The sequence below is a fragment of the Acomys russatus genome, chromosome 27 (genome assembly GCF_903995435.1).
Source record: "Acomys russatus chromosome 27, mAcoRus1.1, whole genome shotgun sequence".
Taxonomy (NCBI): domain Eukaryota; kingdom Metazoa; phylum Chordata; class Mammalia; order Rodentia; family Muridae; genus Acomys; species Acomys russatus.
The window spans coordinates 7060726-7333368 of record NC_067163.1 but is presented as its reverse complement, the minus strand read 5'-3'; the positions used below and the strand labels follow the sequence as shown (position 1 = coordinate 7333368).

The window sequence follows — 272643 nt, the reverse complement described above, 5'->3', positions numbered from 1 at the left end:
TGGAAGAGGGTTTCCAAGCCTTGCTGTTACCTCATAGGTTGGAGGGGTACAGGAAAACTGCCCTTTGAGCTGATTGGCTGGGGAACAAAGGCTAAATGAAGGGACCAGGGCCAGACCACAGGAGGGAATTTTTGTTTGTTCTTGTCACTGTGACCTGCAGCTCTTGATTGTTGGCCCCAGGTATAAGCTCCTAGGAACTGTGGAAACTCGGGGTGGGGGGTGTCAAGTTCTCAGGCCCTGAACACAAAATGGCGTTGGTTTGGTCTCTTTTTTGGTTTGGTTTGGTTTGGTTTGGTTTCTTAAAGCCTCCTACTGAGTTGTGCTTTCCACCTCTGAGGTCCTTTTTAATCTGTCAGTATTGGTGATGGATAGACCTGAGGCATCCCCTGTGTTCTCGACAGCTAAAGTGTAGATACTGGCCAGAGTCCAGCTTGGGGTAGAATGTGGCCAAATGAACGTAAAGCTAGCGCACTGAATATCCGGTGTCAGTCAATGCTGAATGGTGGCAGCAGGGGTGCAGTCTGTGTGTTCGCAGCTATGTTCCTGGCTGCATCATGGGGCTTCTGCATCCTTCTTGGCAATTCTCTAAGTTGCTCTGGGTATATAATTCTGAGTATGTATACTCAGGATATACAGACTGAGTAGGTGTATAGTTGGTATATCACGTTCTGTTTAGAGAATGTGTAGGCTGTCTAGTGTGGACACGTAGAGTCCTCACCCAACACAAGGCTGACTTCAGTGAACACTAACAGGGCATAGAAATGAGAAGCTTAGCAGGGCGTGATGGCACACTCCTTTAATCCCAATACTCAGGGAGGCACAAGCTTATCTCTGTGAGTTCAAGGTCAGCCTGGTTTGCAATGCAAGTCCAGGGCAGAGAAACCTTGTCTCAAAAAACAAAACAGCAACAACAACAACAACAAGGCAAACCTAGTTTTATAGAGTAGAGACTGTTAAAGCAGTACAGTGGATTTATACTGATTTATTTTGAAGTTTAATGTTTTATATGTATGGGTGTCTTGCCTGCATGTATGTTTGTGTACCACTTGCATGCAGGTTCTCACAGGGCAATTACAGGCGACTGTGAGCTATACAATGTGGTACTAGGAACCAAACCCAAGTCCTCTGCAAAAGCAGTATTCCCTCTTAGGTACCGAGCCTTGGCTCCAGCCCCTTCTCATGTGTCTCAATGTGTCCCTAAGTCTCTCTCCAGGAGCTGTTCATGAGGTTGCTCCCCCAGCTGGTTGCCTCTGAAATGGGCAGGCATTACTGATCTCCCTTATATTTATGCCTCATTAGTTTGTTTCCTAGGATCTTCAGGCTGGAAGGATGGCTCAGCAGTTAAGAGCACTGGCTGCTCTTCTTGAGGCTGGGTTCAATTCCCAGTACCAACATGGCAGCTCACAACTGTCTGTAACTCAAACTTCCAGTGTATCTAACTTCCACAGACAGACAGACAGACAGGCTGGACACCAATGCACATTTTTAAAAAAAATTAGAAGGGACTCTTGTTAAAAGGAAGACCCAAAACTTCCCTTCTTAGAAAGCAAACAAAGAATACCACTTGAGGGCATTTGCAGCCTGAGAAATCACACAACATCACACCCTGTGGCCATTGTCTATATTCCTGGATACACTATGAGAGGCTCATAGGTGGCACTTATTAAGGTCAGTTCTGGGTGTGGTGACACATGCCTTTAATACCAGCAGAGGCAGAGAAAAGAGGGTCTCTCTAAGTTTGAGGCTAACCTGAGCTACATATTGAGCTCCAGGACAGCCAGAACTACATAGTGAGACCCTGTTTCAAATACAAACAAACAAACAAACAAACAAATCAATCAGTAAACCGGCAAATAAACACTAGGGTCAGTTCTTCTTGCTAGAGTGTTGTTTGAAGTCCATTCCTTATGATAGGAGACAGAGAGTGGGAACTGAAATTCGAAAGAAGCCATTTCTCCTTTTGTATTCAGGATTTTAACTGGAAGGAGCCAGGGTGGGGCTTGAAGGGGTGCTAGGTTTCCAGGCACTGAAGAACACAGCTGCCATGTTGGCGCCTTGCTTAGATCAGGCCTTGAAAGGAAGCACAGGGTGTGAGGAGGCAAGGCACTCTTCAGACAGACACTTGTAATCTCTGGATTTGTTTTGAAGACTTCATGGTAGGGTCAGTCTGGACTATCTGTTCCTGGTTTGTACAAAAAGGAAACCAACCCCACAGTGACCTGTGACTCTTTAAAGATGGGGGTCTTCCCGACTTAGGCAATTGGGGTGGAGTGTGGAAAATGTCTCTTTAATTTTTCTTTTAACTTATAAATCCACTGACTAGGGACAGGGACCTGGCTGAGTGGCACGCCAGCTGCCTGGAAGGCACAAGACCCTGTTCCTTGAATCTCAGGATACACCAAACACCAAAGGGCTGAGAGGATGGTTCATCGGGTGAGAGTACTTGTGCAGGCATGAAGAACAGACACAAACCCCTAGTGCTCACACATAAAGGCTGGTGTGGTGGCACAAGCATCTGTAACCCCAAGGGGGACAGAGACAGGAGGATTGTTGGGGCTTGCTAGTGACCAAGCAGCCTTGGTTTAAGTTCACTGAGAGATCCTGTCTCAAGGATTTAGGATACAGGATACCTGATGTCCTCTTCTGGCCTTATTCCTGGGAGTAGAAAGGGTTGTAGTCTATAAATTTATGGATATTAATTACAATTTTAGGGGCACATTAAAGTCTTATCAGAGAAACTAGACCCAAGAACTTACTAGACACAGACCAAGGAAAGGGTGTAACAACTTCCTTATGGAGACCCAATAAAGTTGGATGCCTGTATGTAGGCCACAGCTCCCACCAGTCTGTGCTATGACCACCCGGGGTGTACATCCAAGGCTGAGAGAAAACTCCCTGGTCCCTGCTGTTAACATGGCCTACTCATTTCCTGTCTACTCATCCTCCTGTTTCCTGGAGGTCTGCTGCCCATCACCTGCCTGTTCCTTTGTCTGGCCCTGTTCTGTCTTCTCTACAGCCAGATTCAACTTGGCAACCCCATGCTTAGCCTGTGAAGCTTGCAGCCATTGCTGCTGCTTCCTCTTCCTTGCAAAGTCCCAGTGGTTGCAGCTTGCAATACAGAAAAAACTAGTACATTCCAACATTGTAGAGTGACACAAAATGTTACCTACATAGGGCACTCAAAACAGGGAGGTTCATATGGATTGTTCCTTGTTCTATTTTGTGGATGTTGTGGAAGAGAAGGAGTATGTACGCAAATGTGCTTGCTCATGTGTGTGCATGAGGTTGGTGTCTGGTGTCGGCCTCTCCATGTTATTTTCAGAGACAGGTTCTCCTTCTGATTTTGGAGCTGGTGGTTCTCAGCTATGCCAGAATCCAGGGGTCTGCCTGCTTCTGGCCTCTTTGGTGCTGGAGTTAGAGGTTTCCTCATGGCAAGTCCAGCTTTTATGTGGGTGTTGGAATCCAACCTCAGGGCCTCAGGCTTTCATGACAAGCACATTACACCCTGAGCCGTCTCCCCAGTCCCCAGATCCCTGTTCTTAGAGAACACAATTAGCATTAACTTTCTGTGAGCCAGCATTTGCCATCCTGGCCACCTGCATTCCTACAGATCCCATCCAGCTTGCTTTCATTTAGTAGTGAATTTTCCGTGGATAGAGTTCTATTGTGGCTTTCAGTGAAGGGTACGGATTTCTACGGTGACTTCCTCCACTGGTGTGTGGTATGTTCTGTAAGTAGGTTTTAAGATGATTATCTCCTCCTGGAAGATAAGAAAACCAAAGCTCTGAGAACTTGAACAGTTTGCCCAGGGACACCAGCCCAGCTAGGCCAGAACTGGCCTATGTCTTTTGACTTCACAATCCAAGTGGTTGCCATTGTAGAGAGTTGTCTTGACTTGAGTCCTGAGCAAGTCTCCACACCAGTGCTATCCTGATGGAGTCTCCAGTTAGCCTTCATTGCTGTGCACTGGCCGACACCTGGAATCTCTCTTCTTCCCATTGCTGAACAGAGCTGCCACTTGATGCACACATCACACCCTAATACCTACTGCACGTGCTCACCACAGCGGAGTACTCTTTCACTCCACTTTCCTCTAGGAACACGTGACTGCCCACTGGCCCTGGCCGTCTTCCTGGCTGTCTTTGGATCAGGTCGTCTCCTTGCTCTGCTTCATACCCTGGTCTTGGTCTCAGACCTCTGCTGTCACTCACTGAGCCTGCATGTCTCTGGATAGCTAACCTTGACCAAGTTAGCGTCCAGGCTCCTCCCACGCTTCTCACTCCTTCCTTAAAACTTCCTTTGTGGGTTTCTGCTCCTCCATATTTTTCTGTATTCTCTCTCTACCCATGAATTGGCTCCACTGGCAGCACACATACACATTTGGGTAAGAATCTGCATAAAGGATGACTTTGGAAGAGTGGAGCCACAGATGGTAGTGATGAAAATATGAATTATTAACTGGCCAGGCAGATTTTAGGAGCAAGGATCCTGAAAGCAAACAGTCCCATTCTAGTCCTAGGCCAGAAGGAATGTCCTCCTCCTCCTCCTCCTCCTTCCTCCTCCTCCTCCCTTCTCCTTCCTCCTCCTCCTCCTCCTCTTCTTCTTTTCTCCAAAGTACACAGTGAGGGCATGGCTGACTCCAGTGCAGACACTGATCCCTCTGGTGAACAGCTGTGGAACTAGCCACCCCCACCCCACCCCACTCCTCCACCCCAAGCCATTTGAGGGTCTGGCTTTGGGTGGAAACCTGACATTACAAGTTACTCAAAACATTAGACATTATTGTCTCTTCCCTTAAGCATTAATTCAGCAGGCCTCTAGCTCACCACACCAGGAGTCTAACCTCCACTTCCCACAAGAAAAGCTGATTCACTAGAAGGTATGCTCCAGAGGTGGGAGGAATAATTATCTCCTTAAAGTGATAATGTCCTTTCTTCTCAGATAAGCCTTGCTCAAGTCCCAGTAGCGGAACGTACATCTCAGCAGCACTTGGTCCCACCGGCCTTTCTGAGACCTTAGAAAAGGGCGCTTTTCTGAGCCCAGTTTCCTCGTAACAATAAAATAGGTGGTGCAGGGCTACAAGCAGACATTCCAAATGCACAGAAGAGACCTAAGCCAGAAGGGGTGGAGAGGTATCTTTCAGATGACCTTTGACTTTAGTGTTCAAGAAAGAGCTAGAAGTGAGGTCCCCACTGGTTAGTGCATGGGGAGAAGTCCTAGGCAAAGCCCCAGGCTCTGGAGCAGGCGTGGATAGGTTGTTACATAGCTATCACATGGCTTATTATTACAGCCCTAGGTAGGAGCAGATAATAGACCCTTGGAACTCGCTGGCCAGGCAGCCTCGAGGACTTGGCGAGCTCCAAGTCAATGAGATCCTGACTCTTCCCTACTGCCCTCCAAAGAAAGTGGGCAGTGCTTAAAGAGCACCTCCTGAAGCCTTATGCAGGCCCAGAGGGCACATACCCAAAGCCAGGTGTCCCAGCAGCTAGCTGGCTGCCTCCTGCTCTAGAAAAGGCTTGGTTTTTTTTTGACAGATAAATATCTGTGATTGTGTGAAGTTTGGAATTCTGAGGACTTTACAGAGGATGTATGTCGAGGCCTGCTCTTTGACATAGCTGCGGTTATTTCTGTATCCAGCTTCCACTTTCTTTATAAAGTGAAATTAAGTTCAAAAATTTTAAACTTTTTATCTCTGCTTCTTAGAAGTAGTTATTCACAGCTGACACTAACATTCCCTGCCAGAGGGTCATGTTAACCTACACTAGACGGACTCAGTGATGCACTAATTCATGCTGTGATCTGCACACCTCACTGCCCTCTGGCTGTACTCTGGTTACACTTTTGTTATCTGCGCACCTGGCTACGCATTGGATATACTCAGAGAGACCCTAACCACCACCTCACTCACCTTACTTGGGACCTATCAGCTTAAAGGTTAACTGATAATACTTTGACTAGTTAGCCAAAAAATGTAATATTGCTTTGAACAGTTGGCCAAAATATGTTACTGCCCCCTACCCCGTCTTCTGTTGTTTTTCCTATAAAAGACTGCCCAAGTCTAGGACTGCCAAGGCTACACAGAGAAACCCTGTCTTGAAAAACAAAAAACAAAAACAAAAACTAAAAACAAGCCGAGGTCACAGGCTCCCAAGTTCTTCCAGCTGATCCCTGATCGATCAGCTTGGAAAAGGCAATCGAATGAACCATCGATATCTCACTGAAATTGGTGCTTGAGTGGTCCATGTGGAAATTCTTGTACTACATATAAATGTATATAATATATATTTATAATATACATATATAAATGCTAGAGCCCTGATGTGGGGGTTGTTATTTGTCTGTGTGCTGCTGCCGTTGTGCACAAAGAAACAAGAGGGAATTAGATCTCCTGACGGCAGAGATCAAACTCGCCCCAAGGAGCTCGATGCCACTAATCCGCAGGAAGTCATCTAACGTTGTCACTGACCCCTTCCCAGCCCCTGACTTTACTCAGGGGTCTCTTCCCACTCTACCCTTTTTTCTATCTAGTGTTAGGGGGTTGAAAGGGAAGAAGAAAAGAGGTGGAGAAGGGTGGAAGAAAGAAGAACCCACAAAGTAGTAAACACTGGCAGCTACAGCTAAGGGGTGGCAAAGCTGCCTTACCTGTTTTCTGTCCCTAAATGGGAAAACTGATCTTATTATAAGTTGCCCACTAACTTCCAGATGCACACCACAGCATTTCCGTACCCTCCTCCAATAAGCAATGTGTTTTTCTTACAGAAAAGCAAGAAAGTGTCATCTGATTTGGAGGAACTGGAAACCAACAAGAACTCAGAAACATAGACAGGGCACCATGTAGGTGACTTTCATCACATAGTATGTGGCACATTTAAGGACAGTGGAAATAGAATGGCAAATATGGGCAGATGTCAGAGGACGCTGGCCAGAGCATGTATTGTGAGAGTTTAGCACACCAAGCCTTTGCACTGGGCCTCTAGTGCCAGCCTCTCCCCTGCCCAGCTCTTCTCACTGACTCTCATGATGTCAGATGCTCCTGATAATCACTTTCCTCTCAACAGTTGAGCCTTTCCTGGCCTGTTCCACAGATTCTAGGGCCTCAGGTCTTGTTTCTTGCCAAGCACCCCACATGGAACCAGGTCCTTCTCTCAGAGGTGAAGCAACAGGGAACTGGGTTGGATGCCTGGACACAGCTCCTGACTTAGTGCTGCTCCACCCCACCATCTATAGCATAGGTAGACTGCCTGTCCCTCAAGTGATTGGGGTCCCGTCCATCCTGGTTCTGGAAATGGGATAGGGGCTTTCCCTTCAACCATTGCTGCCCTCGGCCCTTGCCACCCTCCGAGCCCCTGCCTTGGTTCGGCATGTATCAATGGATGTGAGCTTTCTCTCCACACTGTGGCCACCTTCGGACAGCTTGTTATTCATTGCCTTTCTCCTAGAAATTCCAACCCACATCACAGACACTTTGCTGTAACTACCCCTCCATCACGCGTGAGAGTGAGGCAGCCCAATCCATTCCCTCAGCTCTCTGATCTCACCTCTTGGATCTTGTCTCACCTGGGCAGCATGGTTGCCAGTGTCCTCCTACCCACCTCAGCCTGACTCCTCTCTCTGATGACCTGGATCTTCCACCACTGGCATCACCTTGGTATGAGCTTGAGTCAGCGTGATCTTTCTGCCTTCGTCTCTTGGGTGCAGAACTCACTCTCCCGGTGTGAGTGTTACCTCTGGGCTGTTTTCCTAACAGGCAGGGATTTGACATCCTTTAAACAGGTATGTTCAAATTTAAAAAATTAATGTGTATTTTGCCTGCATGTATGCATGTGTATCACTTGTGTCCCCAGACACCAGAAAAGACATTGGATCTTCTGCTTGTGAGCTGCTGGGAATGAATCGAGATCCTCTCCAAGTACAAGTGTCCGCAGCTACTGTCCTCCCTCCCCAGAACCCACTATTCTTATTTTTTTAGATCTGTTTTTTAAGTCCATCAATTAACAAAAAAACCCTACTGTGAAGCCGGGCTTGGTGGTGCAGACCTTTAATCCCAGCACTGGGGAGGAGGCAGAGGCAGGTGGATCGCTGTGAGTTCCAGGCCAGCCTGATCTACAAAGTGAGTCCAGGACAGCCAAGGCTACACAGAGAAACCCTGTCTTGAAAAACCAAAACCAAACCAAAACAACAACAAAAAACCCTAGTGTGTGCCCAGCTGCTTAGGATGTTCGTTAATTCCAGACGTAGCTGAGTTGACAAGCAAGGATAGCCATCACACAAACACAACACCCATACACATTTTTAGTTTTTTTGAGACAGGTTTCTCTGTGTAACAAGAGCCCTGCCTTTTCTGGACTCACTTTGTAGACCAGGCTGGCTTCAAACTCACAGAGATCTGATTGCCTCTCTGTCTCCAGAGTGCTAGGATTAGAGCCTGGCCCTATTCACATTTTTAGAGAAATTAAAAAAAATTTTTTTAACATTTATTTTGTGCTTATGGAGGTCTAAGGCCAGCCTGCTGGAGCTGGTTCTCTTCTTCCATCATGCAGATATCTGGGATTGAACTCACATCATCAGTTGCTGGCAGTGCTCTTACCTACTGAGTCATCTTGTTGGCACCTTATCTGTACCTTTTTTTTCTTTCTGGTTTTTTGAGACAGGGTTTCTCTGTGTTGCCTAGGCTGTCCTAGACTCTCTTGGTAGACCAGGCTAGCCTCGAACTCACAGTGAGCTGCCTACCTCTGCCTCCTGAGTGCTGGGATTAAAGGCATGTGCTGCCATGCCTGGCGCCTTATCTGTACCTTAGAAGTTTGAGACAATTCACATCTTTTTTCTTTTTTGAGGGCTGGACATAACCAGCAAACAAAGTACGCTGGGCAAGAGCTTTACCAGTGAGCTACACCCCCAGCCTTTTCCCCCTTTAATATTTTTGTTTGTTTGAGATAAGGTCATAGTCCTGGAACTCACTTTGTAGAGTAGGTGGCCTCAAACTCAGAGATCTGCCTGCCTCTGCCTCCCGAGGCCTGGCGGGGGGGGGGGGGGCGGAATTAAAGGTTTGTGCTACCACCACCTGGCTCCCCATTAAACCTCTCTCTCTCTCTTTTTTTTTTTTTTTAAATAAATTGGACAGGGTTTCTCTGTGTAGCCTTGGTTGTCCTGGACTTGCTTTGTAGACCAGGCTGTCCTTGAACTCAGAGACATGCCTGCCTCCGCCTCCCGGAGTGCTGGGATTGCAGGCGTGCGCCACCATATCTAGGCCCCTTAAGTAAGACAGGCTTATTAAGTGCTCTGGCTGACCCTTGAACTCACTGCAGCCCAAGCAGTCCTTGAACTTGGGATTCTTCTGCTTCAGTCTTCTGACTAACCGAGAGGGTGTGGCTGAAGAGTCCCATCTGAACCCTGCAGAGGACAGAGTGGTGCAACATCATTCATATATTCAGGAGTCTTCATAAAAATTGCTCATCGCCGGGCATGGTGGCGCATGCCTATAATCCTAGCACTCGGGAGGCAAAGGCAGGTGGATCACTGTGAGTTCGAGGCCAGCCTGGTCTACAAAGCGGGTCCAGGACAGCCAAGGCTACACAGAGAAACCCTGTCTCGAAAAACCAAAAAAGAATTGTTCATCACCCCTGTTCAGATCTAGCCAATGGACAGTGCATTCTCCACAGTTGTGTGGAGAGCGGGGACTGCCTCTGACATGAACTCTGGTGCCCCCTATTCGACCACTTTCCCTTGGTGGGGAGGCCCTGGTGGCACTGAGAGGAAGAGGAAGCAGGCTATGCAGAAGAGACCTGATAGGCTGTGGTTATATGGTGGGGAGGAGGTCCCCTTCTGTCACAGGCCTAGAGGAGGGGAACAGGGTAAAAGAGGGAGGGAGGAGGGAACAGGAAGATAGAAGTGAGGGGATAACACTCGAGATGTAATCTGAATAAGTTATTTTGGGTCATAACTTTTCATATATTTCTCTTAGGTTTTTTTAGGGAAAAAGTTTTTTGAAATGCAATTTCTAACTTTTTTTTTTTTTTTTGTCTAGGTGCCCTTTTTTCTCTACGCTGTTCTTCCACATTAATTTTTAACACTGCCACGACACTGACCAGTGCTGCTAAGTGAGAGTCGGTATCCCTGCTCCTCCCTGTCCTGAGGGGACGGTGCTGTTGTGCTCGTCCTGCTTTGTCTGATTTGCTGTGAAAGCTGTTGAGCATCGAGGAGGGATGTATCATCTGCATACTGAATGTTTTATTAAAGTAATTTAAAGGCCAATTAAACTAGTTTTATTCAAAGTAAGTCTACATTAAATTACAATATTAACAATCTGTAGACACAATGAACTTAAAATATAAGAAGTAGAAATAGAAATCTATTTGGTCTTTCAGAGACCACATCATAGAACTCGTAAATGAAAATTTACAAATATAGAAAGGATACTTAAAGAGTAAAGATTTAATATGGGGACACAAAAGATGTCATATTTTAAACATGCATGTTTCAAAAAGGGAGAATCCTTTAATAATTTAGCATAAAATCGAGTTATATAAACTTGGTATATTCCAGAAAATATTGCTTTAAACACTTATACATGATCAAAATTCCTTTGGTAGCTTTTAATCAAAATGAAACATGCTACTCTGTAAAATATAAAGTACTTTTAAATGTTGCAAAAATGTGTTATCATCACCATGCCAACACCACTATGGAGCCTTGCTCTCACTGCTCAATCTCACGTGTGAACACACAGTATATCACCAGGCACCAAAAAGTCCTTTGTCTTTTGACAAAAATAACTAAGCTCCATACAGCGCCAGAACAGGGATCCAAGACGGTCCCTGTGCAAGACTATAAAAACCAGGCCCAATTTTATTATGGTAATCACACAAACTGCAACTTCAACAGTCAAACAGCAGTCGCCCCAAAGCCAGGACTTCCACCCTCACCCAGCATGGGAACGAACAAGACGCCCCTCATGCCCCTAAACAAATGATGAGTAGCCCTCTGGGCGGGCTCTGTATTATGAGTGACAGACATGGTATCCTCTTGGCACATCAGGGACCTTACTTAGAAACCTGATTTACAGAAGCCAAAGTTTCAAACTTTCTGAAAATACACAGAACCAGAGGCCAGTGCTCAGGGTGCAGAGCTGAGTGCCCACCAGCCCAGGGCTCTGTTTCTGAGTCTTCATCTGGGGAGGGCGCAGCTTCTAGGGTATTTCCACTGTGTCCCACAATCACACACACAACAAACGAAGCCCGTGGCTTTCCGCAAGAGGAACAAGAGCTTGTGAAGGAACTTCTCAACTCAAAGTCAGGGAGTAACAGAAACAATTAAAGAAGTAGAAGAGGAAGTGGAGAGGAAAGGATATGTGTCATCTCAAAGTCCTTGTGCCCTGGGAAGGATGATCCAAGAACCATATCCTCTGCTTCAAATCCCAGTGTCCAGATTGGGGCAGCTGCAGGGACCTGGAAACAGCACAGCAGCCTCACACTTGCAGGCGCGCTCTAGCGCGTCTCACTGGGAGACGCAGGCTGCTGGCTCATCATGCTACGTAGTGGTACTGATTTGGACTGTCTTTGTCTCGCTCCATATAGTCTCTGTCTATAAGCGACTCAATCCTCTTTTTCAAATCTCCAGGCTAGAAAAGAGAAATCAAAACTTTTTAGGATAGGGCACTTAGAAATGCAGACTTAACATCCTACATGGCACGTGTAACAAAATATGCAACACTACAACAGACAGACTTACACACACATCACTGATGATTACAAAATGATCATGCTAGCATCATATTCTGAACAGTGACTATATTGGCTTTCTCCTCACATGAGCATGTAAGCAGGATAGACCCTATTACATGTAGCATGTAAGCAGGACAGACCCTACATGTAGCATGCTCACACATGTTTAGAAGGAAAATCTGGTTATGTTCTGGTGGGGCATTACTCTGCTGCTATTATTTAAAATGCTTGTTTTACACTTTTTCTTTTGGGTGTAAGAGTGTGGGCACATGCCATGGCGCCTGTGTGGAGGCCAGAGGACAACCTGTAGGACTTGGCTCTTCCCTACCACCATGTGGGTCTCAGTGATCAATCTCAACTGTCACATTTTGTGACTAGCACCTATCTACTGAGCCTTCTTATTGGCCCTGCTGAGATTCTGAGGTAGGGTTTTGCTCTATTTCCTAGGCTGACCTGGGTGGCCCAGGTTGGATTCAAACTTGCAGCAATCCTCCTGTCTCAGCCTCCCCATGGTAAAGATTATAGGTATGCACCATCTCTAGCCATCTTCATCCTATCCCTCCCATACTTACCAATATGCTCCATCTACATGGCATTAACCACAAGTTCTGAGTGTTCTGCTAAGGAACTGTAAAAGCATGCCTGTCTTTGTCATTATACAAACATCACTACAGAACCTTGTTCTCACTGTTTTAACTTGTCCTGTGTATATAATATAAAGCAGGTGACCAGCCACAACTATCCAGCTCCATCTTTGCTGTTTTCTTTTGTGAGACAGGGTCGATCTGTGTAACCGCGGCTGTCCTAGAACTTGCTATGTAGGCCAGGACGGACTCAAACTCACAGAGATCTACCTGCCTCTATCCCCAAGTGCTGGGATTAAAGACATGTGCCACCATGTGCAGTCAAATAATTCAGTTTCCGTGGACAACTAAAACCAGGGCCAAGTGGACGGCCTCAGAATTGCCTCTGTCCAAAAGGCAGGTGCCTCCCTTGTGTAGCAGCACGAAGTGAGCCATTCAGCATCTGGGAGCCTGGGCCTCTGCTGAGGGGGCATCAGTACTCTTGTACTCAGTGGCAGGCCATGCATTCTACAAGATATGGCTGAACATACAATTAGTATAGAAGCATGGGGCTAGAACTTTGCCCAATATACTCTACACTTCATTCCCAGGTCACTTCATCTGCAAAGGACAAATAGATGCTCTGACTTGAGGTAGAAAACCAACAAAAAGGATTGCATGGGCTATGTACCTATCATCCTAGAGGGCAGGGGCCAGGTACATCTACCCTGAGGTACTGACTAAACAGTCTGTCTCGGTGTGGTAAATCCTCCTGATAAGGGAGGACAAGTCAGGTATGAAGCCGGGGACTTCCAGTTGCTGAAGGTTGCAGGTCCTGAGAGTCTAATTTCTTTTGAGCTGACAATGCATTTTATGGCGTATTTGTGTAATGTGCCACCACCTCATCCTTTACTTCACGCTCTGCAGAACCTCAGGGCTCAGTTCTAGAACAACAGAGGGACAAGCCTGAGGTAGACTTACATCTCCAAAGTAGGGAACACTATGTAGTTTGTGAATGCTGAATCCAGCAGTTATCAGCACCACTGCCACAGGTACCTGGGAGTTACTACCACCATAGGGCCCTCGCCGTCACACAGGCCATACTAGGACACCTAGACTCCAACACTAACACCCAGCTGCACTGACTACTTACCTTTACTGGAAATTTCAGCTGATTGTACAATTCAGAAACTAGAAGATTATGACCAAGAGTCTTTCTCATTTTCATTATTCTGACGATAGCAGCATCGATCTGGTACTGTCTATCCTGGAATACTCTCTCTGTGGTGCTGACTTGTTCTTCAACCTGGACACAAAGAAGAAAGAGTGGACAGGTGCTTCGTGTTGCTTCCTACTGACACACTTGGTTTGAAGCTGACCGAGGCCGGCTTTGGATGACTTCTGCTTTGTTCCATGTTAATTTGTTCCACAAAAGCTCATAACTCTTCACAAACGACCACCCCTAAAAGTAGTTTTCTTATAAGAATGCTTATATCAAAGGCTCCTGGCAGCAGAGGACGGATGTGACCCGCCATGTGGACACTGGGAACCAAACCCAAGTCCTCTGAAAGAGCAACATTCTGAACCATGGAGGCCTCACTCTAGTTCCTCATACTGTATTATTGAGCAATTGGAGGATATTTTCTGTCCAGCAAACTGAAAGCCTCAGGATGAGTGACACAATGAGGGGTAATCTATGACATCACTCGGGGTAACTAAAGTTCTTCACTTTGTAAGACCCCCCCGCCCCGCCAATACACCGCCATAGTCGAGGCATTTCTTTCTTTCTTTCTTTTAAAGATTTATTTATTATACAGTATTCTTCCTGCATGAATGCCTGCAGGCCAGAAGAGAGCGTCAGATCTCACTATAGATGGTTGTGAGCCACCATGTGGTTGCTAGGAATTGAACTCAGGCCCTTCAGAAGAACGGAAAGTGCTCTTTAGCCTCTGAGCCATCTCTCCAGCCCCCAGTCGAGGCATTTCTAAGAAGGAGGGGGCTATGAGAACCCACTGTGGGTGTCAGCTTCAGGCCACCAGGGCTGACACCTGTGGTCTTCAGTTTGTCTAGATTTGGAAAACTGAGCCTGCTCCCTGTGGAATTGCTTAGGTACCGTAGGAGACCTCTTCCTTCCATGTCCAAGTTTGGAACAGTTTTTTGTTTTTTTTTTCCAAGACAAAGTTTCACAATATGGTCTTTGTCTTCGACTCACTCTATAGACCAGGCTGGCCTCGAACTCACAGCAATCCGCCTGCCTCTGACTCCGAAGTGCTGGGATTAAAGGTGTGCGCCACCAAGCCCAGCTGAGTTTGGAACAATTGAACTATGCCAGGCAAAGAAGAGGGGCAGGCACTAGTTCTGGAAATTCCATGTGCTTTTTTTGTGCTAGCATTCAATATAGGAAAGTATGATTTCTCATATGGGCATGACTGTTAAACAGATTTCTTGATTTTACTTCTACTGATAACATGAAAGTAACAAAAGATACATAAAGGACACTACTCCGAGACTCTATATTTGCACTAGATTTAGACATAAGCTCGACCTCTAATGGCATTACTGGAAATGCTAAAGACTCCTTGGTGAGATCACATGAATAAAAAGAGGAAGCTAGCACTTACGGTTTCCTTCATCTGAATTTGATTGATCTTTATTCTGAACAACTTGTGTCTGAAGTCTCCATTGAAAATGAACTTATCTCCATCTTCTACCTCCTTTCCTTTGGGACTTTTAATCAGAACCCGTGCTTTACCACAGGCAAGAGACTGCAGTGTTCTTCTCAACTCACTGTCCTCTGTGGAAGGCAAAGGAGGCAAGAATGGTCACAAAACACGAGAGACCAGCAGTGACAGAAACCACGGGTGTGACAGCAGAGTCTACACCTTCTGTTAATTTCTTTCCCCTATTGCGGCAGATGGAATCCAGGGTCCTGTGCATGCCACTGAGCTACACCTTTAATCCAAGCAACTTGGAGGCAGAAGTAGGTGGATCTCTGTGAGCTCCAGGATAGCCAATGTGACATGACTTCCAAAACAAACAGACAGGCAAACCCCAAAGTCTTAAGGAGTCTTCTTACCTATGCCAGTGGCCATTTTTATTTCCTCAAAGCTGAATCCATCCCCCTCATTGAACATGAGCAGCACCAGCGTCTGGAAGAGGGATACCTGGAACTCCTTCTTCCCCTTTAAGAAAATGGAGCCATCACAGAAGCTGAGCTTGGACACTTCGCAAGTCACAACATGCTGCTTTGTATGTACTGTTTTCTGGGGGGATTCAGAACTGACTAACAGCCACCAAGTAAGAAGAAATTATGTTACTGATCATAAGAGAATGAAATAATTACTGGGTATTATACTTGTCTTGAGCTGGACATGACAACATATGCTTATAAGCCAGCAGTGAAAGGCTGAGGCAGGGGATCCTGAGCATTACTTTCCAGGCATCAGACCCATTTATTTGTCTGTTGCTGTTACTGTTTTTAAGACAATGTCTTGCTATATAACACCCGGGTGGCCTTGAGCTTTCTCTCCTCATGTCTCTGCCTCTGGCTGCTGGGCTCATGAACAACCACCATTACACATGGCTTTCTGAGGCTCTGGGTGGGTGGCAATGGGAACCCCAGAGGCTCAGGCGGAGCACGGGGAGTTTGGGTGACGCATGGAAGGCCTCAGAATGCTCTTTAACACCTTGTTCAAAACAGGAGTAAAAGCTCAGTATGTACCTCTGCTCAGCTGCTCTGTGGGGCAGATTCTGCCTTAGGATATCCCATGTCCCTTTTTCTTTTTTTCTGGTTTTTCGAAACAGGGTTTCTCTGTGTAGCCATGGCTGTCCTGGACTTACTTTGTAGACTAGGCTGCCCTTGGACTCATAGCAATCCACCTGCCTCTGCCTCCCTGAGTGCTAGGATTACAGGTGTGTGCCACTGTGTCCTGCAGCATAGGTGATTTGTATACTAAAGTTAGATTTGAACATGAAAGCTTTTTCCCATGCATTGCCTGGTGACATGTGTCTTTCATATGTGTGTGTAGCCCATGCCTGCTCCTTCTATGACTGCTGCTAACAGCTCTGCAGGGAACATTCTTACCCACTGATTGTGAAAATGTCTTAGTAACGGCTCCCAACTCTAACTGAAGTGACTTCAGAGGAGCGTGTACGGAAGTCTTGAAAGATTCCTTTCCAGGCTTCCTGGCACATGACAAAACTTGTTTATTGGCTTAGCAGTTTACAACAGGAGGAAGATAAAACAGCTAACAGAGAGGGAGGGAGGGAAGGGAGGAAGCAGCTGGAGAAGGCTCAGCAATGGCCCTTGCTGCTCTCATGGGGGACAAGCACCTGCAGCAGGTGGCTCACAGCTGGCTGTAGTTAGTTTCAGGATGTTGACCTGCTTCCTGACTCTTTCAGCGTGTGGGTGTGTACGTACACACACACACACACACACACACACACACACACACACACACACACACACACACACACACACACACACACACACACACACACACACACACCTGGCACATGCACTTGCAGACATGGAAAGTGGTTACTTCCTAGAACTGAAACTAAGGCAGTAAAAGGTTTTGGTCTGCGTGGTCAAACTTCCACATGCCACTATCCATGATATTGCACAGCTCAACTCTGCCTGCAGCTACACCTGCAGTCCCTCTCCAGGATCCACTAACATCTTAGCCCATAGCCACACCTAACTATGTTTTCTTTTTCTTTCTTTCTTCCTTTTTAAAAAGATTTATGAGATAGATGTGAGGACATCCTATTAGGACTCTAGGTGAGAGAAATATGGGAGAATTGCGAACCAGAAGGATCCAGAGGGTCCTAGAAACCTATAAGAAGAACATCATGATGGGCAGATCTGGGCGTAGGTGTTCTGCTCAAACTATGGCACCAGCCAAGGACAATACGTGCAGTAAACATCAAACCCCTACCCAGATCCAGCCAGTGGACAGGATGTTCTCCACAGCTGAGTGGAGAGCGGGGACTGACTTAATATTTATACAATATTCTGCTCATATGTATACCTGCAGGCTAGAAGAGGGCACCAGATCTCATTATAGATAGGACTAAAGGCGTGTGCCACCACGCCTGGCTATCCCTTGCTGTTTTTATTGACCAAGAAAAGCTACTGCTGAATCATACTGAAAAATCTTGCCTTTCATTGTTATGGAAATTTAACAACAATCTGAAAATTCTCCTAACGCCCTGCCAAAAAGGAAGAAGCAGGAGCACAGGACAGAGAGCTGACCTCTTTAAACCCTGCCTTCAACACCGCGTGGCCCAGGGTGGCCTGCCACTGCAGCTTCCGGCCACTGTGCTTGCCCAGGTAGAATGTCTTGAAAACTTCCTGAAGTCTCACCATCTGCCAAAACAAGAGACACATAGGAGACACTGAGCACATACATCCTGACGACAACAGCTCTGTTTTTTTCCTATATATCTATTTATTTATTATGGCAAAGCCATTTATCTATTTATTTGGTTGATGAGGTTTTTTTTGTTTTGTTTTTTTGTTTTGTTTTTTTGAGACAGAGTTTCCATCTGTTGCCTTGGCCGTCCTGGAACTCTGTAGACAGGCTGGCCTCAAACTCAAGAGAGATCCAGAGATTAAAGGTGTGCACCACTACCGACCGGCCCCTGGCAGAACGTACAGGCTGCAGAGCTCCGCTGAAAATGCAGCTCCAGGCCGACAGTTGTTCTCTACACGCTCTTTACATGCTACCTGTGGCGATGTTCACGGGCTCAGATCTCATAGTTCCCTATGGTGACATCTTGCTTTGGTCTATTTTGGTGCTTGACACTCAGGCCCCACCCACTCCTGCTACTCACTGCCATCAGCATATGTGGCCATCCTGGGTCAAATGGTGCCCATGCCCAGTGCATGTCCGTTCCCTCTGTCACACACTGTCATAGTTTGTACCGACATGGCTGGAGGGGCTCGGTTGCTGGCTGCCAGTGATGGGCTTTGTAAAGCAACTGAACCATGAGGCCCTGACGTCATCATGAGTTGAGCTGTCAGAGGCTGGGCCTGTGTGGAGGAAGCAGGCCACAGGGGATATGCCTTTGAATGTATCGCCTGTCCCTGTCTTCTCTTGGGCCCATGAGATGAGCAGCTTTGATCCTAACAGCTTATGTTGCTGTGATGTTCTTGTCTCAAAGCAGTGGGTCCAGGTGACCTTGGGCTGTAATCTCCTGGTAAGTTCTTTCTCTCAAGTATTGTCACAGCGACAAAAAGCTGACCAGCAGGACAGTCACGGACGCGTGCAGAGAACGGACTAAAGGGCTTCAAAGGCACCAAGGCTGTGAGCTTGGCTTAGTGGCTGCCTTTCCTGAACCCCTCTCTACTTGATGGCCTATCACAGGCAGCCTTTTGACCATGGCCTTCCAGCCTCTGTAATTAACTTATGCAGATTCAGGAATTCTGTTGCAGCAACAACAGAAAACAAACTAAGAGATACTTTCAAGAAAGTATAAAGATATCTCACAGAGAGAATATATTTGCACATCACTTCTCTGCTAAGAGTCCAGCATCCAGAACATGTGAAGAACACAACACAAGACACCTCAAAAATGGACTTGAACAGATAGTGCGCCAAAGCTCCCAAGTGTCCGGCACACATGAAAAGATGCCTTGCATCATCATCAGGCAGACATCACCTCTCACCCACTGAGGCAGTGTAAGCTGCCCACACTGCTCAGCTCCATTAAAAGCAGAACCCATCTATCCAGAAGTGAGCACAGGCATTCACACCATCTTCACGAACACATTGTTCATGACAGTCCAAATGCAGAAGGAGCTTGAAGGCCCATCCTTCAGTGAGCAGCTGAGCAGACTGTGACAGAGCTGGAAGAGGAGCAAAGCACTAGCATACACTGTACCATGAGGAGTCCTGGAGCAGCAGCAATGCCAGCACATATGTGCACAGGAGCCCGCAATCATGGGCCAGCAAAGGCAAAAAGTCATACAGAAAGCAGAGTGGCTGCAGCCCAAGGGGACAAGATGAGGGAGGCCACCCAAGGGTATAGAGCTTTCATCTCTTTACTGCACCACCATAACAAGGAAAATTCTACATGAAGGTGTATTTTGTCACAGTTGAAAAATACAGTATCAGGTAAGGCTCCAAGATCATCTGCTAGAAAACAAAAATGTCTTCAAAGACAACGAAGATATGGTCCAAGGAGGCAGATGAAAGATCTGGGATGGTGTAGGCACCAAAGTAAGTAAATAAGAACCCAGGAGTTCAGTGAGAGACCTAAAAACAAGTATATATTAAATGGAGACTAGAGACTTTCTCCTTAGAGCAGAATGTCAGCTTCTAAACAGAGGGACTTGACAACCAACTCCACTCATCACAGTGAAGCCAGTTCAAATAAGGGTCATCATGCAGGGGACAGATGAGCAGTCTACACCACCCTGAACAACTCTCTGCAAGGTCACTATTTACAGAGAGAACACTAACAGCAGGTAAAAAAAAAAAAAAAAAAAAAAAAGGACCCAACATCACAAGACACCTCAACAACATCTGCAGAACACTGATCCAGAGGCTGAGATGTGGCTCTGACTGTGCAGGGCTAGTGGGGTACCATAATACTGTGAGTCAGTGTTCGTTGCTGTGACAAATAATTGAGAAAAACAACTAGAAAGGAAGCATTCATTCTGGGTCAGTTTCAGGCCATAGTTTGGAGGCATCATCACTATTAGGGCTGTGGCAAGGCAGAAAGGCCCCGGAGAAGGGTGTGGCAGAGCAGTGCTGCGTCCTTCCTAGTGTCCAGGAAGCAGCAAGCAGTGATCAAAAGCAGCAGTGCCAGGGTCTATTTGCCTTCTCCAACTACACACCACTCTCCTCCACAATTCCATGACCTTCTTATAGTCGTGACATATGAACCCATCAGCCAATTCAAACAAGTCTGAAACTCTTGATATACTCCTCTCTAGAAATGTCCTCACAGACACACGCAGAGGCGTGCTTTGCTAACCTATGTCAGTGCCCATCCAATCGTGCTGACCACTCAAGACTGACCATGGTAGCTACTACAGGTACACTTGAGGCAGCTGGCAAAGCTTGGATGAAGGACTCATATTAGTGAGCATTTCCTGATCAGAGGTGCTTGGGAGCAATTCTGGAAGGACTGCACTGAGGCAGTGAGCCTGCTGAACAGGAAAGAGATGCCATCCACACAGCCAGTGCTAAGCAGGCGTTCCAGGAACCATCCTGTACACTTTCATAAGTTTGGACATTTCAGAACAAGTCAACACCCTGTAGTGTCCTGAGAGGCCTACTGGACAGGAGAAATGAATCTCAGGACCAAGCATGGCTCCCGGGGCAGAGGCAACATGGACGCTGTCTGGAAGAGGTTCTGCTGAGGCACAAACATGCCTGACAACAAAATGAACACGACTCCAGTAGTCAAGGCTATGTATGGCACATGGCAGGTGCAGGCAGATCTCAGGCAGTGGGAACACCTGGTCAGGTCTAGTTTAGTTCTGTGAGGAGGAATATGGAAGCATGGGGCACCACATCCAGCCAAGGGGAAAGCAAACATGCTAGCTGCATGCTGAGCTACACAGCTGTCTCTGTGGTGTGAGGACACTTAGGGCAGAGATGGAGACAAACAGAGAACATCACAGAGACCAGTGGGGTCCAAACAATGAAACTGAGAACACAGTCTTGGATCTGAAAAGTTTCCACCAGAGACCTTCAAGGCCCAGCCTGACCCAGTTTCTGAGTTTGTCTGCTGGAAAGGCCCTCACCCCTGTGCTGAGGACAGAGTCACTGGGCCAGGTGGTCTGCCCTGCCCCTCCTCTCGGAACCACTGACCACGTGGCCTGTGGGTTTTAGTCTCTCGGCTCCACTGACCGCGTGGCCTGTGGGTTTTAGTCTCTCGGCTCCACTGACCGCGTGGCCTGTGGGTTTAGCCTCGTCACTGACCGCGTGCTGTGGGTTTAGTCTCTCGGCTCCACTGACCGTGTGGCCTGTGGAACCCACAGCTCCATGCCCCACTTCAGGTTCTCCACACACTTCAGATCATAGTCAGTGCAAAAGTCCTGACACCACCATGACCAAGGCGCTGACATCAACCTGTGATACAAATGAAGATCATCCAGGTAAGCTGTCACAAGCGTCCTTGCTGATGGAGAGCAAAAAGACATGGCCGATGGGGAAGGTGCCTCTATGACCGAAGAGGCCATTTTCAAACACTACCTTCAAGGGATGAGCAAACATGAGAGAATGACTTGAAAATCTCTCTCCCACAACACTAAGGTAACAAACAGGCCTGGCCTAAGTGGGCTTGCTGACCACTCACCTCTGGAGGGAGGTGCACTTCCATGGGCGTGTAGGTCGGCCAGTAGCCCATGGTCAGGATGTTCACTGTGAGGTCAATGGGGCCTGGTGCACTTTGGTTCTGCATATGCTAAAAACAAAGACATCAAAGACAAAGTAAGTAGACAAATACTTAATGCACCAAAGAAGAAATGGTACGTACATGTATATAATTTAATGTATAATACATGTAATTTTCTTTTTTTTTTTTTTTTTGGAAACAAGGGCTCTCTATGTATCCCTGGCCATCCTGGAACTTGCTATGTATAAACCAGGCTGGCTTTAAACTAAGAGATCTGCCTGCCTCTGCCTCCCAAACGCTGGGATTAAAGGTGTGCACCTCTGAGTCCAGCTTGGAAACTGCGATTTTTAGAACAGTTTCACATGTGCTTCAGGCTTTGGAACATTGTGTTCCAATGTCACTGGAATGGTTTTCTTTACTCAGTGTGTGCTACAAATGTAACAGATTGTTAGACCCACTGCACCAGTTTTACTGAAGAACAACTCACTTGCTTGAAGTGAACCATGATGTCTTTGGAAAGCTCCATGTCCTTGAACATGCCCTCCAGCTTGCTGGTAAACGCAGCTCCACACTCTGCGTACGTGAAGGAAGGGTGAGAAAGAGCTGGCATGGCGCCCGCCCGGGGAGCGGCCCGCCCTGAGCTCACCGTGCTTCAGCTTCGACAGCATGGACTTCTCTGCATCCACGGACGCGCTCTTCCCCACCAGCAGCCTTTTTGCTAAGTCTTTCTTATAAAATGCTTCAAAGACATCTTTACCTGTGCAAACAGGAAGAGCAAGACCTGAGACAGCTGGTATACACGCAGCACTCCACTGCCCAGAAGCTCCTTGGCACTACTTCCAGGTCAGGGGAGCGCCTTTTCCTGGGTGCAGGTCTGCACGCTCATCTGGCCACTTCGCACCCCCTTTCTCACCATGGATGAAACGAAACAGAATCATGATCTTGTCCAGGATCCTCTCCAGCTCTTCGTCTGTTGCTTCTTTGTTGCCTGCTCGTAACTTGGAATCCACGTGCTTAGCTGAAAGAGCAAGAATTCCAGTGAGAAAATGGTTGTGGGGTCAAAGCAGTAGAGATACTGCTGGAGGTCAGACCCCCAGAATTAGAGGTATAGATGGTTGTGATCTGCCATGTGGGTCCTGGGAATGGAATCCAGGTCTATTGGAAGAGCAGAGGTGCTCTAACCACTGAGGCATCTCTCCAGACCCTGAGTTTTTAAAAAGCAGGCATGCATTTCTTTTCTAACCTTAGATTTCATACATGGGTTTTAGGACACAGTGCCACAGGTACCACAATGCACCCTTTTCCAATCTGCTGTAAAAAAAAACTCAGCTGGCTTTCTCAGAGACTTCTCCTGAGGTCTCAGGTGCCAAGGCTATGGTGTGCACTCAGGGGTAAGGACATTCCAACTGGGATGTCCTGCTTCTAAGGAGCCAAAGTCTTCTTGGTGGTGGTGTACATGATGGACCGGACTGCCAGGCATACTCTCATGACAGAGCCCAGGGCTTCTGGAAGCCCAAGTCCCTGGGTTGTTAGTTCTCCATAGAAACACAGAAGTCTGGTTAAACAGCCACTGGGTTGCTCTGGCTTTTTATTAGTTCTATTCTTTTTTTAAAAAATGATGTATGTAGTCAGGTGTGGTGGAGCACGCCTTTAATCCCAGCACTCGGGAGGCACAGGCAGGCAGATCTTTGTAAGTTCGAAGCCAGCCTGATCTACAAAGTGATGCCAGGACAGCCAAGGCTACACTGAGAAACCCGGTCTTGAAAAACCAAACCAAAACACAAAAAGATGTATGTACACGTACACACACACACACACACACACACACACACACACACACACACACACACACACGCACGCATAGTGTGTGTGGTATATACATGTACTTGCTTGTGCAGGTGTACAGAGGCCAGGGTGGGTCTTGGGGCATTTCCTAAACCACTTCTCTACCGCATTTTTTTTTTTTTTTTTTTTTTTTTTTTTTTTTTTTTTGAGGCATGGCCTGAACCTGAAGCCCAATGATTTGGGTAGTCCAGCAGGCTGCAAGCTTCTGAGATCTGTCTTTATGCCCCTAGCACTGGGGAACAGAGTCCACCATTGCCGGTTTTACATGAGTGCTGGGGATTTGAACTCAGGTCTTCATGCTTGTATAGCTAGTATTTTACTCAGGAGTTTTCTTCCTAGCCCCCTTTTAGTTTGTCTTCTTTTCTTATTGTGGAATATTATGGCCATGCACGCAGATGAGAGCTGCTCTGTGCTGTCACACCACACTTCCCTAGGGTCACTCTGCCCTTCTCCTATGAAGCCAGTGAGACTTTACTAACTAGTGGGGATAATGGGCTCCACGGATCATCCTGGTGATATTTAATAACCACAGAGCATCAACAGAACAAAGTCCTCATGAACACAGCTGGCTCGGGCTGCAGCTCAGGACAGGGATGGCCATGACCATCGAGGCAGGTCTAGAGCTCTGTCAACCCAGCTCATCAAGCCCCCCCGTGTCTGAGACCTGCGGCTTCAGGCGTACTCTCCTAAGGCCTCAACCCGATCGGGAAAAATATGTGAAGTTTTTGGTTTTTTGAGAAAGAATTTCATTATGTAGGCTCTGCCTCCTAAGTGCTAGGATCAAAGTGGTGTGCAGCACCACATCCAGCCTTCATTTTACTTTTTTTGAGACAAGGTCTTATCATATATGGTCTGGAACCTCCTATGTAGGTTACATAGCCTACATCTGTGAAACTCACAGAGATCCACCAGTCCTCTGCCCACAGAGGACTCAGGTTAGAGGCATGTGCCCACACCTGGCATTCTTTTCCTGTATTTAAAAAGCACTTAAGAGGCCAGCATGGTGGCTGAATGAGAGAGGTGCCTGCTGCCAAGCTGAGTTCAGTCCCCATGACCTACATGGTGCAAGGACTCCTGAGTGCCCTGCGACTTGCACTTGAGTAGGAACACACATGGACAATGTAAAGTACATTGTTTAAATGTAAATCAGGAAAAGCATCTGGGTTGTTTTGCTACCAATGAGCTCTGCCGGCTTGTTTGGTCTCTTGTTGATGAACGTCTCGAAGGACTCCTTCATCAGGTTGATGAAGCGCTCGTTCCGCTGGAAGCACACCTCCACCACATGGTCCACCTTGTCCTTAAAGTCCAGCAGGTCTTGGACCATGTCTTTGTCTTTCTCAGGATTAATGACAATGGTTGTCCCAAAGGTCTATAGAAACAAGAAACAACCAAGTCAGCAACCGGTTTCAGAAGCTAAAGAATCTCGTGCTCCCTCACAGCATGGTGGTGGGCATGGTTTTCCCCACTTGATACTGGCAGTGCCCTCTTTATAAGTGGCCATAACTGTGGATATCTTTAGTATTCCCTTGGGCAGGTGGCGCCTGGAGGATGCTGAGTGGTGCTGTACTGGAAAGTGAGGGGCACAATGCCTGGAACAGAGAGGTAGACTGAGGCAGTAAATCTTAACTTGGGCTTAGAAACACAGCAGTAGACAGACAAAACTGCTATACCAATAAAGCGTGTAGCAGGTCACAGTGAGCAGAGTCACGCATGATAAGCAGATAAACCAGTGGCTGCTGCTGGACCGAGGTGCTTATCGGTTCAGCGAGCAGAACCTGCCCGATAAGTAAACACACTACGGATTGCTGCCAAAAAGCATGGCTGTGGAACTGAGAGAGCATTCACATGAATGGGTGCGAAGCTGTTATCACTACACTGCAGGCGTCCACCTGGACAGTGGCCATCACTGCTGGTTTCATCTTAGAAAACATCCATTAGGTGATCTGGAAAATGGGAGAGCAGATGACCCCTCACAAGGGTTCCCTTCCCTCTGTAGGGTGCATCGAGGTGCCGCCTGTACCTTGATGTACTCGCTCCAGTGCTGCAGCAGAGCATGCTGCCCTCCTTTCACCCGGCTGAAGAGCTGGTACATTTGTGTGAGGTCAGGCACCCTGTTCTCATCCAGCAGGTGGTCGAGCCCTAGTAGCATGCAGCAGGAAGGCAGCACTCATGAGTGAGAACACACACTTGCGACTTGCAGCATACACCAGCTACAGTGCTCACTGTCTGATTAAATGCCTGAGATGGCTCATATGGGTGAATTTCATTTTTTTGAGTATTAATTCTGGGAATGTATTATTTACCTTCTCATTTCACTAAAGCTCTTATATTTTACAAAAATAATGAATCAAAAATATTTAGACAAGTATTTGCCCTGAGAAATTAATAATGCAAATTATTTGAGGTTTTTGTTTATTTGTTGTTGTTTTGGTTTTTTGGAGACAGGGTTTCCCTGTGTAGCCCTGGCTATCCTGGAAATCTCTTTGTAGATCAGTCTTGTCCTTGAACTCACAGAGATCCACCTGCCTCTGCTTCCCAAGTGCGGGGATTAATGGTGTGCGCCACCACAGCCAGTGAGGTTTTTTCCCCCCACTATTAGTCAGAAAAAATATTTGTTGAAAGATTGTTTCAGAGTGGTGGCACACGCCTGTAACCCCAGCACCTGGAGAGGCAGAGGCAGGTGGATCTTTATGAGTTTGAGGCCAGCCTGGTCTACAAAGTGAGTCCAGGACAGCCAAGGGTAACACAGAGAAACTCTGTCTCGAAAACCAAAAAACAAAACAAACAAACAAAAAACAAAAACAACAACAACAACAACAACAACAAAAAACAAACCTCAAAACAAAAAAATCACAACACAATTTTGAGTGCATCTGTTTTTAGGTAGGTAGATAGAGTGTTGAGTGAAAGTATGCACTTCGGTAGGCTTTTGTGTGGTGTCACTGAGAAACCCTGTAGCCAGATTTTTTACTACTTTGTGGGTTTCTTTTTCTCTCTTTCACCCTTCTCCACTCTTTCAATCCCCTAGCACTAGATAGGAGAGAAGAGAGGATAGAGGGGAAAGAGGGCAAAGCTATCGTTAGACACTTCCTGCTGACCAGGGGCGTCTGAGTTCACTGGAGCAAGTTTGATCTTCTCAGACAAAATGTCTAATTTCTTCTTCTTATTTCTTTGCACATGACTACTTGACAAACCACAACCAGCCACCAAGCACCCAGCCCGTGGGCAATCTAGCCTCTCAGGGGCCTAGCATTTCTATATCCACTGAAAAATTCCCAGAATTCCAAATACAGAAACTATCTGCAGCTGGCAAAACCACGCCCCTGCTAGAACACGTGGTAAATCATAGTCAGCTGCGGCAAAGCAGCCGCCCGCATATCCCCACACATGGGATTAAAACAAAAACATATTCCCGTAATATTTCTGTGTTTTAAAGAAACCAAAACTCTCACTAAAAAACCCATCCATCTAGATTGCAGCCACAGACTACGGTGCCGGGGCAGCAGCAGCCATGTGAGCCTTGGTCTTTCTGCATGCAGAGCAGAACGACCTCAGAGGGACTGCTCTACATGGACAGCCTGTGGCAGCAGAGGCCTGGCACACTCTTCTTCTGGGTTTACTTGGCTCCTGTATGGAAGTCTCACATGGGTCTCACAGAGAGCAGCATTACTCTCTGGGCAGATTCTGGGCAGAGGAGAATCTACCAGATGTTGGCAGGAATGGTGCTCCCTCAAAAGGAAACCTTCAGACATTCAAAGATCAAGAGAGGAGCTGTAGTTTCCTATCACAACTAAATGACTTTAAATGGTGACACAGAACAATAAAGTTATAACAAGTTACACTGGTATCTAAGTGTTTAAAAAAGTGGCCTGTGTTCATTGTAATTTCTAGAGATGTAACTCACAGTGAAGGGGTGAAAAACAAAACAAAACAAAAAAAAAACCAAAACAATAAAAAAAAAGCAATGAAGATTGTGCTAAATGTGTCAACATTAAAGCCAAAAACTACAGACCATAAAAAGTACGGTGGGAGGGGCTGAAGAGATGCTCAGTGGTTAAGGTCACTGGCCGCTCTTCCAGAGGACCCAGGTTCAATTCCCTGCACTCACATGGCAGTTCACACCTGCCTGTAACTACATTTCCAGGGGATCTGATAACCTTTCATCAATGCACATAAAAAAATAAAATTAAATAAATTTTTTAAAAGTGGGGTGAGAGATGAAAATACTATGCTTTATGGCTTTAATATTATGTGCAAAGAGGTATAATACCCTCTAAAGACAGCCTTTAAGAAAGATATATTTATAAACCCTGAGTTGCAACTGAGTAACTGGTTATATTTAGAGAGCCCCTCCTACAGCTATTCTGAAGATAACAGAGCTATCAATCTAAATCCTATCCCTCTCCAGTTAAATCACCGTCTGGGAAGAGTGCAGGCCTCTGTGTGCTCATGGTAACCTAGTGTATAGTTTATGAAGAACTAGAAGAGAGCAGACTGAAACTAACTTATGAAGCAATGGCATGAGGTGCAGATGCTGGTGACTCTTATGCAATCAGCATGTGCCCTATGCGTGCGTGGAGATGTTGCACATAACAGGTGTTCGACATTACAGCACACCACAGTGGGGATGGCTCTCTCTCAAATGAAAACCTTCACACAGGCGCGGTGGCCCACGCCTTTGATCCCCACACTCAGGAGGCCTTAAAGTTCGAGGCCAGAGTGGACTACAAAGAGAGTTCCAGGACAGCCAGCTCCACTACACAGAGAGTCCCTGTCTTGAAAAACAAAAGAACAAATGAAAACCTTCCAAGGTAGTTTAGCATGCCAAGCAGGACTGAAAACTACCAGCACACAGTCTTTTTTTTTTTTTTCTTTTTAAACTAACACTAGAGAACTGCATGCTGGCTAGGCAGTAGTGGTGTACAACGGTAATCTCAAGCACCGGGGAGGTGGAGGCAGGTGATCTCTGCCAGCCTGGTCTACACAGTGAGTCCAGGACAGCCAAGCCTACACAGAGTGTAGAAACCCTGTCCCCAAAAGCCAAAAAAGGTCCAAGCTACAAGCCAAGGGTGGTGTGTGCCTGTGATCCTAGTTGCACCACTTAGCCACGCACTCCTTTGGGGGCTAACACACTCATTAAACAAGTGTCACAATAGTTTGTCTTACAAAAACAACAGTTTCTGAAGTTATAGACAATATTTCCAAAGTTAAAGACTAGAACCCCGTTTAAGATCACACATGACTGGGGAAACCTACCTTTCTGTAGAATTGCTGTCAAATGTTCTCCTAACAGCTGCTTCTCCACACAGGCAATCAGTGGTTTCCTGTAAAAGCAAACAAAGTGTCCATAGCAGAGGCTGGTTAGCTACCAAGGTGAGGTAAGTCACAGCAGGCAGCCTACAGACAAGCAGGCAGAGGGATAAAGAACAAGCTTTTCGTCAAGCTGACTGTTAATTATGGCTTTTGCTGATGACTCCAAAGCCAGATTTCATTGCAGTTTATTTTTTCCATCAGACAGGATCTCAATACATAGCAAAGCTGGTGCTGAACACATGGGTTTTCTGCCTCCACTACTCAGTACTGGGCTTATAGTTGGTCATCACCATTCCTGGCTCTTGCAGCAACATTTCTAAACACAACCTGCAGACTAACACAACAGGTCATAGGAAAGTCTAGACCGGTTGGCAGTGAGCACTGAGGAGTCTGCCTGGGTGTGGCAGTGCACATGTGCTGTACACTGGGTTCTGATTATGACCACACCTAGCCATGCAGCCTAAGCCATGCTTATGCCTACTCAGAGTGCTCTGGTCTGTGTTCACTGTCATGCTGACCTGCTCCTGTGCTGAGGCACCACCAGGCCTACCATCCACGGAGTTAAGTATTTTCTGTGGCAAACTAGCAACTCTCTCATAATTTAGACCAACCGCTCTCCTCTATCACTGGCCACAATCTTGCTGCACTTACTCTGCCTTCCACTGTCTTCTCAGCATCACTCCTTACCTCTGTAATACAGGAAGTACTGGCAACGCAGGCTTCTAGAGGTTGGCCCTTTCTACTTTTTGTCTCATCGTCTGCTCTAGGTCTGAGAAACTCCTACAGCTCCACCTCAACCCCATGATTACTGGGCAGGATTCTGCTCATGGAAACAGCCTATGAGTCTGGGCACATGAGCACCACACAGAATGGGGTGGTAGAAAATGTGGCCTGACCACTACAATCACAGGTACAGAAATGGTCTTCCTGGTGCTCCCTTTCTGCCCCCAACACTCTGTCTGGAACTCACTATGTAGAACAAGTCAGCTCTGAACTCAGAGACCCACTCCTTCTTGGCCTCCCATGTACTGGCATTACAGGGGCCCCACCACACCCACCACACCCACCACACCCACCACACCCACCACACCCAGCATCGTGGCTTTCTCTTGTTACTCATAACTCATTTTCTCTTTTCAGAAAATGACAGAGAATCTGTTTTATTCTAGGAATGATTAACTGTAGACGTTTCTCAAGCCTTTGTTTTAGAATTTCTAAGGAACACTACTGGGGTTTGGTGCCAAGTACTAGTGTTTTTATTTTTTTAAAAAAGATTTATTTATTAATTATTATGAATACAAGGCTCTCTCTGCATGTACACCTGCAGGCCAGAAGAGGGAATTAGATCACATTAAAGATGGTTGTGAGCCACCATGTGGTTACTGGGAATTGAACTCATGACCTCTGGAGGAGCAGTCAGTGCCCTTAACCTCTGAGCCATCTCTCCAGCCCCCAAGTACTAGTGTTTTATATTGTGCACTGTGGACACACCAGAGGAAACCCTGAGGTGTCAGTTCTCTCCTGCTATGTTGGGTCCTGGTGACCAAACTTGGGTCACCAGGCTTGGCAGAAAGTCATCATCATCTTTTTTTTTTTTTTTTTTTTTTTTTTTGAGACAGAGTCTCACTATGTAGCCCTGGCAGATCTGAAACTTCCTATGTAGACCAGGATGGCTTTGCACTCAGAGATTCACCTGCCTCTGCCTCTTGAGCATTAGAATTAAAGGCGTGCACCACTATGATAAGGAACATTTCAACCTACTTAAATCTCACAGCACTTATGGTGAAAGACAGGGTTATATCCCACCCTCCATGAAAATGGAGTCCAGAGATGGGAGTGGCCCAACACTATCACTTTCGAGGGGAGCCCAGTATGGCCACTGCTTCTCCCTGGTTGCTTCTGCTCAGCCTCCTTTTAACTCATCTCCTTTATCAGATGGGAATGTGGTGAGCATGTCAATCCCCCTGAGCCGCCCGGCATCTCCAGCACAGCTCTGGACTAGGACCATGGCATCCCTCACTGAAGAGAGAACACGCTCTCTTTTTTATTTTTTAAATTAAATTTAATTTATTTTATTTATTTATTTTTTTGGTTTTTCGAGACAGGGTTTCTCTGTGTAGCCTTGGCCATCCTGGACTCACTCTATAGACCAGGCTGGCCTCGAACTCACAGCGATCCACCTGCCTCTGCCTCCCAAGTGCTGGGATTAAAGGCATGCGCCACCACGCCTGGCTTATTTTTTTAATTTATAAAGAACAAGAGTTTATTTAGGGACAGTTCTGGAGGCCCAAGGTCAAGGGGCAGCATCTAAGGACCTTCTGGCTAATGGGGACATGGTGAGAAGAGCAAACCAGGAGGAGGTTGAGAACACGCTCTCTGAAAGGCGCTATTTCTTGAATTCACATGCAACATCTCCTGAGATTCTGACCCCTTCCTTCCTCTTGTCCCCAAACCCCACAAGGACTGGGCTTCGCATGGGTCACCATGTCTCCTTTGTGCCCCCGCCCCGCCCATGTTTCCATGTCCTCTCAGCAGTATGCAATACATGACATGTACAAACACACATGCTCTCTCCCTTTTTATTTCCCTATCTGCTCATCAACTTAAGAGTCTAGAGGAAAAAGACAAATGAAAGAAGAGTGCACAGTATCATAAGAATGGCCTCATAAGACATCTCAGAAATCTTCCTGTGGGGGGAGGAGGGAGAGGACTTAGCAGCTAAGAGTGCACAGTGCTGTCATTGAGGCGCAGAGCCCAGTCCCCAGCACTCACATCAGGTGGCTCGTAACCACCTATGAGCCCAGCTCTAGGGGGATCTCACAGCTGCACTCCTCAGGCACCTGCACATACACATACGTAGCCACACAGTGCACACACTTAAAAGTAATAAAAAGCTTCTAAGTGAAGAGTCTTGTATTCAGTGACATTCTGTCAGGCAAGCAAAGCACCAGATGCTAAGGGTGTCACTTTCCTTGACCAGTCCACTCGTGACAACATGTGGTAAGGAGTACAGTTTGCAACGGCTGAGCACAGACATACTACAGGCAAAGCATGGCCCTGGAAACAAATTGCCTCAGAGTATTGGGTCAATAACCAGAGGTACGAGCTATTCTGATATGCAGCCTGTGAGAAGGAAACGCTCTTGGTGATGGTACTTACTGTGTGCTGTGGTCTAAGTAAGTGATCACTCGGTCTGCTTCCTCTTCCAGGCGCTTACTCACATGGTTAAGGTATTCTGGGACCTTCCAAAAAACAAAACAACAACAAAAAACATTTAACACATCAATGACAAAAACATTTCTCACATTATATTCATAGTTTTCTCATAAAATTGAAAAAAAAAAGCAGCAAACACATTAAATTCAAATAATAATAACTGGGGGTGGGCAGGGTGGGAGGATGTGTGAGAGACAACTGGGTTGAGAATCACCTCTAAAATTAGGGCCCAGGTGCACTCACTGCTTACTACAAAGCACTGGGGGACATGATATACCCTAGTGGGCTCATATGGGGGAGGTACTAGTAGTCCCCGGGAAGTTAGCCCAACACTTACTGGCAACCTGGCACCCAAACATGGTGCTCTCAGAGGTCAGTTGTCCAGGAGTGAGTGGAGTCTTTAGGGCCACTGACAGCACGCTGCAGCTAAACTACAGCCTGACTGGCTGGGCCCAACTTGTAAGTGCTCAGGGCTCCTTCAGGACTGGACTCTAGTACTCAGGAAGCTGCTCAGTGGGCCTGGGGTGACGCTGCTGCTGTCACATGTGCTTCATCACATGTATTATTGGGAGAATTCGCTACCAATGCTTTACACACATGAAATGGTAGACTTTTTTATATTCATCTTTCACATTTAGGATTTACTCCTTATCCTCTTGCTTAGACATGCACTTCTTTGCTACTTCATAAACCACTTAGAGGGAGGGGAAAGCAGGAAGGAAGCTCCTAAGGGAAAGAGTAATTTCTTTCTACAGCAAGCAGTTCACTCCTGAGGACTTGAGGAGACTTAGCAAATGTCTACACATGAAAGAGCGGCAGTCCCAGGGCCCCCAGGGTGGGTTAAAGCCAAGTGCAGTTGCACATCTCACCTCCCTGTCTTGCATCAGCCTCTGGCCTTCTGCGGCATATAGACAGTTCGTCTCTTCCAAGAACTTCAGTTCAAACGAGTCTTTGTATACCTAGAGAATGAGTGGTTACTGATGGGCGCCAGCACAGGAACTTGCCTCCTCAAGCACTTCCTAAGTCAGCAGGCTGCAGCTGGTGGTCACCATGTGCCACTGTGCTCTGGAAAACTTCTACCAGGCCAGAGGCCCTGTCCGCTCTCAATACTGATACTTAGCCTTTGCACTTTGGTACTTGATTTTACCTTTGTTTATGGTGTATTTTCCATGGAAATTAGCATTTTTAAATAGCCATTCTTATCAGCATTCTTTTGTGGCTCCTTGTGTAGTGTACCATTAACCTCCATCAATTTCTCCTTAAGGACTAGATGATCACGTTTCCAACTCATCCTTTTGTGGTCCTATTCCCACGTATATCTCTGAAGCCCATGCTGACTCTGGGGCAGGCACCTGCAGGTGGCCATTCCATGATCAAGACCAAGGCCTCACCTGGAGATCTGAGAGCATGCTTAACAGACTCCGAAGCAGGCTCCTGTCCACAGCCTCACCGCTTCGTTCACGCCCAATCAGCAGCAGGATCCCATCAATGGTCTTACTCTGCACCATCCTGTCGCTGATGATATGGTTCCTAAACAGCTCTAGGCCCATGTCCCTGACAGAGAAAGCAGAACTAGGTTCTGGTCCAGCCTTTGACGCTCTAGAACTTCACTTTGCTACATGTACCAGGCAAAAACTGCTGTTTGCTAATTATACCCAGAGCTTGAAAAGTCTTCTTAGAAATGCTTGTTTGGCCACTCTAGGATGCCAATGTCTCTACCCTAAATGAGGCTGAATCCTAGATAGGTCATGCTGATCATCCTGAGGAGGTAATGAGGTATCTAGTGCGATCCAGGCACCCAATAATCAAATTGCTATTGTCGAATCTTCTGTCTGTGACCCATGGCTCACCATTCTTCTTCAGTGTCACGATTCTGGGAACCACCACGACAGCTGCTCCCCCGGGATCCATTCCTTCTCCCTGCACTGTTCCCAGCAACCCCCTCTCTAGTATTTGGTTGTTTCCACAGAAAACAAATGTGAAATGACTTCAAGTTAACTGTACTGCCTCAGCTTAGAGCCCAGGAGTCCTGTGAAGTCTTTGTGCAGTGAAGGGCACCACTCTCCACTAGAGAGGAGACAGCAGGTCTGCATCAGGCCCAGAAGAGAGTGTGTGTGTGGAGGGGGTGGGGGTGGGGGCAGAGGACAATGACAGACTCACCAGATAGAAGGCAGCATGGAGTTCTGGAGGACATAGGTGCGATCCAAAAACAAGAAGATGCTTCTGATCATGATCTGAAGACCAGAACGGAGTATCACTTACACATCTGTTCCCTCATTCACACAATTATCACATGAGATCAGAGTTTTTGGACCATCCTACATTAGCTGTCTTGAATGTAACAATCACTTCTTGATGGAAAACCCTCATCTTTATAAATTTAACCCCCTTCCTCCCCCTCTCCCCGCCCCGTAACCCATCCTGGTATTTCCATTGAATACAACAGCCCAGACTGCAGGGATTTTTAAAGCACACAACCTCAAGGAACCTGACATTTGATTGTCTCCTGACTGCTCAAACAATGAAGCTTTGGGACAGCTGAATGCTAAGCTCTAGTCTTTCTTGGTTTTTGAGATGGGAGTCTCATGACCTTAAACTCCTTATTTTCCTGTTTCTGCTTCCTAAATGTGGTGATTACAGGCACATATAGAACCTCTATTCCTGGCTTGCCTTTCTAACAATAGGTCTTGCTACACCGTCTTGATGCTCTTGGGCTCTACTGCAGGCAATGTGCTGCTGAAGCCATGTGCTTGCCAGCTCTCACTGACTCTGCCTTCTGATGAGACTCACTAACCCTGAAAGCACTTTCCTTAGTGGACCTTCCTGTTTTTCACAGCCACATGGCTCAAAAGCTCATCTTTAGAAAGCAAGCATTCAGTCTACTTAAGAAGCCACATAGGCTATCTTCTCTCATAGGCCACCAACAGCTGGTGCACATAAAAACTCACATGTGTGGGGCTGGAGAGATGGCTCAGGGGTTAAGAGCACCGACTGTTCTTCCAGAGGTCCTGAGTTCAAGTCCCAGCACACACACGGTGGCTCACAACCATCTATAATGAGATCTAATGCCCTCTTCTGGCCTGCAGGTGTACGTGCAGACAGAGCACTGTATGCATAATAATAAATACATAAATCTTAAAAAACAACTCACATATGTGAAGTCGAATTAGACATATGCACAGCATCCTCCTGAGAACCTGGGGCGCTCTCCTACAAGCACACAGTGGCTGCAGAGCTGGCCAGCACCTCCTCCTATAGGAAGATGAGGAGCTCCCCTTCCCACGCCATGCTACTGCTCAGTGTAGTGAAGGGTCCCTGAGCTCAGGCCTTAAGCTGGTGGAAAAGCAGCTGCTCAGAACTCACCTTCATCTGTCTAGAGCAGTGGCTGGTAAGGGCAAAGTGAGCAGGCATGAGTGACCCAAGGCTGAAGGGCTGCAAACTTACCATTTGTCTGCAGTGATCTTGCCAGCATGTGTTAATCTTCTTTAGAAATAAAACGCTGTCTAGTGAGTCTGTGCAGACCTGCTAAGGAAACTTCAAACACATGGGTCCAGTCCATTTTGCAGCTCTCACTTTAAGCTCAGTATCCTTCCCTGCTCAATGTCCTTCTAGTAAGACTGAAAGGTTAGACTATCGTTTGTACCATGTGCCCCTAAACACACAGTGGAGTCCTAGCTCTAAGGCAACAGTACCAGGCGGTATACAAGACACCCCTACTGCAAATAGGAAGCTCTTACTAGATGGAGATGACTAGGTTGTCAAGAGTAAACATCCGTGGCTAATAAGCCAGTTGACAAACAGATCAACAGAGACCTGCAGCTCCCAGACCGCAGTGTGAATTCCTAGCCTGTGCCCACTGCGCCTCAGTTCCTGTTTGTAGTAACCTACATGACTCAGCCTTGGATCTCTCTCCCGGCTCCACCTTGGCTCTCATCCTCTCCTTTCTTCTCTGCAGGGTTACTTTCTGTTCTTGCCAGCTGACACTAATAACCAGGCCTGCGTGCTTCATCTGGGTGGCAGGATTTCACCCCACTGAGGGCCAGAACTGAACATAACTCTACAATGGACCTACTAGAGCTGGTGTCTGGTGGGGCCAGGATGTTTTACAGTCAAAAAGTGTGTACTGAATAGTAACAGCAGGGAACTGGCAGCTCAAGGGTGGTAGAAGTTTGCCCAGTAAAAACTCAGAACACTAACATGAAGTTGCATCTATGACTAAATTATGCACTCAGCTCAATTCTTAAGTGTGCCTATATATGTTTGGGATTTTGTGTGTGCTTTTGGGACAGTCTCTCTCTAGGCAAGACTGGCCTCAAACACAGCTATCTTCCTTACCCAGTCTTCCATATGTTGGGATTTTAGGTGTTAGTCACCATGTTGTGCTCACATTTATTTTTGAGTTAGGATCTTGACATACTGCCTATGCTGGCACAGAAAATGAAATCCTTTTGCCTTAGTGTCCCCAGAGATGAGATTACAGGCATGTGGCAATATACATGGCATATGATAGACTTAATTTTTTTTTGAGATAGGGTTTTACTATCTACTCTGGCTGGTCTGGAACTTGCTAGCAGTATATTCTATAATTTATTGTATGTATATATGTGTACATGTGTGTAGTGCCCAAGGAGAGCTGAAAGGGGCATTGGATCTCCCTGGAACTGGAGTTACGGATGGTTGTGAGCCACCATGTGGGTTCTGGGAACCAAATTTCTGTCCTCTGCAAGAGCAGCAAATGCTCTTAACTGCTGAGCCATCTCTCCAGCCCCATTTATTATTATTTTTTAAATTTTTAGACACTTTCCAAATGACTTAATTTTTGTTTTGTTTTGTTCTCTGAGACAGGGTTTCTCTGTGTATAGCCTTGGGTGGCATGGACTCACTTTGTAGACCAGGCTGGCCTCGAACTCACAGAGATCCACTTGTCTCTGCTTCCCTGAGTGCTGGGATTGCAGGCACATGCCACTGCTCCAGGCAATGACTTAATTTTTTATTTGTATGTACGGGTATGCTGGTGCCAGTACCCATGGAAGTCAGAGGTATTGCACTGCATCACTTGGAACTTAAGTAAACTCCCTGACGTAGGTCCTGGTACTTGAACTTGGGTCCTTGGCAAGAGCATCACAAGAAATGTGCAAAACACAGTTTTAAAATAAAGATATCAGAATGTGGGTTTCTAGAGAAAGGATTTTTCTTGCCTATTCTCATTTCATCTTCAAGCTTCCTAATACAGAAAAAGCAGTCCATGTAGGTAGAAGCACCAGATGTCCTGTCTGCCACATACTAGCACACGGCACCATGTGTGTCAATGAGTTCAAGTGCAGCGGGCCACCCACACTCAACTCACATGAGGACAGCACACCAGCTCCAGGACATACTTGGTAAGTGTGCCACAGCCAGGCCAGAGATGCACCACATCTTCAGTGAGTCAAGGGTAGCTGGCCCAGCCTCAGGAAGGAAAGAGGAAGCTCAGGAAGACAGGAGAGGTACAGGCACATCTCTGCAAGTGGCCATAACCATAGTGGGTCAGACAGGGGTCTAGCTTCTCACCTCCTAAGTCTCAGGAAGCACAGCCACACATTTAGGCAGTCAGAGCAAAGGCCTATCAGTTCACTGATGAGCATATTACTCTTGGAGAATGTGTCTATGATGGTAAAGTATGCCAGACCACTATCTGAGGGACCCACATAAAAAGTCTGGGGAAAGCAAGACAAAGGTCGGCCACAGGACATTCAATTCAGCAGGCTGAGAGATGCCATGGGCCTGACAATAACCTGCAAAGTTCCTATTAAGCCCATGCTGACCAGGGTGTTGTGTGGCAATGGGCCTTTAAGCTTAAGATGGAATTAAACTGATACTAGCCCATCAGATGCTACCAGGCAGCTCAGGTGTCACCAATAACCAGGGTGAATTGTACCTTACCCAGTATCTCTAAGATGCAAGGGTCCATTGTCAAAGCTCTCTAACAGAAGAGTTCTGTTAAGTAACGCAGATCCCCAGATCAACCACTTTCTGATATTTTTCATGGAAAAGAGTACAGAAGAGGAACTATTACCATAGAGCACAGTGTTGACTCAGGTACTACTTAGCCTACTACAATTCAGTCAATTCTAGGACGAAAGGCTTAAGGCATCACCTTGGTGCCAGAGGTGAGAAATTCTGAGCAATAAAAAGCACAGGTCTCAAAAGAGTCTGTTGTGGCTTCTGCTGAGGCAGCTTCCTGGTGGCCATTCTTGTCTCATTCCAGAGAAGGACAATCCCTGCAAAGGACTCACACCATCCATCAAAGTGAGGGATACCCTTCATGGGACAATCAACACCCAATAGCAAGGATGCTTATGATAGGCCATGAAGAAACTGCCAATCACAAAGATCATTTAAAGAAAACAAAAATAAAGTATTTATTTATATTGGGCTGGAAGAGTGACAGGCCAGTGACCTAACCCCAGAGGGTGTCCACTGTTACCCATAGTGCACTCATTCTGAACCATTGGCTTCTTGGCTTCAGCATCTCAATGCTTCTGCTACAGTGGCTCAGAAAATCATCTTATAGCACTGCTCTGTTTAGGGCTATTAATTACCATTCTCCTCACTAGTCAGCACAGCCCACGGCCAAAACTGGGCAGTGCCTGACCCTCAGCACTTCCCTTCTTTGGCTTCCCTTTCTGTAAAGAAGCCTGCGGCAGCAACTGCCAATCCTTGCCTAGCGGGCTCTTCTCACTCTGCTTGCCTTGGTTCTGCACAGACTGTCCATCGCACCATCTCCCTGTTGGGCCTCCTGTCCACTTAGCATTTCCCTCTGCAGGCAGATGGGTTATCCTTCCTTTACGTGAGGTGCCCATGGCCTTTTGTTACACAAACATCCGCTTTTGTTATCTCCATTAGAGGGAAGTTCTAAGGCTTAAGTCTGTGTTGCTCACAGTACCTAGTATGATGCCCAGTGTCTCCTAACAGCTACTTTGGAAATGTGTTGGCTGGTGGAGGTTCTAGGCTATTCCACCATTCTCTGGTCTTCACACAACAATTTTCTTGAGCTCTAGCTTAGAAACCTGTAAGCAATCTCAGTGGCTTGTATAGCCTAACGAGCAACTCCTTGGTGGCATATCCAGAATTAGCCTGGACTGCACCCCAGGCTATGCACAGCTCTTAGGACACACTTCACATTCTGTCACGTTTGCTCTGTCTAATTACATCCGTTGCGCTTCAAGGCCCAGTTCAGTGGTATCTCTGCCAAGCCACAGCCCTGTAGGGGGTTCTGCCTGATTCTGTTCTGCTGCTGTTAACTTATGTGTCTGGGCTCAAGACATACTATCAGTAAGGACATGTAATGTATTATTAGTGCCTTTTTCTCCTGTAAAACAAACCACAATTTTTATACTCCTGGTTTGTTATCAAGACACAGTTAATTCCATGGCTCCACCTTAAGGCTGTGATTCTTTGGAGGCTGGAAATCAGGCACAGAACAGCTTTTCTATAATCCAGGATCAAGACACTAGGTAGGATTCAAAGGCTTGCTGGATGTGTGAACACTTTGGCCAAGCCCCAGAGTGGGATTAATTGGCAGGAAATATAATTAAAGTATGAACTCAAAAAGTCATTTCCAGGAAAGGGGATTAGAGCAAAAACAATTATGAGTTGACTTTAATGGGTGCTAGCATCCTAGAGCATGGCTGATGACTACTGTGTCATTTTCAGCCTGTCAGGCTCCTCCAGTGCTCTGAATGGGGCAGAGGCTCCATATACCTCACCGGCATCTCCTGAGAGAAGAGTGCATACCAGCAGGTTCCTCAGGGGCCGTGGTCACCATGATCGTGTACAATCCTGCAGTCACTAGCTCATACCACTTGCTGGAGAATATAGAGGCATCCTGCTAAAAGCCATGTAGCAGAAATGGAGATGGCCTCACAAGCCTGCATTTCACCTGGACCACAAGTCTCACTTGGTGTCCAGTAACACTGCTTGCTGCTCTGCAGTAACAGGGTCTGCACACCTGGCCGGACCGAGTTTCCTTTGATGAGTGCCATGGGGCGGGGGAGGATTTCCTGAACCAGGAGAAAAGTCTTGAATAGGCAGCTTCTTAGACTTGTTTTAGACATGAAAGCATGGAGCCAAGGAAGTCAGTGTGGATTTTACACCTAACAGTTTGTGCCCTAAAACTGGCAATGGGTTTGGCGGCCAGCCTGAGGCCAGGTCAAAGAGAGTCACAGATGACATGGCAGCAAACCCTAAGATGCCCTCTTCTCAGCCCTGTGTACAGTACATGCCTGAATAGTTCCCTTCTTATCTGAAGACATAGCCATCACACTTTTGTCTGGTTTTGTACTGGGAAGTACAGTCTCAGACCAGACAGGCAGGCTCTCCTTTCTGCCCAGAACAGTGCACAGTCCACCAGGAGAAACTGGATGCAGCAGGGATCCAAGCATAGGCCTTGGGTTATGCCAGATCCACTATGGACTTATGGTAAATGGGGCCTTGTTCCTGAAGCTCCCCACCTGTAGGAGCCAGGGAAGACCCATCCTCAGATGACACAGCCTTCCTGACACACTGACTGGTGTGAGTGTGTGTCCTAACAGAGTCCTGACAGAGACACCACCCCCCCCCCCAAAATAAGCTGGGTATGATAGCCCTGTTTGTGGGGATTTGTCACATATCATAGAAGATGAATACACATGCTTTTTATTAAAGGACAGAACTTAAATTTTAAGGCATTTTCAGAAATTTCCCTAAATATTCCAATTATATTCAGGAAGTGGAGGCTTTCTGCCCTCACTCGTATCAGTAACTTAAATGCTACAAATTTCACTAAAAAAACATAATGAATTATGAAACAAGCAGGCCATTTGTTCTATAAAAATGAGAACTTAAAACTTATTACTTTAATAGTAAGGATATTCATTAGTTCTGTATCCCATTTTAAAAAGATTTGTGTAATCAACAGAAACATTATGAGGCAAAACAAAAGCAAAGCAAAGAAAGGATATTCTCTGAATGGGAGTATCTGGGCTTGGACGTGGTCTTCACAGACCTGCCGCAGCTGTCTGTAGAGCGTCGGGGACACCTTGTGAGAACACAGATTTTCAACAGCCTACAACAAAGGGAGAAGGAGTGTTTAGTGTGAGTCAGAGTTCTGTGCAAGCCCTGCAGTGGCGATGCCACCTGGCATTCCAGCTACCTACAAGCAAGCCCAAAACCAAGGGCGCTTAGGGCACTTGTGCGGCACACAATGACGGTGACGGCCAACAACAAGGGGCTGAGATTGACAGTATGCTACACCCACCATCCTGGGGGTCCTGCACCTCAAGTCTCAGCTTTGCCCTAGTTTAGCTGTTTCTCTATCAGGCTGCACAACAGTACCAGGACTCTAAAGCAGGTTTGGATCTTGTCACCAATTTCTGATGTAAGAAAGGTCAAGTCGGGCTAAAACAAGGGTCAGTCCTCACAGCAGACTACTATGTGAGCAACAGACTTTGCCAGCGCCCTTGCACTGAGTGCTGACAAGCATGCGCTGTGGTGTCTGAGGCTGCCCATGTGCTCTCTTAAGTATCTCTGAGTGTATTGACTGCTACTGAAACAAAAGCTTCCTGTGGCCCCCGTGCCGTCCCTCTCAGGTGAGTAACACCAAAATGGAACTAGTGACTGCAAGCAGCTGTAGGCCAGGACTCTGCTGGTGCTCACAGAATGCAAATTCATGCAGAGATCCTTGGGCTGGACTTGAAGTCACAGAAAACAGGAGCAAGAAATCATGGACTGGATTCACTGACAAAGAGGAAACAAAGGCAAAGAATCCCCATCCGCCTAGCAAGCACTCGGGAAACAGCCTCACCTGAACGCAGCCACTACAAAGAGACTTATGTGTGGTCCAGGATGACCATGGACTCACAGCAGAAGACCAGAAAGGCACGCTGCCCAGAAGCCAGGAGTTCAGGATTAGAGGCACTTCATATGGCAAGGATGGCCTGGCTCATCATTTATGTACAGACTTGCTGTCTCCCTCCTCCTCTTCCTCACCCCCTTACCCCTACCCAGAGGAGGGGCAGGATATTGGACCCCTCTAGATGCCCACCTGAGAGAAAAAAAATTATAACGCAAAACAAAATCATGACTCAAATCCAGGCAGCAGAAAACTCAGAAGCCTCTCAGGAGACAGGCATCTGTCACTGCCTTCTGAAACCAATCTTGACTCTCAAGAAGATGGAGGCAAGAGCTAAACACACAACTGCTGAGCAGAGGCTGCCAGCTGAGGGCGGCTGTTGGTAGGACAGGCAAGTCAGAGAGGGTATAGTCTCTGCTTCTGTATTGAATTCACTCTCTACTAATGCGTCACTTCCTTAAAGTGGTGACAGGGAATACTGATCTGTCCACCACTTCCTGGGCTTTTTCCACAACAGTTTTAGACAACCTATCACTTAGTTCCACACAAACCCTACTATTTTCCCCTTTACTACCATGCATGGTTGGAATGAACTCTGCGGCCCTGTGTGAACTCCAGCCCAGACCTGGGCTTTCCCTGGAACCTAGGCCAGTCTGAGGAATTTGTTCTCAGGTTAAGCTCCATAGGGGGCCTTCCTCTGAAGTGCACTAGGGTGACCAAAGGCCACAATTCAAGTACATTAGTCACAGGAGTACGTCTTCTGAGTAGTTCAGACATAGGTCTTCAGAAGCGAAGAAAAGAGACCTGTTCCTTTAAAACAACTTATTCAGAGGAAGATGATACAGGGGCGGGAAGCCAGGAGACCTCATCATGAGCTGAAAAAACCGGAATCCAAGTAGCAACCCAGTAAAGAAGGTGCTGAGCAGAGCCATAACCAATGATCCTGCGTTTACACAAGACTTCAAAACAAAATCTCCAGACTCTGGGGAAACTGGAGCTTCCAGCTAAGACCCTATGGCAGGATGTGAAGCACAGCTGGAAACAAAGAGGAGCAGTTGAGCACCCTGCTTGCCTGAGGCCAGAGCCACCTCGCTTGCCTTGGCTTCAGCAGCACTGCTTTACGAGGCCTGGGGCCAAGTCCTCACAGCTGCTCAGTGGGCTGGAGTATGGGAGGTCTCACCCTAGGACACATCACTGCACAAGTGGTATGGAAAAGTACTTTCACTGTTAGGACATCTGAAACTGGACAGTACAGTTGCTAGGCAACAGGATGGTTAAGCTTCAGTAGCAAGATGTATTTTATTAGATCAAAACTTTTGAGTATTTAGGTGCTTGGTGTCATTTTTGCTCCTGGTCAAAATAATCAAGCAGACAAAGAACAGGGAGCACTCTTGTGAGCCCTGGGCACAGGGATCGCTGTGAGGGCCAGATGTTCCAGCTTCCTACCCAGTTTCCACCTGTACACAGGCTCCTGAGTCAGGAAACAACTTGCAGGAGAGATGAAGTCTCTAGGGACCCCAATATGCAACAAAGGGTGTTAGGATTCTGCTCCAGTTTGCCTAGCAACCTGTGATGTCATTGCCTAACCACCACTGGGCGTGCCCCTGCCCAAGAGTACATAAAAAGACAAACCCACCTAGTTCTCTCTCTGACAAACCCACCTAGCTCTCTCTCTCTCTCTCTTTTTTTCACTTTTCTTCTTGAATTTTTATTGAAATTTATCTTTACATTTGCTCTCTCTCTTACTTTCTCTTGTTGTCCCTCTCTCTTCTTGTTTCTCTCCCTCTCTTCCTACTTCTCCCTCGTCCTCTCTTGCTGTTTCTCTCTCCCTATCCTCTGTTTCTCCCTGGGGTCTCCCACTCACTTCCCTGCTCTCCCATGCTCATATAATAAACCTCTCTATCTAATATCTGTTGCCTGACATCTTATTTTTTAATCATTAAAAAAAGGCAACCATTCCAGGGTGAGGAAATGACAAATATCAAGGAAGGAAACATCTAGAAAAGCAGAGGTAACAGTGCCAGAGTTCACCAGAGGCCTGGAACAGTAGTTTTCCATATCTTGCTAAAAACAATAGTCAAGGCACTAAGGAAGGTCTGCTTCAGCGTAGGTCATTTAGCCCTGGAAATAGCAATGCTCTGGCCTGACCTAAGAAATCCTAAAAGCAAGACTTAGGATTTGATCATGTCCCTGTGGTGGGGAGGCCTGGTGGTGGGCACACAGAGGAAGGGGAAGCAGCCAGATAAGACATAAGCTGTGGTCATATGGTGGGGGAGGAGGCTCCCTTCTGTCAGAGGCCTAGGGGAGGGGAATAGGGCAGAAGAGGGAGAGAGGGGATAACAATTAGAATGTAATCTGAATAAATTATAATAAATTTAAAAAATTTAAAGACCACATGGTCTCCAAATAATTTAACTAGGGCCAGATTAAGGCCAGGAATTTATAGTAATCTAAAAATATCTGGCATTCCAGTTAGAATTTACAATGTTGAACTTCCAATCAAAGATTATTAGATTCTCCTTAATAGGGGAGGGAGAACCAACCAGAACCAAGAACAGAGTTAGTGGGTCAGGATCAAACAACCACCATCATCAAGATCCCATGTGTCTGAAGATTGGGCAGAACTGCAGAAGCCTTCAGAGTGACTAAACTGTCCCCTCTAGAGGAAGACAACGTGTGAGGCTCACACCAGTGGCAGCAGTAGCAGGTGAGGCACGGCTGATGGACGATAAAATGCTGAAGACAAGAGGGTTGGTGTTCTTGGGGGTGGGGGTATGAGGGCTTGGAGGTGTCTCAGGACAATCATTATGCACTTAAAATCTTTCCATGAAGAAAATCAAGATGAGGCTGGAAAGATGGCTCAGCAGTTAATAGCTGCTCTTTCTGAGGACCCAGCACCTACTTGGCAATTCACAACTGCCTTAACTCCAGTTCAGGGGATTCAATGCCTTTGGTCCTATGTGTAGTACGTTTGGATATAGTGCATAGATATGCATGTAGGAAAGACATTCACACACATAAAATAACAACCACCACCACCAAAATGGTTCCACTAGGGAATCCCTTCAAACATTTAAGAAAGAAACCACCCCAATTCTATACAAAGAAGAGAGAATCATTTTAAATTCATAAGGCCAACATTACTTTGACATGCAAACTGACCAAAGACATGAGAAAATACATTATGACAAAATTAACAAAATATTAATAACAACTCAACACATTAAAAAGGATAATAGAATGGGCATAGTGGCAGACACTTTAATTCCAGCAACACTCAGAGGCAAGCACATCTCTATGAGTTTGAGGCTAGCCTCATCTACGTAGTGAGTTCCAAGCTAGCCAAGACTACACAGTGACACTATGTCTCAAAAATTAACAAAACAAAACATTTAAGATGTAGCCCAAGCTGCAAGACTCTATACGTTCAAGAGAAAAAAATATTAATAAATATAATCAACAAACTAAGAAACAAACCCCACACAATCCCTTAATAGATGCAGAAATGTGCTTTCATTAAAGTAGGAGCAAAGGCCAGGTGGTGGTGGTGCACGCCTTTAATCCCACCACTTGGGAGGCAGAGGCAGGTGGATGGCTGTGAGTTTGAGGCTGGCCTGGTCTACAAAGCAATGCCAGGACAGCCAAGGTTACACAGAGAAACCCTGTCTCAAAAACAAAACAAAACAAAATGAAACAAAAAAAGTAGGAGCAGAAAGGACCCTCCTATATGGTAGCATCACATCCAATAGCGGTAAAATAAAAAGGCTCCGAGACCAAAAGCAATTCAAGTGGCCAGCTTTCTCACTTCTAACCATTGTCCCAGAGGCCCTGGCCAGTTTGGCAAGGCAATAAGGCAAAGGAATAAGAGGCACAAAACTTAGAAAGGAAAAAACTTTCTAGTTACACATGATTGTCTGGGCAGAAGACCCATGGGATCTACAGAAAATCTGAAAATGGACAAGGCTGGCAAATTAGGAGGACAATTTCAGTATATTAAATCAACAGTATTTCTCTATAATAGTAAGAATCACAAAAGGTCTGTAACATCTGTACAACTGAAAAAAGGAAAACATTGCTGAGAAATATTAGAGAGACTCAACACAATGCAGTCTACTTCTGAGACCGAGTTAGCTCTCTGTAGGTGATCTAAGAGTCACCATTATCTCAAAATCCTAGCTGGTTTCTTGAGGAAGCCAGAAAACAGATGCTAAGATTCATAAAGAGACGCAAAGGACCAAGCACAGCTGAGAGAGCTGTGGAGAAGCATGAAGCTGGAGGCCAGCCCTTCCTGACTTAATGCCTTCCACCCTTCCTGGATGGACAGCTGGGCTTCTCTTTGAGAAAGGCAGGCGGGCAGCACCGTGCCCAACCCCCGGACACTTACAGGGAAAGCACTGATATCCTACAATGCACACAGACGTGCCCATGATAAAGAGCTCAGATCTGAATGTAAAATTTCAACTCTAAATGTCTACAGGGAAATACAAGATCTTCGAATAGGACAAAGAACTGTTGCCTTGCTTCTTTGAGACAGGGTCTCACGTAGCCAGCCTTGAGCTTGTTAGAAGAGGCTGGCCTTGAATTCCTGACTTTGCTCTGCCTGCTGAGTGCTGGGATTACAGAAGTGTGCTACTATTCTCAGCCATGGCAAAATTTTTATTTTATTTTTTTTTAGGTAGATACTAAAACTACAAACACCACCTGCCTTCAAAATGTAAATCACTGTTCTTCAAAGGATATAGATTAGTTAAGGAATAAGTTACAGACTAGAAGGAAATATTTGCAGCACCTATATAGAGCTTGTATCTGGAAGAATACATACTAAATTCACAATGCAATAATGGGGAAATAATCTAAGAAAACGCAGCTGAGTATACTGGCCCATGCCTGTAACCCAGCACTTGGGAGGTTAAGGCAGGAGGATTATCAGTTTACAGCCAGAGGGAGCTACATGCAGAGGAAGACCAGAGTGATGAGAGGAGGTGGGCAAGAAGACAGAGAGCTCAGTGGTTAGCGTCAGCAGGAAGGGAACAGAATAGCAGCGAGCCCATGAAAAGATGCCTAGTATCAACAGGGACTGTAAATCAAACCACAGGCGAAGCCACCAAACGCTGGCGAGAATGTGGAGCAAACAGGCCTTTATATTACCGGCAGAGTGGAAAATAGTACAACCACTTTGAAAAGCAGGCAGTTTCTTATGAATTTAAGCACATATTTCTATATATCTCTGAGATTCTTTCCTGGGGGGAATGAGAACATATACCCCCACAAAAACGTACTCAAGGTTCATAGCAGCTTTGCTGGCAATGTTTCCCACTGGACACCCAAATATCCATTACCTGATGAATAAGCCAACTGTACTAGATCCACACTACTCATTAATAAAAATAATCTGCACTTACATGGCACATAGGAGGGGTTGGAAGAGGGTAGCTGGGGGTAATGGAGGGAGGAAAGGGAAGAGAGAAAGTGATGTTAATTCTATTTCAAGTAAAAACATATAAAAAACAACAACAAAAACCAAAAACAAACAAAACAAAATTGGGCTGGAGAGATGGCTCAGAGGTTAAAAGCATCGGCCCTTCTTGCAAAGGTCCTGAGTTCAATTCCTAGCAACCACTTGGTGGCTCACAACCATCCATAAGGAGATCTGGTGCCCTCTTCTGGCCTGCTGGCTCACATGCAGGCAGAATACTGTAAAATAACAAATAACTCTTTAAAACAAAACAAAATTTTTAAAAAGCCAAACTCTTAGCACCATGTGTAAACTGCAAAACACTATTCTAAGTAAAATCCAGATAACAAAAGCTGACAAAGGTGTGGTTCTTTTTAGATAGTAGTGGCAGGGTATGTGAAAGAAGAGCAGTGGCTGCCACAGGCAGAGATGGGGAGGAGTAACAGCCAGCGGCTGCACTTCTTCGGGATTGATGGAAATAGTTTATATTTTCATGGAGAGGGGGTGATGTGTGTGGAAAACCAACTGGATATTAGGCCACTAAATCTACTGGAACAGCAAGTATGTTAGTGTAAGTCTGGAGGCCCCACACAAGAGGATTACTTTGAATTTAGGGCAGCCTGGGCTACACAGTCAACTCTTAAAAAATAAAACCAACCAACTTCCATTCCCCCTAAAACAACAACAGCAACCCACTAGAGCTCATGTTATACGTACATTATACCTCAAAAAGCTGATTTTAAAAGCTTATCAGGGATGGTGTTACATATGTAAAATTCAACCATGTGGAAAGCTGAGGCAGGAGAATTGCTCTAAGCTACAGGCCAGGCTTAAATACATAGCAAGTCAGCCAGGGCTATGTGGCAAGATTCTCTCTCTCAGAAACAAAGGTGGTGTCTTAGGTCCTGGAGAGACAGCTCAGTGGCTGAGAGTGTGTGAGGAACTGAGGTTGGTTCCCAGTCCCTATGTTAAGAGGCTCACAACCACCTAAACGAAGGCTCCTGAGGGACCCAACACTTCTGGCCTCCGTGCCCTCCCCCATATTTATGTGCACATACCCACACAGACATATACTTAAAATAAAAGTAAACTTTACACAGGTACAGTGGTACATAACTTTAATCCCAGCACCCAGGAGGATCTCTGTGAGTCTGAGACAACTCGGTCTACACAGTGAGTTCCAGACCAGCAAGGGCTCCACAGTAAGCTATATCTAAACAAGACAAAAACAAAAAAGCCCTCGAGTGGGACGGGGAGTCAACGAGGGAGGGGGGCAACAATGGGAATGTAAAGTGAACAAATTAAAAATAAATTAAAATAATAAAAAAAAAGAATGCATGAAGTGAGAAAAAGAAAGTCCTTTCCCTTAATACACAACTCACAAATTTAAGACAAAGAACAGACACATGTAAACCAATCCATCACTAAAGGCCAGTTGTCCCTTACCCAAAATGTTGGGACCACAGTGCTTTGGATTTCAGGTTTTTTTCTTCTGGATTTAATAATATTTGAAATGCATAATGATGTATTTGGGGAATGAGACTCAAGTCTAAATACAAGATTAATTCATACCATATACCTGGAACACAATTTGAAAGTTACTTGCTTTATCACTGCATGTGTGCATGATGTGTATGTGTGGGTGCCTGTGCCCCAGCAAGAGTCTAGGGGTCAGAGGAAAAGTCTCGAGTCAGTTTTCTCCTTCCACCTTTGTGAGGGTTCTCAGGTTTGAACGCAGGTTGCCAGGCTTGTTCCCCAAGAGCTTTTCCTCCTCAGTCATCTGGCTCTAGCTTGGAGGTAATTTCTCTCAATAGTTTTAGCATACATTGTGTTCTGTCTGAGGCCAGTCAGGAGGAGGTGAGGTGTGGATCTTTGCTCATGTAGCCACTAAAAGTTTTGGCCTAGGAATGATCAAGTCGTAATACTTTCCTTTGGGTACCATTACTTACTTTTTGTACTCTCGGTAACATAATTAACCAGGATAAAACAAACTGCTAAGTTTATAAATCTTAGTGTAAGTAATTATATGCTCTGCCATGAACTAAAACATAGACTATCTAGCAAATATTATTATATAAAACCGTGACAGGGTAAAAAAAAAAAAAGTCTGCTTGAAACAGCAACATGTAAATTTGACAGACCATCTTTAATTACAAGTACCTGAATCTGCCTGCAACCTTATTTGCAACAATTAAACTATACAAAAAAAAAAAAAAATGTGGGGGCGGGGGTTAGGGAGACACGGGACCGGCCAGGACTGACAGGGACAGTGAAGCCGTACTGAGTTTAACGTACAACAAACTGGCGTTCTGATAACCCTCACGACTGCTGGAGCCCTGAGCCTCCCAAGCCCCAAACATCGCCCTCCTTTCTTCTGCTGATGGGAAAACTCACTCGTCCTAAGCAGCCTGGTCTAAGCCTCAACACACAGCGCTAATCCAGGGCGGCGATCCACAGAAACACCTGCTGACCGACCGAGGGCTCCGCGGTTTCCGCTGGGGAAGAAGGCTCGGCCCGCAGCTTCCCCCCCCCCCCACCCCCGCTGGCCGGCCTCCCTAGCGCCGGCGCCCGAGACTGAGGGAGGAGGAACCCAGCCCGGTGCTCGCAGGCCCTCGCCGCCGCTCACCTGGTACAGCTCCTCCAGGTTGTACCTGATGGATGTGCTGCTCTGGATGGCCTTGACCGCTTCGTGAAGCTTCCGCCACGTGTCCTGAGTGTAGTTGTCAGGCAGCCGCGGCCTGTCTGTGGGGAGAGAGGGTCAACGGCCGCGCGGGGACAAGACAGGCCGGGGCACCGAGGCAGGGCCCCGGCAGGGCCAGCCGGGAGGTGCGGGATCGGGGCCAGCTGGGGCGCCGGGACGCGGCGGAGCATGAGGTGCAGGGACAAGTCAGGCTGGGGTGCCGAGACGGGACAGTACGGGAACAAGGCGAGCCGGGGCGCGGGGACAGGGCCGGCTGGGCAGCCCCTGGAGGCCCTGTCTGAGCGCGCGACCTGCCGGGCCGCCCCGTTCGCTCCTCACCGGAGCGCACCCACCTCGGAAGTTCTTGATGACCAGCTTCCTGGAGCCGCCCGCGCCCCCCGGTTTGGCAGGGCCACCGGCCAACGTCGCGGGCTTGGTGAGGCCGTTGGTGCGGCCCATGAGAGCCGAGACGCTGCCCTTCCGAGGGCCCTCGTCCGCCATGGCTGGGCCGGACGCCGCCCCGCCCCGTGCCGCCCGGCTCCTCCTCCTGCCCTGCGCCCCGTCCCTGCGCGCCCGGCTCCTCCTCCTCCTCCTCCTCCTCCTGTCGGGCTCCGCCCGTGAGCGCCCGGCTCCTCCTCCTCCTCGCGGCCGGGTCCGCGCGCCCCAGGGCCAACCGCCGCGGCGCGCACTGGAATGATCTGCGCCAGCGCGCTGACTCCGCCCAAGGAGGGCTCGGGACGTTCTACAACGAATGCTCGCGAGAGGGCGCCCGTGAGACCCCGCATCGAGTGCTTTCAAACGTCACAGCGAGGGCTGGGGGCGCCCGGGCGAAGACTTGGGCGCATAGAAGCACCCCGCAATCTTGCCTCTGGGGCCACCCCACACCTAGGGCTCAACAAGACACCAGGCGCCGAGGGTTGGGGGCCGGGATACTCCACACCCATTGATCTGGGATGCCCCAGTGAGGAGTGTGGGAGGACTCAGGAACACCTCCACTGAGGACTAGGAGTGCGCGGGGATGGGTTCCCAAGTGGGATCGGGACTTTTGTTCTGTTTGCTTGAGCATGTGAAAGGCAGGAGCATCTCTGCACTGTTAGGATTGGAGAGCGGGTCATCCTCATCCAAGAAGGGGTGAAAGGTATGGGGGGAGGCGGGGGGGAGTCACTAGCACACAGACGTGACCAGGGACACAGGGACACGTTCTCAAGTCGGTTGGGACTCTTCCACGTCGGTCCTCTTTCCTTTCGCGCGCCCCGGCCAGTGACTGAATCCGGAGCACTGACAGCTTATCAAAAGGGAGTGCTCGCGCCTTCTCTGCTCGGCTTGCGCCACCCATCCCGGAACCAATTTGCTGTAGGTACAGTGTAGGGACAAGGAGTGGAAACGGACCTGCGCCGGAAGTGAGGCACTTAACGCCAGCTGCCGCTACTATGGCGCACATCACCATCAACCAGTACCTACAGCAGGTGGGTTTCGCTTGGGATCCTTGCCTAGTGGCCACGGGGCTAAGTTCTGAGGCCAGGTCGGACGGATCCTGGGAGGCGGGGGCTGAGGCTGACCTTGAGGTGAGGAGGGTCTGATGCATGCAGTGGGCTGCAGGCCTTGCTCAAAAGTTGCAAGTGGCATCCGGTCGGGCAGAGAAGACTCCGAGGTGGAGGTGTTAGCAAGTCCGGGGCCACTTGTAAAGGGGGTTGTCCAGGGCGGCACATTGCGTCTCTTGGCAGCAGGGTCCATCAAGGCTGTGCTCAAAGCCTGCGAACGGGACAGGCAAACGGTGTTGCGTCTGAGTTGAAGGTTGAGTTTGCGTTTTCTCCACAAACCTACGACAGAGAGCGTGTTAGGGTGTTGAAAATATGAATCTCACTAAAGTCTGATGAATGTTTTAACTGATTACGTTGCTGCTCATGACCGTTTGCGAATCTTAGTTTTACACTTAGCTGTGTTATCAAGGCCCCTGTTTCCTTTCCCAAGCATTCTATCAGCTAGAACTAGTACGTGTATGCTTAAGTAGCAGCCACTATTGTCAATGCTGTGTGCACATGTATATTTGAGACCATCACAAGGCTCTCCTTGAAGAGCACAGTAAACTCTCAGCTCAGAAACATGAGTTGAAACTCAGACTCGAGCTTCTGGCTCTGGAGTGCACGTATTTAATAGGAAGATGCTCTTTCTGGAGATGACAATTGAAACCCAGTGACCCTATTGTTGTCCAAGAGACCAGTCCCTATTTCAACCCCCGGGACAGCCTTGCCAGAGGCTCCCTGTCCACAAATTGCCTTCCTTTCCCCATGTTTCCTGTGCTAATTTAATATTCAAGAAGCTGCTGTGATAGGGTTGGTTGGATTCTACCATCCTTGCAGGTTAATAAGGTAGCCTGTTATCTTTTGCGGTTCTTCGAGCCAGGCATCAAAGTGTCATTCTTTCTTATCATAGGAAATGGCATGGCATCAGCATGCTCGTTCCTGGGCACCGCAGTTCATAGGAACAAAGCTATGGTCTGCAAGGAGTGCCTGTTCATGTTTCAGAGAGAAATATTGAGCTTGAGGAATCTACCCTTTACAACAAGGAGTGAGAAGGTCTACCTTTCTCCACGGTCAAACCAGAAGGAAACTACTCCATTTTCCAAGGTTAACAGCTATAAAATACCTCTAATTCAGGATCCACAGAACAACAACAGTGGAGCCCTAAGAAGAAGGACATTTCCCTGTAACCACAATATAGTTATTAGCCCGAGAAACAACACTGATGCATGTTTTCTAAAATAGAACTCTTACCTAATTTCCCACTCTCCTGAAAATGGTTCCTTAGGCTTTGCATGCGTTCTTGTGCTGGATAATGTGGGGCTGTGGGACTGTGAGCTTCCTGTCCTCCAGACCCTTTTGTAGAGGTGGTTCTCTCTCACTGAGAGCCTTTTCCAAACTAGGGACTTGGCCAGGATACCATTTTTTACTGGCATATTTTATAATGCATTTTTATTTTGAGTCCCTTAAATCTCTTTCTCCCATCTTCACCCCAATGCCTTCCAACACCCCAGCACCAGGTAAGAGAGAGAGAAGGTTAGTGGGGAGAGGGGGTTGCCTTTCCTTAGCTACTTCCTGCTGTTTATGGTCGTCAGGTTCCTTGGGGCAAGCCCAATCCTCGATTCAGGAGATCTTGTCCGACTCCATTAGTAGCAACCAGGAACAGCAAGGGAAAGCACCAACAGCCTTCTTTCTCGGTGCCCCCAGTCTCTCCTGGACTGGCTTTTATCCCCCTTGGCAAAGACCACACCCCCCCCACGAGGCACTTCACAGCTGACAAGCATCATGTGCCCTCTCTGAGGCAGTTCTCAGCTGTGGACAACCTGGAGCAGCCCCCATATCCCGCACCTGGGATTAAAACCAAAGCATGTTTACATACAAACCAAAACCTCCACAACGATTTTGTGTTTTCTTTTCTGTACTATTTACTTTTTATGTGGTTCTGAAGCTAAGATCTCATGCACCTGGGCAAGTGCTCTATAACTGAGTCACAACCTGGCCCTCTTTCTATATGTATCTCCTATTTGTTTTTTGTTTGGTTGGTTTTTCGTTTTGCTTTTTGTTTCTCTGTGTAGCCTTGGCTGTCCTAGGCTCACTTTGTAGACCAGGCTGGCCTTGAACTCACATGATTCACCTGCCTCTGCCTCCTGAGTTCTGGGATTAAAGACGTGTGACACCATGCCCAGGTCCTATTTGTTTTTTAAGTTAAGAAATAATTTCTGGGCTGGAGAGATGGCTCAGTGATTAAGAATACTTGCTCAGTCAGGCGTAGTGGTGCATGCCTTTAATTCCAGCACTGGGGAGGCAGAGGCAGGCAGATCTCTGTGAGTTCGAGGCCAGTCTGGTCTCAATGAAAAGAAAAACAGAAAGAAAGAAAGAAAGACTTGCTGCTCTTGCACAGGACCTGGGTTCAATTCCCAGCACCCACATGGCAGCTCATAAAATTAATCACATTTTTTGTTTGTTTTTTGCTTTTCAAGACAGGGTTTCTTTGTGTAGCCCTGGCTCTCTAGGAACTCACTTGGTAAACAAGGCTGGCCTTGAACTCAGAGATCTGTCTGCCTCTGCCTCCCAAGTGCTATACTAAAGGCATGTGCCACCAATATCCAACTAAAATAAATAATATTAAAAAATAATTCCCCTTATATGCTTTCTTTAAAAACCATTATGAATATTTATGTATGTATGTATGCATTTGAGACAGGGTCTCTACATATCTCTAGCTGTCTTGGAATTTATCTTTGAACACAGAGTTCTGCCTGCCTCTGTCTCCCAAGTACTGGGATTAAAGGTATAGGCCACCACACCCAGCACACATTATGGATTATTTTTTTAATACTCAGTTACACTCTATCACTATTGGTTTTTCTTGTTTTGTTTAAGCTTTAAGTTTCTGAAAGTTACCTCAGTTGGTTTCAGTGGCTTTTGAACCTGGCCCTGTACTTCCTTGAGCCTTTTCTGGGCGATGTGTTTTCTAAGCTCATCCAGGCCTCTCCTGATCCAGCTCTGGAGTCAACGCTTACTTCAAGGGGCTTTGCTTCCTGCCAGTGAGGGATGGAACTTATAAAACAAGCCTGGCGCCAAGTGTGCTTGTTGCTCTGGGATTTCAGTGGACAGAAAGTGTGCACAGTTTTAAGAACTGTGTGGCCTGGTGTGGAGGACCTGAGAAGACCTGGTGCAGCTGGGAGCAATGTCTCCTGGGATGCCTGAAGCAGACTGCCCCCTGATGTGCCAGCCCAGGTGCTGCTTGGGGTATAAATTCATGGTCCATATGGTGTCTATCCTAAAAGGATGCAGCTTCTATGTTAGCACTTATGTCAGGTGGCTGTGTACCAGGGATGATGTATCCATGGAGTAGCCAAGCACTTAAAAAAAAAAAAGTACCGGACTAAACCCAGGGACTTGCACATGTTAGGCAAGTCTCACCAGGGGGTTTCATCCCTATCCTCCAGCAACTCTTTTAAGATTTGCTCATTAAGGCCTATTGATGTCCTTATTTTCTCCCCACTCCTAAGTTCCTTATGTTGTTATGGAGGCAGGACTCCAATAGGACTCTCTTAGAGTCTGGGTCTGTGTGCAAGGTCCTGGGGAGTTGAGCCAGCCGCTGCTTAAGTCGTGCTTGAGGCTTTGGATACAATCAGGTGATTGTGGACAACAGACCTACTGGTGTTGGGGTTACTTCATCCTACCATCTCCCAGGTCACGGCAAAGGATGTCACTGGCAGTGGACAGCCCTGGAGGACTGCTCCCTGCCAGCCACCTACACCGCTTATTACATGGACCTAGCACCTTGACCTCAGTGACCAGTGTGCTCCTGGCACCTGCAGCCGTCAGAAGTGTGCTTGCATTTCATGACGTGTGCTTCAGGTCTGAAACTTCAGCCTCTTACAGGTTTCCTGTGGAAAGAACTCTGGAGAGCTTGGAGACTTTCAGAGAGTCACGCTTAAGTGTGACAAGTAACCAGAATTCTTGATACTGTCTAGGACAAGGCTTCTCTTTACAAGGCTGTGCTGGGGTCAAGTAGGAAGAATGACAGAATGATGCATTTGTAATCTTGGTGCCTCCTACAAGGCCAGTGTCCTTGAGACCTTTAGAGGGGCCTTGTGGGACTCTGGCTTACCTGCTTTCTTACCCTAGGAAGGTTCCATTTGAAAAAAGTTGTTTCCTGTGTAACTTTACATTGTGATTATTCTGGCCTCGTTCACAGGAAGAAACTGCTTTTATGGTACGTAATGCATTGCTCAGGTCCTGTGAGAACAGATGCTTGTCCACCTGTTGAGGTTTCCTCTTCAACTTGTTTCAGGTATATGAAGCCATTGACACCAGAGATGGAGCATCCTGTGCAGAGCTGGTGTCTTTCAAGCACCCTCATGTTGCCAACCCACGGCTCCAGGTAGGTGAAAGATATGCCCACGGTGTCTGCGGAGAATGGACAGGGCTGAGGGGATGCTGGCTCTCAGTCTGCAGATAGGAGGGGCTGGACACAGGCAGCTAGAGAAAACTGTGGGGCAGTAACTATTCTACAGAAGTTTAAAATTTGAATAAAAGGAAACTAATATTGCCATTCTCATTTGAAAACTTCAAAATTTCTTGAAGAGAGCCCAGCTCACTTGGTGACAGCGTCCCATGTGAAAGTAGTATGCTTGCTGCTGTTGGTGTGAGATGGCAGGACCTTGTGTGTCAGACCAAGTAGGTCTGTCTGTTCGGACAGTATTCTACTGACCATTCTTTTTTTCTTCTTCTTTTGGTTTTTTGAGACAGGGTTTCTCTGTGTAGCCTTGGCTGTCCTAGACTCACTTTGTAGACCAGGCTGGCCTCGAACTCACAGCGATCTGCCTGCCTCTGCCTCTCTTGAAAAAAACCCTCTCTTGGAAAAAAAAAAAAAAATAGTACACTTGTACATAACACAGGTACACTGAGAGAGAGAGATTGATTTCTGTGGGAAGCTGGCTTGTGTGGTTATGGAGACTGAGAAGGCCCTTGCATGACCTGCCATCTTCCGCTGGAGCCCCAGGGAGGCCACTGCTGCCACTGAGCCCCACACCTGTGGGTAGACCCAAGGTCCGCCTGAGATGCTGTAGTCTCTTTAGGCTGTGCAGTCCCGAGAGTGCTCAGCTAAAGCTCTTTGTGTGTATCTCTGTCTCTCTTGCTCACTGACTTTCCCTGCCCCTTTCTCTTTATGGTTAGATGGCCTCTCCAGAAGAGAAATGCCAGCAAGTTCTGGAGCCCCCTTATGACGAAATGTTCGCAGCTCACCTCAGGTAACCCGTTGGCAGTAGGAAAACAAACACGTCTACATGCATGCAACACATCACAGCACTAGAGTCACTAAGATGGTATCACGAACCATTGTTTGCTTACAGTAGTGAGTAATTAACTTGGAAAAGTGGACAAATGTGTCATGTGCTTCTGTGTCACACTTGGTATTTCTTTTTCTTTTTCCTTTCTTTCTTCCTTTTTTTAGTTTTTTGAGACAGAGTTTCTCTGTGTAGCCTTTGCTGTCCTGGACTTGCTTTATAGACCAGGCCAGCCTCACACTTGGTATTTCTACTGACTGAACTGTTTTTATTAGTCAGTTGTAGTGCCTAATTGACATCTTGCTTTTCTTGTGGAAATAATGTGGTTTTTAATACCTTTGCCTTGTAGGAAAAAAAGAAAAGAATCTGAGTTAAGCAAAACAGACAGAACTTATCTTTATTTACATGTTTGTCTGCTGCTTTCACTCTGGCGTGTCAGGCAGTCCAGGCAGAACTTTCCATCCTAAAGCCATGTGCACAGGAGTGCCCCTGCCTGCAAGCCTGCTGTATTTCAGAATAAGCTGGGCTAGGCCTTTGGCCTTGCAGCAAGCGGCACCCCCCCACACACACACATACACACACACCTCACCCCTGTTTTGCTAGCCGTGTGCTGTCTGCAGTGAGGGTCCAAATGCTGAGGTGGCTCTGTGTGGGATTTCCCCTTCTGTCAGCTGCTTTCAGTCAAAAGGTCAACTCAGTTTTTTTTCTGCTGTGAGTTCCAGGAGCATGGAGAGTTGGTGGGGTACAGTGGAACGCGCTCTGGGCTGATGGGCGCCTGGTGCCATGTGTAGATGCTCTTCAGGCTCTGATGTCTTCCCCAGGTGTACCTTTGCTGTGGGGAACCATGACTTCATAGAGGCGTACAAGTGCCAGACGGTGATAGTCCAATATCCTTTGCCCTGTGTCTTACTGTTCAGCAGGTTACTGAGGCTCGTGGCCTTGAAGCATTGGATCAGTTGTTCAAACCTTCAATTAAAAAAGAACTACATGCCAAGCATGGTGGCGCACGCCTTTAATCCCAGCACTTGGGAGGCAGAGGTAGGCGCATCACTGTGAGTTTGAGGCCAGCCTGGTCTACACAGTGAGTTCAGAACAGCCAGGACTACACAGAGAAACCCTGTCTCAAAAAACCAAAACCAAACAAACAAACAAAAAAAGAACTACACTATCTTGGATCCCTGAGTTTAGCCTGGCTCTTACGCCTCTCCCAGTTACTTATATGGTAAGGAAGCACACTGTTCAACACACTGGATTACGTAAAACCTCCCTGTGGGGCTGGCTTGGAGCTTTCCTCCCCAGGGGCTAGGGTTAAAGGAGTGCCACCGTGCACAATCTCACAATGAACTCTGGCTTTAGCCGGGCGTGGCGGTGCACACCGTTAGTCCAGCACCCGGAAGGCAGAGGCAGATGATCTCTCTGAGATTGAGGCCAGCCTGCTCTACAGGGCAAGTCCAGGACATCTAGAGCTGCACAGAGAAACTCTGTCTGGGGCTGGGAAAATCTGGTTTCAGAGACGGTCTGTATGAAGTGAAAGCATTAAGTCTAGGCTACTGACATGGATACTGTGAGTTTTCTGCGCTCAAGATTTTACAGCTGTTAGGACATACAGCCGTCTGAAGAGCGTGCTCCGCCCCTTTGTCTCCATTTACCAAGTGTAGTGTTATGTAAGTTTTGTATGTCTTACGTTCCTTAATGTAGCACATCATTCCTTCGGGCATTCCAGGCTCACAAAGAAGAAAACTGGTAAGCATGAGCAAGAAGGGCTGGGTTAGCCTGGGCTGGGTTAGCCTGAGATGGCCAAGTCTGTAGTAAGTGCTACTTCAGTGCTCCGTTATGGAAATACCTGTCAAGTACCGTCTTTCCCCTTTGTTTGTCAATTTTTAACTTTTGGTTTTGGACTTTGGGTAAAGGCTTCATTTGTATTATCATAAGTTTGTTGAAAACTAATTATAAGATTTATGATTTACTTACACTAGGGTAGCCAGAGGCCTTTCACAGACAACAACCCAGCCCTTTTCCTTAAGCAGTTTTTGTTTCTTCAGTGCTGGTACTTGGATGCAGGTCCTTGTATGTGCCGCACAGGCATTCTGCCTCTCAATTGTATTCCAAGACCTTTCAAAGCTTTTCTGAGGCAGGTCTCATATGCCCTAGATTAGCCTCAAACTTACCACAGAGGAAGATGACCTTGAGCTTACTTACGTTGCTTTAGTGCTGAAACGACAGGCATGTACCACCAAACCCAGTTTAAGCTATGCTGGGGATCGAACCTGTGGCCTTGTGTGTGCTAGACACACACACTACTAACCTAGTACATCCTTAGCCTCTAATTTTTGAGGGACAGTTATGGGAGAAGTTTGAGGTAGGACCTTACTTTGTAGTTTAGTCTGCCCTGGCAGTTTTCACTCTCCTGCCTCATCCTCCCAAATGTTGTGATTACAGAGGTGTGCTTTCCTCTCTGATGCACTCTTTTTGAGACAGGGTTTCTCTGTGTAGCCCTGGCTGTCCTGGAACTTGCTCTGTAGGCTAGGTTGGCCTTAAACTCAGAGATCCACCGTCTTCTGCTTCCTAAGCCAGAAGGCATGTGCTACCACCAACCAGCCACACTTTTTCATTCCAAGTGAAGAATTATCTTATGCATGTCTGAAGCCTAGTGCTGGCTGCTAGATGTGCAGACCTGTTCAACAACTGTGTGTATTATACATTCTGGCTCCTGCTTGGAGGCTCAGTGGTTTTAAATGGAGCTGCTTGCTGGTGGTGGGGGTTAGGGAAGGGCAGAGTTCTCGGCCCTCCCAGCCTAGACCAGGGTCCAGTTCCCTGAGCAGGTTAGGGAGGTCGTGTGGAGTAAGAATTGAGTATTTCGCCAGGAAGTCTGAGGTTGTGGTGTATCTCTGTAACAGATGCAGAACAAAGAGCAGCGGTCTGAGCTGGGGAGGGTGTGGCCCTGGGTCGTAGCCCTGGTTGTCAGTGGCAGGATGTTGGACCTGTTAGCTCTTCACACACATTTGCTTTTTGCTCGTAGGGCTCTGCCTGTCATGTATGCAGTAGCACTTGACCTTCGAATATTTGCCAATAACGTAAGTCCGATTTCCTGTCTCTTGTTTTGAAGCTAAACATGTTGGGTGACAATCTACTGCTTAATTTCGATTTCCTGTTTCCTAAAAGTTCTGAGGGATGACTAGGAAGTGGGCTATATCTGGTGCAAGGAGGGAAGGAGCAGGAAGCAGCTTGGCTGGTTGTTCTTATGGTCCTTGCAGACAGACTGTCTGTGTAGAAGGAAGTGGTGAGCCATCGTGGTGCTGAGCACGGTGATACTGGAGTAGTTTTGCATCCTCTTGTACTTTTAAGACGTGGCCTGTGCTAAGGACTTGCAGTGGCTGAGGGTACCGGTCCCAATGTTACAGAGTCCGCCTCCCTCAAGGAGCAGCATGATCAGCTCTGCGGCCACAGAGGCGTCTTTTGGGGCTTAGACCCCTTTTTAGTTGTAAAAACTACTGGTGATTTCTGGCTCCAGACCAGCTGCTCTTTGTTCCTCTCACAAAGACGGTTGCACGCCTGGGACTGTTAGAGCTCACATAACTCTGCAACAAGGAGGGAAGGACTGCACTTCTATGTGTTCTCATGAGGAGCCTGGCAAGAACAGGAAATTCTACAGGCAGCGAGGAAGCCTCGAGGAGCACAGCGATGGCTGCCTCATGAGGCAGCTCGTTCTGATAGAGTGTCTGATCCATGGCTCCACAGACAGGTCAACAGCAGCAAACAGTGGGGCCTCAGCCCCAACCCACTTGCCAGCACCGAGGTGGTGTCTCTACTTTCCCACTAACACACGGAGACACAGCACATATAGAAGGCCTATAGCTTTATGGCACAGTATGCCAGACGTCTGTGGTTGTGAGGAGACTTCCACCTGTTGTTGGGGTGAGCTGATGAGGACTCTAAAGCAGCCGTCATCATAACAGTGCTTCAGGGGGCAAGTAGGAGCAAACAGATGAGAACACTGGATTCTCAGCAAAGAAGAACCAAGTGGAAGCCTCAGACTGGAAAGATAGCAGCTGAGGAACAGTGGAGGTGGTTCAATGGTTAGGGCACTCGCTTCCCTTACAGAGGACTGGGTTTGATTTCCAGCACTAAATGGCAGCTCACATATGCCTAACTCCAGCCCCAGGACATATAACACCCTCTTCTGGCCTCATTGGGTACCAGAGACACACTTGGTACATAGATACACATGCAGGCAAAACACTCATCACATAAAACAGTAACAATAATAAATCTGTTGGTGGTTAATTTAAACAAAGAAGAGGAGAGTGGCCTCACCTTGGGTCTCGAGCTCTTGGCTTTGTTCAGTTTAACAGAAGTCGTCTGGGTCTTGCTGCTTCTGCACTCGCTCCACTGTAGGCTGCTGCTTTGTTGAAGCATTTGGGAACGGGAGAAGGGAGGCATATTTTAACAGCCTTTCAGGTCACTAATAGACTGGTTTGTTTTCTTGACATAACCAAAGCCCCCCAGAAACATGTGTATGTGTTTGCACTTCCAGGCCTGAGGAGGAAGAGCAGCCTCGGTGTCTTATCAGCCTGGACATGCCTACTAGGCTGGGCTGGTTGGCTGGGACTATAAACATATGCCACCATGTTCTGTTTATGGTTGTTTGGTGGTGGTGGTGTTTAAATCCTTGTTCTGGGACTCTAATTCAGGACCTTGTGCTTATAAGGCAACCACCTTGCTGACTACGCTGCCTTCCAGGCCCCAAAGCATCTCTTAAAGGTGCTACATCGTGGTCTCTGCGGTGCATCAGTGAGCATTGTTACCATGGTGTCAAACCCTCTGGTTCCTCCTGCATTTGGCATTGAACTTTCACCCTGCATGATGATATGGTTTTGTCACAGCTCTCTTTCAGTCTATTCTGACTAGGGTAACAGTGTACCATGGGCTGCTGGGGTATAAATTTATACCCCACATTTATATCTCACCAATAAGGACACTGACTGTCCAACACAAAGTTTGTGTGTCTAGTGAGATTGTTGTCTGCTTCTGTTCCACTGATGATGCCATTGTCAGGCCTCATGGTGGGTGGACAAGGAAGCGCTCTGTCCTGCTCTCCATTTAAAGACTTAGGTGTGTGTGTGTGTGTGTGTGTGTGTGCGCGCGCGCGCGTGCGCGCGCCTGTGAGTGTAGTTGCCTGTGGAGGGTGTTGACTTCCTGCAGCTAGAGTTGCTGGAAGTTGTGAACTAACAGGGGTTCTGGGAGTCCAACTTGGGTCCTCTGTGACAGCAGTATGCACACCACTGAGGCATCCCTTTAGTCCAGCGGTTCTCAGCCTGTGGATCTAGACCCCTTTGGGGGCTGCATATCAGATATTTACCTTATGATTTATAACAGTAGCAAGATTACAGTTACAAAGTGGCAATGAAATAATTTTATGATTGAGGCCAGCACAGCAGGAGGACCTGTGTTAAAGGCTGAGAGCCACGCTTTAGTCCTTCTGGGACCTCATCCATAAAGGCATCGGCCCCACTCACCTGGGCCTCAAGACCTGATCACTGTCTTAAAGCCCTCGTTCCTAAAAGCATCCAGCTGTGGACCGTCTTCAAAATGGGAGGAGGCAGACTGCTGCTGTCCTAAACTCAAAGTGACACTCAGCTCCCCTGGCAGGTCTGGTTCAGGGCTGGACTGCTGTGCATGGGGGGGGGAGGTCAGAGACTAAGATGAAAGGAAAGCTGGCCAGTCCTGCTTTACCAAGGCTGGTGTCCTGGTCTTCTGTTTGTTGCTGTGGTAACACCATCACCAGAAGCACCCTGTGCCACAGCCCAGCCCATCATCAAAGGAAATGAGGGCAGTAGTGACCACAGAGGAGCGCCCCCTACTGGCTTGCTCCACCTGCTTTCTCATAGAGCACCTGTGCAGGTGGGGCAGCGCCTGCAGTGAGCTGGGCTCTCCCACATCAATTGCTAATTAAGAAGTACCTCACAGACTGCACTGCAGGCAGACCTTACAGAGACTTTTTCTTAGGTAAGATTCCTCCTTCTCAGCTTTTTCTAGGTTTGTGTCAGGTTGACAAAGCCTAACAAGCCCCAACTGGGGCTGGTGCCAGCCTGACTTGAGGACAGATATAGAAATTCTCATTCTCATCTCTCTCTCTCTCTCTCTCTCTCTCTCTCTCTCTCTCTCTCTCTCTCTCTCTCCTTCCCTCTCCCTCCCTCTCTCCTTCCCTCTCCCTCCTCAACTCCCACCCCACCCCTGACAGGATTTCTCTGTGTAGTCTTGGCTGTTCTGGACTTACTTTGTAGACCAGGCTGCCCTCAAACTCACAGAGATCCTCCTGCCTCTGCCTCACTGAGTACTGAGATTAAAGGCATGTGTCACTATGCCTGGCATATATATACACTTTCCAATTCTTAAAAATACAGTATATATGAGAGAGATAGCTCAGTGGTTAGGAGCACTGGCCACTCCTCAGATGATGTGTACGCTATTGGAGACTTGCATTTTTAATTTTGCCTCTGTTTGCTTTAAAAAATAAACCACTTTTCTATCGTTAGGCAGATCAGCAGTTGGTAAAGAAAGGGAAGAGCAAAGTTGGAGACATGCTGGAAAAAGCCGCTGAGCTTCTGATGAGCTGCTTCCGAGTCTGTGCTAGTGACACGTAAGTGAGGATCTGAGGGCCGCGTCTTAAAGGAATGAGAAAAGGCATCACAGGCTCACCACTTAAGAACGTGCTGAGCTGTCCCCTGAAGAGCTTTCCCTGCAGTCTGTCCTTGGTGCTGTCCTGATCAGAACTCAGCAGCCTTCCTGAAACTTCATCTGCTTCCATTTTGGAGCCAGGTGGGCGTGGCCTGGCTTTCTCTCCCTGTCAGTGGGTCAGAGGTTCTGACAGCCACGCCCCTCGCCCTTGCTTCTGGAGGGTACACTGCCTTGTCACTGATCCGACATGCTCCTCTGTTATGAGCTTTATAGTCTCCTGTAGAGGAGAGGGTTCACTGAGTGACTGGATTTGTGAGTGTTTGGCTTTTATTAGATTATTTTTGGTTTTGGTTTTTGTCGTTTTCAAGACAGGGTTTCTCTGTATAGCTCTAGCTGTCCAGGAACTCAGACTAGCCTCAAATTCAGAAACCGTCCTGCCTCTGCCTCCCAGCTGCTTGCATGGCTTATTAGATTGTTTATGTTTATTGTTTGTGCCTTTTGATCATTTCCCTTCACCTCGCTTTCATTGTGACCTGTCCCGCCTGGTTTGCAAGGTAGCTGATTTAATTTCCTTCTTACTTGAAACCTTCTGCCGGAAAAAAGTTTTCATCTTTTTCCTGAAACTCCATCTCCACCAATTATGTAATCACATTATTTCATTATAAGTTTACAGAAAATATGTGTGCGTGCATCCGTGTGTGTGTGTGTATGTCTGTGTGTATGTGTGTGTGACTGTGTGTGTGTGTATGTGTGTGTATGTGTGTCTGTGTGTGTATGTCTATGTGTCTGTGTGTTGTATTGAGCCATGGTCTTGCTGCCTTGCCCTGGGTGCCTCCCGTGGTTGAAGGTCTCAGCTGTCTCAAGGCTTCTCTTTCCCTTATTCGTACATGACTGGTTTGCTGTTGCTGCTGTTGCTTTGCCTTTGTGACTGGAGACCTTGACCATCTTTAGGCCTCTCTGCCCTCACCCTTCTTCCTGCTCATCCTCGCTCTTAGCTGACTGTCCCTCTGCAGTAGACGTTCTCAGCCATCTCAGGCTGCTCACCTCCGAGCCTGGTGGATGAAGTTTGTCCCCTAAAGTTCCACAGCACCTTCTTCCATACATTGCACCGAGCACTGTCATGCTCTGGGTGCTGACGGCTGGAGATGGCGTAGATTGCCAAGGCGAGTGGTGGGGCCTGCTAGACCCTCGCAATCCTGTTTCCTACCATACTAGCTCCATACCTGTTTATTGAATAGACAATTGGAGGCCTGTGTGGAGCTATGGTTCTGCATGGCATGACCTCACTGATCTTTGATTTGTTGGTAGTTTCTCAGATTAGATTTCAAAAATACAAGTAAAAATATCTATGTTTCAAAGGACACTACTAGAAATCAAAACAGCCATATTTGAAATAACATGTGAAATAAGTTGCCTGATAAAGGTCTGGTATTGGAGGGACAATGAGCTCTTACAACTAATCAGGAAAAGGCAAACCAAACCATGGTTAAATGGACAATGTTTTTGCCTCTTTTTGTTTTGTCGTTTTTTGATTTTTGTTTGTTTTTGGTTTTCTGAGACTGAGTTTCTCTGTGTAGCATCCACTGTCCTGGAACTCATTCTATAGATCAGACTGACCTTGAACTCACAAAGATCCACCTGCCTCTGTCAGTGCTGAGACTAAAGGTATGCCTGTAATGGGCTATATATTTGAAAAATCTTTAAGAAAGAAAGACAAAGAAAAAGAAACAGCAATAGGTGGCTAGTGAGCGGGCACAGCGCTGCCCTACATGACCACAGCGAACGCCTCCTAGCGCCCATTACCATGGCTGTGGGCACATACTGCTGGTGGGCTCAGAAGGGCTAACTGCACGGCTGAGAGTTTGACCATTTCTCAGAACATTAGCCTGGACTGGCATGCGCCATGGTAGCCAGAGGTTGCCCAGAAGGCAGGCAGGCTGACTGAACTCTGTCTCCTGGGCTTTGCCTTTTCCTGTGCTTCCATGGCCCTGGTGCAAGTCAGCAAGGTGTTGCCATTTGACATACCAGTGCATGCCTACTCATTTCCTGCTGCCTGAATTTGCTTTCTGTATTTGAATTTCTGCTGTGTCTCTTCAAGTAGCTGGAATGTTGAAATTCTTTATCACAGTTCTGTGTGAGGACAGTGAACTAGAGAGTAAGAGCAAGTGTTTTTTTGGGGTGCCAGTTGGTGATACAGTTTATTTAGTACGCAGTGTTTTGTTTGCAGGTACACCTGCAGGCCAGAAGAGGGCACCAGATCTCATTATAGATGGTTGTGAGCCACCATGTGGTTGGTGGGAATTGAACTCAGGACCTTTGGAAGAGAAGGCAATACTCTTAATCTCTGAGCCATCTCTCTAGCCTAGGTGATACAGTTTATACAAAGGCACTGTTACAGAAGCTAACCAGGCAGCTGCCATGAAGCAGGATTTGCTCCCTGGAAGTGGAGAGCATTTACACTAGAGTCATCGCGGGCGCATTCCAGACAGCTTGCTTCCCGGCCCTGAGTACCAGGTGATTTCTGCTGTGTCCTGAGTTTGAGCTCTGAGTCTCACCTTCCCAGGAGCTGCCTTTGGGCCACCACCCGCTGCATACAGGTTCTGTGCCAGAGGAACTACTTGGAGGGAAAGTACACAATTAATTCAACTCTGCGTTTTGTTTTTCCAATGTTTTATAATGAAAACCTACAGATATTCAGCAAAATTTTATAGAGATTACCTCTAGCTACCACTTCTGTGTGAGTTTATTACACTTGTTCTTGTGTGGCCATGTCTTCTCTCTATCCATCTGTTAAATTATCTCAATATTGCTCTTCATCTTTTTTTAAAGCACATTTCATGTACATTTCCCTCCAAGCTTCCTGTTTGCTTTTTGGGGTGAAATGGACATTCAAAACCACACAGACCGCAGTTGTGCTTGCTTTAACCTTGGTACCTTTGGCAGGGCCTGGTCAGCAATGTCTGGTGTTTCTATTTAGCTGTTGTGACTTCACTGTTATTACTTACTTCTTGTAACTTCATTGTTGTGACTTAGTAGTTGATACTTCATTGTTGTGACTTAGTAGTTGTTACTTCATTGTTGTGACTTAGTACTTGATACTTCATTGTTATTATTTCATTGTTGTGACTTAGTAGTTGATACTTCATTGTTGTGACTTAGTAGTTGATACTTCATTGTTGTGACTTAGTAGTTGTTACTTCATTGTTGTGACTTAGTAGTTGATACTTCATTGTTGTGACTTAGTAGTTGTTACTTCATTGTTGTGACTTAGTAGTTGATACTTCATTGTTGTGACTTAGTAGTTGATACTTCATTGTTGTGAGTTAGTACTTGCTACTTCATTGTTGTTATTTCATTGTTGTGACTTCATTGTTGTGACTTAGTAGTTGATACTTCATTGTTGTGACTTAGTAGTTGTTACTTCATTGTTGTGACTTAGTAGTTGTTACTTCATTGTGTGACTAGTAGTTGATACTTCATTGTTGTGACTTAGTAGTGATACTTCATGTTGTGAGTTAGTACTTGCTACTTCATTGTTGTATTCATTGTTGTGACTTCATGTTGTGACTTAGTAGTTGATACTTCATTGTGTGACTTAGTAGTTGTTACTTCATTGTTGTGACTTAGTAGTTGTTACTTCATTGTTGTGACTTAGTAGTTGATACTTCATTGTTGTGACTTAGTAGTTGTTACTTCATTGTTGTGACTTAGTAGTTGTTACTTCATTATTACTTAGTGATTGTTGTTGTTACTTAATTGTTGTTACTTAGCAGTTTGTTACTTAGTTGTAGCCTCAGCTGCTGGGCATGCATTTGTCACTCTCTATGACTCCCTCCTTTAGTTCCTTCTTACGTGTTTAAAGAGTGTGTAGTTGTTGCTGTTGCTATGAGAGAAAATGTTCTTCTTTCAAAACTGCCTTCTAGCAATTCTCTTTTACACAGTTCTAGTGCCTCAGCAGGAGCCTCCAGCTGCTTAACTGGGATTAGAATTCTTGGGTTGCTTTTTCTTTTCTTGGCAGCTGGAGTGAACTTCACTGATGGTGTTCAAGAGGACAGGATTCCCTGAGGCCCTCCTTTCTCCTGGGGTCTGAGATAGAAACTGTGAGGGAAGATACTCAGTGTTGGGAGTGAGTCAGGACAAGGACCCCTCAGCACCTGTGGTCTCTGCCTCTTGTGGTTTTGCTGGAGTGGGTGGTCCAGGGCTTCTTACTCCTTAAAGGCCATGCAGGCCATGAGGTCCACCTCCCTGTTGCTGTATCCAGTTTTTGTTGTCATACTAAGAATGATCTTTACAAAGTTGTTATTGAGAGCAATACCAGCCCCATCATCAAAGGTAGAAGAGTAGGTACCACTGTCCCAGTCACAGGAGACCTCACTGGATGCCCTTTAGTGAGTTCTGATGCATGCTTCACTACTTTCTTGGTGTCATTTTACTTGGCAGCTTTCTCCAGGTGGCACATGACATCCACCATAGACACTGAGGGTAGGAATGCAGAAGGCCATGACAGTGAGCATCCTGTTCGGTTCTGGGGTGACCTTGCTCACAGTCTTGGCAGTACCGGTGAACCCAGGGATGATACTCTGTGTAGCCCTATAGGCATTACACCACAGCTTCCCAGAGGGGCTGTCCACAGTCCTCTGAGTGGCAGTGATAGCATGGTCATGTCGTGGGTGACCTCAGCTATCCCTCAGGGGGACTATGCAGTTGGTGGTGCAGGAGGCATCGCTAACAAAGATGAGAGTTGTCACACTTGTCATGGTTCACACCCACCACAGTCATGGAGGGCTCAGCAGAAGAGGTAGCTAGGACAATCCTTCCTTTAGCTCCGCTCTCAGGTGGGCCCTGGCCTTCTCCATTGTGGTGAAGATACCGGTGAACTCCACAACACAGTGGGCACCAGCACCACCCCTCTGCATGTTGGTGGGTTCCTTCCTGGATGATGGAGATGGTCTTCCTATTGAGGACAGGCTTGAGTATGCCGTGGACCTCGCTGTGGGTGGAGTCATAGGGAACATGTAGACCTTGTAGTTGAGGTCATTAAAGGGGTCGTTGATGGCAGCAGTATCCACAACAATGGCTGACTTGAAGACATTGTCCCTGGTGACCAGGTGCCAGATACAGCCAGTTCCGTCCACTTTGATCTCCACCATCTCATCTCAGGGACGAGGCAGGCGCTGCAGAAGATGCAGCTAGCTGTCTCAGGAGCAGAGAGCTGCTCTTCCTTCTTACATCTTACCTACTGGTGTGTTTTTTATGGTGCCTGAGCTTGGGGCTTTTCCTCGTGGTAGTGATTTATCCTGACGGTTTATTTTGTAACTGATCACGTTTATTTGCTCTTCCCGTAGTCGTGCTGGCATAGAGGACTCCAAGAAGTGGGGGATGCTGTTCCTAGTGAACCAGCTGTTTAAGATCTACTTTAAGGTTTGCTTTTCTCTATCTGCCCCAGATAAATGATTTGTTTCGTTTCCTTTCTGCCATGCGTCAGGAAGTGATTCTAACCATATCCACGTTGATAATCCTCATAGCTGCAGTCACTCGTTGCCTCTCAGGAGCAGAGCTCTGACTTAAGTAACTAGAGCTCAATGGAGAAAACCTGGCAGCATTCTTAAGAGCCAGGACCCAGCCTGTGCCACAGAAACAAACAAGAGCTGAAGGTTCATCTGACTTAGTATAGCTCTCGGAAATGCAGCTACCCCAGACACAGGGTCCTCAGCACCGAGGGACCAGCCCTGTGGAGTCTGAGGCCCCTGAGCATTACTAACTGGTCTTTGTGATGTAGCTGGCCTCTGTGTGTGTGTGTGACCCTCTCTGGGTACTTTCATCCTGGGTTTTTAATGGCTTACTTATTTTTATGTGCTTTGGTGGGTATTTGTTATTTTGTTTTGTTTTGTATGTGTATCAATGTGAGGGTGTCAGATCCTCTGGAACTGTTACAGACAGTTGTGAGCTGCCATGTGGGTGCTGGGAATTGAACCTGGGTCTTCTGGAAGAGCTGCCGGTGCTCTTACCTGCCGAGCCATCTCGCCAGCCCCTCCTCCCATGTTTTTTTTTTTTTTTTTTATCAACTTTATGGAAGTGGGAGGCTTTGCAGACAGATGGGTAGACAAAGGCATCAAGTTTGCTTTATGAAGACAAGTAGGCAGAAGGCAGCCTGGCATACTTGACTCAGAATCCATCTTTGACTTGATGGGACATTTAGCTCGTCACTGCCAGTGCACATACGTGCAAGCTTTTCCTTGGCCATTGACTCTGACTCCCCTCAGACCTTCATCCTCTCAAGAGCAATGAGCTTCTAGATTGCATGCCGTCTGTAACAGGTAACTTTCTCTTCCTTACAGAAGTTTTGGTGACTTTGAAATTCATGTTGACGAGTAAAGCAGCAGTTCATGTCTTGTTCTCCCATCCACCTGTTCTCTTACTTATAAATATTTTAAATGGTTTCTTCTTTATCATAGATCAACAAACTCCATTTGTGTAAGCCTCTTATCCGAGCCATTGACAGCTCAAATTTGAAGGATGACTACAGCACTGCCCAGAGAGTCACATACAAGTATTATGTCGGGCGTAAGGCCATGTTTGACAGTGACTTCAAGCAAGGTATGTTGGGAATTCTATTCTGGCGTTTTAGGTAAGACGTGCGATCTGCCCAAGTGGAAAGACATCAATAGTGTCAGTATAATGACTGCATTTGTTACAGTGGAATGTATAAGAGAGAGAGTGTGTGTGTGCACGCACATGCATGCATGCACACATGTGAATATGTGCCCTGTTTGTTGTGCAGGTGCCCACAGAAGTCAAAAGAAGGCATTGGATCCTCTGGAGCAGAGTTATAGGTGCTTGTGAACTGCCCATGTGGGTGCTGGGAACTGAACTTGGGTCCTTTGGAAGAGCAGGAAGTGCTTTTGACCACTGAGTTATCTGAGTTATCTTTCCAGACGCCTTTGCTTTTTTTTTTTTTTTTTTTTTTTTTTTCCCTGAGACAGGGTCTCTGTAGCCCAGGCTGTCCTGGAATCCACTCTGTAACCTTGAAATTCATGGTGATCTTCCGCCTCAGGCTCCTGAGTGTGCTGGGATTATAGGCATGAGACACCACACCTCCCCTACCCATCCTTTGTTTGTTTTTAAAATATTGTTCATTTCAGCCCCTCCTTATTTTTCTCCTGCTTTAGGTTCCTGGTCCTGAGAGCACAGTGTGCCTTCATGCCTGGTGTTCAGGCTCTTCCACCCTTCCTCCTTCCATCATCTTTTTCTTTTCTTTGCTTTTAAGAAGTAATTTTATTTGATGTGTTTGAGCGTTTTGCCTGCATATATGTAATAAGTGCACCATGTGCATGCAGTGCCCATCACAGCCAGAAGAGGGTGTCTGATTTTCTGGAGCAGAAGTTACAAATGGTTGTGAACCCCTATGTGAGTGCTGGAACCAAACCCGAGTCCTCTGAAAGAGCTCTTAACAGACCAGAACACACACACAAACATAACCAGTCCAGTTTGTGCTGCCCAACCGTGGATATGGGCTTCCCACTACAGTTCCACCAAACAGGGCTGCAGTAGAGAAAACTGACCCTCCCTGATGACAGCAGGAAATCTCCCCATGTAGTGCCTTCAGCATGTGTTTCCTGTGTGCCCAAGAGCTTGGGGACTTAATTGTCCAAAGTGGTTGAAAATGCACCCTTCTTAGGGCCAGATGGCAGAAGTTACACTTGCTGGGTGGGGTGATGTGCGGGCCGTGGGCTCAGTCTTTGTCAATGGCTGTGCCTCAGCAGAGTTGCTAGTGAAACAGCTTAGGGTGGACAACATGGTCCTGCCCCAGTGACAGTTGCCTCCAGGTGTGTGGTAGAGGTTCCCTTTGGCATAGCCACACTATTTGGAAGCAGAGGTGGCTCTCAGTTCAGATGTCCTCAGCCCCAGACTCCAGCCAAGGACCTGTGTGAGGTGAGCCTGAGCTTCTGAGTGTACTTGTGTTTCCTAGTCGGTGGCCTAACTGTCCAGAAGAGACTTCCGTCCGTAACAGGTGGAATTCCTACTTCTTTCCCAAGTCTGCATCCAAGCTTGGCTCAGCAGGGCTTCACCTGTGCAGGGAAGTCTGCCTACCAACACTGCTCTGCACCATTGGCTCTGCACCTGAGGAAAGGCTTGTCCCCGTGCACTGTCTTAACAGGCCAGGGACACCCAGGCATATTCTTGTTGAAAAGTCACTGGTGTCAGAAGTGAGGCTGGGCTGATGTTACTGATGTGGAAAGGAAAGCAGTGTTGCCTTCTGTGTAAAGGTGGAGGTAGAATAGGCAGGAGGTGAGCGTGCTGGGCTGTGGCCTCGGCTCTGACGTGTGGGCCCTGCTCTCCACAGCCGAGGAGTACCTGTCGTTTGCCTTTGAGCACTGCCATCGCTCCAGCCAGAAGAACAAGAGGATGATTCTCATCTACCTGCTGCCAGTGAAGATGCTGCTGGTGAGTGAGCAGCGGCCGTCTCTGTCACACGCTGTGCTGTGCTGTGCTGTGCTGTGCCCCATCGCCTTCCAGGGGAGCTCTGCTGTGTTTGCTTCTCCTGAAAGTGACTCGGAACTTTTTTATATAACAAATGAAACAAGTGCATGTTATTTTTATTTCTCCTTAAAAGCTAAATTAATTTCAGTAATTAACTAAAAAGGAAAAATGCCATCCAGCTTACCTATGGAAATCATACTCATAATAAATAAATATTTTTAAGTCAGTCTTATGTAGCTCAGGTTGGATCCAAACTTAATATAACCAAGACTTGAACTCAAATCCTCCTGCCTCCACCTTCCAGTTGATGGGCTTGCAGGCTCACTTTTCATATTTGAACAGGAAGGCATAGAGGTGGACAGCAACTGCCATAACATCAAAGTAAAGTGCTTCTTTCTTTACAGCCAAGACTAATATTAGTGAGCGGGGAGGGGAGTGGCGCTGCGTGTAGCTGAAACAAGATAGTCAGAACAGCTTATGACAATGGGAACGCTGGGAAGTCCCCCTCCCTGCTCCAGGCCCACTGGAGAGCAAGTTGACCATTTTTAGCTAACTCCTGAGAGAGACAGTTCTCATTCCTTATCCTGGAGTCTCTTCAGTTACCACCTGCCCCTTGCTATGCAAGTGACAAGGCACATGAGGTCAAGATGAAGGTCATATCCCTTGAGTCACAAAACTGGTATCCAGGCTTCCTTATGTCTTGCTCAAAGTTGCTTTTCCCTAGTTCACCTTTGACTCTGTGTTACATTGACTCTGTTTATCTGTATGGGTGTGCATGCTGCAGCATTCATGGAGGTCAGAGGTTAGTGCCGTCAGACTGTCAGTGGCTAATGCTCTCCTTTTCACTCTGTGGGGATTGAACCTCGGGTCATCAGGCTTGGTGGCAAGTGCCTTGACCTGCTGAGCCTGCTAAGTGGCACAGCTTGGGATATTAAATCCCTGCTCAACTTCTTGAATTGGGTTTTCTATATTCTTGTTTGTTTGTTTGTTTGTTTAAAGTTACTTTGTTGGTATGAATCTTATGGATCATAGCTCTGTTAAAAGTGAAAATGGTGGGACTGGAGAGATGGCGCAGTGGTTTAAGAGTGTTTGCTGCTCCTGCAGAGGACTAGAGTTCGGTGCCCCACATCCATGTCAGGTAGCTCCTACCTGCCTGGAAAGCCAGCTCTGGGCCATCAGTGCCCTCTTCTGGGCACCTACACACGTGTGGCCCACACTGCAGACATTCTCATGTGCACACTTTAAAAAGTGAAAGTGCTTCTGTTATGGAACTTTCTGTCTTAGGGTCACATGCCGACCATCGAGCTCCTGAGGAAATACCACCTCATGCAGTTTTCAGAAGTGACCAAAGCCGTCAGGTAGGCCTATCCTTTCCACTGTCTTAGGAGCAGGTTAATAGGGACTGCACACATGCTGTCCTGTGAACCATGCTGACCTTTTTCTGGAATTTACTCTATGGCCCACCTGGTGTTTCTCCTTGCTCAGTGAGGGCAATCTGCTGTTGCTCAACGAGGCGCTGGCGAAGCATGAGACTTTTTTCATCCGCTGTGGCATCTTCCTCATCCTGGAGAAGCTGAAAATCATCACTTACAGGAACCTCTTCAAGAAAGTGTAAGTGTGCTGTCCTACAAGCCTGTGGGCCAGAGTGTGCACCCCAGAACCATGTAAAAGCTGGAAGCTTGCAGACCAGCTAGCCTGGCACATGAGCAGTAAAACAGCAGGGACAAGGAGACCCTGTCTCAGCAAGGTGGTAGGCAAAGGCTGCTCTCTGAGTGCTACATGCCTGCATCCTCACACAGACACACACAGACACCTGCATCCTCACACAGACACCTGCATCCTCACACAGACACCTGCATCCTCACACAGACACCTGCATCCTCACACAGACACCTGCATCCTCACACAGACACCTGCATCCTCACACAGACACCTGCATCCTCACACAGACACCTGCATCCTCACACAGACACCTGCATTCTCACACAGACACACACAGATACACACACCTGCATTCTCACACACAGCTGTGCACCTATCAGACACATAGACATGCACACACACACAGAGAGACATACACCCATAGACACACACACACACAAAGCAAAACCTGAAAGCAGCCTGTCTGGAAAATGGAACCCTGGAGCAGATGATGCAGCACAGTGTGGCCTATGGGGCAGCATCCGGCCCCTCTTGGGACACAGGCTGACCCTGAAGGCAGTGTAATGATAGAGCTAGTCAGCAGACTCAACATTAGCTTGGGGTGCCAGGTACCTTCTGCCTGTCCTAGCTGTGGAGCTGATGTCGTCTTTCTTGTCCTATTGTGACAGCTGGCGGCCTTTCCTCCAACACCACTGTGTGTGTCAGGAGTTGTGGGATGCTGAACATGGCTCTTCTCAGGCTTGTCGCAGCTGGCTCTCAGACACAGGGACCTATCGGCCGCTGAAGGCCGTCTAGGAGAAGTAGGGAGGAGAGCTGACAGGACAGGCAGCTGCCTGTTTACAATAGAGCTTTCATACTGTGTGTTCACTAGCTGCTGTTTGTGGGCGTGTCTAATCAGTGAGAACTTGAAATGTGTGTGAACATGTGGTCCATTAAATGATGTCATCACCTCAGGGCTCCTCTTCTTCGTCTTTGAAGTTTTGAATCCTGTTGTTAATGATGATAATTTCTTTTCTTCATAGGTATTTGTTACTCAAAACACATCAGCTGTCTCTCGATGCCTTTCTGGTTGCCTTGAAATTCATGCACGTGGAAGACGTGGACATTGACGAAGTCCAGTGCATTCTGGCCAACCTGATATACATGGTATGTGCTGAGTCTTTGCCTGCTCTCAGCCAGGCGCTAACCCGGTGCTGATGTCACCAGAAGACCTTTTCTATTCATGAAGGCATTCTCTGAAAGAACTATTTTTTCCTGGGAAATACTATTCAAAGGGCCTCCTGTGGGTCAGTGAGAGGAGTATACCTGTGTTACCGTTGTCTTCGCGGCTGTACCCATGTTTTCATCATCATCATCATCATCTCCTGGCATGTTTGAGCCCTGGAAGAGTAACCTGATCCCTTTTCTCTGTTCCAGGGCCACATTAAAGGCTACATCTCCCATCAACACCAGAAACTGGTTGTTAGCAAGCAAAACCCTTTCCCTCCACTGTCCACCGTGTGCTGACGCAGACCCTGCAGACGGAGTGCAGTCCTGCTGCAGCTGGCCTCTGCAGCCTAAGGTGCTTCCCAGGGCCACTGAGATGGTCACCAGCACCTGAGTGACGAGCCGTGTTCTCCATTGTCCTGACTCATGCCAGCCTTGCCGAGACCTGGAATTCCTGTGGACAAACACCCTTGGCTGGCCAGTGGTGCTTGTGAGCTCCTGGGACAGAAGCAGCTGTGCTTGCTGAGGTGTTATGTGATGTTTATGGAGGCTGTCTTTGTAACACTTTGTAGCTTTTCCTTTCCTTTCCTTTCCTTTCCTTTTTTTTTAAATTTATGCAAATGATGCATTCTTTATTATGTGTTACATGATGTGTCAAAATCTGAGCATTTTGTGAACTCAGAATTCTTGGTTTACTTGAGGCTTTTTTTTTTTTTTAAGTACAATTTAGAAGCTGGAGAGACGGTTGAGCAGTTAAGAACAATTACTGCTCTGTCAGGGTGATTCCCAGCACCACATGGCAGCTCAGAGCTGTCTGCGGCTCCAGTTCTAGGGGATCCAGTGCCTCTGTGGGTTCCTGCACACATGTGTACATAAGCTCACTCAGGCACACATAAATAAATGTTTTGTTTGTTTGTTTGTTTAAAGAAGCAGAATTTTTTTAAAAAGAGAAGAATTTAGTCTGATGTAACTTTTTCCGATCTCTGTTTGTTTCCTGTCAGCTCTGAAGGCTGCAGGACTGAGACAAGGCCTGGCAACTGGGCGCGGACAGTGGCTCCTTCAGAGCTACAGATGGCTGTCCTCGCTTCCCTTTGCGACAGTCACTGTGCAGTCAGGCCCTCACTCAGCAGCTGCATCTAGCTAATCCTCTAGACAGTTACCCTGGGCTGCACTTCAGCGGACAGATTCTGGTCTGGAACTCTATGGAGACCGTGCTGTCCTAGGACATGATGCTCTTCTCGGCTCTGTCTGCAGCCGAAGTGCTTGCGATCACAGGTGTGTGCCACCATGCGAAGCTCACGTTCCCCTTGCTTATGAGAAACGCACTAAGGAAGAAAAGCTAGCTGTCTGTTAGTCTCTGCAAAGTTGTCGTGTTCAGAAGCCATCCCTTGTGCCGGCGAACTGTGGTGGGACTTAAGTGTTCTCCACAGGTGAAAGGGCTTGTGTGGCTGCTTCATCGATGGCCTCTTCACCCTGTGAAGCCCCAGCGTCCTGACTTTGCCCAAGTCTTTGCCTGGTCAGGACTGTGTGGGCTTTGGCACCTGTCATGTGATGGGGGTTTAGAAGGTGGCTCGCTCCTGTGATAGGTGTGGCTTGGGCACACCAGGCTGAGTGGTGTGCATGTGCACAGCTCGGCTAGGTGTGGCTTGGGCACACCAGGCTGAGTGGTGTGCATGTGCACAGCTCGGCTTCTCCATGTGGCCTTCTCCAGCAGCTGAAGCTGGGTTCCAGGACAGCGGCCAAAGGAAGTGGTCCTTTGTATGGCCGGCCTGTGTTAGGAGTTGTGCCACTTACCGGCTGGGAACATCACCGTGCCCACACACTAGCTGGAGCAGTATGTCCTAGTCATGTACCAACCAAAACTGTCTCCCAACAAGTGTCCTGTGTGCCGAGACACTGTGTGGCAGTGAATATGGCCACTGGTTGCCAGAGCTCATGAACTCCATCAAGACTAAGCCTGCCTTCCTGTCTGCTTTGTCTGTGGTGCTGCCCTCCTGAGCTGCCATACAAAGCTGGCCTGACCAAGTGGTACCCTTGCAACAGTCCAAGTATTGTCGTTGCCCTGAGCATCCTGCACTCCATTCTTCTGAGTTTAGTAGCAACAGAATCAAATTCTCAGGTAATTAAACAGTGGCATCCCAAGTCAAAAACTGATGGACGTGCTAAGTAGTTGGACTTGGCAGTTACAGAAACAAGCGAGGTCCTCTCTGTGCTAAGTCCGTGTGCTGTGTCCGTGTGCTGTGCCCATGTGCTGTCTCTGGTGCCCTGTGTGTGGAGTCCGAGTTTATGGGCACACAGGCCCATACCTCCTCATGCCAGTTTGCATCAGCGTCAAATACTCAAACTCACACTTGCCTAAGGGTGCACTGGCTTGACCCCTTTTAGTTGTTATTTTGAGACAAGTTCTTATTCTGTACCCCAGTCTGTCTTCAAACTTGGGGCCTTTCCCCCTCAGCCTTTCACTTTACCTGGCCATTTCCTGCCCTTTAAAATGTCCCCACAGCCACACTGCAACTTATTCCTCTTAGAGATGAGGGTACCGAGGCACAGGAAGCTAAGACCTTGCTCAGGCATAGCCTCTCTGACCACAGGGCGGGCATGAGGCTCGAGCACTCCATGCAGTCTGCTGTGGGGCTCGTCACCCAGAGCGTCCAGGTACAGCCTTATCAGGAGGGCCACGGTCGTCTTCCAGTACTGACCCTGCTTCCCTCTCCTCAGCAGCCAGCCACGCAGAATCAGAATTGGGCTGCCCTTTTGTCTCACTGGTAATTCTGAGAAGCCCAGAGATGTCTGCTACAGTGTGTGACACACCAAGTATGGTACCGGCACACATGTTCACAGCTTCTACTCAGCTGGCTTACGACTGACGCTATATGTTGTCCGTAAGGCCTCTGTTTAGATAAACATCGCCAAGGAAACCCCCTCCTCCTTGCCGGCTAGCTTTCATAGTGCTAGCAGGTGTGCCAGCTGCAGGGGCCGCCAAAGCATCCATGATCTTAGCCATTGCTGGACCCTGCATCCACAATACTGGCATGCCCGGTGAGATATGTGCACTGGTGCAATCGTGCCATAACTATTATGGGATAAACAATTGCTTCCTGGTTGAATCTGAGGCCTGCTCCACAGGAGGGATTTCATGATTAACACTATAACTTCGGTCAAAAGCTCATGACTAGGGAGGGTGCAGCCCTTGGGTAGAAGCTTCTGTCGTTACTTTGCTAAATGGTCAGGTTAAAAAATCATCTTCTAGTGCTCACTTTGGCAGCACATATACTAAAGTTGGAACAATACAGAGAAGATTAGCATGGTCCCTGCGCAAGGATGACACATTTATTTAAAAACCAAGAAACCAAAAAAACAAAACAAAACAAAAACCCAACAACACCTTCTAAATGTTTATGTTCACAGCCATAGAGTTGGACTGCTCACAGCCTTGGCCCAAGAAGCTTCTTTTTATAATGAGCAATAATTAATGCAAAGATGCATAATTGATCAGAGTGCTGAGAATAAGAGATTCCGTCCTAAATGGGACATCTTAATTAACACACCCAACTCTCCCCATCCCCTTGCACTCTCACCTCCACCAGGGCTCCGCTGAGAGGGGGGAAGAGCTGCCTTCTGGACAGGACAGGCTTATTTCACTTCCAGACTCACAACAGCCGTGGTGACCCGTTCAAGACTGCACGAGATGGAGCCAGACAAGACTGTGTCACAGACGGGGGTGTGCTCTGCGCCCTGCTCCTTACTGGGGAGCTACTGGCAGCCGATAGATGGTGGGGAAGGACAAAATATGAAGTTCTGAGGGTGCTCCAGTGGGTGGCCCCACACTGCACACACAGACAGTGCTAGTTGAACCCAATGGATTATCACACACACAAACATATGGGGGAAGGGAATTGGGATGTAGGCGTGGCCATATTTCATTGTATATGTGTATGACACTCTCAAGAATAAAGAAAATTTAAAGTTCCAAGGCAAGAGTGGTCATCTTCCATGGTAACTGTGGCACAGTTTGACTACCTCGCCGCCATGTTGGACTTCAGCTACTTCATGACCTGTGTGAACCACATCAAGTATCTCGGGACTGTGGTGAGGAGGAGCAAGTGTGACCGTCCTGGTGGTGACTGCGAGCTGAGGATCCCTGTGAGGAACCAGCTGCCCTTGTGCTCTCTGGTCACTGCGCTTCCCTCCACCCAAGGCCCTGTCACCACAAGGCCTTTCTCACAGCTTGTCCTCGTCGTAACAGTTACATTCAGCGTCTGCGCACATTCCTCCCCATCTGCACGTGCGACTGAGAGCACCGCCGGGGTGGCACCCAGCTCTGTGCCATTAAGCGTCCAGCCGCTGAGGAGACCGTCTGTTCCAGGGATGAGGACGTGCTCTGCAAAGTCCCTCTCTGGGACACAGACAGGGAGCCCCAGGCTGGGACACTGCACTGGCTCCTCCAGCTCCAGCAGCGAGATGTCATTTTCCCCCGATTCCTCATCGTAGCGCATGTGCACGTGAGCCCTCCTGATCCAGGTCCTCTGGTCAGCATCTGAAATCACGAGCAATCAGCCAACTTAAAATGTTTTGTTTTCAAGGGCGAGGTAGCCACCAGGAACCCGAGGGGGTGACAGCAGCGGTGTTCGTCCAGGACTCGGCTGCAGATCACAATGTAGCCAACTCGCTTCCTTGGCCTCTTCACGCTGTCCGCAAAAAGAGTCAAATGTTTGTTCTGGAAATCATCATGAGAAGTGGTTAGAACACTGAAAAGAAACATCTCCAGGCTGGGCTGAACATGGGCTGCTCAGGACTCGTCATCTCGCGTTTAGCTCCTCCAGGCTGCATCTCAGCTGCTTGCCTGTTGGCACAAGCATCTAAGGATAGGGAGTGGGACATGCGCACTCCAAGGTTCACACTTGCTGTTGAGCATGTCCATAGCTGATTATAGGAACTTGCCAGTGGGGAGAAATGAATGTCCAGGTCTCAGAGATGGAAAATGAGGCTACAGATAGATCTTGAGGTGAGACAGGGTTGCAGCCCAAGATGGTCGGGAGGAGGGACTTGAACCCAGCTCCTCTGTTCCTTAGCCCCCATGTCCAGGTGGCTGCTCTACTGCTGCCATTGGTCCTGTGCTAAGTGCTGCTTGCCACTCACCTGCTGTGTCCACGCTCTAGCAGAAACCTTCTTTTGTCTATGCTTGTGGCTTTACAGCCATCTTAGTACTGTGGAAGCTATTTCATGCCTTGTCTTAGAAACAAAATGTCCAGAAGAAAAGTTTTCATTTTATCCCTCCATTGGATTGCTTCATTTATAATGAGAGCTTATAAAAATTCATGAAATACTTACTTGTTTTTACACTAATGTTGCTGTATAATAGGGAACACTTTGCTGTTGTCAGCACGAAGTCTTTCTGTATTAAAACACCAGCACAGAAGTCCTTTCCTTCGGAATTTGTTAACCTGACCTTTAAAAAAAAAAAAAAAAAGAATGGCTGTTAGTAGCCAGTGTGACATTAGGGGACAATAAAGCTGAGTGGGTGTCCTGGGCACCAGGGACAGTCAGCCAGTGTCCACACCCATTGCTCCTTCCACAGCCACCAGCACTCTGACAATACCTCCAAGGTTCACAGGCCCTTCCTGGCAAAGGAGAGAAATGGCTGCCAGGTGCCCTCCCCTGCTTGCAACAAGGAAGGCAGACAGAATTGAAGGGCTGGTCACATGGGACCATAATCTTTCAGGGGCGGCGCTTCTGTGACTCCTGAGTTTGCACAGCGTGGGGCAAGATGGTAACTGAGGCAGAGTCCAGAGTGGCAAGGGAGTGGTGAGCCCCAGGGGACACCATGGCTGCAGTGTAGGGTAGACCCTAAAAGGGGGGAACTCTGGGGAGCGGCGGGCTTGGGAGCCGTAGTGAGCAGGTAGGAAGAGGAACTACTTAAGGCCAGGGATGGTTACTCCAAAGGGTCAGCGGGGACAGTTCTGGGCTCGTGAATGCTGAGAGAAATATGTTATAGCAGCTGAAAATGTGGCTGTGCTTTTGATCGAACACAGCAGGAGAAGAATCTGACCCTGAGCACCGCACTGGCCTTCCTTCCCCAGCAAAGACCAAAGGCAAGGTACACGGGCATCACACTGTTTCCAGGTACCTCAACCATGTCGTACAGCACTGCTGAAGCTTATGTGTAGAGCACAGCGCTTTCTGTAGCTGATGAGTTATAGTTCACAAGCTCTGCAACCCACTAACAGTCACCAGGCAGGAAAGCAAACAAAAACCATGCTCGTGTTCCATAGGAGGAGAAAAGCTGACTGAGAACTGTTAGGTGGGTGGGACGAGGGAACAGCTGTCCCTGCTCCAGAGACCCAAAGAACTAAGGAGAGACAAAGAAGAGAAAAAAACCCAAGTTCACTGTAAATGATGGTTACAGTGTACGGATTGTGGGGTTAACATCAGATTAGACGCTGCAAAGGGAAGATGAGTGACCTTGAAGACACAGGAGAAATGACTGCTTACAACAGAAAGGAGCCTGGGGCCCCACCCACCCACACTGTGTTCACACTCCCAGGGACACAGTCTGAACAATATAGCGCTAGATCCTTTTGCAGCAGATGGAGACTGTCACGGATGTCCATAACTGGTCAAAATACAGAGAATTAATGATTGTGGGGTCCCCAAACCTACCTGATACATCATCAACGCAACCCCTATACTTAAGGCTGAGACTGGGAGGGTCTCAGGAAAGGCAGTGTGAAAAAAATCATACAATCCAGAGGACCAGGACACCTGCTTGAGGTATTATGTTCTAGACATGATGGGAAGCTGCATCCATGAAACATCAACAGTTGCCTAAACAGTACACATATAATGACACCACCAGTTGATGCTAACGTAGGTAGAGAAATTTCATAAAGATCCACTCAATTGAGTATTGAGAGAGGGAGACTCCATTTTTTCCAGGGACAATCCCATTGCAAGTGGTCCTCCCTAAACACATGTACGTATGAGCAACAGTAAATGGATTTAGTAGGTGTGTGTTTCCCCAACTCCCTCTCAAATTCATGACCTCTTCTGCTTTAATCATTGCTACACACATGCGCGCACACACACACATAAAATATGATTTATTTTATACATATTTAGTATCTGTTTAGATTGAATTAAAATCTTAAAATTATTCCCACCTGTTTTTACTTGTGCTAGTATGACTACTGGAAACTTGCTAGCTGTCTCATGGTGAGTGCTGTACCCCTACTGAACAAGCCACTCTCTGGGACACAATGAAATAGAGGACAAAGTCTGCCATAGAGAGGCGACAAAGAGGGAAACAGGAAAATCAAACCAAGACGGGCGGCATAAAATGAGTTAAAGGCAGAGCAAGCACGGACTAAATTCCTGGCCAAGTAGCTGCAGCCTATGGTGAGGGGCGTGGAGCTGGCAAACAGAGAGAAGGCCTGAGCATCATTGCCAAGTTCCACATGATGTCAAGAGCAACTGGCAGGTGAACAGGCCTAGAATGCTCAGACTCTAAGTCAGGCCATGGAAAAGGACAACAAAGAGACACAGGAGTGAAACACATGCAAGTGGGGTGTGGATCAGGAGCTGTGCTCAGATAGCCATGTCCCCTGGCACTCGGATGTGGCACAAGGCACAAACAGAAAACAGCCATTGGTCAGACACACATGGTACAGCCAGATGGGTATAACCAACGCGCTCTTCTATTGTGGAGCAAATGCCATCGAGAGCTGTGCTCCCCAAGAGCCCATGGAACCCAGGAAAGGGCCTGTTCCCACTTCGCTTAGCTGTCACTTCCTTTTGGCAAGAAAGTGGAAACAACAGAATGAAGTTTGAACAAAACATAACAAAACAAAGCAAAACAGAAGCTGTTATCCAATTACCTGCCATGGGAAGCTGGGCAGACTCTGGCAGCCCTTTTCTGGCACTGTGAAGTTTTCAGAAGTCACGGCCCCGCATGCACACTTGTCTTCATTTGTGGTGGCAACACAGGAAGAAAATCAGTATCTTCTAAGGAGATGTGGGGTTTGCAGTGGTGCTAGCCAAAAGCCTCGTCTGAATGATGGCAGAGGTCACTGGTGCCCATGGGGAGCAAGGTGAGGCTGACCTGCCTGCTCCCAGGATTATTTTATGGGGAGAGTGTGGATGATATAGTAATGGGTCTCCTGACACAAAGCAATTCTGGTACTGCAGCTGCTCTAAGGTGGAGGCTAGAACCCCAAGTCAGCGATTATGCCCCAACTGACCACAGCACTCCAGCCCCTAAGCATGATGGTAGAAGGAAGGTGAGGTGTAGGTTGACCGCCTACCTCTGTGAGAACTCACCGCTCGGACTGCATGATTTGTGGTCCTTGCCCAGCTTGTAGCCCTTGGCACAGCTGCATATGTAGGATGACTGGCCTGGGTGGCAGAAGTGCTGGCACCCATCGGTCCTCTCTAGGTGGCATTCATTTTTAGCTGAAGAGAAAGAAAAAGCTAAAAGCAGCATGTGGACATGGAACAGTCAATGTCATCATTTACCTGTGCATAGTGCATGGGTCTGACTCGACAGCCCTAGTGTTGCTTATATGTTACATGTACTAAGAAAACACAAACATGGTGATACGTCTACGGCCCTCAATGTCTCCAGTTTGCCAGTCTTCATCTAAGGCTTCCTACACTCTGGTACCCTAGGAGTGCTCATGAAGACTTAGTGAGTCCTGGATGGCTTCCACCGGTAAGCATCTTTGGATTGTTCCTTCAAAGAACAGAAATGGGACCAGGATGGGGTCAGAGCGCAGCAGAGATGGCTGAACAGCTGAGGTGGGGCAGGAGGGGGTCAGAGCACAGCAGAGATGGCTGAACAGCTGAGGTGGGGCAGGAGGGGGTCAGAGTGCAGCAGAGATGGCTGAACAGCTGAGGTGGGGCAGGAGGGGGTCAGAGTGCAGCAGAGATGGCTGAGCAGCTGAGGTGGGGCAGGAGGGGGTCAGAGCGCAGCAGAGATGGCTGAGTAGCTGAGGCAGGGCCGAAGTCCCTTGCCACTGTTTAGGTGGGGACATACCCACAGACATCACCAGGAAGGTGATGGAGTGGGATCTGGAATTGAGAGCCAAGAGCTGAGCTAAAGAACCCTTTCTCCCAGAAAGCTGCTTCTGAGCTATCAGAGACCCAGGAAGAGTTAGGTGTATTTATTCCAATAGTCGACAATTATCAGGAATTCATGTCTTTAGCCCTGTAAGGTCATTTGCATGGGTATGTAAGGACTGTTCTTAGTCAGGACTGGAAATACAGGTCTTGCCCATCATGACTTCTCAGAAGTCTGAGGGAGGAGGATCGTTAGTTCAAGACCTGCCTGAACTACATAGCAAGTTAGTATTTATTTATTTACTTATTTAATATCTAGGGCTATTTTGCCTATATGTATTTGTGTACTATAAGGGTGCAGTGCCCACAGAGGCCAGAAGTGGGCATTGGATCCCCTGAGACTGAAATTATAGAAAGTTGTGAGCCTCCTTGTGGGTGCTGGGAATCGAACCTGGAAGAGTGGCCAGTCCTCTTCTGATCATCCCTCTACCCCCATGCATAGCATGTTCAAGGCTAGCCCGGGGAATTTATGAGACCCTAATCAAAAATAGAAAGCTAAAAGGCCTGGGGATGTAGCTCAGTGGAAGAGTGTTTGCCTGCGTGTACGGGACTCTAGGACTTAAAAAAAAAAAAAAAAAGACTATTTCCTTATGAAGTTTTGCTTTGCTTTCCATCTGGAGTGTCTCCACCTGTGTGCAGCCCTTCCCACTTGTGTGCTGATTATGGTTTGCAGGGGAACAGTGGGAAAGAGAAGGAAAGGAGACCCTATGCTATAGAAATTTCGAGAGAGCTGGGGCTAGACAGTGGGTCACATGGTGGCAATGATTTCCAGTGGGGGACAGAACAGGGGAACCATGAAGTCCCCTGAGAAAGCTGCTGCCTTCCAGCAAGCCCCATCCGGACCTGGAATAGATAGGGCCTCACCCATTGCACAGTTCGTGCCCTCGTAGCCAGGGGAGCACGTGCAGTTATAACCTCGGATGTGGTCCTTGCATGTCCCGTTGTTGAGGCAAGGCTCGGAGACACATGGAGAGCCACCTATGGGAGCAGAAGGGGCCTCTGAGCCTACACTGTGGACTCCCTGAGGCAGGACCTTCCTGAGCTTGCTCCACTGGGGCCAAGGCAGTCATGTTCCAGGTGCTTCCTGTCCCACTGGTGCCATGTGACCCCTACCCACCCGTCACCATCACTAACATGATCTCCTGCGCATTTCAAAGTGTCCTTGGTTTCACCTACCCTATGTTCTCTGTTCATTTCTACGTCTCTCTGTGCTGATCCCCACCCCATGCTTCTCCTGAGGAGGGCCTGCAGAGCAAACCCCAAGCCAAGCATCTGGGTTACAGCTACAGTTCTCCTGAATCTGATCCAGTTTCTTGCCTATAGCTTCTTCCCACAAGTAGGATGAGCTGTGAGGTAGGGCAGGTCTCCTGTCTGTTGCCTGAACCCCAGATGCCTGGGAACCCACAGGCATCAGCACAATGAAATCAGAGGTCTTGTTGTTTTCCTGCTAGTGGGAGCCTGGGGACCAGTGACCTTCCCAGAACAGACATCAGGTCCCAGGAGCCAGAGGCTTCAAAAGTGAACCCATGGTCCCCAGTGGAGACCCATCTCAGAGTAGAAGAGGGACTGGGGCCAGAGCACTGGGAAGGAACTCACCCCTGTACTGTCTCCAGAACTCATCCTGCCAAGGCAAAGGAAAGAATGTTACCACAGGGTCTGTTCTGTATTCAGTCTACCATGGGTGGACGCGCGTGAGAATACGTGGGTTTTACTCACTCATCTGAGGAGGTGTGTGTGTGTGTGTGTGTGTGTGTGTGTGTGTGTGTGTGAGGGGGGGGAGGGAGGAGAGATTTAACAGCCTGTTTACATTAAACATGAACATTCTATGCCAGGTTACTTACCATGTCTCTTGTGGAAGGGGATGGTACGTGTGAGGACACAAAGCCACACAGCACCTCCTTGGCCACTTTCTACCTCATTCTACACAAATGCATGGTAACTGTTTGGCATCTCAACCTCTTAAAAAAAAAAGTCTGTTATAATCATCAAGGTTCATGGGAGAGGCTGGAGCAGGCTATGCAAGTGAGCTGTTCAGACTTGTGGCGTGTTCCCAAAGCATACTTGAGCACCCCCGTGATGTGTGGGTGATGTCACCACTGCTCTTCTTCTCACCAGGAAATCAGCAAATTGAAATTTAGGGTAGGCTACATTAAAAACTTTCATTGCTTTCTCTAAACAACAGATGGGCAGTTTCAGAAGGATGCTCTATACCCTATGGGTCTTTAGGAAACCATAATTAAAAAATATATTTAAACACTGTAGATAAGAGGTCAAGGTTTGATTCACAACCAACTCTAAGTATTGACACATTTACATGTAAAACTACTCCGAAGCTGGGGATTGAACCAGGCCTGCATGTTAGACATGCAGCCCATCACTGTACCGCACCTCAGCCTGGGGCACTGTTAGTAATTAGTTTACAACCGTATCTGGAAGCAGTTACATGAAAATGATCATTCCTTACGTTTGGGTTCCCTCTCTCTGCCTTACAGTAAGCTTATGAATAACTAAAAATGCCGAATTCTTACCTGATTGCTTAATTTGGCTGTGGTGTGATGGGCAGGTCTTCCCAGCTAGGTAGCCCGACCAGCAGGGAGTCTAGAGTGGGGCCCTCGCCTGCTGCTGAGGCCAGTTTGCTATCATTTCTAAGTCTGGTTTCTCATCTCTGAAGTCAGGTTCGTACCAACCCGACCATAAGACAATAGGCTAATTACTTCTGTCCTCTAAGACAGCTGCGCCCGACCGTTCAGAGAGCCCACAGGTACCATGGGCCTCACGTACCGTGCTGGCATCATTTTCAAACACTTCTCTTGCTTCCTCATACTTGCAGATTTCCTCATAGCACTCCTTTTCCAAGTTCCCCTCAAAGAGTTCTTCTATGAAGTAAGAACTGGCGCGCCTCCATCTCACCAGAACGGTGTTTGCCTCCGAGGCCGGAAGAAACACTGCAGGGTGACAGAGCCAGTGAAAGCAGGAACCCTCCGGCACACAGCGCCTCAGGCAGTGGGTGCTGCCCCCCCACTGTTCAGCAGGCCCTGGTCTGTGCCCAGCCTGGCCTAGTGCACAGCTTAGGCTGTCCTTGCTTCAATAGGTCCACATCCCTGAGACCCACACTGATTTTTCAGGAGGTAGAATACGAACATAGGTGGTCCTTTAAGGCCCCTAGAGACAGTGTCACCTATAGAACCAGTGGAGTTGTACCAAAGATGAGATGGCTAGGTCTGGTGGTTCATTTCTCAAGTCCTAGCACTGAAGAGACTGAGGCAGGAGGATTGCCAAGAGCTGAAGATAGCCTGAACTACATAGTAAGTTCCAGACCAGTTTGGGCTATAGAATGAGACCCGGCCGCAAGAAAATGTTTTGCTTTGTTTTGTTTTTTTTCTAATGAATGAAGCAACAAACACCTACCTGAAAGCTCCCCCTGGTGCAGGACATGGGTGAGGATGAGGAAGATGAGAATGAAGCCCCGGCACAGCAAGACGCAGCCGGCCATGCTGACCCAGAGCCCGGCTGGCCCAGGCAGGGCAAAGTCTGCAAATAGCCAAAGTCCAGGGCCCCTGGGAGGCACTGTGGTCAACATGTGCCTTGAACACATAGAGGCTGGACAAGGTGACCCGTGCATGGACCTAGATATTAGTGGCTTGAACTGGGAGATGCACTCTCACGTTTTCCATTCTTGCATTTACTGTCAGCCGAGGCGGGGGGGAGGGGGAAGAGCTAGACGTGGAGGGGCCTCCCCTCCGTGCAGGTGGCCTTCTTTCCCTGCAAGGGGCCATCCTGGGTCTGGACACAACAGTGAGTAGGAAGGGCGCAACCATGGGGAATGCGTAGTCTACAAAGGAGGGCACATAGAACTGACAGAAGCTGACAGAAGGGAATAAGACAGTGTCAAACCATGTAGGCAGCAGAAGGTGTGGCCGAGATTAGAAGTGGATCCTCCCATTACAAAAGGTCCAGATTAAAAGTGGGTCTTCTAGCCGTGCGTGGTGGTGCACACCTTTAGTCCCAGCCACTTGGGAGGTAAAGGCAGGCGGATTGCTGTGAATTCGAGGCCAGCCTGGTCTACAAAGTGAGTCCCGACAGCCAAGGCTACACAGAAAAACAAAACAAAACAAAACAAAAAAGAAAAGAAAAGAAAAAAAAAAAAAGAAAAAGAAAAAGAAAAAGAAAAAATTGAGTCTTCTTACTTCAAATGATTCAATAAAAAAAAGTCCCCCACAAGTGTGCCCACCCACTTAACTTTTAGTTAATTCCAGATATAGTCATCAACACCAAGAGCAGCCATGACAGGTCCTAAACTTTGAGACTCAGCATCTCTGGCTTTAGCTACTTCTGACAGTTAAGTGCTAATGTCACCTGAATGGTACCATGTTTTTTTTTCTGAGTTTGTCTTTTGTTTTATCTCCTGCTACCTAGGACTGCTTTAAATGAATTTGGATGAAATTGAGGTCTAGACAAGGGGAACAAATTCCCAGAGGGTTCTGTTCTACTCGCCTAGAGCAAAGGCATGGATGCTGAGCCCCTGCTCTTTTCTGACCTCTTGGCTCATCTGTTCTCCAGGCACGGGCACCCGTTAGAGGGCTGGTACCTCAGCACATGTACCTCAGAACCAGCTTCCACAATCCATCCAGATATAAAACACACTGGAGACATCCGGGTCTCGTGTCCATCAGCTCCGGGAGGTGCGTGGCCATGGCGAGAGTCTTTTCCCCTTCTGCCATTTGCTAGGTCTCATTTCTGGGACTCATTTCAGGATCAGGAAGTGCTGTTCAGGAGCAGAGCCAAGTGAGACTCCGCCTTTTTTTTTTTTCCTGCACTCAGTCTAGAAACTACCACCATCTGCCCTGAGGACCTGCACTCTCATCACCAGCACCACGGGGAACCTGGGTCCCCATTGCCAGAAGTGCAGGGAACCAGTGCCCCTACTGCCGGTACCACAGAGAGCCTGAATCCTGATAGCCAGAGCCACAAGGGGAGATGCTCCACTAAATCTAGGATTTGCCTTCCTGGCCCCAAGTCAACTCAGGACTTGGGTGTTGGATTTTATGCTTGTTTGGAAATTGTTGGTGATTCATTAAATGTTTATTGTAAAAAAATGTCTAAAGTGAAAGTGTTCTTTATAGTCTTTTAAAAATAGTTTATTTTTAAAATCTGTGTGAATCGGTGTTTTGTCTGCATGTGTGCCTGTGTGAAGGTGTTGGGGCCCCTGGAGCTGGAGCTGTGAGCTGCCGTGTGGGTGCTGGAAATTGAACCTGGGTCCTTGGGAAGAACAGTCAATGCTCTTCACCACTGAGCCATCTCTCCAGTGTGAAATTTTACTTTTCAGTGTCTGTTCAGGCTCCCTGTGTGCGGACCCTACACTCACCCAGAATATTGCGCTTGTCTTTCCATTGGTTCAGGGACCTGTGTGGGTCTTGTCCTGGGGTCATTGGAGACCAGGGAGTTCTTGTTCTTAGGGACAGCCACAAAGGCCACCCATGCAGGCAGACCAAACTATGGTCTCCCCACTGCTGACCTGCAGGCAGGGCCAGTGGACTATGCTGTTGAGAGGGTTTTCCAGTGTCCACTTCACTGACCCAGCCTTGGCTGCAGAGGTCAGCTCTGCTCTCAGACCCCAGCCTCGCTCTCGGACACTATACAATTCTAGGAAATCAAGGGTTGTTTTTGTTGACTTTTCCCAACCTTGCAACATCTGTTTACAAAGGACTCTGTCCAGCTCTTGACTTGGGGCAAGTTTTGTACTGGAACCTTTGAACTTTGCTTAGGAAAGTTATGCAAAGCATAAGCTGTGGGGATTGCTGGAACGAAGCTACTCTGCTTACTGGAAGTAGGCTTGTTTCCACAAACATGTTAACTTGGGGCTTGAAGGCTAGAGGGGTGAGACAGCCACACCATGCCTCCAAGCCTGCTTTTGTTGTATGATAATGTCTGGAAGAGTTCTAGAAACTTCTGGGTCAGGCCCACTCTAGAGACTTAGAATTTAATGTCTGGGATGAGGCCAGGACTTAGGCTTTGCACAGACCCACATGTTGGAGGGTAGGGTCACCATACACTAAAAGTATGCTCAGGAAGAAGGGCCTGTGACAGCCAACACTCAGGGTTTTTTTGTTTGTTTGTTTGTTTTTAACCTCAGTAAAACTCATTTAGGCAGCCCATCTTGGGAGAGTCTTGTGCACCCTTATCACTCAGTCTCATTCAGAAAGACACAGTGCACACCTGCGCCACAGCCCAGCCTGGGGTGAGTGCATGTGCTATCAGCTCAGCTCAGTACGTTCAGCAGCCAGCACAGTTCAAGAAGACCTCCTGCACACACTCAAAGGTAGCCAGCCGAGCATAGGAGTGTGCCTGGCTTAGGTCTGGGTCAAAGGTCCCTTTATTTAGACCAAGATGGTAGCCTTTCTTCCTGGGGTGGGTTCTTTGTTTTCAGTGGATGTCATGGTACCAGCAATTCTCTTTTGTGGAGGAGAGTGAGGGTCCTCTGGTCAGGCAAATGAGTGTCAGAGTCTGGGCCTCCCTACCTAAAGGGGCTGAGGGGCTGTGCGCGCGCATGTGTGCATGCCTATGGCTGTGGACATTTATTTTCAAGGTCAGTTTGGCCACTCAGAATCAGAATCGTGTGCTGTGACTACATGCAGCGATGGCTCCATCTAAGTGTGAGCAGAGCCCTGACTTCCTAGAGTGCGGTCTTCCATCTGGCTCAGGAAGAGGAACCTTCGCCCACTTAGAACCTGTTTCTTGTACCACGAAGGCAAGGGATGATCAGACTGAGACCCAAAAAAAGCCCATCACTGCGGGTGCGCAGCTGCTCCTGAGAATGTTTCTGCTCAGGCTGTGATGTAAAACAGTGCAGGTGTGACTCAGCAGGTCTGGAGAGCGATTGCTTTAATGGGGAGGACTTGTTGAGCTTGGGGTCCCAGTTGTGGGCACCACCGTGGCTTTTGCCGTGGCTTTTGCCGTGGCTTTTGCTGTGGCTTTCATGGACCTGTCAATCCACTTGAGGAAGGCCGTGACCTTCGTGTAGACCCCATATTTCCCTTTCCTCGCACACCCTTCTCCCCAGCTGACAATGCCGGTCACAAAGAAGGTGTTTCTGAACCGGGTGACATGGGGGCCACCACTGTCCCCCTGGCAGGCATCCTCTAGCTTGGCATCGTAGCCCGCACAGAACATATTCTGTGTGATGGAGAAGCTGGTAGAGAGCTTACAGGTGTTGCGGTCCACGTAGGGCACCTCCAGCATCTTCAGGACTTTCGACTGGCGGCCCTTCTCGTGCGTGCGTCCGAACCCGCTCACGATGCCTGTCTTTTGAGTCATCAGTGTGGCCTCGGCCCAGTCTTTCTCAGGCAGGCAGGCAGGGGCCACGTTTATGTGGAACGTGATGGGGCTCTTCAGCTTGAGCACCGCGATGTCGAAGTCATAGGTGTCCCGCACAAACTTGTTGTGCTTTATTACTATATCTACCTCATGCACCATCTCATTGCCTTCCTCCTTCTCCGTGTTGCGGTCCCCTGCAGCCAGAGAAAGAGAGAGCAGGTGGCACTTAGTTCCCTGAGGGCCTGGAGTTTGTATAGCAGCTACTTTTAGGCCTGTCGTGAAGGAAACGGAGGCAGGTGGATGTATCGTGAGTTCGAGGCCAGCGTTGCCTTCATGGTACATCCCAGGCCAGCCGTATTACATAACCAGATCCTGTCTCAACAAGAAACACAGAAAAGAAAGAAAGAGGGGTAATGAAGGAAGGAAAGGAAAGAAAAGAAAAGGAATGTGCTGCCTGGTCTTATGTCACTTGACACAAGCTAGAGTCATCTGAAAGTAGGGGACCTCAATTTGAAAATGCCCCTATAAGACTGGGCTATATGCAAGCTTACAGGCATTTTTAAAATCAGTGATTGACGAGGGAGGGTCCAGCCTATTGTAGACTGGTGGTCTTGGGTTCTATAAGAAAGCAGGCTGAACAAGCCATGGGGAGCAAGCCAGTAAGCAGCACCCCTCCACGGCCTCTGCATCAGCTCCTGCCTCCAGGACCCTGCCCTGCTTGAGTTCCTGTCCTGACTTCCTTTGATGATGAACTGTGATGTTAAAGTGTAAGCTGAATAAACCCTTCCCTGTAAATAAGTTTTTTTCAAAAACAAAACAAAACAACAACAACAACAACAACAGAGCCAAGCCAAGGAGTGTATGTTTGTATTCCTAGCCCTCAGAAGGATGAGGCAGGTACTTTGTAAATTCCAGAGTAGCCTGTTGTCTTAGAAAAACTCATCTCAAAAAATAAAAAGAAAGGTACCTAAAATGTCTGTCTTTCTTCCGGGGGTTCACCTTCTGATAGTGTTTTTTAAGAATCTTTTTTAAGGTTTATTTTACTATATGTATGGCTATTTGCCTGCATAGATATGTGTGTGCACTGTGCGCATGCCTAGTGCCTGTAGAAGCCAGAAGAGGGCATCACATCCCCCTGAACTGGAGTTACAGACAGTTGTGAGCCACCCTTTGGGTTCCGGGAACTGAACTCAGGTCCTCTGCAAGAGCAGCAAGGACTGTTAACCACTACACCATCTCTCCAGCTCCCTCATCACAGTTTTATGTGCAGGTTTAGGACTCCAGTTCTTTCTAGTGTCTCATGGGTCTTGTAGAAACATATCAAAATGAACTAAAGAATTCATAAATGAAAGAAAGAGCCCTGAGAGTGACATAGAGAGCGGGAGGGAGGCTTTTGAGGAATGGACACTAAGAGAGAAGTGTCCTGAAAGGCATGTAAGAGACACTGAAGAGGGAAGTCCCTATGAGGAGTGGCCTGGCCTGGGGAGGTCTGTGCATGACACCCTCCCCTTTCCTCCAACTCCCCTGCTTCTGCACCCATCTTCCTGAGATGAGCTCTCAGTCTCCAAGTACGACTTCTATATTTGGGCAAGTGGCGCTGACAGATCCCATGTGTTCTAGAGATCCTGGAGAGAGCAATGGTGTCCCTGGGGCTTGAGCCAGTCATATCCCCAGGGCTGGAGTGTCACTTACCTACCCTCACCCTGAATCGCTTGGCTTGGTAGAGGCAGTGGGCCGCCGTGAGGATGTAGAACTCATTCAAGATGGTCCCCCCACAGAACCCCTCGTTGTCTTCATTGATGAGCAGGGCCTGTGACCAGAACAGAATGTCTATAAACCACCTACGGTCTGCAAGAGGGCCATGCCAAACTGACTGGGCCATCTGAGCTCTCTGAGGAGTCTAGAGAGCCTTTCCTAGGAGTCTTATGCCTGATTCACTGTCCATGGCTTTCTCTACCTACTGGGCTATGCCAAGAGCCTGCTGTTCCTGTCTGCTGTCCAGAGAGTGCATGGTACCTTCCTCCTAGTTCCTGGTCCCATGTACTCCACCCCGCAGCAAGGTTTGCCTCTACCCTCACTAGTCAGTCCTACAGCTCTTTCTGACCCTGCATCTCTTATGGCATCCATGCAAGTGGCCCAGCCTTTTTGTCTGGCTTTGTCTATTCTCTGATGGCCATCTTGTGAGTCATTCCCGGAAGCATCCATCCTTGCCTCCTCAGGTTAGGTTTGCACTGCTCTAACAACTGACTGACTAGTGGTCCACAGATATTTCCTGAGGCTCCAACCTGGGTCAAGAACTACCCTGGAGGACACCTTCACCTGTCTCCTTCCCACCCAGGTGACAAGGTCACTCTAACAGAACCTCCTCTTTGATCTCTTCTCAATCAGTTCTAGCATTTCCCCCCTACTATGCACAGAAAAACATTTCGCTGCAGTAAAAACTTTTGGGTTTATGTGGCCGAAGTCATCTTTGAGTGACTCATGACCTAGACCAGCTTGGCTTTGCAGAAACACCTTCCTTCCCAGTGTCCAAATCACTCAGCCTGCAGACCTGTCTTCCTGCTCACGGAAGGCATGGCCTTCCATGCCACGGTCTGGGATGAGCTACTGAGGGGACATATGGCTGCTCTTGAATGTGATGTTCTGCTGACAAGTGCTACTGAGTAATGGGCCAAGGGAAACAGGAGAGGGACCATGCCTGTCCCAGAGCACAGGGCCTGCCGGGCTGGACACCAGGTGTTGACTGGGTTGCCTTTCTCCAGGGAATTCCCTACTCTCTAGTGGGAGTTAGGGCTGCAATCAAAGATTTGCAGGCTACACATGGTATCACCTTTAATCCCAAGACTAGGGAGCCAGAGTCAGGCAGATCTCTTGTGAGTTCCATACCAACCAGGCCCACACAGTGAGACCCTATCTCAAAAACAAAACAAAACAAAAATCAAACAAAAACCCCAAACAGAAAACTCCACTCTTTAAGAATTCTTGATGGTTGTTCATAGCTAAAAAGACAGTGAGTTTGTCTCTTACTGATTTTATTTTCTCTTTTTTATTTGAAAGATGTATTTATTTTTATTTTTAAAATTACGTTTTTGTGTGTGGGTGTATACAGGCAAGTGGAGGTAGCTGTGGAGGCCAAAGGTGTCAGATCCTCTGGAGCTGAAGTTACAGGAGCTTGTGAGCTGTCTAACACAGGTGCCAGGGATTGAACTCTGGTCCTCTGGAACAGGGTTACACACTCTTACCACTGAGTCATCTTTCCAGCCCCTATTTGTCTTTGATAATTACAAAAACTCTAACCTTGCTTGAATGACAAGGGAGAGGAAGCCAGTTTAGGATCTGACAGCGCATGCTTTTCCCTAAGGAGGAGCCAACAAGAGGCTGAGTTTCTCTTATCTAGACTGTCAGGGCCCCTGGTGAGTGCTCTCCAGTCTTCCTGGCAATAAGAGACCTCAGCCTACTCATAGCAGCCACTCTGGGCCCAGCACCATACCTGTGTCTGAAGAGGGTTGCACATAGGCTGAAACTCAGGCCCTGACAGTGGAGGGTGTTTAGGTGATCTCTGGGGACGGCTGGTGGCTCTGTGCCTGTGGTTCTCCACCTTCCTAACGCTGCAACCCTTTCACAGTTCCTCATGTTGTGGTGACCCCCCCCAACTGTAAAGTTTTCGGTACTACCTCATAGCTGTAATCTTGTTATTGTTATAAAACGTAATGTAAATATCTGCTATGTGACCCCCAAAGGGCTTGTGGCCCACAGGTTGAGATCTGATGTTCTGGGGTGTTTGCTTCTAGGAGAGGTGTTTCGGCTTTGGGCATTGGAAACCTCAAGTGTCAGTGATTCCTTAAGGCATTTTACCCGTCTGAGCATTTAGATGTTTTTGTTTAAAATTTTTTTTCTCGAACTAGAAATGGAATGATCACCACTGGAAAGGACCTTTGCTGGCCATTAGGGGGTTGTCCCACTGGCCTGAGGAACAAGAGGATGGTTGTACTTGCAGCCAGTACTAGCTTATGCCCGTTACCTGCCAGGGACACTCTCCGATGTCACATTCCCGGCCGCCCACAATGCGAGTAAAGTTTCTACTGTCCTTCTTGGGGCGTGTCTCATTGAGGTTGAGCAGGTCATAAGGATTCTCCGTAGGGTGTAGGATATCCAAGTCCCATGTAGGGTCTTCAGAGACAGACTCGCTGCTGCTGGTGTTCTGGGCCACAGACCTCTTCCTGCGTTCTAAAGTGACTTTTCCACAGGGGAAGGGCACTGAAAGAAGAGGGGCAACAGCGGCCTCAGAAAACCCAGAAGCTCCACAGGCCCAGTGAGGCTCCCTGGAAAGCTAGGTGTGATGGTCAAGCCTGGCTGAGAATCAACAGAGAGATTAGCAAAAGGCAGCTCTTGGTATCTACAAGGATGTTTCTAGATTAACCAAGAAGTTAAGGGGAGACTTGTCCTGAGTGCAGGCAGCAGTATCCTGGGTCTGGGAACCAAAAAAAAAAAAAAAAAAAAAAAAAAAAGAACCCAAATAAAATTAATTAGAGAGAGAACCCAGTTGGCACAGACATTTCTCCATTACTGGCAGCTACTTACTGAGCCTCTTTGCTCAGCCATACCTCCCCTACTATGATGGGAAGAAACCTCTGAAAAGCTAAAGCAAACCCTTCACCCTTTAAATTATGTCATCTATTTTATTACTAAAATTCTGGCTAATACAAAAACTTGGTACTAAGAGTGGGGTTGTTGCTCTGGCTACTTAGTCATGTGGTTCAAAAGGCTCGGGGCTAGTTTGCGAGATGAAATTGAAAGCATTTGGAGATGTGAGCTAGAGAAACCTAGAATTCTCTTGGCAGAGATAAAATGGGTGGTTCTGATGGGCTCTCAGAAGACACGAATCCTGATAATCCTGATAGAATTGTGGATAGCAAAGATTATGATCATGAAGTTTTTTAATTTTTATTTTTTATGTTTTGGTGTTTTGAGACAGGGTTTCTCTGTGTAGCCTTGGTTGTCCTGGCCTCACTTTGTAGACCAGGCTGGCCTCGAACTCACAGTGATCCGCCTGCCTCTGCCTCCCGAGTGTTGGAATTAAAGGCGTGCGCCACCACCACCCAGCTTAATCATGAAGTTTTAGAAGAGATCAGGAACAGGAACTGGAACTCTTTGGGGAATTGGGTTGGAGGCTGTTGACTATGAAGACTTTACATTTTGCTTATGTTCTGAGACTGTGGGCGCCATATTTTAAAGACAACAGGCAGATTAAGTAGGTAGAAGAAATTCTTGGCACCAGCATAGTTGTTGCTAGCTGCTTTTAGCTAGGTTTACAGTGAGAGCCAGAAACAAGAGCCAGAAGACTTTAAAGCCTTCAAGTTTTGCAAGAAAAGAGCAGAAACCAATGGTAAGAAAGGCTGAGCGCAGCGGCTCTTCTGTGCCAGTGATGGTTTAAGGTCAAGTGGTGGCCATGTGGCCTTTCCTTGTGCACCCATGATATGTGAATGTGACCTTAGCCAGTGAGGACTGGGGACTCCGTTGCCTGGAGACACAATGCCATATTGTCCCACAGTTTGTTACCTCTGGGCTGAAATATGTAGTTACAACCTTTTGAAGCATGACAGGCAAGCTCTCCACTGCTGAGTCACATCTTGGCCTTTTGTCATGTTTTCAGATATTAAACTTTATTTTGAACTGACTTGTGATTATCCCTGGATTTAAAGCAATTTCCACACATATCAAGAAATAGCTCCAGTTAAAATGTTCTGAACTACCTTAAGCTTTAAAAAATGTCAATGGAAAGCCAAGTGTGGTGGCACATGCCTTTAATCCCAACACTCGGGAGGCAGAGGCAGGTGGATCTATGTGAGTTTGATCCCAGCTTGGTCTACAAAGCGAGTCCAGGATAGCTAAGGCTACAAAGAGAAACCCTGTCTCAAAAAAAGAAGTCAATGGAAAAAAACTCATTTTTTGGTTGTTGAGAGAGTTCATGTTACACAGTTGGATTCATCCTTGAAGGATGTATTTGGAGCTACTCTTTTCTGATTACTTAATTTCTGAAATAAATCATCTTCAATGAGCAGTAGATGAGAGGGAAAGAGGAAGAAATGGATCAGCATGTTGAGTCCACCTCATCTGTATGTTTGGTTGCCTGGGATCTGTGTGGGCCTGAGGCTCTGTAGTTCTAACAGACCTGGAGATGCTATGGAGGAGTCAGGGACCATTTATAAGCCAACAGGCTGGCCTTTCAGAGTTGCTACCCATAGCTCATCATGTCCGTACGGCCCAGATGAGCCCTCCTCATAGATCTTACAAGGGATTCATTCCCCTGGCCCTTCATGTTCCTCAGCCCATCTGCTACTCATTTCTAAGAGCCTTGTTTGTGGTTTTGTTGCTCATAAGACTCAGCACATCCAAGTAGGGCCTTGATGACCCCTAACAGCAGTAGCACACAGCCTCCGTGGCCTGACCACCCCTACACAGCAGTGGCACACAGCCTCCTTGGCCTGACCACCCCTACACACCAGTGGCACACAGCCTCCATGGCCTGACCACCCCTACACAGCAGTGGCACACAGCCTTCATGGCCTGACCACCCCTACACAGCAGTGGCACACAGCCTCCTTGGCCTGACCACCCCTACACAGCAGTGGCACACAGCCTTCATGGCCTGACCACCCCTACACAGCAGTGGCACACAGCTTCTGTGGCCTGACCACCCCTACACAGCAGTGGCACACAGCCTCCTTGGCCTGACCACCCCTACACAGCAGTGGCACACAGCCTCCATGGCCTGACCACCCCTACACAGCAGTGGCACGTTGCCTCCATGGCCTGATAAACCCTACCTGAGGAGATGCAGGACTTGCCATCATTACCCAGGAAGTAGCCACTGGCACAGGAGCACACCACTGAGCTCTGCTCCTCTTTGCAGAACTGCTCACACTCTCCGTTGTCTAAGCTGCAGAGTTTCCGAACAACTGCAAAGCAGAGGACAGATGAGCCTCTTATAGACACATGATGAAGTCAGACATGACAGCTACACCTGCTCATCTCAGTTCTGCCCAGGCAGGGGTATGCAAAGGACCAGAGTCCCAAGGAAGACATATGTGGATGTATTTGGTTCCTACGATAACAGAACAGTGAGCCAAGTGAGATGTCAGCCCCATGTAAGCCTTTCTCCCTGTTGCTGCTTCCCCAGATCATGGCTGGGACATTTGACACATGCACAGGCCATGGGAGGGACACCTAGCATCCTTACAGGTCTTCAGAAGACATTTCCATCTGTACAAGCCATGGAAGGGACAGCCTGCATCCCGTGGGCTCTCCACTGAAAAGCTTTGTGAGAGAGGGCAGGCATATGTTCTCTGTTGAGAGCTGTGCACATCCTGTGAGTCCAGGGTGCTGCCCTTGGCACAGGGGAAGAGTTGCATCCTCGCTGCAGTGGGTATTTGAGCACTGTCCTGGTCCCACTATTACACCAAGCACCTTGCCGTGGGCATGTTGTGTTTTTGGATCAGGGTTCCTGAGAGACCCAGAAGGAAGTCCCTAGGAAGTGTATGGCAGGAAGCCAGGAACGAGGTCCAGAGTATACAGAAGCAGGGGTGGGGTTCTGGTGTCATTTAAGTTCCACTCCTCTGTATCCACACTATCAAGCCATGTAAGTGAAGCTACCTCAGGCTACATGAAATCGAGGCATAGTACCCACTTAACTCCCTTGGTAACTCCTGGCCTGCCCATTATATCTCAAAGCTGACTGAGTCCGTAGGCCCTCCATCCACAGTATCACAGACCAGAGGCAGTCACCTGCGTCTAGCACATGCTGATCCAAAGCTCATCCTAATGAGCATCTCAGTCACAGTTTGGTTTACAGCCCTCTACTTGGGCTTGGGTGAAAAAACAATTATGGAGTAAAATCTACCTTAAAGGAATTTTATCTCCAGAGTTGTGCCCCTCACTAGATTTGGTAGTCTATTGTGTGCAGATGTGTGGGGTTCTGTGGATTGGTGCATAATTATAGGCAGGAGCTCTGCTGGGGAGAGTCCTGAGGGCATCCAGATAGAGATCTCACTCTGTAAGGAAAGCCATTTAACCCTGGACATGGTGAAATACATCTGTAGTCCCAGCGCTTGCGAGGCTGAGGCAGGAGTTGCTGGGAGCTAAAATTTGGAGTGGGCTATTTAATAGTTCTAGGCTAGCTTTGGATAGAGAGTGAGACCCCCCCCCTCTCAAAAAACAATAAATAAGGAAATGCAGTTCTTTCTTGTTAGGGAAAACTAGTCTGATGGTAACCCAAATTTTCATTAAAAAACGTAGTCACCTTTGTAAAAATAGCTTGGTGATCTCCCTATAGAATCAAGTGAGTGTATCACAGACCTAGAACTGGGTGATCTAGATGATTCTTTGAGGTTTGTGGTGACAAATGTAAATACAGGAGACAACTCAGACCATTGCTTTAGGGCAGAGCAGACAGTCTACCTGATCCTCACCTGCCTCCTGGAGCCCTACACCAGCTGTGGCCCACGTAGAAGCACTGTCTCTCTCACATTGCACCCCACCAAGCAGCTAGAGGACACCTACACTGCTTCAATGTGTCAGAGAATGACACACCGATGACCCAAACGCCCGTGAAGCAAAGGCACTCACAGAATTCACAGTTCTTGCCTTCGTAGCCCTCTGAGCAGGAGCACGTGTACTCCCCACGGCCATCTCGACACTTGCCTTGATTCTGGCAAGGATTGCTTTCACACTGGTCGCCATCTGCAATGACAGGGGTTGGAAGCCAAGGTTGAAGGCATTTCGTCATGGAAACCTCTGACACCATGCACCCCTCGCCCCTGCACCCACTCTGTGATAGCTTGGGCTTGCCTCTCCCCCTGAGAATAAGTAATCATATGTCATACCTACATTTCATTTAGTTTCCATTTTGGTGGCTCTGTGTGTGTGTGTGTGTGTGTGTGTGTGTGTGTGTGTGTGAGAGAGAGAGAGAGAGAGAGAGAGAGAGAGAGAGAGAGAGAGAGAGAGAGAGAGAGAGACCCCTGTTCCTTGCATCATTGACTGGGTCCCTGATTTCTGCTGGAACATATTACAACGTATCTGTGGCCAGGGCGAGGTGCTTTGCCTCCCTGGAAAGGAGGCAGGCAAGGGGACAGTGTGACACTCGTTTCTGGACTGGGTGCTGATCAGGAAATGTGGGGAATCTTCTTCCCGAGGCCTCTGGGTGTGGAACGAGAATAAGAGATTGATCCAGCCCTAGCTGAGGCTCACCTCTCATGGTATGCCACCCACTCAGAGGCAGGGCTAACTGTTACTTTGAAATACTTCCAAGTAGTCATGACCAGTATCACCTCTGATGGTACGAACAGTCATCAGGGTGACCATCTTTCAGAGAGCCCAGTATTTCAAGCCCCACCTTTTGCTCTGGCTTGTTATACTTATTTAAAATATGATGGAACTCTGCACAACAGAACAAGACCCATTTAAAAAAGATGTGGATTTTAGTGACTAGTAAAATTGGAATCAATATAAACTTACTATAAAATACTTAAAGCATTATAGAAATTCAAGAGGGAAAAGTGTAGATAAGTAAGGTTTGAACAGGAATGTTAATTCAAAATGTTTTCAAAAGCCAATCTGTTCTGTTGGTTTAAATATGTTCTCTCACTTATGATTGAATCAGGAAATAGCTCACCTTTGTATTTGTTCCAGAATTCTTCCTAAAAGTAAAAATATTTTAGAACAAATTAGAGAAAACAGACATTTCACACTAACAATGACCATCGCCAGTAACCTGCCCTGAGCAATGGTCCAGAACTTCTCCATCTGAAAGGGAGAGATGCCAGGATACTTCACTCCTGAGAGGGCCTGCCTCCCATCTGCTTCAACACAAGGCTCTCGCTGAATGTTGAAACAATATTGCAAGGTAACCAACAGGAAGTGGGCTAGAAGAAACAACTCATACACCAGTGGAGTATGATGCTCAGTTAAAAGACCCTATGCTCAAAATGAAGAAAAAGACCGCAGGCTCCAGTCATCATTGTATGAGGGGGGAAAGTGTAACTGCTCATTAGCTAAAAGTGGGTCAAGGCCTACGTTACATAGCGAATGGACACATCCCCGGCCCATTCAGATCTATCTGGGCCCTCAGAACAAGGTCTTATCTAGACATGGAACTTTGTGGCTGTGAGTTAGGATGAAGACCTAGATGAGGTTTCCAGAATTATCAAATGTTTTTAACCAAAAAGACTGTCCCTTTCAAAGTAAGGGCACCTGGAGCTAACAGTAGGGGAAGGCTATGGGAGATGACAGTGGAGACATTGGGGTAATCAGGAGTCACAGCTCACACAGTCTCTTCTGGCACTTCCAATGGTCCCAGCCAGGCCTGGCTCTTGGCTTTGCACTCAAAGCCTCCAAAACATCAAGCGAATAAATCCTTGGTACTTTAAGCTGCTCAGTTGATAGAACTCAGTTTTGGTAGTCATGGCAGTGAACATGCTGGCTTTTAAAATAGTTCAATTCAGCTGAAAAATGATCTTAAAGCATTAAAGATGAGAGCAAGCATGGACCCCAAAAGGTTTTACAAGAAAAATGGCAGAGATGGTTTCCCTAAATACTTCCAGGTTGGAACCATTGTTGATAATCCAGCTGACTCTTCTACCATTCACGGGTTCCCAAGAAACAGAGGAAAAAGACTATTGTGGAAGAACTGCTGGCTGATTCTGAATTCAGGAGATTTAATCGAAGGAAGTATTCAGAAATCATGGCTGAAAAAGCAGCAAATGCTGCAGGAAAGAAGTTCCGGAAAAAGAAAAAATTTCGCAATTAAAATCCACAAAGCATTTTATAGATTCCCCTTAATTTGCTGAAGGTTACCACATAATTTATATAAATGTATATAAATATTTTGTGATTTCTGTTTGGAAATAAAGCTGGCAAAATAAAAATAAATAAATAAAATAGTTCAGTTCAGACCGGAGGTGCAGCCCAAAGCAGAGCATGTGCCTAGTTTGTGGGAAGCCCTTAATTCATCCTCATGGGAAAAGGATAAAAAGACAGACATCTACAGATATCTTCTTGGTGCAGAATATATTTTCAAAAGTCAAACAGAAATAGGCATGATGCCTGTAATCCACAAGGATTGAGGTTCAAGGCTATTCCTCAGCCGCATAGAGAGTTCAAATCCAGCCTGGGTGGGCTACAAGAATTCTTTCCATTTTGGGTATGCAATTCTTTAAACTTTAGCACATGCATAGTCTTGTGTGCCCACACATAGTGTAGAAATATACACGGTCCCATCTTCACGTAATCCCTCAATTTCAGCCCCTTGCCAGTTGCCTGAACCTGTCAGGGGCTGGTACCCACCACAAGCTGGCAGCCCTTGAATAAAGCAATAATGTTTAAAGAATGTCTGATAAATGAGATCACACATGAAATGGCCGTGAGGTGCCCGTCCTTCAGCATCCCGCCTCCAGTGTGTGTCTGGTAACTGTGCACCTGATTTTGCTCTTCCTGTCGCTGGCTTGCAATGTGCTTACCTTCACCCAGCAGTGGATGATGCTCACTATTTACTGCTTGGGATAATTACGACAGGAGCTGCTGTAAGCAGTTATGCCTTGTGTGAGAGAGTTTTTAAAAAGGAGAATACGTTTTCATCTTTCTAGGTAAGTGCCCAGGGATGGTTTCCCTGCAGTGGTGGGAGGGGAGGGGGGTCACTTTACATGGCTTTCTGAAAAAGTCACACTATTTCAGAGTGCATATGAGGTACACCTCCACACAGGTGGCACATGAATTTGGACACCCTGGTGGTTTCCTCAGCCTCCCAGTCAGCCGCTGGCCACAGGTATACTGATAGCTACCGTCAGCATAGAGGGTCTTGCTCTGCCTTTACGTGGAATTCCTCTGATGGCTAGAGGTGTGGAATATCTTCTTGTGGGCTTGTCACCGTATTTAGTCTCTGGTGACATGGCTGTTCGAATCTTTTGTTTATTAAACTTTCTTAGGTATTCATTATTTCTCTTAGGCTGTGAATTCCTTATGGATTCTGGACCCCTTGTTGGATGTGTGAGCTTCAAACATTTTTCTGGTCAGTATCTTGTATATTCATTCTCTTAACTGCTTTTTCCCCAAGAGAAGAAATTCAATATGATAAAGTCCAGTTGATTAATTTTTCTCTTTTGAATTATCTTTTGGTGCCGTGTTTAAGGACCCTGGCTAACTCCGTGTCCTATATATCTACTAAATGTTTTTCTGGTCTTGTCCTTAGATCTCTGATTCAGTTTGTGTTAGGTTTTGTTTAGTGTGAGAGTTGTCTCTTTAGGGTATAAATGCACAGGTGTTCGAATACCACCTCCATGTGCTCTCCACTCGCAGGCTGAAACTCATTGTTGGTATTTATAAACAATAGAATATTTCTCCCTGTGAAGACACACCCTTGTTTCCTCTCTTAAGGGTTAATCTTATGTGGCCATCAGGTACCTGACTAAGGTAGCACACCCAGGAAGATGAGTTCCCCTGAAGATGTGCTTTCCTTCCCGTAGTTCCTCCCTGCTTGCACACTCCCTAGGAAGCCACCAAGATGGCCAGCTAGGCCTGTCCACCTTCATAGGTTTGTGGATAAAGATCCAAATCTGGGCCAGCTTGGAACACTGCAACAGCCCAGGAGCTGGGATGGCCCGGCCACAGCTAGGAAGCAACTGAGAGGACCCAGCCCCCAGCTGACAAGGATGGTGACACCCTCGCATAGACCCGGCCTGACTTACTGTCTTTTCTTTATTCTTGAAGATTTCAGAGGCCTCTTCATAAGAACATATTTCTTCCATACACTCTCTTTCCATATTTGCTCTCCTAAACTCTTCAAAAAAAAATGAGTTTGCCCTCCGAATCCTTGTCAGGACATCGTTGGCGTGTTCCCGGTTAATAAACACTAGAAGAAAGGGAAGGTGAAAGGCCCTCATCAGTTACCAGGTCTTTTATCACCCAGGCCTTTACGAATGTCTTTTTCCATTTATGGAATATTCTTCCCCAATATCATAATTAATCCTCATTGTCAACCTAGGAGACTGAAACATAGCTCTGGGGTTAGTCATGAGGGTGTTTGCAGAGAGAATTAACTGAGGGGAAGATGTGCACTGAGTGTGGACAGCACCAGTACCTCATGGCTCAGAGAGAGTAGAGACGAGAAAGGAATGCCCATCAGACCATACGTTCTACCTTCCCTCTGGTCCCCTCTGCTCCCTGGCTGCCACGGTGGGAGCTGCTCCTCTCTGCTCCCTGGCTGCCACGATGGGAGCTGCTCCCCTCTGTCATGTCCTTCCTGCCATGGTGGACTAAGTCTTCTGAGATTGCAAACTGCAGCCTGACTTCACTGCTTTGTGGGTTCTTCTTTCTCTCACCCTTTATCTCCTGAGTTCCACCCTGAACACTAGATAGGAGAGAAAGAAGGATAGAGGAGAGAGAGGAATAGAAAAATCTCTGAATCTAATTTCTTTCCATGTTAACGTTGTGAGCACTTGTCTATGGAAACCAGCAAAGACTCCACAAGTCCTGACACACTATATACTACCATGCCATGTGTTTCGTTACTTGTGGCCTTTGGTTTTTCCGGTTCCTGCTTGTTACTGTCCTCACACATAGGGCTCTCTCTGCAGTGCTGACTTTGTCAGGGAGTTGCCAACATCGAGCCATTGATTGGGTGTCAGCGGGTTTGCCAGCGATGTTTTCTTCCATAAGGACTAAATGTTTGGAAGGTACCCTGCGTTGCCGAGGTTGCTTCTCATACTGGTGCAAGGCTGGGTCTGTGCGCACAGAGCCTGCTCTGGGTTAACTAAAATACACCCCCCCCCCTTTTTGAGCAGGCCTGGGATCTGCTTGTTGCCTGTTTGTACAGTATTGCCTTGTGCAGTTCCTGGCCCAGCTGAGCTTCTCAAGCTTGGGGGCCCTGTCTCTTATCTCCTCTGTGCTTGGGATGGCTTTATCTCTATGTCACTCTCTCTGCTCATCTTTTTGTTCTTATCTCTGACTTCCCCTCTCTCCTTATCACTCTCTCTCCCTCCCTCCCTCCCCGCTCTGTCTTGCTTTCCTTCTTCTCCAGATCCTTTCAATTATATCTCCTTGTACCCCACATGAGCAGTTGCAGCTGGCCCTAACTATACCTTTAGAAGCCAGGCTGTGGCTGGGCCCACCCGCATCCCTTCCTTCTGGGCCACTCTGCAGTGTGAAGGGCCGGAGCACTTACCTCCTCTCCCAGGTAGCAGGAGGCTGGCCAGGGCAACACAGAGCAGGCTGAGTCGCAGCAGGCTCTCCATGATGTGGTCAAGGACAGCAGCTGCTGTGACAGGCACGGGGCAAGGTTCACTCACCCTGGGCCGCAGGTGGTCATGGTCCTTCAGCTTATCTCAGCCTCCTGATTGGAGCCTGGGCCAGCAACGAGGTCAGGGGACTGGGAACTGTGGTCACCAGCCCCAGGCTTCCCTGGGCAGGTTATCTTTATCCAAAGCTGTCTGGCAGGGCCTGCTTTGTGCTGAGAGCAGCAACAGCATCTTATGGGCCTTTTCTGGTTCTCTAACACTCATCCTAGGCCATGCTAAAACTTATACATCCGGTAAAAGTGTCACTTTCTCGTCATAGTTTTCAGGAACAAAAGCCGAGACAGAGATGATGTAAAGTCTGGGTACCAGGACAGATGCGGGATTTACACCCAAGCCTTCCATCCCCTGGATGGCCCCAGATGATTCTGGGCACAAGCGCAGGTTGAGGCATGTGTGTCTCTTGGATAATGAATGGTTCTCTGTTCTAGTCATGGAAAAAGCCTGGGCTATTGGGGGACAGGCATCCTGACCCATTGGTGTCTTGACACAAGTTTACTTCTCTGATATGTGACATCCAGGAGAGTTCACACGACCCCACGGCACACATCAGGGTTGGGGGCAGGCCTGGAGGGTGGAGACTGTGTGAAGGGTGTCTGATGGTCTGCAGAGCATATGGTTCACACGTTGGGTTGGTTCTGCAGTGGGATGGCCATTTCCCCCTCAGTCCTGAAAGAGGAGGCCAGGGAAGGGCAAGTCATTTGAGGGATGTAAATGTGCAAACAGCTCCTCTCCCACTATGTGGCCAGATGACTCTGCTATGTGTGTACATATAATTGGGGCTGCAAGACAGGCAGTGGGGCTCCCCCTGAGCCCTGAAATCTTCTTTGTAATGTCAGACTCATAGGTTCTAAACTCATGGTGTCACAAGGAGGCACCATCAAAAGCCAATGCTCCAAAGTCCCTGGAAAGCAGCAGCAGTACCAGCAGCAACAAAATACCATGGATTTGGCTTCTGAGGGGACAGTGCCCATGCTGTCCTCACTTTCTACAAATGGAGGAGACTGCTGGAGCTCACATTGATCCCATCCTTATTAAAAGCTTCAGCTGGAGCTAGTTTTGAGCCTGAGGGGCATGCATACTGTGCCTGCACATTGGTGGGCAGACACGGGCTTCCTTATGCCCACTGTACTGGCTGCAGCCTGTGCTAAGTATGGCGGTTTTTTTTTTTTTTTTGGTTTGGCTTGTTTTTTTTTTTTTTTTTTTTTTTTGGCAATGGCTCATGACTGTTGCCGCATGCACGTAGCCTGAGAGTACCGGAACGGTGTTTGGCACATCACTGTTGTCAGTGCCAAGAGGGCATGCCATGGGTGCCTGACAAACACGCCTGGTGATGTCAGGTGCTGAGGCTGGTCCTGGTATCTCACCAGGAGGGAAGTCACTGCTGCTAGCCAGGCTGTGCTAGACCATAGCAGAATGTGGAAAAAGCATGTAGTACTCTGGTCAACTGGTGTCTGCCTCTTGACCTCTGACCTCTGCCCTGCCTGGTGGTGCCCATGTGGAGGTCACTGCACTGAGTCTGTGGTGGCATCATGGGTGAGACACTCTCAGCAGACCTGTGTTCTGGGGTTAGAGCCAAGCACTAACGCTTGTTTGAGGGGGCTCGTCCTGTCCCTTTGTTCCTTACCCTATGGCCCCACTCCCAGAAAGGAAGTGCTGATTAAAAATAAGCACATCTCATACTAAGCACATCAGTCTTCAGGGAGCTAGACCCTCAGTGAGGCCTCTCAAGGGCACGTGGTGCCATCTCAGGGCAGCTCTGTGACTGCATGCCTGCACATCTCCTGATGGCTGGGGAAACTGAGGCCATGCACATGCGTGGTTAAACCCTCCCATCGCCCTCTTACTTTGCTCTAGGGACAACCTCTGTTTCTTTTTCCCAGGAAGAGCAGCCCTACCAACTGTGTCTGACTTGACATCAGAGGCTCCACTCAGGGAACCAAGGTCAACCCAGGGGAACGTCAGGCATTCCCAAGGTGTGCTGAGACCAGCCACCACTGTCACAGGGAAGCGGTGAATGGCAGGGGTACACACCTGACTTCAGACATACTCCCTTGGGAAACCCGGAAGGATGACCCCCACACACTCAGATGATGTTTCTCATTTAATTGACTGTGAGCCTAACCTTTAACAGCTGAGCCGTCTCTCCAGCCCTTCTCATTTAATTGAAATAAAGACGGGGAGCTCATACAAAAGCGAAAGTGATCAATGGTGCAAGTGTTGTATGCACCCTGAGTGCACACACACGCACATACACACACATGTTCTATATGCATGTGTGCACACTTACTGTGGAGCACTGCAAGCAGAACGCATGCAGACGGGAGGAGGTAGCTGCAGGGAGTTGCTGTAGCAAGGGCTGGGCCTCCCCTTTCTCAGGACCAAGCTGCCTCTTTGGGCCGCCTGCCTGTGGCTCTACTGCTCAACCCCTCTGAGGGTCTGTTAGATTCTTCCCCTCTCCTTCCTGTTTCCCCTTTCTCAGCCCCTCTTCTGTACCCCCCCCATTCTTTATTCTCTTTCTCCCTCCCCACCCCCCAAATAGCAGGAGAGTCAATAGGATTTGATGCAAAACAGCTCCACATGGCAGCAGCTTCCTCTTCAGAAAGGGCTGGGCTGTCCAAGGAGCTAGAGTAGTGAGATTCGCTGAACCCCAACCTGGAGCTTGGAGTCCATGAGTCTGATCAGCCAATCGGTGTACCGAGAGACCCTGGTGTACACCCCAATGTGGCCCACGGCTGCACAGCCCTCCCCCCAGCTGACCACACCTGTCAGGTACCACGTGCCATGGTAGTGTGTGGCGTGTGGTCCACCGCTGTCCCCCTTGCAGGCATCCTTGCTGCCATCAATGTAGCCAGCGCAGAACATGTTGGGTGTGATTTCAGGGGTGTTAGGACTGTGCTTGGCAAGCTCCAGGCAGTCCTGGGTCATCAGTCGGGGCACTTCGATGGCCATGAGTTCCAGGGCTGTGGCACCACGGTCCAGCAGCCGGCCCCAGCCACTGACCCTTGAGAAGCGGATTCTGGATAGGGTGTTCTCAGAGAAGGCCCTTTCAGGCAGGCACAGGGCTACCACATGGTCAGTGAAGGTCACAGGCCGGTGGAGGCGAATTAGGGCAATGTCATGGTCAGTCTTGCCTCGGATGTACTTGTCCGGGATGATGAGCTGTATCACGTGCCGTACTTGCTCCGTCCCATCCGTCTCACTGAGGTCATGCTCGCCTGGGAGGAAGTCATGCCACTCATGGTACGTATCCTACCTATGTGTGGCCATGTCCTCATGTCTGGACCTTCTGGACTAGAGTATATGGACAGGGCTGGGGCCAGCTCAGCCTCTGGAAGAATCTGGAGGCTTTATATTCTCCCCAGGGTCCACTGCAGTGGTGGTGGGAGGGTTGTGAATGGCTTGAACTCGGGGGAGTAGATGGGACCCTTGACACCCACTGAGTGGGGCAAGATGGACAGAGCCATCTCCAAATCTCCTATTCCTTGAGGGGAGGGGAGGCCCAGAGGACAATAGGCCAACTCCAGTGTGGCCCTCTTGGAAATAGCATCTGGTCAGAGCCACTGATGGGCCACTGTCGGTCAGAGGCCAGGGACAGGCCATACCTACCCATCACCACTGTTACATTCTTCAAGCTCCAGATATTATCAAAACAGTGGGCTGCCGTCACTACCCAGTTGGTGTCCAACAGGATGGCCCCACACATCAATAACTCATTGGTTTTCAGCACAGCCTAGGTGGGGGCACACAGATACAGAAAGTCACACTGTTCTTCTGGTCCCCTTGTCCCAGAGGAAGCAGCTAGATTGACAAGATGCTTGCCCACAAGCATCTGAGGCCTCTGGAGATTCCCCCAGTGGGGGTAGCCCAGGCTCTGGTAGACAACAGGGGTGCTACAGATGGGGTGCATCTGTAGGTCTTCAAGTGACCCACCTGAGGCAGCTGCAGACATTCTTTAGTTTTCTGCATGGAATGTGCCTCAAACCCTGCTTCCCACCCCCCTTTCCTTGCACAAGAGTGTATGGGCTGGGCTGTGGAGGCTGGGCTGTGGAGGCTGGGCTGTAGAGGCTGGCCCATGTTCCTTGTGTATAAAGTTGACCTAATGCAAAACTCCCACACTCCAGGGTAGAGATCCTGAAGTCAGAGGAGCCAGAGCTGAGGAAGTGAGGTTTTCACAGGACAGAGACCTTACCTGCCATGGACATTCCCCTTTGGGGCACACATAGCCTCCTACAATTCGGCCTTGGGGGCTGCTGGAATTTCTCTTCTCCAGAACAGGGATTCTCCCACATGGGTACTCAACTGTATGGAATAGAAGTCAGGAAGGGGGGGGGGGGTCGTGCAGAGGTGAAGGTGCCATGGTGCCCCTGCCATAGTTCCTTTTGGGGACAGTAGGAGGCCTCAGGGCAGAAAAAAATAGTGCTTATGTTTAGGGTTGTCAAGGAGGGTCTCCTGCAGAGCTAGGAGAGGAGACAGACATTGGTTTGAGGGAAATTGAGGCCCTACTTTCTAGAGCTGGGGTCTGCTAGGTCTTCATAGGGAAGACACGTAGCTCCGGTTTGCTGCAAGGCAACTGATGATCTATGGCATGTCCTTTTGACCTCTCTCATGCTCCTTCTCACACTGCAAGTCCTCAGGCAAGAAGAACATTCAACTGTGGCCTGCTGCCTTTCCAGAGTCATGGGCCAGGCTGAGCCCATCCTCTTCTGAGGAAGCCTCGGCCTTTGGAAGCACCACCTCAACAGCCCGGTTGTGGAAAAAGCACGCTTTAAGAGCATGTACTGCCGCTGCAGAGGACAAGAGTCTGGTTCCCAGCACCCACATCAAGCAGAATACAACTGCCTGGAAATCCAGGGGACCTGACGTCCTCTGACCTCTGCAGTCACTGCTCTCACATGTAATACTCCTCCACTCAATGCACATTAGTAGTAATAATAATAATAATAATAATAATAATAATAATAATAATAATAATAATGGTGTTGTTAACCACAGCAGTAGACATGGTTCCAGGCATGTCTATGTGACTCCTAGAGACTCCAAAGTAGGCACTAGAGGAGATGCAGAACCTTATTTACTTCTGGTCAGGGCACCGGTGACAGCACAGGATACTATCCCAGGGTTCCATGCTAACAGCTTGCAGGCCAGGTGTCTTCCATCTCACAGTGAGGCAACATCTATCAGATACTGGCTTTGCAGGAGCCTTGCCTTGTTATACATCTCTGGGCTGATAACTTGCCACAGGCCAGCGAAGGTGACTGGCTCTTCCGAGCATAAGACAGCACCAGCTTTCAGAGCCCGTTACCTTTTGGTTTGCAGGACACCCCATCTGGCTGTAGCACATAGTCCTCATGACAGCTGCAGGTGCGTCTGGTCCCCAGATGGTCACTGCAGTACTGGTCACAGCCACCATTTTCATTGGCACAAATCAGCTGGTCATTCTTGTCTGGGGACAGGAGAAGACAACCTGAGAGGTCTCTGTAAGGCAAGCAGGCCAGCCACAATGGTGGTTGTCCTGTCCCCGTGGAAGACAGCATGTAGATGAGGACCACTGAGGCTGAATTTGGCGTCACCTGCCCTGTGAGGCATGAGACCTAGATCTTGGAGTCACACAGCTGGGAACTCCTGACAGCAGGCAGCCTCATGGCATTTGGAGAATGCTCGGCTGGTGTGTGATGGCGTCCCTTTACGAGACTCTAATGCGGAGCTGGGGAGGGTTCTGGAGGTAGTAAGAAAACATTTCCCAAGGACAGAGAATGTTCTCAACAGAATGGGAAACTGGCCCATGGAAGGGTCAAAAGGAGAGGTTAATCTAGGGGCAGCCTTCATGGCAAGTGAGCCATCCAGGTCCTTGGTTCCAGCATAGGCCATTGGCCCAGACAGAAAAGGGGGCGGGGCGCTTCAGTTTTGCATGAGCCAAAGCCCTCCAGTATGGAGGCCTGTCCTGTGAGTCACAATCAGTGCTTACCAACATTTATAGGTTCGTGAGCCCCTTCTTTCCCATGCTGTTACACTCTCTGGCCTCATTCCGATGAGGCCAGGAGGCAGATGATACCAAGAAGAATCCACTTGGGCTGTTGCTTGCCTGGGGCCTTGGGCCATTCCAGATGGCTAGCTAAAGGGATGATTGATGGGGGGTGGGGGTGGGGGAGAGGCTGGGGGGCTGGAGACAGGTCTTTATGGCATTATACACCTAGGCCTGGGTTAGAGGACTTCCTGGGTTGGCGATGCTGCACAGTGCTTTCTATACCATTCTACAAGAACACAGCGTCTACGTCAGTCCACAGAGGAGAGCAGCTGGAAGCCCGTTCCTGGCCCGTGTGTGTGGCTGCTGTCAGTGAGTTCTTTGAGGCCCGCTAGTGAACTGTTGCTGCCAGAGCAGTCTTGGTGGCCTCCGAGCATAGCAATAATTTGATAACTAAAGGTGAAGTAATACGTCACACCTTTAAACCAGCAGGCAAAGAAAATGAAGTCTACCCAGCTGACTTGCCTGGTGGGGATGGAAGTGGGGCCCTCCCCCAGCTCTCTCTAAACCACTAGATTTCCCCAGGCAGGGAGTCCAAGAGGACACGGAGTCTGAGACCTAGATTCTTAGGCTCATAAGCCAAAGGCCCTCAGTTTGAAGCGACTACTCAGTGTCTGCCAGATCAATTTCCCACAGGGCCGGAGGCTGGCCTGGACACCCTCCCCTTCCTTCATGAAGCCAGACACCCAGGCCCTTCCCTCCCAACTGCACCCATCTGCACACTGAAGCAGGAAGCTGGTCTCTTACTCTTCTCACAGTTCCGGCCCTCAAAGTCTAGGAGGCAGAAGCAGATGTAAGACTGGAGATGATCCTGGCAGGTACCCCCATTCTGGCACGGATTCGAGGCACACTGGTCCTCATCTGTGGATGAGCTGACATTAGCACCCTGCAAAGAAGGGCCATGGGGGAGGGGCACAGATGGCTTTCCCCTACTCACCGGTGTAAACAATCCAGAACTGCTTCTGAGGGGAAAGAAAAGGCTACATGAAGTGCGTTCATGATAAGTAGCAGTTAGTGTCCCCGGAGGGAGCACAGGAGCTATGGTTGGGGCTCATGACCAGGGCCTCTGTGAGGGGCTGGGGAAGACAGCTTTCCTCTGCAGAAGAGGACGGCTTATCTGAGGCTGAGGTTTCTCTATGCCCTTTCTAGGGACACCTAAAGTCACCACACAGCTGACTTTCCCAAGTGAGAGCTCCCAAGTTCTGGCCCTGATCCTGCTCTCTCCAGCTGTGGCCTGGAACTCTAAATGTGGGAGGCATCACTCCACTGGAGTCCTGGACTGACTGAGGAGAAAATGAGCTGAGCAGCAGCATTCATGGTGCCTGCCCAAATGCACTGTAACTGGCTGCCTCACACTCCTGCTACCACGCCCTCCCTGCCTGCTAGGAGGGACTTCTTCTGGAACTACAACCAAAATAAACCTGCCTTTCCTTCAGTACTTTCTTGTCAGGTATTTGGTCATACCACTGAGGGAAAGTTCCCTGTGGGAGCTGTTCTGAGTGTGAGGACACTTGAGAGAGAGATGTCCTGTGAGTGTGAGGCCTTCTGTATGAGAACTCTTGTGAGAGAGGTATCCTGTGAGTGTGAGGTGAGTCTCCTTTGAGAGTGACATGTGATATAAATCAAAGCTAGTAAGAAAAAAATAAAAGCTCCTCCCAGGAGCTATGACTGACCATTTTTTCCAGAGATGATGACAAAATCAACCGCAATGAACTGGGTCTCAAAGCCTTATTCTATCCTGAAACACCTTTCCTGGGAAAAATATCCAGAGGTAGATGTCTAACCAAAAAGGAAAATACTCAATGATATATAAAAATACCTCTTTTACAGAATGAAACCACAGGGCCAGGCAGGGGAGCACATACTTGTAATTTCAGCAGTTGGGAGGCAGAGGCAGGAAGATGAAGAGTTGGAAGTCTGCCCGGGGCTACAAAGCAAGACCGTGTCCCAACAAACTAAAAAAAACAAACAGACAGATTAAAAAAAAAAAAAAGTAACTCAGAAGTGAAGACATCTCTGTGCACATGGCCAAGTGTGGCTGAGGAGCCAGTGTTCCTCACACATGGCCAAGTGTGGCTGAGGAAGCCACAGTGTTCCTCACACGTTTCCACTGAGGATTGCACCTATGTGTAGCCAGCCCACCCTGGCTGGGTGATCTTTCCTTCTCAGGTCAACTAAATGGGCAGCCCTGGATCCTTAAAAAAATAAGAGATTTCCCTTTGGGAAAACAAGGGACACAGCAAGTGTGCTTTAGGAGTTGTACTTTCTGTTGTTAAAACTTTGCATATGGCATGGTTGAGAGTAGGAGCCTGTGTGTGCGCCGGGGTTCCTGGGCACCTATGAGTACTGAGTGACAACCTCCACAGTTGTGGGACGACAGGTGTGATGCCCACAACCCCTGGCTCACTTCCTTTCGGTCCCAGAGTGAAGGGCACTCACGGTCCTTTCAGGGTCCTTGAAGATCTCCTGGGCCTCTTCAAAGGAGCACAGCTCCTCCCTGCACTCTCTCTCCAGGGAGCTCGGCCACAGCTCCTCAATGAACCAGTTGGCACGCCTCTGCCTGTGTAGGACACTGTGTGCTTCCTCCTGGCTTACGAAAACTGAGAAACAGAAGGTCCCGTGCAATGCTGGCAGCTTCCCTCAGGCTGCTCGGAGGCCACCCTCTCTTGACATTGCCATCCGTAATGGAAACACCCATGTGGGACCATCCCCGTGAGTGGAGGAAACCTCACTGGGTCAGTTCATGAAAGCCAGCCGCACTAGGTCTCTCAGTGATGGGAACACCCATGTCCATCTCCCTCAGCAATGGCAACAACCCACCCACATTAATCCTTTTCCATGCCAGGGTGGGCACCAGACAGCTCCTGTCCACCTCGAAGAACAGAAGGTGCATAGGTTGGCACTTTCAATGGCTTACCCTCTTCTGTGGGCTGTTGGTCACAGAGAATGACTCAGCCCCGGGCTCAGCTGAATTTAAAATTGGGTGTGTTTTTCATTGCTGATTGGTGGCAGATAACACGGCACAGCCTTATGTAGGAGTATGTGGCGATTTATTTATTAGATGAAATGAAAATCTCCCATATCTATGTGGTTTGACCTTCTTACTGTCTCTCTTAGGGATTTATGATGAGAAAAGACTTGGAGGGCTTACAAAAATGCCACAGGGTGATCCATTGGCAGTAATGGTCTGACGCTGCCAAGAGGTGGCCTCTTATGGCGCCAAAGAATACAAGGCTTAAGATGTGACATCAAGCAAAAAGGAGGCAGTAAATCACACATTGTGCAATCCCTTTCTTGGGTACTCTTTAGTGTATGCTCACACATATATTTAAATCTTCATCTATTCCCCCATCTGGGTCCCCTGTCCGGTGTCCCAGGAGTCAACACTGGAATCTCCAGCCTCATAGCCCTGGGGCATCAGCTATTATGGTAACTTCATCAGCCCTGATGTTCACACCTGCCTCACCTGAGGCTCCTTTGTCTGTGATTTCCTACACTGGAGATGGTCTAGATCCAGCCTCCACCACACGGACCCTGCCTGTCAGTGGCCTTGACAGAAACCAAGTCACCAATGCCTCCCATTTGGCCTTGGAAAAGCAAAGGATTGGTGAAGGCAGCCATGATAGTTTGGACACAAATTTGAGGATTCTTTGGGACACCGCAATAGATGTGGGGCCTGAATCCTAGATGTGGACGTGGAGGTGGGGGTGAGGATGTTTAAGTCACCTAAAGTTAGTCAGGGGTGGGAACCAAGAATGAAGACAAGGCCCCCGAAAGTCCCCTGAAGACAACTATGCTACATGAACTGTGTGCCCAGGATGTCGGTGATGGGACAGCCATGGTGGGAAGGTGTGTAACTGGGATGCGAAGAGAGAAGAGTGGGGAGACAGACAGGGAAGAGTCAAAAGCAGCCAGTGAGCGCCACAAGAGGCTCAAAGGAGACAGGGGACGGGTTTTCCCCATGCAGAGGAGGCGCAGTTACAGAAGGAGAACCCATATGGACCTTGCAGGGAGAAACTGTGCCTACGTGGGGCTGACACGGTGGCTCTGGTCACCAGGAGAATGCTGGTGTGTCCCAAAGGAGGGTCCTCCGGAAGGACAAGGATGGATGTCAGATGAATCATTTTGGGAAGGGACAGAGAGAGGGAAGAATGGCTGAAGGACACTATCTTTTTCTTTTAAGTTGGAGAGTCTTTCATAACTGGTGTTCCTAGAAGGAGAGGACAGGGACGCTGTCAAACAGGACCAATCAGGGACCTTCATCAGGTGGAGACACATGTCACCAGCCACCGGGACACATACACCTCTCCAGCAGGTGATCAGGGCGGAGGGGTGGGCCACTCTCTTTCTGTGTGTGAGACTCTGTAACCTTTAATGCTTGTCCCCAAGCTTTCTCCCCTGAGACCTCAGAGCCATGCGTGTGCGTGTGTAGGGGTGGTGAGGAGCTGTGGCTGTGAACATAAAGCAAAGACAATGAGCAAGCCCTGTAGCTCAGTGCCCTATGGCTATTCCCACGAGTGGCCCCCCAGGGTCCATCTTCACAGGTAAATTTCCATAGCGGGCAGGAAAGCACCCTACTTCTAAAGTCTTGGGAAAACAACAGCCAAAGCTACCCGCCCCCATGCCGTGAAGAACTGCCTAGCTCTGAGTGGCAAACACCCAGACACTATTTGCTTTTGTCAGGGACACACAGCAAATGGAGCCGCCTGCAATGGGGGTGCCTATTGATATCCCAGGCATTGCTGGGGACAGCATGGCTTCTCAACTCACCCAGTCCAGAGAAAAACCCTCCCTGGACAGACAGACTTATAGACTTACAGACTTACGTACCTACAGCCCCTAGGGGTCCCTGAAGCTGGAGCAGAAAGCAGAGAAGCCCCAGCCTGTAAGCCTGAGGAGCCATGATGAGACTCTTGCTTCTTGCTGGGGACTGTCCAGATGCTGCCAGGAGGGCAAAGGGCAGGAGGAGGGGAGAGGGGTGGAGAAAACTGGACCATTGGCTGGAAGCAGTGAGTCTGGCTGGAGGCTGCCACTCCCGCCTGTCTCAGACAGCCATGTGTCCAGGCAAAGAGGAAAGGTACAGCAGGCAAAGTGGGCTCAGACTGGAGGTAGGAACAGATCTCACCCACAGATGGGACGACCACACCCACAGTGATGACACTACAGAGGGCAGGATGCTGGGTATGGGTGCAAGACCTGGAAAAGACCTGCAGGGGAGACCTGGGCTGCACAGCCCTCACTGGCTATCAGGGGCTGTTCTGGTCCCTTCTTCCTACACTGTGGAAGCAGCCATTGGGGCAACTGGCCCATGACTTGTTCCTCCATGTCCTCTGGCCCAGGCCCCGGATGGGGCTTTCAGACACTGGGTGGGTTGCCTGAGACCAACAAGGTTTCTCAGGATGTGAGACTTTCTGTGTAAAAACTGGGCCCAGCTCAAGATCACTGCAGCTTCCTAGACCACACTGTGGCCCTGAGTTGGATCCTCTGGGGGCCAGTATCCCTGTCAGGGATAGATGGGAGGCTTACCATTCTTCTGGGAGCCAGACCACATCTATGGGGCACTGACAATACCCATCCCTTCCTAGTCACTGACTTTCACCTTGAACCACCACAGTCTACCTCAGGGCCATCTGTGACTCTTGGGGTCCTTTCAGACTCAGGCAGTGTTGTGTCTTCTGGGCTAGAGGTCAGAGCTCACCCAGCAAAACCCAATCTCTTCACAGAGTGACTCCAGGGCTGTGAGGGGAGGCAGCGGCAGTTCGTCCCAGCAAAGGCTGGCCTGGTCTCAGGGTTCCCTTGGGACAGCCAAACAATTGGAGCAGCTTCAGAGGACACATGCTGAGCCCACCTGGTCCTCAGACTCTGGCTAAAGATCTTCAGCAGCTGGTGAGCTCCCTGCAGCTCTTACCATGGCTGGCTACTGGGTTTTAGGCGTAGGGGGCTCCACCTGGACCTGCAGGGGCCTTGCTTACTTAATCTTCCTTTCACACCTGTTCTGTGGTTACCATTAGCGCATGCAGGCCTAGTGCAGTCACGTGGTTTGGAGGGGCGGGCATGGGGAGCATTGTCTGGCTCTCTTGTGGGCCCCTCCCCACTTTCTCAGGGAGGATAAACACACTCCCCCTGGGATCCCAGAGTCCTCCTTGTGTCCTCCTTGTACATACCTCCAGCCTGACTCCAGGATCGGAGACGCTAAGCTCCCTTCCCACGAAGCCTCATTCTTTTCCTCTTTGCGTCTTCTGGGCTAGAGGCAGGGGCAGCCTTGACTCTCCCTCCAGTGAGCAGAATGGGACTGGGATCCTCGGCACGCTGCCACACATCCATCTCTCCCGTGTATGACTGACACAGATGAGAGAACGGTGAGTGTGGGCTCAGGATCATCTGAGGGACACACATACACAAGCTCACACTTGCACGTGTATTTATATACATGCACACCATCTTTGCACACTTACATACTATCCTTACACATATGTACATACTACATGCACAGCTCACGCACACTCTTATGGACATGCATGCAACACTCACCCACCCACCCACAACATAGCGACACCTGTACAGATACAGGCTCCCTCACTCCACGAGGAAGCAGAATCTTAGGAGTGGTCCTAAGAACACAGCTTGAAGAAGCCTGCGGGGTCTCACGCCCCGCGAGGTTGTGGACCAGCGGCGGTGCTGTTAATAGCTTGAGGAGCTAGAGAGCTGACCTGAGGGTGGAGGATCCTAAGTGTATCCATTTTATCTCCTCTGGATCTGCGGCTTGCTTTGTCTTGAGGGCTCTTGCTCACAGCGGGTGAATGCTCCTGGAGTTTTATAGTTATGGACTTACTTTCAATCCAGGGGACTTGTTTCGTTCTGTAGTAGCTGATGGCCATCGCAGGGCACCCCCATGTCTACCCCCTGCCCCCCGCCGTGAGGGCGCCCGCTCACCCCTCCCTTCAACTCCTACTTGCATGAAGATATTTAAGACATATAGATCCTTTAAGGCTTTGAAGGTTGTTACACATGCTTTATCAGGTTAAAAACTATTTTTTTTTAACTTGTGGTGTGATAATCATGATAAATAAATAAATGAGCAATAAAAATTTCACACATCTATGAAGTAATCTATGTTGACTCATGGGATTTGGTAAATCATGGCAGTTATTTTCTGATATTACATCATAGTTGTGTCACACGGACAACTTTACTCTGTTAGAGTGTGTGGAGTGTGTGGGGTTTCCCGACACAGGCCATTGTTCTTGGCTGCCTAGCATGACTAGCCGACTGCTGAAGACATGCCGTACTTTATCTGCAGGATACAGAGGCATCAGACTGTAGCTGAACTGGAAACTTCCTCCCTGATGGCTCACTGTCATAGTTCTAAAGTCCCCACTGGGGAATAGCCATCAACTGTCCACTTGTCTAGCCACTGCTGGCTGGGACACTGTGGCATGACTCTTAGAGGGGCAACCAACTCTTCTCTGACTTGGATTTGAGGCCGGCTCTACAGGAAAGAACTCATGCCTGGGACTGTAAACCTGGCCCAAACCAAAAGAAATAAAACAAAACTCCATGGCTTGGGAAGTTATTGGCCCTATAGTGTGTGTGTGTGTGTGTGTTTCTACCACTGTTGCTTTGTTAAACAGATATATCGTTACACTGTCTCCTAAATAGTTTCTTAGTCCTTCTATAAATTACAGTCACTTTTTTCTGGTTTTCAATAGTTAAGGTTTTGATTTCCAAGGTAGTAAGTTCTCTTTTATACTTTGAGTTTTATTGACTATATTTATTATCTCCCTCAAATAAGTAGCACATTAATTTTGTCAGGTTAGATGAAGTACATCGCAGTCATATTTCAGCTGCAGCCCCCAGGTGCTGACACTTCACTATTTGCTCAGCTCTAAGCAGTTTCAATGACATTAAAATGATGGCTACAGACCATTTACAAACTGTCTATTTCATTGTTTTGTGTATGTTCTGTATGTGCTGAGAATGGGGCCATTTCCTCTTTGACAGACAGGTATTTCTATAACTGTAATACTGACCATCAAGGCTTGCTCACTGCATTTTGAACATTACTACTGGCTTAAAAGTTCAGATTGCTACCTAGTTTCTTATACTCTAACTGTCCTAAATTCCATCTGTGTTATTAGTATTACTATGTCAGGTTTCTTTTGTTTTGGGTTAATCTTGTTGCTTTATTTTTTAAAAAGATTTATTTACTCATTATGTATTATGTTCTGTCTGCATGTAATACCTGCAGGCCAGAAGAGGGCACCAGATCTCATTATAGGTGGCTGTGAGCCGCCATATGGGTGCTGGGAATTGAACTCAGGACCTCTAGAAGAGCGGATAGTGCTCTTAACCTCCGAGCCATCTCCAGCCTGTTTTCTCTTCTTTTCAGTCATTGCTTAAGCTTTGCTCAGGGTCATTTACCTGGTCTACGTGTGCTGCCTGACCTATCAACTAGGACACTGGTTGCACTGTGAGGCAGATGTGTCTACATCCATCTCCTCATTATGTTTTTGTGTTTTCTGCTCACGGTTCTGTCCCCATTTCTCCATTCTTTCTTTCTCAGAGCAATAAACCTGCTTCCCTCTCCACCTTCTCAGGAGGAATTGTCAAGTGAATTGCTAATATTCTGTAATGTCTTTAACTGCATGTCTCTGGTCCCCTTCCCACTTTTCACAAATATATACTGTTTCTATTTTAACATCTCTGCTGTATGATAAAAATAAAACATTTATTATAAGATGCTTGATACCTGCACTTTCTCTAAAGCCTACCACTCTCTGCCTCATTTCTTACGACAGTCACTAAGTGCCACTGTGCTGGGAGCCCGGCACCCTTACAAGAGGGTGACAGCAGGAGTTTCTGGCCTTTCTCTAAACTTCATCCACACAATAAAGACCTCTGACTTTACATTCTCATCTCTATCAGCAGTAGAAAGTAAAAGCAGCGTGAATGAAGCATGCCATTTGTTTGTCTTCTGAATAGGATCTCACTGTATAGCCGTGGCTGTCCTGGAACTCTCTGTGTAGACCAGGTTAGCTTAGAGCTCACAGAAATCTGCCTGCCTTTGCCTCTTGAGTGTTGAGAGTAAAGGTGTGCCTTACCATACCTGGTAAAATAGGACATTTTAAAGTATCTTTGAGGATGAGATCATAAAAGAGGGTGGCCTTTTAAAAACAGGATGGACAGATATGCTACATGATTCTCCCCACAAAACACACACCAGAGCTGCTAAGGAGTCTTTGCACGTTTTTTATTTTATTACCATTCTCTGAAGGTGTGGCCAGTAATGGCTCTGCAAGCCATAGAGTAGGGGAGGAGGGCATTTTACCTGGACATACAGTGGTGAACGAGCCTCGGTGGCCTCCCATGGCAGCAGGGTGTGGAGCAGGGAGGGACCGTAAAGTGACATGATCAGCAGCGTGAGACCATAAATACGTCCTTTACACCAAGATCATATGTACACGTGAACATATATACACACATATAAAAATATCTGCCCTTCCAGGCACAGAAAATTTCCAAAGAACAGAATCTGCTTCCGAAACACACACACGAAAAAGGGGGAAAACAACAGTTTTTGTGGCAGTTCTGCCGTGACTTGAATGAAGGCTGCAGGTTCCTCCGTGAGCTCAGCTGCAGCCCCTCCTGCTGCAGGGCAGAAGGCAGGTGGGGCTTGGGGAGGAGCAATGGGGCCTGCCCCGATGTGGAGAGGCAGCCGGTGCCTGTGTTGCTGAGGATGGCTGACAGCATGGATTTTTGCATTTTCTTTAAAAATAATAAAAATAGCCTAATTTAATGACGTTCCTTTAAAAAAAAAAGTCTCCTTTTTATTGTAGAAAAGAATGCTAATATTTTAAATTATACTTTACATTTCTTGTGGAAATGAAACCGATGCAGATGCAAGACTCCCAGTGATTTCCAACTGCGTGTGGTGGAGGAGACGCCCCTGACTTGCCCGGGCTTTCCTTCACCTGGGACTGATGTGTTCCAGGGAGTGCCAGGTCTCAATGAGAGTGCCCCAGAAATCAGTTAGTCGTATAAACAGCGTGCTCTGATGTAAACCCCAGTAACAAAAAATAGTTTTATATCAAATACAGTATCAAATTGTCATTTCATGTAAACACAGTGATTCTTGGTAAAGATTTGAGGCCAGAGTACCACAAAAAAATGGCCATGGGATTAATCCCTGTTTAAAAAAAAATCAGAAACTTATAAAAGACAAGAGTCCCTTGATGCCCTCCATAGGCTGCTGTAGACAACTGTTCACTCCTGGTAGGAGTGGCTTCCTCAGGACGGTGTTCCCGGAGAAAGCACCAGAGAGGTCAGGACACCGTGGAGAGGCTGCAGAGCAGCTGCTGCTGGCTGCTCAAGTATGGGAAAGGGCTGTCTCCCACCGTTCTGCACAGGGGTCTCCGGACCCGTAGCCCCTCCTCTGTCCACTCTGGAGTTCCTGAAGAAGCTTTGGTGATGAACTGGTGACTCCTGGCTCTGGCCCATGCAGTGAAGTCCTGCGCCGAGGCCCCAGTGTCCTCTGAAGCCCACGGCGGCAGGCTCCTCCTCTTTCCAGTTGTCTTGGAGCACCAACCCCTCCCAAACTAAGCAAGCCCAAGCAAAAGAAAACTTAGAGATTTGCATGCTGGTCTACTGCACGGTGGCCTCGAGTGCCCGCCACAGAGGCCTGGCCACTATCCCTGGAGCTCGGAGAAGGGAGTGGGGTAGCCCTCGCTGCAGCTGGAAGAGTTGCTCAACACGGCTGACCCTGGACTGGAGTCTGCGGGAAACCAGTGGAGACAGGCTTCGGCTCTGGCCCTTTTCTCTGCACACCTAGAAACCCCTCTGCTTTTAAACAGGCTCTGGGTTGAGGATCTTGGCAGGCTCAGGGCACAGCTGGCGCGCACAGTGGGTCTTACCTGAGCTGCTCAGACATTGGGCTGAGCTGGATTTGCCCAGGAGGGTAGACAGGCTGCTGGCTGGCACCCATCCCTCCTTGCTGCTTGTCAGGTCCCGAACATACCTGAAAATGGAAGACAATGGCTGTAACACACGCATGCCTACAGTCTGTGGTTGGGTGCCTCTGAGGTAGGCACATGGATCCATGTGAGGCATGAACATACAGAGACATGTCTGAGGCAGGATCACACATGGTCATGTCTGAAGTGTGATCACACATCAGCATGTCCGAGGTGTGGTCACACATGATCATGTCTGAGGTAGGATCACACATTGCCATGCCTGAAGCGTGATCACACATGATCATATCTGAGATGTGATCACACATGGTCATGTCTGAGGTATGATTCATATGGTTGTGTCTGAGGTAGTAACACATGGTCATATCTCAGGTGGGGCCACATATGATCATATCTCAGGTGGGATCACACATGGTCATGTCTGAGGTGGGATCACACATGGTCATGTCTGAGGTGGGATCACACATGGTCATCTCTGAGGTGTGATCACACATGGTCATGTCTGAGGTGGGATCACACATGGTCATGTCTGAGGTGGGATCACACATGGTCATCTCTGAGGTGGGATCACACATGGTCATGTCTGAGGTGGGATCACACATGGTCATCTCTGAGGTGGGATCACACAGGGGCATGTCTGAGGTGGGATCACACATGGTCATGTCTGAGGTGTGATCACACATGGTCATCTCTGAGGTGTGATCACACATGGTCATGTCTGAGGTGTGATCACACATGGTCATGTCTGAGGTGGGACCTCACAGGGGCATGTCTGAGGTGGGACCTCACAGGGGCATGTCTGAGGTGGGACCTCACAGGGGCATGTCTGAGGTGGGACCTCACAGGGGCATGTCTGAGGTGGGACCTCACAGGGGCATGTCTGAGGTGGGACCTCACAGGGGCATGTCTGAGGTGGGATCACACATGGTCATCTCTGAGGTGGGACCTCACAGGGGCATGTCTGAGGTGGGACCACACAGGGGCATGTCTGAGGTGGAATCACACATGGTCATGTCTGAGGTGGGATCACACATGGTCATGTCTGAGGTGGGACCACACAGGGGCATGTCTGAGGTGGGACCTCACATGGGCATGTCTGAGGTGGGATCACACATGGTCATGTCTGAGGTGTGATCACACATGGTCATGTCCAATGTAGGATTACACATCATTACGTCTGAGGTAGGAACACATAGGTCATGTCTGAGGTGTGATCACACATGGTCATGTCTGAGGTGGGACCTCACAGGGGCATGTCTGAGGTGGGACCTCACAGGGGCATGTCTGAGGTGGGATCACACATGGTCATGTCTGAGGTGGGACCTCACAGGGGCATGTCTGAGGTGGGACCTCACAGGGGCATGTCTGAGGTGGGATCACACATGGTCATGTCTGAGGTGGGACCTCACAGGGGCATGTCTGAAGTAGGAGCACTTTCTGTCATCTTACCAGAGCCCCTCAGTGCCCTCTTCTACCACCTCCACCATGTCACCACTCCTCAAGGCAAGGCTGTCAGGGCCCCCCTTCTCATCATCCATCACCACTGTGTATTTACCCGGAACCTGAGGGTGACAAAGGGAGAAAACTGAGGGTTCAGCTTGTTGGCACCTGCTGCCTCCCAGTGCCAGCAGGCCCCACTACACATCTGTCCTCTAGCTCCTGTGTAGCGCCAGCCATACACCAGCAGCAGTGCCCACCTTAGAGTAGGTTTCAAGTGCCAGCAAGGGTAAGACCAGTGTGGTGTTGGGGTCCTGTCATTTTTGGAGACATTGGTGAGATTTCTGGATTAAACTAGAAAGTCTCCTAGTGTTTGAGGGGATGGCACAACTCATATCGGGACCATGTTAAAAACTGAAAATGGATGGACCAGTGTGTCCACACCACTAAATGTCTTTATGGGCTTTAAAGCCTGAGTTCCTTGCTAATTTTAAAGCCAATGTGGTTTAGCTTTAGGGAAGCTTGCTTAGAACATTCTATTAATGTGAGGTAAGCACAGGTATGGACTGTACCCTTAAGGAGGGATGCATGCCTGTTCACTCTAGCAGAGGCAGGAGGGCACACAGGTCCAGGGGACTATGAATAGAGATCCAAGTGAGCACTGAGTTTCTGGATGATAAACAATGGCTGCAAAGCAGGACCCAGGGACCCACCCCGAGACACCCCCAGGGAGGCCAAGGTTACCAGCTTCTTGGGGCCCACTCCACCATCTTCTTCTGCATCAGATGAATTGATGAGCTCTTCGGCGCTGGACCAGCCGCCGTCTTCCTCAGGAGCCTCCAGCGAGTGGGATGTTTTGCTCCAGCCTAGGAGAAACAGTGTCCTGTGAAGTCCATGCCCATGATGCAGTCACCATTACCCGAGTGTATTCCATATGAGGTCTACAGACTCCCCTGGAATGTATATCTGTGGGACTCTGAACGTGAGGCTATTATCTTCCTAGGCTCACTGAACCGTGTGGCATGCAACAGCTCTCTGTGGTAGAATCACCTGCTTGGACCCTTTCTGGTTCCTTCTATACTGTTATGAAGTGCTGGGTACATTCTGCTATGACTGCACAATGCAGAGAGATGAAGCCTAAGAGTGTCTGCCTCTGTTTTCTAGACCCACTCTAAGAGGCAAGATGAGGCCTAGACCTGCCCTGGACACCCATATCTTCTTCAGGCCTCCAGCCTTACCAAACCCACCTGCTTGGACCCCACGCCAAACCTTGTGAAGGGAAGCTGTCTTCAGTTAAAACTGTGAGGGTCAACACCTACTTTGCTGCCAGGAAAACAATTTCCAGCAAGAATGACCAAGTAAATCCCTGGCCTGTGAGATACACATGGTTGTGGTTCTCTCTGGACAGGCTGACAGCCAGGAGTGTGTCAGGCCATGTGTCACAGCCTAGAATGACAGGGCCCTAGTGCTGCCTTCTGGTGAACCCACTGGATTAGCCAGCGGTCCCCAAATTTCCTACTGCTTCACTCTGATTTATCTTGCTGTTTGCTCCAAAGGGTAGCAGCAGCATTTCCCAATTTGGAGAGACAGAGGTGACAAATTCCTACTGAGTAAATTCTTGAGACATTAATAGGGTTGGGTGACTAACCTGTCCTGCCTGGTACTAAATAGTCACTGCATGACAGTAGAGGACATGTCAACACACACACACATACACACACACACGCACACGCATGCACAAGCATAGCAAGAAAAGTTAGCCTGCTTGTTGGCTCTGCGTCTGGGCACACCTGGTGTCATATTGTACTAGGCACTGGTGCAGTGTGGTTCTTCCTTGTAAGTGGGGCTGTGGGTCGCAGTTCTTGGCCTCATCTTACCCGACAGAGTGTGGGTGTGATGGAATTAGAGAGTAATCCCCCATGAAACCAGGGCAACAAAGAGGCCTATTAGCTCTGCAGCCATTCCCGTAGCTGAGCATGCCCAGAGCCAGCGATGAGAACCCTCTGTTACAGAACACTGGGAAGCCTCTTCTGCCTTCCTAGGAAACAGCTGGGCCTAGACACCCCCCAGCTACCAGCTATGCAGGCTCAGGGCCCGCCTCCACTGTGGCAGGAACACTTCAGGGCCTGGGGACAGCTGCGCACTTGACCTGGAAAGCGTCACCCCAGGCTTGCATATATATATAAGGACTGAGTTCTGGGGCTTCCAGCTTCAATCACCCACCCTCTTTGCTCCAAGCACAGGTGCAGGCATCCTACCTCAGGCATCTCCTCCTTCAGTCGCCGTGTTACTACAGAGCTCACATGGGGCCCTCTATCTGAGCAAAGCCAAGTCTAAGGACAGTTGGAGTAGATGATGGACACTTCCAAGTATACCAGAGGCCACACAGCAGCCCACGAACTATACAGAAACCTTTGCCTTCCTTAGTGTAGCTATGAAAGACTTCAACCAGCTCAACCTTTAGCAACTGCCGTAACTCAGAGATGTCTGTGGACCCGGAGTTACATCAGTTCATGCTGCTGTCTATAGCCGGTGGACACTCTATTAAACAGGAAGTGCACTATGCTGGCCTAGCAGTGTCCAGGTATCTGAGACAAGCACACAGAAGGATTTAAAAGTATGATGGCCTCAAATCAGGTGGCATCACTTTCTTGGTGGTTGCTAGGGAAACTGTGAGACTGTTAGGCCAAGTGTACAACTATTCTCTCTCTCTCTGCAAGTGTGCGCTGGACCTGCACTACAGAAGGAAGGGAGGGACGGTTCTAATATGCTACCTGGTTATCCTCTTTGCAACCCAGAAGGCTGTCACCACTCAATACTCATACTTAAAGGAGGGGACCCTGGCAAGAGTCATGCCACTAAGATGGAACAAGGTGGAAACAGCATTTGGCACAGCCATGGCAGTGTCTGCCATCTCCAAACGCCATGGCCCATGGGGGATGGCTCAGTTGGTGGGGGTCTGAGTAGCATGTGGGGAGTGCTGCGTAGATGGATGGAAGCAGACCTTCAGAGATCTCAGGCTGGTAAGTGGCCCCTGCACAACAGAGAACTGGGCTCTGCTCATTCAGCCCTCTGGGCAGGTGCGGACCTCTGACAGCTGCAGTTGGGTAGTTAGGGCTTGGAGCATTGTTTGGGGGTAGAACAAGTCCAGCAGTATGATACGGATGTTTCTGGGAACCTTCTCCTGGAATCTGAGATCCTTGGGGGACAAGAGAGGACTTGGGTTCTCCAGGAAGAAGGGAACAGGGACCCAAGGCCCAGAGTGGAGCTGAACTCCAGTGACCCATATAAGTGATACCCCCTGGTGCAAAGGCCTGATCCTGCAGCTTGTTTCCACCCAAAACAGTTAGGCTGCAGCTGGTGACTCAGGGGAGAGTGCTGCTACTGCGGCCCTTTGACCAGGGCACCAGGCCAAGCTGGGCCTGGGCCTGTGCTTGCCAACTATGGGCTAAGGAGGCAGCAGGAATGTGGCATCTTCCAGCATCTGTCACTAGGCATCAGGCTGTGACATCACTAGGCATCAGTTACTGCTCCCAGGGCTTGTCTGAGCTGCTCGCTCGCATCCTAGGTGCCCTGTGCAGCCACAGACAGCATGCCGGGCTGGGGTTCGGGGGCTGCAGCACTACCTCGCAAACCAAAGGGAGTCGGGTCGCTCTTTACTTCATGCCGCTTAGCTTTTTTGTCGGGACTGGTCGGAGAGGCTGCAGGAAGAGGAAGAGGCAAAAATACAACAGTAGAGAGAAAGCTGAGGAAGTGTCAAGCGAGTGGCGGAGGCAGGTGAAGTGTTGGTGAGATGAAATGACAGACGGGTTTCGCAGGTGGAGAGCGGAGGCGGGAGACAGTGGCCTTAGCCGTCGGTCATCCTCTTAGGGGCCGCCCTCAGCTCTGCTTTAGAGAATGCAGGAACAGAGCAAGTGTTCTTTCATTCAAGTTTGAAGCCAAGTAAGAATTATAAATTGAGAAACCCTCTACGTCTTTGGACCCATGCCTGTCACTTGGGGACAGCTGGCGTATTGGAAGGAAGCCCTGTGCAGAGCTGCAGCATGCTCTGGCGGTCCCAAACCTCAGCCCCTGGGGAGCATCTTCAGGTGACAGAACTATTTCAGGCTTCAGTTAAAAGGCTTCTTTGCCACTGTTCACCAATAAACACCCTGGAAGACACTTGGTCTTGGCATTCAGCACTCAGTCAGTGCAGCAAGAAAGACAGAAGCCGGCAGAGCTTACAGGGAAAACACAAGGCGAGGCAGAGGGAGGAGGGGTGGTCAGGCTGGAAAAGTGGTCAACAGCCTCAAGTTTTAGCAGACTGCACTCGCACAGCTGGCTCTCTCTGTATCCAAAAGGCACCCCTAAAAGATAACGTCGGGCATTTGCATCGGCCAGAATGACCGGGTAGGGGATGGGCTTGCGTGGCTGAGTGTGGCGCCAGAGGTCGCCGCACAAAAATGGTGTGTAAGGCAGCGGGAGGCACTGCCTCTTTACCTTTCTGACCTTTGAGGTTAGCCAAGCCCTGCAGCGTGAAGCGCTTTCTGGAAAGCGCAGAGCTTTCAGAGGTAGAACTAGGGACCGCATCGTCTAGGAGGGAGGAGAGACAGAATGCAGAGACAGCATCTGGGAGGAAGGATGACAGGAAGCAGAGGGCGCTAGCCATAGCCCCACGCTCAGGGGTCAGTCAGTGGGCAGAGAGCAGTTGGACATCCTGCGGAGGCCCACAGAGACCGTGAGTGAGGGGGTCTTCTGCTGTGCTGGAGGGCTGCGGAGTGCTCCCGTGCTAGTGTGCGGGCACTCCGCGAGCGAGCGCGGCCTGATGGCTCAAGGGCCGTAGCACTCACCTTTGCCCTTCTCAGGGGGCTTTGGCAACGATGAGCTCATATATCCTTCCAGGCTGAGCGGGTCTGTCTTCCTATCTTCCAGCTTCTTGACGTTTCTTGTGCTCCCTTTTGTGGGGCTGGGGACATCAGCGACCAATAAAGAAACAGTGTGTTGGTTAGTTTCTCAAGGCTGTCTGAGGACTATAGGCATTGTGGCATCTTGGCTTCTGGACTGTTCTCCAGGCACCACCCCTCATTCAACACTGGTAACCAACTGTCACCTGGCTGTACCCTTAGCGTGCTACCGTGAGCAGTAACCCATAAACAGGAAGTTGTGAAGCAGGGGACATTCTGAGGAAAGTAAGGCTACAGACAACACCATTGGGTGACAAAATAAGCCACTGACAAAATCTCCAGATAACGTGGCGGGGGGGGGGGGGGAGGTTGTGCAAACTCATCCTGGTGACACAGTAAACTCTGTGGCACACGCAGAAGCACTGCCATTTTCCCTTATGTTTTAGCGACAGTCTCACTAGGCTGCTTTTGTGGGCCCGTCTGCCTCAGCGTCCTGTGTGCTGGGCTTAGCGGGATGCCCCGTGGGAAACCCTGCTTCCTAGGCTGCTGATGGCTTATGTCGGCGTGCTCACCTGGTGCTAGGTGGCATGGGCAAAGGAAGGCTGTGCGACTGCTCCAGGGCTCTGTGTTGGCTGGCTTCTGTGGGAGGGCAAGCGATATGCGCCATTTATCAGTGGGGACTGAGCACTATTGCCATCACAGGCTAAAGGCTCTTGGACCGTTGACAGTGGCACATGACAAAACACACAGACGGCAGAGGCAGCCTCACCCCGGCAGGCCTGCAGCTGGCTGGTCAGAACCTTCCGGATCTCATTCACCCATGCTGCTTTGATCTCAGGAGTCGGAGCCTGTTCCGAAAGAGAGATAGGAGTCAGGTGTCAGAAAGCTATCAGACACCCCCCAGGACAACCCTAGGAATCAACAGACCCATGTATATCAATCAGAGACTGAAGGAGCAGACAGTGGGAAATGTCCCTTCGAGGGTCTCAACCCTGCAGCACAGGACTGCCTGCAAAAGGTCATAGGCTTTGCGGGTGCCCAGACCTTCATTCAGTTCTGTGAGCCTGTTGGACTGGGTATAAAACTAGAAGGCACACTGGGGATGCCACATTACTGTGGCCACTGTGTGCTGGCCAGTTGCCAGCTTATCTTCCGTGATTCTGAGGGCAAGTGAAAAACCCAGCATTGTTAGGCTAGGACCTTCATGGAGTACTGAGGCTGTGTGTGTGTGTGTGTGTGTGTGTGTGTGTGTGTGTGTGTGAGAGAGAGAGAGAGAGAGAGAGAGAGAGAGAGAGAGAGAGAGAGAGAGAGAGACAGAGAGACAGAGAGACAGAGAGACAGAGAGAGACAGAGACAGAGAGAGAGACAGAGAGACAGAGAGACAGACAGGGTTTCTCTGTGTAGCCTTTGCTGTCCTGGACTCACTACATAGACCAGGCTGGCCTTAAACTCACAGAGATCCGCCTGCCTCTGCCTCCCAAGTGCTCGGATTAAAGGCATGTGCCACCATGCCTGGCTGAGTACTGAGGCTCTTAACAGGTCTTGTGGAGAGGATTCTATCCCTTGAGTCTATCGCGTAGCTCTGCCCTATCTCCCATGGGCCAATAAGGGCAGGCATGCCTTACATTCCACCAGAGAGACAGCCTTTGTGGACAAAGTTCTCCAGGGCTGCTGAGAGATGAGGAAGCAAGAGCCATTTCTGGCATTTCCCTTTTAGCACCCTATCTGCACTTGCTCCCGACTTCTGCCCTGGACCTAGCACATCCTGTGTCCCCGTATGGCAGCTCCTGTGATGAACCTTGTGAAGACTATTGACCTGGTTCTCCCTGCCAGTCTCTCATTGGCCATCCTGAAGATGCTCAAGGGCTCCTCTGGCTGCTGGGTCGCAGGACAGGTGAGTGGCCCTACCTGGATGATGTAGACCTCCTCTCTCGCGTTGTACCAGATCTCGAACTTCTTGGCGTCGCCCTTCACATTCTCTGTGATGCCGACCGCGGTCATCTGACAGAGACGGAAACAGGGACAGGCGTCAGCATGCATCTTATCAGGGACAATGGAAGCTGATGGAGCACTTAAGGAAGATAGGAGCCCCAACTCCAGTTCCATGGATAGGGCCTGGGTGTCAGGCTGAGGTTTATTAAGCACAAAGCGGTGACTGATCCCTCCCTCGAATTGCTGGCCGAGTCACTCACGTTCAAGGACTGCTTGTAGCTGTAGGAAGGAGCCTTCTCGTACCCCTCCCCGTTTTCCTCTCTCTTCTTGCAGAAGAGCACGGCCTTCTCGTGCAGAAACAGGTGCCGCTGCATGGGCTTGAACCTGGCCAGCTCCTTCACTTTGGTGTGGCCCTTCTTGTGGTCCGTCCACACACTGAAGGAACCTTGCATCAGCAGCTTCCCCAGGTCACCAAGGTTGCCCTGGAACACAGGGCACGTGTTGGGACACGCAAGGCAGGTGAACGTGCGTGGGCTGCCTTCCCGTGCACACTGGGAAGGCTGCACACTGTAGAGTTCTCTCCTTGCAGCGCACTCCACAGGGGCAAGTCTGGAGAGGTTGCAAAAGGCGGGACAGCAGGTGTAGGGGTTGGGGATAGAGGAGGCATGGCGCGGAGGAGCCATGTGGCCCCACCATTGTGGAGAAGGGACAGCACCCAGAACCCTAATGCACAGTGGACTTCAGTTAATGACGTATCCCCATGGGCCTATCAGGTGTAATAGGGGTGTCACCAAGGCTGGGCCAGGGATGAGGTTTATGGAGTCTGAGCTTCATACTCAATTGTAATAAATCTAAAACTATTAAAAAGAGATAAAATCTGGACATTAAAAAAACCAAAACATGAATGCTAAGTGGACATTCAGAGAAGCAAAAGTCTTCTATGTCGATTTCAGTGGCCAATACAGAGAGATTTACCCTAGTCATCCACTTGCCATTGGCCTCTGGACCACACATCATATCACAGAAAACAGAGGGTCCTGCTGTCCAGGAGGTGGGTAGGAGGGAAGAGGTCTCGGGTGCATCCCTGATGAAGAGGCCTCACTGTCCCAAGGGTAGAGTTTTGGTCTGTTCCACTATGGACAGGCTCCTGACTCAGGCCCTGGGCTGCCCTAGGCCCCAGGCCACATATGTTCACTTCAAGATTCAGGGAGCTCACAGCACTAATAGGATTGTCTCTGTCCAATTGCTCATGAGACAGGGACCAAGGCAGGACAAAGGCCATGTGTTCCCGGTACCACGGTGCTACTCTGGGCCTTACGTCATAGCCAGTGATGGCGATGAGGTGCATGGAGTCGTTCACCGCCTTGAGGATGCCCAGGATGGAGCTCAGGGCCTCCTGCAGGTCCTCTGCCCCCTCACAGTTCTTGCTATACTTCAGCATCTCCTGAGGGGGAACGCGGAGGAAGCAGTCGTACACCAAGATAGTCCTTCTACTCCCCAGGAGCAGCTGACTGTCTCTCAGATTCAGACTCCAGGCAAGGCCGGATGATGGGGTCCCCGGAAGCCTGGTGTGGCCCCTGGACAGACACTAACCACCAGATTCCTGCTGCTCTTGAGGAAGCCAGTCCACCCACCCTCCGTGAAGCCAGCGTGATGGACGGACAGCTGGCTCTGCAGGGCAGGAGCTGCCTAGCTGGGAAAGTGCACACTCACCATCCTTGCCCCCCACTGGCTGCCACAGCACAGTGCTAAAAACCCTCCCCTGTCCTGCCACACTGAGCAAACACTAAGACAGAGACTCCCTACTTCTCACTGTCCTAGGGGCCAACAGGACACACAGGGCTCAGCTCTCATTGTCCCCACGGAGAGGCCATGAGCTGTCAGCACAGACTGCTGGTATAGCTGGCCATCTCCAGGCCCCTGGCACTCTACAATGTTTGGCACACAGTAGGCCCACACAAATGGTGTTATTCAGGGCCATGGCAAGGTGGGGATGAGTGGCTCCTACGGTGCCCTTGGGGCCAGAGCTTGGAGAGGAAGGGTCCTGGCTGGGCACTGGGCCCCCACAGACATCCGGCGAACAGGTAGGTGTGGCCGACCTGGGCAGCTGCCTCGTAGGCTCACCTTGAGCAGCAGCTGGTACTTGGTTATTCTCTGCACAGGTTTCAGCAGGTAGGAGTCAAGGCTCAGCTTGTGGTCCAGCTTCTTCTGGCACTCCTGGAAGCACCAAGCATTAGTCAGGCAAGGCCACGGCGCAGTCCAAGGCCATGGGGAAGGAAGCACTGGTGTGGGGGAGGGGCGCAAGACGGACCTGGAAGAAGGGGCAGTCGGAGCACTGTCTCCACAGGCTCTCGGAGCGCGGCTTGTTCTGACAGTACTTCTCGTAGATCTGGAACTCCTCCATCTGCAGTAGGGAGGGACAAAGAGTTCGGACTGCTTCCCAGTCGCACCGAGCAGCTGTTTGGTCCCCGAGCTGAAGCTGGCGAGGAGGCCCACTCCACCAGGCAGACTTACTGTCCCTCTGCACCACCAGAGCCTCACACTCTAACGCCCTCACAGCTGACCATTCCCAACCCAGAGAGCTGCGGAGAGAGCTTCACAGCACAGTCTGTTTATTCACATAAAAGCCCAGGGTGCTCTCCGGAAGCTTGTTGAAATACACCCGAACAGGCTGCTCTTGCAGAAGACACAGGTTCAGTCCCCAACATCCACAAGCAGCTCACACCTGCCTGTCACTCCAGCTAAAGGGAATCCAGCACCCTCTTCTGGCTTCTGTAGACAACACACACAGACAGACAGACACACACACACACACGCACATGTACTCACACATATGCAAAGGCATACATACATGCAGGCAGGCACTCATATATACATATTAAAAAATAACCATGAATATTGTGTAAAATCAAATTGTTCCTGGGTACCTCAGGAGCTATAGAAGGCCCTAGGGTGTGGCTAAGCCTACAACACAGTACACTGCAGACGATTTGGGGGCACAGCAGGCTCTGGGTCTTGTGCATATGGATGGGAGGCTCAGGGATAAAGAGCAGGTGGGGACACAGCTTAGGACACATAGTTTGGGAAGCAGATAGTTGGGCACAGGGCTTGGGGCACAAATGTTTCTGAGGCATGAACTGGGTTTAGTACTTTAACCTGAATGATTTACGGGTGCAGAGGATTCCAGGGCAGAGGTAATCTTCACAGCGCCCTGAGCCCCACTAGCCTGGCTCACGTTAGCAGGACGGTAAGAGCAAGCGCCTGCATTGTGCCCTGCCCTCCGTCTCACACCGGAGTCCTCCTGGGCTCTGATTTCTAATGCTATCTCCAACCTGTGTGACCACTGTCACCTCTGAGCTGAGATGCAGTGAGGCTGGGGTCAAGCAGCTATGGATGAGGGACAAGGGCAGGGGCCTTGTGCCTCAGTCTCCCTGCACTGCTCTCCTACCAACACTGGCCTCTCTGGCCCCAGGTTACCCCACACTCACGGGCTGACAGCTGAGCAACACCTTTCACTAACAGGTCACTTCTGAGGGCTGTGACTCCTAACTTAGCTCACCACAGCCGGCTTCTCACCATAATAAGGAGCTGTTCAGGAACACGGAACCACACAGACTTCTACTCCACAGGAGGAATTTCAGAGCTTGGCCTGACCACTACACTGCAGACCTGAGGCACATGTTATAGGTTATTCTATAAGGGTACCTGAGCTCTATGCAAAACAAAGTTGCCCCTGGGTAGCTCAAGGGGACTCAGACGGCTCTCAGGTGCGGATGACTGGAGAATAGGATGCTCTGGGGTACAGAGGGTTGTAGACATTGCATGGGGGATTCTTGATAAATCACAGGGGTGCTGAAGCTGCTGTGTAGGACCACTGGCCTACCGAATGATGACCACCCCAGGCTTGGGGATTCTGGGAGACACACAAATGGCCAGGCTGAGCCAAGACAAATATGACTCCTTCTTTCCTCCTACCCAAAGACAGGGCCTCATTACAAAGCTTGGCTGGCCTTGAACTCACAGAGACCTACCTCCTAAGTACTGGGGTTAACAGTGTGAAGGTGCACACCACCAAGTCTGGCTCACCAGAGCATTCGTGTCCAGTACCTGCCCACTCCCCGGTTTAGTGTGGGGATGGGACCTGGGGCCTGGTGTGTGCTGGACAAGTGTTCTACCTACCACGGAGCTGTACCCCAGGCCCTTCTAGTTATTTCATGACAGTGCCATGCTTTATCCTGTCAGTGACCTCTCTTCTGCACAGGGTGAATCTCACAGTTCACAGTACTCAACATGACACTATCCTGTGGGTCTGAGCGGAGGTCTGTGTGCATTCTGTTTTTTCTGCTCAAAGCATTTCCACGTGCCCCTCTTTTTAAATTCATCTGCACTGCCCTATGAGGGGAGCAGCTGTGACTCCACAGAGGAGAATATGGACGGACAGAGCCCAGTGCTTCTCCCAGTGTTGTCCAGCTAGTGAGGCTTGGACAAAAGTAAACTGACTCACAAGGGAAGTTCGGCCGCATCAGGCCTCAGAAACAATGATTCTAACAGCCCCAAACCTTGTGCCTTATGGCTTTGCCTTTTTCTGAAGTAGTTATTAGCGTTCGGTGCGAGACTCTTTTTCTTCTCTTACTATACTGGAGACACTGTGTTGTCTGGTTCCAGCCACAGTGGAGGTGCCAAGGGGACATGGCCAGTGATGTGGGGGTGCCAAGGGGACATGGCCAGTGATGTGGGGGTGCCAAGGGGACATGGCCAGTGATGTGGGGGTGCCAAGGGGACACGGCCAGTGATGTGGAGATGCCAAGGGGACATGGCCAGTGATGTGGGGGTGCCAAGGGGACATGGCCAGTGATGTGGAGGTGCCAAGGGGACATGGCCAGTGATGTGGAGGTGCCAAGGGGACATGGCCAGTGATGTGGAGGTGCCAAGGGGACATGGTCAGTGATGTGGGGGTGCCAAGGGGACATGGTCAGTGATGTGGGGGTGCCAAGGGGACATGGCCAGTGATGTGGAGGTGCCAAGGGGACATGGCCAGTGATGTGGGGGTGCCAAGGGGACATGGCCAGTGATGTGGGGGTGCCAAGGGGACATGGCCAGTGATGTGGAGGTGCCAAGGGGACATGGCCAGTGATGTGGGGGTGCCAAGGGGACATGGCCAGTGATGTGGAGGTGCCAAGGGGACATGGCCAGTGATGTGGAGGTGCCAAGGGGACATGGCTAGTGATGTGGAGGTGCCAAGGGGACAGGGCCAGTGATGTGGGGGTGCCAAGGGGACAGGGCCAGTGATGCAGAGGTACCAAGGGCCCCACACGAGGTGCTATGCATGGTCATTGATATGGGAGTACAAAGGGCCCCACACGCATGGTCAGTGGTGTGGGGGTACCAAGGGCCCCCGTACATACTTAATGAAATGATGTATATCCCAGGACCCTCAGAGTAACCCTGAGATGTGCACTAACCGGGCAGCATGCAGTTACAGATACATACCCGTTCCAGAAAGCACCTCCCCACCAGCTCTGGGCAGTCTATGCAACTCTCCAGCTCCCGCAGGAATATTCTGTATGGAGAGGTTGTCAGTGGGACAGTGAACACAGCAGAATCTTCCAGAGAACTTGGACAATCTCATCACAGTGTGGCAGTAACTCCCCACTTGGCCTGGGAGCCTGCAGCAGCCCACACCCATCCCTGGCTCCTCAGTGCCCACCGGGCGGCAGTCTCCCTTTGCTTCTGGCCCTGGAGTTCACATTAACATGGAGCTACCCTTCTGGGGTAGGAGTGAGGAGAGGGCAGAGACCGGGATTGAGCACTTGCAGGCTCTGCGGGCTTTGAGCTGCTGGCCGTGGGCTTGTGGGTTTTCTGAGGTCCACTCTTTGGAGGTCCCAGGTTTTCAACAGGAAACGTAAGGGCTATACTGCTGCCAGCACTTCTCTCCTCCCAGCAGGCAGCCTGCCTATCACCCAGCCACCTTAGGCACAAGCCAGTGGGACATGGGGTCACAAAGGTGGTCAGAGAATACGTCATGGGCACCTATGGCTCTCTGTTGAGTTCTCCCTGGAGAGGTTTGTTCCCAGCCAAGTCCATCCTGGGGCCTGTGGACCCCTGCTCCCTGAAGGCAGCCATGTCAGAAGCAACAAAGCACAGACTGCATGCATCTGTGCCCGGATGGAGTGCCTACCTGTTATGGAAGTGATAGATTTCCTCCATGTTTCCAAACAGAATGTTCTTCTTGTTCTGCAGGCCTGTTGAGATGAGATGTGCCATCAAGGGGTTGTCCATCTCTGCAGCATAGCCCTGCCAGGGAGGGAAAGAGGCCTTCAGCCAGCAGAGCCGCACCGGCAGCCGGCAGGCAGCCTGGCGGGCTTGGTGCCACTGCACATGAGTATTAGCTTCCAGGGACACTGTTTCCATGTTTTAAGTGAGCAAGGGCTGTGGTGTAACTAAGTGCTGAATGTTTGCCTGCCATACACGGTATCCTGAGTTCCAACCACAGAGCCACAGAAACAATCAAAGCTGAGGCTCGACTCTTTTATCTTTCGTACTTGCCTGCAATGGCCATTTGGAGAAGATCCACAAAGCTCAAGTGACTGCAAATGGCACCCGGTATGGAGGCAGGTGGAGCCTCCCACCTTCCCTTCTGACCTTCCTATCCAGGCATAACCTGCACAAGCAGAGGCCATACTGCTTCTGTGTTTATCCAGTCTGTCTGGCTGCTACCTCCCAGGCCACTGCTGTGAGAACTCAGGACCCGGGCTCCCCTTCTCAAAGTCCTCTTATGCTGGACCTGCAGGCTGGGTCTCATCCTATAGCCCATGCCGGACCACACCTCATTATGTAGCCCAGGCTGGCTCTGAACTCACAGTGAGCTGCCTTAGCTCCTGAGTGCTGGGATTGGAGGGTCCCCTGCTTGGAACTGTGTATACTGGTTCCTATGACCCATGCCACTGTCACTTGAGGCCATGTGGCCACGTGGATTGCGTGTTTGCTAAGTGCACAGGCAGCTCTTGTGGATTTGTATCTGCTCAGTCCAGAAACTATGCCTGCTGAAGAACGTTTGGGCTGTTTCTGGTTTGGGCCTGATACAAACAGATCAGCTATGAACGTTTTCATACATTTTGTTGTGGGCATACGTGCTCACTTGTAAGCAGCATTTTAAAAAACTTGTGATAAGCTTGTGTATGTATGGTGTGTGTGTGCATGCGTGTGTGTGTGTGTGTGTGCGTGTGCGTGCGTGCATGCGTGTGTGTGTGTGTAGTGGTGGTGGTGCTGGAGATGAAACCGAGGACCTCACACAAGCTAGGCAAGTGTTCTTTTCATTTTATTTTGAGGTGGGGTCTTCAAGCTGGCCTTGAATTTGCTCTATAGCCCTGGCAGGCCTTGAACCTATGATCTGCCTGCCTTGGTCTCCAGAACTGTTGGAAATATAGGTCTTTGCCAACAGGCCTAGCTCTAGCGACAATATAAAAATGAAGCTATGGGCTGGAGAGATGGCTCAGTGGTTAAGAGCGCCACCTGCCCTTCCAGAGGTCCTGAGTTCAATTCCCAGCAACCACATGGTGGCTCACAACCATCTATAATGTGATCTGATGCCCTCTTCTGCAGATTAAGCACTCATATGCAATAAATAAAATAAATAAATCTTAAAAAAAAAATGAAGCTTTGGTGTGATGGCAAGCTGACACCCTGCCCCCGTGCGCGTCTCACCTCCAAGACACACAGCAGCTCCTCCACGTAGGCCCGCTCCGTGTCCAGCAGCTCATTCATCACGTGTCTGTGGATGAGACATGGAGAGCTGAGACGCGGGTGGGAGGGCCATCTGGTGCCACCGAGTCCCTGGGCATCCAGGACTTGCCAGTACCAGGAGCTGTGGAAGACGCTGGCTCCCCAGCTCCCACTGCCTTCCGGAATTGATTTCTCTACCCACGTTCTGGCCTTTGGGGACATCTGTACAAATCAATGCCACCTTTACAGACACGGGCGAGTCAAGACATTCGTGCTTCCTTCACAAGCCACTGGAGTCTCCCCACGACATCTTTATGAAGAAGATCCTCTGACGCCACAGCCTCTGGGTAGGTGTGTCCCTTCAGGGTCACTGCTACTCTGAACACAATGACTGCCCGGTGGCCACCTGCAGCCTGGCCATGTAATGTGCCTGCCAGTTGTGGAGCCCCAGGAGGAGATGAGGATGGGCTGACAGAGCATCCAGCCATTCATACCTTGCAGAGAGTAGGACCACCTGCCACTACAGCCCACCTGCCATTTCATCTGCAAATGCCACAGCCCACTGACTATTGGATGGAGACCTTGGTGTGGAATCTTACAGGGCAGCCAACAGCCAAGCAGGTGAGCCTGCTTTAGAGTGAGCCTGCTTTAGAAGCATAAAGAAGTCTGGGCCTGCTTCTCAGCCACAAACTGCTGGGGCACAAGGGGGCCATCTCTGCCTCAGTGCCCGCGTGTGCTGCCCGGCCTGGAAGCTGCTCCACTTCTACCCTTCTCTGCCTCTTTCTCATGATTTTGCCATCAGAAGCTGGATTCTAGTTCATAGTTTACTCTGTCCTGCACTGCCAAGCTTGTTGGGGACATCTGGAAACAGGCTACCTGTGTACACCTGTTCGGTCATGTGCTTCCAAGAGCTGTTTCTTCATTCTTACTGTATATAGAGCAAATATGAAGAATTAGGACAATGTAGGGTTGACCGTTTCCTTCCATGCCTGATGCCATGACCCCGGCTTCTGGCTGACACGTTCCTGGGTGTTTTTCCTTCTTTGCAATTGTACCCTCTAGTGTTCACATTGTCTCGCCTGGATGATGCTCAGAAACTTCATGAGTGAAGGGACTTGGGTGAACATAGAAGGACAGGCAGGTTTCAGTGGGCATTTGGAGCACAGATCTTCAGTATGTCACAGCGCCCACCCATTACTCCACAGGTGCCTTTGGGAGTAGGTATGCGTTCCCATAGAGCAGAAGGTAGGCTACCCAGGAAAGGTGACAGGTGACCCCAGTAAGGGCCCAGATGGTCAAAAGCCCAGGACAGACTGATGCATGTGCGTGTGTCCTATAGCACATGTGTTTGTTTTTAGTTGGCATATACACCATGCTGGCTTCCTTCCAGCTCCGCAGGCCAGGGTCCGAGTGCTGATTCCCAGGCACTTGTAGCCACACTGCTGACTGGACACACAGCCACACATGGCCACTTACCTGCGCAAGATGGCCAGGCTCTCTTCCTCATCCCCCGTGGAGCTGCTGCGGCCCTGCCGGCTCTCACTCATTTCACTCTGAGGAGAGAGCAGCGCGTTGGGCTTGAGCACGAAAGTGCTGCCTCAGATACCGACTGCCCAGCCTCAGATACTGACTGCCCAGCCTCATCTCCCACTTGGAATGGGGTCTGAGGAGGACAAACAGATGCTCCAGAGGCCAGAAAACCCAGAAAGGCAGGCCACATGGACGACAGGGTCAGACCAAGGGAGAATGTTGAGTTGCTTTGTTATGGTCACAGACGACAGGCGCATGCAGGGTCATAGTGGCGTGATGCTCACCTTGGCTCTCCTGTAGGGCCCTCGGCGGAGCGCACTGCTCTCGGAGCTGGAGTTCTCAGAGCTCCGCCAGGAGCCTAGTGTGAAAGAGACAGAGAAGGGTGTTAGCTCTGTCCCGAATGGTACCCAGAGGATAAAAGGAAGAGAAGAAAGGATTATAGCACTAAAGATGGAAGAAAGGGGTGATTGATGGGTGATGGATGGTTACCTGAGGGAACCACTGACTGGGGCCTCCACAGCCCCTGGACTGGACACAGCTACAGCTGACAGGGTGACAAGTGGGCAAGAGGGAGGGAACTCACAGGGCACCCTGGAACCCCTGGCAATGGAGGTCTTTCCACAGGACAGAAAGCAGCTATCCTCCACCACACAGGATGATGCTGGGATGTTTCTCCAGGGCATTTGTGGCCACACTGGCCACTGCAGTTGCCTATTCACCTCTGGGTTTCTTGTCCCTCCGTGGAAGGAAAGAATGCTTTCCTGATGTAGGGAAAAGGAGGTCTCTAAGCAAAGGTGAGGGTCAGCAGGCCATGCCACCTTTGCAGCTCATGGGGCCTGGGACACAGCTCCACAGTTAGTGACAGCCTGGAGGGCTTGGGAAGAGGTCAGTGCTGAGCCAGGGGTACAGTTCTCAAAACAGCAAAGAATGGCTGGAGTGGGGAGAGAGTCGGTTGGAGGAAAGGACTGATGACCTTTCCAACAGGGTCAGTCAGTGTCTCTAGACTGATGACCGTTCCTACAGGGTCAGTCAGTGTCTCTTGCTCGCAGGCCACCAGGATTCAGCTGAAAGGACCCAATTCTTCTGTGGCCAATGCATAAACACAACCTAGTTTGATGGCACTTGGCAGGGTGTAGCTGAGTCCCAGGGAAACTGACTAATCAGGAGAGGCCCTGGTCTGCAGGCTGGGGACCATGGACAGGGGCAGGGAGGGCAAGGAAGGCAGAAGTGTGAGAACAGGACTTGATGTCTTTGGCTTCCTCAGAAGGGCCATGGGGGGCCTAGAAGGAAGAGGCCATGTCTACCTGGTGAGGGGGTAGGGGACTTGGTGAGAGCCTCTGGTCGGGGGGCCACAGGCTGCACAGGCCGTGTCTGCTTGGCTGCCAGTTTCTTCAGGCTGGCTTGCCTGCGGTGGAACATCTCCTCAGTGCTCTCTTGCTTCTGAAAGACTTTTTGCACATGTTCCTGAAATGACAAGGCTACTGAGACACCTTGCAATGTCAGTGGTGGCCCTTAAAAATACCCCATCATCCACAGGGAGTGTGCCGTGTGTGTGCATCGTCCTCTGCTTCATATGAATGAGAAGTATCCAGGAATAGTGCACTGCTCTGTACCAGCTCTGGTCAGTGAGAGCTGTGTAAGATCCCATGGCAGGACGGGCCCCATCTCCAGAGCTCTGAAAGGATGGCTACAGAAGGGGGAATCAACCTCTTCCTATTACCCTAGAAGGGGAGTTAGGGCAGCTGGCTGGGGGCTAGGAGGAGCCAGCCTATCTCAGGTGGAGCACCAGAGGTTCCGAGGCAGGACCAGGGTTCCAGTGAATGCTATACCATAAACCCACACCTATCTCAGGCCATGCTGGGGGAGACGGTGGCAGGGATAACTTCTGCGATGGAGGAAGGCTGCACTGATGCTCCCCACACCTGTACTTCTCCCCAGCAACCGTCATCTCCTGCTCAAAGGGTTTTTCTAACATTTGGTACATAGCTCATTAAATGGGGGCTTGCCTAGTATGTGTGAGGCCCTGGGTTTAATCCTTAGCATCCCCACCCCAAAAAACATGTTCTTGGAAATATCCTGTGAAGTGGGGCCTCAGTCCCCAGCCACCAGGCAGAAACGCAAGCTGGCCTTACCAGAAGGTCCTGGTTGAGGATGCATTCATACTCCTTGTAAATCCTGTTAAGCTCCTGAATCTTATTTTCTGCACCAGTCTCCAAAAACTTCTCGATTTCCTGGAGGGCTGCCTCTGCACCATCCTGGGACTGGCATTTGTCCACAGGCTGCGAGGCCAGCAGGAAGATCCCTTCATCACACCACTTCATGGACTGGAAACAAAGGAAGGCTGTCAGCGTCAGGACCTGCCTGCACCTCATTCCCCTGTGTGGCTGCCTGCTGGAGCGCTCCCCTCCCCACACCTGGCTCCCCTCTCAACTGATGCAGGAAATGAGACGCCCTGCCACTAAGCTAACTGGGTTTCCGGAGCTGAACTCAGCATAGGAAAGAAGGTCAGAATAGAGCAGGACTAACAGGGGACTGAGTTTGAGGTCCCTTCCAAGAAATCATTACTGCGACAAGTGGGACCAATGCTCAGAGTGGACAAGACAGAGGATGCAGGGGGGAGGGTATCCGGTTGTCCTGCCAGGAGCTCAGACCAGCCCGGACCTCCTAGCTGATAAGTGACAGCAGTGGGCTTGGCCCGTTAGTTCAGTAAGTCCAGCTAGCTTCCTACCAGCTCCAGGAGGCTGTGCAGCTCCAAGGACTTGCTGAGAAGGCCCCTCCTCCTGCTGATCCCCGCAGCAAAGTGGTCGCAGAGGTGCTGTAGCTCTTCGCACTTGGGGTGGATGGAGTCAACTGCGTAGTGCTTGTTCTCAATCAGCTGCTGACCTTCGAGGGACAGGGCTCGGGCCCTGTCCACAGCCACCTGCAGAATGCAGAAAGTCAGCTTAGTCCTGTATGGTGCGACGAATGGGGAACCTTGTCCCAGGGGTGCCTGCAGCATCTGGAGGTGGGCGACGAACATGGAGTGGGTGGGCGGCTGTGGCTGCCTGAGGTCGGGCAGGTATCGGGTTGCCCAGGTTGAGAGTAAGTGTAGGTTTTAAAGTCAAGGAGTAATGAGAGCGCTAACAAGGGGCCATGGAGGACAGGGTGTGTGCCTGAGATGGAGGAGGGTATTCGGGGTCCCTGCACACTGCCCGTGTCAGGTGCCGCAGGAGCTGATGTTCGGGAGTAAGCTTGGGCCCTGTGCCCTCTGCATAGCTAGGTGATGGTGTGATGCTGTGAGCACCATTCCCTTTCCACCCACGCCAAACTCTCACGCTGCACTTCTCCTCAAAGCTAGTCAAGTCCTTCAGGAGGTGCTGCACGTGTGCCAGGCTGTTGCCAACACCAGTGAAGGCAGCTATCTTCTGGGACATGGAATCCAAGGTGGTTTTGACCTGCAACAGAGGAAGGTGACCTTGGAACATCTGTGCCTCACTCAGGAGTCCATGCCTGGAGGGGCAGGGGATGGTGACCCCAATAACAGCAAGATGATGAGAGCTATCCAGGCTCAGGTAAGCCACTCGGGACTGCAGAGCCTCTTGGGGTGCTGGCCCTCCCCATAGCCTCATTCCCCAAACACCTGGAAACCAAACAACCCCACAGTACTGCTGAATGACCCACGGGTCACTGAGGGGGCATTACAGGAAAGGCTAAGACACTGCATTAAATGGAAATGGAAGTGCAACATGTCAAAAGCTGGGGGCCACATCAAAAAGCAGTGGTGGACGGGAGGCCGGTAGCATTCATAACAAGCACGCATATTATGGGTGAACGTATGGTAGATCACACCTGTGAGAGCAGATCTTGGGAGGCAGGAGGATCATGTGGCTTTGACGCTACTTGGACTACATACTGAGTTCCAGGACAGTCAAAACTGTAAACAGACTGAGACTCAAAAGCCCAAAATAAGTAAATAAACAACTGTATTATTAAAGAATATTCTGGTTTTGGTTTTTTTAAGACAGGGTTTCTCTGTGTAGCCTTGGCTATCCTGGAACTTGCTCTGTAAGCAGGCTGGCCTCAAACTCAGAGATCCGCCTGCCTCTGCGTCCTGGGAGCTGGGACTAAAGTCGTGTACTGCCAGCTAAAGAATATTCTTTTTTAAATTATTATTTTTTAAAGAATATTCTTAAGTAGGTACTGCAGACTCTTACCCCAAGAGCCTAGAATAGAACTAAAATAAATTCAGAGTTACCAGTAGAAATAAATGATAAAGATATGATTAAAAATCAATCAAACTGAAAAGAGAAAAACATAAAACAAATTGCTGTTTCTTCAAGTGCCACAGTGTGATAACATAGCAGTCAGTTCTCTGTACTGTGAGAAGATGCAAACTGTGAATAGCAGTGAGGAGGCAGGAGCCATCACTACAGATTCCACAGATGAGAAAAACAGAAGCAAATCTGGACGCTAATCTCACGTAACATGATGTGGAGGACGAGACCACCTCCTGACAGCGTACCATCACATTTTGTGCAGCATGAAACAGCTCTTTTCACAGCTGTAGAACTGCTAGTTAGGTAAGCTCATTCACCACTTAACCCCCACCAGAACACACAAACACAGACACACACACAGACACACACACAGACACACACACACACACACACGTGCGTGCGCACACGCACCCACATGCATGCGCACACACTCACACACATACACGTGCACATGTACACACACGCACGTGCGCACACACACACCCCTCCAGGCCCACATAGGGTTCTAGGGTATCACCTCTAATGTTTACAGAAGAGTGTGGGGCTAAACCTTGAGATAGCTCAGTAGAGCTGCCAAACAAGCATGCAGACCTGAGCTCACATCTCTAGCTGGGTGCGGCAGTCTGCGTCCCTCCCCGCTTGCCGGCAGGAAGGGCAAGGGGAGGACCAGAGGACCCCTGAGCCAGTCTAGCTCCATCAGTGGGCCCCAGGCTCAGTCTCAGACGAGCAGGACAGCATGAACAAGGGAGACACTGCCACCGTCCTCTAGTCTGTGTGCTCATACATACAAGTGTGTATGCACATGTATACATACATATATGCACACGTACAAGAAATTAACACTAATCTATACAACCTTCTCCAGAAATTGGAAGAGTGTTCTCTTTTGATTGATTCATTTGCCTCAAATAACATTATCCGATACCAAAACAAGAGGAAGAGTAAAAAAGGAAAAGAAAACTGCAGATCCATGTGTCCATGAATTAGTTGCAAAAATTAACAAACTATTACCCAACTTGATTCCACCATGCATAGAAGTAACTACATTCCAGGAAATAACCACACCGGGTGACCAAGGCTTCATTTCTGAGACTCAACGCAGATGTAGAATCCGGAAGTCTATTGCTAGAATTTGCAACAGATCAGAAGCCACAGAATTCATCAACTGAGAAAAAGAATCAGATCAATTGAACATCCACCCCGATCTTAAAATATCTGAGAAGGATCACCTCAGAGAGACACCTCAGAGAGACACCTCAGAGAGACACCACAGAGAGATACACTGTCAGCGTGGTAAGGAACTCCTGCAGAGACCTGACAGCCACCATGATGTATGGTTGAGGAACAGTGAGTGCTTTCCCAGTGTGCCCAAGGCAACCAGGTCACTTTCGCTGCCCTCATTCAAGTGGGGAAGCTGTGGCCAGTGTTCATAGGAAGAAAGTAAACAATGAAAAACAACCAAAAGGAAGGGATGTACCCGCCCTTCTCTGCAAGGGGCACGGTCACCTATGTAAAAACACTCTAAGAACTAACAAAAAGAAAAAATAACACTATAGCTGGCAGGTGTGTTTGATAAGGCCCCATGTATTTCTCTATGTAGCAACAGATACATGGATGCGCAGGATAAAAACACAACACAATTTGTATTTTAAAAAATGAAATAAGTTAAGCCAGGCATGGCAGTACATGCTTTCCCCAGCACTTGGGAGGCAGAGGCAGGCAGATTGATGTGAGTTTGAGGACAGCCTGGTCTACAAAGCGAGTCCAGGACAGCCAAGGCTAACACAGCGAAACCCCGTCTCAAAAAACCAAACAACAACAACAAAAACAAAAACAAAAAAAGTAGTTAAATATGTGCCAAGAGGCAACTGAAACTGTAGGCTGAAAACCATACAGTCCAGAAGTGAAGCTAAAATAATCTAATGTGTGGTGGCTCTCTTGTACTGACTAAGAGGTGGGGTGTACTGTGCTGGATGGTTCGTGTCAATTAGACACAGGCTAGAGTCATCAGAAAGGAAGGAGCCTCCATGAGATCCAGCTGTAGGGCACTTTTCTCAATTAATGATCAGTGGGGGAGGACCCCGCCCATTGTGGGTGTGGCCATCCCTGGGCTGGTGTCCTGGGTGCTGTAAGAAAGCAGGCCGAACAAGCCATGGCGAGCAAGGCAGTAAGCAGCACCCTCCATGGCTTCTGCATCAGCTCCTGCCTCCAGGTTCCTGCCCTGCTTGAGTTCCTGTCCTGACTTCCTCCACTGGACTGTGATCTGGAAGTGTCCCCAAGGACTGGAGACATGGGGAGAGCAGAGAGGGGTTCCAGTGTGACATGCGTCCTGTGCCTATAGCTTCAGTGTCAGGCTAGGTTGCAACACTGAGCTACGGTTTGTTACTGCTCAGGGAACTGGCCAACACTACCGGGATCATTCTGTGTGACAACAAGCAAATCTAGAATTATTTTTGAATAGAAAATTTGGTTTAAAATGCTACCTGGGGCCTGAGGTGGCTCAGTGGCTAAGAGCGCTCTGAGTGAGTGACCTGAGTCAAGTCTCCAGCACCCACACAAAAAGTCAGGTATGGCTGTGTGTGCCTGAAATCTCAGCACTAGGGCCGTGGGAGTAGAAACAGCGCTAGATGGTCTAGACCAACTAGCAAGCTTCCCGTTCAGTAAGAGACTCTGTCTTCAGGCAGTGAGGTCGAGTGATAGAGTAAAGCATCAACTTCCTGCTTTAGCCTACACGTGCATACATACGGATGTGTGCACTTGCATACTCTCACATACACACGCCCCTCCCACACATACATGTAAATATTTTAAATGTACCCTGCTCTGGGTAGTCTTTCTCAGTTTCACGTGAGTTAGGCCAGCGGTTCTCAACCTCTCCAGTGTTGTGCCCCTTTCACACAGTCCTCATGTTGTGGCGACCCCCAAGCATGTAATTATTTCCATCGCTACTTCATAACTGTCATTTTGTAACTGCTATGAGCAGCAGTGCAAATATCTGATATGCAGGATGGCCTCAGGTGACCCCTAAGGGGGTTATGACCCATGCGCTGAGAGCCACTGAGTTAGACCCACGGTGGGCAGACCCACTCCCCTCACCAGCATCCCATAGTCAGCCACTCACCTCCCGGAAGCCTTGCTCAAAGTGCCGCAGCTGCAGGCACTGTTCCAGCTTCTGCTGATGCTTTGCCCAGAACTCGTCAAAGGCAGCCTCGGTTTCATTCAGCTGGGCCAGGAGCCTGAGAAAGAGAGGCAGAGGCCACAGGAGTGAAGCAGGCTGTGCCACCTAGAGTGCACAGGGGTCTCCCCTGCCAAGCTTTCCTGGTGTCATGTGCTGACTCCTGCAGTTCTCAGGGTTCTGAGGGACATGAGGGAGATGCATTTTAGTGCCACATGGACACAGCAGAGCTGTGTGTGTGTGTGTGTGTGTGTGTGTGTGTGTGTGTGTTTTACCAGGGGTTGACACCAGGAGTCTTGTTCAGTTGTTCTCCATCTTGTTATTAGAGACAAGGTCTCTCACTGAACCAGGAGTTTGCCAAAGCTGCAAGAACGGCTGGCCAGTCAGCTCCAGGAACCTGCCTGTCTCTACCTCCACAGTCCTGGGGTTGCAAATATGAGACACTACACACAGGCTTTTTAAACTGGGGGTCCTAACTGAGGTTTTCATTCCTGCTTGGCAAGCACGATCACCTGTGCCATCTCCCTAGTCCCACAGTTTTAATTTTTGAGAGGCCATTGGTTTATTGTTAACAACCCTGGGCCAGGGTGAAGAGCAGTGGGCTGCCACGGTCTAGGGCTGGTGCGCACACCCCAGGGACTCTAAAGAGAGTCACCAGCACCCCCGGTCTTGTCCCTTTACCTGGTCCTGGAGGGGCTGATATATTCCCCAGGGGGAAGCTGGTAGATCTCCTGCTGATGAGCCTCAGTCCCTACAGTGTGCCCTTCCCATGTTCCCAACCAGCATGTCTGCTCTGCACACAGCCACCTACAGTGTGCCCTTCCCATGCTCCCAACCAGCATGTCTGCTCTGCACACAGCCCCAGCAGGCATGGAGAGAACCATGTAGAAGCCAAGAGCCAGGAGTCTATCTGCCTATCTTTGGATTTCCGGACAATATTCTACCCATCTGGGTCCTCCAACACTGTCCTGTAGGTGGGAATAGCACCCATAGGGCCTGCAGCATGGTGAGGATAGGATGTCAGAAGGCAGATATGGCTCTCAAGATGCCAAAGCAGCAGGGAGCAGACTCTGTCCTGTGCTGTTATAACTGTGGAGAACCAGCGGGAAATACGACAGTATCCTTTGCTATGACAGTAAAATGCATACCTAAAACCACAAGGCTGGAGCACAGGCACCCTGAGGTGCTCTCCTACCCACAAGGACTCACTGGGGATGTGGGGCTATGCAGATCTAAGGGACTCCGCTATTGTTGCTTGTACAACATTTTCCTGTCTGTTTTTGAGTCCCCCACCCCCTCTTCAGTATGGGAGACTGGCCAGAGGGCTACCTGCTGGGATCCGTTGCAATTGCGTTGCGTTGGCCAGTTGTCTTGTGTTGTCACGGTGGCTGTGTATCTGGGGAAGTACTGCACCTTGGCCAGAGCAAGGTAGGGCAGGAGGGCGCAGGCCTTACCTCTGCACGGTGGCCTGATTGTCCAGCTGGTCCTGGTTCACACTTTGGGCAGTGCTCTCAGCCAGTGGCTCCCTGAGGCTCTCAAGGATGCTGTCCCCCTCCTTCAGCGCCAGCTGCAGATCCTCCTGCAGAGGGAGTGCACACAGAGCTTGTATTGCAGCCAGCTGGCTGGGCTCAGGTCTCAACACTGAGGAGGTGGGGCCAGCACGGAATGGGAGTAATATGCACTGTGGGTGCAAACTGTATAACCACGCAGTGCACTTAAAACTGTTACAGCCAGGGTATACATATAGGAGATTCTCAAAGAATTAATTTAAAATATTTTAAATATTATATATAATATTATGTGTTATATTTATTTTAAATGTATATATATATATATTTGTATGTATATATAAGCAAGGAGGGTGCTGCTTGCTTGTGACGAAGGTAAGGTTACAGGTTGCTCAGGGCATGAGGATAAGGTCAAAAAGTAACTGGAAACCAGACTTTCTAACATCCCTCTCCTGGAGTTGGCCTTGTTGTGCAGGCAAAAGGCCATTTCTATGGAGTGAGTGACATGCCTCGCAGAGGTGAGGCACCATTTTCAGGACACACAGCAGCTTACAGCCACCCAGACTCTGCTGTCTCAAAGCCATCAGTGGCATAGATGTCCACAGCAAGCAATGTGGAACCTTTACCCTAGATAGCCATGTGAGCTTGGAGCACAACGGTGTTTTTTGTTTTTGTTTTTCAAGACAGGATTTCTCTGTGTAGCCTTGGCTGTCCTGGACTAACTTTGTAGACCAGCCTGGCTTTGAACTCACAGCGATCCGCCTGTCTCTGCCTCCCGAGTGCTGGGATTAAAGGCATGTGCCACCATTGCCCGACTCACAACGGTATTTTATGCAGCAAATTCAACCATAACTTTGCCAGTCACTGGCGGGAGGAACCAGGGCAGAGGGGCCCTGTCTGGTTATACCGGAGCTGCCCTGCACCCCACACAGGGCACACCCACCAGAGAAATGCACTGGTCTTGGCTTTCACTGACTGAGGCCCCTCAGGTTTTCTGGGCGGAGAGGTGCCGCCCACGGATGCACAAGTTAGCTAACAGGACTCGCATGTAGAGCCTTGAAAACGGTTACGGTCAGTTCTCAGTCAAGCGTCTCGGAGACCTGCTTTCTTCTAGCCCTTCCATATGGAAATTCACCTGACATCTTATGTCAGGGATCAAATTCCCCTGCTGCGAGCTCAGTCCCAGAGAACAGTACTCACCTTCGCTTTAGCCTTCTTCTCTGTGTGTACGCCGAGCACCAAGCTGGTTGACTGGACATCATTAGGCAGCTCTGTTTCGGCCAGCTCAGTCCCGAAGGCCTGCAGCATCTGGGCTGTCTGTTTCACCATCAGGGCGAAGCTTTCAATTGCCTTGGGAGGAGGGAGAACAACAGCGTCACAGAGCCCTGCACGCGGCCTGCAGCCCTGAAAGCTGATACCATGACTGCTGTTGCAGAGGAGAGAGTGGCCCCCAAGCACACACGTGTGCCAGCAAATACCTTCCCGTGAGCGTCTCAACGTCACTCTTCTTCAGAAATGTACCAGACAGGCTTTGCAAATGTCCCTGTCACCAAGGGTCTTTCTACGCTTAGGGTCTCTGCCCCCACCTCCTTGCTAGAAGGCTCACGAGTGTTGAGCTCAACATAGAGCTTTGTAGGTTCTTATTTTATTTTTTCTTTTTCTTCTCCAAGCTCGGAGAAAGCCACACCCAGGCTTATTACTCATGCTATCTCTTTACAGTGACTAAGGCCCACTGAGACCATCTCCTCATTCTTGGGGAAGAAACTTCAGTGAGCATATTTTTTAGAAGACAGTGTTGTCATGTGAAAACAATTCTGCTGGGCTAACTATGAATTAATGAAAACATGGCTACATAGCACCCAGGTCCACTCACTGTGCGATGGCACAGCCACCTGGAGTGGCAGTAGTCCAGGGTCCCCCCAAGGTCCTCGGTCAGCTGTGACTTATCAATGTAGCCGTGGAGTTCTGGTACGGAGCTTAGCATCATGACCTATGAGAGAGAGGGGATCGTCATCAGCCATCTTGCCCTGGACTCCACTGTGCCTCTGGCTTCTGACTTGAGGGTCCAGCTCTATCCTCTGGTAGATGGATCCCATGCAAGCCTCTTATTCACTGTTCCTGGCTTCCTTGTCTATATGAGTCAAATTATGATGGATGTCACCGGCAGATGGTGAGGACCCAGTTGAGGCCACTGGACATGAACACGCCCTGCAAAGGGTGCCTGGCCTGTCACAGATACCCAATGGGTGGCAGTAACTTCTCTATCAAGGAGCTCAGCATGCCAAGGGAATAAAGCTTTGCTTCCAAAGAAAGCAGTTTATGCTTGCTCCTGCTGAGCATGCCACAAACATCATTTTAGATACTGACGGGATCAATTCAGAAGCAGCCCCAGGCTCCCACCTCATCAGACTAACTGACAATGCCAAAGAGGTTCTACTTTGTGTGGTCACAGCAGCCAGCCTAGCTCTGTTTCTTTCTTTTTTTTTTCTTTTGCCATTTTTGAGGCTATTCTACTCACTTAGATGGAAACCCAGACTTTGCTTTGTAGGCTGCCTGGCAGACGCTACAGAATAAGCTCTCAAAGGCTCGGCGCAGGGGTTATTTGATACTGTGACATATATTATTCAACACTGAGTCAGTTTAAAGTGGGGGCTCTCTACTGGGGGTGTCTAGAGACAACCTGGACTGTTACGATAGTGAAAACACTCTGGTGACTGCTGGGCAGAAGTCAGGGCTGCTGGGAGCCTCACCACCTAGCAAGGAAGCATTCTCACTGCTGAGAATGGCACAGATGCTAAGTCCCGACTAAAGCACAACTGCTGGATGAAAAAGCATCGGAGTCTCAGTTCGAGCTGGAAAGATTTCCCACTGAGCTACTCCATTTTCTCTTGGTTCTTCTCATAGACTTATCCATATGCTGCCAAATAACCTTGGCTCATGGCCAGGGAGCCAGAGATGGATTGAGTAACTCAAGGCACCTGCTGCCTCCATCCTTAACCTTAGTGCTGGTGTGTGCGTGTGCGTGTGCGTGTGCGTGCGTGTGTGTGTGTGTGTGTGTGTGTGTGTGTGAGAGAGAGAGAGAGAGAGAGAGAGAGAGAGAGAGAGAGAGAGAGAGAGAGAGAGAGAGAGAGAGAGCATGTGTTATACATTTCCCACCACAACAGAGAAGGTGAGGAGTCCAAGGATGTGCCTCCTCTTGCCCTGAGGTCAGTACAGTGGAAAAGGTGTCAGATACCTTCTAAAAGCCAAAGCCAAATCCTTCAAGAATTCTAGAATTTATCTAAGATTGGTCTGTGAACTTGCAGGTGATGGAACAGTTTTGTAAGCTTGTTTGACCCCTATTGACATACTACTACGGCATAGTTTTACAGAAGAGACCGTATGTTGCTGTGGATGGCCCCAGCCTTATTTCTCCATGATGCCTGGTGGTCTGGAAAGCTGTTGTCAGTGTGGCTTACTTGCAAAGGTGGAAAAAGGCCAGGCACGTTCTTGTCATCTGACCACAGGAGGGAGGAACACAGTGTTACTACAGACATCCATGGGGGCACAGAGGCAAGAGCTATGGCCATGTCTCCTCCCGTTCTAGTTTTGGGACTGGGATTTGAACCTCTAGCTGGATGAGTGGGAGGTGCCATGGGGCAATGGGTACAGTGTCCTCCTACAGTAACGTCCTGGGGCCAGCTACCCTCAGATCTATAAAGCATGACTCTGAGTCACAGTTACCCCCTGAGGACTTGGGCGATGATGGACGCTTTTCTCTAGTCATTACTCTGAAGGGCAGAAGCGGGTAGTGAAGCCAGGCTCCACTGTTCCTGTTTGCTGAGAGGAGCTCTCGCCTGTTAAGCAGAGGGCAGAGAGCAGTCATGAGGGGTGGGCGGTGGCTATAGACAGCTGGGAGGAGAGGCTATCTGTCACCGAAGACTGAGACACAGCAGGTAGCACTGTGGACAGCAACCAGGCCAGATTCTTCCATCTCCAAAAGTGTTCTGGGTGGCCCTGCTGGGGATTCCCACAGCCTGGCAACAACCCCTGTGCTCCTGTTGTCTTTGTGAAAAAGAAATGGACTCATAGGGTCACTCCTTGGTAGCTCCTGGGTGCCACGGAGGCCACAGCCAGGCCTTGCTGGCCTGTAGGATGCGTGAGTGCTTTCAGGAACTTTACAGAGTCTTGGTTGTAGAGGGCAAGTAGAGTAACATTAGGTTCCTTTTTTGGTGGACAATAGGAGGGGGCTGACCCATGCTGGCTGGGGACAGCAGAGAAGGTAGGGCCTACTCTGATGGGTTGTCCCTGGCTGGGGCCCAGCGCATGCCTGGCTGGCAGCTAAGGTTCCTTCCATGGACTCAGGAGACATCCATGTCCTCTTCATCAGCCCTCATTTTCCCTGGGACCTTTGGGGTGTGTCCCCTCACCGTGGGCTGGCACTTACAGTCCGGTGACTTACAGTATTCTGATGGAGCTGTCCACTGGGAGCTGTCCACTAGCTGGGTTGTGGCATGGCTCAAGAGAAGGGGGAATCATAGAGTTCCCACAGCCGGAACTCAGAGGGAGCGTAGCTTCCAACTGCATCTTGTGGGATTTTATTTATGGCCACAGAATGGAGCTCACTCCTTGAGAGTTTACCATGCGCCAAGAATGCACTTAAGCTTGGTTCTGCTGACACAGCTCAAGGGAGTCCTCACCGGCACTTTCATCTTAAAGTCATCTCTGTTGAACTTGAAGGCGATGTCCGAGAGAGTCCTCTGGAAAAAGCCCGTGGGCCGGAGAACAAGGACGAGCTGCAGGTTTGCTGGAAAGGACGCCTGCAAGACAGAAGAAGGGCCTGGAACATTTGCTTTGCGTACCCTGGGCCATGCAACCAACCTGCTGCCGCAGCTGACGGAGGCTTCTGCATGGCTGCTGCTTAAAATCTAAAGCTGAGAGCATACTATAATTGCTGGGGCTAAGTGATGCTCTACTCCCAGTGTGGAGTTCTCAATCCCCATACTCAGAATGGACTCACTCAGAGCCAGGGGCTTCCCACAGCTAAGGCACCGAGAGAGTGTAAGTTTCTGTTGTTCAAGCCACCCCGTTTATGGAAGCTTGTCACTTCAGCCACAGGACACTAATGGACTTGTAAGGAAAAAGAAGTGAGAAGACATGTTTGTGTCGCCCCTGAAACCAAGACCAACTCCCCCAGCATGCGCACACGTGTGCGTGCCCTTGAACAGTTAGCTCCATGCATTCCTCTGTCTCTTGTGAGGGGTTGACCTTTGGTAAGTCAGTGCCTCTGTTTTCCCATCGGCAAAATGGGAAATGAAGCTGCTGCCTGCCTCATTACTCATTTTGGGTGAGAGAGAGAGCAAGTCCAGGTCATGTGGCATAACACTGATGTCTATCCACAGCTGACCTCCTGCCCAGGACAGTAAGCATCAGTGTCTGTCACTGTGGCTGGCCTCCCGTTCAGGAGACTGGACACTGGCCTTGCCCTGGAAGGGAAGGTTCTTCTGCTGAACATGTGCCCTTGGTTCTCACAGGGCCTTCAATGTGGTACTGTTCTTGTCACCTGCCATGTCACCCTTTTCAGTCAAGGCATGCGGAGAGAAAGGCACCTGGCCAGGGCTCTTTCTGAGGGGATATGGAAGCAGGGTGCTGGGACCTGCTGAGGGCCCTGCTGAAGACAGCACCCTTCAATTCATACTCCTTCCCTGGTGACCTGGCCTCCCCCTGCCATGCCATGGCAAGGATGCTGGGACCTGCCTCTGTCCACAGCCAATGCCAGTGTCACACTGTCCCTGGAGGGTAAGTACTCAGACCAAGGACCAAGGACGGACATAGCTTTGCAAAGGCAGAAGCTGACGGCAGATTCTGGGCTGCTTAACACAAAGGCTTCCAGCCTTGTCCTCGAGGCGAAATTGGACACCACTATTTAAGGAGACACTGTCAAGGCAGGCAGCTTTCCTCGAGGTGACTATGAGTCACACTTCCCTAAGATTCAATTAGCTTTGTCACCCTGATCCACTCCTCCCAGAAGACTGACTCCGTAGGATAAGGTGATGCTGAACCCCCAAAGATAAACAGCACCGCACACCCCTAACAGGTACAAGACCCCTGGGGTGAGGTGCCCTGGCCACTGGCCAGCAGTGACCTCCACAGTCACTTGCCACTACTATCTCTTCTTTTTATCTGCGTAGGTCCTGTTAAGCTATTGAATTTTTGGAGTAAGTAGCTGTATAAAAATTAAAATAAATGCGAGCCATGTGGGGAGGCCTTAGGGATGTGCACAAATGGCTACGTAGTGTAAACAGCGGCAAAGCAAGGGTCCCCAGCTCTAAAATCAGCTGTCTGTGTTTATAGCTGGGCAAAGTCTAAAGTAAAACCTTCCTTTCTAGACCACAGAAGTGGACAGGGGAGAATTTAAATTGATATTTTGTAAAATACTCAATAATTGTGAATTGTAAAATGGCAGTATGTTTCTAACATAGAATGTCACATATTTTCTGTGTGGCACATGAGGGAGTGTCCAAGTCTTTCTCAAACTTCAGAGCTACGTGTGCCCAACCTGTGTCCTGTACTTAGGAAAGCAGCTGACACCAGGCCAACCTCTCTTGTCTGACAGCATCCAACAAACAAAAGTTACTATGAAAATATCATCTGTATCTCAGAGTTAACCAGCCAGAAACCCCCGAGTCTGAGGTGTTTTACAGACACTCGCCTCAGGTGCATGAACGAGACCAGCACTAATAAATCACAGCCTCAGGGGACCGAGATGCCAGGGTGGAGTCGCACCATCACCAGCTGTGTCTGCCACAGGCAGAATGCAACATGCTCTCTTGGGCTTGCCATCAGTGAGACCCAGGGAACCAGCCACACGTGGGCTCTGCTATACACACTTGAGAGACGCTGCGCCAGAACCATTAGGAAAATGGGACGCTATGAAACCGTCAGAGAAGCAGGTGTCTCTACTGTCCGCAGCTCACCTCACACAGGTGCTGGCACCTGTTCTTTCTGCTCAGCAGAAGCTCCAGCTGGCTCTTGTCACATCTTCCCTATAGGGGGCAACATGACTACAAAGCTCACCCTGGGAGCTAAGACATTTTACACGCTCCTCTGGTCGAGGGTTTCTGCAAAGCTCCTGGCTCCCGTCCTTCACAAGCATCAGCATCATAAGACCTAAAGGGAAACCTAATCTGACCAATGAGATGGCAGAACTGGGTGTTGCCCTCATTGGCCCTGACCTTGGATTTTAGCAGAAGATACAAAAAGCACTTCTTATAGAAGAAGATAGATGAGATCGGGGATCTGAACACACAGTATATTAGGAAATAGACTGTTTCAATAGTGTATCTTCAAGTTCCCAGACAATTATTCCTGCCATAATTGTGACAATGTTGATATTGCTTTGCCACTGTGAATCTTGGTCACACAAAAGCACAGCTGTATTTTCAGTGGGCACATAGCAGAGAATGGGAGGATAACTTCTCACAGTAGGGAAACCAATTCTCAAATGGGCTCAGCAAGCAGCATGTGGATGCATGTGCAGGTGTGTTGCCATGTGTGTGTATTTATGTACATCCGTGTGCATATGTGTATGCATGTGTGGGGGTGTAGATCCAGGCAAGTTTCTTTGTGTGCAAGTGTACCCATATATGAATGTATGTGGATTTGTGTACATGTGAGTGTGCAAGTGTCCATGAACCCATGTGTGTATACACCTTTGCATATGCTTGTATGCTTTTATGTGCACATGTATATGTGCACCTGCATGCACATGTCTGTATGCATGTATCTTTGTGTACATGCGTATGTGTGCCTCTTTGTGTATATGCATACACATTATCACCTGAATATGTGTCTGGGTACATACATGATGCATGCTTGTACACTTGTCTCTATGTGCATGCTTCTGTGTATTCATGTGTTTGCATGTGTGCATGTACCTAAGGGAAAGGCAAGTTTCTCTGTGTATATGCATATTTCTGTGTGTGTATGTGAAAGTGTACAAGTATAGCTGTGTTTGTCTCTCTGTGCACACATTCATATGTATACACACACACACATACACATATATGCATATATATATATACACACACATACACATATATATCCATATACACATACCCACAAATAGACACATGGGTAAAGTACCAGTGATGACAAGAACACGTGGCATTCCCTTTAGTACCCTACCAAATCCACAGTAAGCTTGAAATGTTTCAATAGCAAATATTGGAGGAAAGGTGCTGACTTGACAAACAGTGTGACTACCCTAGAGCCACATCTCCCTTCCTCTAACCAGATGCCTCTGCGCTAGCATGACGCAGGCATTCCGCCACGTGTGCAGAGATCTGCGCTAGCATGAGGCAGGCATTCCGCCACGTGTGCAGAGATCTGCGCTAGCATGACGCAGGCATTCCACCACATGTGCAGAGATCTGCGCTAGCATGACGCAGGCATTCCGCCACGTGTGCAGAGATCTGCGCTAGCATGAGGCAGGCATTCCACCACATGTGCAGAGATCTGCGCTAGCATGACGCAGGCATTCTACCATGTGTGCAGTGAGCCCTAAGTTTGAAATCAAGGAAATGGAGTCTCAACAGAGGTCACACAGAGTCCGGATGAGCCTCACCAAAGCACATGCCTCATGAGCAGGCTCAAGGACAGATGGATGGACCCACATCACCTGGGGTGACCTCAAGCTAACAGGCAGCCCAGCCAGCTGCCCCCCTGCTCTAGTGAAAACATCCAGAGCCGCCTTCTCAGCAACTCAAACCTACACCACCTCATCTCTGCAGAGCTGTACCAGCCTGCAGACTGTTCTTCACAGACTGCACAGTCCCAGAGCAAAAGGAAGTCTCGCCCCTGGGTGGGCTGAGCAACCTGGAGGTTCCACAGCTCAGTTACAAGATCGCTTCCCACACAAGTGCAGGCTCTGAGTTCAATCCCTCAGAACGCACATAAAACGAAGGGGCAAGGAAGTATGCAGAAAATGGCGGCGCGCGCCTGAAATGCAGCACCTCGGAACTGGAAGCAGGAGGGTTCCTGGGACTTGCTGGCCAGCCAGTCTAGCTGGATCAGAGACCTGGGTTCAGCAAGAGACCTTGTCTCAAAGAATACGTAATGAGGAAGAGTCCTGGACTCTGGTCTCCTCACCCACTCACACACAGTCTCTTACACACATTTTCACAATACACATACACAAAATTAATTTCCTTGAGAGAAATATGCTTGGGCATAGATTTAGCTTGGACTAGGTCACCCATGAGTATAAACATGTATTCTCTATGATGATATCCTCAGGGTTAGTGCACACACACATGAGACACACAGACAGAAACACACACAGTAGAGCAGGGGAGGGCGCCATGTTGACAGAGCTCCTAAAAGTGTTTACTCGGGGGTTTTATATCCCTGCGAGAATGGCAACTCAAAACTTCAAACCAACTACTTTGCAGTGAGGAGGCACCTGGGCTCACAGCTCTGGAGCCAGCCATCTCTGACTTTGCTCACTGACGGAGACCAGGAACCTGGAGCATTACATGCATGGGCACACGGACACACGCTTGGCTCCTGATGGAGGTTTTAGGGAGACTGGAAATTTGGCTCCTCTAGTTTCTTATTTTTCTCCTTCCAAGCAAAGCTGGAGGCATCAAAAAGGAAAGAGATCACCCCAAAGCAGGGAATGCAACTCACGAGGCAGCACAGATGGCGGCTAAGAATAGCAGTCAGCCCAAGGCTTATGTAAGTGCTGCTCAGCAGGAACCCAGGCGGCAGGCGGCAGGCAGCAGGCAGAAGCCCCTTAGGCTTCCTTGCTTCTGTGGCACCCCGAGAGGGCCTGTTTGGTAGGCCTCCTGGGGCCCTGGCTGGCTGAAGCAGTCATTTCCCTGAAACTACCTGGACCCCAAAACCCAGTGGTTGTGGAGCACCCAGTCTGGGTGTTGTGCCTACTATAGGCTGCTTCTCATACACTCAGAAGCCAGGATCCCGGAGGAGCCATGCTGGGTTGGCTTCACAGCAATGTGCAGTGTGTGGGTGGTGCCTGGAGGCTTTCCCATTTGCGGACCCCTGGGTATGTACCCCACAATGCCCACACCAGGGTTCCTTGCCAGGTGACCCTCAGAAGCTCAGAGGGAGGACAGCTGAGCCCTTGTGCAGCCCCTCACTTCCTAGCATGCCGCCCTTCCCTGGGTTCCAGCTAGTGAGGCTAAGAGTGTGTTCCTCATTGCAGGAGTGGAGACATGCTCAACCCGCAGCTCTCCACGCGGCCCCGCCTTCTGTGCCTTACCCACACACACACAGCAGGCGCTTTCAGAGAGCCTTTCCGGGGTTCCTAGCTAGACCAGCAACAAACTGGCTTGTAGCTCCTGCCCCAACTCTGGGGATCTCAGCATCTTCCTGCATGCTGCCTGTCACCCCAGGACCCACTAAGCAACTTTCTCTCTCTCTACTCTACACCCAGCTTGGCTGTACACTCTTGGGTCCTTTTTTCCTTCATTTTTACAGGCCTGCCCCAGGCCTGGCCTACAGTAGTTGCTTAGAACACCTAGTGGAATTGTGTTGATACCATTGGTCATTTCCTATAATGAGAAAAATGCTGGAGATCAAAGACATTTGGGATAAAGTCCTGGAATAACTGGAAACTTCTGCTATTTCCTAACACTGGCAAATGCTGAGACTCCTGTTTCACGTTGTAGGAGTCAGTGAATGCTAGACACGGCAGTGTGCACCTACGATTCCAGTGTTGGGAAGGTCAGGAGCTCTGACTCAGGCTCAACTGTAGAGTGAGGCCCTGACTCAAAACCAGACAAAACCAACAGAAAACAAACGACAACGTAAAAATAAAAGTCAAACTCTTTCTTTACAGCCACTGTGTTCACAAAGCAAAGTTTTAAAGACTGGCCAGGCAGCTTCAGAAACCTACCTGTTCTAAGCTAACTCACACATGGCAAGAGGAGCCCAGCTGGAACCAGGGAGTGCAAGGCAGCAATGCCGCATGCAGCGCAGAGCTGCAGGACTGCTTCCATCTTGAAATGGAACTTCTGTGTTTCCTGGGAAAATGCTGTGTATTTGGAAACGCACCTTCTAACCTGGAGTGGCCCATAGATACAGTGTGGACAGCTCAGCAGGTGAAGGCTCCCCAAGTTGTCCTCTAACCCCCACACATGCCACAGCACATGAGCAAATAAATATGAGTTAAAAAATAAATCACAGCTGGGCAGTGGTGGCGCATGCCTTTAATCCCAGCACCTGGAAGGCAGTGGCAGGCAGATCGCTGTGAGTTCGAGGCCAGCCTGGTCTACAAAGTGAGTCCAGGACAGTCAAGCCTACACAGAGAAACCCTGTCTCAAAAAACCAAAAACAACAAACAAACAAACAAAAAACCCAAACACACAACTCACTGCCCCCGCCCCACACACACACTGTGATGGTCCCTCCATACCTATGACCAGGTGAGTACACGCGATATGTGTGTGAAGAAGGCATGGCCTGCTGGATGCATGCAGGCGCATAGCTGCACTTCTGTAAAGGCAGAAGCAAAGAGGAGGCATGGAGAAGGGAGCTTTGCCTCTGACTGAGGATGAGCAAGAGAGGGTGAAGGAGCAGAGGTTGCCCAGGTGGCTGCTGGGTAGTGACAGTGCAGGTGGAGGTACGTGAAGGAAAGCTCTGAGGGCTCGGGCTCATCACAGGACCCCAGAGAAGTCAGGGCCACACTGACTCCTGCCAGTCACACTAGCAAAACTTGTCCTGATGGCTTCTTTATGCTGTTGAAAGAGCCAGGGAGGGGGAAGCATGCTGCTGTTGGGCCCAGATGGGCAGGAGCCTGGTGCTGTCACCCGAGGACTAGCCCGCTTCAAAGACCCTGTCCTGACAACACAGTCAACCTAGGCTTCCTCCTACTGGATCTGGAGATGCCTGTCCCAGCATCCTGTACATACCCATCTGACTGGAAATGCTGGTGTGGACACACATCTGTCCATAGTTAACGGGACACCAGAAGCACCCGCCATAGCCTGGGACAGGGACAGTGACTGTAATGGCCCCGTGCCTGGAGACCCAGGCCAGGCATTCTTATCATTTCCCACGAATGATGACAGGACGCCTATGTGTGGGGGAAGATGAGGGAGATGGGAGCCCCTCACTCCTAGGTAACCCCGCAGAGCTGCACGAGGTGGTCACAGGATGATGCACCCTGAGAGACAGGCTTTTGCCTGGCCTGTAAGCTGAGAGCACCACAGCACACATGGAGTCTCTAGTTTTCTTAACGAGGGACGGGTTTCTTGTGGCACCTAGCAGCCCAGCAGCTCCTGGGTGGGGGGAGGCCAAGGTCAGCTGTGAAAGCCTGGCTTGGAGCAGGAGAACCTGACACTGTGCTATCAGTTGCCCAGAGACCCTGGGAGCAGCTGAGCAATCCCAGCCCCACGTCCATGGTGCTGGTGACCAACCAAATGTTGGGTCTTTCATGGTGACAGGTGAAACAGCCAGTGTGGGTGAACTCGTCTTGGATGAAGTGGCCATATCGGGTCTGTGGGTGGGTGGAACAGCTGCTGAGATGGGATTGCTGCTGCCTTAGTCCCACTGTTCTGAAATAACTGCAGGCTGAAACTGACAGCAAGTCTGCAACTTCAGGGGCTGCAGACGGTCCCTGGAACTGAGGGTCTCTGCACGCTGTGAGTGCTTGCTAATGAGGACCAACACATCTCAGGACAAAAGTTTAAGACAAACAGCCCAAAGCGGAGAGAGTTGCTTAGAAACAGGAATTGAATTCAATATCCAACTTCTAGCCTGAAGGCAACATGCGCAGAACCTCTGCTCAGAACTCCACCTTCTGCTACTCAGAGACCCACAACAGATCCCTAAGAGGGACCCCCTGGCAAAATGAACATGCCCAGAGATCAAGAGGCCCTCTGGGCCTGGTATGGCTCAGCCTACCCCTGACTAGGTACACTGGGAGACTCCTTAACCCCTGCCTTCCACACAGACTAGAAAGAAAAGCAGCCAGCAGTCACCCTGCAGGGGTGTGCAGGGCCCCACGAGGTACTCACGGCTATTCGCAGGACCGACGCCTTCACGGAGGTCCATTTGTCCTGCCTTCGGTCTATGACCAAGATGAATCCAATGCCAGCATCTTGCAAACTGAAACAAGGAGAAACACTTGGAGTCAGCGTGCACTGGCAGCGAACCTGGCTTCCACAGACATCAGGGACCCCACCATCCCATGCCATCTCTGCAAGCCAAAGCATATGCCAGGGAGGGGGTCTCAGCAGAGCACCAGGCTTCCGAAGGCCCAAGTGGCCCCACCCTGCAATTCTCAGGACTTCTATGTAAAGGAGAACAGATATTTTCCATTTGTTATTTCTCAGCATTGATTTGCAGGTCGGCAGAAACCCCTCTTCCTGGAACAGAGTAGCATCCTGCTGCACCGCAAGCACCAAGCCACATCTTTCCGTGCCTGGACAACTGATCAAACCACCAAAACAAGCTTCAGGACCCACACATCACGTTAATCCCAACATCTGAGGTCCTGTGTTCATCCACATTAAAAAATGGCTCCTGATGACATCACGGTTTTGGGTGAAAATCTCCAAGGCTTGTGAAGGCTCCCTGATGTCAGTGGGGTGTGTGGTGTGAGCTTTCGCCCGCCGCAGCAGAGACATCTGGGATAAAGGCAGGGCAGCATCGTGCAGCTGTGTAGCATGCCCTCGGTCTCTCAGCTCAGCCTGGCGGCAGAAGCCTGAGTCACAGGGTGGAAGTGGGAGGTGTGCTTCTGTTGGCTAATTTCACATGCCCGCCAATTGTGCGATGCCAGCAGCCACTGCTGTCAGCCAATCCTCCACAGACAGGAACAAGCCAGGCTGGCGGAGGCCCCGGCTCTAAGTGCCTGGTTTCCGAAACTATGAACGATTCTCAGCAAGCCATTTCTGTACTTAAGTGAAAGTCAGAATTCTACACTGCACTATAAATTATGCAGTCGGCAAAGCTGCATGTCACGTCTGCATCAATAGACCGTTCTAAGTCTTGGAAGCAACGTGACAGTGGCATGCAAAGCACACACCAGTGTGCTGATGACCACCCAGTGCACAGCGGAATGAAAACGCCACATGTTCGGTGACATGCAGAATACTCTTGGGGAAATGTCCATGTACAAGAAAGTCTTTTCTCAAGCAGCCTTCTGCTGCTGCTGGCTCAGCAGGACTGCAGACCCTCTCATCCGCCCAGCTGGTTCCACTGGGCTAGGGCCTGAAGAAGTGTAAACTGCTCTGGCCTGGGCAATAGAGGCGTCTTACACCTCAAGGGAGTATGAGGGCTGTACCCCTTCTGAACGGCGCTACACTGGCCTTTGCTCAATTTGCCGTGGCATTTAATGGTTGGTGGGTGAATCCAACTATCCGGGCCTCACCTGTACCATGTGGTGCACAGCACAGCCCAGATCCAGACAGGGAGGTAGCAGCGCTGTAGTGGCCACATGGAGTAGAGACCACTGACAGATGCCTGGCTGATGGGCCTCCAACCATCCCCTCAGTGTTATAGGCGCTTTCCCTATGGTGCATGGAACTTATGTACAATCACAGAAGCCCTAAGGCCATGGGACCGCTGGACTGCCAGGAGCCCACCTCCTGCCTCCCTCCTCTACTGTAGAGTAATTCCCCGGGTCCACCTCTGTAGCTCTGCGTTAGGCACCCAAGCCTAACCCTTTCTAGAATGACAAGGCTCAGGATGATGGGACGTCACCGTCCACAGAAGACTCAATCCATACAGTGCAGCTGCATGCTTCCAGTCCTAAATCAGTAGTCTGAGGAACACCCATAGAGGGCCAACCTGAAGGGCCTCTTAATAGCAGGCAGCACCAAGGGGTACACATGAGGGGAGATGCTACTCCTCTGTGACTCACTGCGGCTACTTCCGGCCCCTCTGCATCCACCTGCTGGGGCCACTAGAGTTACATGCAAATCCAGTGAAAGTGGTATCTGTGGCTAAAGTGATCAGTTCACAGTGCAGCACAGCCTGACTCAGTTTCCCCCTTTTCCAGAAGCATTTTTTTTGTTTTGTTTTTTGAAACAGGGTTTCTCTGTGTAGCCTTGGTTGTCCTGGACTCGCTCTATAGACCAGGCTGGCCTCGAACTCACAGAGATCTGCCTGCCTCTGCCTCCCGAGTGCTGGGATTAAAGGTGTGCGCCACCACACCTGGTCCAGAGCAATTTCTATTATGGAGGAATCATAGCCTCTTTCTCCAGTCTCACATTTCCCATGAACTCCCTCATGAGGGAGCTGAGGAGATGGCTAGTAAGTAAATTTGCTTGCCATGAGGTATGAAGGCCTGTGCTTGGATTCTAAACTCACATGTGAAAAAAGCTGGCGTAGCAGTGCCTGCTTATAAGCTTAGAACTGGGGAGAGTGTGACAGGAGAATCCCTGGGGCTCACGGTCAGCCAGCTGGGCCAAATCAGTGAGTACCGGATTTGGGGACAGAGACCCTGATGCAAAAAAAAAAAAAGTGGAGAGTGATTGAGGAAGACACTGGATCTTGACCTCTGGCCTCTACACACATGTGCATTTGCTCATATACATACATGGATATGTACACATGCATCCAATACACACACACACACACACATATGCATACACACATAAAGATACCCTTTCACAATTGCACAATAGGCCCTAGATCCGAGGCCCTAGCGAGTTTCCAAAGCCAGAACATTTTTTTTTAGGGGAACAAATTTCACAGTGCAGCCCAGGGTCCTTGACCCCGCCCCAGGCTAATGCAGAAGCTTGCGACCCTACAGCCAGCTTGCCATTTCCTGTGTGCATCTGTGCAAATGCCCAAGAAAGCACAGGTAGTTGCTGTTGGCCACACACAGGCACAAAATGTTCCTAAACCACCCCCCCCATCCACCCAGTAAGCTCTGTCCCTGCACTCACGCTAAATGTCTGGATTTTCTAAAGTCCTGCATTAGTGTGAAACTATGATCTCACACAAGTCCATTTGAGTGAAAAATATTATTACATGTGAAATACCATCTTAGGGTGACTATTGCTGTGATGAAACACCATGCCCAAAAGCAAGTTGAGGAGGAAAGGACTTATTTGGCTTACACTTCCTTATCACTGTTCATCACTGAAGGAGGTCAGGATAGGAACCTAAACGGAGCAGGAACCTGGGGGCAGGAGCTTATGCAGGGGCCATGGAAGGGGGCTGCTTACTGGCTTGCTCCTTTTCGTTATAGATCTGCATAAGCCTGCCCGCACAACACAGTCAACACTAGGCTGTCTTGAAATCTCCTCTGCCAACACCATTAATCCCCAGGCTCTTCAATTTAGCCTCAGGCAGATTATTTGGACAAGGGCAGAAAGCAGCCATATCCTTTGCCAAAATATCACAAGAACAGTCTCTAGGCCACTTACTAAGACTCTTCTCCTCTGAGACCCCTGGAGCCGCACCATTATGATCTACACTGTTCTCAGCACCATTGTCTTCCATGCTCCTACTAGTATGGTCCATCAAGCGCTGCTCTAAGCAGTCAATTGTGTTCCTAATCAAAGTCCCAAAGTCCACATTCTGCCAAAAAGCAGCATGGTCTGGCCTGTCACAGCAACCCCCCACTCCTGGTACCAAGTTCTGTCTTAGTCAGAGTTCTGTTGCTGTGAAGAGACACCATGATCACAGCAACTCTTATAAAGGGAAACTATTATAATTGGGGCTGGCTTACAGTTTTAGAGGTTTAGTTCCTTGTCATCATGGCAGGGAGACATGGTAACACACAGGCAGACACAGTGCTGGAGAGGTAGCTGAGAGGTCTACACCTGGATCCACAGGCATCAGGAAGAAAGAAACACTGGGCCTGGCTGACTTGAGCCTTTGAAACCTCAAAACCCTCCCTGGCTGACACACTCCATTCAACAAGGTCATGCAAGGGAGGGGGGACTTCCCAGGTGGGCTCATGAGCTTAATGTGAGATCCATGGGCTCACTTTATTTAAAGAGTGGGGGCTGGGCATGGTGGCGCACACCTTTAATTCCAGCACTAGGGAGGCAGAGGCAGGTGGATCTTTGAATTTGAGGCCAGCCTGGTCTACAGAGAGTTTCAGGACAGCCAGGGTTATACAGAGAAACTCTGTCTCAGAAAAAAGGGGTTTGGGTGGTAGGTCTCACAAGGGCTGTTTCAGGAATTTGGAGTTTGCCAGAACCTTCTCTATGGCCACTGCTGCTTTAGTTTTGAAGGCGTGTGAGGTCTAACCACAGTGCCACTGGCAGGAACAGCAATCAGAATGGCAAACGCAGGCCTCGGTCTGTCCTACAGCTTCATATTTCCTCAAAGGCCTAGCTCAGTGGGAACCAGCATCAGGGGCATCAGGGGGACCTACTCCATCCCGCGTGGGAACCAGCATCAGAGGCATCAGGGGGACCTACTCCATCCCGCGTGGGAACCAGCATCAGAGGCATCAGGGGGACCTACTCCATCCCGCGTGGGAACCAGCATCAGGGGCATCAGGGGGACCTACTCCATCCCGTGTGGGTTTGGAGTAGCAGAGGTCAAACGTGCCAAGTCCCTGACATCAGTGAGGGAACACCGTTCCCTGGGTGTGGCATGCCTGCCTCCCTCTTTAGATCAGAGCAACTATTACTGCCCGCAGGACGCCCTCACAAGGTCAGGCTTGCTTCTCCCTCATAGCTGGAGAGAGCGAGGGGATCGCTGGACTCTCACCTGAGATTCTAGGCACTCCTTCCCTACTACATGCCTCCTCACACCCTCACTGCACACAGTCCTGTCCCAGCTCCACATGGTTTTGGGGAGACGGTGCCTTTGCTATGATGCAGCTGTTTTGTAAGGTCACTCAGTTCATCACTTTGAAAAGATGGATGTGGATGTGATCTTTCTTTGGCTTCTCATTGGTCCCTTTGGTGTCACCTCCCCAGGAAAAATTAACCCCATTGCTCACATAAGTAGAAGAACTGTTATCATGGGATAATGGTAAACATCCAAGGGCCAAACAGCAGGAGTGAGTGTTGGGGCTGGGGTACAGTAGCCAGAGATCGGAAATCATGGGCTAAACCCAGTGTATGCTGGCATCTCATAGTTGGAGGAGGACACAAGTGTGATGTGTCCCCCTGTGGCGCCTGGATGGAACCAGAACATGACCTCAGGAGAGGGTGTGGGGGCCTGGAGAGAGGCAGCTAGTGGTGAGGCAAGCAGAGGCCCAAGGGTCACAGGATAAGTTCATCACAGATAGAACATCTCTGGCCAGTAGGACATGTTCCTGTGATTTCTCAGAGTGTGTGAAATGTCTCGTCCTTCCTGAGTGACACTGGCGTTTAAAAGCAGATCCTGGAGCACCATGTATATGATTTACAAATTACTAGTTATAAGAACGGAAGGGGGATGAAATGTATGTGAAAATAGAGCAGGTCAGTTGAGCCATAAGGCGCATGGTAAATGGTGAGATTTTACAATAGTTTGAGTAATGGCGCCCTCTTGTGGCCAGCATGAAGCTGCGCAGTCAGGAGGGGGCTGGAGCTGGGTTGTTCCTTACCCTTGGCCTCCTACCAAGTTCCCAGGCCTCACAGGTTGAAGTGGCAACTGGCTGCTTAGAGCATCCTGAGAGCATAAAGGAACAGAGTTTGCAAGGACCCAGCCAGGACCCTAGGACAGCTCCAGGACAATAAGGCGATCGTCCTGAGGGTACCCATCTTCCCTGGGCTCCCTGGCTGGTTCCTGTGGGCTCAGGGGCTTACTTAGAGCATTGGCCCAGGAGGCATGGGGCCAGTCAGCAGACTGACTGGTTCATTAGACTCTTCTGAAACACACAGGACCTGGTCTCTTCTGAGCAGGGACAGGGGTGGGGTCATGGAACAGGGTGGCCCCTCCCACCTGTACGTGTTATTACGTATGCCTGGCTCTGGGTAGATGTCCCCAGCCTCAAGCCTCTCTGGAGGCACAGGTACATGCTATGGGTTGGTGGAGGGCAGAGGGGCACCAGGTGGGTGTTATATGGGTTGGGGGAGGGCAGAGGGACACTATATGATCAAAGTCCTCCTGGCTCTGGAGGACAAGGAGACTAATGGAAGCCACGGTTCTGCAGCGGCTACTGGGCTCAATCGGCCTTTCTCTGAACACTAGAGAAGAAGTGAAATCAGGGACCCTGCTGTCGGAAATGGCCTGAATATACCCACCTCCCAGCCATCTTGGCTAAGCAGCCTCCTACCCGCCCTTCCCTCAGTCTCCCAGAGCCATGGTCTTTCCACAGAAGGCCTCTCTGAGTTCTATTGAACTCCTCAAGACTTGAGTTGGTCTGTGCTCAGAACCAGAGCTCATCACAGCTCACAAAGAAATTGCTGGTGTGTGTGTGTCACACGTGTGTGGTGTGGTATGTGTGTCACATGTGTGTGGTGTGGTATATGTGTGGCAAATGTATGTGGTATGGTGTGTGTGTGTGGCACACGGGTGTGGTGTGGTGTCATCCCTGGGCTGGTGGTCCTGGGTGCTATAAGAAAGCAGGCTGAGCAGCCATAAGAAGCAAGCCAGTAAGCAGCACCCTCCATGGCCTCTGCATCAGCTCCTGACTCCAGGTTCCCGCCCTGACTTCCTTTAGTGATGAACAATAATATGGGAATATAAGTAAAATAAACCCTTTCCTCCCCAAGTTGCTCTTGGTCATGTTTCATGACAGCCGTAGAACTGACCTGGACACACGAGGCTCGAGGGTGACATTTAGGAACTGTCCTCAACAGGGGACAGAAAATAAAAACCTACTCCTCTAGTGATGGCTCTTCACCATCGCGGGGCCCTTAGCATGAAAGCTCGGACCTCACAACTCCCTGCTGACAGGCAGGTGCATTGGCCGATTTACACTATGGGGGATCTAAAGCATTGCTGGACATAAAGGAAGCTGAGACTGGGGCCATGCTGCCCACCACGCGTGGGAGTGAGCAGTCTGGAGGTTAGCCAGTCCCTCTCTGTGGTTTCTGGTGAGGAAGAAGCAGAGATTGCGTCTTTAACGCAGGCGTGGCGGCGGCTTAGCGCAAGCATGGGTGCACTCTCTCTACCCACACACTTACACTCCTTGGAAACTTCCATCTGAATGCATGAACATACACAAGTGTATATGAGCATGCATATGTGAACACAAGTGGAAATACACAGGAAGCTGAGTGCATGTGAGAGTGTGCATGTGGGGAGCACAGGTGTGAACCTGTGCATATGTAAGAGCACGCATGAGTTAATGTGTAAGTGTGAGCATGTGTAAGTGCATTAGTACATGGGTGTGTATGTTAGCCTGTACATGTGTGACTGAGAGTACATGTATGTGTGTGCGCGCGCACGTGTGCGCACTTACACATGAATGAGTATGCAAGTCTCCTTGGCGGCCTTCCTCGGACCTGGAGGTGGTCAGGGAGGCTGGAGATTGCCATGGCTGGTATGGGGTGGGGGAGGGCAGCTCCAGAACCCTGAGAGGAGGCTGTGGGTGAGTGCAGACTGCCTGGCACTCAGAGGCGCTCGGTGAGGGCTGCTGCCTCTCCTGCTGGGCTCTGCTGGCACTGGCTCAGCCTGGAGGAGGAAAAGGATCATGGCAGACAAGGGCAGAGAAGACGAGTCTGCTGTCTGCGCCCTCTTCCTCGCCATTGGGCCACTTCCAGCAGCACACTCAGGCCTCTCATGGTGGGCTACAATCTACACGCTTCCCACTTCCGTCATCCAGCTTCCTCTGTGGTCTCAGGGGCCAGCGAGGTCGGGGCCACCCTCTGCCTGTCTTCCATTTCTCTCCTATATCCTGTCAAACTTGCTCCAGTTGCCCAAAGTGTACTTAGCAGGGTCCTAACATGCTAGGACAAGCCAGAGCGGCAGGACCCCTGACAGTCACTGAAGGGACAGTGGAGGCAGTGGAGCTACTGGTAATGGCCAAGGGAACAGTGGAGGTGGGGAGGGAGCTGCTAGAGGAGACCGTGGGGGAGGGGCTACTGGTAATAGCAGGCACAGAAGAGTATTGACCTAGAAACCCATGAACTGTCTACACCTACAGAGCCTGGTGGTCCCCCGCTCCTCAGGGCCAGCTTGGGCTCAGCTCTACTTCCTGGCTCAGTCTTACATCCGTTGGCACAGTGGATCTTCTTCCTCTTCTGGGGACACACAGGGGCTGTTTTACTCTTCCCCTACTCCATCCACCCTTAACCCTACCCACCCACTCTCACCCACTCCTAGCCAGGCCGTGCTCTGCACTCTGAACTTGCCACCCCTCCTTGGATGTCTGAGCGAGTCTCAGATGGAACAGGGCCACTTCTCTAGCTTCTCCCTCAGCTCTGTGACAGGCAAGCGGCTCTCTAGGAATCCTCCAGTCCCTCAGTCTAACTGAGACATTCTGCCACAAATCAAACAGTTCCCAGGTGCTGGGCCTTGCTGACGTGAGACAGCCATTCCTGGACCACCTGGATCACAGCGTGCAGGCCGATCTGACAAATCCTCTTTTAATAGACATTCTATGGGTCTGTCCCTAGAGGAGATCTTGACTAATATAAGAACCAAGACACAGAAGTGGCTGAAGCTACTTCTGCTTTCGTGGTTTCCAGCAGTCACCTCAGGCCAGTTCTCCCCTGCAGGCCGGTGACCTCTTGGGACTGATGACCAGACTGGAATGGAAACCAGGCTCTGGGGTTCACTGGGCCTCAGCTGCAGAGGGTGTTCTTCCACACGCGTGACCACAGGGAGCCTTTCCCAAGGACGGAGACAAGGACTCGCTCACCGTGGAGCCCAGAATGAACAACGACTAGAGATGTTTTAAAAGAGAGAAGTGACTCTATTTTGTTTTCTTGCAATAATTCTCACTAGTAGCTCATGCTGGACTTGAGCCTGGGATCCTGTGCCGGGATTACTACAATGCCAAGTAGTTCATGGGAAGAGGACAGGCCCAGGACCTGTAACAGTGGCCTCTGAGCTGTGAACCCTTTCCTCGATGAGGTGCCACCGTGACCCAGGACACTGGTGTGTCAGTCAGACAGAACGCAGCATGGGAGCAGCTGTGGCTGCAGAAGCTCCTACCTGGGGATGCTGGTGAGATAGGTCATGACATTCTGGAACTCCTTGTCTGGGATCTCGCTGAAGGCTGGGTAGTCGGGGAAGGTGATGACAGGGCTTCCGTCCTGTCCCCGCCCACCTGGAGAGGAAAAAAGGCAAATGTTGAGCAGAGCCTCGGCCTCCCAGCTGCCTCCAACAGAGCAACACAGTCTTTTCACCTACACTGAGTGTGTGCCAATCAGCCCTCGTCAAAAGAGCTTATCTTTATGGTAAATGGAGGCCACACAGAGGGCCACGGCTGGACACATGCAGAGAGCCCAGCCCCCAGTGGACACTCTCACATCACACCTCCTCCACGCACATCACCGAAGAGGGGGCAGAAGGATCGTGAGAGTCATGGAACCAGGGATTCGTCTATGAACCAGTTTCTCCTATAAATGGCTGCATAGGCAGATCACAACAACAGCAGTGTCAATGGACATGTTAACACGAGAAGAGGAGATTTCTCGGTGTCTTGCCCCTAGACAAAGAACCACAGGTAACAATGACTGCTGGGAGATCGGGAATTAGCCTCTCCCGCTGGTTTGTCCAGCGCAGAGCTGCCAGCCCTGAAACCACACACACAGACACCAAAAGTGGACACAGCAGGTTCTCTTTATATATGTTGTGTATACACACATATAAGTAACAAATATAACCAAATAAAAGAGGCTACCAACTTGAGAGTGGGAGGGCACGAGAGGGCACGGGAGGGCACAGGAGGCGGGTAACTGGGGTAGGGAAAGGAGGGGAAGATGATGTCATTCCATAATCAGCTTTTGGCTACTTATTTTGGTTCCTATAACTACCACTCTTCTCCATCCCAATCCCTTCCAACTCCCTAGGTGGTTGAGAAAGAACGCTGGAGGGGAAAGGGGACATGGACCTCTTTAGACTACTTCCTGCTGATTAGGGGCACAGAGTTCCTTTGGGCAAGTCCAGTCTTCGTCATCAGAATACCAGCAATCAGGAATCCAGCAATAGCAAAAACAACACCAGGAACCAGCAGCAACAGGGGCAGCAACAAGCAGAGTAGCAGGCACCACAGGCCCTCTCGGGGCTCTCGCATTTATACCCGCCCAGGAGTCCCCCGAATTCCAAATGTAAGCTATTTGCAGCTGGCAAAAATCACACCCCTCCTAGGGCACAAGATAAATCATAGTTAGCAGCTGAAGCTGCTCCATATACTACACCTGGAATTTCACATACCATAGTTGAGTTTTTAAAGAAACCAAACTTCTCACTGCATAATTCTATTTCAATTACAATAGACACCAAAGAAATTCAGAATATTATAAGGGAATACTTTATAAGTCTGTACTTACTTAGTTTGGAAACCTAAAAGAAATGGATGAATTTCTAGATGCAGCCAAACCATCAAAATTAAACTGGTAGCAAGTCAAAAAACCAAAACCAACCCATAACAAGTGAGGAGAATGAAATAATAAAAAGGCTTCCAACTGAAAACTATCTAAGACCAGATGGATTCACACCAGAATTCTACTACACATTCAGAGATCCACAACCTGTCCTTTTTGTTTGTTTTTTTGTTTTTGTTTTGTTTTGTTTCTTGAGACAGGTTTTCTCTGTGTAGCCTTGGCTGTCCTGGACCCACTCTGTAGACCAGGCTGGCCTCGAACTCACAGCGATCCACCTGCCTCTGTCTCCTGAGTGCTAGGATTATAGGCGTGTGCCACCACGCCCAGCTTACAGCCTGTCCTTCTTAAACTATTTTTTAAAAATAGTAATACAAGGAGCATCCCAGACTCTCTGAAGCCAGTGTCACTATGCCAAAACCAGGTAAAGACACAACAACAAAAAGAAAATTACAGGCCAATATCCCTGATGAACATATATCTAAAAGTGCACAATAAAATTACTTATAAACAGGGGCTGGAGAGATAGCTCAGAGGTTAAGAGTACTGCCTGTTCTTCCAGAGGTCCTGAGTTCAATTCCCAGCACTCACATGGTGGCTCACAACCATCTATAATGAGATCTGGTGCCCTCTACTGGTGTGTAGTTGTACATGCAGATACAACATTGAATACATAATAAATCAATAAAGCTTTTGAAAAAATTACTTATAATCAGAATAGAGGCAAAAAAGGTTACCCACTTTGACTAAGTTGGCTTTAGCCCTGCAGTGCAGGGATTAGTTCGACATAGGCAAGTCAACAGGTCTAATACACCACATCAACAGGCTTAAAGACCAAAGTCACATGATCATACCCAATGCAGAAAAAGCCTTTGACAAAAGTCCAGCATGTCTACACAATAAAAGTGTAGTAAGAATCCTAGAATTATAATTTCCTTTTTAAAACACAGAAACACTATAAGAATATGTTTTCATTTTAATCCCAGGTGTGGGGATGTGGGCTGCTCTGGACTGTTGGCAGCAGCTGACTATGATTTGCCTCCTGCTCTAGCAGAGGTGTGGTTCTGCCAGCTGCAGATAGTTTCTGTGATTGTGTGATGTTTGGAATTCTGGGAAATTTTCAGAGGCATATAAATGCCAGAGCCCCAAGAGGTGGGGTTGGTGGTTGTTGGTCATTCAAGGGGGTTGGTTGTGATTTGTTAGCATTTGTGCTCAAAGAAGAAACAAGAAGAAAGAATCAAATTCAGAGATCGCCATTGCTCGCTCTCCTCTCTTCTTCTTTCTCTATCTGGTGATAGGGGTGAAACCTGGGGGGATAACGGGTGGGAGAAAGAAGAACCCACAAAGTAGCAAAGACCAGCTACATGAAAGTCCTAGGGAATGTAGGGTAGAAGAAACATACCTCAACACACACACACACACACACATATACACACACACACACATACACACACATACACACACATACATACACACACACACACACACACACACACACACACACACACACACACACACAGACACACTGCATGAGAAACCTACTCCCAAAATCATCCTAAATGAAGAAACACTAGACGCAATCCCATTGAGATCAGGAATGAGCCTGGGCTGTGCAATGTCCCCCCTCCTTTTCAATATTGTGCTTGAAGCACCAGATGGATCAATAAGACAAAAGAAAGAAACTAAAGGAGCATAAATAGGAAAAGAATTTGTTAAATTATCCCTATTTGCAGATGACATGATATCATATATAAGGGATCCCCAAAATTCTACCAGAAAACTTCTGGAAATTATAAAAACAATTCAGAGATGTAGCCGGAATAGAATTAGCTTGCAAATATTAATATATTTTCTATTAAATACAGAGAAGGAGATCATGGACACACTCCTAGTCACAGTGGCCTCAAATAAGACAAAATATCTAAGGAGGTAAAAGACCTCTACAGAGGCTGGGCATAGTGACACACGCCTTTAATCCCAGCTCTTGGGAGGTGGAGGCAGGCTGATCTCTGAGTTTGAGGCTACTCTGGTCTGGTCTACAGAGTGAGTTCCAGGACAGCCAGAGCTATTACATAGAGAAACTCTGTTTTGAAAAACAAAAACAAAAAACAAAATAAAAACAGCAAAACAAACAAAAAAAACTTTACAAAAAAATTAAATCTCTGAAGAAAGAGGTGCCAGGAAATGGAATCCCATGTTCATGAATTGATGGAATTAACATTGTGTAAATGAGCATTCTACCAAAAGCCATTGGCAGGTCCCAGTCTAAATTCACATCTCGTTCTTGAAAGAAATAGAAAAAAACTACCCTAGGACCCATATGGAACCACAAACTCTGGATAGCCAAAACAATTCTCAAGCAAATCCATCATTGGTGGAGCTGCAAGCTGGACCAGCTGCCCAGGAAGTCAGTGTGGAGAACCCGCAGAATCCTAAAAGCAGGTCTTCCACCAGGTGAGCCAGCTATGCCACTCTCTAGCAGATGCACAAAGGGCTTGATCCCTACTCCGCAGATAACCAGTTGCTCAGCCATATTTGTTGTGACTCTATTCACAATAGCTGGGAAATGGAAACAACCTAAATGCCCTTCAACTGACAGATGAATAATGGAAATACGTTACTAAAATACGGAATACTACTCAGCTATAAAGAAAAATGAAGTCGGGCTGGAGAGATGGCTCAGAGGTTAAAAGCACTGGCTGCTTTTCCAGGGGGTCTGAGTTCAATTCCCAGCAACCACATGGTGCCTCACAAGCATCTACAATGTGATCTGATGCCCTCTTCTGGCGGGCAGGTGTATACTCAGGAAGAGCCCTGTATACATAATAATAAATAAATAAACCTTAAAAAAAAAAAAAAAAAAAAAAGAAAGAAAGCCTGGGCATAGTGGCACAGCCTTTAATCCCAGCACTCGGGAGGTAGAGGCAGGTGGAACACTGTGAGTTCAAGGCCAGCCTGGTCTACAAAGCGAGTCTAGGACAGCCAAGACTACACAGAGAAACCTTGTCTCAAAAAACCAACCCCCCCCAAAAAAGGTACATACATAGAAAGAACTAGAAAAGATCATATTGAATGAGGTAACCCAGACCCAGAAAGACAAATGTGTGTTCTCTTATCTGAGCTTCTAGCGAGTAAATAACCTTGAGTAACCACAGCAACCAGGGAAGCAAAATGGGCCCGTGAGGGCAGGAGAGCAGTGGAGAAGGTAGTAGCAGGTACCCGTGACCTGAAAGGGGAAATGAGAAAAACCTTTAATTGGGGAGGAGGATGTTTAATTGGGGAGGAGGAGATAGGTGTAGAAGGAGGAGTGAGGAGAGCAGAAGAACAGCAAGGATGCCTGGAAAGCCACAGGGAAACAAACTACTGCCTATCTAACTGAAAAGTAAATATACTTCATACAAGTCTGAGTTTAAACAAAATCATCCCACTGGGTGGCAATGCTCCCACACAAGAGCCAAACACCAACACCGGACATGAAAACAACCCTTTTGAGTTGTTGGTTGGGGTTGTCCAAGAGAGTCTCAAGACAGCATACACTATTGCTGTTGCCTGGGCTGCCCCTAGAAGTGGAAGGTTAGCTCTGTTTCTGGAGACACCATGCACTTCAGACACAGGACCCAGAAGGCCTGAGTGGACCTGACCTGACGCCTTCTCTCTGAGGACTAGCCTTCATGGGACCAGAAGGTGTAATGCAGTTTCCAAGGGAGGACCATGCCCAACAGTTCTACCTATGAACCACAGCAAAGACCAACGTGGCACCGTACTAAACTTAAGGGTGCAACAGTGGCACACATACCTGGAGGTCACCAACAGTTCTCTAATTGAACTTAGGCTTACTTAAGGAGAGGGAAACTATGCAGGTATTGGAAAACCAGCCAACAACCTGGGCTTCATAAAGTCATGGACCTTGGAGGAGAACCTGCAGCTACAACAAGCATAATTCCTAATTACATTATAAACATTTATCCTCATACCCACAGATAGGTATACTTGTTACCTAACATAAAGAAGCTTCTCTGTGCAACAGAGACCATTACAGAAAACCGCAACTGATTGAAACGCAGAGAGCATGAGAGACTGTGGTGCCAAGTCCGATGGATACACCTAAATACAAGCCCTGTACTTAACCAGGCCTGGATCACTGCGAAAATGGGGTGGAAAGATTGCAACAGCAAGGAAAACAGGAAGTTCTCTGTGATGTTGATACCCACGAAGTCTCATCAACATGGCTACCTAAACAAGACCTGAACAGTGATGACACCAATGGACATGCTGCCCTGGAAGCGGGGAGCTCACGGAGCCTCAACCCTAGGCAGAGAACAACAAGAGAACACTGAGTGGGAGAAGTGGTCTCCAGAACAGAGCCTCCCAACTGGCTATCTAGTCCCAAGCAGTCAGCCTTGAGATCACACACATACATGTAACATTATACAGGCTGAGAAGGTTGCATTACATGTTTAGAAACACGCACGCACACACACACGCGCTCGCACACACATGCACACATGCCTAGGTTTATAACAACAACTAAAGAAAAAGGGGCTCTGAATTTGAACAACAGGACAGGAAATCTGAAAAAGGGAGCACGGAAGGGATAGAGGGAGGGAGGATGATGGTGTAATTATCTTCTATAAAACTATTATAAAGACATTAAATTTCACAAAACAGTGAAAGTATCCAAAGCCATCCCTCTGAAGCTGGGTTTCATTTTTAAAAAAATCAGAGAATCTTAAATTGATATAAGGTCTTTGTGAGTACAAAAGATTTTGCACATAGATTTAACAGTTTTACAGGTATTAAGGTTTTGCCTATTTGTGTGCTAAAACAAAATATTGTTGACTTATAAACAACAGCTATTTCCTCCTCACAGCTTTGGAGGCTGGAAGTCTTAGGTCAGGGCACCAGCACCCTCGGCATTTGGTAAAGGTGCCCTTCCTTGATGCACCATGATGTCATGGGCCTGTCCCTTGATATCACCTCAGTAGGGGTCAGGCCTCAACATGTGGATGTGGGGGACACACTCATTCCACTCTCAGATGCCACATAGTTGTGGATGCCCGAAGAGCCAGCCAGAAGCTGGTGGGTGTGACTGGCACTCAGGCTCCAGGAGCTGTGTTGGTTACTGACATTTGATGTTCTCTGGGCATCGAGGCTCCCAGGCAGCTGCCCACTTCTGTTTCTATCCAGGGTGATTCTCAAGAGTAGAGACTGCCCCAGGCTGACTGGCACCCTGAGGGGTTGAGGAACCTGTCACCTTGAACTCAGCCATTATGTAGAGAGGGTGTTTCAGGACCCTGGGACACTCCGTGGGGCATGGGGTAGCCCCATATTTGGAGAGAACTTCAGCCCAGCTGTAATTCTGCCATTAAAGCTACCATGGGGGTGACAAGGCTATGAACACTGGGAAAGCCAGGCACCAGCAGAGGAGGAAGAAAGGCCATGAAGCTCATGGCGCGCCAGAACCTATGGACCAGCCAGGTGGCTACTCTGCCAGGCAGAGTGGGCTGCACGAGGCCCCACAGGCCTCCCATCGCTGCACATTCAGTTGGGGTGCTGGAGGTTGGGGGCCTCAGGCCCTAGGTAGGTGTCTCTGATGATATGGTCTCATCTCAATGGTGCTTGCTGGGCCTTCTGAGGAACATCATGGGGCCGTGTGAAAGGCCTGGTCAGTAACTCTCTTAGTAACGTGGACTTATGTGGCCAAGAATGATACTTGGTCTATAGCAGAGGAGAGAGTAAATATAGAATCCTCCCCAGCAGGCACTCAGGGTCTCAGCTGATGGTGACTTTGTCTTATAATCCAGGGATGCTGCCTTCCAGAGGGTGGAAATGGACAGGCAAGGGGGACAGGAGGCTTTGCAAAGCGTGTGGTTCAGTGCAGTGAGAATGCAGGTTCTTAGGTAGGGCACCAGGGCGTTCAGGTAAATGGGGCATGGGAACGAGAGAAGGGGAGACGCCCGCTGAGGTCTGTAGAGCGTCCCATGCGTGAGCCTCCAGTAACAGTGAAACAGACAGTCCTGGTTGTAGACATCCAAGTTTCACATATTTGAACATCTTATAGCAGATTCTCACACGCTTGGGCACAAAGAACACCTCCAGTCATCAGGTCACGGCTGCCCAGCTTGGCTCAGCAGGTCCTCCAGGTGAGATTAACGCTGTCTGTGGGCTGTGTCTCATAGAAGCCAGCACCACGCCCAGGCTTCACCCATGTCCTGCGAAGCACCAGCAGGGGCTGCTGTCAACTCCTGGGCCAGCCCATCCTCACCAGCCGCCTGTGCATCTTTGCGGTTGGATGGACTCTCAGACTCTCAGACAGGAGGAGCCAGTCTCTGAGGCCAGGTTCAGCGAGGGCCTTAGGTGATGGAGACCTGACCTTAACGTCTTCTACTGAGCAGCCTGGAGTTCTCGGTCTGATGTTAGATTGTGGAGAGGTAAGCATGCGATGGGGCTACCGGGATCTTACCCTTAAGTGCCCTAGGCCCCCCTACAGGGATATATGTGCATCTCATATTAAGGTCAAGACCAGTAACCCAAGGCTGGGGCAACCATGTGACTAAGCCTGGGCCTTTACTAGGGTGCTGGTCAATGGGAAGATGTTGAGGAAGTGAGAATCGGGGTTGGGGGGCAGACACTGTGGCATTATCACAAGCTTTCTCTGAAGCTTCTTATCTGTTCTACTGTCCTCTTGGGTGGGAGGGACTCTTGGGGAGACCCTTCCCAGTGGGAAGCAGTGAACTGCCTCCTCAGCAGAACACCTCAAGAGGTTCCACTTTCCTGCTCACCTCACATGCTAGACTCTTCCTAAGTTGGTGATACATCCCACAACCTGTACGTCAGCTTTGCTCCTGGCCAACACCTTAGCACTCCCTGTAATCTATGTATGTGGAGCATGCTGTACCTTGACCACAAGCCTGGCCAATGAGCAAAAGGCCAGGAAAACCAGAGAAAGGCCCAAAGCATATGACGCTCCTGGGGTCACAGATATGGACAGAGTTTCTCCTTATGTGGCTAAATGATGAGGGGTTCCAGGCTAAGTAGAGGGGGCACCTGAGCTGACCTGGGATTGAGAGGAAGGCTCACATGGGGCCTTTTTTCTGAATTGGTCTTGACAAACAGACACGTCTAGGCTCGGGGGCAACAGCCACATGCTAAGGACGCTCTTCCCAGGGGCCGGGAAGCTTCAGCCATGGGTGTTGTCACAGGCTGGATGTGCACCAGCTGCAGCACAAGTCGAGAAGGGCAACAGCAGTGCCAAGGAAGGTGCCTAGTGAGATATCTCACAGCCCTGCTCACAGAAGGCACTGGGTCAGTGTGATGGCCATCCACCCACTCAGGGCAGCTCAGGTAGAAGAACCTAGCTTACCCTCCTGTACATCTTGACAGTAGCCTGACAGCCATGGCTGGGATCTCAGTGTCACTTAAGGCTCCTTGTGCTGGTGTTAAATCTGGGAGGTTCTTTGAGGGAGAAATAACCCAACTGTGGTACACAAAGGGAGGCCTTGGGGAAGGGATTAGCTTTAGTCAACAGGCAGGTGACCTGTGATTGAGTCCTAAGTGGCTTTACAAACAGAGACTTGACACAGACACACATAAACATGTTTGAGCACACTTGTGTACCCGCCTTTCACCATAAGAAAACCTGCATGGCCTTAGGGTTCTGCCAGCAAGATCATCAGCCCCAGATGCATCCCTCAGCTCTGGGCCTTCAAATCTGGGAGGTAAATAAACTTCTTTTCTTAGTGACTCACCTAATCTGAGGCCCTGCAGTGTGGACAACAGAACACAGACGAGGGTGCTGGCATGACCCTGCCACCTCCACCCCGGGGCTAGACACTTAACAGACAGCACCGAAGCGGCCACTGGTGCAGAGTGGGGTGCAGCCCTGGCAACCGTCCCTCTTCTCATCCTGGCCAGGCCCTGGCTGTGCCCCTTGGCCCTGGCTTCCGGGAACTCACCAGATAGGTAGGCAAAGCGCTTCTTCAGCTGCTCCCGGATGTCAGCGGCACAGAGCGGGACGATGTCCTGGTGCATGATTTCATCTGCGGGGAGAGCAGACACGCTGTCACTGGGAGCAAACCTGGCCTCACAGCCACTGGGGCCCTGGGAGCAGCCCTTGGGAGCCTCTGGAACAAGCCACAAATACCTAGGGAGCTGTGGTCACGTGGCTGGAAAAAAAGCATTTCAGTTTCCAGTGAGCAGAGCAAGCCTTTGTTTCTCATAGTACAAACACTACGCGCTGAGTGATTCACCATCAATTTTTAAAAATGTGTCTAAGAACCAGAGAAGAGAAGAAGAAAGAAGGGAAGGGGAATATGGAGGGAGGGAGGAAGGGAGGAAGGGAGGGAGGGAGGGAGGGAGAGAGAGAGAGAGAGAGAGAGAGAGAGAGAGAGAGAGAGAGAGAGAGAGAGAGAGAGAGGTGCCAAGGGAGGAGGGCAGGACTTGACTCACAGGTAAACAAAGTGCCTCCTCCTCCACTGCCTTGGCAGAGGTGCAGGGCCCTCAGGGCTCTCACTTGTTGCCTATAGATGACTTGCTGGCTAACAGGGCCATCTGCCATCATCGCAGACGTAGGGTCACTAGAAATCCCCAGATGTTCAAGGCCCTGTGCCTGCTTGAGGTCCTACCAGTCACCTGATGCCTGTGAGGTCAGCACTGTTAATAGGAGTGAGACCTGGCTGCACGCTGGTGGTGGCTCTGCCCTGCCGTTCGCTGTGAGCTACACATGAACATGGAGACAGACAGGCAGCACCCCAGCTAATCCCAAGATGGCACTGACAGAAAAGACCACTGGGACTGTCGGGGGAAGCCGACCCAACAGATCAAAGGTGGCAGTTCCCTACCACAAGGCAGGCCAGTGCCGACAGTCCTGGACATCCAGTGTCCATAAGACCCAGAACACAGTGACCACTGGCAGATGCCTTCAAAAGTAAGTTCTACCTTAGAAGACCCAGGTCACAAGAGGCCTAAGAAAGAGCGTTGTGGAGATACTGTCACCCTAAAAGCTCCCATGGAAGCAGCAGAGCAGACGTTAACTGTACAGTAATGACCCCAAACCCTGCTCTGCGGTGCTACAAATGCCTGCTGCTAAGGCTCATAATATTCAGCACATAAGGACCGCACACTGTCATGGGACAAAGAGGTGGCAGGGATATCATGTCTGTCAAAGCCTCGGGGGGCACAGCAGGGAAAGCAAGGGATGAGTGCTCCAGTCCACCACACTGTGAGCTCAACGTGCCAGCAGCCATCTCGGCAATGGCGATTCCTGTGTGGCGAGTGCAGGCCCGGAAGGGGTCGCCCAGCAAGACTGATATATTTTTAAATTCTGGGGAAATGATTTAGGGCTTGTATGCATAGCACTCCGTGTGGGACACTCCTGAGGAGTGGCTCAGCCTGTCGCCCATCTCAGATGGTGATATGCAGGTTTTTATACCTCAATATTTTCTCTCAACAGCTTTAAGTATAGCAGTGGGTGGGAGACCTGGGAGGCCTGCTCTCTCACACGTTTCTGGTTTAAGGAGTAATGTAAAGGGAGTTGAGAGTCTTTCTGAACATTCGGGGCTACCAGGAAGTTTGTGAGTGTTGCCTTAGGCTGGTGATTTCTTCACAGTAGATAATGGTCCATACGTTGTCCCCCAAAGCCAGTGATAAGTCTCCAGGGATGCTGCCATGGCTCTATGGGCCTCTACCATAGGACCAACAACCTGTGCTTTTAAACTTCTAGGCTGCAACTATTCCCAAGGAAAGAAAATGTCAGTGTCATGACTCTTGATGGAGACGTTCCTACTGAATCCTCAGAATCCTCAGGCTACATTCCATAGGTTTATAAATGACATTGTCCCTCTGGGTGACGCATTCCTGGATGGGCAAGCTCTAAAGGTTGCGAACTCAGCCCACCTCACAGCTCGGTTCCGTACTGTGACCACCTGAAAGAGCTGTTTCCATGGACAGGGACGGGTTGACACATGACTGAATTCCACTTGGGGTCACCCAGGGGCCTGCTGGTTAACCTCTCTGTAGGAACTGTCCTCAGAGTATTCTTGAGCTCCTCAGAGGAGAGGCACAGCCAGCCTGGGCCTCACCATAGCTATCCCATGAGAGGTGCCCATTCTGTAGGAAGTCTGACTGCCATGTCTTTTTCTCCCTGCCTGAGCAGGGCCTCAAGCCCCATCCCATGACCCACCCTGGCCGTAGCTGCTGAGGCTACAACACCCAGACCATTCTCCTTTAAGCTTATACAAAGAAACATCTGGGCTGGGACACAGCTCAGGAGGTCAAGTGTTTGCCCTGAAAACACAAGGATCTGCGTCTCATCTCCAGAACCCACATGAAAAGAGCATGAAGTGTTGTGGCCTTGTAGTCCTGGCACTGAGAGAGAGAGACAGGCAGGTCCTTGGGGCTTACTGACCAGCCAATCAAGCCTACTTGGCGAGCTCCAGGCTAATGAGAGACTGTCTCAAGCAACCAAAAACCGTTGATGGAACCTGAAGAATCACAGCTGAGGTCCTCTGGTCCCCACAGGCACATGTACAGATGTACACACGTACTCGCACATACATGTACACACACACTCGAACATGTACACAAGATAAAGTACTAATTAAATTGTTTGTGTGTGTGTGTGTGTGTGTGTGTGTGTGTGTGTGTGTACACACATGTGTGTGTCCATCCATTACAAGTGTCCACAAGCACCCTCCAGCCAGCAATGGTCTATACTGTCCCAGGCTCATCAGGCTGGTGACATTTTTTTCTCTATGAATTGTAATCTTTTATTCTTTCTGATGTTTCAGCAACTGAAGAAAGATGGATGCATCTGTGCCTTGAGATGCAAGCTTTCTCTGTCTCCTCAGCCAGTATGATTTGTAGAGTAGAGGCGAGAAAAGCCTAGGGGATCGTACTGCTGGGACAGATCCTCAGGAGGCGGAGTCCCGGAAGGTGCCCTGGGCAGGAAGCAGGTCAAAGGCCAGGGCGGGCCAGCTTCCACAGAGCTCCTCTGTGTGAGCACAAGGAGATACAGACAAAACCTCACACTGAGGGACCCCAGTCATAACCCTGCCAGAGTCAGAGGGGCAGTTAGGAGGGGTTCCAGGACACAAGGGCAATAGACAGCTCGAGTTCAAACCCTCCCCAACCTCATGGCACCGTGCCCCCAGGGGCCCCTGTGTCAGGATACAGGAAGTAAGGAAAGAAGGCAAGAGTCCCAGTGCTTGAAGTGCAACCTGTGTGGCCTTTCTAGGGATGAAGGGACCATCACCTCACACGAGACAAGGGAAGAGGGCCCATCTCAGTCCAAGTCAATTTGGACCTAGACTTGAAGGGCCTTTAACTGCTGTGGTTTATCCACACAAAGCAGCCACCATCTCTTGGCCTGGTTGGGTATCTGGTCCACATAGGAGGGGCCGTTCTTTGGTCTTTAAGTCTTTTTTGTTCGACAAAATTAGGTGATTGAAGTGAAAGTCCTCACACATCAACTCAAAGTCGCATTTATTGCTTTCATCAAGAGTACCAGGTGGTGAGATAGCTAAACAGCATCTCATGAGCCTCTCTGCCTTCCCAGGGGCATGTTGACCCCTGGCTCTGCTACCCAAGACCCAAGAAAGTGACAGTCACAAAGAGGAAAAGCACCTTAGGGCCAAGTGGGCCAGAGACCAGGCTGGGGAGGGGAGGAGGGACCTTCCGAGGGGAGGGGGCAGCTGGGAAGTAGAATGAGAAAGCTGGTCCTTGCTTGGCTGATGACTCTCACCAGGGCCCTGGCCTCCCTCAAGGGGACAAAGCAGAAAAAAAGGCTCCCTGCACTGGCGGCTGTGCTTTATGGTCACACAGTAAAGTCTGTTATTTGCTAATTATCTCCTTTTATTTATAGCCCACAAAAGCCCATCCTTAAGGGCTTTTGCTTACTGTCAATCAAACATAATGCTTCTTTTCAAAGTCCAGGGTTGAAGGTCAAATGGGATTACATCACTGGCTATCCGGGTGGGAGATCAGCCCCATCAGCCCCTCGGAGAGCCTCCAACACAGACGTAGTCAGAGTCATAGACAGGAGGGGTTCCGTCAGATAGCCAGGCAGAATAAAATTTAAATTCAGCAAAGTGATGCTTCAAGTGATAGGCTTCAAACCAGCTTCTTCCTCAGGATGGCAGGGCTGGGCAGAAAGTCACAATATGGCAGGCCAGCATTGCAGTTGTGTGCTGGGACTGAGGGCGTACCCACAGGTGCTCAGAGCTACTGACCAGAATTGCAGAATTCTTAACATTTTTCAATCCCAGGACTTTTATTATTCATTTTTTAAATTTTAAATATTTTATATCGCACACACACACACACACACACACACAGGGGGAGAGAGAGAGAGAGAGAGAGAGAGAGAGAGAGAGAGAGAGAGAGAGAGAGAGAGAGAGAGAGAGAGAGAGAAACTGAGCAACTGAATTCACTGTCACTAACCATACTTGTCCCTTTGATCTTAAAAAACAAGTTCTCAAAAGCTTTAAAAATCAAGGCCCATAATAAAGATGGAACTTAAAGGATGTTGGGAAAAGCACCTTCAGGGCAGGAGGTTTCCCCCTCAGATGCACTCAGCAGAAAGCCAGGCCAGCAAGGGCTAGAAGCCATCCATGCTCACATGCCATGGGCTTCTGACAACCATAAGGTAAACACACTTACAGACTGGCACATGCACAGTCACAGCACCCAGGTATCTTCAACCCCAGTCCACAGTTTTCAACTCAGTGTGTGGGAGACACTTGGAAGCTGATCAGTCAAGGCAGGAAACCCACCAGCTACACACGGGACATTTCCTCTGTTGTTTGCCCCACCCTAGGCATGACCCTGTGGTGGAAGGTCAGGGGTTAAGCTCTCTCTCACCTTCCCAAGAGCTGTACTGTTGCACAGGCAAACACCTGCATGAGCAGTCACACCCTGGAGTGTGGGTGTCACTATGCATGGTGGTTTTCCAGGCTTGCAACCACTCCTTAAAGGAGCACAGCACCCAGGAAGTCTGTAGTGCTCTGCTTGGCTCTCAGAGGAGACACTGTTCATTCTCATACAAGCTCTCACAAGTGGATGGAGCTGGCAGCTGCCTTGCTACATTAAGGTTGGTGCACTTGATCTCTGCTGCCACCCATCCCATTGTGGCATCTCTAAGGTCAGGTTCCTATGATGTCACCTCTGCCTGTCCCACAGAACTCTCTGCCATGCTCAGGAGAAATAAACATCTCATGCCAGCCATCACAGGACAAGTCCTTGGGTTTCTCACCCCAAACTCTCTGGCCTTGGATTTGGGGTTGAAGAGCCACCTAAAGTAGAACAGTGTTGGGCGACAGTGCTGCCCAGGATAACCCTCATTTGCAGGAAGTAGACAGGTCGTCTAGGGAGCACCGACACCCACTAAGCTACCACCAGGCTAGTTTTGGGGAAAACCCAAGCATCAGGCCTACCCCTTTCTCATCTATCAGGGAAGTCGTTGCTCACTTAAGTCTGCAGAGGCCAGTTCCCACAGTGGAAAACACAGGAGAACCTCAGTGTCCCAAGCAATTAAATTATACTTCAGTTGGCTCATAGAGGAAACTGGTTATCATAGTAGCAATAGTAGCCAGTGCTTGCTTGCTTTCCTTCTCTCTCTCTCTCTCTCTCTCTCTCTCTCTCTCTCTCTCTCTCCTTTTGGTTCTTTGAGACAGGGTTTCTCTGTGTATCCCTGGCTATCCTGGACTCGCTTTGCAGTCCAGGCTGGCCTCGAACTCACAGAAAACCGCCTGCCTCTGCTTCCCTGAGTGCTGGGATCACAGGTGTGCGCCACCATGTGTACCTTGCCAGTGCTTTCTTGTTATTAATGAATTTAACCATCACAGCCACTGAGGGGGTAAGGCTACTCCTTGAATAAATAAGATGACCTGCCCAAAGTCACATGGTGATGTCTATGTGATTGCAGGGTCAATGTCAAGGGAGGGCAGACACAGGAGCTGGATGGCTCGAGGCTCCAAAGTGAGGACCCAACTTCAGGGTTTACAAGTACAAGCTAAGAGTGTTGTTTCTGATGCTGAGGTGGCTGGACAAGGGGCCTGTGGAGGGGAGCAGCCCCTTGGTGCCCCTCATGACCTGTTAAGGGGCAACATCTATAGCTTAGCTCCGTGATCAGCTGATTCTCTCGTGAACCCTCGTCTTTGAGTCAGTGGATGGAGAGATAACATTACAAATTGCTGAGGAAGTATGCGCCTGTTCTGTGAGGTTGGTATCTTTGTTCAGCTCTTCAACACAGGCAGAAAAAGGACTGTCTAGAGACTGGAACAACTGTCTCCAAGCTGTGAACTTCTGCTGTAAAGAAAAATGGGGATGCTGCGCAGGGTGAAGGTAGCAGGGTATGGGCGCATGGCACGGCAAGCGAGGCCTTGGGTATAGGATGTGGAGGATGGGGCATGCGGCCTGGGGTGTGGCGTTCCACTTCAGGTCATGGCTAAGGAAGCCAGGACAGCAGATGGTAAGACTACAACAGTCTGAAGAAGTCCTTCCACCCAAGGCAGCTCCACGTCCTCATATAGAGCTCTGTCAAAAGCTTGCTCACACCTCTCCTGACATTGCATTCCAGGCCAGTTCTCACTTTGGGACCCGGATTTCCAGAGCCTGTCTGTAGAGCTGGCTTCTGACCTGACCAAGAGGAATCCAGTGTCTTGGGTATGAGTTCTGGCTTGGCCAACAGGAGCTAAGCGATCTTGGCAGACTGCTTGACTCTCAGAGGCAGTCTCTAAAAAATCAGGACAAAGAAGTTCTCTCCCTTCAGGGTGACCTGCACATCTGGTGGCTGGTGGACATTTACAGCCACTACCGACACACTGGGTGAACACCTGCCTCTGTCCTGGTCTGTGTCCAGGGTAGTGTTGCCTAGGACTACCTGGCTCTCCAGCCAAGGAGAAGAACTGCCTCCTCCCCTGGTCCCTCCCAGGTGTTTTCTGGGCATGCATCTATTCTTGGAAGGATGGTACCCACAGTGTAGCTCACACCTGTGGCTCAGAGCAGGTCAGGTTTCTAGATCCCAAAGCAGGCAAATGGAGACACAGCTGCGGGTGCCAGAGAAGAAAGGATGTGCCTTAGCCACATGTGCCCCAGACTCTCTTGTGGCACGTACTCATCCTGGCTAGTTTTATGTCAACTTGACACAAGCTAGGATCATTTTGGAAGATGATTCTAGCTTGTCGGTGGGGCCACACCTGGGCTGGTGGTCCCGGGTTCTATAAAAAGCAGGCTGAGCAAGCCAGTAAGCAGCACCCCTCTATGGGCTCTGCAGCCACTCCTGCTTCCAGGTCCCTGCCTGCGCTGATGATGGACTATGATGTGGAAGTGAAGTAAACCCGTTCCTCCTCCAAGTTGCTTGTGGTTATGACGTTTCACCGTGGCAGCAGAAACCCTAACTAAGACACCACTGAGGAGTGAATTAGGCAGACACGGAAGAATGGAGCCAGGTGTTGGGCGTGGGGTGGCGTGATGATGATGATGATCAAAAATGACGGTTCCCATTTGTTTAACTGCTTTCTCAATGTTTTGTTTCAAAGGCTCTGAATATAGGAAGTGCTGCTGCACGAGACCACTCCTCTAATTGGTTCTGAGACAGGGACTTTCCCTGGGGACTGTGCGACTGGCCACAGCCTACTCCGCATGTGCTGTGGGGCTCTGTTGTCACTCTAGTGGTAGGGAAAGACGCAGGTGATGAGCAAGGCCACTGCCTCTGCCTCCCAAGGGGTGGCTTGGTCCCCTCCTGTCTCTGTAGGTCCTCTGTAGCCAGTGGTTCACAGATGGGCTCTGGATTTGGAACAACTAGAGGACGCCTGATGCTGGGAGTCAGGGAAGGAGGGTCAGGTCCTGTAATTGGATGCTGCCACTCCCATCTGCCTGGGCCCACACCAACTGCTGCTCTTCCATGCTGTCACCAAGCCTCAAACACTGCACTTGTCGGATGCCCTGTGACAGTTGTGATAGCTCTCACACTGCCTCTTCTGTCATGCCTAGGTGAAGCTAAGAAGCTCCCCAGACCCTCTTGACCCTTCAGGGAAAGGATCGTCTCCCTCTCTGTGTACAGCAAACCATTCTGCGGTTGTACCCTAGAAAGCCCTTTGCACGGGCCACCCCAATCACTCTCCACTATTCCATCTACTCATCAGTATGGACATCAGTGGACCCATGGCCCAGGGGATTGGGGTTCCTGTCTCAGCCCCCAAGCTCATGCAGGCTGGCTTGAAGTCATTCCAGCTGGTTCCTCAGAGCCTGATCCCATTTTGCCTCCCAAACCCTACCCTACAGCATAAGTGTCCCCAGTGCTGTTTTCCATCCTTGCAGCCATCACCCAGTTCAAGGACAAGGCTGTGTGGCCAGGGCTCATCTCCTGGCCTCATCACCTCCTCACTGTCCATGGCGCAGTGGCTACTGAGCCCTTTTAGTGGAGGTGATGGGCCTGGTTTTAGTAATGTTTACCTATTTGAACGTCAGCCTTACGTGAGCAGAGAGCACAGCTCCTATGTAGCCTGGTGGTCGTTAGGCCGGATGGCTGAGCACTGACTGTAGACAGCCACTGGGATCCTACCTCTGATGTCCTTGGCTTCACGGCATCCTCTGCTTCCACTGACAAGGGGGAAAAGCCAGGCAGTAGAACACTACACTGAGGTCTCATTTTGAAAACAAGTGGTGTCCCATAGGAAGTCAAGGCACTTACCAGCCAGCAGGCCCTTTCTAAGTGGGTTTGAGGAGAGAAGCCTTGTGCACTCAGCCCAGACCCAATGATCCTGACTCAGGAAATGGAAGACTGTCTCTGCTCTGACATGGGGTGGGAGTCACACACCCAGCTGGGGTGGAGTGCACAGTGCAGGGAGTTTCCTTCACAATGCATTCAAGTGTGTGAATCTGTGGGTGCGACCAGTGAATCTGACCTCATGGAGAGACCAATACCCCATTGGAGCTGGGAAGGTGCACAGGGAAGGCAGTGGAGAGTCAGTCGGCATGGCTGGCATGCTCAGCCTGCCCATGTTTCTGCTTGGCTCCTGGCCTGTGGCCTGTGCCTATGGGAAGATACAGAACAAAACGTGTTCTTCTGATGCTCAGGCTATAAAGACACTGTGGCGCCCTCAATCCCACTGGGCAACAGGATACTGGCCTTTCCCTGAAACGCCCCACTGCCTTCTACACAGCACAAGAGCTGGACAGAACTCTGTCAAACTTTAGCTTTCTTAGACGGCACACAATCACCTCAAGTCACCCAAGAAGGCATAGTGGATGGTGTCACATGGACCCAGTGCCCTCTGCAGTCATGCGCAGCAGCCACTCACTGGGTGAAGTGCAACACAGCACTCGTGGGAGGCTCATGGAGGGCCCTGGGCTTGGTCACCTCCATGCTCGGGAAGGCATCATATCTACTCACGAGACCCACCCCACTTCAGCCCACCAGCCTCAGAGGCTTTCTCAGCTGTGAAGCCCAGTGAGACGGACACATGGGAGTGATGCCTGGGGCCGTCCTCAAAGGCAAGAGGCCAGAAGTGTTCAAGGTTCTCACAGGGAGCAGAGTGAGTGCGCGTGTGCAGGCCTCTGCTGTGTGGCTAGCGTCCTGATACCCCTGGTCCTTCAGAGGACCACTGCGCTAAGTTTCCGTCACAGGGGCCCGCCAGCTGGGTGCCTGGAGCCTCCCCAGCATCTGGGCACAGGGGGCACAGGGGTGACTTTGAAGGATCTTCCTCCTCTACAGTGATGAAGGGCAACACGGCCACAGGCACTGTTCTGGGGAGCGGGGTCCAACCAGCAAGGTTCTGTCACCATTGACATTTGTCTTTGTTTTGTTAGGAAAAACCATTTCATTACAGTCAAGGGCTCTTCAGGGATCTGGGAAATCAAACTGTTTTTATAACGATAAAAGAGGTCACTTGTCGTCCCTGTTCTGAGCTTAGTTGTGTCCGTCTCAGATATGGTGGGGGCACTGTATATACCAGAGCCTGGCAGCCCCAGGGCCTTCCCACGGAGCTCACCCCAGGAAGAGGGGCTGTGTTTCACAAAGAAGCACCTTGGTCACCACAATGGGTTTGCCTTTTTTTTTCCCCTTTAAGTTAGTATTTTTAAATCTCTGGCAATGTTTCACTATCAACATTTGGCATCGAGCCTTTTGCAATTCTCAGTAAGTTTTAACAGCATAAGGGCCTGAGAGTCTGGCCATGATGAGTGACAGAGAAGGCAAGGCGCACGCATCCCACTGAGGCAGTTGCCATGACGGGTCCTGGGAGAGCTCAACACTCCAGCCCTGCCTTCCTTTCTCTCACCTGCCTGGCTCTGCCAGTCACAGCCCACAGTTGTGGCCTGTGGGGAAGGGCAGGGTGGGGAGAGGCCCTGGGCCTCTCCAGCTTCAGATGCCGCCTCCACCTACCACGTACCACAGATCAGGGTCCACCAGGAGGCCCTGGGTTCTGGGCAGGCTTTGGGCCTAGCTGCTCAGGATGTTCACTCAGCAAGGGACAGTTGATCGTGCGAGTGGGCGAGAGTGAGCTTTGTGAGAGCCCTGAATAGAGCACTGCGTGTGGCCTAGACTCAAGGGCCTCTGTGCTTAGGGCCACCCTGAGTTGCAGAGCAGAGCCTATGATGTGCCAGTCTGCTTCCGTCTTCCCCTCTTCCCTGCAGCCCCTGGTTCTTCCCTCTGGCCTCTTAAAGCCCATATGGCCCTGATGGTAGCTGAGAGCTCATTCTGGCCAGCCCCGCCCAGCTGCAGGGTATGCCTCAGCTGCCTTATCTCAGGACAGCTGGAGGCCAGGAAGCCCAGCCGGGCTGATGACCACACCATCGCTGTATCAGGAAGGAACTTGGCAAATGACAACTTAGGGCCCCTGACTCCCCATTACCAGCCTGACCTGAGATCACTGGAGGAGGAGGAATAAGAGACGCCAGCCTCTGCTCACCTGTATTAGGTGTGCCTCGTGCACACACTATGGACGGTACCCGACCATGAAAGGGGGACTCACCTCCCTTTCAGATGCAAACCAGCGAATGCTGAGCACAGGTCAGGAACTGCTCAAGGCTGCAGGGGAGGGTAGCACTGGCCCACAAACTCAGCCCCACGCCAGGACATAGCTAGCCTCAGCCACCACAGACCACGGCTGTCTCCCTTAGGCTGAGGGAGGTGAACCTGTCCAGCAAAGGGACCGAGGTGGGCTTGAGTAGGGCTCGGGAAGCACAGAGAATCCGATGGACACAGGAGCCTGGGAGTGAGCAGCCTTTCACCCCACAACGCAAGGACCTGGCTCACCTAACTGGGCAGACCCTAAGGGCATCCTTCAGCTGGGATCTCCTGGCGACCTATATTATCAATCGCGGCTTCATTGAGATACACGGACAAATAGACACCGTGTGGCTGAGGTATACAACACGAAGCATGCTCACACCTGAAGACCATTGCCACGCTCTCTCTATCACCTCAGTTACACCTGTGTCTGTGTGGTTACAAGAGTTCAGACTCACTCAGGAAATATCCCTCAACTCGGTATGAACCAGTGGTACCACGTAGAGCTTCAGTCAGGCTGTTCTGTGTAACTGGGACTTCGTATCCTTTGAACCCCCAACCCCAACCCCTCAGCTTCCTGGCACCCCACTCAGTACTCTCATTAAGTTTTAAGAGCGTAAACAGGTCTGACTCAGTGTCTGGGGGCCACAGACTGGCTGTGATGGTGGAGAGGTTGGGATGGCTGTACCCCCACTGAGGCATGGGTCCTTGGAGAGCATGCCTCTCCCCCTCTCTCTGCTGGGCAGGACTGCTCATCTGCACGGAAGGCTCTGCTCTATCGGTCACACTCAGGGGTTACGGAAGGACTCTGTGCTCTCTGCTCCTCATTCTCCTTGCGGGTGTGCAGCCTTTCAGGTCCCACACAGAAGGCATGGGAGCACACAGCAGCTCCTCCAGGCTGAGCTGCGTCTATGAACCACATCGTCTGAACCCATCACCCACGGATGGCACCAAGCCTGATCTACTTGGCTACTGCCGACATCTCAGTGAGCAGGACAGGTGTAGACCTACGAGTGGCACAGCTGGGTCATAGAGTATTTCTATTTTAGTGTGTTTTCTGTGAGGCCCTTGCTGCTCTGCATTCCCACCAGCAGTGACGCCTTCCTGTCCCTCCACAATCCTCTGTGTTGACCTCGAAAGGGAGAGCTGTGGACTCAGACTCCTGTTGGTGATGCTCCGTGTTTGACCTTGGTGCCTTGGTAGTATCCCTGCTATGCAATGCTGACTCAGAAGCTCCAGACACAAAGCAAACGGACACTGAAGCCGCCTGCAGGAGGGAGGGATGCATTCTAAGTACCATCCTTGCCCACCACGCGCTTCTGAGCACTGGGCAGTCTGCCTTTTCCTCATACGAAAGAGGGATGAGTGTTCCCACCTTGTGGGCTGGAGGCCACCATCTGGGGAGCACAGCCTGTGGCCAGTGCTAATGCTGCTGACAGCAGTACCCTGGCTTCATGAAGACATTGCCAAGTACACAGTGCCACCCTGCCCTTGGCCCACGGGGGCCGACAAGGGCCAAAGCTAAAAACACCAGCATGGTAGCTGCAGCTGAGGTCTCAGAGGCTCCCTGGCGGCAGTGGGTGAGTGCACAGGAGGCTGCGGAGAGGGGTCACCTTGGTTATGCCCTTGATCAAGATCACCACAAGGCAGTGACACCAGCACTCTACCAGCCTCTCCTTGGCCTTTCCCTCAAGGATGCCAGCAATGAAGCAGAGCCTAGGCAGTGACGGTGTCGGAATTCTTGCTGGTTCTTGCGGCACTCTGACCTTTCCTATGTATCCCTGATGAGACAGCCTAGGGGGACTAATGGTGAGATGCAAGGTCAGTGGGCACCAGGGTCTGGCCACCCTCCAAATGACTCAATACTTCAGAACCAAGCCCACAGCCCAGACATAAGAGGTGCTACCAAGATGGTTCCCATCCAAACAAGGCGGAGCCACATCCTGCTAATTGGATGCTCCAGCCCTTGCTTCCTATCGCTGCATCCTGCCCCTGCATCCTGCCCTTCATCCTGCCCTGCACGTCATCCATGCAGAAAGCTCGTGGTATCCCTTGGAGTGCGAGGCAGAAAGACCTGGATTCCAGATGCTGAGTTTCCAAACATGCCAGTCCAGGAGTCATGGCTGTTTGGCCATGCTCACCTCTGGGCTCAGGACAGGAAGAGCATGAGTCTTGGAACACATATCTGAAGAAGCATCCAGACTGTCCTGGCATGGTGAGGTACAGCATGTGAAGAGCGGTGGGGTAGAGCTACAGCATGACAGGTGCTGGCCAGGAGCCCACATGCCACCTCAGGGGATAACTGTGCCCCGGTACACACACAGTGGGCCTTCAGTGCTGATGCAGGCAGGGGTTGGCAGGGGCTAGCCCAGGCTGAGGGTTAGTGGCAGCAGGTGAGTGGGTGCTTTGTTCCCTTTCCTACCCATCCTAAAGCAATGACTTGTAGGCAGAATTGCTCAGTTACAGCTCAGAGAGGGCAGTGCAGAGACTCCTAAGCCACAAGCCCCTGCTCCCCAGGCAGAGAGCAATGTTTTGTTCCCACGGACACTGGGCTCCCCATGGCCTGGTGCTAAGAGCCTCCTGGGATGGGATGGATCCTGTCTGTGGTCCTCCCCTAAACTGCACAGAGGGACTCTTATCTCTATTAAGTCCTGAAAACAATTATATCAACCTTCACCAGAGAAGCTTCTCAAACAAAAACAATCACGGACACACACAGGGATGGCTGAGGGGGCAAGGGATGGCTGGGGGGGGGGGGGGGGCGAGGGGAAGGGGGAGACACTCAGAGATGATGAGCAAAATCAGTCGAGAAACCAGAGTATGGCAAGGAGAGACAGAGAGAGTCAGGCTCTGTGAGAGTGACAGTGTGCTATGGGGGTGGGGCTGGTAGGGGGGTCACACACACCTGTGGGCCTTAGGGATCACCGATAGGCGTGGGCTGAGTATGTATGCTCCAACATGCTACTCCCATTCTCCAGGAGCCATGATAACCTCATGGTTTCCCACCCTGGCTCGGGGGCAGGGCTCCAAGCCTGTTCCCCCTGAGTGCCCAGGCACTAACAAGCACTAGGTGCTGGGTGTCCACAGAAGAGTGTTTACTTAGAGAAACTACAGTTACAGCGGTCTGTGGTGGCGTTCATCACATGGACTACCTGCTGTTCTTTCAGAATTCTAACAAACAGTCCCAGAAGCCAAAGCAGAAACCCTAACCTTAGTCTACAAACCCCTGCAAAAGTCCTGCGAGTGGTGGATATCTTAAAGCTACAGCACACAATACAAATGCACCAAGAATTGAAAGGGAGCCGTAAGGATCTGGAGCTTCGCCTGGCTAAGAAACAAGCCGAAATCGAATGTGATTCTGTGTGGCCCCTTGCTCTGCCATGCTGAAGAATCCTCTACCGTGCGCTCTCTGTCCCCAGCAGCTTCACTGGAAAAATCAGATGTTCTATATTTATTTGTCATCATGGAGCTGAGGGCTGATTCATTAAAATTCACAAAAACCCCTTATGGGTCATGCATGCATCAGTGCTTGGCAGAAATACCACCAGGAGTCGTAACTATGACAAAATGCTTCAAAAGGAGTGCCCTTCCTCTCTTAGAGATAATGGAGGAACTCCAAGCTACTTCCTTTCTGCTGGGCCCGTTCTCTTTTTTCCCTGGGATGACTGTGCTCCGTTCCCTTGGGGCCCGTGCCTTTTAGTGCCAAAGCCCAGCACCAAGCAGCTAGCTCCGGCTCACAGCACCCACCCTCCCACAGAGGCACAACCAGCTCTGAATGAGACTACAGAAACCCCCAGGAAGCCGCCATCTCACTGCCCAAAGGCCACGGCCATCTAGTCCTGTATCCTGCTGCCCCCCTGGCTCTGGTGTCAAACGGGCAGCTGTGGGGCTAACACTTGCCAGGTCTTCCTGCTAGGAGGAAACCAAAGCCACGCTGCTGGCTCTGGCGGCATTTTTTTACTTGCCAGCCGGCATGTCCATGAAAAATCCTAAACAAAGGAGATCATTTGTTCCCAGCCTCCCAAGGTGTGCAGCCACCCTTCATCTGGGAGCAGATGAAACCGCTGCTGACCACAGGTAAGGTCTGAAGGGTATTTCCCAGACCCCAAGGACAAGGCATCACGTCCCGGACCCTGAGGGAATGGGCGGTTTTTCTCTATAATCTAGCCAGCCCGAGCCCCACCCCCATCTGTTCCCTGCTATAGGAACCACAAGCTTAAGAGTCCCCAGCCAACAATAGGACCACAGCACCAGAACAAGCCCACCTGGACTCTCGTCCCCCACTCAGTGGTCACACACATATCTGCCCCACCCCACCCCCTGCCTCTTACATCGATAGCAAACTCATTCCTGAGGAAACAGGGACCCAGCAGAGCCCTACGCACCTGCACTTGTCTTCAGCAGGAGCCACAGGGCCGTGACGTCCTGGGACAGTAGGGAGATGAGGCTCAAAGTCATACTGTCACCCTCACCACAGGTCAGGAGCCGAGGACCTGTTTGCTGGCAAGCCAGCCTGGGGTGCACAAAGGAAACCAGTGGAGCTCCATCTTGGGCTACTGAGTGGGGACACTACGCCTCCCTGGTTTTGCTACGCAGTGCTTGCCTCCGAGCGCAGAGGGCTGCAGCAGTCTGCGGCTGCTACAGCTCCTTGCACGGCCTCCTTGATTTGGATTTGATGTCCTGATTAAGGAGCTAGAATCAGCTCACTTATCCTGCTGCAGACAATTAACCGTTGAGTGTCAGGCAGCAGCTGAGTCCTGCCGGCTGCAGAGCCAGGCGCCTTGTTGTTTGTCTGGACCCTCCCTGCAGGGGCCCTATCTCAGTCAGGTTCTATCCACAGGGACAGCCGGGCACTGGGACCTAAGCCTTAGAGGCCCAGGCAGGTCCTACCCACCCACATAGCCCCAGGAGCAGGCCCTCAGCCACAGGAGCTCCAAGCAGAGGCAGGTCTGTCCATTCAGACAGCCCTTGGGCGGGAGGCTTCACATCCCCACACAGGCGACTGTTCTGGGTGTGACCCTCGGGTTCACCCATTCTCCAGGTGGTGGACAATGTGGTGGTGGAGAAGGGTCCAGAAATGGGGTCTCTTAGGCTCCAGGCCTAACTGCAGCCCAGGCTCACTTTACACCGTCTGTGGCCTCAGTTTCCCAGTGCGAAAGCCGGTGACATGAATGAGAATGCTCTCGCGGTGCTTTTGGAGACTCCATCTTCCTGAACAGGAGCCACCACCCCTGCCCTGAGGCTGCAGCCACCAGGTGGTCATGAGCAAACACAGTAAATCTGGAATCTCTCACTTGCCCCTGAGCCTGCTCCTCTGAACAGCAGCACCCATGTGACAGCCTCTGGGTCCCAAGTCCCCACCAGGGTCAGAAATCACCTCAGCAGCTATAGCTTCTTCAAACCTCTCACTCTTGTTGGGGTCCCCAATGTTATCTATGGCAAATTCTTCATTTCCTTCACCTGAGTCCTCTTGCCTTTGCACGGGCACTCTGGTGGCTAGGCACACATCCCGGGAGCTGACCCCAACAGGGCTTGCTTCACAGGCATCTGGTGTTCCTCCCTGCTACCAGGCTCCTAGTCTAGAATCTACCCTCAGCCTTCCCCTTGTCCTGACCCTGTCCTTGATGGTGATGTATCACCTGCCAGGTGAATTCTGTCAGTCTCATCTTTCTCCGCCTCTCCATCAGCATCTGTAGTCTGATAGGGTAACACTTGCTTCATCAGCTCACAGAGACAGGACAGCTGCTGGGGCCACCAGAGCCAGTCAAGGCATGAGTCATGGCACAGTGGGTTAGCAACCACCTTTTCCCTTGCCCAATGTCCAGTTCCCTCAAACTCAAGGCAGACGAGCGTATAACCCACCCCATGCACCTACTTTGTGGAGACATGTTCAAAGTTGCCAAGGTCCACCCCGACTGAGGCCACTGAAGGTCCATGGTCCCCTACTGTGCTTGAGCCCAAGGACAGTGAAGGCACAGGGTGACTTCAGGGACTCACATTGCAGCAGACACATCTGGAGTGAAAGCAACGGTATAGTTCTAAGAAGCAAGCCTCGTACACAGGGGCTTGCTACTCAGCCCAGAGGCAGGAGGAAGTGCAGGGCTGCCCTCTGCTGAGGAGGGGCCATGTGACAGAGGGAGGTGCCTGGAGACAGAAGCAAGACCTGTGGAGCTGGCCAGTCCCTTCTTGCCTGCTCTTCTCCCCCAGGGCTCTGTGTGTCCCCAGCCCTATGCCTGCCACACCTTAAGTGTGCACAATGACCAGAGATCTGCAGGGCATATGGCCCATCACTGGTTCATCGAGTGAGCAGCGTTCATGGGCATGGAGACCACACCCAGGCCCACTGTGACGCACAGAGAGGGGCCAGCTGCTACCCTGTGTCCATGCTTCGAGATGTTCTCGTGGTCCTGACCACTCCCTTCATGAGTTCTTTTCCCCTTCTAGGGAGAAAACTCAGTCACCACACTGAAGTCGTGTCTCTCCTTGCAGGTCCTGACCACTTCAGCTTGCTCCAGAAGGCCCAGTGTCTGACCTGTAGGCCACCATCCACCACCTGACTTGAGCAACTCCCTCCTTCCCTAAAGCCACAGCTCATGAGCCTTGCCCACACTTTCAGAATGACATAAAAGTGACATCTTACCATGCCAAGACCACTGTCCTGGTCTTATTTGCAGACTGTGTCTAGAGATACATCTGCAGCCCAGCCCCCAGCAGATTCATGGCCAAGTGCAAAGACTGGGGAGTACTGGAAGTACATTGAGCATTCGTCTGCATCCTACGGTGAACAACCAGACATGGGGAGCCCCACTGCAGGTGATGTCAGAGAAGAGCAGGTGACAGCCTAAATCCATTCTGGGTCTACAGTAAGGCACAGCGCACAGCCATAGTGGGATTCCTAGAAACTGCTATGTCTTTGTTGAATACGGTCAGAGAAGCCGACAGACCTTGGGAAAGAGCCCACTGGGAGGGGGATGTGCTCCATTACAGAAGTGCCCATGTACCCGTTGTCATTTAGGTCCTAGGGACACAAGGGACTGAGATGGTCAAGGTTCAGCTCCACAGAAAGCAGATTCCCAGGTAAGGAAGAAGCTCCTCTGAGCTTATGCTGTCTTTCCAGGGTAGGGCACATCTCCTGAAAGCTGGGAGAGAACACTTCAAAAGCACACTTCAAACCCTGCACTTGTTTCCCAACCCACACTCTTCTTCTTCTCCAAGGTCACCTTTCCTGAGGGCAGCCCCTCTTGCCCTCTGAGCCCACTCCTTGTGTGAATCCAAGAACCCCCTTTGCTGCACTGTGTGTTAGCATGAGTGTGGAGAGTATCTGTGTGAGTGGCCAGGCCCCATGTGGCTAAACTCTGTTCCCATCTTTTCTTTGCTTTGGGTCACTGTCCCCAGAGCATGCTATGCCACAGATGAATATCAGACACTGACTAGGCCTCGGGGAGCGGGGGTTGGTGGGGCGGTAGGAGTGGGAAGCACAGAGCCACTGTACCAACATGTCTCTAGGAGCCTCCTCCCTGCTTTCCTGTGGTCCTTAAAGGCTTGGGGATGACATGACTCCCAGGCAACTGGTGACTGGGGCCTTGCCCTTGTGGCAGCAATCATGTGCTGTGTTCTCACACTCCCGTGCTTTGTGACAGGCCCTAAAGCGTCCTTCATCACACCAGGGAGAAACCCTCCTGGCTTTCCCCCCAGCGATGATGAACTCCGTGAAGGGAAAGTATGGTTCCTCAGCATGTATGTGTTCAGGGACGTGCTCCAAGAGCCCTGTTTAAGACTACAGGAAAGCGGCAAGGCCAAGGGCAGGAAAGAATTTCTTGGTCAGCCTCTAGGGCCAGACCCAGGGTCTAGGTGGCTGGGTAGCCCTATAGACGCTCCATGGGAGGAGAGCCTAGAGTGTGGGGACAATGGCTTACTTGGTCTGTGACTGCTTTCTAACACTCAGGGACAGCTGGACCATGAGGCCCACCCACGGAGGGTCACAGCCTGGGAAGCAGCTGAGACGCGTGTACCGCTGGGCCATGGCCAGGAGTCAGTGAGCTGCAGGCCCCTGGCAGACGGAGGAGTTTGTCACACTTTTCAAAGACTGGGGTGACAGCTGTCATTTCATGTCATTTCCCCATCAGATGCTCCACAAGGACACCCACACCCACACCCTCGAGGATGTGAGCCCGGGGCCCACACTTCCCACCCAGTGGAGACCCAGAGCTTTGCCACCAGGGCAGAAAACTCTGCAGGGGAGTTGTTGGCTTTAAGATACGCACATCACTCAGTGTGTTGGGGGAGGGGCTCTGCTGACAGCAAGGCCTTTTGCACCTGTGACAAGAGGGAATTTGAGGGCTAAGGTGTGGCTGAGCAGAAGAGCCCTTGCCTGGCATGTGCAGGGCGCTGAATTCCATTTCCAGTCACACAGAGACACACACTATACTATACACACACACAGACACACACACACACACCGCAGACACTCACACATACATCAAACACCATACCCCCCCGACATCACACATATGCACATGTGCACCCATATACAGACATACACATGTACACACACACCAGACCACACACACACATAAACACTCTCACACACACACTCACAGACTCACACACACATACACCATACCACACACAAAGAAACACAAAAACATACACAGACAAATGCAGACACACAGACAGACATATGCACACACTGACACACAGATGCATACACAGAGGCAGGCGCGCGCACGCGCGCGCACACACACACACACACACACACACACACGTAATTTGACATGCCTCCACCTGACAACACATACAGGGAAGCTGGTGAGCCAGAGCACAGGTCCTGCAGGGACTGAAGACTCAGGAAGAATGCTGCAGAAGGCCCTGAGGAGGGAGAGCCTGCCTTCCTGAGGCTCCAACTACACTGTTCACTCACGGTGGCACTCACCTTTCCAGTGCCACAACCCTTTAATACAATGTTCACGTTGTGGTGACCCCCTCCAACCCGCAGCCATGAGGGCATTTTGTTGCTGCTTCATCACTGTGCTCCTGCTGCTGTTATGAAACCTAACGTAAATATCTGACCTGCACGACATCTGATACACAACCCTGGAGTGGGTGCAACCCACAGGCCGAGAGCCACTGGGTTAAAAGTTTGGAAATTGACTGTTATGTCTGAATTCACCTCTTCACTGAGAAGAACTCCAGGCCCTGGTGCCCATGAAGAAGGGGAGGCTGGACCTCCTTATTTATGTGAGGAAACAGCATTATCAACCAGATTTCAGTATTTGGCACATAGGACTTCAACTGTCCTAGTTTACAAATATTTATTTTATTTTTAGTTACGTGCGTGCGTATGTGTCTGCGTGGGGACAGGTGCACGTGAGTGCAGGTACCTGAGGAGGCTAGAGGTATTAAATCGCGCACGCTGGAGTTACAGGTGTTTGTTAGCCACCCAGTGTGGGTTGCTGAAAACCGAACTCAAGTCTTTTGTGAGAACAGTGTTCGATCTTAATCTTTTGGGCCAGAGGTAGCATATTCTAAACATATACTTTAAGTGATCGATGTGGATCAGTCCGTCCCAAAAGAACTAGAGCCTGGGACATGTGTGACCAATGATATGGGCTGCTGCCACCAAGTTGCACCTGTCCTCCAGGTGAGTCCAGAGGGCCAAGCCTCCACACAGAAGACCGAGCTAGGGACAGGTAATGGCATTACACCTTCTGCTCTGTCCTAAAGCAGATTCTTCCTGCTCCCAGCAGAGCACCCCGTCCCGAGGTCATCGGGGTCCTGCATCCTCTACACACTGTAGACACACAGGGCGCCCGAGGGATAAACGTTCTAATGCATGGAATTCAGAGTTCTGGGAGGAAAACAGGTGCATTGTGACCAGGGCTGGAAACCCCAGAACAGCTTTTCACTCAGTGAGACAGTGCAAGGAAACAGTACCATAGTCAGAGACCCCAAATACCTCAGAGGAAGAGCCAATCTCACCCCGGCGCGGCAGTGCAGCCTGAGAGCCATCAGCACCACCGAGGCCAGCCCTTTTGTCCGATTCCAAACACATGCCGCGGCTCACCTGTGAGACCATGTCCCCAGGGACCTCCACCCAGCCTCCTATCCCTACCCGTGGCTTTCCACACTGTCTCCACTTCTGAGCCTCCTGACCTTGGAAGACAGTCATTGGGTATTTTTATGTTTATATTTTGTTTGTGTACCTTTTTCCAGTGTTTTTCATGGATTTAAGCTTTTTTCCTCTTACAGCAGCGATGAGCAGTGGAAGGAAGGGTTCTGCTCGCCTTCAGCTGACCTTCACTTCTCATTCCTGTCTTTTACAGTGTCTGTGACAGTGGTTAATGTTATCAACTGATGGGATCTAGGACCTAGGAGATGAACCTCAAGGCATGTCTGAGTGGAGTTCCTTGATTGAGTCAGCTGGCATGGGAAGAGGCGCCCAAATGAGGGGTCTGCACCATCCCATGGGCGGGGGTCCCAGAATGAATAAAAAGGAAAAGGCGAGCTGAGCACGAGCAGCCATTGCTCGCCGCTCCCCGGCTGCAGGTCTAAGTGACCAGCTGTGTCAAGACCCTGCTGCAGGGCCCTGCCCACCATGACAGGCTACCCTGGAGCCAAACTAACCCCTCCCTTCCTTCCCTCTTTCCTTCCTTCCTTCCTTCCTTCCTCCCCCTCTCTCTCCTTCCCTCCTTCCTTCCTTCTCCCCTTCCTCCCTCCCTCCCTCCTTCCTTCAGTTGGTTTTCTTTTTCTTGGTATTTCATCATGACAACACAGAAAGTAACTAACACAGCATCCCTGACTGTGGAGGTGGTATTTACAGACAACAGGGGTGGAAACAGGGAGGGGCCCCAGGCCTGAGACTGAGCCTGGAAATACCCCGAGCCTTGGAAAAATGTACCACCAGGCCTAGAACCAGCTTCCTGGAGGCCACAGAGCAGAGTCACCAGCACTGTTGCAAGCCCACCCATGCCCATCTTGATTAGCTAAAGAGGAAGACCCAACAGAGAAATCAGAGACACATGTCCCAGGGAACCAGTGGCTTTGGATGATCCGCGCTTCCCTGAGCTTGGAAGAGGCCAGCAACCCAAGGTCCAGTGGGCTTAGGATGGCGAACCATCTCTCACCCACCCCGGGATTCAGGAGGGGTAGCTCTGTAGGACAAGGGAGAGGCCATTGGCCCAGTACCAAGGCTGTAGGCAGAGCAACCACCTCTGAGGGACAGCTGCATCTCACGAACCAAGCAATGCGGTGAGGCCGGCAGCTGTAGGCAGATCCACATCTCAAAAAGCAAACACAGGTGGGACTTAAGTCAAATAAAAAAGGCCACAGGAGCTGGGACACAGAGGGAGTGGCCATGTCTGTCTTCCAGGATGCTCCCAGCACACCAGACACTGTGGCCACAGGAACAACAAGGGTGGGACAGGAGATACCTCTGTTGGGGTGTCAGACAAGACTCCTTGGACAGTGCTGTCAACCTTTGTACCCTAAACCTGTCCCAAGCCTGCTAGCTGAAGCTCACCTGCTCTCACAGGTGCCAGGATTCAGGCTGGTTCACAGAAGTCTCTAGGTTCTCAAAAGGACCAGAGGTCTCAGTCTCAGGACCCACCTGAGACTTCTGGACTCCAGGTTGACGAGAAGTGGGGAGTTGTTTTGCCTTGATCTCCCTACTCAGGACATGATGGATTCTATGCTCCTGCAGGCTCCCGGCAGCTACTGCTGCTGCAGGTGAGTTGGGTAAGACCCAGCCCAGTTGCTGAATAGCCCCGTGGGAGTGGCCCAGGCTGCTGGTGCCAACCCAGCGAGGCCAGCTTCCTTAGGCTGCCTGGATACACCTGGGAGGGTGAGAGCTGATCAGTTCCACCCAGCTGTCAGGGTGTGCCTGGAGGTCTGAGCTGAAGTTTCGTGGGGGTGGCAGAAGGGAGGGTGAGGCCCAGGATCCCAGGCCAACAGCACTGGGCTGTGCAGACAAGAGACACAACAGCCTGTGCTGAGCATTGTGGGCTGGTGTCTGGAAGCCTGGATTCGGTGCTGCCTGAGGCTACTCAGATCTGTGTCCACAGGGGTAAGGTTGAGGTGAGAGGTTGCGAGCTGCAGGAGAGGGGGGATGGCAAGCTACATACACACTGAAAACACCCATGATGTATGAGAAAACCATGGAGCAGGTGCTGTCTGGCTTGGTTCCACTGCTCTGGAACCAACCCGGCAGTGAGGGTGGGAGGGGGAATAGCATGAAGGCCAGAGGGCATAGAGTTGGAAAGTGGAGTGTGAGATGGGAGAGCTAGTGGGTGGGGAAGGGAGAGATGGAAATACTGAACAGGCAAGGTGGCAGGAGGGAAGGAAGGAAGGAGGAAGATGGGAGGGCACTGGGGCAGGGGATACAAGAAGGACAGGGCAGAGAGGTGAAAGGGCAGGGGCAGGGGCATAGAGAATTCACTGGATGACCACAGGAGGAGGAGGAGGGGGAGGGAGGAAGGAGAAGGGAGGGGAGGAGGGTGGGGTGTGGCTGCAGTGGCCACTCTCTTGCCATCAGAGACCCTCATTGCCAGCTGGAGAAGAGCATTTTTAAAATTCCATTCTTATCGGGGCTGAAGAGATGGCCCAGCAGCTATGAGCACTGTCTGCTCTTCCAGAGAACTCAATTTCCAGCACCCATGTAGTGGCTCAGAACCATCTGGAAATCCAGTCCTAGGGGATCCATGCCAGATTCTGGCTACTGAAGACACCAGGCATGTATGTGGTGCACAGACATACATGCAGGCACAACACTCACTCATATACATAAAGGAAATAATTTTTAAATTTCCATTGTTATTCTGAGCTCCCATCTAAGCTGATGTGTCTTCCTCCTAGGGCTACCCACCCACCTGTTAGCTACAGACCGGTGCTCAGTGTGAGATGCTCAGTTAACCTTGGGGACCAGAGGTCAGGTGACTGGGGGAGAGATGAAGCAGTTGGAAGAAGGCACCAGCAGTGTCCCCGTGGTCCTTGCTGCCTGGTCATGTGGAGGCTGGTCCTGTCATGCCTGCCCACTGGACCTCCATTTCCATCACTGATATCAGGGCACCAGAGTGCGGTGGGAGGGCAGGAGAACAGCTGAAGCCTTATCACTCATGGGGCAGGGGACAGGACTGGCTGACATCACAGTCTGCCTGTCCCCTTCCCCCCAGCTGACATCACAGCCTCCCTGTCCCCCCAAGTCTCATTCACCTCTATGCTCTCTTGAAACTGTCCGCACAGGTCACCAGGCAGAGTGTACCTTCCATAGGCAAGCAGCCCAGAACTGAGACTAGCATAGCAGAGTCTAGCCAGGACTCTTCACAGCTACCCAGGGGAGACACAGCTTGCATCACACAGTGGCCAAACAGGGACAGGCAAAAGGGCAGTTAGAGCTTGAAGGCGACAGGGTCCTAGATAGACTGGAAGTCAACAGAGGTAACGCCCATGATGACCAGGGGCAGGGTGGCTGGTGGGCACCAAGCTTGCACTGGGCACCACCATGATTCCTCTGTGTTGTGTTTTTGATGCTTTTCGCCATGCAAACAGACATGTTCTTGAGCAAAGTATAGGCTCTGGCACCAACAGCCTAAGTCCCCATCTGCTGGGCACCAGCCATGGTCCCCATGTGCTTCTGAGAGCCTGTCTGTGCTGGGGAGGGTGGCAGCCACTGCAGGTCAAAGGGATGCTGCTGCACATGTGTGGGCCAGCACTGCCTGCCTCCCTCCCACCCAGTGGCTCCTGGGAGAGGTGAACAGAGGAAAATGACATGAGGGGTGTACACTGTAGGTGACCTGAGGAGACCACAGCAGTGTCCTGAGCAGGAGACTGTGCACTCTACCTATTCTCTAGGGTAAGGGGCACAGTGTGGCCTCCACAGGTGTTTGTAGCTTTGAAGCGGGGCACTATCCCCCAGAGAGCTGGGCAACTCAAGTAGCTGGGTCTAAAGGAGAATTTGTTTTTTGGTTTTTGTTGTTGCTATTGCTTTGTTTGTTTGTTTGTTTTGCAGGAGGGTTGTTTGGTTTGGTTTTTCAAGACAGGGTTTCTCTGTCTTAGTCTCTGCCTTGGCTGTTCCGAACTTGCCCTGTAGACCAGGCTGGTCTTAAATTCACAGAGATCCACCTGCTTCTGCCTTCCCGAGTGCTGGGATTACAGGCATGAGCCACCGTGCCCAGCTCTAAAGTACAATTTAAGTGTTTCAGAATGCTAAAAGTATTTTTCCTTCCTCAAACATTTTTATAGGCACAGCTGACAGATTCATGTGAGGAAAGGCCCCCTTGGGCCCCCAGAGCAGGTCCTGCCCAAGGCTCCAACACAGAACATACATGTAGCGTTTCCAGATCCACCCTTAGTGTGCCCCCAAGCTCCCTCCTTAGTTTTGTCTTATTCAAGGAAGGAAAAAAAAAAAAAAAAAAGCCAGTGGTGGAGAAGTGAGTCTGAGGCCATCTTCCCTGTGTCCTCAGAACAGCCCCTCATGTCAACTGTGCCAAGAGCCAGGCTTCCTTCTCAGATGCTGTAGCCAGTCTCACTGGCTGCAGTGTGGAATCAGCAGGGGTGCAGCTTCCTGGATCTCATACTGTGTCCCTCAGACTTGTACTAACTCCTCGCATTGACTACATTATGGGCCAGTGCAGTCTTATGCCCTCCCCCCAGTATACAGTTTCTTCCTCTCTCTCCATTTCCTTCCCTTGCCACCCATCCCCCCATCACAATCCCATCTTTTCTCCATTGCTAGATGCAACTCTCAATTCAGGGATCCCCAGTTTTTGGCTCCTGGGTAGTTTCTTTCCATCAGTCAACATGCAAGAACTTCCTAGAAGCCAGCGTGTAACACATCAGATACAAACATCTGACAAGATAATCCTGGTGGGTCCTAAGCGACGGCTCCTCTGTCCTTCCCTGCATCTAAGGTTTCTACAGTTCTGGAAAGATCTCTCATTCCATCTCTGTGTAAAGCCCCATGGTGACCTTGTGTGTAAGTCAAGGTTCTGAACTGGAATTGAGACTAGACCCCACATGTTGGACTCATCCAGGAGCCACAGCCCCACGTGTCTGGTGTCTGCTGCCTTCATGTCTACACTAACAAGTGACTGCCTCACTCTGATGCTTGTCCTCCAAGCCCATCCCGGATCCTCCTCTGGCCTCTGCCAGCACAATCCTCCAGCGCAGTCTCCCCATATTAGGACTGCCCTCCCCCCTTCCCTCCCTCCCTCCCTTCCCTCCTCTCTTTCTCCTCGCCACCCCCAAAGGCAGAGCAAGTGATAACGTCGGCCATCTTGTCAGAGAGGCCCCAGGCTACCTCAGGACTGTTGAGACACTTCGTCATCTGCAGCCCTGGGACCTGGCTTCTTGCCTGGTGAAAGCAGAGCCAATGTTGCTGCTGGAGGTGAATAGGCTTGCACTTGGCCTAATCTCTGTGCGCGGCCTGTGAGATGCACACACCGACTGTGGAGGGCAAGCATCTTCTTTTATCTTGTTAGAGCTCAAACACACCTCAGCAGTAAGCACTTTTGAAACCCAGAGCTGAGCACTGGGGTTTCAGGGTCACCCTGCTGTCAGTGAAACAGAGCCTGCAGCACAGTGTAACAGGGTGCCATGACAGTGAAATGGTGGGAGGATTACGGGCCCTTTCCCCCAAAACACTGGACATCGGATTCATTGGGGGGAAGGATGATCCACTGGGCAACCACGTCCCATGTCACTTCCTCTGGTTCAGCCACTGGCCCAACACTTAGCCTCCAAAGGGTGCACAGGCTTCCAGCATTTGCCCTGGGGCCCACGGTCTCCAGACCCTCGTGGATGAGGAGGGGTGAGTCCTTGAAGGCTTCTAGGCCATCAGGGAAGCAGCAGCGGACAGCAGCTCGAGACATAAACTGCAGCCCCCAGTGGCCATCTTACAGACAAGCACGTCCAGAATCAGTCCTACCCACAGAAGCAAGAGCCATACAGGTCTAGACATGCTCCTAGGTAGTCACCGTCCCCAGTGGATGTGGGCAAATGTCCCTGTGTGAGGAAAAGGTTCAGATGGCACTGGAGGGACAAAAGGAGAAATTTTAATAAGAAGCTTTCTGCATGGATTGGATGCCACCACAATGGGGCCCTGCTGGGCACACACGGGAAGGCCAGAAGCCCCAGGTGGGTACGCAGATTAGTAATGAATGCATAAGCAAAGAAAAGCATTGCTTGGACACAGGAAGTTTTATGTCAACTTTCTCATTCTCGGTTCATCATTAGTCTGGCTTTTCAAATTCACAGCCCCTTTCTGGGCGGGTGAGGCGGGCACAGCCTGGAAGCAGTTCACAGGATGGCTGTCAACGTCCTGGCTGACATCACTTGGTGGTACAGTGTTTCTTATCAAGTGGGGCGCAGAGGCCTGCATGAGCTTTTCCTGCTGGTTTCACTAGCTGGCTCTGTCTGTCCCCAAAAAACCAGACTTCCTCAGAGACAACTCTCCTGACCCCAGCACAAGTTGGCCTGCTCTTTAAACACAAGATGAGGTTGCAGGCTTGCCAGGCTCCTGCTGTTTGGGGAGAACATTCGGTTCCTAAAATGCTGTGGTGCAGAGTCTAAGAGTGAGGGCCTCAGCTTTTTTCTCCCTTGCCATAAATATGCCTTTCTTGGGTAAGAGTGTCACACATGCTCACAGAGAGGCCACATATGCTCACATAGAAGGACATCACAGAATCACACATTCCCCCAAGAGCCTGCAGGACAAAGCCTGGCTCCACCCTGGGCACCAGAGCACACAGTGACTGCCCCACCTGTGCCCTCCTGTTCTTTCACACATGGTGGATGCATGTTTTTATGGTGGCAGGTTGGCTCCCCAGAGGCTGATCTTAGCCATATTTTCTTGCCATATATTAGAAAAAACAAACACAGTAGACAGAGAATGTAAACAGAGCCCAGAAGCTGCTGTGCCCACATGGCAAACAGCAAATGTCTATTATTGGACCCTGTCACATTTGCTCTGAGTCACAATGAACTTCTCAGAGCCAAGGACAGCCACCCAATGTGCTGGAGAGCCACGGCTGGGAAGCTCCCTCCCCAGCCCTGCCATACCCCCTTAGCTGTTCTGCAGACACAGACCCCTCAAAGTGCCTCCCTATGCCTCACAGGCTCACGCAGGTGTACAAAGGGCTCAAACTATTTGGGGACCCTTGTCCCACTTTGGCTGCAGTTCGATCAACTCCTTCTCTTGGGTCGACTATGATGGTTCAGAGACTACCTCTGTAGTAATGGGGTGAGCCACTTCGTGCTGGCCAGACACGTTTACACACACGTCTGGCTTGGCCCTTCCTAGTCCTGGTTGGGTTAGGAGCCTCGGCCTACAGGTGAACTCACTGTGAACAAGCTGGTTCATATACTGCTCCTCATATACATCAAGGAAAGAGCACCAAACACACTGTGCAGGGGCAGGGAGGTACTGGCGGCCCCATGGCGGGGCTGGCAATGTCTACAGACTGTGGGGCCCCTCCTCGGCCCTTGCTCGCAGGGGGAGTTTCTACGTTAGGGAGGGCTCTGCCAGGCTGCAGGATGACACTTTCCATTCTTGTTGGGCCACTGACTCAGGCCTTACTCCCAGCAGCCTGGGAAGAGAGCAAGCAAGCAGCCTCTGCCCCTGTCCGAGGCAGCACCTCTGTGGTTTTATTGCCAGGGGAGCCTTGGGCAACCAGGATGGGAAGCTGAGGAAAACACAGAGAATATAGGCATGAGTAGAAAGTGTCCTGTGCTAACATCCCTGGGGCGGTTCTGGTAATCCACGTAGACAGGAAGAACTTGGCCACGTCCCAGAGCCCCTGCTGCCACCTAAGGGGCTGCAGGCAAGTCCATCCTGTCAGCTTAGGGCCGTGCTTCTCAACCTGTCGACTCTTTAGGGGTCAAACAATCCTTTCACAGTGGTCCCTTAAGACCATCAGAAAACACATGTCTTTACGTTATGATTCACAACAGCAGCAAAATTACAGTAATAAAGTAGCAACAGAAATGGTTTGTTTTTGGGGTCACCTCCACATGAGGAACTGTATTAAAGGGTCGAAGCGTTAGGGAGGTTGAGAACCACTGGCTCAGACACTGTCGCTGGGATGCTCTGAAGGAAGTCCAGGCTTCAGAGACCCTGGGTGGAGTCACTTCCCTCTGTGAGTGTCCCACAGCAGGCCAGCTGTGGAGGGAGTTTGCACACCGTGATCTGTACTTGATGGTACATGCCATGTCTGTGGCCCAGCCTCGTGCCCTGGGCCTCTCGTGCCCCCTCATATCCAGACACTCTCAGGCCCCTATTGATGGGGAAACTATAGTCCCCTTTGCCAGGGTAATCTCACATCATGGATGCGTTGTGGTCTCAGTCAAGCACTATGATTTCTGTATCCAGAGATGGGTTTGCTCACCCAAAACCCTCCTGGAGTTCACCCATGGAGAACGCAACTCCCCAGCCTCAGCTTTCCGGAAGGAAAGGCTGTTCCTATTTTACAAACAGATAGATGAAACTTCACAGTTGAACTGCCTGGAGTCTGAACCCCACACACAGAGCCCCAGTCCTCACGGGTCAAGCTTGCCTGACAGTGCCACTGTCTTGAACACCCCTCTTAGGAGAGATGGCTAGAGCCACAAAACGCACAGAGAAGCATTTGGGGGACCTGGCACTAGCTGTCTTTGCCAAGCCTTCTCTCTTACTGTCCACAGAGGCTCCAAGAAGTGTTTCTGACAACCACCCCTCTCCACTGCCTCACCTGTCACACGTATACACCAGTGAGCTCTGTCAAATGCTCGGCTGGGTAGAATGTGACTGAACCCCAGGCACGGCCCACCATCCAGCCTTCTAAGAACTCAGGCCCAAACCACATATGCAAGATGGGACTGCACGTGATGCCCACTCTGTCTGCTGGACACTCAAGGCTAAAGGAAGGACCTTTTTGGACACTGTGACAGATGTGTCAGCGTATTGCAGCTCCCCAGAAAGCTGATCATAAGAGTTCTTGGTGGCTTCCTACACTGGCCAGCCTGCGAAGTGTTGTTTACTCTTGGTAGCCAATGGCACAAAATAATTGAGTGACAACTATGGGGTGAAAACTCATGTACCCCAAACCCCACCCTAGTGGCCTCAGATCCAAAGGGGACACAGGAACTAGGAGACCACTTCCCTCGTCAACCCAGTACCAGCCGCAGAGTACCCACGCTGCATACTCCCTAGGAGGACCTCAGGACTTACCCTCAGCCAGGGAGCGTAGCCAGGAGCACCATTCAGAGTAAATGTAATAGAGTTTCATTTCTGCCACGGAAATCCAGACAGGACACCTGTGCGCCATGGCCACGCTGCGTGTGTGCTGTGTTCCCCAGGCACCCGGAGCACCTGACCGTACTCACCAATCGCACGAAGGGCGTCCAGGCTCTAGCTTTCATTTCCCCATTAACCAGGATGGAGCACTATAAGGTGATCGCTCTCACAAGGCTAACATCCCCTCCTCGCCCCACCCTGTGTATTTACACAGGGACTCCAGGCTGAGGCAGCCTGCAAGCAGCTTTGGGAAAAGGGAACAATTAAGCCATTCTTGCCAGCTTGAAGTACAGGGACTCAGCTGGGGACAATTTCCATTTACAGTGATGGACGAAAAGGGTTGCCATTCCCAGGGTAGGGTGGCAAGTGGAGCCAATGGAGCATACCAACAAGAGGTTAGAGGGGTCCTCTGCTGTTCAGAGGAGAAGCCACAGCAGCAGGACGAGCCTTGTTCCTTATAGAAAAGGAACAGACAGAGGCGCGTGGGGTGAGGGTCTACCTGGCCTCTTCCTTTCTCCAGCATTTCATTCAATACGAGAGCTTTAGTATACAAAGAACTGCCCCATCCAGGGCGCAGACAGCAGTGGTATCAGGCACATGCTCACACAGCCAATCTACCGGACAGTCAGGACCTGACGAGGCGCAGGCGCACAGGGCCTCGGTGAAACAAGGGGCAGCTGGGAAGCCGACCTCTCTGCCTCGTGAACCGGGCGAGGATAACTCCTGAACCCTACCAGCAGCACACAGAGGCGCCGCCTGTACTTAGAGACTTCAAATCTAGTGACTGGCAGCCCCCAGCACGCAGATATCAGGAACGCCATGTCCCCGAGGCCAGCAAATGCACACTGTGGGCAGTGCAGGGTCTGGGTAGGTGTGTGCTGTTACTTCCACATTCCTCAAGGACAGACACACTACAGGAAACCCAAAGATAACACATAGGGGCCCCTCAGAGACCCCCAGAAGGAGCCTGCAGGGACCCTGGTACAGGCGGGATGGGGTTTCTGGGCCTCTCCAGCCGCCACTGTCCTCGGTCTAAGCAGGTAGCCAGTGGTCTGGAGCTGAACCCACAAAGTCCATATGTAGTTACCACAAAATTATACCTTCAAACAAGCCGCCTGACATTTTTAAAAATGGTAACAACCCCAGATTTCCTCAGGCCAGGAAAAGCTTTCTTACAAACAAGTTGTAGGAGCACGGTGAGGAAACGTCTCTCACCAGTGTTTCCCCTTTGAACAAAAGCCCTATAAATCAAACGGGAGGCTCCTCCCACCTCAGCAACCTGCCAGCTCTCAGCAAGCTTGCTTTAGAGTTGGGGGAGGGGCAGGGTGGCCATGCCCTTCTGCTGGCTGTCACTTCGGAAGCATGGACACCAGGAGTGTGGATATAAACGCCCATGGGCCGGAGCACCGCACCAGTGGTCCAGCCTCACACTGCACTTCACACTTGGAATAGTAAGTCTGTCTTCTACAAACATGGTGACTCCTGGGCTGAGCCAGGGAAACTTCAGCGCAGTGGCCTGACCGTCCACCATAGGAAGGTCACCTGTCGTATAGTAACCAGGCGGGACAGACGTGGTTCCCGCCTGGTAGGGGCTCTCCCTGCCAGCACTGCTGGAAGGAATCCCACTGAACACACAGGTTTTAGTATTTCTAGCTGGCTGCTATGGAACACCAACCTAGGAGCACTAATCCTCTTAAAGAAATTTTTAAAAATTCCAAACATGGTATTCCCTGAGAATTCTTACAAATCTGTATAAACTGCTAAAGAACAGGTTTCTCCCAAAATTCTTTACAGAACAGCTTTCCTTCTCTCCTGACCTTATGCCCATTTCCCCTTTCATCTTGGCTACCAGGGAGCTCAAAAGTAAGTACAAGAGTGATCAAAGTAACCTCAGAGCCCCAAAAACCTTTGTGGTATTTCTGCATGTGTGGTGTTTGAGTGTGATGTGTACATGTGTTCTTGTACGTGGTATGCAAGTGTGACATGTACATGTGTTTGTTCTCATGCGTGGTGTGCAAGTGTGACATGTACATGTGTTCTCATGCATGGTGTGAAAGTGTGACGCATACATGTGTTCTCATGTGTTGGCAGGTGCACTTGCAGGCCAGAAGTGGACACAGAGCAGTTCCCCCATTGATCTCCACTTTGTTTATTGAGTTAGGGTCTCTTGCTACACTGTGAGGCAGGGCCACTACGTCTGATGGTTCCCACAAGGTTCACCAATGCCACCCAGTCTAGCCGGAGGCTTACTGCTGCGACCTGCCATGCCTGCCTGGTTTTACATGGGTTCTGGGGGTCCAAATTCTGGTCTTCGTGCATGCCCAGCTGAACCATCCTCACAGCTGTTTATCTGCTCATTTTAGTTAACTCTGGCTCTGTTTACACTGTCTGTACCAACCTCACATATGTTTTCATAGAGTCTAGAGTCTTAATAAGACAGTTTTTCTTGGCTTAACTGAAATATGGCCCTAAATACAGCAGAGCAGAGGGGACACCACTGTCCTCCACTGTCGGCTTTGGCTTTGTTTTCGAGTGTCTCAGCAAAGGCTGATGGCCAGGTATCAACCCTAACGTCTGGGTAAACTGATGACACCCCCCTTCAGGTTTATCAGGAAATTATAACCTTCAGCCCCACTTCCCACCACGCCATCATAAACACAGCAGGGAAGAGGTGTGGGGAGTCTGACTCTGACTCGTGGTCTGCCTTCAACCTGATTTTTGTCAATGCTGAGCGGCAGGGCCGGGGGCGGGGGTCTGTGCATGACGGTAGAGACCAGCACAGGTTGAATGGGGAGGGGTGCAAGAGAGGGGAGTAGAGGTCAGACATGGCCCAGCAGTGCTGAGAAGCTGCAGGAGGCCACACCCACCCAGGCCACTGGTGTCACAGATCCACTGTGTCCTGATCACTGCACAGGTGGTGGGTGGGGTTAACCGTCAAGAGGCCGCACTCTCTGGTGGTCCGCCCTGGGTGGGGGCTCCCTGGGCTCAGCTGCAGCCCACGTGGAAGCTTTAGGAGTGGAGTGTACAGCTGGGGCCTCACCCTGACTTACTGAGCTTGTGAAGGGCAGTGTCCCACCCAGCTGAAGGCTTCTGTTCAGTATCTGAAGTGAATGAGCCCAAATTGTGATGCTGCGTCCCAGGGCCACCTCTGCCACTGTGCCCTCCCCACTGCATTGCACTTAATGCATCTTAATTTTTCCACTATTCATCAAGAAGCATCAACTAAAAAGCGCCCCACAGTGCTTTAATGAGCGGGGCTGGCAGAGCTTCCCTCACGAACCCTCGCAGTGCAGCCTCTGGGCGTCTACATGCTGCTGAGGTGAGCACCAAGTCTCGCCCTCTTCCGTGGGCCCGGCTTTTCTGGTTTAGAATCACCTCAAGGCTGCTGCCATGGTCCAGGGGAGTCACATGCAAACAAAATGCTTTCCCTAATCTCCAGGAAACAGTTCCCCCCGGACTTTTGTGATGAGAACACTAGCTCTGTCCAACTCCTTTGCCAGTTCAGACAACCTACCCCTCAGATCCCACCATTTCTCTTTGTCCGTCAAGTGGTGTCCTTGTCACCTGGCTGTTATCAAAACTCCAACTCTGTGTCAGCGACCCGACCCACAGCATTACTTCTCATGATACATACATAGAAATGCACAAGTCCCTAGGAAGACTCCATGTTCAAAAGGCCATGTCACATGGAAAAACGGGCCTGGGGCTCACTGCCTGCTCAGGTGCTCAGCATGGACAAGCGAGCTCCTGGCTGTTGGAACCGCTACAGACCTGAGCTCTACCGATCCCAGCCACACCTGTCTAAGATGCACGTGCGCCAGGAGCGAGCTCATCAGACAGACCCCGCTGAGACACAGATGGGGAGACAGGACCAGGAAGGCACCTGAGAACAGATGTCAACACCCTTAGCAGCTAAAGCACACAACTCTGTGGCCCAGGGACAGCGAGTGACATTTGAGGAACATCAAACCTGGCCCAATATATCCCATTTTGTTGGGGAGTACTCTGAGGCTTCCATCTTAGAGTCTCCCCACATCCATGTTTAGGGGCTGCAGAGGCAGGAAAGCCTGGTGCGGGGGCACTGAGCATTGTGGCAGGTGCCAGGGTTAGCCCAGCCTCTGCCATGCCCCTGCCCTGCTCTCCCAAGGCATTGTGCTGGGCAGCTGTCAGGGCCTCAGCAGGGTTATCTGTGCCAGTCCAGCAGAGCTTGGCGAGACCCACCGTGCTAGGGATGCTTTCCGTAGCCACACAGGAGGCCAAGTGCCCTCTTCTGGCCTGCTGGGCTCATGCTGGGTCTGCAGCCTGCATGCTGAGACCTGCAGCCTGAGGTGGAGGGGGGATGAGCTTTAGTTTATGGATCCCCAAATGGCTTGCCCCCTTTTTGTGGCCTGAGGTGCTATCAAGCCAGCTCCTCCTGGGCCCTTTACCCTTCCCCAAGCTCACACAGATCTAAGGTGGACACTAGGAGGTGCTGGTCCTTTGTGTCCACAGTGGGACTATACCTTGGGAATTCTACCCTGACACCCTAAGAATGCTACATGAGCCTGAGGTCAGAGGTCACTGCTGCCCCAGATTCCCGGCAACCTTCCCATTCCCAGGCTCCTGGAGGCAGAGAGTCTTGGGTTCTCTGCCAGGACCAGAAGTCAGCCGCGAGGCACTTCCCCAGCTCCAGCAACTGCAACATCCCCACTGGATGCTGATTGGTAAAACTTTAGTCCAAGATTGAGAATTTGAGCAGGCTGAGCAGGTGTGCTGCTCCAGAGAGAAACTGAACAGGGGGTGGGGGTGGAGGTGGGGTGGGGGTGGGGTGGCAGTGGGATACAGCTACTGTGAAGACAGGACTGGTGGGGACATGGAGTGACAGATAGCCTGCTCCATCTGGGGACATGCCCCTCTGGCCCTCCAGATAATGCATCATGAGCAAGTCTTCACTGTCTGCCCAGGACTCCCCACCACAACTTCTGAGCCAAGTCCTCCGACCAGAAGACAAAGGAAGTTCAGAAATGAGGCCGATGAAGCTGGACTCCACACCCAGACCATCTTTGCTTTGAGCCAGGATGCCCAACATGTCACCAGATGATTTTCTATTTTTATTTTTTGGTTTTTCGAGACAGGGTTTCTCTGTGTAGCCTTGGCTGTCCTGGACTCACTTTATAGACCAGGATGACCTCGAACTCACAGTGATCTGCCTACCCCTCTGCCTCCAGAGTGCTGGGATTAAAGGTGTGCGCCACCATGCAGAGCCGCTCACTAGATGATTTTAAGGGTCCTGCAAACACCGCTCATAACATTTTGAAGTGTTGAATCATCACAAAGAAGTACATACCTAGAGGGGACACTTGTCATAAGTGCCCTCCCTCCTGACTCACCTGGCTTGTGGCGCCCTGGTGCTCCCCGACGTTTCCTTGGCAGAGACCAGAGCCGCCGCACAGCCCCTCGGGATGCACCCTTTTCTGCCATTGAGTTGCCCTCCTGCAAGTTAAACCTCTGCGAAGCAGAAGCCCAGTGGGTCTTCGGGACCCGTTCACGTGTTAGCCCGAAGAGCCCTGGGGGTCCTGGGTCTGCAGGTCTTCACTGGGGCAATCAGAAGCTGTGGAGGCCCCAGCGGCCTGCAGGACACACCTGGGTGCTGAGCTGTTACGAGAAACAGGTGCTGGCGTCCCCAGTGACCTTGAGTTTAACCTCAAGGTAAATGAGAAAGAATGGGGTCAAATGGCCTCCTGGGTTCCCAGCGTCCCCCTCTGTCCCCAAGCCAGAGGCTCTCCACACCTGCTGCTCTTCTCTCAGACAGTGAGGGAGACTGCAGCGATGTGTCGCTGCTGGAGACCAAATGGGAATGGCTGAACCCGCCCATCTGTGTGTGAGCTCTGGTCATTTCCTTCCTCAGACAGGGGCTGTATGGACAGAGCAGTAAATGCCAGGGAGCCACTCAGGCCAGAAACACCTTCCAGGCTTCAGGAAGTCTCAAGTTCAAACAAACAACTACAAACCAGGAGGAAGGGAGGGACTGGCTGCTGGCTTTCTGAAATAAATCGGGAAGTTTCCCAGTCTGCTGTCCAGCCCTCCACAGAGGAAGCAGTGAGGCGCCCCAGCTTGGCAGGGACACTTTCCATGAGACACAGTGATCCTCCCAAGCTCACAGCTCCTGACCTCTGCCCTGGTGCCCACAGATGCTTCGGAGGGAAAGTAAGAGGACAGCACCGGGGCTTCCAGTGATAGCTAAGTTGGGTGGGACCTTCTGGTTCCATGTGCCCTGCACATCCTAGGGCTACAGAGCCTCATGTCTGATACCCCAGGCACTTCATTTGAGCACTATTTTGCCCATAAGAACACAAGCATGCCAAACGATTGAGTGTGTTTATTGCCAGTCCAGGCATAGGCGACAGTGACAAGGGTTGGAATCAGGTGGGTTCCTGAAAGACCTGTGCCATGCTCTCTGGCCTTCGAAAGCCCATGAGAGGAACAGTGTCTCCTTTGGGGCAGAAAAATGGTTATCTGGCCTCTGTTTTCTGTGAGTGTGCTCAGGGTTGGGTGTCTGCAGACCTGCTCCCCACCTGTCCTCCCACTGGGGTTCAGGGGCAAAGGGAGGTAAGAAGGGAAGCACCTGTAAGAAGGTAGCTGAGGTGCTCACTGTCAGTACCCCAGCAATCTCTTGATAGAGCTACACTTCTGAGGATGACAGGGGAGCGCAGCCAGGTGGGCATGAGGAGCCAGCAGCCCCCTCCCTCTGCCTTGTGCACCCAACCTTGAGCTGCCCTCATATCCCAGCAGACAGGGCCACAGAGAAACATGAGGATGTGGCCCCCACATCACAGACATGCAGAAGGAAGCCACTGCCCAACCCGGAGGAAAGGCTGTGCTGGCCTCGCTGGGCCTGGGCCTCACCTCTGTTCTTGTCCAAGGGCCCAAGTCTCTTCTGATGGTGGCCTTAAACACTTGGTCCCATAGAAGCCACCACAAGCAGTTAGAGGTGATCGCAGCGCCAGCCCTGCTACCTCTCTCCACCTTTCCTTCCCCTAGCCAAGTGTAGAAGAACCACACAGCGCACACTGTGGACCTGGGGCCATGAGCCTGGCAGCTGAGGAAGGCAGCCCCTGCACACACACCTGCAATTTCCCACTCAATACTCTCCTCATCAAGTGTGGCTGGCTCAAGTCTGTCTTCTCATGTGTTTTTATATTGTTAAAACAGTTTTTTCAAGAACCTGTCTTAAACTGGGCATGGTGGCACACACCTTTAATCCCAGTGCGCAGCAGAGTTCAAAAGTTTGAGGCCAGCCTGGTCTACAGAGTGAGTTCCAGGACAGCCAGGCTACACAGAGAAACTCCGTATCCAAGAATAAATAAATAAATAAATATTTTTTTAAAAAGAAAGAAAGAAAGAAAAAGAAAGAACAGGACAGAACCAGGGCTGGCTATGGTCCTTGTCTACAGCCTACTCATTTCCTCTCCTAGGTGATGCAGCCTCCTGGTCCCATGACACTGGACAGGGGTGGCAGTAAGGCTGTGCAATCAGAGCACTAAGGAAGATGGGAGACCGCGGACACAGGTGGATCCTCGGGCCCCCTTGCCAGCCGGCACAACACAGGTCCCAAAGAGAGACCGGTCTCAAAAAACAATGCAAACAGCTCCCAAGGAACAATACCTGAGGTTGCCCAACCTCCACATCACACACACACACACACACACACACACACACACACACACACACACACACACGGGTGGGTGTGCTTGCCTACTATGTGTAAGACCAGGTTCAATGCCCAGCACTGCAAAACAAACAAATGAACTTCAAAGCATGCTTGCAGGATAAAGTCCTATGTGATGTGCTGGTCACCCACCTAGTCTAATGTCCTGTCAACAGCACCATTAATGAAATTTAACACTGGTTCTTTCCAGCAGCAGCTTAAACAGTACAGCTATACGGCTTGCCTCTGAAGTTGAGAACTGGACTTTATGCCTTGTTTCATCAACAGCATTATTAAGGGAGTAAAGGAAACCCCAGGGCATTTGCTGAAAAGCCAACTTAGATACAAGAGTCACCGAATCTCTGTGACTTACAAAAAACAATCGGTGGGTTTGTGTTTCCCAACTGACCGTTTCAAACTTTCTTGAATGACTCCTCCTAGATATTTGGTTTCCTTCGAACATTTGTGAATCTCTCGGGGTTTGGGTGAGGACAGAGGATCTTTTGAGGCAAACAGAAGCCCTTACTTTACAGTCTTTTTAGAGAGCTGTGTGCTCAACTCCAGCCAAGCCCTCTGTGCCAGAGGCCCTGGAAACTCTCCTACCATATGGTGGCTCTGGCGACATCAGCCAGGAGACCATCACCCACAGTGGTCATGGCAGCCCAAATGATCAGCAGCCACAGGGTGCCGAGGGCGGGCATTGATCTGCTTTGCTCAAAGAAAAGAAAGAGCAAATAGCCTTCACAGGCCTGAGTGGGCAGGGTTCTGCAAGCCCAGACACGAACCCTCGTTGCTGCAAGGCCTAGAGCACTTTTGAAGTATCTGTGACATCCTGCAAATCATCCCTGGGCATACCCAGAGAGAGGGCTTAAGGATCCCAAAGATGCCAAAGCCTGTGATGCTTATATGCCTTGCAGTGATGTCACGCTTGTTTAGAATGTCCTCTGGGTTGCTGGATTCATCTCTAGGCTATATATCATGCCTAAAACCCCCTCAGTCATCATTGGCTTCCCAATCCCTACATGACCGCATCTGTGTGCCGCCTGGATCCCTGGGGACAGGAAGATGCCTTCCCGCATGCCCAGAAGAGCTCAAAGCTCAACATGCACAGTCCTACTTCGGGTAGGTATTGCTTTGACAGCAACAGTCAAAAAATTTAAAATTAAATTAAATTAAATTAAAAGTTAAAAATCCATTTTTTAACTAGAAGGAAGGCTTCCAATATGGACGCCCAGTCATTCAGTTGACTATTTCGGCTTCAGCACTGTGTCGGTCACCAACAGCACAATGATGTGCCTTACAAACAGCCCAGACCCATTGGAACACAGATCACGTGACCTTCTGCTTCCACCTCTGGGTGGCTAGGAGTCGCTGCAGGCCTCCTTCTGAGACAGGCTATAGGTTAGAAGAACAGTCTTGGTATGAGCCATGGTTAATAGCCAGTCACTGGGGTCTGCACACATACCTTAAGGACTTCATCAATTAACTTCATATTTACTTTTCACATTCTCCACTTCAAGGTATTACATTTAAGATATTCCAAAGATGGCTCAGGGGTTAAGAGCACTGTCTGTTCTTTCAGAGGTCCTGAGTTCAATTACAGATGGTTGCTGACAACCGTCTATAATATGATCTGATGCCCTCTTCTGGCATGCAAGTGTATATGCAGATAGTACTCATATACATTACAAAAAAAAAAAAAAAAAATATTCCAATCTAGGGAAAGATGGCTCAGTGGTAAGAGCACTTGTTGCTCTCTCAGTGGACCTGGGTTTGACTCCCAGTACACACATGACAACTCACCACCATCTGTGACTCCAGTTCTAGGAAATCCTGAACACCTTCTTCTGATCTCCTTGAGCACCAGACACGTGGTATAAAAACATACACACAGGCAAAGACATCCATTGTAAAATAAATAACAATAATTTAAAAAGCCATTTCAGTCTTTGCTCTCTGTCCTAAAATGTTGCTATCCATATCCTCATGCTTTGAATCTGTGAACAATTTCCTTAGACACAATAGCAGCAGGTTTTAGTGTGAGTTTTTTCCCTTTTATATTCCATTTAATGTATTTTCTTTTGTGTGCATCTCTCTGTGTGTCTGTCTGTGTGTGTGCGCATGCGTGTGTGTGCGTGCGTGTGTGCGCGCATGCCCATGTGCACACATGTTGAGGCCAGGATGTCTTCCTCTTACATTCTCCAGCACACTGCCTTTCGACAGGGTCTCTCACTGAGCCTGAAGCTCACCATTTCAGCTAGGCTGATGGCCAGGGAGCTCCTGGGGTCTTCAGGATCTCCACCTTGCAGTATTGGGGTTATAGGTATACACTGCACATCTGGCTTTTATGTAGGTCCTGAGGATTTGAACTCAGGTCCCCATGCTTACACAGGAAGTACTCTTAGAAACTGAGGCATCTCCCCAAACCCACATGCAGGTGGCAAAGCCTGGTTTATAGCCAGTTAATGTATCATTGGATTGAGCCGGGCGTGGTGGCGCACGCCTTTAATCCCAGCACTCGGGAGGCAGAGGCAGGCGGATCGCTGTGAGTTCGAGGCCAGCCTGGTCAACAAAGTGAGTCCAGGATGGCCAAGGCTACATATAGAAACCCTGTCTCGAAAAACCAAAAAAAAAAAAAAAAAAAAAAAAAAAAAAAAAAGTATCATTGGATTACAAGCAAAGAGTTACTGAGGATGGGTGGGCTGACAATGGAGAGATGCTACAGAAAATATTTCATGGGGACCAACCAGAACACCTCTCCCTTATCTGTGATGCAGCACTTTCCCCCTTCATGGTTGGGTCTATTCTATAAAGTAACCCAGAAAACCACTGGACAAGGAATCCTTTCACAGGCGCTGCGCCTGTAACAGTCAGTGTCACCACAAACCATGCTGGATGGCTCCTCTGAGTCCTTAGAGTAGGAATCCAGACAGTTGGAAAGACCATTCTACTTGAAGCTAGCCCACATCACAAGGACAAACAGCTGGAGAGTGAGAGGCAACACCGAGGATGGGGAGAGGGATGGCTCAGTCAGTAACGAGCTTGCCTTGCAAGCACGAAGGCCTGAGTTCAATCCCCAAACTCACACTGACTAAGCTGGGCGCAGTGGGTCAAGCTTGAAATCCCGGTGCTGGGTGGCAGGGGTTGGGGGATCCCTGGGGTTTACTGGCCAGCCAGCCAGTCAAATCCTCCAGCTCTAGGACAATGGCAGGTTCTGTCTCAAAAACCAAGGTGGATGGCACCAAAAGAGCAGTATCTGGACGCTTTCCTCTAGACTCCACACACACAGGTACCTGCACACATGAACATGCATGTCCCTACACACACACACACACACACACACACACACACACACACACACACACACACGCATGCACACATGCACGCATAGAGCAGGCAAAGCTGATGAAATGCCTTTGTATTCCAGAAACTTCCCAGGCTCTACCACTGTCAGAAGCAATGTTGGGCGGCAAAGATAGAAACAGGCCCTGTTGCACCCACAGCTGTGATTGTCCACAAGAAACACTCAGACAACTCTTTCACAGTGTGTGTGTGTGTGTGTGTGTGTGTGTGTGTGTGTGTGTGATGGAGAGGGTCATTGGGCCCTCGTCTGAGGTGGAATGGTGCTTTGGTCTGTCGTTGCTGTTCTATCTGGGGCTAGTACACACTTATTTGTATCTCCCAAGAAGACTTTATGCAACAGAGAGTTTCCTGGTATCTTAGCTGAGTGTTGGCTCACTCCTCTGCTCAGGGGCACAGTCTGAACCTCTGACGTCTTAGGAATCCAGGTCTGGATTCCAGTTTTGGCTTTCTAATTCATAGATTTGGGAAGACAATAATCTCTTGGGAATATAATGCTCACCCTTGAGCTCTAAGACAACCCAGGGAGAGAGTGTTCTGTGTGCGAAGCCTGACACATCACCTCCCTGAAGAGCCAAGTGCATAGCTCACACACCACGCATGTGCACCAGTGTAGACACTGCTCTTCCCTGGGCTGCAGACATCTGGGATCCCTTGGGAGCAGGATGGAGCTCAGTGGAAGTCTGTCACACTGCTCTAACATGACAGATAGCTGCTGTAGCTGTCATGGTGACTCTGCAGAGGTGATATGTCAGCAGCAGCATGTGTGTCTCTCTGTACTAAAGCCCTGCAACGTTGCAAGTTTAGGAAGGGAGAAGGCAGCATGTAGGCAAGGAATGTGACTCTGTTCGAGGTCCTCTGGGCATCCCTGCATGGCTGCAGCTTTGGTGGCTGCACAGGGTGACATGAGGTGGGGCATAGAGCAACAGGCATCACTGAGAAGAACAAAGGGCCTCTTCCAGAGGGTTGGCTAAGCCTCCTCTGCACACTGTGGCACCCAGGAAATGGCCAGCCATGTTGGCTTCGGCTCTGACGGTGCTAGTGAAAAGTGCAGGCATTGATCACATGGCCTAGGAGAGTGGTAAGTAACACCACGTGGCTACACATAGGACAGCCAAAGCAAGACTTGCCACAGGGGAGAAGAGGGATCAGCCCCGCACTACCAGCACAAGGAAAAAAGAGTTCTTAAAAAGGAAGAGAACAGCCGGGCGTGGTGGCACACGCCTTTAATCCCAGCACTCGGGAGGCAGAGGCAGGTGGATTGCTGTGAGTTCGAGGCCAGCCTGGTCTACAAAGTGAGTCCAGGATGGCCAAGGCTACACAGAGAAACCCTGTCTCGAAAAACCAAAAAAAAAAAAAAAAAAAAAAAAAAAAAAAAAAAAAGGAAGAGAACAAATTCCAATGGAGAAGAGACGCATTGGGCAGGCAGCATCACCACAGACCAGAAAGAGGGCTGAGTGCCAGGGGCAGACCAAAAGGTTAATACTGCTGCAGGCTAGCTATCTTGGTGTGGACCTGGGTCATGAGGCAGAAGCAGGTTAAGAGGCTTCATCAAGACAATCACAGTCGGCAGCCATATAACTGGAAGGTTTCTCTAGCAAAAACACAGGGAGGTAAACAGCCCTCTACAGAGACTCACACAGGAGCAGGTAGCACACGTCACAGGCAGGCACATGCCCCGCTGTCTTTCATCACAGCCCACTGTACATGGGCCTGAGCATTCATCCTGACCCGACACCTACCCTCACTTCTATCCACTGTCTACCAAGAAACTGCACAGATCAGGTCAGTCACACAGAGAACGCTCACCTCCCACTTCAGCCTTCTCAAAGCGGAGTGAGAGAAATGACTACTCACTTCCCCAACATCTAGTCAGAAAACACCACCATGCATGTGGGTTTCTCCAGTGAAGCAAGTTAAGAAAGACAGACAGATGCAGGCAGACAGACAGACACATACATACACATGCACACATACACTTCTCAGATGTCATTATGTTAACAACACTGAGTCAAACACTTCCAAATGGTTGAATTAGCAGTTGAAAACTAAAGTTTAGCTTCTAGACTGTGGTGAGCTTGGTGTAGACGACAGTAAGGGTAGGAGGGAAATCAGATGTTTGCATCACAGAGGGTGGAGTCAGACAGGCTCACTAGCATCCCCTCATCACCCCTGTTCTGAGGCAATTCAATGACTTGCTAATTAAAGTAGCTAAAAGTTCTTAATTTCAACATTGAAATTTAGATTGTATAAAAACATGACATAGCTTATATTGTATTGTTTTGCATGTAATCTTATCTATCCATATGGCCTGATACCATCCGTCCATCCATCCATTTGCCTATCCATCTACCCATTCATATAGCAATTTATCTTCTTATCCATAACACATATGTTCTTCATCTATCCATCAATCAATCCATCCATCCACTTGTCTATCCATCCATCCACCCACCCATCCTGTCCATCCATTTAACCTATCCATCTACCCACTCATATAGCAATGTATCCTCTTACCCACCCCACATCTGTTTATCATCCATCCATCCATCCATCCATCCATCCATCCATCCACTCATCTGTCTCTCCATCCATCCATCCATCAATCAATCCATCCATCCACCCATCCATCCATCTGCCCATCCATCCATCCATCCATCCATCCATCCATCCACTCATCTGTCTCTCCATCCATCCATCCATCAATCAATCCATCCATCCACCCATCCATCCATCTGCCCATCCATCCATCCATCCATCCATCTGCCCATCCATCCACCCATCCATGTCACCATGCATCCTTCCATCCATCCTTTTACACACAATCCATTCACACATCGACTTATTCCTCCATCCACCATCCATCCACATGTGTATCTACACACCTACCTACCCAGCTATTCTCTTACTTATCATTACACCCACCTACACATCTGTCCATCTACATGCCATCCACATATTTATCCATCCTTCATGTCTATCCTACACATCCATCCACCCACCATCCATTCACGCCTCCATCTATTCCCCCTCCCACTTTCCAGCCACATGGGCATCTACACTTCCATCCACCCACCCATTCTCTTATTTATCAGTCCACTCACACACACATCTGTTCATCTGCAGTTAATCTACCTACCTATCCATCCGCCCCTTAGCCATCCACCTGCGAAGGCATCTCCATTTGCTATTGATAAAGACTCGTCTACTACAGCAGTTTTCCAAGTTTGGTTCCTGGGCCAGCACCATCTTCATCACCTGAACATTCTCAGACGGTGCTGCACTGCCTCCCTTGGCCAGAAGCTCCAGGTGGCCCGCATCTTTGTTGTAACCAGCCCTTCAAGTGACTTGGGAACAGCTCTAACTCATCAAGGAACAGTCAACTAAGACCTCATCATTTCTCCCCTAAATGTGTCTTCTTTTTACCAAATACTGCAAATCTAAAGAGAAAGTCAAAAGAGATGAGAATGCTGGAAAGGAGCCCAAGTACCCGGAAGGCTTCTGCTGTTGGAACGTGGCCAGCGTTGGTACAAAGCTCAGCTAGGGGAGTACACATGAAAGCTGGATGCTCAAGGTCAAACAGAAGAGATCCTGGATAGCAAGCATCATTCGCTGTGTCGGACAGCCCAGGTAAGTAAGTTCTGAGTCACAGGGTACAACATTCAAATCTGAAGAGAGAACACAGCAGCCCAAAGAGCATGGGCTTCACACCTGCCTGTGTGCTCAGGGTAGAGCCACAGAAGGTCAGGCGACAAGCAGCTTCAAGGATAGTCACTGTGCCCAAGCCCTCGGCTGTGACCCCATGACCTTCATTCCGGGCAGCTTCACCAGTTTCTAGTTCAAGCTACCAGAACTATCTACCCACTCCTGCCCAAGACCTTAAAATGACCCTGGAGCAGAAACAACCTTATGACCTTGAGCTGCATTCTGCTAGGAGGGACTCTTAAGGACATGCTCAGAATGCAAACCCTAAGTGATAATTATGACGTTCCCTCTAGCATATCCCTACAGGGGTGGAAGTAAGCGCCTGAACTGTGCATGCACAATTCTTGTCCCCACTGCACATCATATAGCCTCTAACCTTTATGGCCTGCCTCGCCAGCCCTATGGCAGGGAAGAGGGTGCAGGTATGGGTGACATCTTCCTCCCTAGCACTCAACAATGGCATGCTCATAACGGGTGCGGGGGTCTTCTAGCCTTATCTTTGGGTCTGAGTGAAGTCTGTAGCAATCCCACTGCAGGAATACCAGAGGCCACAGGCTGGGAGCCGCTGCTTCTGATGAGACAATAGTGGCCGCCAGTGTCCTAGGATGCGTGGACAAGCACATTCAGCGTGCATCCGCCCAGGTTCTGCTCCTCTGGGAGCCTTTTTATTACTTAAAATACACATGTTGTGTCCTTCAGGGCCCATGAGGAAGCCTCAGTATCTAAAATGCAGGGATGACGTCACTGCTGGAGCAGTTCCCACTCTGTGATCCCCCACACCGGCCAAGCACAGGTGGGAAGAGCAGCAGATCCTACCCCTTCCTTGGGACCCCTGGGAAGGCAGGCAGATCCATGGGGCTCAGCACTCATCCAGACCTTGCCCAAGCAAGAGCCAGAAAAAGGGGCCGCATCTCCTAGAGGAAGGGGACAGATGGCATAAATGGCTTTCTTGTCTTTCCCCCCCTCTGTAATAAACAGCAGTTTCTATTGCAAAATCTGCATTATAAATTGACCATCTACACAAGTGTCCGGGAGCCCACCCACTTGATGTTACGACGATGGTTTAGTCATTTAATACAGAGGGGGTGCCACACCCAACCCTGACAACGATTCAAACCCTCAGGAAAGTATTATTTTAAAAACTAGGTAACCACAAATATCACATAACACATGGCAAAACCAGCAACTTACTTTTAATGGCAGACCACTATTTCCTCTCCACGTCAGAGAGAACTAGTCAGTGGTACCTGGTTCACCGGCAGGGACCCTCAGCACAAGTGATGGAGGCCAACAGCCCCGTGTGGCCCGCCAGCTCTGAGGGGCTGAAACCTGCAGGAGCCTGAGCTGCCCCTCACAGCTTTAAGTAATGAATTAATCCTGAAAATGAATGTCTAATTACACTGCTCTCCCTCTTTTTAACTTAAATTGTTTTTAGATATTTGCCTTAAGGTTGCGTAGAGCATAGTGAGGATTTTCCCCATAAATGAACATCTGTTGTTACCTCCCATGCCCATCCCAGTGTCTGAAGGACCTGGGCTTGGACCACCACGGGCCATTCTGGGCTCTTAAGTCCATGGCCACTGCAGCAAATGAAGTAATGTACTCAAGCGGACTTGCAGACCACCCGCACTCCCCCGCTCCCCCCCCCCCCCCCCCGCCATAGGCAAATGGCTCCACATACAAACCCTTATCTCTTAGAAAGCCAGTGCCACTGATCTGTAATTCTCTAAACTGTGTCAAGCAAAATAAAACCACACTGTCAATTCACACAAACCTATCAGGTACCAGAAAATATCCATCACGTCTGTCTGTGAGCAGTGCTAGGAGAAAGTGAACGGGTGGTTATAACAGCCATTAGATGCAATTCTCTACAATTCGACAAACGATGTCAAGCTTAAGAATATATCAAGGCCAGTGGCTCCTCCTACCAGTGTTCTTGGAAACCGCGTTTAATCTCTGCACCATTTCTTCTAGGGCCATCTCTTCATTTCTCAGCCAAAACCTCATCCTCCGATTCAACAGAACCGATCCCCAGAAGATCGTCCTCCGCTGCACCAGAGGTGCTGTCGGGTGGGGCTGAGCAGTGGGGAGGGGGCGCGGCTGGAGCAGGGAGGGGGCTATGGCGTTTTCCTTGGCTTCCCAGGATTGGTCTCTGAGCCAGAGGGAGGGGGGCGCGCTTTGCGCTGATGGGGGGGGGGGGGGGGGCGCTAGGCGGAAGCGGAAGCACTGAGCCTGCCGGGCGTGTCACCACCCCGCACCTGGGAGTCCTGTGTGTGCACCACCTGAGCACCTGGGAGGTTAGTTTGCATCAAAGGGGCATCTGGAAGCCTCGCTACGCAGGCACACGGGTCTGCCCTCGCCCTCCCCCCCCCCCCCCCCCCGGGTCCCCCCCCACCCTAGGGTTTGTGTCCTGTGGGATTGGAAATAGCTGCTGCAGGGACGCAATCCCAAACCACCCAAAGAATGCCAAGCCATAGCCCTGTGCCCCCTTTACCTCCTGCCGTTGCAGGGCAGGTGCAGAGGCCACAGCAGCCCAGAGTGCGCTCTCCGCGAGGCCTCATGCCCAGGTAAGAGGGAGTCGGTGGGCAGCTGGGGGAAGACTTGATTCTCCCTGCAAGGGCGTTGCCAGCCTTAAGGCACAGGTCTATGGGAAGGAAGTTCAGCTGCAAGCCCAGGGCTCTCTAACCTCGCCATGTTTGGCAGAGGGCCACACTGTGCATCTGACACCACCAGCTCCACACAGATTCCGGGTCTTGTTGCAGGGCACAGGGTGGTGGAACACCAGACACTCCAACTGCTGGTCTCTTTTTGGTGGGACAGGTAGTATGCTTCCTTCAAAGAAGGACTATTTTAGAAGAGATGTCCATTGCTTACAGAGCCGGGGACGTTTAGCACTGAGCACTGACATTCACACTGTAGTTCATGCAAACAGAATGCATGCTCCAGCAATGTGGTTTTCAACAACACATGTGTACGCCAGGAGCACAGAATCCAATAACATGTATATCAGTACCTGGCGTGCAACAATACCAACATGCAACAACATGTGTATGTACCAGCACTATGGTGGCCAGCAACATGTGTGTGCACCAAGACCAGTATCCACGAATACATGCATCAGCACCACAATGCCCAACATATGTGCTCCAACACCATGGTTCCCTAAACTGTATGTACACCATCACCACAGACTCCGACACATAAGCATCAGTAGCCGTACCACTTTCCCGTGACACCTGCGTGTGTCCTAAGATCACAGCTTCCAACAACACCCGGCCACAGACACACATCTATGCACCAGAGTGCCACCTCAACAGTGCGCATGCTAGGTTCATGTGTGGTGACCTTCAGCACTGAACTCAGGGTGAAGAGTCAAATAACAGAGGTCCCAACATTTGTCCTCAGGCCTCAGAGCCTGGAAGGTAAAGATCTATAAAATAATCACCACACTAAAGCCCCCAAATCAATGTGTGATAGCCACAAACAGATATAAAGATGAGGCAGTAAGAAAGTATTGCTTTTCTGAAAACCAACCCCTCCCAAACGCCAGCAGTGTCTTTGGTTTCAAGTAATCTCATGAAGCTAAGGGAGACAGATTTCGGAGGTATGGACTGGGTGCAGCGACTCTCTGTGGACAAGCGAACCCCAGGCAATTCAGTGCAGAAGCAACCCACTCTGTGCCCAAGGCCCCAGGAGCTGGCCAGTGAACACTTGAATATGCATGCCACCCTGGGGGGCGGAAGTCCAACTTTTTTTTTCCCAGCTCCAGAACTTTCACGGTTCACCCCTCCCCCATGCCAAGGTGGTGCCTCCAGGCTGGGAGGAGTCACTGGGCAGGTGCTGAACTGCAGGGCCTGCCTTCACACAGGTTTCTTTCCTCCTTTCCTCTGCCCTGCAGAGACGAACCTATATCTTTATAAGCATGCTCCTGAGCAGCCTAGGCTTCCTTGCGGGGATGGGGGAGTGAGTGAAGGGGGGTGAGAGGTGACAGGGGTGTCTCATGGCCCCTGTAGGCTGTCACTTTGACCTGGCTCATTAGCTGCACTCCATGCAGGCCCATCTGGTCCACACTCCTGAGAATTCATGCTAACATCATTCTCTCTTCAAAGTCAGAAGCAAAGGAAAAGGAGACAGTGCTTGCCCAACCTGTTCTGACCGTCCTGCTGACGTTCATGGAGCACCTCGAGGTTCCAAGTCCCGTCTCAGAAACACACGTGGTAAGCGCTGTCTCCATTCTCCTGGTGACTGAGATGCAACATGGCCACCTCTCCGTTTCACACTTATGGAACAGATGGGACAGGAATGTAGAAGCAGCAGCAGCAGCTACTTGCTTGGAGCCACAGAGTAGACTACGCAAAAGCAGGATGACAGTGTGATGTCACTGCCCCCGCTTCATCTCTTCAGCCTCCTTTGCTGAAGGCACCGAGATGACTCATCCACCTTAAAGCCTTTGCCTTTCCTCTGGAGTCACCTCGTGTGATGGTCAGTGTGGATTATGGACTCGGCAGGTTCTAAGTTGTCTGGGTGACAAACCTCTGGGCATTCTTTGAGGGATAGAGCTAATTAACGTAGGAAGAACCCCCCCCCCAACACACACATGCACATACTTAACTGTGGGCAGCACTGTCCCATGAGCTGGGGTCCTGGACTGAATAAAAAGAAGAAAAGCGTTCAGCAGCTGTCCCATCCCTCCCTGTTCCTGCCACTGTGAGCAGGGACTGTACCGCCCAACTGTAAGCCAATAAATATATTTTGTTTTTGTTGTTTTGAGTTTTTTTTATCATGTATTATGCTACAGCTACAAAAAGTTAACTAACGTAACCTGCGTTCCCAGAATAACATCAGCTCACAGGACAGACCTAGCACCCAGCTGTCATCTCGAGGGGACCACTCGTCCCCTCAAACATGAAAGATTTCTGGAGACCACCATGCAAACTCAAGCCCTCACAAGACCAGGACTGCTAAATTATGTATACCTTGTATCCCCATCCAACCCTTACTGTTTAAAACCTAAACCTCAGGTCTGTACCCCAAAGGCAGATACAGGGGCACTGGCCCCTTTCTCTGCTCCTTTTCGCACTGTGGTCTATAGTATTCATTGCTTTAGTGGGTATTTTGAGATGGGAGGTTGAGCCTAGCATGTTGGGATATAAGCGCCTGGGTTTTTCTTTTTTAAGCAGTATTAATATTATGTGTATGGGTGTTTGGTCTGCAAGTAAGTCTGTTCACCATGTGTGTGCTTGGTGCCCACAGAGGCCAGAAGAGGGTGCTGGGTGTCCTAGGACTAGAAGTAAAGAGGGTTGTATGCTGCCCTGTGTGTTCTGGGAGTCAAACCCCTGTCTCCCCCATCTCGTAGCCTGGAAGACCAGCCAATGCCTTTATCCCCAGAGCCATCTCTCTAGCCTCAAGCCCTGGCTTTTGCTCTAAAACCTCCCTGAAAGGACACACATAGTGTCCCCCATTGGGGCAGGGTTCAGATTCTGACCTAGAACCAAACATTTGTCTCTAGGACTAAGGAATCTGGGTTGACATCTCTGGCAGTTCCAGCAGTTGCCCAGGTCACAAGGCATGCCCCACCCCCAGCAGCTCCAAGAAGAATCAATAACCTAGAGCCTGGGCTCTTTCCTTCTCACTGCCTGGCTTGTGGGACAAAGGGGCCCAGGGGAGCAGCTCAACCTCAGGCCAGGCCCCAGGAGGGAGGTCATGCTGTAAGGCTACACCTGGATACCAGCCTTTCCCTAGCAACCATTCTGGAAGATGAGCCACTGCTGGAGAGAAAGGGGGAGGAGAGAGGGCCAGGCCTGAAGGAGCCACTCCTTCTGGGTAGAGCTGAGGATGGGCGGGGCTAGTACACAAAAGCATGCATTTCCCCACCCTATGAGGAGGAAAGACTCCCCCAACTGGATCCTGGACCGGCACAGAGTTACCACCAGCTTGAGTGGAGACAGCAGGTCCCTGGAGCTTATTGACCTCCACACAGGTGAACACATACGCAAATATATGCATGCCCACTAGTTACAGACAAAGACTGTGGCCATTTCAAAAGTTCTGGAATAAGCCCATACTTTTATGTATGCAGTTGTGTTTCCAAACACAAGGGTCACTTGCCTCTGCCCCAACAAGGCAGGTTTGGCCACCTGTCCTCAGTTAGCCATTTAAAAGGGCCAACTTCCATAGTGAAAAGCAGAAAAAAGAGATGTATTCACGTGGCTAAAGAGATGCAGTGACACCCCCCACCCCACCCCCCCGCCCCAAGGGCATCTTTGGGATCCTGAAGTGAGGGTGAGGTTTAAATAGAAAGCAACAGATACGCATGACTAAGCAGCCTGGCCCAGGTGTGGTCTCCTGGCCACCACTGGCCTCTGTCGTTTGGGCTGCAGGTGCATCCTGATCAGGCTTCCGACAAGCTGGGAGAGTCTTGGTAGACCACACTGCTTTTGGCTGTGCTTTCCCATCTAGCATGAAACTCCCAGGTCCATTGTTTCAACTGTCTGATACACTGAGGGATACAAATGTCCCCTTAGAGTTTCTGTCAGGCCAGTTACAGGGTTTGGTTTGGTTTTTTAAATTTCTGTTTTAGCACCTCAGCTTTCAAGTGGAATGTGTCGATACCTGAAACACATATAGTGCACAGAGTGCAAGTAGGAACCAAGGTTAAGACACATTTAGTACCAGGTAGCCATTGCATAGGAACCAACTTTGTCAAAGGAGATGTACCCAGTGTGGCCACACTGGGAAAGTGGACTTGGTGGCTGCTGAAACTCTTCCCACCGTGGCCATATAGAATAAATCTCTTTTTCTACTTTTACAATTAATTGTTATTATCTTATTGAGGAAGATGGTCACATCTGGTTTATGGGGGCACAGGCAGTGGCATGGTCACTTGCTTGTTGATAAACAGGCATGGAAGCCACGAATCCCAATGCCCACAGCAGGCGTTGAGACTAGACTGCTGCGCTCTGAGCTGCTCCACACTAAGTCAAACAATGGGTCCAGGCTGTTCCTTGTTTTGAATACCTCCGTTTGGTTGCACTGGTGTTTAGCCTGCATGTGCATGTGTATGAGGGTGTCAGATTTTGGAGTCACAGTTATGAGCTGCCATGTGGGTGCTGGGCATTGAACCTGGGTGCTCTGGAAGAGCAGTCAGTATTCTTAACCTCTGAGCCATTTCTCCAGCCCCCATTTGGTTGCATTTTGAGTGCAAATGCACCTCTCATTGTGCAAACAGACACAGCCAACTGCCAACACCAGCTCTGAGACACTACCTGTAAACTCACTAAAGTAGACTGCAACCATATGAACTCATAGATGCTGGAATCGCTGGAAACCAGCTGGGGAACTTACTGAACACACTAGATTGGGGAAGGGTGCAGTACCTTTACCTGGACCCCAGAAAGGGGGATGTGTAACATTGTGATGGCGATCGCCCAACAAGTCTGACATGGGATATGCATCAAGGGCTACCAACAGGCAGCGACCTTCTCCTGTCACCAGGGCTCTGGCTCACGAGTGCTGAGCCGTCTCCGTGGTCCCTGAATCCTGTCTATCCAGCAACCCTGGACCAGCCCTGTGAGCCTCCTGCAGCTCCCTTAGGCTCCCCCACTGTCTTACTTCATCACTTGCGCTAAGTCTGCAGCTCTACCAGCCCTGCTGCCGCCTCCAGAAAGCCCCTTTAAAGTCCTTGGATGCTTCGCAGCCATTCTGTAATGTACAATGACTGTGTGCTGTGCAATGGGTGATCCACATATCGGTAGTTAAGAGTGAAGGAAAGAGCCTGCATCTGCCGTAGCCAGCTATCAAGGGGAATAGAGGCTACTTGGCAAATTACACCCAGTCAAACTGGCCTGGTTTGTGAGTTTATTGCTGCTCAGTTCATTCTAGGATTGTAGAAAGACACAACTGTTCCCATCAATGATTCATTCACAACAGGGGTCTCTGCACGGGGAGCACTGATAGGCTTACATTGATCCCACCCCACAGCCCAGCACCACTAACAAAGGCTCATGGGTAAGAAAAGATGTAAGCTTGGCCTCCATAAAGACAGTTTGGCCTAGATGGAGAAGGTGATGCTCACATCAACAGGATGTAGCGGGAACCACATCTCAGTCACATGACAATGTAAAGCTATGTGGCCACCTTAGCAGCATCTTAGCACAGTGGCCATGGGTACAGGAGATGGGCGAGGAGAGGACTTGTGCAACTAAGGAAGCACATGCCATCACTAAGGACCTTTGGATACATTTTAAGCCCAGGTGCCTATGTCTTCCTGGGGACATCCACTGGGATTTAAAGGAGGTGTCCCATGCTCTGTCTGGAGCAGGAGGGGGTGTGGAGGGGCGTCTTGCCACTCTCAGTTTCCCTCAGGCTGTGATGTCTCACCCAGGTCTCACCCTGCGATCTTCTCCGTGGGTGTCTCCTGCCCATGGGACTCTCAGTCCTTGAGTCAGCCCCTCCCTTCCAGGGCCACATCTTACATCTACAATACCTTATTTCCAGGCCAGGTGATACATGCAGATTTGAGGTAGGGCTCACACTGTTTCCAGGAACACAGTTCCACCCAAAGAAAACACAGGGTGGCATGCTGGCACTTGGGGTTGCCATGGGTGTTAGAAGCCACCTTTCCTGGTAGTGGGGAAATCTGCTGACCACCTGATAGACACTCCTGATGTTTCTCTCAGGGACTTCCCTGGATTCCCTGAGTGGGATTGTTTTTGTCACATTAGAGGGAGCAAAGCTATGTGGGGACCTCAGTCTATACTCATGTCAGTGTGAGACTACTAAAGAAGCCAAGGCTCCCCTGAACCAGTCAGTCCCCACGCCCTGTTCCAACCCTACCCTCATGTACTACAGGACTTCACCACCACATATCCCTCAAACACTCCTGGGAATCTTAGGAGGGAGAATCAAAGTGGCCTATGCACCAGGATGGTCCAGTCCAGGGGTGAGTGGCACAGCTGGAGTCACTCTACCCCCTAGGATCTCATTTGGAAGCCAGTGTGAATACAAAGGTCCAAATTCTGAGTTCAGAAAGTGGCTCTGTGTTGAAGGTGGCGAGCCGCATGGGGAATCTGAGTCCTATGTTGTACCACAGCAAAGCCCACCCTCACCGACTCTGGATTAGAATACAGGCCTCCAGGGAAGAAGTCTGGCCTCTGCCCAAGTGGCCATGCAGCAGCCCACAAGCCCAGCTGGAAGGAGTGGCCGGCTCTGGGCAGGGATGTAAATGTTCATATGTCAGGGTTAAATGTTGGGCTGGCTGGATGCCAGGTCTGGGAACTGCGATGCAGTCACCCATCCAAGCCCCTCACAGAGGGTGGCTCTGATTTAGGGACCCTATAGATGCCTGCCCAGGGCAGAGTATGCAGACCTCCAGCGAGATGGCCCCACCTTACTAGACGACGAATGAATAGGCTTGTGCATGTGTGTTGGTGTGCCTATGCATGCACAATAGGTGAACTTGTGCATCCCTGTGAATGTGTGTGTGTGTATGTGTGTGTGTGTGTGTGTGTGTGTGTGTGTGTGTGTGTGTGTAGATGAGAAAAGAGAAATATGGCTCTGTTCCCATGCTGGGGCTTGAGCTTTATGAATTAAACTGAATGACCTCAAATAAGCAGGCAAACTGTGGGACCAGAAAAAAAAAAAAAACCAAAAACCAAAAAACAAAACAACAACAACAACTACAACAAAAAACAACCCAAAAAACCATTACGTAAATTCCCAGTGCAGCTGGCAGTGAAGACCAGAGGCTCAGTGGCTCGGGACAGGAGGTCCATGGGCTTTCCTCATAGCTGTGCTTGCCTGTACTAGATACTCTTTCTTTTTAAGCATCCTTAGTGGAGTTCAGGAAACAGCCAATTCCCTTAGCAGTGAGGTGGGGTTGGGCAAAGTTCCGCTCTGGAATCCTGAGAGGCAAGCGAGTGTCCTTGCTCTAGTCCTGGTATGGGTTCCATGGAGCAAGACTGCAATGCAAGAGTCATTGTTCTTGATGACTGTCACAAGGTCACATACCAGGCCATCTGTGACCTCAACTGGATTGGGACAAGATTGTATCACAGGACTTAGCACCCAAAACAAGAGAGACAAGCAGCTACAGGTTGGAAGAGCAAGGTGGGGGATGGTGCCTCAGGAAAAGGGAGGCATCTATATCAGCGCTGGCCTGTGCCTCTGCCAAGAGGGAGAGAGCGATGTTGGGACCCCTTGTGTAAGCCACAACCACCGTGGGAAGCTAGGACCAGCCTGTCACAGTCAGCAAGTGCCCTGGGCACTGTGCTCTGGGAAGGAGGTGTGGTCCCTCATGTTCAAGAGTACAGGGGACCCATCCCAGCTCCAAGTGGCACTTCATGTCAGCCTGGTCCAGGGACACCAGACACTTGCTCTGGCTCAGAAGGTGCCTGGCTGCCATGTACTCTGCAGCCGGTGCCAGGCATAGTCAGCTCATTTTATCCAGAGTGCCGAGGGAGTGCCTGCACTGTCCTGGGTCTGCTCCTGTAAGCTTTCCTTTCTGTGGCCTGGCTAACAGGTTTCATTTGCATTTTTTAGGTTCCTTGGGAGTTCCATGCAGATGTCTCATGAGGTCATAGCCAGGGACCAAACAGGCAGAGATACTCGATCCAGACTCTTGGGTGGGGGAGGCAGGGAATGAAGAGGAGACTTTAGTTTCCTTGAAAGTCTGAAGTCCGCACACCATCTCCATCTCGCAGCCCACATGGGTGACCAACAGGCTGGCCAGGAACAGCTCTGGCATGGCCTCCAGTGGATGGAGGACCAATAGGGCCACTGAGTAAGGCCTGAAGATGTCCTCTTAGACTCTGAGAGTTGCCACAGATGGGGTGTCCAGGTGGGACACTGCTGAGGGTTATCTAGAGACCAGTGTCGTCTCTGTCTACCAGAGGGAAGCAAGTGGTTCTGAGGCAGGGGATGGGGGGGCGGGGGCAAGGTGGAAGTCAGTAGTGGGGTCCAAGTCAGAAGAAAAGCTGGACAAAGTAGGGCTTCCATGATGGATTAACCCTGTCAACCTCCTGAGCTCAGGACTTCTGGAGCCCCCAGAGTGGCCAGGTAGCAAGCTTGCTGTGTCACATGCTTTGTTACAACAGATGCAGGAATTGGCTCTACTATGAAGGCAGACACCGAAGACTGTCTTTCTGTAGAAGCACCCACCCTGTCCCTCGCAAGGAAACCTGGACCAGCCCTATCTAAGGTTCAACAAAGCAACTAGAATGGCCCAATGGAGGAAGGGAGGGGAGGGAAGACTTTGGATGAAGCAAGCCCTTAGTAGGGTTACAAAAGGCACCTCCAAGGAGGCCTGAGGGGCTGAGGGGTTCCCCACATCCACAAGAGAGCCAGGCATTTGAAGGACTTCCCAAACAAAAGCGCGTGGTGATCTATCTAGAATGCACGCTTCCCAGACAGAGCAGGAGCCTGTGTGTCTCATCTAACACCCTAGAGCCGGCTGGCAGTACTCACCAGGGAGTAGGAGGGCTGGGCCAGAGCACCGTGCTGGGACAAATGACACAAGGGCCTTGGCTAACTGTGGAATGGGTGCTGTGGGAGTGAGCAGCTACCGGCTATGAGGAGCAGTTAGCAGAACCTGCCAGTAGATATTTTGCCTTTGTCCAAGAAGGGAATGGAATACCCGCCCAGCGGTGGGAAAACGGAACCAAGAAGACGAGCCAGCCAGCGCTGGAGGCTTGTGGCCGTGAGGAGCCATGCAACAATGGGCAGCTTCCTCGTATTCTGTTGTTCTAGGCGCACGCCTTGGAAAACAACACTCCCATCACCCAGTCAGGATGGCTTGCTCACCTCACTGCAGGAACAAAGGACACTCTGTTCTCAAGGAGGGACAGCCCAGGAGAAAGGAAGCCCCCCAGGCACACGAGCTGGTGCCAGGAGAGCAGGGGGAGCCTGCTGTTAAGACAAAGGACCTGCTGATGTCATACCACATCCAAGAAACTCTGATGGGTGATCCAGATGGTAGCGTGTGTGTATATATTTAACTGACGCACTGACTTCCCAGGCACAGGGGCGGGGGAGGCCATGTGCAAGGAGTGGACGTGAGGAGGGTGATTCTAGTACTGTCCGTGTTGGAGAGAAAAACCTGAGTAACATTCCCAGCGAAGAACCATGAAACGGGACCCCTGCCTGCGCACCTGGGCTGACTTCATAAAGATCTTTGCGCTAACCTGAGCCATAAGCCTAACCTGGCGCCAGCATGACGGACCTGTCCTCTCAGAGAGAGCCAAAGCCTCCATCCTGAGGGGAGCTGCAGAACAGGCTCGGTGTCCACAGCTCCCGTGGGGTCATTCAAGGCCTCTAGGCTGTCTTAGGACCACAGAGCAGAAAGCGCAATCTCCCACAGAAGGCATGGAGGATCACATGGGAGTGCTGTCACTCAGGTGTCTTCCCAGGCATGGTGAAGGGAAAGAGGATCTGTGCAGGTCAGACCAGGAATGCAGGAAGGACAGCTAAATAGGAGCCAGTGATGTGAGCTGGAGTGTAGCTGAGGGGGGGAGGATGGTGCACTGCTGAGGTGCCGGCTAGGCCATAGGCATCCTGTAGATGTGGCTGAGAACACTCGCAGTCTCGGGGCTTAGAGTAAAGCAGATGACCTTTCAGGGGGTGGTGGGCCTCATGAACCCCCTTGAATGCCAGAAGAAAAAGATGGAAGTCCCCAAAGATGAGGGAATTCTGCCTCCAGGGACCATGCCTGCCTCAGTTTCCTGACTTCCTGGGCCAGACTATGTAAGCTCAGAGAAACAGGCCCATGGCTGCAGGGGTCCTGCCCAGGCATCTCCGAATCTCACTTGGAAAAATGCTGGCTGACACAGGCCTGGGTGGAGGCCACGTGGATACAGGTCTTTATTGGCTGACATTAAGAGAAAAGTGCGCTGGGCATGATGGTGCACGCCTTTAATCCCAGCACTCGGGAAGCAGAGGCAAGTGGATCTCTGTGAGTTCAAGGCCAGCCTGGTCTACAGAGTAAGTCTAGGACAGACAAGGCTACACAGAGAAACCCTGTCTTGAAGAAAAACCAAAACGAGAGAGAGAGAAAGAGAGTGAGAGAGTGAGAGAGAGAGAAGTGGTAAGGAGGCGACGCCCCAGCAGGATGGTAGCCATGGCTCACAGACCTTCATACTGGAGGGATTTAGAAGCCATGGCTGATGACAAGGAAGGACTTTGAGGAAAGCCCAACAGTCACTGGGCTTGTTTACCCTTTATGAACACGCAAAGCTCATGACAAAGTTGTGCCAAGTAAGTCAAACAAGGCTCGCTGAGTAGAAGATTAAAAACTCTCTCTAGAGAGATGGCTCAGAGGTTAAGAGCACTGACTGCTTTTCCAGAGGTTCAGAGTTCAATTCCCAGCAATCACATGGTGGCTCACAGCCATCTATAATGAGATCTGATGCCCTCTTCTGGCCTGCACGTGTACAAGCAAGGCAGAGCACTGTATACAAAATAATAAATAAATAAATCTAACAACAACAACAACACAAAACTCTAAGTGACTGGAAAAGACTAAACCACTCCTTGAGTTTCTCCAAGCATTCTCCTACATGAGCGTGCGTGACTGACACCGCCAGAGAACTTCAGGCCATTGCTACATTTGGTGAGAAAACCACACCTGCGTGCAGGGCCACATCCCCGACTGAAAGGTGGATGATACGTAAACCACACAGCACGTTCTACTCCATGGACAAAACTGAGGAGAGCAAGACCTTGAAGTGACCCTGCCACATCTGTCCAGTCTAAAAACAAACAGACAAAGGCAGCACCAGGTTGCTCTGCTCAGCTGGGATGCACAGCGCAGGCTCCTGGCCTCAGCTGCCGGCAGCACAGAGACCAAGCCAGATTTGGAATTGCTCATTGTTGCTTAGCTTCCTGTCTGGAGCTGCAAGCAGAGGTCCAGGGCACTTCCACCTCTGTGATTAGGAAGAGCCCCCCCAGGGCACGGCTGAAGGAAGCAGTCCTTAGCTCCTGCTTCGTTTCCCTGAGAAGGTGGCCTTCCTCAGGCACAGGCGCAGGCGGCTGAGAACACTCTCCAGCAGGGATGTGGGGAGATGTGTTTCTCAGTCACCTCCCATAGGATGGAGTGCAAGCAGGCCCACACAGTAAGAACCACTTAGGCTGTGAGCACAAGGGACCTGCCTCTCCTGAAGTGTTGTGTGGAAGGCTGTCACATCCCATGCTGCAACAGACAAAGGCAGCATTACAGGGAACATGCCCAATGTGTCCGTTTTGACTCAGCTCTATCCTCGGTCTGAGGAGAAGAGTGTGGGATTTCAGATGTAGCTGCAGCTTCCCAGGACTCAAACCTCTGGAGCTACCCAAGCCAGACCCCACTGGGTGCGGTGTCCCTGGGATGGCCACCAGTCTCTGGAAGCCACAGCCACGGTTCAGTAGAAGAGGGGACAACCCCAGCTAAAAAGCAGATAGGTAAACCGGGCTTGGTGGCGCACGCCTTTAATCCCAGCACTCGGGAGGCAGAGGCAGGCGGATCTCTGTGAGTTCAAAGCCAGCCTGGTCTACAAAGTGAGTCCAGGACAGCCAAGGCCACACAGAGAAACCTTGTCTCAGGAAAAAAACAAAACAAATCAACAACAACAACAAAGCAGGTAGGATTTCTCGGGCCACTCCTTGCCTTTCAGAGTTACCCTCTCCAGGTACCCTGTTCTTATGGCCCCCGGGACCAGTGCTGTGTGGTGCTGGCCAGGAAGGTTCTAAGTGCCTGGTGCTGCGCCAACAGACCTACAACTGATGCCTCTAAAGCGTGATGAGCACCAGCAGGGTGGCTCAGCAGGCGGGGGCTTTTTCTGGCGAGCCTGACATTCCAAGTTCAGTCCCCACGATGGGACCCACATGCTCAATGAGGTTGCCCTCTGACCTCCACACGCGATGCTGACAGATCTTAGCTGTTCTCTGGGAAGAGCAGCAGCCTCTAGACCAACGGCTCTCAGCCCTCCTAATGGCACACCCCTTTAACACAGTCTCTCATGTTGTGGTGACTCCCAAACATAAAATGATTTTCATTGCTACTTCATAACTGTAATTTTACTATTGTTATGAACTATATTATAAATATCTGATATGAAAGATGCTCGATAAATATCTGATATACAAGATATCTAATATGTGAGCCCTAAGGGGTCACGACCCATAGGTTGAGACACTGCTCTAGCTACTCCTGTACTTAGTAGTGGCTGAGTCTGGGTTCTCAGCCCAGCCCAGTGCCTATTAGGAAAAGGAGCCTAAAAGAGCCTCTCTCTGCCTCAGCTGCCCACCCTGGGTAAAGAGAGCATCACAAAATACCTACCTCACTGGGCTCTTTTGAGGATTAAATAAATCTGAGCCCTGAGTTAGTTTTCTATTGTGGTGACAGAACACCCGGGAAAGGCAATTTAAAGGAGGAAAGGTCATTTGGCTCAAGCCTTAGTCATCTGGACCATTACTTAGCTGGCTGAGCATCGCCTCACAGTTGCCAGAGAGTAGAGAAGAGGGGAAAGATACAGCCCCCAAGGACCCACTCCCTTCCACCAGATCCTGCCTCCTGAGTTTCTGTCACTTCCTGCAGCCTGTCCGAACATGAAGCCACCCAAGGAGTAATTGAGAGACGAGGTCAGAGCCCTCATGGTCCAGTCCCTTCCCCACAGACACAGCCGAACACTGCTGCACTGACACCAAAGCCTTCAACACAGGGCCTTTGGGAAACTGAGTTCCAAAGCATAAAAGTACACCAGAACAGTGGCGGTGAGGGTCTAGTCAACCCCAGCTGGCGTCACAGTCCCCAGACGCAGTGTCCGCGGTATCCGCGTGAGATGGGCCACAGAGACACCCAAGGCCATCTGGGGCTGCTTGTCTTGTTCTCATCTCCTGACCACACTCTGTGGGGGTATGTGGGACCCTCAGCTCCTGCCCAACAGGACGCATGACTGGGGCTCGAGAGTCACTGCTCAGCTGCAGATCCGTCTTTCCAAGGTGGGTGAGCTTTGACAGCATGGTCTGATGTACAGAGACAGTGCTGAGTCAGTGGACAAGGCCCACCCATGAGGAAGGCCACCTTCTGCATATCCCCCCCCCCCCCGACACTTTTCCTCTTCCCCTGCCACCTTCAATTATCCACATCCTCTTAGTCTCCTGGGCTACCTTCACGGACAGGGACCTGTTAGGTCCATGACATCTTTCACAGGCCAGACAAGCTGAGGCCTGCCGGCGCACAGCATAACGTCCTGCATGGCGGCACAGCTAACTTACCCCAATGATGCAGAGTCTCCATGGCTCTAGAGCAACCTAGGGAAGCAGATCTTATGGTGACCCAGGTGGCCAGCTCCCAGGACAGGCTCCCATGGGCGGTGCAATAAGCCAGCTGTGGACATTAGGATAGCTCCTCTCCCTGTGCAAACCGTCAAGCAGAAACGCCTGTAGTTTGTGGTACCAGGCGATAAGCCACAGGCTCCAGAGGGGACGGAAGAGGCATTGCAGCATTTTCACTCCCAAAGAAGAAAGGGCCCCATGCGGTGGGCAGAGCAGGCGCAGTACCTGCCACTGTTAGCGCGAGGCAGGAGTTTCTAGGTGGACAGGAGCCCAGCACTGCATGTCCAGTCTACCTGGTGATGAAATAGATGCATCAAAATTCAACCTGAGAGACGACGGTACCGAGACCAGCTCGGCTCAAGCCAGAGAGAGATGCAGGCGATCGCAGTCCAGGCATGACCGGTCTCGAGGCAGACCTAACACAGAAATGACGCACAGAAAGCCTGCGGACTTACACAGACCTGGAGAGTGCATGTGGGACTCAGGCTGCAGCGCCTGTCCCTCTTGTCTATCTGCCTGTTGCCCCAGTCCTCCGGGGGATACTGCAGGCAGGAGGCTGAGTGTGGGTCTGACAGAGTCTGGAAGGCTCCAAGTCTGGCTTTTCTGACAGGATGGCCCTGAGTGACACGTCTGTGATACAGAAGTGGGGGGAAGGTCCTGAGTAACAGTCTGTGATACAGAAGTGGGGGGAAGGTCCTGAGATACAGAAGTGGAGGGACGACCCTGTGATACAGGGCTGGGGGGGGGGGGCAGCTGCCACCCCAGGGAAGCTAGAAACCAGAAGAGCCGACACAGCCCCCAGGACGGGAGTCTTTGGAGGGAGGGGTCTTCCTTCTCTTTCCAGCCACTGCCTTTTGATTCTGAGGTCATTCAGGAACTTCTTTCTGTGGCTTTCCCCCGCCCCTCATGGGTTCATGGTACAGGGCAGGCCTTCGGTTAAACCGCGAGACGGGAGAGCCCGTACCAGTACTCAGGCACATGGTGAGTGACCATGGCCAGCAAGGAGCTGTTCTCCCTGCGGTCGGCTCCTTAACTGAGGGTGACCCATCTACCTAGGTCACAGAGCCTGGAGGCTGTGGACACCTAAGGCTTTGCCTTTCTGGATTCCAGTGGTCAGACCACTGACCTCTGCCAGACTCTGGTAGGAAGTCAACCTGGAAACTTCCTTTCCAATTCATATGTATCATGCCGAGTCCAAAACAAGGCTGGGGTTAAAAGAGGTGAGATGGTGGTTCACCCCCAAAAGTGAATACACTCCCTTTGGGGAGAAGGGGCAAAGCCCTTCTGGGGAGTCCTCTAAGCCTGGGACCCGCTGAGGCTGCGGTGCTCCTCCAATGCAGGCAGCCTTGGAGAGACAAGGGTTGCATTCCCAGAGCCTGCCCACAGGCCCTTAGTTCTACAGGGTCACAGTGACTGGGTGAGAAGGCCATACCACAGCATTACACAGTTTCAGTAGATCCTGGGAAACGCACAACTTCTAGCCAGCAAGTTCTGTTCGGAAGTACAGTAGGACACTTACATTTTATTTTACTGCTTGTTTTCAATTTTGCCAAATATGTCCCTGAAGCAAACAAACAGACAGACAGACAAACAAACAAGCCACACAAAGTACCACAAAAGGCAATGGGAAGAAAAGAGATGTTATTCAGGGCCTGCATGCAGATAGCTCCTTTAGACAAGCTAAAGAGGCCTGGTGTGTAACATGTGTGTTTCTTCAAGTGTGAAAACTCCATCCCCCACCTACCCACCCATAAATGGAAGTGGTCAGCAGCAAACACAACAGAGTTTGCTTAGGATCACACTGGGATCTCCAGAAACAGTGACACAGGACAGTTCAGCAGCATTGACACTGCACCCTGCCACCCAGCACCCGCCCAGCCTCAGGGCACTGCACCCTGCCACCCAGCACCGGCTCAGCCTCAGGGCGCTGCATCCAGCCATGGAAGCCGAGGCCTCAAACTCTCCAATCTCGGCCCCTTGTGCTTTCCTACACTCTGCTTGAAAGTTTAAACATTCACTTTAATCTTAGAATTTTATTTAGTCCAGTGTTAACTTGGAAGATATTCTCAAAGGCCGACATCAAGGTCACTAGATTTGAATTAACATGCCTGACATCTACTCAAGCCAACAATCTACACAGCTAAAATCAGTGTTTACCACAAGCATGTAGAGGGCATGGCTACCCAAAAGAAAAGCTACCAGCCTCATCCCACCTCAGTGAGTCTGGGCAGGACAGTGCTGCCCCGGCGGCATTTCAGGGTGGGATTGCTGGCAGAGGGGGGGCCTTGCATGCTTTTCTTAGATAATGATAGATTGCTATGCCATTGGAGGGGAGAGAGGAGGAGGGAGAGAGAGTCCCCCCGCCCCCAACAGTTCCTCAAACCTCAGCTCAACGCCACAAGAAATCCCTGGCACGGAACGGAGACAGTGCATGGTGACCATAGGACACCCGCAGCGCCCGGAGCTGCCCTTGGCTGACATGCTTCCACAAGCCTTCAGCTCCAGGCACCTAGCTGTGTTCTGTTGTTGCACTGTACAACTGGAGGGATACTGTGTGAGTGGTGTGAGCCGGGACCTACAGCACAGGCTCCTTGGCGGCTGGCATTTACTAATGGAATTCTACGGAGGTCCTCAGTGGAGCACAGTGCCCACAGCTCCTTCCTCTTGTGGCTGAGTCACGCTCCGTATTCCACATGCACACACTACCTGGCCTGAGCAATCACCCGCTGAGGGGCATCTGGCTTCTTTACAGGCTTTAGTTTTATAGATAGAGCTATATAAACATCTGCATCCGGGTGATCCAGCATCTCCATCCACCTCTCAAAATGAACCCTTCTCCGGTTCTGGGAGACCTGTGTGTTCTCTTTTCAATGTTGTCAGACTTTTCTAATATTTCTGGCCATCCACACCAGCACACAAGTGAGCCTGTCCCCCGGCATCTGGATGGTCACTACCTCGATCTTGGCTATTCCACTGGGTGAGGACCTTTGCCATTGACTCTGCTGCCTGACGGCACTCATGGGGGTGTCTGGTTCTGTGGCTCCCAGCCCTTCCCTGGCTGGGTGGTTCGTGTGCCTCTCCTCCTAGTCCGCGGCCTTTAGATTGACCTTACATGGCTATCCACAGAGCCCCATCTTTCAGACTGGATAAGGTTGGATGTATCAAGTTTTTCTTCAATGGGAGTTCTTAGCATTAAAGGGGAGAGCTCCTGGTTCGATTCCAGGTTGTAAACCCTGAGTACTACTTTACTTAAGGTTTTATGGGTTTGCATCTTGTCTTCAACTGTGGAATCCATGCGGTTTAAGGTGTAGGTTCTCTCTGGTGCTCCATATTTGACCACCTCCCCTTGGTGGGGAGGCCTGGTGGCACTCAAAGAAAGAATAATCAGGCTACCAAGATGAGACTTGATAGCCTATGACCATATAGTGGGGGAGGAGGTCCCCCTCAGTCTTAGACCTAGGGGAGGGGAGTAAGGTAAAAGCGGGAGGGAGCAGGGAATGGGAGGATACAAGTGATGGGATAGCAATTGAGTTGTAATCTGAATAAATTAATAAAATAAAATAAAAAAGATGTAGGTTCTCGCCCAGCCACATCAGACATCCAGCTTCTCTGGTGCCAGCTGTGGAAGTCCCTCTCTTTCCACCGAGCTGGTGTGCCTGGGCCAAAGGGCATCCCTGTGGGATCCAGTATGAGATGCCACGTCCTCCACTCAGCCTTGTGGAGGCCCTCTGTAGACCCACTCTGCCTTGGCCAGGCAGCAAAACAATAAATCAAGCCCTTTGTTTGACTCTTCCTTTTTGCCACTGGTGTAGGTGCCGCAGACCCCTGGCTCTTCCCTGAGATATGCAGTATTATAGGTAACAGAGCCAGGCGCGCTCTTCCTCTGCCTGTGGGATAAAGTCCATTCCCTTCATGTGTCCTCTTGGTTTTCTTTCTGCCTAAGTTGGGGAGGGGCGGCTCAACAAGGCTCCCACTCAGTGCTGGCACCTTGACCTCAGACTGCCTGGCTTCGAGAGCTGTGAGGACATGGACTTCTGTTCTTTATAAATTGTCCAGTCTATGGCATTTTATCACAGTCACACAAAGAGACTAGGATAGTTCCAAATGCAGGGTATGAGAAATACAAAGAAAGGCCAAATCTCACTGTCATGGCTTCTGGGACGTGAGGCCCTGGCATGTTTCCTGTTCCCCATTGCGGAGTTCCAGGGTACTGCATTTAATGACAGAGGGACAAGTAGGTCTCCCCACCATCTGGGAAACCACACTTATGGCTCCTCTGTAGCTTTCCTTAGTGAACTGTTAATATACCGGGCTTCTAGATCCTTGGAGAGCTCATTCATGAGTGTTCCCAAGATAACAAAGCTCATTGTCCTGAAGGTTCCTCTGTTTCAGAGGAAATCGTGACCTCCATGTAACCTCAGGTCCGTTTTCCTCTCAGAGGAGTCTTGAAGGCCTGGAGAACAGGCACAGCTCTCACGCTGCCTGCCTCTGGGGCTTCAGCAGGAGACAGGACCTGTTGAACTAGCGTCTGTTGCCAGGACATGCTGCTGGTGTTTATTTCGAGATAAAGCACGCATATCACACAGGGCTTGAAACAAGCTAAAGCTGAAGGCTGGCCACTGAGGCTGCGTGGTAATTATGCCCTGTGGGTCAGGCATGGATCGCTCTAGAAGAGAGGCCTGCTGTTATATCCTGACGTGAAGAAGTGGAATCCTAGGCACACACAGTGGGGGTCTTGATCTAGTTAGAGCAAGATGGCACCCACATAGCATCCAGCCATCCACAGCAAAGTGTGGGTAGGGAACGGGACCGTGAGTACAGCCACCAAAACCTCAAAAACGTCAACAAGCACAGAGGGACAAAGATAAGGGTCTGGAGCAGAATATCAGTCACTCACTCAGGAGGAAGGACGGCACGCACAGCGTCACTGTGACAGGGAAGGCCGCTTAAATGTCAGCACCTCTGAAAGCAGGCTAAGAAAACCCTGACTTCCTCTGGCTTCCTCACTGCCTCACTCCTGACACTGAGCCACTCAGTCACACTTGGAAGGCGACGAGCCGCACCTGCTACCGTGATGAAGCCGCGTTCTAGCCTCCTCCAATGGGAGCAGGATTAATCTAATGATTTTGCTATCTTTCTATTTGTTTTAGTCTTCTTCTGACCTTTGGGTTGCAGCCATGCATTTCATTGCCCCTCCCTCAGCCCCCTCTTCCCTGTTCCTAAGCAACCCTACACATAGCCCTGTAGCCCTTAGCAGACACCCTGACCCCTTAACTCCACCACAATATCACCTCCTATAAACCTGCTGCAGTGCCTCCTTCAGAGCCTGAAGGAAACTTTCAGAGAGTCCATGATGGCTCACTGTGAAACTCTGAGGCCACCACAGGCCTCTTTGGGGCTGTGTCACTTCTTTTCCAGGGGAAGAAACTAGAAAGACAGGTAGGGCAACCCTGGGCACCGAGCAGTGCGTGCCTCAGACTGTAGCCTGCCTCTCGGTGCTCCTTTTATCCACAGAACCCTTGTCTGAGAAGCCTGGGTTCAGTACCCATACATGGACGACTGCATCTTCAGAGATGAGCACAGACATTCTCAGGGAGGTTCCCAGAGGTTTTCCAGCCAGATATGGAAACGGTGGCTGGCTGTGGCTACTCTGCCCCCTAGTGAGCACTTTGGGTTGAAGCAGCTTACGGTAGAGGGTACCTGGTCAGCAGAAGCCAGGATACGACTCCAGCTCCCCACATCCCTAACTCCCCAGGTGCCGCCCGCTGTAGGATTTGGTCTTCTTTATCCTTTAGCAAGATTAAGACATGACCACAGCAAACCTAATCTAGAGCCGTTCTTCCCAAGTGATTCTAGATTGCATCAATCAGTGGGCTTAATTTCAGAAGGCACAGAACACTGCCACCTATCGGCTGTGAGGAGCGCTGCATTTGGTCCAACAGGACTTGTCTGTACTCCTGGGTTTGTGGACATGCAGATGAAGTTTCTCCGTTACTTTCTGTTCTGGTCCCCAGACTTCTCTCTGGGCTGTGGCTACTCTCTCCTCATCAATGCTTCACAGGCCAGGACAGTGACATGCCTCTCCATGGATGGTGTATCAGAAAGCTCTCAGGAAGGAAGCTGTGTCGTGGAGGATGAACCTGCCAGCCGTGGAGTGGTCTGACAGCAGGAAGGTTAGTCCTGAGCACAGCTTTCTATGCTTCTGTCTTGTACCAGCGGCTCAGGGTGCTAGCCCAGAGCTGGCAGGGAAGCTCAGTTACACACCCAGGCCCCAGGCTCATCCTCAGCAGTTCCCCAGGTCCTCATAGCCACGGGGTTGCTGCTGTCCCTCCCACCAACCATCACGTCTGTCTCCAAGGAGGGTTAGCCCCGAAGCCTCTCCATGCACAGTTAGTTGTCTTTGTTCTCAAAGAGACCCATTCGAGGGAGTTCTGCCCACAGGCAGCTGCCCGGGGGGGGGGGGGGGGGGGCACAAGCAGGGTGATGGTAAGTGTGCAGTCCTGAGTCACAGGGACAATGAAGGATACGCTGGAGACGGGGTAGATGGAAGCAGTGGACCGACAGTCTGTCATGAACACCTCCCTTCTGATGCACAGATGATGACATTTCTTGGCACACTACAACAGAGGCTTCCTTGGGGTCAGGCAGCAGCCCCACCCACACCCCTCCCCCCATCCCTGTGGACAGACACTGGATTGGACCTGCTCTCTGGATTCACAAGATGGGAAGTGGAATTCGGACTCAACTGTGACCAAATGATTATGAGGTGACAAACTAGGAAGGAGCCAACTCTGTTTAGGGCACAGGCCATGGGATTCCGAACGAGGCTGACCAGATGCAGCTCACCTGCGTTGTATTTAGAGCACAGTGCAGAGGTGTTTCCTGGGTGGCCTGAGGGGGCTGGGAGCAGATCTCACGTTCTTAAGCCACCCTGAAGCTATGGCTGCAAAGGCCATTATCTGTCTATTATTTACTCTTTTGTTTCTTTGTTTTTTTTGAGAGTCTCACTATGTAGCCCAGACTGGCCTCAGACTCACAGCAGTCCTTCTACACCGGCCTCGTGAATGCTGGTAGGACAGGGGACAAAACAGTTACCCTGTGTGGCACCACACAGGCAGGCTGTGGGTGGGATATCAGTTCCACACCCCGTACATCCTGGAGGCTTCGAGGACATCCTGTTATTGGTCACTGTCCAGTCAGTGGGTGGGCTAAGGACTTACAACCCCAAAAGCAGGATGGTCCATCTCTTAGATGTAATGCTGCCTGAGCTTGGGTTACACTACAGCTAAGTAACAAACATAGCATGTCCACAAGAGGGCGAGTGCTCCCATGCCCACAAACCCACCACCACCATCTGCCCCCGTGCAGCACTGCTGTGCGGGCTGCATGACGCAATCCGGTGGCTGCTTTGACATTTACAATAACATACAGAACTATGCCAAGCCTCACTGCAAACACCTTTTCAGATGTGTGTGAATACTTAAGAGAGGGCTTGGGTTAAGTGATTGGCACATAAGGTTTCAAGTTTGAAGGCAAAGTCATCTATTTGGATGCAGTCCTGAGATCCGTGGAGAGCTGACCCACATAGCCGACAGGCAGCAAATGGACCGAGGCAGCCAGGGCTCCCTCCGCCCGAGCTGGCCGTGGGCAGTAGGCACCCGGAAGGCCATCTGGCTCACCTGTGGGGTTTCAGTGTACTCTCACATTCAGCCGAGCTCAAATACAGAGCTTTTTCACAAGCTCAGAGTTGGGGGATGACATTGCAAAAGACGCCTCCTGTCCCCAAAAGATACATGGGTAAGGAAGAATGATTATAGAGCTTTTGCTGGTGCCAAAATAAACCGGTTCCAAATGACTTGCTGTATAAAACACACCAAGACTTACATGAAAGCTTTCCTGAAAGACCTGTTTTAGGATGGAAAACATCGAGAAGGGGCTTCCTGGCCGGGGGAAGCCATGTCCTCGGAACTGTGGAGGCATGGTTGATGCAGTGAAGCAGACAGAACCAGAACCACAGCCCAGTGGGAGCAGTCCCATTGTGATGCCCCGCCCATCTGTCACACTGCTGGGCACACATGGAATAACTCCCACTGCGCCCAAAGTCTGCAGAGCGGATCCTGGGTGGGGGGTGGGGGGGGGGATAGGGTTATCATGGGTGTGGCAGGTTTCCCCTCCCCGAACCCCTGAGAGAGTGGCTGTCCTCCTCTGCACACTGCAACCTCAAGCCCCTTATGGCTCAGTGACTCACAGAGGAAGTAGGGGCCAGGCCCTGCTAGATGATCACGTGGCTACTCCAACTCCACTTCTGCAAAGGGCTCTTGCCCTGTACCCCCAGCACAGTTGGCTTATTCTCTCATTGATGTCAGTGTGTACTCGGAGGTGGTTCCTTGTATCCTGCATCAAGATTCACCCAACCTACCTTGGTACTCGTTTTTCCAGTGCTGGCTAGCAGGGCTCTTTGCTAGGCACCTCTATCCCTCTGATCTGCCCCATCATTGTGGGTTTGGGATATTTTTTAGTACTTCCTGAGTCTCTGGCACAAGATGCTGGGTCATTGTCTGTGTTTCCTGCCCTCATCCTAGATCCACCCATTTCTCGGAGGATCTTGGATCCTTTTATTGGAGGGAGTGTTAGACAGCAAGAGAGGGTTAGCAGGCAGGCTCCCTGGTGCTGGAGTAACGTTTCCAGGCGCAGCCAGATGCCAGGGCTGGAGACAATGGTGTGTACTAAGGGTGCACAGACTTCTGAAGGTGACTGTCAGCATCAATACTGAGCCAAAGTGAATTCCCACGGTGACTCTACACCTCACCAGTTACCACCCTTTCACCCGCTTTCCTGTTGCCTGTTATACTGGTGAGAAAGAGGCACCTTCCCCTGTCACTTGTCACTTGGAAGAGCATGGTTAGTGTATATGTGACAGAGTCAGCAGGTGGACAGAGCTCACCCAGCGCGAGGCTCATACATGACCTCTGGCCTCCACTTGGCCCGTGTCTAATTTGGTCCTGAAGGTCCTGCCCTTTGCAGAGGGTCTTGGTACATTTGCAGCTGATTCTCTCGTCACAGTCTTCATCCCTCTGGGACACCTTGCACCTCCATTAATGTTTTAGTTACTATTCATAACATGAAATTATATGAATATTTGTATGTACACACCACTGCCCATCATTACAGTAGCATTGGTTTCCCTGCCTTAAAAATCCTCTAAGCTGGATATTGTGCTTAACTTTGGAGGTTGAGAAGACCTTGTGAGTTCAAGGCCAGCCTGAGACCTGCCTTGAGAAACAACCAAACCAAATCCTGTGCATTGTTCCTGCCTTCCCCAGTCAGCACGGGCCTCCCTTCTCCACACAGTCTCACAGAGGACTCCCACAGCAGAGCCTTCAGCCTGGCTTCTTTCACTTAGCAGAGTGTGTTTAGAGATATTCCACACCTCTTTTCTTTCCCTGGGTGATATTCCATGCATTGTCCGAATGGCTACTTCGTGTGGCCGCTGAGTGCTTCATCTGGGAACCATTACGTCTTCAGGGCTTGGGGATGACACTGCCATACACACCCACATGCACGTTTCCTGTTGCCGTGACTTCCCACTTCTCTGGGTAGATGCCAACGAGGACAGTCAGGCAGTACAGGCAGAGTGTAGTTTTGAATGAAACTGCCCACTGTCTTCCATGCAGACAGACTGGGCCTCCACGTTCTCAAGCTGCTTTCCTAGTGGGGCCTTGATGTGCAGGTCTGTCACAGCCACAGCTCAGTAGCTTCTGGGTCAGTGGCAGTAGGGGTGTGGTGGAGGTCTTACTCCTGTTTCTCCCATGACATGACTCTGGGCATCTTTTCCAGCACTTGGTTTTACTGACTTTTGTCCCAGGAAGGTTCAAGGTGACCGGAAGAATGTGTGTTGCCCAAGGGAAAGATGTGCCTGTGCAAACTGAAGAAAGCTGGGCAGCTGCCACTGACCAGTGACTCCCAGATGCCAAGCCAGCCTCCAGGCCACAGCATAGGAGTGCTACTCAGGACAGGGGGGGGAGGCCAGCATGTGCCCAGCAAAGCACTAGGTGACTGTGGCTCAGGTGAGGTGCATGCTCTGTCTGCTGGTTCTGTTGCCTGCTGTGCAGTGCATGGAGACCACTACACACCTCACAGCTTTCACAAGGAAGCAGGAAAGATCACCTGGAGATGAGTTTCACAACATCTGCCCTCTTTCTTCCAGAGGTTTGCAAATGGTTTAAGAGAAAGTGGAAAGATAATCTCACACTCCTGGGGGCTATCTCCTGGTCTCTAAGTGGCAGAGTGATACAAGAGCCCAGTGCTGTCAGTGTCCTGCAGGTGTACAGAGTCAGCTCCATGCCACCACATTGGATAAACTGTGCTGTGATGGTACAGGAATTCAAGGAACAGACACGCTGTGAGCACACCCAGAACCCAGAGAGGAATGCTTCAACTGGGGAGGCTCATTAGAAAACCAATAATGCATGGATCAGGGTCTCTGCTTTCATTCAGATTTGGAAAGAGCCAGCTGGACCTCACCTCAGTGCAGGGGACACCCTGTAGGGGAGGGTTCGGCCCTGGCTGGATTCTGTGGGAGACCCTGAGCAGCACAGTGGGAAGAGTTCTGCCCTGCTCTGTCCTATAGGAGACCCCCCCACCCCAGCAGCACAGAGTGGAGGGCCCTGTCCTTGCTCTGTTCTGTAGGAGACCCCTGAGCAGCACAGATGAGAGGGTTTTGTCTTTATTCTGCAAGAAACCCCAAGCAGCACAGTCTGGCCAGGCCCTCTGAGATCACATGCTAAGGAGACTCAGGTGAGACCACATCCCCAGGGATTAATAGCGCTAAATACAAGTGCATGTCTCCTGGTCTCCATGGGCCACCCTCAGCTGTAAGAGCCACCAGCTGAAAATTGGCAGGATACAAAATAAACTCAAAAAAGTCAGTAGCTTTCCTGTATACAAATGACAAACAGGCAGAGGAAGAAATTAGGAAAACTACTCCCTTCACGATAGCCACAAACAATATAAAATATCTAGGAGTAACTCTAACCAAGCAAGTGAAGGACTTATTCAAAAAAACTTCAAACCTCTGAAGAAAAAGATTGAAGATGACATGAGAAGATGGAGGGATTTACCTTGTTCATGGATCGGGAGAATCAACATAGTAAAAATGGCCATCTTACCAAAAGCAATTTACAGATTCATCGCAATTCCTATCAAAATACCTACAAAATACTTTGAAGATATTGAAAGATCAATTCTCAAATTCATATGGAGAAATAAAAAAACCCAGAATAGCAAAAACAATCCTAAACAACAAAAGATCCTCTGGAGGAATCTCCATACCTGATCTCAAGCTGTACTACAGAGCAACAGTAATTAAAACAGCATGGTACTGGCAAAGCAATAGACTAGTGGATCAATGGAATCGAATCAAAGACCCAGAGATGAATCCACACACATTTGCTCACTTGATTTTTGACAAAGAAGCCAAATCTATTCAATGGACAAAGGATAGCATCTTCAACAAATGGTGCTGGTCTAACTGAATGTCTACATGTAGAAAAATGCAATTAGACCCTTATTTGTCACCATGCACAAAACTCAAGTCCAAGTGGATTAAAGACCTCAACTTAAAACCAGAGACATTAATTCAGATAGAGGAAAAAGTAGGGAAGAGCCTGGGACACCTAGTCACAGGAAACAACTTCCTGAACAGTACACCAACAGCCAAGGCCTTAATGTCAACAATTAATAAATGGGACCTCATGAGGCTGAGAAGCTTCTGTAAGGCAGGAGACACTGTCAAGAGAACAAAGTGACAGCCTACAGAATGGGAAAAGATCTTCACCAACCCTGCATCTGACAAAGGTTTAATATCCAAAATATATAAAGAACTCAAGAAATTAAACATCACAAAACCAAACAACACAATTGCAAACTAGGGCTTAGAACTTAACAGACAATTCTCAACAGAGGAATATCAAATGACCGAGAAACACTTAAAAAAATGCTCGTCCTCGTTAGTCATCAGAGAAATGCAAATCAAAACGACACTGAGATTCCATCTTACACCCATCAGAATGGCTAAGATCAAAAACTGAAATGACCCCACATGTTGGCGAGGATGTGGGAAGAGAGGAACACTCCTTCATTGCTGGTGGGAATGTAAACTAGTACAACCACTTTGGAAAGCTATCTGGCGCTTTCTTAGAAAAATAGGAATAGGGCTTCCTCAAGACCCAGCCATCCCACTCCTTGGAATATACCCAGAAAATGCCCTACCACATAACAGGGACATATGCTCAACCATGTTCATAGCTGCACTATACATAATAGCCAGAACATGGAAACAGCCTAAGTGTCCCTCAGTAGAAGAATGGACTAAGAAACTATGGTATATTTACACGATGGAATACTACTCAACTATTAAAAACAAGGAATTCCTGAAATTTGTGGACAAATGGATTGATCTAGAAATTATCATAATGAGTGAGTTCACCCAGAAGCAAAAAGAGACAAACGGTATATACTCACTTATATCAAAACACTAGTCCAAGGGATACGTACCATGAAAATCTTTACTTACCAAGAAAGTGGGTCAGAGGAGAGGATATCCGATTGAGACTTTAGGCAAGAGTAGCATGGAAGAAAGAGGAAATTGTAGGACCCACAGGGTCCTGGAAACCTACAATAAGAACTTTATGACAGGCAGATCTGGGTCCTGGGGTCCTCCTCAAACTAAGGCACCAGCCAAGGAGAATACAGGCAGTAAGCTTCGAACCCCTACCAAGACCTAGCCGACGAACATGACACTCTCCACCGTTGAGTGGAGAGTGAGATCTGACTCTCACACGAACTCTGGTGCCCCTTTTCTAACCATGTCCCTCGGATGGGGAGACCTGGTGGCACGCAGAGGAAGGATAGCTAGTTACCAAGAAGAGACTTGATATTCTAAGAGCATATATAGGGGGAGGAGGTCTCCCTCGGTCACGGACATAGGGGAGGGAAGAAGGGGAGAAATGGGAGGGAGGGAAGAATGGGAGGAAACAGGGGAAGGGCTAACAATCGAGATGTAATATGAATAAATTAATAAAAAAAAAAAACAACTAAGCTTAATTGTAAACCTAAAAAAAAAAAGAGCCACCAGCTGAGAGGATGTGACCCTTATCTGTGACTGTGGTGGGGGTAGCTGCTTGGTGGAAGATTTACTGAACAGACACACACTGCTAGTCGGAAGTGTCTGAGGCTCTAGGTTTTTAAAATAATAATATTTTGATTAATTCTTTGAGAATTTCATACAATATATTTTAGTCATATTCACCTCCCACTCCTTTCCCCAATTCCTCCCAGACCCACCCCACCTGCTCACCTCTCCCCCAACTTTATATCCTTCTTTCTTTCTCTTCATATCCCATTGGATTCAGACTGTGCAGGCTGTATGCTCCCGTGTGCCATTCACTAGACTGCGGATAGCCTGCCAAGAGCCACATCTTGAAAGAATGCTGACTCTCTTGGGGCTGGAGAGATGGCTCAGCAGTTAAGGGCACTGGCTGTTCTTTCAGAGGTCTGAGTTCCATTTTTTGGACCTACATGGCTCCTCACAACCATCTAAAACTCAAGTTCCAGGAGAGCTGATGCTCTCTTTTGGCTTCCACGGCCACTACACACGAAAACGGTGCACTCCATATATGCAGTGCATATATCCACACACAGAAAATGTAAAGAAAAGAGAACCTATGGACCCTCCCCTAGAAGCCATGCATAGACCAAGCCCCTCAGCTGGCGGGGGGCTCATGAACGCCCCCTCCACCCTACCCCCACCCCGCTACATGCTGGAATTGATCATGCACAGACAGCCTGGGGTGCTGTGAGTTCATGTGTGTAGTGATAAGTTCGTGTGTATAGTGGTAAGTTCATGTATGTACGAGTTCATGTGTGTAAGTGGTAAGTTCATGTGTGTAGTGGTGAGTTCCATGTGTGTAGTGGTGAGTCCATGTGTGTAGTGGTGAGTCCATGTGTGTAGTGGTGAGTCCACGTGTGTAGTGGTGAAGTCCACGTTGTGTAGTGGTGAGTCCCATGTGTTAGGTGGTGAGTCCAGTGTGTAGTGGGGGTGGAGTCCACGTGTGTAGTGGTGGAGTCCACTGTGTAGTGGTGAGCCATGTGTGTTAGTGGTGAAGAAGTCCATGTGTGGTAGTGGTTGCGTTCATGTGTGTAGTGGGGAGTCCTGTGTGTAGTGGTGAGTCCACGTGTGGTATGGTGAGTTCACGTGTGTAGGGTGGAGTCCCATGTGTTAGTGTGAGTTTTCCGGTGTAGTGGTTAGTCCATGTGTGTAGTGGTGAGTTCACGTGTGTAGTGGTGAGTCCATGTGTGTAGTGGTGAGTTCAACTGGGTGTAGTGGTGAGTCCATGTTGTGGTAGTGGTGAGTCCCCATGTGGTATTGGTGATCCCATGTGTGTGTGGTGAGTACCATGTGTGTAGTGGTGCGTTCCATGTTGTAGTGGTGAGGTCCACGGGTGAGTGGGGAGTCCACGTGTGTAGTGGTGAAGTTTCACGTGTGTGTGGGGAGTCACGTTGTAGTGGTGAGCCAGTGTGTAGTGGGTGATCCACGTTGTAGTGGTGAGCACGTGTGTGTGGTGAGTCACGTGTGTAGGTGAGTCAATGTGTGTAGTGGTGAGTCCATGTGTGTATGGTGCGTTCCACGTGTGTAGTGGTGAGTCCACTGTGTGTAGGGTGAGTCCATGTGTGTAGTGGTGAGTCCATGTGTGTAGTGGTGAGTTCACGTGTGTAGTGGTGAGTCCATGTGTGTAGTGGTGAGTCCACGTGTGTAGTGGTGAGTCCATGTGTGTAGTGGTGAGTCCATGTGTGTAGTGGTGAGTCCATGTGTGTAGTGGTGAGTCCATGTGTGTAGTGGTGAGTCCATGTGTGTAGTGGTGAGTCCATGTGTGTAGTGGTGAGTCCATGTGTGTAGTGGTGAGTCACGTGTGTAGTGGTGAGTCCATGTGTGTAGTGGTGAGTTCATGTGTGTAGTGGTGAGTCCATGTGTGTAGTGGTGAGTCACGTGTGTAGTGGTGAGTCCGTGTGTGTGGTGAGTCATGTGTGTAGTGGTGAGTCCATGTGTGTAGTGGTGAGTCCATGTGTGTAGTGGTGAGTCCATGTGTGTAGTGGTGAGTCCATGTGTGTAGTGGTGAGTCCACGTGTGTAGTGGTGAGTCCACGTGTGTAGTGGTGAGTCCACGTGTGTAGTGGTGAGTCCATGTGTGTAGTGGTGAGTCCACGTGTGTAGTGGTGAGTTCACGTGTGTAGTGGTGAGTCCATGTGTGTAGTGGTGAGTCCATGTGTGTAGTGGTGAGTCCATGTGTGTAGTGGTGAGTCCAGTGTGTGGTGAGTCCATGTGTGTAGTGTGAGTCCGTGTGTAGTGGTGAGTCCATGTGTGTAGTGGTGAGTCCACGTGTGTAGTGGTGAGTCCATGTGTGTAGTGGTGAGTTCATGTGTGTAGTGGTGAGTCCATGTGTGTAGTGGTGAGTCCATGTGTGTAGTGGTGAGTCCATGTGTGTAGTGGTGAGTTCACGTGTGTAGTGGTGAGTTCATGTGTGTAAGTGGTCCTGTATATCAGAAGGTGTTGTTTTGCTCTCATCCTTCCAAGTTCTGGCTCTTACAGCCTTTTCATAGTTTCTTTCATGACAGTCCCTGAGCCTTGGGGAGGAAGTGCAACCCGGATGTCCGATTGGAGGTTGAGCACTCCGCTGACACTTACTCTCTGCGCTTTGACCAGTTGTGAGTTTCTGCATTAACCATCGTCCACTGTGTGGTCTGGGAGCTGCACTGAGATAGGAATTTACGGGGCAGTTTGATACCGAGTCCATTTAGCAGAATAGGCTTGTTTGCTTTAAAACCAGGGCTGAGTATAACTATGTGCGGCTCTCAAACAGAAGAACTGAAATGCTCACAGGCCCCTGGAACATTCTAGCAGACTTGCGGCATGACATTGTCATCTACAGAGTTCACACCTGATACCTTGTACAGCCGTGTTAGCTGCACCCCCCGCTATCCATGGCTGTGTAGCTCCTCTGCCAGCTCAGAGCCCGAGAAAGGGACTTGGGCAGCATCCCCTGGCTTCTTACCCCCAACTCAGAGAAAGCCACGTAAGCGTGAGCTCCCCTCAACAGGTATGATGGCAGGAAGATTCAGGGGGCCCCTTTGCTGACTATGAACATAGAGTCACCATCCAGAGGGCAAGGCTGTTCCCCACACTTGGCTCTCATAAAAAGACCCCCCTTCCACCAACACAAGGGAAGAAACCACAGGGGTGCTCACGCAGACAGAGACCACCACAAACGCTGGCACACACTGTACTTCTCCGAGGCGTGGAGCCACTCACTCTCTGCTTATATAGCAAAGAAGGAAAAAAAAAAAAACACAAAATATGCATGACTCATGTGTTCGGGCTAGGGCAAGTGAAATCTCACAAAGAATCAGACTGGCTGTTGGGTCTTTCAAAACCCAGGGGGATTTAATATTGCACCTCAAATACATTTCATGGTCTACTTGATTTATAAATAAAAAATCGCACCTCAGAGTTCCAGATGGTGCCGATAAAATGAATAAATACGGTTGCCAAGAGCTTGACTGAACAGAGCCTCTGTGGGTACCAAAAGCGACATCAGCTAAACAGGCAGAAACACAGCTGATGACAGCCAAGGCTGCATGGCTTATATGCTTTCCAGTACAAGCATTTCTAAGTATTTTCCAAAGGAAATACTGATTTCTAACATTTTTGCAAGAAAATCATATGTAAATATTCTAGAAATGGTAAAATCTTCCCCGACTACCTCCCTGTGAATATGTAACTGAGAAAATGCATAAACACTAACAGTTATGTTGTATAGATTTCCATATTTTACATACATTTAATTAATCACGTTGTCTTTGGGCTAAAGGGAAGAATCAAAGAAGAAAACATGAGGTCTTAAGCCCAGACAACCCCAGCGCAGGTGGCTAGCTGTCTTTCCATGGCTTGTTTCTGTGAGTCAGGCACCTCCTGAAGCATGCAGAAGGGGAGGTGAGAAAAGGCAGAGCAGGGGGCAAGTGGGAGGCCACGTGGTGGGAGAGGGGCAGGTAGGGGGGCTGTGAGATGGGGAGGGGTGAAGGTGGGGAGGGGCTCTAGCCGGTTCTTCAGTCCTTTTCTTCTTCCCTTTCAAGTCCCTAACACTAGACATGAGAGAAAAAGGGATAGAGAGGAGAGGAAGTTAAAGACACCCCTGAATAAAACCAGGTATTAGGAAGGGTCGACATTGTCATTAGCCTACTTCCTGCTGATTGGGGCACATTTGATCTTTGCCTCAGGATATCTAATTTCCTCCTCTTCTCATGTCTTTGTTCCCTACAACTACTTAATAAACAACAGCCACCAACCAACCACCAACCCGCCCAGCCCTGGACCCTAGCATTTATATGCCTGTGGAGTTGGTCTCCTATGTATTCAAATGTTAATTCCTTGCCCTCCCCAATCCTTACTGTGCTAGGAGCAAATTCTCACGTATCCAAAATGACACTGTGTGGACCTTACCTCCCAAGTTTCCCAATTGGCTAATGAAGTTGCCTAAAGCCTCAGCTAGTCAAACAAGAGGTAGGCAGAGTTTCTTGGGCTTGTGGGTTCACAGAAGGACCATGAGGAAGACAGAGGAAGGAGACGAGAGGAGCAGGTCACCATGGGTTAGCGTAACCAGGAGCACACGGGTCAGCGTAACCAGGAGCACACGGCCAGGAGCAGCTTGCTCTGAGGACTGGCCTGGTGGAGCAGAAGCAGCCTCAGTGGAACATGTGCAATATTTATGGGGATTTTGAATGGGAGCAGACGAGATAGCTTGGAGGGTTGATATCTGCCCAGCCCTACTGTTTTAAGGCTTATTATAAATCTAACAAGTTTCTGTTTGCAGGTTAAGGATTAACTGCTGCTGTATTAGTAACAAAATTAATTAATATTAATAGAATAACTAACTCCTTTTACATATGCTTTAATAATTATGTGAATAATATTAAATATTATTAATCTCACAACAAATTGTGGCAGTCAACAACCCCAACATATACCCTCTGAAAAGTCCCCAGAATTCCGAACATCACACCATCTCAGAATGTGTAAATCAGAGGGCCCTGGGGCCCCTCACTTGTGAGTGATACCTTATCACTGAAGTCTAAGCTGGCTTCAGCCATTTCTATTACAAGAAAGAATATCCTGGGGGGGGGGTCCCCCTGTTGTTGACTGTAAACACATCCAAAAGGCATGGCTGCTCCTCATATCTGTTTGTACCAGAGGGCCCCCAAGAGGCACTGAAACAATGCCAGGCTCTGAGTGATAGGTTCAGCCCTGCCTCGTCTGCTGGCTCAGCAGGGCTGTCAACCCAGACCAGGCCTCTTCAGACTAGCTGTTCTCAGAGTGTGCTTCTTGTGGTGTTTAAATATGAAGGGTTCCCTGAGAGGCTCATGTAGTTGAATAACTGAGGCTTACACGTCATCAGTGGATTGACCCATGGATGGAGTAAAATTTCCATGGCATTATTGAGAAGTGGTGGGAAAGAGGAGGTAGAACCTAGTTGGAGGCAACAGGTCAGCTCGGGTGCAAGCCCTGCAAAGGGAAACCTTGTCCCCAGCCCCTCCCTGGTTCTTTCTCTGTGCTTTTGTAGCGCTGCGTCCTCTCCACCTCCATGTTCTGTCCAGCACAGGTGGACAGCAGTGGGGCCAAGTGGACACGGAAATCTCTGACACCATGATCCGCTTTGGCAGGGCTTCATGTATGCAGCCCTTCCTTCAAAAGTGCCGCTGGCAGGGTGTCAGACAACTCTCCCAGGAATCCTTCCCCCCATCACCATGAGAACCAGTTCATAATGGAACACCTCTCAAATGCAGATGGCCCCACAAGCCTGTGTGAGAAGATCTCTCCAAAGCAGGCAGCAGGGGCAAATTCTGTTGTCCCTGTGCCTGGGACCTTTAGTCTAATTTTCTGTGTTAGGGAACACTGGGTAGGCCTCCTCAGACAGAACGCAGCAGTTGCTCATGGGGAGACTCTCCCAGCCATATACACCTATGTCGTGAGGTAGCCTGGCCACAGTGGCTCTTAACATTGGCAGTTTTATTCACAGCAAAATATATAGTAGGCAGTTACAACCTTAACAGACAGATAATCTGACCAAACCCTTACAGCTATAATTTTGCTTTCCCCTTAAGTTTTCATGACTACAAACAGCAGCTATGATAAACATCTTGGTTCATGACTCCTTATGACACTGTTTGGACTGTTTCCTAGTTCTATTTCTAGGCATTGTCTTGGGATTTCTCACTCGTGATGACTTATTTTTCTCCTTTATAGCTATAGAGGCCCCGATCCTTCCAGTAGTGGATTTAGATCAGGCCCATTAAGCGGGCACGGAGCAGGGAGTGCTCTGTGGTTACATTTCTGCTTCTTCTTTTTTTCTTCTTCTTTATTTTTATGTGACTCTTATGCGTATGGGTGGTTTGCCTGTGTGCATGCATGCGTATCCCATGCAAGCTGTGCCCTCAGAGACCAGAAGAGGCTATCAGGTCCCTTGGGACCACAGTTACAGATGGTCATCCACCATGTGGATGCTGGGAATTGAACCTGGGTCCTCTGAAAGAGCAGCCAGCCAATGCTCTTAAACACTGAGCCAGAACTCCACCCCCAACTCATGACTCTTCAGGGTTGACCAGGCTGAGCTCACTTCCCGATGTGGTGTGTCCCCACAGTCCGCTCTGTGCGGTGGCTACCCACTGTGCTGCCCAGGAGAGTGACTTGCTAAAGCCTGTCCTGGTTGCATTTTTTAAAAAGTGCAGTCAGTATTCATGGTGGCTTCTGCTCTCCCTAGGTCCTTTGTTGTGGGACATGGCACCTTGTAAGTAACTCCCAGGAATGCTGAGCTCTGCTTGTGACTGGTGTACAACACTGGTGGCCCACTCTGTGCCACCATGGAATTTTCTTTTTCTCTGATGTGGACACGGACAGAAGATGAAAATGCCTGAATGGCGCACCGGCGTGGGTGACCGCAGCTGCCTCAGAGCTGGCTTCAGGGGATAACACTTCTGCTAGTGTCAGCCCACATCAGACATGATGCTCAGCAGCCGGTTCCCACTGACATAGGGGAGAAAGTTTTCAAGGTGGCCAGTGCTGGGTGGAGACCACGGAGACCCTGTGTGCTGGGAGCACAGACAGTTCTGTGGAGTGAAGAAAATTTTCTGAAAAGAAGCTGTGTCTGGCAGTGAACAAAGCTCCGTGGAAGGAGGCTGGGTCTGTAGAGACCGATGAGCCATTAGGAGTCTCAGTGCTGTGGAGAGACTGGACTTTTGTAAGTTCGGAGATGGATTGCTTTATCCTGGGCTAGTGTTGGCTTCTGGAACAGCCTTGCCTTGACCCACTCTGTATCTGAACAAACACCCTGTGATAATAAGTAAAACCTATTAGAAGCGAAGGCCTCTGCAGGGTACTAGCTCCAGTCCAAGAGTGCAGGCTGTTGTCAGTTCAGGCCTTGGGCCTGTACAATAGCTCTCCCCAGCTACTGTGCTTGTCTCCCTGGGTGTATTTTAAATCCCACCGATATCACCAATGTATTTTAAAATTGCTTTGACTTATGGCTTTCTGTAAAACTATAAAGACTTTATGAAACCACTCCCACATGGAACACAGAAATTGGGGGTAACCTAAATCTGTGTTCCAGGGCCATGGTCACTCATACCGGCTCTCTTATCCTGTTTAACATGAGAGCTGTAGGTTTTTATGCTGACATAAAACCACAGAGGCCAAAAATGCCCAGGGAGATGGTGACCCTCAGGACCTGGGGACTTCTGCCAGAGGGAGGCCACAGTCCCACCTTGTCCTCACCAACTGCTCCCAGTGCTCAAGGTGGACGGGGAAAGGTGTCTACACAGGGAGGTTAATTCAAGGCGAAGCCAGGGACACAGGCAACACTCTGGGCAGCTGAAAGAAGCAAGGATCAGCACATAGGAAGACCGGCAGTGTCTCAGCGTCACCTGTCCAGATAACACATACTGCTTATTTTAACTAACAGTGATACCCACCAGCCCAATCTCCCCAGCTCAGCCAGGAGCTGGAGGGGGACAGTTGGGGGTGGGCAGGACCTGTGGACTTCCCCAGGATAAGAGAAAGGCCCAGGGTGAGCCCAGCAAGCCCAGGAGTGGTACCCCTGCAGCCTGCCCAACTGGCAGGATCCCTTCCTTGCACTACACCTGGCAGCAGAGGTGGGAACTGCTAGCTATGCTTTCAGTTTTGACCAATAACACACAAACCAGTCCCCAAATGGCTGTAAGCCCATTTTTGCTAAAAATGCGTTCCAGAAATATCAAGAACTCTTGCCAGCTTCCTGAATAACAGAAACTCACAAGCGATAAGATACTAAGGGATTACAAAGGCTAGGACGAGAAGTTAACCACTTGCCACCTAGCTTCCAGCACCATGTGCACAACCAAGCTTCCAGCACCATGTGCACAAGCCCAGAAGGCTGTTAAGCTCCCAGGAAAGACCAAGTAGCTTGCTTACTGTGTCCTGCTTTCCAGGCTGTTGAAATCAAACCCCCCACCCCACCCCCACCCTCGCTCATGAGTTTGCAAGAATCAAGGAATCTCCTAGAGAATTTACACAAAGAGCCAGGAAGCTGCAAGCCTACAGCCCTAAAGGTTATTGGAGATCATCTCCTTGGGCAGGGTCCTTCCTAGGCTGCACGCCTCGACCTGGGGAATGGGATCCATCAAGTCTGCAGCCATCGGATGCAGGATGCCACAATCTGGGCAGTTCACTCAGTCCTCAGCAAGCTGTCATTAGGACATGCCCTTCCCCCAACACACACACACACACACACACACACACACACACACACACACACGCATATGCCTCCTTCGAGGCAAGGACCAAGTCTCTTCCTGCTAAGCTCTTTCCATTCTGCTCTGCCTCCAGCCCCTGCCCAGACACCATATGAAAAATGCATTAAAGAAAAAGAAAAATGCATTAAAGGGGCTGGAGAGACGGCGCAGAGGTTAAGAGCACTGGCTGCTTTTGCAAAGCTCCTGAGTTCAATTCCCAGCTACCACATGGTGGCTCACAACCACCTATAATGAGATCTGGTGCCCTCTTCTGGTGTGTATGTGTATGTGTATGTGTAGGCAGAACATAAGTCTTACAAAGAAAAAAAGGCAACCACATGGTGGCTCACAACCATCTATAGTGGGGTCTGATGCCCTTTTCTGGTGTGCAGGTGTACAGGCAGGAAGAGCACTGTATACATACTAATAAATAAATCTTAAAAAAAAAAAAAATCCCAAAACATTAGGTTTGGCCACACGCAGTCCCAGAGCAGGCCATGCCGAGGGAGGAGAGCGTGGGGACTCGGCCTGTGCGGGGCGCTACTCATTGTTCTATCGCTTTCCGTTTTACCTACGCTCAGGTGAATCAACGTATGTTATTATTTTTTTTTAAACCGCACATGCTGCTATGTACCTAAACAGGCTACTGCGGAGTGCCACCATCACAGGTGCTTCCTCTCCCCTCAGACTCAGGCCTCAGGTGACAGTGAGGAAAGCTGGGACATCCTCAGCCAAGGCTGGTCCTCTGGCTTGCTAGGGCGAGACTGCAGCCTCCCCTCCCTGGAGCAGGCAGCATCGTGTGTATACCTGGGGCTGTGACGGTGAGGACGCCACGAAGGGACAGAGTGAGGGGTCTGGACAGCGATGTTCTGCTGCGCATCCAGAGAACCAGGAGTCTGGAGAACAAGTCAGCTGTAAACTCATCCCGATGAAGCACACCGTGTACGTGTGTGTGTGTGTGTGTGTGTGTGTGTGTGTGTGTGTGTGTATACACATGTGTGCACGTGTGTGTGCATATGTCTGTATGTGTGTCTGTGTGTGCATGTGTGTGTATGTGTGTGTGCATGTGTGTGTATGTGTGTGTGCATGTGTGTGTATGTGTGTGTGAATGTGTGTGTGCATGTGTGTATGTGTGTGTGCATGTGTGTGTATGTGTGTGTGTGTGCATGTGTGTGTGTGCATGTGTGGGTATGTGTTTGTGCCTGCACTCGTGCCTGCCTGCCCACAACCATGTGTGAGTGTGCACGTGGCCATGCTCGTGTGTTGTTGTTGTTGTCCTCCTCCTCCTCCTCTTTTTGGTTTTTTGAGGCAGGGTTTCTCTGTGTAGCCTTGGCTGTCCTAGGCTCACTTTGTAGAGCAAGCTGGCCGCGAATTCACAGCGATCTGCCTGCCTCTGCCTTCCAAGTGCTGGGATTAAAGGCGTGCACTACTATGCCCAGCACTTGTGTGTTCTTGACATGCATGCATTATTATTAACATTAATTGTCACTACAACCTAAACTTCCCTGTGAGGAGACTCTCAATAAAGGATTGCTAGATGAGGCTGGGCTGTGGGCAGCCTGGGGGGCAGGGATGGCCTTCACTGCGTTAACTGATATGGGGGACCCGCCCACTACAGCAGGTACCATTTCCTGGGTTTGAGCCCTCGACTGTGTGACTGGAGAAAGCCAGCTGAGCACTAGTAGACAAGCATGCCTGTGTTCATTGTACCTGTTCTTGACTTTGATGTCACCAGCTGCTTCACGTTCCTGCTGCCTGTCAGTCACTTCCCTGTCGAGACTGTAACTAGGAATCATAAGCTCGAATAAACCTTTTCTTCCTCAACTTGCATTTGTCAGCGTATTATATCACAGCAGCAGACATGAAACTAAGATAGCATGTGCGCCCATGCTTGCATGTGCATGCCCACATGTGCAAGTGTTCATATGTGTCCATCCATACTTATATTCCATGCTGTGTGTTCATGTGTATGCATGTTTATGTGTACTTACGTGCATGATTGTGCCATCTGCACATGCTCATGCTTGTGTGCCTGTGCCATGTGTGTGATCGTATATGTGCTCATGTCCACATGTGTGTTCGCAAACGTACATGTGCTTACATGTGTGCTCACACTGTGCCCATGTGCCCCTCTGCTCTGTATTAGAGCATAACCCTGACAAGATCCCCAGAGGGTGTGTGGTGCCTGGGAGCAGGGCATGCTGGCACCCTCCCAAGCCTTCCACATGCTCTGAGGGTCTCTACTCTAAAGAGATCCTCCTCTTGTTTAGTTATGCCCTTGACAAGAGGTGAGGTGTTTGGCAGGGAGGCTCAGTGCCTGGCTCTCATGATGGGTACATCCGGGGGCCTCTGGCGGGGTGGATACAAGGCATCACTTAGTCTCTACTCTAGGACCTTACAGATTGATCTCCATATTACCTGCATGGAGTTGTGTGCTGGCTGCATGAAGGGAAGTGAATGTGTGTCTGCGAGAGAGATGGAGCGCCCTGGTACACTATCTTCTTTGCCCTACTCCAAGGGGCCACCTTAGACTCCAAGCACATTCTGACAGAGGTAGCTTCATGCGAGTGTTTGTCTGCTTTTGAGACAGTCTCCTGGGCTCGGACTGGCCTTGGCTCTTCCACGTATCTGAGAACAGCCATGAATACACGGTCTTCCTGCCTCTGCCTCTCAGGTAAAAACAACAGATCCCCAGCGGCAACCCTGTTTTTAAAGTGCTGACGGGTGAGCGACGGAGTAGACATGAGGCCCTGACAGAGCAAGCAGCATCTCTCAGGCCAGAAAAGAGAGGCGTGCCCTGGGCTGTCGGCCCGATGATCAGGCGAGCCACGCTGATGGCTGCAGAAAGGAACCTCAGTGTTGGGGAAGCTTGGGAGGCCCCAGAAGACAGGCATGGCTGGGCCTTAGAGGGTTAGCCAGAGAGACCAGCCAGTTGCGAGGCTGAGCCTCCTCAGTCTGTCCCACATGGAAGGGGGAGACTTTCTCCAGAAAAGCCAGCTCTACCACAGCGAAGAAGGAGTGCAGGAAGAGTCTCAGGGCCAGGGGCCCTCGGGATGGACTTACTCCAGCCTCAGCAGAGTCAGAACAGAGCATCAGGAGAGGTGCCTCCATAGCAAGAATGGCCCTGTGGTGAGGATGGGCCCACAGCAAAGACTGACCAAGGGAGGAAAGGTCAGAGACAACTGAGCAAGGCTGTGGCCTTTCACAGAGTCACTTTACACGGGTGTCTGATGTGCCAGATGGGATCCCTGAAAGAGGCCTCTCCGTGTGCCATCGAGGCCTCCCACAGCTGACTGTAAAGCGGTTACCAGCAGAGTTTTAGAGACTGCTTGGCAAAACACACTACTGCGGTGTGTGCTGAGATGGAGAAGGCTGAAGGGACACCAGATCACACGGAAGGCCACAGACTGCGGCAAGTGAGCTGGAAAACAGGCTTATCAGTGTTTATCCAGCGTGGCCCAAACCTCGGCGCAACCCCAGGGGCAGGAGAGTGCCGGCAGAAGGCAGACACTGCACGAGGCTCATGCCATCACAACGGCAGACATGGTGCTGAGGGACTCAGCCTACAAAACGGTTTGCAAACCAATTGGTCCCCCTGCCACCTGTCTCTGGAGACACACAGGGATGGAAAGCACACCATGCAGAGAACTCTTCATGGACGCGACTCAGGGGACATTCACTGACATTCAAGTGGGGCCACGTGCTGGGCTGTACCTCAGCCTTGACCCACACAGCATGTCTCTAGTACATGCTGAGTGAATGATCCAGCCATGAGGCGAAAGCATTCAGTGAGGACAGGCACCACCCAGACCCGGGCAGAGTGGTGGCTTCCAGGGGCTGGGACTAGAGCTGGGGTTTGGGGAGATGGGAGTGCTGCAGACGGTGTGTGTGTGGTGGTGTGTGTGTGTGTGTGTGTGCGTGCGCGTGTGTGTGTGTGTGCACGCGCGCGCACGCATGTGCGCAATGGAAGCATACTTTATGTACTAAACGTTTAAGATGGAAACTGTTGTGTATATTTTGTCACTACAAAAATGAACAATTTAAAAATACAAGTTTTGACATGCGAGATACATCACTTCAAAGGGCTTCTAGAATAATCTGGGAAAGGTAGCCGGAAAAGAAGGCAAGCAGCCCAGAGTAGGGACCTGGTCAAGGGTCTGAGCTCCACTCAGGCCCCAGGTTCTGAATCACAGCCCTCCTCGGTCACTGAGGAAACAGGAGAGTGTCTGGGTTCTTTTGCACAGAGCTTATACATGGCCATCTGCTGGAGCCATCCCAAGGGGCCACTGGTTTAGCAGCATTCTGGGCCCCATGGCTCCGGGTCAAGGCGGACTAGCACATACACAGAGGAGGAAAGAGTCACCCGTGACGTGAGTCAGAGCTAAGATCTGTGGAGTGATGTCTAGCAGCCTGAATGGCTCCCCAAAGCCTGGGGTGCCTGCCATCGCTGTGTGCAGTGGCAAGCTCAGGACGTGCCACACCCAAGTAAGTGTGACAAAGCCTGAGCTCGAGCTAAGCTTTCTGTTTTACAGTCCACATCTCATCAACAAAGAGTACATGCTGACAGGTTTTCCTGTCAGGGAAATGCAGATAAGGAACAGGCATTCAGAACCGTCAGGTCAGTGTCAACCTGGGACTGACCAGCAGTCTTGTCCCAGAACAGCCTTAACCCAGTACTTGTGAGGCTCCTACAGAGGCCTAGGGAGGGCCAGCAAGTGCCAGCTGGTGCCAACTGGCACAAGGCTTGGACAGCCAAGGTGGCTTGAGCCCTGAGGGACTTGTCACACTCCAGCCAGTGTAAACAGTGCTGAGGGGTTTCCACTGAACAGGCCCCTCAAGGATTTCTTGGGGCGCTCCCCTTCTGCACAGCCTTGTGATGGCAGCCTCTCTCTGATACCACTTCTCACATTCGGAGACCAGTTCTTGGGAGAGGCGTAACTGTGTGGCTCATGATAAGGAAGGCTTGGTTCCCCAGTTCCCACTGGGGGGTTCACCTTGGAAGACAGGACTCCGCTGTTCCTTTAGGACAGGGCAGTCACTGTCACAGAGGGACAGAAATTGCAACACAAGCCACAGACCTCAGCGAGGGCCACCACATGAGATGCCATCCCTCCTTCAGCCAAGGCGGAAGGTATGGCTCACAATGCTGGGTCCAGAGAGCTCTGAGTCATGGTCACCAGGAAAAGCACCATTCCTCAGAAGCCGGCACGAGAGCACTAGGCCTAAACCTTAGATGTCTGTCACTACAGACACCCTGAATATGACACACAGCCCCGGGCGAGGGTCCCAGATAGGGGAGCCTCAGAGCACAGCGCCCAAGTGGTCCTATGGGTCAGACCAATTGCCACCCATGCCAGCCAGGGCATGGCCCAGAGATTCAAGGACAGCAGGAAGGTACATGCGAGCCCGATGCTTGGTCAGCCATTGAAGTAGACAGCCCTGGAGTTCAAACTCCCCCCTCTGTGGAATGGTCATGCGTGCTCAGTCTGCTTCATGCTTTACTTTGGGGGTCAGGGTAGGGAGGCAGAGTTAAAGTATGCAAACTCAAGGCTCACTCTGGCCTTCTTTCACACAGCTGAGCTTCAGGCCGGCCAGGGCCATGACTAGCCTAATGCAGATCCTGGGAAAAGCCTATGCCCTAAATGTCTGGGAGTTCACACTACATGGCTTTAATTCTGTCCTTTCTGGTAGCAGGGAACTGGTTTGCATGTTAAGATAAAACATAGCAAATTAAAGCAACAGTACACTCACACAAAGAAAGGAAGCAAAGACTACAAATAGTCCCCTTCTGGTGCACTGTGCTGCATTTAAAGCCCAAAGACACATGTCTCATAATCTCCAGCCAGAGTCTCCCCAGGAGACTCTTCTTACAACACTTGAGGTTAACCCACGACAACCCTCAGCATAGCCAGGGGCTCGGCTATTCAACCTGGTTCCCAGTGGCTGGGCACAGGACTTTAGAGTCATCAGCACAGATCAGAGAGAGGCTTGGAGGACCAGCACCTACCTGGGGCTGTGGCCATCGCCTCTGCTGTGTCTGCAACAAGTCTGATGCCATCAGACACGTCCACTTGGTGGTCAGTCTCATCCCTTGAGGCGCCATGGTGCTGCTGCGATGGAGGGTTGCTTCGGCCATATTCCTTGCACAAGATGAACCACCAGCAGTCGGACATGAGGCTGTGATGTCAAAGGAAATGAGGTCAGGGTGCAGGAAGACCGAAGGATTGTTTCCTTGGATAAGAACAAAGCCACGTAGTCTTGTTTTCCAGATTCCAACAGCTTGTAGCAGGCTGCCTTGATAGTTAAAACAACAACAACCACCTTCCCCCAAAAACAAAATAAAATAAAAATAAAAAACAACCTTCTCAAAAATGCTGGGCATGGTGGCACACGCCTTTAATTTCAGCAGAGGCAGGTGGATCATTGTGAGTTTGAGGCTAACCTGATCTACAAAGCAAGTCCAGGACAGCCAAGGCTACACAAAGAAACCCTGTCTCGGAAAACTAAAAACCAAAACAAACACCCCCACCCCAAACAAACAAAAACAACCTTCGCTTATACTGAAATAGGGGTTGCATAGGGGAAATAGTGCTTATTTCTGTGTAAGGAGAAAAACTATTCTTTCTCCTTGACATTTAGGTTCCTGTTTCAAGGGCACAAAAGTGCCAGTTCTCTGGCTTTCCCAGTCTGCCTCACTGGCCCAGCAAGCTTTCCAAGCCAGGCTGGTGGCTTTTCAGACTACGCAAAACATTTTTAAAGCCTCTAAGCAAAGCAGAGGTTCCCAGATCCAGAACAAACATAGCTGTGCTCTTCCTCCAGGGGAAAGCTGGGCAAACACCTTGCTTGGAGAAGCTTCTTGGGAACGAACTTGAATTTAAAGAGAAAGCGTCATTGTTTCAAAGGCACCACTGCTGACTCCACCCCGCCAGCCACCCAGCAGCCGCCCTCTCTTTCACCTGCCCCAGGAGACTGCTCCACAGAACTCCTCTCTGTGGCTTAGTGTCTGCAGGCATTCCTGAGAGAAGCCAGAGTGGAACACTCCTAGGTGCAGTGCCTTGGTGTCTCCACAGGAAATCTATCCTCCACAGGTGGATGCTCCTTTCAATTTACCTTTGAGCTCTGATGCCCCTGCCTCACCTAGCTCCAGCACTTCTTTCCCTAGGAGACTCCCTCCTGCACAGGTCAGATCATAAAGATCCCAACTTCTTTTCTTTAAAATTAATTTATTCAGATTACATCTCAGTTGTTATCCCATCACTTGTATCCTCCTGTTCCTCCCCACCTCCCACTTTCACCCTATTCCCCTCCCCTAGGTCTATGACCAAGGGGGACCTCCACCCTCACTATATGGTCATAGGCTATCAAGTCTCATCTTGGTAGCCTGCTTGTTCTTTCTTTGAGTTCCACCAGGCCTCTCCACCAAGGGGAGGTGGTCAAATATGGGGCACCAGAGTTCATGTCACAGTCCCTGCTCTCCACATAACTGTGGAGAATGTCCTGTCTGAGAAAGCTTCTGTAAAGGCAGAAGACACTGTCAACAGAACAAAGCAACAGCCTACAGACTGGGAAAAGATCTTCACCAATCCTACATCTGATAAAGGTCTAATATTCAAAATATATAAAGAGCTCAAGAAATTGACCACCACCAAACCAAATAACCCAATTAAGAAATGGGGCTCAGAACTAAACAGATCCCAAAGTCAAAGCCCCTGTTCAACGTCCTCCTCAGACAGGCCTAGCCTCCCTGCAGAGAAAACCCACACCAGCGTCAGAGGACCTGACTCTGCAGCCTGTCCCTCCTGGATTCTGGCTGCTGCTGGTTAGAGTCTTATTATACCCAGATGTCTGGACCTAGAAATCCAGGGGTCTGGGGCCTGAGAACCTCTATTTGCAGTGTGGACCCTTCAGATAGGAAGTAGGCTGCCTGGCCAGGGAATGTCCATGGTCCAATAAGTAGCAATGTTCCCAAACAGGGCAGGCATTAGCTCCAGGAAGTGTCTGTCCAGCCATGCCTGTGCTTCCTCCCACTTCCTCCCTAGCTCCCAGTGGCCCTGGGTATGGACAGCTGGCCTATCTGCCTATCTGACACAAAACACGTCCCACTGTGGTTATACATGCTACCTACTGTCACCACTGCCCATTGTCACCCTCTGAATGTTAGCTTCGTATGAAGTTTCTCAAGCTGTCCCTGCAATGGTCTGGGGACAGACCTTAGGGAACATGGGTGGGTGCACTCCATGCAGCACCTCACATGGTAGGAATAACACAGACAGGGCCTAGCTTTGTCTCACCTGCCTCACCTGCATGTAGTGACTTGGGACCGGCAGAATTCCAAGGGCAGCTGACCCTTGACAAGAGACCTACTGCTGGGTTCTGTGAACCAAATTATGACTGTAAAAAGTAGGAAGGGGAATTTTCCTGTTAAAACACACAGACACAGATACATACACACACACACACACACACACGTCTTCTAAATTCTAGTGAAGAGAATTTTTATCTGGGTTGGGGGTGTCAGTGTCCCACACTTTTCTGAAGGAAAAACCAGGGTGATGCTATGTGTTTGTACGTAAAGGTGTCCAGAGTGTGCCAGAGTGCCTTTGCCTTACTGCTACCCTGTGCCTTGCTTCTCTTGTCCCTACTCTACCTCCAAGGACAACCGAGAAGGTCCCAGGCACTTTCTTCAGCAATGGTGAAGAGCAGTGCAAGGCTGGGGACATCTGACCCTCTAGGCCACCCTCAGCTCCTGGTGATGGTTCCGCATGCCTGCTGCTCATGCCTCCCTTGCACCAGCAGTGTTATTTCCGTTGCACAGGAGTCCCTGGGTGTGCTATGAGTGAGAACACTCCCGTGGGGGTAACACTGCCTGAACTGCTCATGATCAGGCAGAGTGGGAGGCTCGGGCACAATAGAAGGGTGAGGGGCAGTGGTGGGTTTCCCGAGCTTTCCCAGCTGGTGTTGCCCACAGGCACAGAA

The 272643-nt window shown here is 50.0% G+C and overlaps 6 protein-coding genes and 1 non-coding gene across 14 annotated transcripts; 2 read left to right on the top strand and 5 right to left on the bottom strand.

The window, feature by feature from the left end:
• Positions 1 to 11480: 11480 nt before the first annotated feature.
• Cul4a (cullin 4A) lies at positions 11481 to 50558 on the bottom strand. Its single transcript, XM_051170041.1, has 20 exons — positions 50371 to 50558; positions 49964 to 50079; positions 40993 to 41096; positions 35456 to 35525; positions 34172 to 34245; positions 33403 to 33565; positions 32881 to 32970; positions 31955 to 32037; positions 28739 to 28806; positions 25503 to 25621; positions 24659 to 24851; positions 22551 to 22655; positions 22284 to 22394; positions 22125 to 22210; positions 21599 to 21706; positions 17541 to 17654; positions 15360 to 15465; positions 14905 to 15077; positions 13437 to 13589; positions 11481 to 11617 (listed from the first exon to the last, which is right to left on the bottom strand). The coding sequence occupies exons 1-20, from the start codon at positions 50516 to 50518 to the stop codon at positions 11522 to 11524; spliced, it is 2280 nt and encodes a 759-aa protein (XP_051025998.1). The 5' UTR covers positions 50519 to 50558; the 3' UTR covers positions 11481 to 11521.
• Positions 50559 to 51181: 623 nt separating this feature from the next.
• On the top strand, positions 51182 to 75310 carry Pcid2 (PCI domain containing 2). 3 transcript variants are annotated; one of them, XM_051169711.1, is made up of 14 exons: positions 51182 to 51483; positions 55841 to 55930; positions 56725 to 56798; positions 57656 to 57721; positions 58536 to 58577; positions 59854 to 59908; positions 63371 to 63474; positions 68858 to 68933; positions 69968 to 70109; positions 71857 to 71957; positions 73278 to 73351; positions 73479 to 73604; positions 74678 to 74801; positions 75072 to 75310. In XM_051169711.1, the coding sequence occupies exons 1-14, from the start codon at positions 51448 to 51450 to the stop codon at positions 75159 to 75161; spliced, it is 1200 nt and encodes a 399-aa protein (XP_051025668.1). In that variant the 5' UTR covers positions 51182 to 51447; the 3' UTR covers positions 75162 to 75310. The 3 variants fall into 3 exon arrangements, with proteins under 3 accessions (XP_051025668.1, XP_051025667.1, XP_051025666.1); XM_051169709.1 differs by lacking the exons at positions 51182 to 51483; positions 55841 to 55930; positions 56725 to 56798; positions 57656 to 57721; positions 63371 to 63474 and having other exon boundaries at positions 58557 to 58577; XM_051169710.1 differs by lacking the exons at positions 51182 to 51483; positions 55841 to 55930; positions 56725 to 56798; ... (1 more) ...; positions 59854 to 59908; positions 63371 to 63474 and having other exon boundaries at positions 58542 to 58577.
• A 2800-nt stretch (positions 75311 to 78110) lies between these two features.
• LOC127210382 (U6 spliceosomal RNA) lies at positions 78111 to 78217 on the top strand. Its single transcript, XR_007833292.1, has one exon. It is a non-coding gene; the product is annotated as a U6 spliceosomal RNA (small nuclear RNA).
• Positions 78218 to 78774: 557 nt separating this feature from the next.
• Proz (protein Z, vitamin K dependent plasma glycoprotein) lies at positions 78775 to 87584 on the bottom strand. Its single transcript, XM_051169895.1, has 8 exons — positions 87384 to 87584; positions 86757 to 86920; positions 85572 to 85596; positions 84840 to 84953; positions 83178 to 83309; positions 82736 to 82821; positions 80193 to 80310; positions 78775 to 79398 (listed from the first exon to the last, which is right to left on the bottom strand). The coding sequence occupies exons 1-8, from the start codon at positions 87568 to 87570 to the stop codon at positions 78905 to 78907; spliced, it is 1320 nt and encodes a 439-aa protein (XP_051025852.1). The 5' UTR covers positions 87571 to 87584; the 3' UTR covers positions 78775 to 78904.
• A 3256-nt stretch (positions 87585 to 90840) lies between these two features.
• F10 (coagulation factor X) lies at positions 90841 to 105665 on the bottom strand. Its single transcript, XM_051169784.1, has 8 exons — positions 105502 to 105665; positions 104027 to 104190; positions 100960 to 100984; positions 99915 to 100028; positions 98117 to 98248; positions 95311 to 95546; positions 92982 to 93099; positions 90841 to 91483 (listed from the first exon to the last, which is right to left on the bottom strand). The coding sequence occupies exons 1-8, from the start codon at positions 105569 to 105571 to the stop codon at positions 90858 to 90860; spliced, it is 1485 nt and encodes a 494-aa protein (XP_051025741.1). The 5' UTR covers positions 105572 to 105665; the 3' UTR covers positions 90841 to 90857.
• A 2484-nt stretch (positions 105666 to 108149) lies between these two features.
• F7 (coagulation factor VII) lies at positions 108150 to 116581 on the bottom strand. The gene is made up of 8 exons (XM_051169897.1): positions 116487 to 116581; positions 114096 to 114256; positions 112594 to 112618; positions 112404 to 112517; positions 110937 to 111077; positions 109824 to 109933; positions 109241 to 109364; positions 108150 to 108849 (listed from the first exon to the last, which is right to left on the bottom strand). The coding sequence occupies exons 1-8, from the start codon at positions 116557 to 116559 to the stop codon at positions 108257 to 108259; spliced, it is 1341 nt and encodes a 446-aa protein (XP_051025854.1). The 5' UTR covers positions 116560 to 116581; the 3' UTR covers positions 108150 to 108256.
• Positions 116582 to 121357: 4776 nt separating this feature from the next.
• Positions 121358 to 227589, bottom strand: Mcf2l (MCF.2 cell line derived transforming sequence like). Of its 6 annotated transcripts, XM_051170007.1 has the most exons (32): positions 227419 to 227589; positions 180421 to 180504; positions 171075 to 171189; positions 162089 to 162179; positions 153749 to 153868; positions 150943 to 151059; positions 150270 to 150419; positions 149016 to 149140; positions 147508 to 147622; positions 143445 to 143564; positions 142859 to 143050; positions 142263 to 142454; positions 141435 to 141594; positions 140415 to 140488; positions 140077 to 140153; positions 138583 to 138649; positions 137057 to 137172; positions 136369 to 136438; positions 133190 to 133282; positions 133003 to 133095; positions 132197 to 132322; positions 131139 to 131360; positions 130855 to 130947; positions 129716 to 129794; positions 129519 to 129585; positions 128893 to 129008; positions 128552 to 128635; positions 127690 to 127764; positions 124808 to 124929; positions 124076 to 124188; positions 122567 to 122670; positions 121358 to 122427 (listed from the first exon to the last, which is right to left on the bottom strand). In XM_051170007.1, exons 1-32 carry the CDS (start codon positions 227495 to 227497, stop codon positions 122342 to 122344), a joined length of 3537 nt encoding a protein of 1178 aa, XP_051025964.1. In that variant the 5' UTR covers positions 227498 to 227589; the 3' UTR covers positions 121358 to 122341. The 6 variants fall into 6 exon arrangements, with proteins under 6 accessions (XP_051025964.1, XP_051025968.1, XP_051025969.1 ...); XM_051170011.1 differs by lacking the exon at positions 128552 to 128635; XM_051170008.1 differs by having other exon boundaries at positions 122338 to 122670; positions 128543 to 128635.
• Between the last annotated feature and the right edge of the window lie 45054 nt (positions 227590 to 272643).

What these genes read in the sequence shown, in the direction of transcription:
- Pcid2 (XM_051169711.1), top strand. Translation starts at nt 51,448, where the DNA reads ATGGCGCACATCACCATCAACCAGTACCTACAGCAG. An exon ending in TGCCAGACGGTGATAGTCCA is followed by an intron (nt 57,722 to 58,535) that starts ATATCCTTTGCC and finishes TTAATGTAGCAC; the next exon opens with ATCATTCCTTCGGGCATTCC. An exon ending in GCTCACAAAGAAGAAAACTG is followed by an intron (nt 58,578 to 59,853) that starts GTAAGCATGAGC and finishes TTTTGCTCGTAG; the next exon opens with GGCTCTGCCTGTCATGTATG.
- Proz (XM_051169895.1), bottom strand. Translation starts at nt 87,570, where the DNA reads ATGTGTTCAAGGCACATGTTGACCACAGTGCCTCCCAGGGGCCCTGGA. An exon ending in GCACCAGGGGGAGCTTTCAG is followed by an intron (nt 86,921 to 87,383) that starts GTAGGTGTTTGT and finishes GTCACCCTGCAG; the next exon opens with TGTTTCTTCCGGCCTCGGAG. An exon ending in GTTCTGGAGACAGTACAGGG is followed by an intron (nt 84,954 to 85,571) that starts GTGAGTTCCTTC and finishes CTGCTCCCATAG; the next exon opens with GTGGCTCTCCATGTGTCTCC.
- Mcf2l (XM_051170007.1), bottom strand. Translation starts at nt 227,497, where the DNA reads ATGAGGTTTTGGCTGAGAAATGAAGAGATGGCCCTAGAAGAAATGGTG. An exon ending in ACTTTAAGATGAAAGTGCCG is followed by an intron (nt 151,060 to 153,748) that starts GTGAGGACTCCC and finishes TCTCTCTCATAG; the next exon opens with GTCATGATGCTAAGCTCCGT. An exon ending in AGGAGGTCTACATCATCCAG is followed by an intron (nt 129,795 to 130,854) that starts GTAGGGCCACTC and finishes CTTTCGGAACAG; the next exon opens with GCTCCGACTCCTGAGATCAA.
- F10 (XM_051169784.1), bottom strand. Translation starts at nt 105,571, where the DNA reads ATGGAGAGCCTGCTGCGACTCAGCCTGCTCTGTGTTGCCCTGGCCAGC. An exon ending in AGGCAAGAACTGTGAATTCT is followed by an intron (nt 98,249 to 99,914) that starts GTGAGTGCCTTT and finishes TCTGCTTTGCAG; the next exon opens with TTGTTCGGAAACTCTGCAGC. An exon ending in CAAGTCCTGCATCTCCTCAG is followed by an intron (nt 95,547 to 98,116) that starts GTAGGGTTTATC and finishes CTCTTCTTTCAG; the next exon opens with TGCCCTTCCCCTGTGGAAAA.
- F7 (XM_051169897.1), bottom strand. Translation starts at nt 116,559, where the DNA reads ATGGCTCCTCAGGCTTACAGGCTGGGGCTTCTCTGCTTTCTGCTCCAG. An exon ending in GTTCTGGATTGTTTACACCG is followed by an intron (nt 112,518 to 112,593) that starts GTGAGTAGGGGA and finishes GCTCATCCACAG; the next exon opens with ATGAGGACCAGTGTGCCTCG. An exon ending in GAATGTAACAGTGGTGATGG is followed by an intron (nt 108,850 to 109,240) that starts GTAGGTATGGCC and finishes ACTTCCTCCCAG; the next exon opens with GCGAGCATGACCTCAGTGAG.
- Cul4a (XM_051170041.1), bottom strand. Translation starts at nt 50,518, where the DNA reads ATGGCGGACGAGGGCCCTCGGAAGGGCAGCGTCTCGGCTCTCATGGGC. An exon ending in GGCTGATGCAAGACAGGGAG is followed by an intron (nt 32,038 to 32,880) that starts GTGAGATGTGCA and finishes GTTTTTTGGAAG; the next exon opens with GTCCCAGAATACCTTAACCA. An exon ending in ACTGGAGCGAGTACATCAAG is followed by an intron (nt 24,852 to 25,502) that starts GTACAGGCGGCA and finishes TTGTTTCTATAG; the next exon opens with ACCTTTGGGACAACCATTGT.